Source organism: Adiantum capillus-veneris, chromosome 7, assembly GCF_014529385.1.
Source record: "Adiantum capillus-veneris isolate H3 chromosome 7, ASM1452938v2, whole genome shotgun sequence".
In the NCBI taxonomy this organism is placed as follows: Eukaryota; Viridiplantae; Streptophyta; class Polypodiopsida; order Polypodiales; family Pteridaceae; genus Adiantum; species Adiantum capillus-veneris.
The window spans coordinates 161321454-161565246 of NC_140937.1; the positions used below are offsets into that span (position 1 = coordinate 161321454).

General features: G+C 44.3%; 3 protein-coding genes and 1 pseudogene across 4 annotated transcripts; 3 read left to right on the forward strand and 1 right to left on the reverse strand.

Moving 5' to 3' along the window:
- Nucleotides 1–7331: 7331 nt before the first annotated feature.
- On the reverse strand, nt 7332–52906 carry LOC147454948 (uncharacterized protein At5g49945). Its single transcript, XM_086516777.1, has 3 exons — nt 51759–52906; nt 7886–8092; nt 7332–7801 (listed from the first exon to the last, which is right to left on the reverse strand). Exons 1-3 carry the CDS (start codon nt 52839–52841, stop codon nt 7574–7576), a joined length of 1518 nt encoding a protein of 505 aa, XP_086372903.1. The 5' UTR covers nt 52842–52906; the 3' UTR covers nt 7332–7573.
- Nucleotides 52907–55373: 2467 nt separating this feature from the next.
- On the forward strand, nt 55374–56199 carry LOC147454949 (25S ribosomal RNA; annotated as a pseudogene; the record flags this gene model as incomplete).
- Nucleotides 56200–75672: 19473 nt separating this feature from the next.
- Nucleotides 75673–76569, forward strand: LOC147454950 (uncharacterized). The gene has a single exon (XM_086516778.1). The coding sequence runs from the start codon at nt 75676–75678 to the stop codon at nt 76168–76170; it is 495 nt and encodes a 164-aa protein (XP_086372904.1). The 5' UTR covers nt 75673–75675; the 3' UTR covers nt 76171–76569.
- A 44953-nt stretch (nt 76570–121522) lies between these two features.
- On the forward strand, nt 121523–232304 carry LOC147454951 (uncharacterized). 2 transcript variants are annotated; one of them, XM_086516779.1, is made up of 14 exons: nt 121523–121681; nt 132782–132905; nt 133225–133335; nt 133929–134026; nt 134141–134224; nt 157488–157648; nt 157754–157826; nt 188036–188081; nt 188162–188271; nt 188375–188482; nt 209544–209603; nt 209771–209832; nt 230891–231212; nt 231314–232304. In XM_086516779.1, the coding sequence occupies exons 1-14, from the start codon at nt 121598–121600 to the stop codon at nt 231557–231559; spliced, it is 1689 nt and encodes a 562-aa protein (XP_086372905.1). In that variant the 5' UTR covers nt 121523–121597; the 3' UTR covers nt 231560–232304. The 2 variants fall into 2 exon arrangements, with proteins under 2 accessions (XP_086372905.1, XP_086372906.1); XM_086516780.1 differs by lacking the exon at nt 121523–121681 and adding an exon at nt 133053–133096.
- Nucleotides 232305–243793: the final 11489 nt, after the last annotated feature.

Here is a 243793-nt window from a genome sequence, read left to right on the forward strand (position 1 = left end):
CCAGAGCAGAACCTGACAATTTGTGTACTTATTAGCAGCGGTTGGCTCATGATTACCTTCCCACCTAAGAAAAGATCGTTCTTACATAACCCAATCTTCCATGTCTTTTGAACCCACTTGCATATTTTTCTTGCTAGGCCACAGATCCCCGGACAGTTCTTGAAAAGGTGGGGGAGGTTCTCACTTGCTGATCTGCATTGTGGGCGTCAATCTGGGTCAATACCTCTAGCTAGGACTTTCACCCCAGTCAGCAAGGCCTCCAAAGTACCTTCCATACAAAGACCTTCATCCTAAGTGGCCATTGTGGGCACCGGATGTTATAAACAATTGATACCTATCTTGCCTCCGGCCATTGCTTTCCCCATTGCTTGTTCAATGGGGAGAACCAATCTAGCAAGACCATGAGGATGTTGTACACCTCCTTGGTGTGTGGCTTATGGAAGTGTGCTTTCCAATCAAGCCTAGACTCGCAGGTTGGTAGGCAACAACTGATAAGCCGTTCTAAGACTTTATTTATCAGTAATCTTTCAGTCCCATTGAGATTGAACTGGGAAGCTAGTTGGTCTGATCCTTTCCAGTCACTGCTACTGTAGTCCCAAAACTGGCCTTGTCGTTGGAGTCCTTTGTTGTTCATCTTTTTGGCTACCTCCATCCAAGTAGGGTTCAACAGGACGCTTCCCACCTTACAAAGCGAAGGGAACCAATGAGACATCGAGTTGTGAAAGTATCTAGTTACCACTCCCCATTCCAAGGTCTCCACTGCTCTACTGCACTTTTGGGCCAACTCGCCAGATAGGCCCCCAAGCTTCAATTTAGACCATCAAGGGGCAATCAACTTGTCATGCAGATCTAGCCCTTTCTAATGGCCACCTTGCGCGAGCATAGTTTGGCATTGTCCATCATGGCCTTTGTCATAACATCCTAGGCTTGATCTTGCTTTGTGATTGTTGCAACCACAAACTTGGCACATTGGGCCTCCGCGTAAGTACTAGGTAGGGTTTAGAATTCCGAGACCGCCTTGCCCCACCGGTCTCGCTATGACCTCCCAACTCGCCCACTACCAAGGCAGCGAGTCTTTCATGTTGTTTTTCTAGAGGAATCTTTTCATCGATTTTAAGAACTCCTTCCAATTGCATTTGGCTATCTTAAGCAGCGGGCCATTAAATGCTATATAAGGGAGCATAAATGAATTAATCACTTTCAATCTGCTCGCGAAAGGGAGTAGCATATACTCCCACCTACGCAACTTGCTCCTTATCTTATCCAACACCCATGAGAATCTTTGCTTGTGGGTGATATCAACCCCCAAAGGGGATCTCCCAAGTGCCTAAATACCATCCCTTTGGACACAATCTCCCCGGACCGCATTTCCGGATTGCCACATTGTCCATGGTTCATGAGGATCCTTGACTCTTATACAAACAACCTGGTTGTCATGGCTTTAACAAGTTTTGAGGAAAGGAAACATCCAAAAAATTTGTTTTTGAACTTTTGAATGCATTCAATTTATGCTCAATTACCTCTAATTTGGTCCTAACTATACTTTGGTAGTATTGGTGGAATCATATTGCGAGGTTGGAGAAGCTGAAGGGAACTTTCATATGGTTTAAGCTCATTGAGACTTGCTTTTGCAAGAAGTCCTTTGATCAATTGGGTAACACTAGAGAGACTTGTACCCACATTCATTTCTTAGTATTCTCACGCTCTTTTGGCCTCCACACCAAAGTATTTGGTTGTTTCCTTGAAGCTTTGAAAGCTTGCCAAGGGAGCCAAATTTGAATGCCACCTTGATAATAGCCTTGAACTTAAAGCACTTGCTTGAGGATCCATCTTGTCTAAGACTTATGTCTACATGAGCAAGACCTTGAGGTTTGTACATTTCATTTCTGACAGAGTGCTATGCTTGGCATCCTTGCATTTTGGAATCCATGTTTTTCCTTGGTCCCTAGCCCTCAATGACTTGAATGTACACAGCGATACAATATCATGCTTGTCTTCATCATATACGCGAGTTGTAGAATGTTGAGCATCTAGAGGCTAGAATATGCATCCACTCTTGAGGTTCTATCTCATCCGCTCAAAAAGGTTTCCACACATATCATTAAGTTTGATTGCAACTTTGTCTGCTTCACAACATAAATTTTCATTTCAACAACTTTGAACATTAATTTTTATTTGTTTTATTTATGTGGATTTAATAGCAAGCCATAGAATCTCAAAGTACCTTTATTATACAATTTACTTCTTAAACTGTGTTTTCCCATTTGATTTCTAGCCATGTTTGCTCTTTTCTTGCTCTAGGGTGATAATACTACCGGCTCATTGAGATTGTGGTAAGATCTCTCCTCACTCACCATTGCCAACAGTGACTCATGGGGAAAGCTCATTTGAAAATTTCAATGGCTCTGATTTCCACACATGGCAAGTCAAAATCAAGGGCTACATAATGAGAAAAGTTCATAGCCATTGAAAAGTTTGATGCTCTGATTTCCACACATGACAAGTCAAGGTCAAGGGCTACATAATGAGGAAAGTGTTATCGGGCCTACACTTCAACAAGGGTATAACGTTGCAACAAGGGCAGTCTTAATTCCAAGTGAAACATGGGTATCCTTGTTACCTCTTTGGAACATAATTATGTTCACTTTCTTGGTGAAGCTACCATAGTCTATGAGGCATGGGAGATCCTAAAGAGGAACTTTGGAGCAAAGGAAAAGCATTCCAAGGTTCTCATTAAAGATGGTCGGTCTTGTACAAGATGAGCATGGTAGAAGGTGAAGATGTTTTGGACCTTGTCCATAGGATCAAGACCTTATGCACCCAAATTGTATCATTCAAGTGCAAGTTGATGATGAATTGAGTGCATTGCCAAAAGAGTATGCACAATCCTCAAAGAAACAGCCATGTGTAAGCTTGGAAGATCTCATCAACTCAATACATGAGGGGGAAAGGAAGATGAATAGGAGGACGGGCGCCCCAAAGGTAATCACGGCCTTGTTGTCACAAATTCTAAGTTTAAGAAAAGGAGCATACATTGTGGCACGAGTAATCATCGCATAAAAGATTGTCTCCAATTCAAGCCTTGCCCTCAGTGTGTGGCAAGACCAATAATCCACCACAGAGATATTTCTTCAAAGGCAAAGCCAAAGAAGAATCACAAGGTAAGAACAAAGGTAAACCCATTGTCAAAAATATTGAAGAAGGGGGCTCTCTTCTCTTGTTATGGGAGGCTCAACTAATGATATTCTTTGACCACCCTTCTCTCCAGATTCCGCTTAATCAAGCACCTGGAAAAAGAGTGGCAAGACCTACTGGAGCATTGCATTTGCATTTGCACCTTCACTTTTATTTTAAAGACGGGTGTGTGAGCTTATCTAATAGGTCTTTGCAAAAGCTAGGGAAAGGTATTTTTGTTTCATGTAGTTGTTTTATCCTCCTCCTTCTGATTGTTTGTAAAGAGGGAGCTATCATGTTGTTCAAGGGGGAACGAATGCGAATGCGATATATTCGGCCTGCCTAGAGTCCCTTGCCATCATCATTGTCACTATTGTCCTATCTTGAGCCTACCTCTAGGCTTAAGGGGAGGATTGCTAGCAATAATTATGGTGGTAGTGCCAATAATGTATGGTGGTATGGAACAATGTAAATGCTAGAAACTAAAGAGCCCCATCATTTTTGTAGTCAACCCATAAATTTCTCAAGAATGAGAGACTTTGCCTCATTGACGCATAACTTCACGCCTACACAAGTTGTAATCATTCACAATGCAAGCAAGGCTTGTATGTTTTGATCAGCACTCTCATCTTCAAGAAAAAATTGTCAATGGTAAGCTCATTATTCACAGCTAAAGCTTCTTCAAGTTTTGTCTCTTGGCATGTGCCAACGTTTTGTGTTCTTGGGAATTGCAGACTGCAATGGTTTTATACCTTCCAATTGCTTCTACACTTGTTTTGCGTGAGCGAACTTGACCATTAAAAGCGAGCATGTTATTTCCATTCTTTCCTCATAAGAGACCCACGACACTAAGTGACACAGAGAGCGAGTAAGGGGGTCGACAGCGAAGAAGTGCGACGGGCATCTCGAGGAAGGTGGGAGCACCCAAAAAATGGGGGCTCGGGTGAGGAGCTTGGAATGGAACCCAAGACCTCACACACCAATGCTTTTGGAAGCATGAGCTAACCACTACGCCTGCCTAGGCTCGTTTGAAAGCATAGCCATTTTACCTAATGTTATAAACGCAAAACCTAGACTCGCGACCTAGAACTAAACCCGAACGGGGTCCCTGGCCGGATATAGTTTTTGACCGGGTTTAGTTTTATCAAGCGTAGATCACCTCAGCAACAGCTGCGCATGGATTTCCTGTCCATTGATCCCCTGACCCCCCCCCTCTTAAATGCTCCGTGTCACTTAATCATGAGGACAGGAGACTAGCATGTTATGTCAGTCATAGGAGACTAGCATTCATGAATCTTTAAAGTAGGCCTTGTCTGATTGTAGACAAGGTTGAAGGATGTCTTCTTTTAAGGACAATCACACTTAGGAGGTTGTGCCTCTTTTAGCTCATACACGGTACACGTTGCTAGGATTTGAAGGGCTCCCCACTCTTTCAAAATCTAGGCACTCAAAAGTAGACCCTTCCTTATGAAAGAAAAATATTTCATTTTTCCCTTCTAACGATGTAACTTAGCGACATGTTGCGATCAGCGCGCCTGCACTAACAGCAGCGTGGGGCAGGCAGCAACTCAGACCTTGTGATCAAGAGCGACGCGTCTCTCTCCCCCAAAACATCTAACATCGTCACCTTGCATCTTTAACTGGTTAATAATCGTGATTATTGGTTCATAATAATCGTTGGCTCGCTGCCCTAGCAAATGATTGTTCGTTTTTGCTTTGCTCGCTACCCTTTAGGTGACCTTAGTCTTGAGAAATAATCCTTTTTTGGAACTTATGCCTTAACATTCCTCTATACCACTCCTTATTGCTTTTGGAAGGGGAAAAGCTTGCCATCACATCGCTATCAAAAGTGGTTTGACATGCATCTATATTTTGATATGAAACCCCTTTAACTTCAATTACCTGTTACCTTATCCATTTCAATCCTTTCCACTAATATAATGGCTTCAAAAAAATTAAAAGGTGCTCCTAATTCGAAGATTCCCTCAAAAACAAGAAAAACGGTGTGTTAATCTATAGCACGCAACGAGAGGCAACTAGTCCTAAATTATTTCAACATGCAAGTTTCCCATGATTGTCTGTGTAGGGAGTGTGGCCAAAAGCGAGGTTATCTCTTAACTAGGTAATGGACTTACAATAAGAGGTTATGTAATGGTAATGCATCGGACCTACAGTCTTGGAATGATGGTTTGGACCGCACCAACAACGTGCAACAAGAATTGGATCATGTTGCGCGTAAACTCCAATTTGGACACAAAAGCGAATCCAAATTAGATAGATCACGATGCGTTCACCAAAAAGTTTCATCCCATTGCTGCTGCACGCTTATAAAAGATGCATTTTTCAAGCGAATCTTAGTCTGGTTTTGAAAGCAAATATATTAAGGAAAGGCGAAGTGTATACTGCCGGTACTTAGGGGCAACAAGGGCAGGCGCATGTGCCCGCGTTCTCTGGAGGTGTTGCCTCGATTCGAGTCCAGCTGTATACTTCCAAGTCTTTAAATTTTTGAAGGCTGGCTTCTGAGGCAAACGGGAATCTGAGCAGATTCGTGAAGCTGGATATGGTATCATGCATGTTTTTTCTGCGGAAAATCAAGAGCAACATTAGATACGCATGGTGCACAAGTCTCCAGTGCTGACTGATTGAAGCATCATGCCTCGTGAGTACGTGTGGAAATAATAACACCCACTTCCCACTTTCGGGACACATACAGAGACAGGCTCTGGTGTGCCATTCATGTAAAAGGTGTATAAATGCAATGCACTCATTGAAGCTTTGTACATCAAAGTCTTTAGCTTTTGGAGCATTCCTCCAATGGCACAGATACAAGTGCCCCTCGTGCCTCTACACGTGATTCTTTCAATGGGAAACAAGTTCAGCGCACATCACAATACCCATACCACTAGTCAAAAGGAATTTATCCTTGGTCTCACTTTGCTACTTGAAGCTGCTTGCCAGTTGAGAAGCAACTGAGCTGCAATCTAATAAGATATGTACAGCACGCCATTTGGAGCTTGGATACTGAAATCAAATCATTTGTGATGCATGCTGCATACATTATCACTGCATTTCTCCCTATCTATGGCAACACATGTCGAGCTAGAGGAATGTTTGCAAGGAGTGCGTGTTGGCAACCGATGCCATTACGCTCGAGCTCTATGCTTCTGATGTTGCTTCTGAGCTTCCATTGCTTTGAATTTGATAGTGAGTCCACGTGTATTCTATTAACTATCCTACAATAAAAATGTTCTGTGGCACCTCCATATTAGGCTCATTATGCAATGACAATATACTATCTCATGACAACTACCACAAGGCCACCCACCAAACTAGGTCTCCGTATTATGAGGCATACATTGTGATAATAGAGCAAGGTGGAAACTCGTGAATGGAGCCATGATGACCTCGTGAGAATTATGCCAAAGTCGGAACAAGGAGCTCTGTACAACAAAATAACCTGCCAACACCAACTGAGTGATTAAAAGAAGCCCTGCACTGATTAATAGACACACGACTGTATATCCAACCAAGAGACATACGACCATGACCAAGGTGCACTCAGTATTAAGTGCCAAATGTCAATGCAGAAATCAATAGTGGTCCAAGAGAATCTAAAAATGATAGAACGCCTGAACATGAACCGGCGAGAGATAAATGTAACAATAAATAAGCCTAACATCAGCAATAACTTTGGCACAGGTTTTTTGCCTCATAGAAAGATCTTCACCTCAATGGATTTATGGAATGCAATCAATTGATGGCTGCACCACTCAGACTCATCAAAATAATGATGTAACGTGGAACTTATCATTACAACACCTAGCAGACATTAAGAATCCTTTGCTGTGTGGAGGATGAGCATTCGTAAGGATGCAGTGCTGAGCAGCTGGACCCACAATAGAGCACATAACTCTGCGTGTCTGTGTGTGGACAGCGATATCGCTGACCTCAATACAACCCCCTAAACGGATGGCAAATGGTATTTATCACAATTTATGCGTCAAGTGCCTGTCCAGAAATGAAATGCATCTGTGACATCCATTTGGACTTTTAACCACACACATGCAAAATTAACAGTGATCATTAAAACAACAAGGTTCATTGCTAGGCCCAATCATCAGCACAACCAGCCACCATAACAGGACTCCAAGTCCAAGGATGCAAATGGTGACCTGATAATAAACAACATACGTTATTTGACTTGTATCTAACACACAAATCAGTTCACTGACGTCACACATTACAGAGTGGGTGTGCTGATATCGGAAAAAAAAAGGTACTACTATGATTGCAACCACTGCCCGAAACATTAGCAATCAGGAGTCTGCATATGATAATGACAAACGTGGTCGACAGCTCTACAACATTAGACAATGTGACCTGCTATAGATCGATGGACCTAGGCTCGTGATATTTTGATCCTTGGCATGGACTTCTTCATCTGCCGCAAACGCTCCTTCTCTTCTCGCTTGCGTATAGCTTCTACAGAAAGCTTGGAATCAACACTTTCGAATGCTTTACGCCTCTCTTGTTTCCTTTTCTGTGAAGCTTCCTGGCGAGCAGTCTGGGCTTCTTTAAAAGCCTCCTGAGCCACTTTAGCCCTTGCAGCGTCAGCTTTTGCACGCAGCTGTCAAGACAGTAAGTCCTCTTATTAAACAAACACTAAGGGGGAGAAAACTTCAACAAGAAATTTTGAAACGATAAATAGTACCTGCGTACTGAGCTTATAGCGGCCCAGAAGATCAATATAATATGGTACAAGGGCAATCAACCTTGACATATCCCCCATACTATTGATCGAGGGAAGTGTAAATTTGAACTGAAGTATCCTTTTATGCGCTCCTGACGGAAACTCATCAGTGAAATGCATAGAGACAAAGTGCTTTCCAAACCTCTCAAAAGCTTTCTCCCCAAAAACCTGCACAGGTTATCGCACTCTAAAACCACTTTTCTCAAATTCCCTCTTTTCTTCACAACTAAACACAAAGAAGTGGAACGTTTGAACAGAAAGGTTGAACCATTTGTAGTGCATAATACATATTCGGCGCCTAACTGTGTAGTATTGTGTAGATTGGGTTGTAAGATACATAAAAATACGTATCATTGTATAAAATAGAACATTTTAAGGCGTTTTCAGTAGAAATAAAGAAAATATATCTGCCCATTACATCTAGAGAGACATATTTACTCTTATCGTCCTCTCGAGACTTAGCGACTTTTAAAGACACCAAGATTCACGTAAGTCAAATTTACTGTGCACGTATTGATCAACAGAGGTTATGTGTAGGCCTCTAAAATCATCCCAATATGGTAAAATGATTTCTTTAGATTAAAAAACCGCTAAAAAGAACTCTTATCAGAAGAATTGAATCATTATGCAGCAACTAACCCACATTAAAGGCCAAAGTCTGAGGGTGAAATCACAGCAAACTACTCTAATAATCAACACGTCATTGAGGCGACATACTACACTAATAATAAACTGAATGATGCCGTCAAGATAGATCTCGAGCAAGAAATGAAGCACAACAAAGGTATGCCTAAGGAGCAGAACAAGTCACCTTCAAGTACCTTGCAGAACCCTCAGATCCATTAGAATGGTAAGAACAACGGTAATTCTTCTTTTTCTCAATCTTCCCCTACACCTAAAGCACCAAACTCTTCACCTACCAGAGATAATAAAGGAAAGGTTAAAAATAAGGCACCGTTGTGTTGGACCCTGCTGAAAAATTTGTAGAAGCAAGATGGTTAAATTGTGACTGGTTTTAGACCTAGGGTTTCTGCGTCAAGCTTATAAACGCATCTAATCAATGCGTCTGGCTAGCCAGTCACAGATTCACTCACCCTAGAAACATGGTCTGTGCCAATCTCTATGTCAAAGCTGAAATCCTTTGTGCCGTGATAGTTTCTCTATGTGGTATTTGCATCTATGTGTGGCATTAGGAACATCGAAGTGACATTTGGGTCTTGGTCTAACCTCTGAGTTTTGCAGGTTCGCGCCGAGGGGCCTGAACCCAAGAAGAAGAAGGAACAGAAGAGATCCCAACTTTTAAAGTCTTATCGAGTGGCCAAAACTATAAAAAGGGGCTAGGATTAAAACTTCTACCCCCCAACAACTTATAAGTTCTCGAAAGGGGGCCTAAAACCATCACACACACACACACATACACAAATTGCGTAAAGGCATGCTAACAAGGCATCTGTACGGATCTTTCGTGAATTGCGTTGAGGTGCTGACGCGGCGCTGTCGTACCGACTAGCCCCATGGGCTCATGATTTTGGGAGCATATGCTTTTAGGATTGCAGATTTTCATGATAGCTTTTGAGTTTGAAGCCAAGGGCCTATTAAGTACGTAATCTCAGGTCTCTTTCTGGAGTTTTACCGCAAGGAGAAGCACAGAAGAGCTCCAAAAACTTGTACCTTTACAAATTAAGTATAAGGGACACCAGTCTTTGGGTCAGCGCGACAAGAGATGGAACTCTGCCACTCCATGTGTTTTGCATGGACTCTCTCTCTCTCTCTCTCTCTCTCTCTCTCTCTCTCTCTCTCTCTCTCTCTCTCTGTGTGTGTGTGTGTGTGTGTGTGTGCAAACCAAAGTACGATTCTATCAACATGGACGGAGTACCATGAGATCATACTGCAGAAGGCGGGAACCCACCCAATCCTTTGACACAAAAGCAACCAGAAGAGACAAACTCTCAATATGTTGTTTGCAACTGGTGCAACTAGCGGAGAAACAAAGACGGAATCTAACTGATGATCGAATTGACGTGGAGCCTTGTATACATACTTGGGATCTTTGAACCCTCCCGTTGCTCCTGTTGTACCGCAACCACCCCTTGAGATTCACTCCCTTCAAATCCTCACATGGCCTCCTCACGTCAGAGTTTTGGGGATGTCTCAATTTTTGAGGGGGCATCTTTAAGCAGATGGCCCCGGGAGAACGTTCTTGTGTAGTAACAGAATCTTCACCTCCGTTACCCTTGGCCGCTTCCACCCTCCACTCCAGCCCCACCACCGATTGCTCCCCCTCTAGTTGCTTACACTACGGGTGGGCAGCATCATCATTATTACTATTACTCCACACTCCCGACCACAGCATCCGGACCAAAACCATTCAAGGTCGATGGAGCCACAATAAAAAAATTTACCTTCTCCGGCATGCAAGATTCTCATAATGCCCTCAAATTCCTCCAACAGTTTGACGTCCTGTTTAACAATGGCAATTTCGTGGAGGAATCCATGTTGCTCAAAGTCACCTCTTTCCTTAAAGATTGTGCCTTGACATGGTGGACTACCCTCACCAAGAAGCCTGACAATCCTAAAACTTGGGTCGATTTTAAATTGGCCTTCTATCCGAGCTTCCTTCATGATACATTTGAGGTCGACATAATTGCAGCTTGGTCAGGCCCGAGGATGTATCCATTCGACACTCTTGCAACTTAAAACAAAGAATTTGGGATACACATCTACCAGTATCTACTTTCAGAGACGTCACTTTTGTAGAACAGTGTCACGTGCACATCTAACCCTATGTGCATGTGGAGCTTATCTCAGGTCTACGGTTTAGGTCAGCTTAGAAAGTGTTCGGGCACCTTTGTGAGCCTGTGAGCAGGCCGTGTATGTCCGGGCACTTGAGTAGTTGCATATCCTCTGATTGCACACCTAGTACCACCCAGCATATGCATTGTCCAAGCCAAAGGTCCAATTCTCGGCCAGATTTGGGACATTACATTTTCCAAGCATTTTGGCATTTTTATTATTTTAATTTACCAATTTACACGGTCGTGGGCTGTTGGGAGGACTGCTCAACCCAGCTTCCAACAGCTATATATAAGCAGACAAGGGACGCCCACTTTTAGCAAAAGAAGTTTCAGCAACTTACAATGCACCTTCTCAGCAAGACCGGTAGAGAGCCCTAGCATTTTCAACCAACAAGATCAACTTGGCGTTTTCTGTAGCAGATGAGCCCCAGCGTTTTCTGCGTTTCCTATAGCAGATCAAGCCTAGCGTTTTGCAGTTTCACGACGCCAGATCAGCCAAGAACATCAGCGTTTTCAGTTTTCAGTTTTCAGCACTTAGCTTTTGCAGATCCAGCCCCTAGCCTCGCAGATCTCACCTACCCGCAGCAAATCCTCACCATACCGTGGAGTCAGCCAACGTTTACAGTTTCAGCCCGCTGCCGCTGTTTTCAGATTCAAGCATCTGCGTTTTCAGCGCATCGTCGTCGAGTCATCGCCATCGCCATCCTTGCCGACACAGTGTCAGAGTTCAGTAGAAAGTCGGTAGTTTGCAGATTTCAGCTTTTCAGCCCTAGCGTTTTCAGTTTTCAGCCCGTCCTCGTCGTCGCCATCATTGTCTTCGATCTCGTCGGCAAGTCCATTGCATCTAGACCATTGTACCAAATTTGTGCAATCTATAGCATAGACCTCTCTCACCATAGAGAGGGGGCCCTTGGAGGAGGGTTTAAGAACAACCTAGTATCGTATTCTTCTCTCTCTCTTCTCTCACTCTCAGCATTTTCATTCACAGTAGCATTCACTTTGTTTGTGACCATTGCACTCTCTCTCTAAAGGAACGGAAGGCTCTCCCTTCCGTAAGTAAAAGGAACCCTTGAGCACAATTCGGAGCACTCATCTTGAGTAATATCAACATTCACTTCCCTGCACTTTACATTGGTATCAAAGCTTTGGCAATGTTCTATATCACTCAAGGAAAGAACCACAAGAAATTTTTGCTTGTTGCGGTCGCACGTAACCCAAGTCCACTTGGGCTTGTGGATTCCTGATCGTGTTTTTGAAGAGTTACAGGTAACCCAAGAAAGAAGGTCTTGTCCAGCCTCCCCTTGTTCCTCTTTTCACTCATTGAGAGCGTACCATGCACTTAGCAGCTGGCCAATCAACCTGAGGTGGAAAAAAGCAACTTTGGTGTGAGCGCAAGGCCGCCAAGGGGTGCGCCCGCAAGGAAGAGTCGAGCTCGGGTAAGAGAAAAGCCTTCTCAAACACCGATTACAAGCTATAGAACTCAAGAACCTCAAGAACCCAAGTTCCTTGAGAACTTAAGTACCCAAGATCTCACGGTATGGTCATCACCCGAAGCGGAATGGATACTTTGCGTGAAGGTGATGAGAGTGGAGTTGGTGACGAAGAATTTTCCCCACAAGGAGGATTTTTTTCCGATCCTCCCCCTTTCCCATCTACGCCACGGGTTGCACCAAATCCTATGGAGGCTTTGGTAAAGTCGATGATGGACATGATGCTACAACAAGAGGCGCGTTGCGCCACCTTGGATCGAGAGTGTGATCAAGCACGCTTGGCGGTCGAAGAAAGAAAGGCAACTATGAAGCTTGAGCGTGAGCAAGTACGCGAAGCCCACCGCATAGCGGCCGAAGAAAGGCGAGCAGCCTTTGAATTAGAGCGTGAGGCGCAGAGAGACCAACGCATGCAAGAGTTGGTCCTATAGGTACTCACCTCGAAATCCGAGCCGATCAAAGATGTAGGCAGTTCATCAGGTAGCACAAGTAGAGATGCGAACTCCAACAATCCAATCACTGAAGTTGACGTTCAATAAGTATGATAGTCAGATGGATGTTAATGTTATTCATTCTTGGTTGCATCAATTTAAAGCTTACTTTGCGACAACTAAGAAAACAAGAAATAGCAAAGTTTTGACGGTAGCCATGTATCTTGCCGGTGATGCCATTAATTGGTACCACGCATGGCAAGAGGCAAAGTTGGCCGCGCACCTAGAGGAAGCCGAAGAAGGCGTGCCCTTTTCTTTCAATTGGGCCGACTTCCAAGACAAGCTCAAGGCGCGGTTTATGCTACCTCAGTACTTAGCGCGGTTGAAAGAAGATTGACGCAATCTCAAGCAAAATGGTATGCCAGTCATCTCTTTCTCTAACCGTGTTTTGTAGCTCGGTAACCAATTACGCAAATCAGATTATGAGCACAAAGAGACATTCCTTTTCGGGTTGGACGAGTATATCAAGTTTGACGTCGAAGTACTTGACCCCGTGGATCTCAACAAGGCGGTAGCAATTGCTCTCGCACAGGAGATGAAGCACAACAAAGGAAAGCCTAAGGAGAACAAGTCTTTTCACAGTATCTCTCAGACTCCTCAGAACCCACAAAACGGTAAGAATAGTAACTCTTCTAGCCCATCTTCCTCTAATCCTTCGGAAAAGAACTCTCAAAATCAAATTAAGGGTAAAGCTAAAACACCTGCTAAACCTAAGCTAACCCCGGATGAAAAAGTTGCACAAGGAATTATAGGAGGATACATAAAGCCAGAAGAACAAGTCATTTATCCTAAGGAAGGTCAATGTTATCAATGTCACATCAAGGGTCATATTAAGAAGGCTTGTCCTAAGATAGCACCACCTAAAGAACCCAAAGCACCGACAGCTACCACAAGCACTTTAGTGAACCAATATGAGTCTTCACATGTTTCTAACACACACATTGATGAGTCTCTCTTTAAATGTTATGGTCATGTGAAGGGTCAACATTTTGTCATATTGTTTGATTCAGGCAGTATGCATGATGTGATTGGTGACTCTCTTGTAGAGAGAGCCCGCCTAGAGGTTAGCCAGACAACTCCTCTCATGGTGTCAGGCTTTGCTCGCAGTATGGACTCTCTCATCACGCAAGAGTGCCTTGATGTGTTATCACTGTTCAACAAGCTTCCTTCCGTCGAAAATTTGTCGTGTCTCCTCTCTCAGGATGTGATATGATTTTGGGCATTAGATGGTTTCGTAAGCATAACCTTCTCATTGATTGGGCCGACAATACGCTCACTCTAAATGCCAAAAGTGACTCTTCTATGATCATTCGTGGTGAGGAGGGTTTGCATTCATTACCTCTCATTTCTCATGTGTAGGCGAAGCGTGAATTACGAAGAGGAGCACAAGCGGCATTCATCTATGCCTCTCCAATTACCCAGAGCATTGAGGCTCCAGACAGGTATTCAGCTTTGTTTACCAAGTATGAGCACCTATTTTTGCAAGATGATCTTCCACCTAGTCTCCCTCCCGAGTAGCCGGAGGATAAGGAGACACAGCCAGTCAGTAAGGCTTCCTAGCACAAGCGGCATTCATCTATGCCTCTCCAATTACCCAGAGCATTGAGGCTCCAGACAGGTATTCAGCTTTGTTTACCAAGTATGAGCACCTCTTTTTGCAAGATGATCTTCCACCTAGTCTCCCTCCCGAGTAGCCGGAGGATAAGGAGGCACAGCCAGTCAGTAAGGCTCCCTACCCTTTGAACAAGACTCAAGAAGAAGAATTAGAGCGGCAACTCACGGAGTTGGTGGCCTGAGGATTCATATGTCCTAGTGTAAGTCCTTTTGCTTCTCCTATCTTATTTGTCCGCAAGAAGGATGGTTCGTCTCGTTTGTGTGCTGATTACAGGGCATTGAACAAGATGACCGTCAAGAACAAGTTTCCAATGCCTCGCATTGAGTATATCCTTGATAGGCTCAATGGAGCAAAGGTTTTCAATAAGGTCAATCTCAAAAGTGGATACCATCAGGTAAGGGTATTCAAAGGCGACATCTACAAGAGCGCTTTTCGCAAAGAGCGAGGAAAATAGGAGTATGTGGTTATGCCTTTTGGATTGACAAGTGCCGTGGGTCCATTTAACAGTCTCATGGTAGGCCCTTTTGGCGATATGGTTGGCATGTGTGTGTTTATCTTTCTTGATGATATTCTCATTTTTCTGCATCATGGGAACAACATGAAAAGGATGTAGAAAGGATTTTAACCCGTTTGGATGAGTGTCAGTTGTACATTGCAGCTAAGAAATCTGAGTTTTTTCTCACTAAAGTTACTTATCTAGGGTATATCATTTCTACAGAAGGCTCAAGCTAGATCCCACAAAGGTAGAACAGGTTCGTAATTGAGATTTGCCGAACACTGCATATGATGTGCGTTCTTTTCTTGGTTTATGTCAAGCATAAAGTTCGCAAATGGAGAATTTTGCACGCATTGCCGCACCAATGACAGATGTTTTGAAAGGGGTAAAAACTCACCGACAACGTGTAGATTTGCCTGAGGCAGCCATTTAGGCTTTTAAAGCTCTTAAGGTTGCAGGGACAAAAGCGCCGTGACTCATCCTTGCCTCTTGGGATGACCCTTTGAGGTATGGACGGATGCGAGCAATGTCGCCATAGGAGTTGTGCTTCAGCAACATGGCCATCCAGTTGCATTTCTTAGTCGGAAGTTAAATAGTGCACAAAAGAACTTTTTAGTTTATGATAAAGAACTTTTGTCTGTAATTCACTCTCTCAAGCATTGGAAGCATTTTCTGTATGGTAGAGAGTTCACAGTTTGCACAGATCACCAAGCCCTCAAGTGGCTCCAGTCTATGCCTAGTGCACATTGGAGTGATCGCCAAGCACGGAGGTCACAATTTTTTGAGCAATTTGGAGGTTTGATTGAGTATGTGCCTGGTAAAGCTAACTCTGTTGCAAATGCGTTAAGTCGCAAAGAACAGAACCTGGATCTCGAGTCAAGATCCACAGTTTCTATTCAAGGTGTGTCTTTCGACAGCATGAAGAACCAGTATGCAGACTCCGAGTTTGGTAGGCAATGGTTGCAAGCTCTTGCTTCCCAAGGGCCCAGCAACTATCTCATTCGTGAAAATTTGTTGTATTTTCGTCACCGCCTGTGTGTGTTGTAAGGTGCAGCGGAAGTGAATGTTGAACTTTGCTCAAGATGAGAGCTCCGACCTGTGCTCAAGCCTCAAGGGTTCCTTTTACTTATGGAAGGGAGAGCCTTTCGTTCCTTTAGTGTGAGAAAGTGCAATGATCACAAACAAAGTGAATGACACTGTGAATAAAGATGCTGAGACTGAGAGAGAGAGAGAGAGAGAGAGAGAGAGAGAGAGAAGAATACGACACCAAACGGTTCTCAAACCCTCCTCCAAGGGCCCCCCTCTCTATGCTGAGAGGGGTCTATGCTATTGATTGCACAAATCTGGTACAATGGTCTAGATGCAATGGACTTGCAGACGATGTCGACGACAATGATGAGACAATGAGGACGGGTTGAAATCTGCAAATGTTGTCTTTCTGCTGAATACTGACACTGTGTCGGCGAGGACGGCAATGGCGACAACGCAACGACGATGTGCTAAACGCAGATGCTGAAATCTGCGAACAGCGGGCTGAATATGAAAACGTTGGCTAATCTGACGGTACGGCAAGGGTCTGTTGCGGGTAGGTGAGATCTACGAGGCTAGGGGCTGATCTTGTGGTGTCTAAGTGCTGAAAACTGAAAACGCTGGTGCAATGGGCTGATCTGTCGCCGGAAACTGCAAAACGCTAGAGGTATCTGCAAGATGCAAAAACGCTAGGCTTGAACTGCAATCTGCTGGCGCTATCTGTTGGGGTTTGAAAACGTTGGCTGATCTGGGATGACCAAAAACGCCAAGTTGTCTTTGTGGCTGAAAACGCTAAGTCTCCTTCCGGTCTTGCTAAGAAGGTACACTGCAAGTTACTGGAACTTCTTCTAACTCTTCTGCCAGAAAGTGCTAGCGCTAGGTTTCTTTAAGAACTTAGCAAATTTGCCTTATCCAGTTTCCCAACAAAAGTCACTTATTATAAAATAGGGAAAATGGGTTATGTGCACTGCAAAATGCTCATATGGGTATTGACTGTCATGCTGATGATCATGCTGTGTGCAACCAAAGGATATGCAACTATTCTAAGTGCCTGGACATGCACGGCCTGCTCACAAGCTCACAAAGGTGCAAGAACACTTCCTAAGCTCACCTGAACCCTGGACCTGAAGTAGCTTGTCCACATGCACATAGGGTTAGATGTGCACGTGACGTGTTGCCCTCTCTCAAGACAGCCATATTGCACAATGTTCATGACTCTTTCACGGGCGGGTACAGGGAATGAAAACCACTTTGGAAAAAATAGAAAGATTTAATATTCGACTAAAATGCGAAAAGATGTGTTTCGTTATGTCACACAGTGCACCATTTGTCAAAAGGTAAAAGCTCCTTGGGGTAAGCAGCAAGGCCTCTTGCTACGGCTACCTAGTCTTGACAGGCCCTTTCAAGATATTTCTATGGATTTTGTGACTAACCTTCCACCTAGTTTGCATTTAAGGAACACTCAATGTTTGACAATTGTCGACCGTTTCAGAAAATTTTGCATGTCGATTCCTTGTAAGGCCGCAGTCACTGCACAATTTATAGCACGGTTGTTCATAAAGTATTGGTACCCCCTCTATTGTTTGCCAAAGTCAATCGTTTCAGATAGGGATGTTAAGTTCACGTCCAATTTTTGGTGCGCACTCTTTGAAAATTTTGGCACAAAGTTGAATTTTCCATCGGCTTTTCATCCACAATCAGATGGTCAAACATAAATTTACAATCAAATGGCTTTTGATGTTTTGAAGTCATATGCGCATGATCAACAGCCTATTGGGAGCTCTATCTCCCATTGGTCCAAGCAATTTTGAATGACTCTTATTCCTCTGCTATTGGTAGAACTCCGTTTGGGGTAGCTTTTGGCCGTCCATTCCAATCACTTTTGACTCGCTCGGTCAATGTTGGAAGTCATTCATTAGATGAGATTTCTAAGAGTGTGAAGCTTCAGCTAAGCAAGGCTCAGGAGTCTTACTCACGACAGGCTAACAAGCATCGTCAAGATGTTTCTATCAAGAAAGGAGATTGGATTTATTTGAGAATCATAAAGTAACGTCTTAAGCAAGTCGGAAAGAAGATTCCGAAATCGTCTTTCAGAATGTATCGTCCATTTCCTATCATTAAAAAGATCTCTATGAAGTTACAATTGCCTAACTCATGGTCAATGCACAATGTTTTCCGTGTTTCTTGGTTGAAAGTGTTTCAGGGTACACCTCCGAAGGACATTTCTGAAGAAGAAGAGCCCGAGATCATCGATGAAGCTGAAGTCATGGAGCGGGAGCAAGTGTTGTTGCATCGGTTTCGCCATGGCTCAAAGAAGCAAGTCCGATAGTACTTTTTGAAGTTCAAGAATCGAGGAACCCACGAGGCAGTGTGGGTTGATGAAGAATTTTTCAAAGATTATCCAGAGTTGTTGGCAGACTACAAGGCAAAAATGCAGCTCGGTACCAATACCTCACTTTCAAAAGGAGGGGATGTCACGTGCACATCTAACCCTATGTGCATGCGGACAAGCTATCTCAGGTCTAGGGTTCAAGTCAGCTTAGGAAGTGTTCTGGCACCTTTGTGAGCCTGTGAGCAGGCCGTGCATGTCCAAGCACTTAGAGTAGTTGTATATCCTCTGATTGCACACCCAGTACCACCCAGCATATGCATTGTCCAAGCAGAAGGTCCAATTCCCGCTCAGTTTTGGAACAGTACATTTTCCATGCATTTTGGCATGGGCTGTTGAGAGGACTGCTCGACCTAGCTTCCAGGAGCTATATAAGCAGACAAGGGGCACCCAGTTTTAGCAGAAGAAGCAGAAGAAGTTCCAGCAACTTGCAGTGCACCTTCTCAACAAGACCAACAGAGAGCCCTAGCGTTTTCAACCAACAAGATCAACCTGGTGTTTTCTGTAGCTGATCAGTCCCAACGTTCTCTTGCGTTTCTTGAAGCAGATCAAGCCTAGTTTTGCACTTTCACGGTGGCAGATCAGCCAAGAACAACAGCGTTTTCAGTTTTCAGCACTTAGCCTTTGCAGATCCAATCCCTAGCCTCGCAGATCTCACCTACTAGCAGCATATCCTTGCCGTACTGTCGAGTCAGCCAGCATTCACAGTTTCAGCCCGCTGTTTTCAGATTTCAGCATCGCGTTTTTCAGCACATCATAGTCGTCATCGCCATCCTCGCCAACACAATGCCAGAGTTCAACAAAAAGTCAGCAACTTTTTAGCCCTAGCGTTTTCAGTTTTCAGCCCGTCATCGTTGTCATCGGTATTGGCGATGTCACACTAGCAATGTCGACCAAATTTAGGGGTGTGATTTTAGGCGCATTTGGGTTATAGGGGCATTGGGCAATCAAGTGATCTATGCCACAACGATTACATGTGAGTATTGGCATTGCAGATGTGCTCCCTTGATTCATTTGCATTTGTGCAGCATTCTTTTGCAGCCTAATAGGGCACTCCGCTACTCGATGTGGTCCACCACACTCGTAGCATTGAAGAGGTGGCCTCCTAGCCTTGGTGTTGATATTTTGACCTCTGGATGCGAGACCAACAGCTTGATAAACCGGCTTGACTTGTCCCCGATCTCGTCGGCAAGTCCATTGCATCTTGTACCAGATTTGTGCAATCTATAGCATAGACCTCTCTCGCCATAGAGAGAGGGGACCCTTGGAGGAGGGTTTGAGAACCACCTAGTGTCGTATTCTTCTCTCTCTCTTCTCTTAGTCTCAACACTATCATTCACATTAGCATTCACTTTGTTTGTGACCATTGCACACTCTCTCTAAAGGAACAGAAGGCTCTCCCTTCCGTAAGTAAAAGGAACCCTTGAGCACAGTTCGGAGCACTCATCTTAAGCAATATCAACATTCACTTCCGCTGCACCTTACAAACAGATTGTGAAGTATACAATGGGCTTGCCTTTTCCATTGCGGGATTACTGCTTAGGCAATGTCACAAAATGATGACGTAGCATGACCATCCGGACGATACCTGGCAGATCAGAATGACCATTTTATAAGTTGTTCCCAACTTATGGGATCCCATCCGATGGGGCCCTTGGGGACACTAGAGCTATAAAAAAATTATAAACCCAAATCACGTGGACAGGCTATACGAGCGCCCGCAAAACGCGCTGCCAGCTTTTGGCACTAATGCTTTTGGACCAAATGCTTCTGAAAATTGAAGCTTTTCATGTACTGCTTTTAGAGGCCATGGGACCTATAAAGTTGTAATCAAGGGCACTCTCTCTCTCTCAATTTTGCCAGAGAGCACTGAACAGAGAGGACCTGTGGACTTCGTACTTTGCTCAAGCATTAATGTTAAAATAAATTCCGAAAGGGGCGCCACACTTTGGGGCCAATCCTTGTGGGCACGGAACTACGCCAGCCATATGTCGTATCTAATAAAGTGTGATAAAGTTTGTGAAGTAAATTTAAGTGATTTCGCGTCTGTCATGCCAGATTCCCGACTTGGTGTGTCCAAGTCTGTTACAGTGGTATCGAAGCTCAGTCGATTTTCTTTCCATCGAGAAATCCGATCCCTTCTACCACGACACACATTGATTCAAGTGACGAATCCCATTAGAATCGGACAAACCCACTCGACAACTCCGGATCGAGTGAGAACACGAAGGACTCGAATGAATGACGGCCACCTTCTGTTGACTCAGAAGGATAGTACGGGCCACCTTGGCCCACGGAATATGAACAAATAGAAATGTACCGTCAACAGCAGGTTGATGCTTGTGCTAAGAAGATGCTTCAGTATTCTAAAGATCCTCAATTTGCGAAATTTTTTACTCGGCAACCGATTGATAAGATGCATTCACGATGGCGTACAGCCATCGATTCACCTTTGAAGTCAGCTTTAAAGAAAACACCTCTTCCGTGGGTGCATTCTGAAGATGAACTTGACGACATAGTCGACAGACAAGTCAACCGACTCTTGAAGACCAAGAAGCATTCAAAGAGACATAGCCAAGCAACAAATTACCCTGGCTATTTGGGTCACAAGTCTACTTTTGTAAATGCATAAAAGACAAAGAAGCGAATAAGCTTCGAGGATGTGTCCAATTCGTCCTCATCCTCCTCTGTTAGTTCCGACACTTCTTCTTCCTCTGATTTACGTGATGAGGACACAAAAGGACAAGAAACAAAGAAAGACTCAAAGATACACAAAGAACAAGAAGAAGGCCAAGAAGAGCAAATCCTACCGAAGATCTCGGAAATATTTAGAGAGGCTTCATCCTCTTCTCAGAGTTCAGACTCCAATGAACCGTGTTTTATTCTAAGAGGAAGCATTTGTACAGTCATCCAATATGACTTTCTCGAGGACAAGAGCAAGAAAATCAAAGACTTCAAGGAGGGTGGACAAGTACTTAAGTTTGATACTTTTTCAAGCTTCCGAGATACCCACAAGGCCCTCGTTTTTATTCAACAGTTCGACATAGCTTATTCAGGAGGGCACTATTCAAAGCACTCCTAGGTTTGGAGGGCAACATCCTATTTGAAAGGAAATGCATAGACATGGTGGTTGTAACTATATCAGATTTTGTAAATAATTAATTTATTTACGAGAAAAAAATTATCTAATTAGTTGTGTGCACATCAGAATAGATCTAGCAGTTTCTGGGGCCTCATAGTGCGCCCAAGTTTGGGCCAGAGCACCTCAGGGAGACCCTAGCAGAAAATACCCTGAAGCCCCAGTGATTGGGAAATCGAGTCTTCAATGAAGGGGTAGATAGTAGCCTCAGATTTCAGGCTCAGAAAATTACACGCGCTAGTGCAAGCATAGGAATGAGATGGGGTCCTTAGAATAATAACCCTAAGGCCTGAATTATTTTACGGCCTTAGGATAAGTCAGTTAAAGTATTTTTAGATTGTTTATGCCGGACCAAATGACAAGACAAGTGCGAACAGGTAATGCCAGAGCAGTGCTGGTACGGCATTGCGTTGGGGAGCAGGTAACATTTTCATTGGTTGCATCTATGTGTGCAGTTGTGGTTTAATTTGCACATTTCATTAATAGTTTGTGAACTTTCAAAAGTGAAAGTTGAAGGGTTTTTAAGTTATTAAGTAAGTGTGCACACTTACCAATGCAAACTAACTCTCTCACTCTCACTCTCACCCTCTCTCTCTTCCTAGCGCCCCCTCTTCTTACTGGCTTGATAAGAGGCCCCCCTTCCCCACTTCTCAGTGTTGACAGTGCTCCTACCCCCCCTATTGTGAGTATGCTCTACGCATTGGAGCCCTTGCGACATATGTGGTGGCCTCGGGTTCCCATTGTCTAGAACAAGGGTTCTCATAGCCATAGCCAGCTTTCGGTAGAGTTTCATCGCAAGAAGTTGCAGCGGGCACTCTCTTCGTAGAGTGTGGTGGCTGTAAATTCTCTGTTTTCAGCCCCTAATCATCTCTTTTTAGGGTGAATTTCAGCAAAATACACATAGAATCTAGTGCTTCTCTACCTACACTACGCATACACAAAGTTTGGTGCGATTCCATCACGAAAAAAATCTCTATTTCGGCTTTGGAAGGTACTCAGGTAACATTTTCAGGTTATGTGCAGAAAATTACAGCAAGCATGTGTGCGTGCATTTTGCGTGTTTCTCCCTTGTTTTTGTTGCAGGAATGATTATGCAAAAAGGGACATAGTTAGCTGAAGGTAGACTCTCATTTTCGAGAGCTTCCGTTGAGTTTTGGTGGAAGAAAGACTCTCGTTTTCGAGAGCTTCCCAAAATCTCATAGCAGAGGGAAAATCCTCTTAGTATTCTGAGAGTAGCTTTCGCACTCTCTCAGTCAGAAGCAGAAAAGAAAGAATAGAGGACGGGCAATTGCCCCGTTCCTGTGCTTGTAAAGATTCTCCCTTAGTAATAAAGATAATCTCTTTATGGGGGGGGACCAGCCCATCTTCTGGTCCCCAATGAAGTGTCAAGCTTTCTCTCTCTCTCTCTCTAATTCTCTTGAGTATTTGAAGTACAATTAAAAGTAAGTTTACGCTTTCGTATTTTTGTGACAGTGGTATGAGAGCAAGGTCATCTCTCTCCTCCTTAAGGGATTGACGACTCTTGGCAGATTGCAGAAATGGGAGGACGCGAGATAGAGTTCTCTCTCCTTCAACAACAGCAGGTGGTAGAGTTGCAAAAAGCTCTCTCCCATCCAGAAGTCCAAAAGATTCTCCATACTCTTGAGAAAGGGAAGGAGAAAGTGCCGATGGGGTAGGGAGAAATCCCGCAGAACCCAAAGGCGCCAGAACCAAGGAAAAATCCTTTAATTGGAACCTCCCGATGCACGAGAGGCAAAGGAAACCTCCAGAACGTCATGTGCGGTTTAACCCAAAGGTTCAAGAGCAGGATCCTCCTGATTCTCCTCGGTTTTCTTTCATGAAGGATCTGGAGGACATAGTCGCTCAAGAAGACATGTTTCTGGACGATCCATTGCAACAAGAAGTGCATTCAAGGGAAAGGACTCCTATCCACAAGGAGTCTAAGCATAGAAAGAAGGAGCACCATAAGAAGAAGCACCACAGGCAGAAAACATTCAAGTCGAGAGACAAAGATGTGAAATTCGACACCTACAATGGACGGCGTGATAATGACAAAGCTTTGGCTTTCATCCGCCAATTTGAAGTTGCATTTGCAAAAGGGAATTTTAAAGAAAGATCCAAGCTTCGCCATGTCAGTATGTACCTGAAAGACACCGCAAGCCGTTGGTGGTTAACCATTATCCTGGAAGATCGCAAACCCCAAGATTGGACTGCTTTCAAGGAGGAGTTCTACGCACAGTTCCTTCCTCCAGACTATGAGGAAGAGGTAAAGAAAGAATGGGATCGACTTTCACAGTCGGAGAACGAAACTGTTCCACGCTATGTGGATAGGTTTTGGGACGTTCTCTTGAAAGTCAATCCATTCAAGAAGATTGACGATTTGGAAAAGATGCGCAAGTTTGAAGCAGGATTGCATGAAGCCTTGCAAAAGGCTATGAAGCTTTACCCTCGGGGTAACTTGCAGATACTTATGGAATCAGCTCGCATAGCTGATGGAATACATGACAAGGGTACTCCCAGGAAGATGGAGCAAAGCACTTACCATGCCAAGCAGAAGGCTCTCCATGAGCAGCCTACCTCTACTTCTTCTTCTCAAAAGAAGAAAAGAACCGCCTCCAAAGCAGAAGCAAAGCCAAATCAGCCCAAGAAAGGGAGATATCTCTCTCCTGCTGAATTGAGAACCTACATTAGCGAAGGAAGATGCTTCAAGTGTGGACAAGTTGGTCATATGAAGGGTGATTGTCCTACCAAAGCTCCGCAACCACCCTCTTCCAATGCAGTCCCAGATGTACAAGGAAATACAACCAAGGATGGAAAAGAAACAGCTCTTCTCATGGCATGGGGTAATATCAACAACCAATGGGCTCTTATTCTGTTTGACCCTGGCAGTACAGACAACTCATCTCTACAAAGTTAGCCGATGATTTGAATTTACAGCCCAACCGTTTTGGAGTTTCTATTCAAGCACAATCTGCTTTCAAAGGGCAGAACTCTAACTCTACTCCAATCATAGGGAAGCTGAATTTACAACTACAAAGATCGAGAGTCTTTCTTACTAGCTTCACTTGAAGGATGCGATGTTATCTTGGGAATGCCTTGGCACTACAAGATGCATCCCATTCCTGACAATGTTCAGAAAACTTTATCCTTTGCTCATAAAGGAAAGGAGTATCTTGTACTTGCAGATGCAGGTGATTGGCGTATCCCTATCGCCAATAACATTGCCATCAAGAAAGTAATGAAAAAGTGTGTTTCAATGTACTTGATTTTTGCAAGAGAGAGAGATGTGTCTGCTTCACAACTTTCTTCCTCTTTAGAGAAAAAAAGACTTAAGTTATTAGACAGTTTATAAGATTGTTTCGCAGATGAACTTCCAAATGAACTCCCACCTCCTCGACCTGAGGATCATACAATTGATTTGATCCCAAGAAGTTCTCCTCCAAATCAGCCCTCTTATCGAGTTAGTCTAATGCAGCAAGAGGAAATTCTCAAGCAGGTTAACGAACTTTTGGAGAATGGCTTAATAAGGCCTAGTACTTCTCCATATTGTTCTCCTGTCTTGCTAGTACAGAAAAAGGATGGCACATTCCGCATGTGCATAGACTATAGATCTCTAAACAAGATCACAATCAAGATTCGATTTCCAATCCCTTGGATTGACGACATTCTTGACAAGTTACAAGGAGCAAGCGTCTTTAGTCGTATAGACTTGAAGAGCGGTCATCATCAAATCCGCATAGCTCCTCAGGATGTGCATAAGACTTCGTTTAGAACAACTTTCGGGTTGTATGAATTCTTAGTGATGCCTTTTGGACTCACTAATGCACCAGCCACATTCAACAGAATGATGGATAGAATCTTCCACTCATATAGAAGCTTTACAGGCGTTTTCTTCGATGACGTCTTAATCTTCTCAAAGACCGAAGACAAACACTATAAGCATCTCGCATTAGTGTTTGAAGAATTACGCAAACACAAATTATTTGTGAATGCTAAGAAGAGTGAGTTCTTTTTAAAAGAAATCCACTATTTGGGCCATATAGTATCTCACAACCAGGTGAGAATGGATCCTGATAAGATTCAAACAGTTGTAGAATGGCCTACGCCAACTACAATACATGATATACGAAGTTTCCTTGGCCTTTGTTCCTCTTATCAGTGTTTCATTCGAGCTTTTGCCGCAATAGCAGATCCCCTCCATGACCTGACAAAGAAGCGGATTCCATTCCATTGGGGGTCTAGACAAATAACAAGCTTTTGAAAAGCTTAAGTATCTACTCAGTCACGGACATGTCCTCACCGTTCCTGATCTTCGCAAACCTTTCGAGGTATACGCATCTGGAGAGTGTGTAGCAACAGTTTTGAACCAAGAGGGTCACGCCATAGCCTACGAAAGTTGGCACCTTAAAGATGCAGAGTTGCATGTTTCCATATACGAGAAAGAGCTAATGGCAATAATTCATGCTCTTTCCATTTGGAAACACTATCTGTTAGGAGCTGATTTTATTATCAAGACAGATCATCAAAGTCTTCGCTACTTTCTCACACAGAGAAAGTTATTAGAAAAGCAGATGAGATGGGCCAACTTTCTTTCAATGTTCCATTTTCATATTTTACACACTTTTGGAACGAAGAATGCAGTTGCAGATGCTCTCTCCAGGCGTCCAAAGATCAATACACTAACAACAATTTATCATGAGGAACTAGAATTTCTCAGTGAGATGTATCCTCAAGATCCAGACTTCGCTACAATTTGGGCAGATCTTCAAGTTGGTCACTCAAAGCCACCTTATTCCATTAGGGATAATATGCTCTATCGTCAACAAGTAATATGAATAGCTCAACCCTTACGACAGAAGGTGATGGATGAAGCACATAATTCTCCTTAAGCCGGGCATCGGGGAATTGCTGCTACCACTAGTGTCCTCGAAAGATATTTCTTTTGGCCAACACTCCGTGCGGACGTTGAAAAACATGTGGCCCTTGGGGACACTAGAGCTATAAAAAAATTATAAACCCAAATCACATGGACATGCTGCTGACGTGGACAGGCTCTACAAACGCCCGCAAAACGCAAACTGTACAGAAACCCCCGATTTGTGCTGCCAGCTTTTGGCGTTGATGCTTTTGGACCAGATGCTTCTAGAGCTTGAAGCTTTTCATATACTGCACTTGGGAGGCCATGGGGCCTATAAAGTTGTAATCAGGGGCACTCTCTCTCTCAGTTTTGCCTGAGAGCATTGAGCAGAGAGGAGCCGCGGACTTTGTACTTTGCTCAAGCATTAATATAAAAATAAATACCGAAAGGGGCACCAGACTTTGGGGCTAATACCTCTAAGCACGAAACTACGCTGGGTCATGTCGTATCTATTGAAGTGTGATAAAGTTTGTAGTAAATTTAAGTGATTTCTCGTGTGTCGTGCCTGATTCCCGACTTGGTGTATCCACGTCTATTACACGCAAAGTAGACTCCAATATGAGGCTGTTAATGTCCCATGCCAAAGTTAATTATCACGTCATGAGAAAGAATAAGTCTTCCAGACTACACCACCACCACGGAATGCAACTTTCCACAATATGTCTTCTGTCACAGATGGTGACGTGGCATGACCATCTAGCAGAGAAATGGCCAAGTGGACAAGAGAAACTAAACAGACTAACTTGAAGAACTTATGAAGCACCGGTTGTGGGGCCCGAAACCCTAAGAGACAAAAGCTTAAACCCTGAAAGAGATTTCCGTAAAATGCGCTGACATGCTGACGTGGCATGGTTGTGCGGAATTTCCGCGATTTGCGTTGCAGGTGCCACGTGGCATGCTGTACGGATTTTTGCAAATTATGATGGCTACTTTTGGAAATCTCCAACACTAGCTTTGGGGACAAAGCTTTTTGGGTGAAAGTTCTTTTGAGCTGATTGCTTTTGGGGCTCTGCTTTTGGACATCCCATGTACATTTCATAAGAACCCTTGGGGCCTCACTCTGCAGAGTATCTAGACGCAGTGACTGAGAGCAGAGGTCTCGGGAGTTGTACTTTGCAATGATTAATGATAAAGAAATACCGAAAGGGGTGCCAGACTTTGGGACCAATACGCCGGCCTCTCTCTCTCTCTCTCTCTCTCTCTCTCTCTCTCTCTCTCTCTCTCTCTCTCTCTCTCTCTCTCTCTCTCTCTATGTTAGGTGCAACCGAATGATTGTTTGCGCTTTGCTCAAGATGAGTGCTCCGAACTATGCTCAAGGTTCCTTTTAGTTCTTATGGAAGGGAGAGCCTTCCGTTCTTAATGGAAAGTGTTATGATCACGTACACAGTGAATGGACATTGTGCGTGCAAGTGTATGAGACTAAGAGACAGAGAGAGAAGAGAGATACGACACCAGAGACGTTGTAAAACCCTCCTCCGAAGGCCCCACTCTCGTCGGCGAGAGTAGTCTACTAATTGATTGCACAAAGTGGTACAATGCGTATGCAATGGACTGATGCAACTTGGACTATGCCGATGACGACGACGGTGATGACGACGACGACTTTAGGGCTGAAATCTGTGGTCTTCTAACTGCTGAATTTCTGCTAATCTTTGGGCTGTTTTGGGTGGCTGAAAATGACTGTTTTGGCTGCGTTTTCATGGCTGAAAATGGGGGTCTTCTGCAATGCTTCAAGGCTGAATTGTCTGCTGTCCAATAGGGCTGAAAACGCTGCTGTTCTGACCCGGCAATGGCTGAAAACCAAAAACGCAAATCAGCCTGCTGAGCGTTAGTAAAAACGCTGGCCTTCTGCGACTGCTTGGCTGAAAATAGGAAACGCTAGGGCTGCCTGCTGATGGCGATGATGCAAGGGCTGAAAACACCAAGGTATCTGTGGCGATGCACTGCTGTGGAAAACGCCAAGGATCTGGGGGTGCTGAGGTTGTCCAAAAACGCTAGGTTGATGGGTTCTTGCTGAGAAGGTGTCTGTTGAGCATGTGCTCCTGCTGCCTCTTCTGCCATTTAGTGCCAACTTGGGTTTGCCTATATATTAACTTAGCAAAATTGCCCTACCTACTTTTGTTGGAAAGTCACTTAAAAATAATAAGTGAAAAATACCAAAAATAGGGAAAATAGGCTAAATGCACTGGAAAATTCCCCTAACTGATTCTGATGGATTCTGATGGGAATTCTGATGATCATGCTGTGTGCGACCAGAGGATATGCATCTACACTAAGTGACTGGGCATGCACGGTCTACGAATAGACTCACAAAAGTGTCAGATCACTTCTAAATCTAGACTGACTGGACTGACTGAACCCTGATCATGCTGTAGCTTGTCCACGGACACATAGGGTTGGATGTGTCACGTGACATCCCCTCCTTTTCAAAGTGAGGTACTAGTACCGAACTGTATGGCATCGAGGGATCGCCAATAGCATCCGGAATCCTGGAAGGGACTCTTCGCCGGCCCACGCTGATGTGTGGGTCGTGCGGTACTTGAACTTCATAAAGGTCTGCAATGCTTGCTTCTTTGGGCCGCGCCGAAAGCGACACAAAGTCTTATGTGGCTCCTTCGATGCTTCAACTTCGTGGAGAGTCATGCTTCCTTCTTCTTCAAGAATCTCCATGGCTGAAAATTCTTGAAACCATTTCCAACACAAAACCATGAACATACCCATTCCATGTACAGTGAGTGGAAAACATCCTGCCTTCCTCAAAGACTGTGCATGCAATGTAGATGAACACATGGACGGAGTGCCAAACCGTTCACCACATATACGCAAACAATGAGATTGAATCTTTCTCTTATGATCTAGAGCAATCAACTTTGGCAATTCACAACGGAAATGCCCATGCTTGGTGCTCATACTTTCATGTGCTCCTTCTACAACTATGTCGTGCCAAGGGAGAGACAGGGAATGCGACTTCCTTGAATGCATACTTTTCAGCTTTTCATGAAAAATCCGCATACATCCGTGCTCACACGCGCTATGGCTACCATTCTTTCTTGGTACTGGCTCTCTATGGCTACTATTCTTTCTTTGTGTTCACGCTCTATTTCTGCTTTTCATTCTGCATCTCTTGCTTTGTCTTCTAACTTCTTGTCCATCATCCTCTTGTCGAAAGCCTCCATAGGAGTTAGTGCAATCCTTGTCGTAGATAGGGAAGGGTCGAAAAAACCTCCTGGTGGGGAGAATTCTTCTTCGCCTCTCTCATGCTCATCACCTCCAAGCGAATTATCCATTCCGCTTCGAGTGATGACCATTCTGCAATCGTGGGTTCTTGTGGGTTCTTAAGTTCACGAGGAACTTGGTTCTTGCAGGTCTTGGTTCTTGAGGTTCGTGAGGTTTTCTTTCGCTTGCAAACCGCGTTCGAGAAGGAACTTCTCTTCGCCCGAGTTCTACTCCTTTCTGCGGGTGCACCCCTTGGCGGCCTTGCGCTCACACCAAGGTTGCTTTTTCCCACCTCACGTCGATTGGCCGGCCGCTAAGTGCACGGTCCGCTCTCAATGAGTGAAAAGAGACACAAGGGGAGGCTCGACAAGCCCTTCTTTCTTGGGATTCCTGTCACTCTTCAACAAAACACGATTAGGAATCAACACGCCCAAGCGAACTTGGGTTCGTGCGACCTCAACAAGCAAAAAAATTCTTGTCGTTCTTGTGGTTCTTTCCTTGAGTGATACAAAACACTGCCAAAGCTCTGATACCAATGTTAGGTGCAGCGGAATGATTGTTTGCGCTTTGCTCAAGATGAGTGCTCCGAACTGTGCTCAAGGTTCCTTTTAGTTCTTATGGAAGGGAGAGCCTTCCGTTCTTAATGGAAAGTGTTATGATCACGTACACAGTGAATGGACATTGTGCGTGCAAGTGTATGAGACTAAGAGACAGAGAGAGAAGAGAGATACGACACCAGAGACGTTGTAAAACCCTCCTCCGAAGGCCCCACTCTCGTCGGCGAGAGTAGTCTACTAATTGATTGCACAAAGTGGTACAATGCGTATGCAATGGACTGATGCAACTTGGACTATGCCGATGACGACGACGGTGATGACGACGACGACTTTAGGGCTGAAATCTGTGGTCTTCTAACTGCTGAATTTCTGCTAATCTTTGGGCTGTTTTGGGTGGCTGAAAATGACTGTTTTGGCTGCGTTTTCATGGCTGAAAATGGGGGTCTTCTGCAATGCTTCAAGGCTGAATTGTCTGTTGTCCAATAGGGCTGAAAACACTGCTGTTCTGACGCGGCAATGGCTGAAAACCAAAAACGCAAATCAGCCTGCTGAGCGTTAGTAAAAACGCTGGCCTTCTGCGACTGCTTGGCTGAAAATAGGAAACGCTAGGGCTGCCTGCTGATGGCGATGATGCAAGGGCTGAAAACACCAGGGTATCTGTGGCGATGCACTGCTGTGGAAAACGCCAAGGATCTGGGGGTGCTGAGGTTGTCCAAAAACGCTAGGTTGATGGGTTCTTGCTGAGAAGGTGTCTGTTGAGCATGTGCTCCTGCTGCCTCTTCTGCCATTTAGTGCCAACTTGGGTTTGCCTATATATTAACTTAGCAAAATTGCCCTATCTACTTTTGTTGGAAAGTCACTTAAAAATAATAAGTGAAAAATACCAAAAATAGGGAAAATAGGCTAAATGCACTGGAAAATTCCCCTAACTGATTCTGATGGATTCTGATGGGAATTCTGATGATCATGCTGTGTGCGACCAGAGGATATGCATCTACACTAAGTGACTGGGCATGCACGGTCTACGAATAGACTCACAAAAGTGTCAGATCACTTCTAAATCTAGACTGACTGGACTGACTGAACCCTGATCATGCTGTAGCTTGTCCACGGACACATAGGGTTGGATGTGTCACGTGACACTCTCTCTCTCTCTCTCTCTCTCTCTCTCTCTCTCTCTCTCTCTCTCTCTCTCTCTCTCTCTCTCTCTCTCTCTCTCTCTCAAAGTTCATTGAATTTGAAGTTTTTGTTCGTGTGTTGCTATTGATTTCTCGCTTGGAGTGTCCAAGCCTGTTACAGTGGTATGAGAGCTCAAAAAGATTCTTCTTCTATGGAGGATCCGACCTTACTTCATCGCGCATCAAGTACGCTCCCGTATTAATCGCTCTGTCTTATAGGACATAAGCCATAAAGAACCCCAAATTACACATGGGTTTTTGCAAAGAGTCTAACAAAGATAACACCTCTCGGTGGGCAAGCAAAGAAAAGTTGAAATCCAGTGTGGGAATTGAAGAAAAGAATGAAAATTTGAACAAATTCTTGGCGGAAAAGTTTGTTAGAGCGGAGTACAAACGTCAACTGCAAGTTGATACATGTGTGATCAAGTACTCCAGAGACCCGAGATTCGTGACATACCTGAAGAATTATCCGATTGATGAGATTTACTCGAGATGGCCAGTTGAAAGAACAAACGAATGAAAAAAAAAAAAAAAAAAGCGAAAGCTCCACTCTCGCAAAAAGAGTTGGACAAAACTCTTGAAAAGAAGATGAACCAAAGGACCACCTGAAGATAAGCCAGAGAGTTACATAGCAACAGCCGAGCACGGAAGCAAAGGAAAGACGAAAGCAGGACTACTACCAAATTTTGTGGGGACTCCGAACCCTGACGAGTTGAACGAAAGTAGTGAACTTTGCAAAGCATGGGGCAAAGAGCCAGACCAGGAAGCCCTTATCTTCTTTGATGGAGAAGCCAAGCCCAACTTCATTTCAACCAAATTGGCGGCTTGACTTGGAATTACGTCCGAGGAAATGGGGCCACCGGCCGAGGTTTGTTCTAGCGGTACCGGGACGGGATGTTGCCACTACACCTGTTATTGGCAAACAACGCTTGCATTGTCAAGGGTATTTAGGACACGAGGACTTTTACATCATGCCTCTAGAAGGGTGTGACGTCCTCCAAGGAATCCCTTAGTTCCCCAAGAACAATGTCGTGGTCAATTATAAGGCAAGGAAGGACATCTTGAAGAATGAGAAGGGCAAAGAGATTGTACGTGATGTAAAACTGAAAGGCGAGTCCATCCGACTTAATGAAATCCAACTTTTTTTGTTTTTTCGATTTTCTTGAAAGAACTGAAGGATGATTAAAGGTTGAAAATGTCAAGACCTTGATTTTTGAATCAACTTTACAAATCATCCTACTTTCAGTCGTATAGATATGAAGAGTGGCTACCATCAGATTTACATAAAGCCAGCCGATGTACCAAAGACAATTTCCCGTACCACTTTCGGGCTCTACGAATTTTTGGTAGATCCTGCCATCAGCACCGGGTTTTCAGTTTTCAGCTCAAGACAGCAGATCAGCCAGCATTTTCAAATTCAGACCTCAGATCAGCCAACAGTTTTAGTTTCCAATCCATCCTCGACGTTGGCCATGGCAAATCAGCTCATAGCCTTGTCAAGCTCGCAAATCCCATTCAGCATCCCTGGCGTTTTCACTTTACAACTTATAGCCTCGTGGATTCAAGGATCGGTAGCAAGATCTTATCAACATCTCAGCATCTAGGACTATTGCATCTGCATTTGTGCAATCTAAAACAAATACCTCTCTAGCGATAGAGAGGGGCCCTTGGGAGGGGGGGTTTGGGATATTTAGCTAAAAGAGAGATGTTTGAAAAAATGTGAGGTATACAGATGATATTTAGAATGGCATATTCCACTTCCAGGCGTTTATCATGCATATCTACTTCCAAACCCAAGGGAGTATGAAATATATGAAGGTCTAAAAAGCCACCAATCACTAATTGTGGTGCAGTCAAGTTCACAAAACTCCTTAGGATAAATTCCTCCACCTACAGCACTCGAATCCAAGTATATAAAATCTTGAAAAGAAGGAACATCGAGAACAAAAAGATCATCTACAAAGCATCTTACAATCACTATTTATATCCAAAGTTGTGTTTTAGAATGTATGGTCCATTTCCATTCATTAAAAAGATAAAGGTTGCCTAACTCATGGTCAATGCACAACATTTTTCATGTTTCTTGGTTGAAGTTGTTTCAAGGAAATCCTCCAAAGGAGATTTTTGAAGAGGACAAACCCGAGATCATAGACGAAGCTAAAGTCATGGAGCTGGAGCAGATGTTACTCATCGCTTTCGACATGGCTCCAAGAAGCAAGTACGGCAATACTTTTTGAAGTTGAAGGATCGAGGAACCCACAAGGCAGTGTCGGTCGACGACGATTTCTTCACTGATTACCCAGAGTTGTTGGCGGACTACAAGGAAGCCATGCAACTCGGTACCAGTACCTCACCTTGAAAAAGGGGGGGGGGGGGGGGGGGGGGGGGGGGGGGGAGGGAGGGATGATGTCACGTGCACATCTAATCATGTGTGCATGTGGACAAGTTGTAACTCCTACTCCTAGGGTTTAGGACAGCCTAGAAAATGTTATGGCACCTTTGTGAGCCTGTTCGGAGAACGTGCATGTTCAGGCACTTTAGATCAATTGCACATGAGCACCGTCGATGTCTACTAGGTGTGGGCACTGGGGAGTGTTCCCATTATAGGACATTGGATGAGAACTGGCCTAGGTAGTTTAGGAGCATATGAAGCACCTCTTATTAATAGTACTCAATTATTAATAAGTGACATTTAAGAAGAGAAGTCGTGGGGTATCTTTTAGACTTGTACTACAACCCCTTCTCTTTGCAGTATTAAGGAGAGCCTGGGGCTCTCCCCTTCAACAGATCAGTCAATACCCAAGCAAGGGCAGCCCAGTACCTCCGGCGTTTTCCCTAGCATCAGCATCAGCATCAGCATCAATATCAGCAACAACATTCAACATCTTCCTCTCCATCACCAGCATCAACAGATTAGCGTTTTACCATCAGCGTTGTTCATCAGCATGCCTAGCATTAGCAGATTCCAGCCGTTTGCATCAGATCTCGGCCCAATGACAGTAGATGTAAGGTGCAACGGTAGTGAATGTTGAACTTTGCTCAAGATGAGTGCTCTGAACTGTGCTCAAGGTTCCTTTTACTTAAGAAAGGGAGAGCCTTCCGTTCTTTTATGAGAGAGTGCAAGTGATCACAGACAAAGTGGATAAACATTGTGAATGAAGGTACTGAGACTGAGAGATAGAGAGAAAAGAGAATACGAAACCAGAAATGTTGTCAAACCCTCCTCCGAAGGCCCCACTCTCTATGGCGAGAGCGGTCTACTTATGATTGCACAAATCTCTACAATGCTTGGACTTGCCGACAATGTCGACGACGATCAGGACGACGACGAGACAGACTGAAATCTGAAAATGCTAAGGGCTAAAATCTACAAATCTTTATCTGCTGAATTTTGACTCTATGTCGCGACGATGAGACAACGACGCGCTGAAAACGCAGATGCTGAAATTTGTGTTTTCCGGGCTGAATCTGCAAACTTCGCTAGATCTGACCGTGTGGCGAGGATCTGCTGCAGGAAAGGTGAGATCTGCGAGGTTTGGGACTTGTTCTGCTGTGTCTAAGTGCTGAAAACTGGAAACGCTGATGCTTCTAAGTGTACTGTCGCGAAGGATCTACAAAACGCTAGGATGGTATGATGATCCAAAAACGCTAGGGCTGAAAATGGAACCTGCTGCAAAAAACGTTGTGAATCCGCTGGTGCAAACCACTAACGCTAGGGCTGATCTGTCCTCTGCTGTCGCCAGGCTGATGCAGATGCAAAAACGCTGGCTGATCTGGGTTCTTGATGAAAAACGCTATCCTTGCTATTGTGTTGCAAAAACGCTAGGCATCGCTGGGGGTTCCTGCTGAGAAGGTGCCTGTTGAATTGAAGCTCCTGCTGCCTCTTCTGCTAGAAAGTGCTAGCGCTAGGTTTCTTATATACAAACTTATGAAATTGCCCTACCTAGTTCCCAACAAAAGTCACTTAAAAATAATAAGTGAAAAATGTCAAAAATGGGGAAAATAGGTCTATGCACTGTAAAAATGCTCCTGATGAGTTCGGATGGAAATCTGATGGTCATGCTGTGTGCAACCACAGGATATGCATCTACTCTAAGTGTCTGGACATGTACGGTCTGCGAGCAAACTCACAAAAGTGCCCGATCACTTCCTAATCTAGGCTACCTGAATTGAACTGAACCGAACCCATGTCATGAACTAGCTTGTCCACGTACACAAAGGGTTACATGTACACGTGACATCCCCTCCTTTTCAAAGTGAGGTACTGGTACCAAACTGTAAGGCATCAAGGGAGATCACCAACAGCGTCTGGATGAATCCTTGGAAGGACTTGTCGTCGGCCCACTCTGATGTGTGGCTCGTGCAATACTTGAACTTCATATAGGTCTGCAACGCCTTCTTCTTTGGGCCGTGCCAAAAGAAACACAAAGTCATCTTCAATGCTTCCACTTCGTCTATAGTCATGCGTCTACCTTCTTCAAGAATCTCCGACGCTGAAAATTCATGAAACCACTTCCAACACAAAAACATGAACATACCCATTCCATATAAAGTGACTGGAAAAAATCTCGTCTTCTCTAAAGACTGTGCATGCAATGTAGATGAACAAATAGACGGAGTGCCAACCCGTACACACGCATACAATGAGATCGAATCTTGTGTTTCTGATCTATATCAATCAACTGTGGCAAATCACAATGGACATGCCCATGCTTGATGCTCAATCCTTCTTGTGCTCTTTAAGATACTGTGTCATGCCAAGGAAGAGACATGGAATGTGAATTCCTTGAATGTAAACATTCATCTTTTCATGAAAAATCTGCATACATCCATGCTCATTCATGAGTGAATCGTGCTCAACATACAATATGGCATGCCTGTGAAAAGGGATCACATAAGGACTAAAATACAGGAAAGCACCACGAATGAAACACTCAAACAATGTGTGCTGACTAATCACTCGTACACATAATACTTCTTGTGAGGGTTCTATGGACTGAGGCTCGAGACCCAAGATCGGTTCTTCGGGATCTGTAGAATCTTCTTGTGGGGATTCTGTGGACCTCGCCTCGAAAGCCAAGATCGGTTCTTCGTGATTGATCGAATCTACAACAAGGTTAGCTTCGCTAAAAAAAGCATCAACTAAACCATCATCCTTGTGAACAATCACATCTTTTTCTTGCAAATCATCATGCTTGTGAGTAATCACATCTTGATCATGCAAATCATCATGCTTATTATTATCATGCAAATCATGGAATGCCCGTGTGTCGTGCTTTAGAGAAGACGAGACTAAGAGTCTCCTTCTCCCAAATCTCTTGCATCTGTGTCTGCACTTAAGCAAAGAATCGGAACAAGGCGGCTTTCCTTTCGTTGTGCTCATGCTCTATGGCTGCCATTCTTTCTTCGTGTTTTTACGCTCTATTTCTGCTTTTCTTTCTGCATTTCTTGCTTCGCGTTCTAACTTCCTGTCCATCATCATCTTGTCGAAAGCGTCCATAGGAGTTAGTGCAATCCTTCGCGTAGATGGGGAAGGGGGAGGGTCGGAAAAACCTCTTGGTGGGGAAAACTCTTCTTCGCCACTCCCATGCTCACCACCTCCATGCAAAGTATCCATTCCGCTTCGGGTGATGACCATCCACTGAAGTCTTGGGTTCTTAAGTTCACGAGGAACTTGGGTTCTTGGGTTCTTGAGGTTCTTGAGGGTCTTGAGGTTCTTGAGGTTCTTCTTTCGCTTGCAATCTGTGTTAGAGAAGGATCTTCTCTTCACCCGAGTTCTGCTCTTTTCCGCGGGCGCACCCCTTGGCGGCCTTGCACTCACACCAAGGTTGCATTTTCCCACCTCACATCTATTGGCCGGCAGCTAAGTGCACGGTCCGCTCTCAATGAGTGAAAAGAGGCACAAGGGGAGGCTGGACAAGCCCTTCTTCCTTGGGTTTCTTGTCACTCTTCAAAAACACGATTAGAAATCGACACGCCCAAGAGGTCTTGGGTTTCGTGCAACCTCAACAAGCAAAAGAAAATTATGTGGTTCTTTCTTGAGTGATACAGAACACTGCCAAAGCTCTGATACCAATGTAAGATGCTACGGAAGTGAATGTTGAACTTTGCTCAAGATGAGTGCTCCGAACTGTCTTCAAGGTTCCTTTTACTTAGGGAAGGAAGAGCCTTCCGTTCTTTTATGAGAGAGTGCAAGTGATCACAAACAAAGTGGATAAGTATTGAAACTGAGAGATAGAGAGAGAAGAGAATACGACACCAGAAATGTTGTCAAACCCTCCTCCGAAGGCCCCACTCTCTATGGCAAGAGCGGTCTACTTATGATTGCACAAATCTCTACAATGCTTGGACTTGCCGACAATGTCGGCGATGATGAGGACGACGACGAGACGGGCTAAAATCTGAAAATGCTAAGGGCTGAAATCTGCAAATCTTTATCTGCTGAATTCTAACTCTATGTCGATGACGATGTCAATGGCGACGATGCAACAACGACGCGCTGAAAACGCAGATGCTGAAATCTGCATTTTCCAGGCTGAATCTGCAAACTTCACTAAATCTGACCGTGTGGCGACAATCTGCTGCGGGAAAGGTGAGATCCGCGAGGTTTGGGACTTGTTGTGTTGTGTCTAAGTGCTGAAAACTGAAAACGCTGATGATTCTAACTGTACCGTCGCGAAGGATCTGCAAAACGCTAGGATGGTATGCTGATCCAAAAATGCTAGGGCTGAAAATGGGTCTTGAAAAAACGTTGTGAATCCGCTGGTGCAAACCACTAACGCTAGGGCTGATCTGTCCTCTACTGCCGCCAGGCTGATGCAGATGCAAAAACGCTGGCTGATCTGGGTTCTTGATGAAAAACGCTAACCTTGCTGCTGTGTTGCAAAAACGCTAGGCATTCCTGGGGGTTCTTGCTGAGAAGGTGCCTATTGAATTGAAGCTCCTGCTATCTCTTCTGCTAGAAAGTGCTAGCGCTAGGTTTCTTATATACAAACTTATGGAATTTGCCCTACCTAGTTCCCAACAAAAGTCACTTGAATATAATAAGTGAAAAATATCAAAATTAGGGAAAATGCACTATAAAAATGCTCCTGATGGGTTCGGATGGAAATCTGATGGTCATGTTGTGTGCAACCAGAGGATATGCATCTACTCTAAGTGTCTGGACATGCGCGGTCTGCAAACAGACTCACAAAAGTGCTAGATCACTTCCTAATCTAGGCTAACTGAACTGAACTGAACCCATGTCATGAACTAGCTTGTCCACGTACACATAGGGTTAGATGTGCACGTGACAGCAGATCCCAGCCAAAAGCATCAACATTTTCAGTTTGCAACCATAACCTCGTCAAGTTGCAGATCCAAGCCAGATCCGCTGGCGTTTTCAAATTTCAGCCTTGGCCTCTTCGTACCATCGAGTCCAAACAGCCAGTGCATGATCGCATCAACCTCTCAGCATCTAGAACCATTGTATCAACATTTGTGCAATCTAAAGCAAATACCACTCTAGCAATAGAGTAGGGGTGTCACGTGCACATCTAACCTTATGTGCATGTGGACAAGCTAACTCCTACTTCTAGGGTTTAGGACAGCCTAGAAAGAGTTCTGACACCCTTTTGAGCCTGTATGCAGGATGCATGCCTAGGCACTTGAGATTAGTTGGATACCCTCTGATTGCCCAAGAGCACAGCCAGCGTCTGTGAAACGAACACAGAGAGTGGATCTCCCGGCTACACTGACCGCCTACAGACACGCGTCGGACAAATCACCCGACCATAGCCACCATCCGGCAGCTCCCCCGTGTTGGGGCCAACGTTCAAGGACGTAGGCGTGCACCTGTAAGACCGAGCGTCCCATACCACCCAGCCTCACCTCCTCGAGGTGACCTCGCGCACTCCTAGCCTCGCGGGCTAACCACTGGCACTCTGCCAGCGGGGGTCGATAACTGCAAATGAGGGCTTGGCCTCCCTTTTATAATAACGGCGGGCCACACTGGCCGTGTTCACATTACCTCCGCCCAGATACTGGACGCCCATCCCGACAGCGTCTAGGCTAGATCCCCTCTCCTGTAAGCGGGACATAACATACTTCCCCCCTTAAGAACCATTGATGTCCTCATCAATGAAGTGGGGATACTGAGCCTTCAAAGCCCTAACTAGTTCCCAAGTAGCAAACCTTTCAGATTGACCCTTCCATTTAATTAAGTACTCGTCCCAAGTAACAAACCTTTCAGGTTGACCCTTCCATTTAATTAAGTACTCGTCATAAACCTTTTGGCGTGAATGACGGTTACGATGATCTAAAACTGCTTCTGGTTCTCGAGGAATATACTCAATTTGCATATCTTGCCATACATTTTCCTCGATAGGCACAATGACGTCGGCTTCGCCCAATTTCACTTTATGGCGGCTGACATGAAACACTGGATGTACACTAACATCCGAAGGAAGAGCCAGTTTGTAGGCAACTTGGCCAATTTTCTTTGTGATCAAGAATGGACCACAATATCTAGCTGAAAGCTTATAATGCTTTCCTGTTCGCATAGTCTTGGAATCCTTGGGTATCTTCGAATAGACCCATTGTCCCACATCTAGAGTCCTTGGAGATCTCTTTTGATTAACATAAGTAGTGACTCGATCACGAGCCGTTCTTATACTATCCTTAGCCAATTCGAGCATTTCTTGCATGTCATATAGGAAATCACGAGCTTGGCGTTCCTTGACTTTCTCTAAGCCAATAGCAATTGGGGATTTAGGCTCAAATCAATACATCAACATGAATGGGCTAAATCCAGTAGCAGAATGCCTGCTACTATTGTAGGCAAACTCTAACTGTGGAAGATATCTTTCCCAATCAGACTGCCTGTGAGAGACATAGGCTCTTAACATGTCCTCTAATGTCTGGTTCATCCTCTCAGTCTGTCCATCGGACTCAGGATGGTCAGAAGACGACATACTCAACTTAGTCTGAAGATGAGCAAACACATCTCGCCAAAATCGGCCAGTGAGCTTAGTATCTTGAGCACTGACGATATCCTCTGGCAGACCATATAGCTTATAAAGCTGATCGACAAATAAAACTGCCAACTCATGGCCTTTTACTGTCGACTTCGTTGGTATAAACTTCGCCATTTTTGTGAGTCTATCGACCACAACCTAAATAGCGTCATTGCCCCGAGTAGTATTTGGCAAACCAACGATAAAGTCCATGGAAACACTCTGCCACTTGGCATCTGGGATTTCCGATGGATGTAGCAGGCTAGCTTTCCTAAGGCGCTCTGCCTTATTGACCTGACACTGAGCGCATCTCTTTACATAGCTTTCTATGTAAGAGCGCATTCTTGGCCAATAGAAATATCGCTTGACCAAAGCTAAAGTTCTCTGGATGCCTGTGAGCCCAGCGCGAGGAACATCGTGGCATTCACACAAAATCCTTTGTCGAACCTCATCGATTTCCAGCACACAGACTTTACCATTTCTGAACAATAGTCCACCTCTAATGGAATATTGTCGCTGTCTCGTCTCTCCAGCACGACTCACTTGGGTCTCCGGACCACCCAAGCCTATATGCGAGTCATGCCCCGCTTCGACCTCGTTCCATATCTTTGCCAAAATGGCCATCTGCACGACATAGCCCTCCAAGAGAGAGATAGAAATCCGTCGAGATTTCAGCCATAGACAAGGCATTGACCTCAGGAATCCTATTGAGTGCATCGGCAACTCGATTGCTGGATCCTTTTCTATAACGGATCTCAAAGTCAAACTCTTGCATGAGCTCAACCCATCTAGCCTTCCGGCCTCCGAGGTCACCCTGATCACAGATATAGCGCAAGGAGTGATGATCTCTCCATGCAACAAACATAGAGCCATACAAGTAGAGCCACCATTTCCTCAAGGCGTGGACTACGGCGTAAAGCTCCTTTTCATACGTTGGATAACGCATCTCAGCATCAGAAAGCTTCTTACTTTCAAACGCAACAGGACATCCATCCTGGTATAATGCTGCACCAATGGCATAATCACTAGCATCCGTCTCAACCACAAATGGTTTGCTAGGATCCACAATGTGCAATATTGGCGCAATAGTCACCAAGTGCTTTAGTGTCCGAAAGCTCTCGTCGAGACGCTCATTCTTGACAACGGGGGGATTACCTTTACGATGAGGACCCGAAGTCTTTGGCCCTTTCACCCCTCCTTTTAAAAGTTGCGTAAGCGGAGCAGCAACTTTAGAGTAATCCTTGACAAACTTGCAAAACAATCCAGTAAAGCCTAAAAAGGACTTTACTTGGCGTACATTCTTCAGAATGGACCAATTTCGCACTTTATCTAACTTTTCAGGGTCAACGCGAATTCCATCGCGAGTAATGATGTGACCCAAGTACAGAAGCTCTTTCCTAAAGAATTCACACTTAGAAGCCTTAGCGTAAAGCTTCTCAGTTCTCAATACTTCGAGAACAGTGCGTATATGCGCTAGGTGCTCAGACAAACTTCGGCTGTAGATCAAGATATCATCAAGAAATACAACAACGAAGTTGCCTAAAAATGGTCTCAGCAGATCATTCATCATCTGCTGAAACGTAGCTGGAGCATTGGTCAAACCAAAAGGCAAGACCAAAAACTCGTAGTGACCATAACGTGTATGGAAGCCTGTCTTAGGAATATCTTCCAGTTTGATCCGTATCTGATGATAGCCTGATCGCAGGTCTATCTTCGTAAAATACAACGCTCCATGGAGCCGATCTATCAGATCGTCCATGCGTGGGAGCGGATACTTATTCTTGACAGTGAGCTTATTCAACCCCTTGTAATCCACGCAGAAGCGCATAGTGTTATCCTTCTTTCGAGAAAGTAACACTGGCGCTCCCCACGGAGATTTACTTGGCCGAACAAAACCCCTGTCGAGATAATCTTTCAGCTGCCGCTGAATCTCGTCCTCCTCGGTTTTACTAAACCAATAGGGTTGCTTTGAGAAGGGCTGACTACCAGCCACTAACTCAATCCCATGATCTACTCCTCTCGAAGGCGGCAAGCCAGGAGGTAGATCATCAGGAAAAACATCCTTGAAATCAGTCATGATTTCTCGGATAAGGTTGGATTCGTCGGAATCCCTAAGTTCAACAGAAGAACATGAAACATTTTTACGAAATTCGGTGACAGAAGTACCAAGCACTAATGAATCAAACCAAGCAGATGGTACACATTGATAAAAGTCAACATCAAAAGACTGTTTCTTTATACATTTCCAGAGCAGTAACAACTGGTATTGCAAAACCATTATTTACAGACTTCTGATTACAAAGCGACACAGATACATGAGGCATATCCTGCTTAACAAAAACAAGAGAGTGATGTACATAGTCTATATACAATGAGTTTTGTTTATCATAAAACCATGGAATTCCTAAAATAACATCTGCTCTGTCCAGGTGCATGATGTGGAAATCCAAGTTCTCTTTGTAATCAGCTAACTCGAGCGACAAATCTGGAACCATCCGATTCCATACATCTGTATCCTCGCCACGAGCCATCTTCACGCGATACTCATGGTCACTGTCCCGCGTCCGCAGGCTCAGTTTCTACACCAATTTTGCATCCACAAAATTGTGTGAGCTTCCATTATCAAGGAGTACGGTCACGTCGTGACCATTGATCTTCATGAGGAAACGGAGAAGATCGTGCTTATCAAACACTTTGGTGCTAAAAGTACAGTTAGTGCATAAACTATGCGCTAAATGATGGATTTCAACTTAAACAACATCAGAGTTACCTGAGATCTCGTGAATCTGAACCGAAGGACGACTTTGCAGTTTCTATGTCTTCTTCTTCTCGGGGCAATCCTTGATTTGGTGACCCGTTTGGCCACATCCGAAGCAAGCCCCCTTCTTCACTGCATCAACAACTGAAGCATTTTTTGCTTTCTTCTTCTCCTGAGAAGATCTTGGCGGTGATTTGGACTTATGCTGGAATCGGGGTCGCTTCCTCGAAGCACCCTCACCGGATTGATGGTCTGCAGTTCTTTTCTTCTCATAATTCGCTCCATTTATTAAATGAAACGTCCTGGACTTTGCCACTGCATCCTCCACGTCAGTCGGGGCTTTGTCCTTGATTAAGGCCCAACAGGTAATCCTCATGTAATCCCAGCAGATACATGTGCACCGCGTGCGTAGAATCTACCTTGCAGAGGGTGAGCACCTCTTTGAAAGTTGTCGTATACTTATCAAAAGACAGTTTTCATCGAAAGACTTTGTAGTTTGGCATAACCTTTCAAAGGGTCCATTTTAGCGAAATCCCTCTTGAATTTCACACAAAAATCAGCCCACGTTGTAGGCTTCTCTGTCATGTCACGCCACCAGGTAAGCGCCTTACTACGCAAATAAAGAGGAATCGTCTGAATCCTCCATTCATCATGCTCCCCATGAAGATCAAAATACGTGGTCCACTGATACAACCAGTTATTTACAGTCAGTTCCGTACACTCCTCTTCCCCTGAGAAATTTGTAGTTTTGTGCGGAATCGTGGCAGTCGGACCACCCTGTGAACGCCCAAAAGCAGCAATCTGCGTCCGCAATTGCTGGAGATGGGTTTCGCCCTCGAAAATACGCGCAGTCGTCGATTGAGCCGTATTTTCTAAAGCAGTAAGCCGAGAACTAAGCCCTTGGACGACCCCTTCGAGAGAGGCCAAGCGAAGGTTCGTCTGAACGTTCGCGTAAACCAGAGCGGTAACCCGTTGGTCGAAACTCTAGAAAGTACTTTGTAATCCATGTGTAGAGAGCATGCGTGAATGGAATTTGAACATTACCTGGCGCGTCGTCGCGCTGCACATCCGAGCTGGAGGAATCCATGGCGAAGTGCATGAAACACTGGAAGTTTCACGCGAAACTGGGCCTTTTCTGCACTTTTCGGTCGCGAAAAGTTGAACTTCGAGGAGCTCTACGCGTCGGCGTGAGCGTTCGAAGGCGAGCAGGTGATGGCGGAAGCACGGGAGCGCGAGCAGGTGGGAGAGAGCAGGCTTGAGAGAGGAGCATGAGAGCCAAAATTGAGTTCTCTGAAGGTTTCTGTAGGTCTCTGTGAAAGGTTTTATTTTTAAATAACCTACACGTTTCACACCCACTTAAAAAACTTAATGTGTCCAGGCCTTATTAAAAAAAGGTCTCACTTAATAAGTTATGAGCACATAGCGTAGAAAGAATTCAACGCAACAGTCCAAGCGAAGGAAAGGAAATTCGAGCGTTGGTCCATGCCGCGTGGAAGAGGGGAAAGAGCGCACGCGTACGGGTCGAGGGAGAGCCTTTGGCTCGTGGAAGCTTGTGCCCAGCACGCGAAAAGGATGCAAGTAGGAGCCAGCGTTGTAAAAAAAAACTCCCGTGCTGGAGAATTCTCTCCACGTCAAAAGAAGCAACAAGCGGCCTCCCTCTCTTCTCCCACAGTGAGCACTCTGCTCAACAAAGAGAGGTACTCTCTCTCTCTCTCTCTCTCTCTCTCTCTCTCTCTCTCTCTCTCTCTACTTCACACAGAGGACATTACAGAGAGATTTTAAATGCGTTGTATGCTAAATTTAGTCTAAATTCAGTAAATTAACAAGCTATTCTCTGATTTTCATCAAAAATCAGGAAAATTTATCAAAAATCTTTCAATTTCCAGCACTCCCATCTATTAATTTGTTGTTTTCAATTAAAAATCGGCAAAAGAGCGCTAATCCTCACCTGCAAACATGCTTACAAGAAAGAAAACAAGTAATTTCAGCAATCAATTACTAAAGATTACGCGAAATTGAGGTTTTTCGACCCAAACCGATCCGTAGGTGTGCACACAGTCCTTCCTGCAGCCAAGCCGGCTCTGATACCATGAAACGAACTTAGAGAGTGGATCTCCCGGCTACACGGACCGCCTACAAACACGCGTCGAAAAAACCACCCGACCATAGCCACCATCCGGCAGCTCCCCCGTGCTAGGGCCAGCATCCGAGGACGTAGGCGTGCACCTGTAAGACCGAGCGTCCCATACCACCCGGCCTCACCTCCTCGAGGTGACCTCGCGCACTCCTAGCCTCGCAGGCTAACCACTGGCACTCTGCCAGTGGGGGTCGATAACCGCAAATGAGGCCTTGGCCTCCCTTTTATAATAACGGCCGGCCACACTGGCCGTGTTCACACTACGTCCGCCCGAATATTGGACGCCCATCCCGACGACGTCTAGGCTAGATCCCCTCTCCTGTGAGCGGGACATAACAGTCTGCTAGGTGTAGGCATTGGGAAATGTTCGCATAGTCTAGCATCAGTATCGAAGCCTAGGTAGTATAGCATAGGAAGCACCTCTTATTATGAGTCGGTAACTTATTAAATTGATAAGTGACATATTACACATTTTTACACCAATTCGAGGGGTTTTCCAAAGCCTTGCCCCACCCAGCCTTCAGGTGATATATAAGAGCCCCCAGGGCTCATGCATTCAAAATCAAATCAGTACCCACAGTACCCTATGAGCAGCCAGCCCATTAGCACCTGAGTCACCTAGCGTTTTCTCATCAGATCCCAGCCATTGAACACCAGAGCAGCCCTAGCGTTTTCAGCATACAGCAGAAGATCAGCACCACAGCCCTAGATCAGCCCAGCGTTAGCAATTCTCAGCCCTCAAGCATCAGTCTCAGCCAGCGTTTTCCAGGTTCAGCCCCAGATCATCAAATCAGCCAGAGTTCACAATTTTGAGTCCTTCATCCACATTGGCATCGGCACCATGGACATCGGCAATAGCAGATCAGCCCATAGCCTCGTCGGTTTGCACATCCAGTCTCAACATCAATAGCGTTTTGCATTTTCAGCCCTTAGCCTTGTAGATCCAAGCACCTACCACAACAACCCATCAGAATCTCATCGTCTAGGACCATTTGTCCAATCTAAAGCAAAATACCTTTCAAGCGATAGAGAGGCGGGCCCTTGGAGGGAAGTTTGAGACCCCATCTCGTGTTACGTCTTCTTTCTCTCTCTATCACTCATAGAACCTTCACTCTTAATATCTCCTCTCTCTAGTATATTGCACATCTCTCTCATGAAATAAAAAGAACCTTGAGTACGCATTGAGAGTTATTTAGTCCTCTCACTCTATCACTCACAGAACCTTCACTCACAATATCTTCCTCTCTTTGTCTATTGCACAACTCTCTCATCAAAGTAAAAGGAACCTTGTGTACGTACTGAGCACTCATCCTACGTTGTCACCATCGATCACTTCCCCTACACCTAACTAACATAACCTCTCCTCAAAAGGTATTTAAGGGCTGCTCTACATCATCCAGCCTCTGTCTCATTACCTGTCAGTAAGCAAGGCCAAGTTGTACCTGCCCCTGTGTGCCTCCTTGTCTACCTCTGTCTCTATGTCTACTCATCACTGAGCTGATGCTCAAGTTACAGGGAATGGCCCTTTTCAGGTTGACGTTCCCCGTTCCCAATCTAGCTTCCCATTCCGAAACCCGTTCCGTGTTTCAGACGTGAGTGTCCCAAACAAGGAATGGCATTCCATACCAGTTGCCGTTCCCCATTCCCCATTCCAATTTCCCGTTCCAGGTAACTATGGTCCCACTCCGACTCAGCCCGATGCTCATCACTCTTTTGCTATTGACTCTGACCCTCTGATATCTATCATGTCGTTGCATAGGGTCTGCTTCTGAGCACAACTTTGTTGGGTCTGCTGTGATTGAGAGGTTCACAGACAAACCACTATCTCGTGCAAACACATGCAATGCATCCAAATAACGTTGAATCCCCTCTGGAGAATTTGAAATCGGCACAATATCATCAGCATATAACAAGAGTGGGATCCATGTCCCTACTAGCTGAGCAACTTTGTCTCCCTTTCGCTCTACATAGTCTGAAAACTCATCCACATACATCCCAAAAAGAGTCAAAGATAGGGGTATCTGAAACCGGTCCGTAGGGCGGTAGACTTTAGCTTTCACCTGAATCTTTACTTGATAAACTTTACTTGACATTACGACACAGAGGAAAACTTCACGAATAAACTTGTGACTGGAATGAACACTTCACACAAACCACAGCTTGGCAGCCAGAGTGCTACCAAGCAGACAATGACACCCTGTAGGCCCCAAAGACCAGCGCCACTTTCACTATTTCTTAAAACTTGGGAGAAAACCTGCAAGTCCCGCTTTTACCGGGCTGAAAATGTCCTACTCTAGCCCGACTTCAGCAACATAACCGCAATAGGAGGCTTCACAGAAAAAATCCCCATGCCAAAGGTGACTTCCCGGTGCATACGGACACTTTCCCAAACCTGGCAAGAATCTGCAACACGCTGAATTCTTGTTTTCTGCACTAAAAAGGCACCGGATCACCTGTAAAGTGATCCATCACTTCCCCAAATCTCCTGGGAGTATTCGGGATCAATTAAGGTCAAAACCCTAAACCTTCAAAAGCAGGCTGTATTTTACTGTTTTGGGCTACATTTCGCGTGTTGGCCGCATCCGTAGCAAGCCCTCGTACTCCCACACCTGTAGGGCTACTTGTCCTTTGAATCGAACAAGATTTCTCGCATGAAATCTCTCCGAATTCACATGTACCTGCGGGGGATTAGCAATTAGCTAATCTAGTACCTGGACAAGAGGCTCTTGCCTCGGCATACGCGCATGAACCCACACAACTGTACATCCAGATGGAAAGCCCTCAAGCGGGGCATTACGATTCTGTATTCAAAGGGGGGGAGAGGTGCGCGAGAGCGGAATCATCGAGCTACATAGGACAAGGGAGAAGGCAAGCTTTCCATTAAAGCTGTGGAGTGTGATCACCTACACCCACTACTCACACACTCTTGTGTTCACTTATGGAGTAAAAATCAGCCTCCTCTCTCATTTTGGGCGCCCCCTCTTCATGCTGGACTGGGAAAATGCATCTAGAGCCCCGTAAACCCTAAACCCCCTCTTCATGCTAGACTGGGAAAATGCATCTGGAGCCGCCATGTGCCCAGTTTGCCTCTTTTGAGTTAATTCCTAGTACCCACCGACTTATAAAGTGTAGCGAGTGGCCTAAATGACTTTGAACTGAGCCTAGACACCCTTTCACTGCTTGAATTCCAGTGCCGACTGGCCCTGCCATCTCGTGGCGACGTACCCTTACTGGCTGCGGTTGAAACTCTCAACCGTCGACCGTTTCACACTGGCCACACAACCATTTGTGACTTCAAAAAGAGGGTCCCAAAAAACAAATAAAAATAAAGGGAAAGAAACCAACAACTAAGGTGAGTGGTTGACATAGCCTCTTAACATACCCCCCTCTTGAAATTGCAAACGTCCTCGATTGCATGCCAGATATACATGCCATAGATGATTTAGTGTGATTACCACCCTTTTAACATCACATGTATCCGCTAGAAAGGTCATGAAACATAGATAAAGATGACTTAATGAGACCTTCGTACTTTTGTCATTTCATTTACAATAGAAGTGAGCATAATACCTTTAGCATTTATAGAGCAGTGTTCACTTCTATTGCACTGAATCCGTATGTACATTTGATGTGCTAGCTCCATCATTACCCCTCCTTTGAGCGCGTTGAGTTGGGATATACATAGGTTGTAACCCAAAGGCCTCAAGGTAAAGCTGCAATACATTTGATGACTCCAAAAGTTCACTCTCTTCCATCCACTTTGCATCCATAGGTTGATAGTTCTTGAGCTTCACCAAATACCGTCTTGCAACCTGTTCCTTAACTTTTCTTTCCTTATGTGCCAAAATCTGCTCAAGTACGCACAGCTCCATCGCGAAGGATTGTGAAAACGGAGAAACAAGGCTTTGGGCACTTGACAGTGTTAAAACAGGGAAATACAAGAGAAACAAGGCTTTGAGCACCTGACAGTGTTAATACAGCACGCTGAAATTGACCTATAGCTCAGTGGAAAGCTTCCAAACCGCAAGGGAAAGTGTTCTTGACGTGTACTTTTGACCTACAAAGGTTTTTGCGCCGTTATGCTGGTGAAATTGGGCCAAAATCTTACAATTACAGCCATGGACGGGTTTGGACAGCTTGGTGAGAGTTAGGTGGAAGTGTTTGAATCGTCTATTCACAATAAGAATAAAGAAATACCGATGGATCGTCTACAGGGTGTCGTTGTCTGCTGGTAGCACTCTAGCTCCGAGGCCGTGCTTTGTGTGAAGTATTGATTCCAGTCACAGGTTTAATTGTGAAGTTTTCCTCTATGTCGTAAGTTCAAGTAAAGTTTTTCAAGTAAAGAATCGGGTGAAAGCTAAAGTTTACTGCCCTACGGGCCGGTTTCAATATCCTTCACCCCAATAGTGGAGTGAACCATGTCAAACATGCCCTGAGTAGTGGGCGAAGAGAGGCCGAACGAGTGTCTTAGGTGGCATTGTGATAGGACATCTAGTGAGAGATTGCCCTAGAGGGTGTTAGTAGAGAGGCTAGTTGTAGGAAAGGACAACCCTTGGTAAAACCGAGGTAATAGTGTTGAACACCACAGCACAGTGGGTCAGACCTTTACAGTAAGTATGCGTTTTGAAAAATTATAAATAGACATGTCACATGAGGACATTAGAGCACTTTGTAGTTTGTACTTACCGATCCTGTGTCAATGAGGTACATCCAGAAATGTGTGTCTTCATCTGCATAAACAGATGATACACCAACCCAAGTGTAGAGCCCTCCATGTCTATGACCCGTAGTAGTACATACAATGGCTGTAGAGCCACTGCCAAGGACTGCACCTATGTCCAGAAGGTCTCATCAAGAACCTTTCTTTGAATGTACTTGGTCGCCTCTGACTGAGTGTGGTGCATCAATCTCCACTTTGGATCCACGATTGTCTGCAACAGTGGATCTCTCAATCTGAACAGCCTCTGAAGCACCAGATACATGTATGCAAATCTGGTCTTCGAGGGACGCACCATGTCTACTGTGCTGTGGCTCCTGAAGATTGCCAAGGCCTGGTGTTTTTTGCGGAAAAAAGTGGTAAGCTTGGACGCATCAGACACTGTAGGCTGCACCCAGGGAAGTTTGCCTATGTCCTCCATGAGAAGGTCTAGGCAATGTGCAACGCATGGTGTCCACACAATGTGCTTGAACTCAGCCTCCACCATATCCCCCATGGCCTTGCAATTGGAGGCATTATCAGTGACCACCTACAATGAGTCATGACAAGATATTAAATGAAGTGTGGACATTATTACGTTGGACAATGTATGTAAAATTCAAATGTGCATGCCACATGGTCACGAATCAGTATCTACCTGCACGACGTTCTTCTCCCCAACCTCCTTGATGGCCTGGCGAATATGTTTGAAGATAAACGCCGCAGAAATGCGTTCTCCAGCTTTCCCTGCATCCACAGCTCGTAAGAAGTATGTGCCCAAGCAGGAGGAAACAAGGATATTGATAATGTGGCGCCTCCGCGTGTCACTCCACCCATCAAAAAGAATAGTGCATCCAAATTGTTGCCACCCAACCTTCACTGGAGTCAAGAGCACAGACGAAATTGACCAGAGCTTATGCAACATTAGGGAGACTTGAGAGGATGTGTTCGCACGTTCAGTTCCAATAACCTCAAGGCTCGAACAAAGCTTTGGCTCTTTGACACTTTGGTCACTCCTGCTATGCTATACGGAGTGGAGATATGGAGACCATCAGTTGATCAACGCAGCAGAGTTTGTAGTATTGATGGATGAAGATGCATGGAGAGTTCCTTGGTTTCTATGATCTCTCAGATGATTAGGGCCAAGGCCTCAGTACAACATGAGATTATCAAGGCGGAGCTCGTTGCCCCTCCGTTGGTAGTGGAGGCGCTCACTCGATTAGTCTCTTTTATGCATAGCACCAAGGCTCTCCCTAGAGACAGATATGCTCGCTTAGCTTTGGAGTCCTCACGACAACTAGCATGACGGAGATAGATCATGCCGGTATGCACACATGGCATCTTAGTTCCAGCTGCATGGTTATAGTATGGACAGACTACCCCCATTTCAGTACTCCCTGGATGCACCCTCTATCTCTTTCACTCGGGCAGAGATTACTAGGCTCATCAGGCAGGACTTGTCACTTGACTCAGTTGGATACCAGGAGGACATGGATACAGCCGACACATGAGTTGGGTATGAAGATGGCTTTATATAGAGAGCATCTTCTTCAGCTTATCGAGGATGGATTTGTGATCATACCCGGATATGTCAGTAGTACAATCTTTGAATGAATATTTTTGGTCAGTAACTCCCTACTAAATTTGTCCAGTCATGCAAGTATTGTGAGAAAGCTCACCACAAGGGAAAAATCCCTAGGCTTTCATCGACTTACTTGAGCTTTGAAATCAGTTGCTGGTAAAGAAAATCTTCCAACACCCAAAAAATAATAACTTAAATCCCAATTCACACTACAAGTTGCGGTTGATATTCCTCTAATATCTACCTCTTTGGTATCAAAAATGTACAAAATCCCACGCTTGCTTGTTTGACGAAGAGGTGGGTCAAAGTAAAGAAATTGCTTTAAACAGTTGAACCAGTAAAAAATAACACACACCTGATCTAAAGCAGTCTCTGTGACAACATCATAGGCCAGATCTCGGAACTCGGCGATGATAGCCAACTCTTCTGAAAGGCCTGTTCGTTGAACTTGTGCACCAGCATAAGTTTGCAGATCCTTCCAGTCTTTGAGAATGGTCTTCACATTTTTCTTGCGAACAAGGGCAAATGTGAAGGGCTCCATGTTTTCATCGTTCATAAATACATCAATGGTGATCTCATCTTTCCGAGGACTCACAAAGTACCACATGCAGGTTATTAGATCGTGTCGACACTGCAAATCCATGGTAGCTAAAAGACCCCGACAAAAACGTCTGCCACTGGCATAGAACTTAAAAATATTCTGGCCTTCCTTAATGAGAACTGGTGAATCAGGCTCTGTGCTCGTTCCCAAAAGGCTGAAGTTCTTATCAAAAATCCCATTTTTTCCAGCAAACTGGGCAGCCCAGGCAAGGGCAATGTTCTCATTCTCTTTCTTGCCAAGGAAGTAGGCAATAGCAAAGAAAATGAGGAAAAAAATACAGGCAACTTCAATGTAGAAATTGCGGGGCCCGATTGGTGGGGTCGCCTTCGGGATACTGGAGGCAGAGGCTGAATCTGATGACAGCTCCACTTGGTCAGGAGCGGTGTGAGAGGGAGGATGCTCTTCAGGAAGACCTTCGAACTCATCTTCATCCCAATATTCGTGGCGATGTAATGTCTTTGACGATGGAGAAGAGGAAGAAGACACAGAATCAGTCGATTCCACGGGCGGTGCAAGGGTCTCCGTGGGGTCAACCGGTATAGCATCTTGTGGTGGAGGTGGAGGACCTCGATCCGTCTCAAACCCAGGCCGTCTGTGAGCAGGGGGAGGGGCCACCAACAACGGTTCTTCCTCAATTTCCTCCCACTCGTCTCCAAAGCCCTCAAAGTCGGAAATGGAGGCAGTGGCCAAAGCGATGGCAGACGTGCGCACTATCTCTTGGCCCAGCAGCGCCATCAATGATAAAAGCGCTAGCCACCACCATAGCCGATCCATCGCCGGCATCCCCCAGCCTCCAAGCATCGCCTCCACGCAGCTGCCGCGCCTCGACATGGCCATTACTTCATTCACAGTGTCACACAGCGTCAATTTTAATTTAACTTTAACTAGTCTTGCACTGCTATTGCGAAGAAGAGAGTTACACAAGGTCCATTATCATATTCTTATAAGATCTAGCTGATGTAATTATGGTCCCTGGATGACGTCATGACTCAACAGGAGCTTGACAAGACCTTGTAATTTTTTGGCTTGATCAATATAATTCGCTCGCACTTGTGAGTTTTGCTATTAAAAAAAAAAAGAGTTTTAACGTCGTCGAAAACTATCCCAAGAGATCTTAAAGATCTAGCCGACGAGGAGTTGAACTCAAGACATGTTAGTCAAGAGGGAAATGGCATAACCAATCTACCACACTTGGGTGACAGAAAGCCAGGGCCTATTAGCCGACGGGAGAAAAATACAGAAAGCATCAACAACTATAAAAATTAAGTTGCACTATTGACTTGGTAATCGTGTACGGGTGTCGTCCAATTCTGCAAGCTGGAGAACAATGTTTGAAACAAGCTACATAAAAACAATGTGAAAAGTTAAACATTTTGTCTTGCAACTAGGCACAAAGTGAAAATGATAAATATACAGTGCACGTCATGTAGAAGTGCCATACAAAAGTATGGTGGAGAGTTGGCACTGTGGTCTCTCTAGAAATTATAAGAAACGGAAGCCGTGTCCTATCCCATAGAATTTATGTGTTGGGTCAAGCAAACGCATAGGCACAAGGAATTAGATACAGATAACGGACCTTACAGTGTTGTCGAGTTGGAGTCGTGGTTGTGCAGTCGAAGTGTCCATTCTTGTGAACATGTATCCTTTTTGTCACACATAACAGGTGTTAACACAAATACAAAAGATGCAAGATATAGATTAAATGTAAAAAGAAGCAGAAATAACTTTATGTTCTCCGTCATAGACGATGTAGGGTTCATTGTAATGAGTTGTCAGTTCATAAACTTCGACACAATCACTACAATAGAATCGTTGATCAGTAGCCAAGAGATAGATTTAAAGAGAGATTTAAGTTAAAGAGAAGCAGAGGTAACTTTTTTCTCTACGTCATAGATAGTCTAGGGATTATTATAGTGATGAGTTCTCAGTTCATAAGCTTCAACGCAATCACTACAGTAGAATCGCTCAATCAGTAGGCTATGGATATTGAGTTGGGGGGCACCTTATTTTAGTTGTGATTCTACACTATACCGTTTAAATAAAAAACTCAAATCATTTAAAGCAATATTAGCTTTGAATTCTACTAAAATCTACTACAACTCTATGTTTTGCATAGTACCACGTGGCTTCAAGATGCAAGCACAGGTGATTGCATGTGGAGAAATTTCCTTGCTTTGCATTAGTTGAAAACAGCCTAGAGCTTTCTTGTCCTACCGATGTTGAGCATATCCCATGGTCAGCATGTTCCAAGAGATGACATTCCAGACAACAAGCTTCTCAAGCCCTTTTTGTGCTTTGCATTTGCTGAAAACATCCTAGGGATTCTTGGTTGTGCCACATTTGGCATACATGTCAACCAAGGCAGTGCCAAGCATAATGTTTTTTTTCGACAGTCCTTGACTAGCAATGTCATCATGAAATCTTTTGCCCATCTCATCATTTTTCGAACTCCCAATAGCCGCTTGCATCCCAACATCCTTCTCGTCACCAGGTCCATCCCCAAACCATGTCCAAATCTCCTTGGCGGCCACCTCCTCCTGCAATTCACCAAGAACAAGCCGTTTGCATAGAATCCGCATCTTCTACAACATGGCACTTCTTAATGGTGAGATGGCAGATTGTTGGTCCAAGCTCCCACTTCTTCACAAGCTCATGTTGTGCATCCGGAGGTGGATTGGATATGGTGGATGGATAGCGATGCGGCATGACATTTGAGCCTTTTTTCTTTACCATGTAAAGCATCACAAGGGTTATATATTGCAAGTACATGTAATTCGTAGAGCCCATTGCAGGTGTTGACAAAACGTTGCTGAAGTAATTATTACAGTGCTGAAAAGCAGACCACCCTTGAAAAGCAAAGCACAGATTTGTGATGGCAAGATGAAAAGGAATCTGACAATGTAGTACAATGTGGCTAGTTTTTTTTAATGGAGCCATGCACACTCTCACTTCTCTCCCTTTCTCTCACTCTTTCACCATTGAGAGTAACTACAACCCTTTCGCCGTCTGCTCCACTTGCAATTGGTACAAGGTGGCAAGGCAGATTGGGTGCGACAAGGAAGGTACAAGGTGGCAAGGTAGATTGGGTGTAGCAAGGTGCCACCTTTAAGGGCATAGCTATCTCAATTACCATCCCTGACAAGCACATAGTGAGTAGAGTAGGAAGAGAGGAGGCTGATTGGATACGGCACAGATTGACAAGGGCTCTTGCTAGCCTCGTCATGCACACAGCCTTTTGGAGGCTAATTGGGTATGGCATAGATTGAGAAGGCCTCTTGCTAGCCTCTCCATGCACGTAGCCTTTAAGCCAAATTAGGGGGGAGAGAAAGAGAGAGAGAGAGAGAGAGAGAGAGAGAGAGAGAGAGAGAGAGAGAGAGGTCTAACATGTACGCGAGCCAGTGGGTGGAAAACCCACGGAGGCGCAAAGTAACCCAACAGGTGGGATCCCCCTCGGGGGTGCACCATCGACCAACGGTGATCTTCTGTGTGAAAGGTATGAGTGGGAACGTACCTGCTGGGACTCGAAAGATGGTGAACTATGCATGAGCACCACGAAGCCAGAGGAACTCTGGTGGAGGCTCATAGCGATACTAACGTGAAAATCGTTCATCAAACTTGGGTATAGGTGCAAAAGACTAATAGAACCATCTATTACCTGGTCCCCTCCGAAGTTTCCCTCAGGATAGCTAGAGCTCTTCGCAGTTGTATCAGGTAAAGTCAATGATTAGAGGCATCGGGGGTGAAACACCCTCAACCTATTCTCAAACTTTAAATAGGTAAGCAGTCGGGGTTGTTCTGTTGAACCCCAGTGCGTGATGCGAGCTCCAAGTGGGCCATTTTTGGTAAGTAAAACTAGTGATGCGGGATGAACCAAAAGCTAGGTTATGATGCCGAACAAAACGCTAACCTAAATCCCACAAAGGGTGTTGATTGATTAAGACAACAGGACGGTGGTCATGGAAGCCGAATTCGCTAACAAGTGTGTAACAACTCACCTGCCAAATCAACTAGCCCCAAAAATGGATGGCATTGAAGTGGGCGGCCTATACCCGACCATTGGGGCGAGTGCGAGGCCCCAATGAGTAGAGGGTGTGGGGGTCGTGGCGCAGCTTCGGACGTGAGCCTGAGTGAAACAGCCCCTAGTGTAGATCTTGGTGGTAGTAGCAAATATTCAAACGAGAACTTTGAGAACTTTCCTATGTGGGTGTCTCTCTCTCTCTCTCTCTCTCTCTCTCTCTCTCTCTCTCTCTCTCTCTCTCTCTCTCTCTCTCTCTCTCTCTCTCTCTCTCTCTCTCTCTCTCTCTCTCTCTCTCTCTGTCTCTCTCTCACACACACACACACACACACACACACTCAAAAGCTGTGCAAAGGCAATGGGTGGCCGCTTGTCGGCCTCTCCCACTCTATATATACTCCACACGCTTGTCCATGTTGTTGCCGCTCAAGCTCCTGCAGAGACACGAGGGTAGGCTCTCTCTCTCTCTCTCTCTCTCTCTCTCTCTCTCTCTCTCTCTCTCTCTCTCTCTCTCTCTCTCTCTCTCTCTCTCTCTCTCTCTCTCTCTCTCTCTCTCTCTCTCTCTCTCTTCGCAAGTCCCTATAGGACAAATGTGACAAAGCACGAACTGCAATCAAGTGTTGGAGAGACAGAGACGGGAGGGGGCAGCGGCTGAGGAAGAAGCACTAGAGCAAAGTGATGTAGCCAGGCAGGAGGAGGGGCTGAGCATGGGTGCTCGAGCACTTGGTGCAGCAGGAGGAGCGGATTTGACGATAGGTGGGACATGTAGTGGTAGTTACCGCTTTTTTTTTTTTTTTGTGGGGGGGGGGGGGGTGTAATATTTGGAAAGTAGCTCTAAAGATATTCATTGTTTTAATATTGTCCCAGTAGGATTAAGGAAGTCAAGGATTTAAATGTTATTCTAGAAAACTAAAACAATCATCGATAAAACTACGAAAATTTTTCAAAAGTCACTGGTTATGCCCTCCTTTTAAGAATAGGCCAAGATGTGGATCTAGGGATTGAGATACATATCCATCTTCATGTGGGACAACACCAGGAACATAGCAAGTTGGTAGGGTCCTCGTGTCAAGAAGCTATATTGCACAAATCCCTCACTGAAGATTCTCAAATACAACACCTCAATCTCCTTAGCCGTATTGTAAGTGTCTCTAGGTTGTCTAAATGCTTTAATCTAGTCAATAATGAGTACTACCCTAATAGATGAGAAGATGGCTCCAGGGTTATAAATAACTGCATAAACAACTTTTTTATGAGGAGTAGGTTCTCCTATGGCTGCCTGCACATGTGACTTCCTTCCTTGACCTCTCTAAAGGCCCTTGCTAATCTTCCTCTCCCTCTACCTTGTCCACCATTTTGCCCACCACGACCTCCACCAGGGTGGTATCTTTGGGTTGCCTCAATTGTTGTTGCTTCTCTAGTAGTTAATCATGGGCATTTGTTGTGGGTATGTACCAACTCACCACATTCAAGCACCAAACCTCAAGCACATAGGATTTTGGGCATTAGCTACATAAGATCTCTATGGTTTTATGTCATTATTGAACTTTCTTCGTTTCTCGTCAGCATTAAAGCTTTGCTTCCATTCAAATCTCATTTTACTCCCTTGTTCCTTCATTAAGGGCTTAGCTTGTAGTAAATAATCTTGGAATTTGGTGGGTTCCATGGCTTCAAGTCACAAGCTAATTGGTTCCCTTAGGCCATTAAGGGCTTAGCTTGTAGTAAAGCATCTTGGACTATGGTGAGTTCCATGGCTTCAAGTCACAAACTAATCGGTCCCTTAGGCCATTCAATGCTTAGCTTGTATAAAGCATTCTTGAACTACGGTGGGTTCGATGGCTTCAAGTCGTAAAATAAATGACCACCTGTTGTTTTATGGTCATTGGCAGTGCATGGCATCTAAGCCTTGCAAACTTTGATCTTCCAAGGAGAAGCGATATTGCTTTAGACTAAAGAAATCGTTCATCTTTGTTGCCTCATGAGCAAGGGGTATGCATCCCTCCTTCATTACTTGCTTAATCTCATTTCAAGTCTAAGAGATGTGTAATATATATCCCTGCTACGACAATGTCATTTCCACCACAATTTTGCTTCCATTGTGAGGTGAAACATCCCTAGCATTGCGTGGTTTGCAGGCATGGTCTTTGCAGTAGAAAAATAATCATCCATAGCTTTGATTCATAATTTTGATTCCTTCTCAATATGCTCCCCCTCCCCCTCCCCCTTAAAAGAGAGTGGTTGCCTTTATTTGAGCAACAACTTCTTTTCCTATAATTTTGTGTATATGGCATCATTTTGAGGGTTTTCCTGGAGTACATGTGTATATCAGTATACTATAAATAAACATCAATGGTTCTTGAACTCATTCCCTTCACAAATCATGATGACCAACCCAGATCATCCACTAAGAGCTTAATTACAAGACTCAACTACTCCAACCAGTTAAAATAAAGTTGACCTCAAGGAGTTACATGTGTCAAACTTCGTACGACCCTTCAAACTCTATGAAGTATAATTTAAAACGTCAACTTTTTTTGTGTTTTATCAATCAAAATAGTTGGTTTTACATGATCTCCCATGATAAAAACTTAATAGATATTTTATGTGAAATGATGATACAAGGTAGTTGGCAGCAGGTTGTAGTATTCTAGGAGATCAAAACATGGGTGCACAAAATGATACATGAAGGGAAATTGAGGGTAGCCATACAAAAAAATTTCCTTGGATTTTGATCAAATTCTCTCACTGGTAATAACTCAATGGGAGGGAAACATGGCCATTACTTTGTCGTAAAGCCATGCATTAAGGGTCATGACTCCAATGAGGGCCGTGCAATTTAGAGGATCTCGAGGATCTCCAATGAATTAGAAGTATTAGAGCAGCCTTAACTCTTTAGCCCACTTAATTTGATGAAGGTCTATTTGTAGATGTTCAATGTGACGTGCTCAAATGTCAAAGCAATACCCACAAACAAACTAAATTGTGTGCATCCAAGTGTTGGGTGGGCTAAAATTAAATAGGGTTTTAGAAGCTTGTTAAGAATAAGAAACACATTCTATTGAAAGTGGAATTCTATTGATTGTGATCTGTAGCGTGGTTCATTGCTTGCAAGATGGTTAAAATAGATCAAATCCATACATTGGTACTAAAAAATAGAAAATAATAATAATATAAATTTATGAACTCATGCATCCAATTCAAGGGGGAGTGTAGAATGATAACAATTAACTTAGAGCTTTGATACCAATTGTAAGACACCTAATCCATAGCCTAGGATGACTTGATAGTTAGGCCTTCCTTTATTCTTGGGTTCCATTCATGACACCTTACTCCTATCTACAGAAGCAAGGATGCAAGCAACAAAATGAGGAAGGCTTCTATCCTTCAAGGTCATAGATCCACCACATCTAGGTCAATAACTTGAAGGTTATGATGTAAGCTCAAATCCTATTACAACTAGACTAAAATCTCCACATACCTAGGATATGTATTTTTTTTTTCCAATTTTGTAAAGAGGCATGATTGCCATCCAAAAACTCCTACATATGGTAGAAGATTTATCCTTAACTAGCAACTAGTTTCTTAAAAGTACCTGACTCTCACTTGACTAATCGTTCCACTCGTCCATAGACATAGTTATAGCTAGATATTAGTCTCCCGCTTTCAACATCACACTCACCAATTTCTCCTACATATGGTAGAAAATTTATCCTTAACTAACAACTGGTTTTGTTAAAAGTACCTGACTCTCACTCGACTAATCGGTCCACTTGTCCATAGACATAGTTCTAGCTAGATACTAGTCTCCCGCTTTCAACACCACACTCACCAATTTCTCTTGTTTTCTATTTACTACCACATTGTCTTACATATACAATCAGGGTCCTTTATTCATTTCTTTCATGGTCTCATTCAAAGAACCCTTCAAACATCACCCAAACAACTCTTTCTCAAACAATGTCTGATGAGAACAACTCTATCATTTAAAAAAATGGAACATCCAAAGTTATAATTTTGCTACTATCCACGGACTTTCTATGCCTAACCAACAAAACCTTTGCAAAAATTTCCTCATTTTCCTTAGAAAACAAACGCTTATCGTTTGTGATGAAAATCATAGTCTTTTTCATTTCAAGGACATCTTGGACTTCCATACTAAGTTCAACTTATCATGAATAATGCAAAAACTGACAACTGACTTACTAGGACAAGTACATGCCCAAACAATGGCTTGCGATGGAGGAGGGCAATCAACGAATTTGTTCACCTATAGCACATGTTGAGAGTTCTAGTGATTTATGCACAATTTTGGAACTTCATGTATTCCTCCTTGGTGGGGCCATCTCTCATGCAATACAAAGAAAAGGCAAAAGGGGGTAATACTAGAATCACTCAAAATCACTTGGATATTAGTTTCAAACAAGGAGGTATACAAATGAACACATAGGAAAAGACATAAGGAGATGACATTAGTGTAGAGGATTATGCATAAATAGACTTAGTCTCCCGCTTTCAACATCACACTCACCAATTTCTTCTACATATGGTAGAAAATTTATCCTTAACTAACAACTAGTTTTGTTAAAAGTACCTAACTCTCACTCGACTAATCGGTCCACACATCCATAGACATAGTTCTAGCTAGATACTAGTCTCCCGCTTTCAACACCACACTCACCAATTTCTCTTGGTTTCTAATTACTACCACATTGTTTTACATATACAATCAGGGTCCTTTAATCATTTCTTTCATGGTCTCATTCAAAGAACCCTTCAAACATCACCCAAACAACTCTTTCTCAAACAATGTCTGATGAGAACAACTCTATCCTTTTAAAAGACGGAACATCCAAAGTTATAAGTTTGCTACTATCCACAGACTTTCTATGCCTAACCAACAAAACCTTTGCAAAAAATTTCTCATTTTCCTTAGAAAACAAACGCTTATCGTTTGTGATGAAAATCGTAGTCTTTTTCATTTCAAGGACATCTTGGACTTCCATACTAAGTTCAACTTATCATGAATAATGCAAAAACTGACAACTAACTTACTAGGACAAGTACATGCCCAAACAATGGCTTGCAATGGAGGAGGGCAATCAATGAATTTGTTCACCTATGTCACATGTTGAGAGTTCTAGTGATTTGTGCACAATTTTGGAACTTCATGTATTCCTCCTTGGTGGGGCCATCTCTCATGCAGTACAAAGAAAAGGCAAAAGGGGGTAATACTAGAATGACTCAAAATCACTTGGATATTAGTTTCAAACAAGGAGGTATACAAATGAACACATAGGAAAAGACATAAGGAGATGACATTAGTGCAGAGGATTATGCATAAATAGACTTAGCAACACATCTTAGTGTACATACAACCATATTGGAAAGAAATCACTTTCATGTAGTTGAGAAGGGGGAAATTAGAGATAAATAATAACAATGTGGAGGGTGATTAAGGTAAAAAAAAATTACAAGAAACAAGGGTTTTCTTTCCTTAATTACTAGTGCATGCATCCATAACACACCCACTTACATGTATACGCTAAACAGGTTCTTGATATTCCTTCATATGCTTATTCTACACAGGGTTTAACTTAGGTGCATATCAAGTGATCCTACATTCTTTAGTGGATTTTAACATCAAAGAGGTTTAACTCAATGGTTAGCTACCTTGCAATTAAGGTTGAAACACTACTCAGGTGGGTGACCTCCCGGGAATTTTGACTTTAAGCGAACGATGCCAAAGAAGCCTTCATGGACTCGTTGCCAAGGACTATGCCTTGGTTGGCCACCTGGGTGAGAGACATGTAGGGAGATAGTGGCATCATTGCAGGCTCCATCATCACACTAAATTTTTCCTGTAGGTTGCTCTCATTTTTCCTGTTTTGTGCTCGCCCTCTATCCCTTTATATAGGCCTACATGGAGCTTCATTTGTTGCATGCTTTTCGGCTCTCTATCTCACATGTCACAAATTTCAACTACGTGTCTCTTGTGCCTCTTCTTTCTATGTAGTCAACTTTAGCTATCGTTCGATTTTAGTTGTGGGTCCGGTCAGCCTCTCTCATTGGAGCTCTTCTCTTGTAGTTATCCGAGGGCCGTGAAAATAAAGAATGTTTAGTTTCCTAGAAGTAGGGGCTCTAAGATCTTTACCGTGTTCCAAAAGGTATAAAACATAAAATTAACATACCTTAGTCGGAGAGTCGGGGTGTGAGAATGTGGGAAAAGGCAAAGGGTCCAAGAGTCGAAAGGGTCGTTAATCCAGGCTATCGGGGTTGTCGAGGCGAGGGGGAACCCGGGGGGGGATCGAGGGTCTTTGGAAGGAAATGCCCCTTGCACACAATCAAATTGTGTTAAAGCATGAGTTTTTTTTACAAAAAAAACTGTGGCTTTTTGTTATGTCGACTCTGTCAATGTTTCAGAGTTGTAGGCATTGTTTGTTTGTTTTTTTTTTTGAGAGAGTAGGAACTTGAAATTACAACTCACACACCCGACTCTGTGAGGTGGAGCATCCCAGCCGGTTAAGGGTGGCCAACCCATCATATGGACCATGGGAACAGCCCCTAAGGGCTTCATGTCACACGAGTTGTCAAGGAGGTTTGAACCCAAGACCTTAGACACAAGAGGCTCTTGCTCTATCAACTGAGCTAGCACTCGTTGACAAGTTGCAAGCTTTGTTGTTGGCGAGCGCCGAGAACTTCCTTGATTGCTTGGTACTGCTCATGCTTGCAAGTAGTGTGTGTAACCAACAGACAAGCGACTCCCTTCATGCCTGCTCGATTTGCTTGTGAATGAATTCCTTGCAGCTCACGATAGCCCGAGACCTGGCTCAAAAGTGTGTGTGTGTGTGTGTGTGTGACACAGAGAGGGATGGCTCTCTCTCTCTCTCTCTCTCTCTCTCTCTCTCTCTCTCTCTCTCTCTCTCTCTCTCTCTCTCTCTCTCTCTCTCTCTCTCTCTCTCTCTCTCTCTCTCTCTCTCTCCCCCCACGTTGTTGCCCCAATGCTTCAATTTTCTTGGTTCACAAGCCTTCGCTTACATACAATGTGTGTGCTTCTGGCTCATCTCCCATGCCTTTTTCAAGTTTGAATTTAATGCCCCTACCGAGACTGCCCGCTGCCCCTTCTCCATGCTTCCAATTCCCCCCAATTGGCTGTAGTCGTGACTTGCTAAAACAAATATTTCCAAGCTTGCAAGCCTCTTGCAACGACCTTCTAAGTCGTGCCTAGCAATGTGTGTGTGTGTGTGTGTGCGCGCGCGCTATACACAACACTCTTCCCAAGATTTGCCAAGCTCGACTGTCTTCAACTACTACCCTCGATTACTAGCTTTCCAATTCTCCGACAAGCTTCTTCAACTACTGCTCTCGATTACTAGCTTTCCAATTCTCTTGCAACCTCCCGCTCCCCTGCTCGATGCACTGTAGGCCTGATTTTCCTCAATGCAAAACAATGTGTGTGTGTGTGTGTGTATGCCACACACCACCATTCTCAAGATTTTTCAAGCTCTCTGTTGTCTTGCCTGCAAAGCTTCCTAAAGCTTCAAGATCCCCTTTTCGATGGAGTCATTACACACGTCGAGTTGCCAAGATCCACCCGCTTTCCTTCGGGTGCTCGATGGGCTCCGATCCGAAGTTGCTAGGCCGGATCTCTTGTCACCGAGCTCAAGCCGCCATGGCCAAGCTCCGTCGCTCCCGTGTCTATCATCGAGAAGCAATCGTGCACGCGTCGTTCGTCTTTGTAGCTCTGATACCACTTGTGAGTGCACGTGTGCACGGATGCGTGCATGCATGCACAATGTGGTGAGTACGGGGAAGGGGAAGAGCACAAGACAAGTGTGGGTGGAGCAACCTCACGAAGTGAGAGTGAGGTGCTCCTTATTCTCATGTATATGAAGAATAAGGCTATGTACACATGTGGGCGGGGGTGACCGGACGTCCGGACGTCTGGCCCGGGCAAAAGCGTAGCGTCTTTACCCCAACAACTTTCACGTCTTTTCTAACCAGTGCTAAGCTATATGCTTCACTGTAGATGGTTGAGACAGTCTCGCTGGGTGGGAACCGGCTCCTGTGAGACGAACAGTGGATCAGACAGTAATTACCACGGCAGTTAACACACTAATTCCCAAGGCATGTAAATAGGACCCATTACATTGTAATAGGGTTGGCATTAGTCGTGGGCATGAATCGAGTCATTTGTCGGCTGTACTTCTGCTTAAGCTTTTGATTCATAACCCTTAGCCCTGAGCTGTTCTTGAACTGCATCATCCTTATCTGTAATCTCTCACTTGTAATTCTAAATACAGCAGTACAGTATACTCCAGTCATACTTACTTTGTACTCATTCTCTCTGAGTTAGTCTGAATCTGAATCTGAACATCATTCTCAGTACTTCAGTCTGTTTCTCATTTCAGTAGATGTATTCCAGTTCAGTTTCTATTTCCTTGTCCAGTCTATTGTTTGAACTAACACATCACCAATAGCTATGAACTTCTAACACTGGAATCAGCTATCTAAAGAGATCAGCTCCAATTCCATTTTGGCGATCACGGTGGCTAGAGCTGCTGCTCATTGACTAGAAAACTCATCTCCCAGTTGGAAGTTTCTCAACTGCAGTAATGGCACCCAAAACCAGTCGTGACTTGAAACCATCCTACCATGTTGACCCTATTCCTGAGGAGTCAGAAAGAGACTTTGACCCCCAAGCATGAGCTGGTGACTGACACTGAGGCTCGGGAGGAGCAGAGTCAGTCTGATGAGGCGCAGGACTCATAGCATTCCAGTCAGTCCACATGCAGAAGGGCAAAAAGGGAAGCACGCAAGGCTAAAAGTTCTCGGTCCAGGTAGGGGGATGAGGGCGCCAAAGGCAGTAAAGGAAGTCGTCATACTTCCAGTAGACAGGCTAGGGAGGACACAGAAACTGAGACAGAAGCCGATATTAATTGGGATTGCAGATACAGACAATTGTAAGAGAACTCCAAAGAGGCGTCCAAACTCTAAGATGAAAAGCGGAAGGACCAACGATGATCGGCATGATTACACATCCTCATTGAAAATGTCTTTTCTAGTGTTCAAAGGAGGCAAGAAGGATGATCCGGATGTTCACACCCAAGCTTTTGAGCAGTATGCAGAGCTGAAAAATATTGATGAGGTTGACTGGGGTGAATACTTTCCGCAAACGCTGAAGGAGGCAGCGAGGAAGTGGTACTACCATTACCCGGCTTGCCAGCTCAGATCCTATCATAAACTACTTAAAGCCTTCAGACTCGAATATTCCAACAACAGAGGTGATGAGGATATTCTTTGTGAATTGGATAAGATTAAGTAGAGGAAATTGTTAGTCCGAAGCTATGTTGAGAAAATCAAGGAGCTGACAAGGCAGCTGCAGAACCACCATCAGAAAAACGACTGCGAGCATGGTTCTTTAATGGCTTTTGCAGCAAGAAGCTTAGAGAGCAGGAGGTGCCAGCACCGACGAAGAAATTCAATGATTTGGTGCAGCGAGCCCTGAAGCTAGAACAACAAGCTAAGAAAGAAAAAGGTCATAAGAAGAGGAGGTCCACTAGTAGTAGTTCTTCTACTTATGACTCTGATTCAAGTGGAGTTTCCAGCAGTTCTGAGAGTAGCTCCTATGAGAAGACCAAGGATAAGCCTAAAAAGGGGTCTTGGGCTAGGAAGATTGAAGAGATGGCTCGGCAAATTGCTGAGATTAGCCAGACCAGACTAGCAATGAGAAGAATGGAGACTTGGTGTTCAAAATGTAAATCTAAGGACCATGTTTCCAATGAGTGCCCACAGTGTACTTATTGTAAAGCCTATGGCCATTTATGGAATAACTGTGGCATTAGGATTCGTGATTTCAAAAAGGGCAAAGACTTGTCAGTAGTGGCATATACCAATGCCGAACCAGTAAGATTGGAAACTGCCAACGCTTCTCATGAGGAGAAACCAAGTACCAGTGGTACTGGTCAAAGGCGCGGCAGATACCAAGAGGGTACTGGCCGGGGCTGGGGGCGTGGTAATTTCCAGAGCCGAATTCTGAATTTCTATACTAGTGGAAAGTATGGGCATTTCGCGGCTCAATGTCTAGACACACTTGGGACTGCAGCTACTGAGATGAAGGTACCAGGGCCAGTTCCAATACAAGCAGTTACACGGAGCAAAGGAGTAGTGATTGAGAAAATCCCAGAGATTCCAGAAAAACGAGTCACTACTGAAAGCAGCAAATGGGCTCAACAAAGAGAGGTATGGAAGGCCAAGGGTAGAAGAAAAGGTGGTTCATGAATGGCAGGAGCAGAGAGAACTAGCGGCGAAAATCACAGAGGATTTAGCCAAGAAGCTGCCAGAGCAGCCAGAGAGTTCTGAAGCACGGGTCATTCAAAAGATACTAGCCCAATCTACTGAGACAGATCAATCAAAGCCTGGCATACCTGAGACCATGTTGGCTGCAGTACAAGGGATGATTGAAGAGTTGGGAGTTGATAGAGGAGCTGCAAGCACTACAATGAAGGAATGACATTGTGAAGATATTACCAGTTCTTCGAGCTCCGACACAACTCTGACCATGAGAAAGAGGAAATTCATGTCAAAATCTGTGACAAAATCCAAAAACTCACTATGGAGTTGGAAGACATTAGAAGAACTTTGCCTGAAGCAGCGAAATTCATCAGATAGCGAAGGAAGGCTGAGGTGGAGTCCAGGACAGTTGACTAGACGGCTGTCAGAGATGATGAAGTGCCGCTAATTCAGATAGATTACAAAGTTCGAAAACAATGGGAACCACTTTCGAGTGTCATTCTAGATGGAGGAGCAGGAGTAAACATCATGGGAGTACATCTTCAGCAGAGGATGGGCATCACAAATTTGAAGCCAGTACCTTTCAAAGTGCGGATGGCAGACCATCGAGTAGTGCAAGCTACTGGTATGATCGAAAATATGCGGATATGAGTGGGCAAGGAGAAGTTCAAGACCAGTTTTTTAGTTCTCGATGTGCAAGGAGCATATGGAATGCTACTAGGGCGCCCATGGTTGCGAACGGCACAGGCTGTTCACGACTATGCTAATCAAACTCTGACTCTACAAGGGGCCAGTGGGGCAGAATCCAGATTCAGACAAACAATACTAGAAGCTGGAGAAAGGAGCTGAGACCTAAAGAACTATGCCAGAAGTATACGATCAAGAAGATTGAGAGGATGTTAGCAGCTCTAAATATTTTTCCCTTAGCAGAAATTGATCTCAATGCAGTTCTACTGAACAAGAAGCAAGCTGACAAACAGAAGAAGCAGTTTCTAGACCAGTTTAATGAACTCAATTAAGGAGAACGATCATTTCAGTTAGTTGGAAGGCCGGAAGGATCAATTGAATCCAATACGCCAGATGAGCCAACACATTCTGGGGAGGACACGGCAAATCAGAACAGTGATTTGGAACTCAAAGGACCGTCTTGGGATTACGCTGAAGAGTCAACCAAGAGAAAAGGTGGCGAGCCTAACTGGTTACTCCCAGATGACCAAGAGATCGAGGAATGGAATCTAGGCTCTGAAGACAACCCTAGAATGATCAAAGTTAACAAACATCTCAACCCAACAATGAAGGAGAAAGCACACAAAATGTTCCAGCATTACAAAGATTTTTTTGCTTGGGAACACACTGAGTTGAAAGAGGTGGATCCAGAGGTCTGCCAGCACAGGATACCACTGAAGCCAGATGCAAGGCCAGTGAGACTGCAACAGTACAAAATGAATCCCAATTATGCTAAGAAGGTCAAGGAAGAGATTGATAACCTTCTCAAAGCTGGGTTCATCACTGAAATAGCTAGTAGCGATTGGTTGTTTCCTATTGTAGTTGTTCCCAAAAAGAATGGGAAGTTGAGAGTATGTGTAGATTACAAGAAACTCAACGGTCAAACCATCAAGGATCCATTTCCATTGCTCTTTGTTGGGGTGGTAAAGCCCAATGTGCCGCGCCTGAGTGTTGGGCAGCCGGAGACTAACCGGGAACTAACACTGACCATTCTTTCTATACAAAAGAATAAGGACTCATAACCCTAACACTATTGTGTTTGGAGTCCACCCAAACCTGTGTATCCTCTCTTCTCCATTGCTACACACACACACACACACGCTCTTGCACGCACTTCAACTGGTATCAAAGCTCAGGGATTGGGAGCACCATTGGAGCTCAGCAGGGAGGCAGACAGAGAAGCAACAAAAACTGCAGTACGTTTTTGCACGTCTGTTTTGGCCTACCAAAACATTTTCATTCAAGCCGATTCTCACCCCTCCTAATCGGTTTTTTTCCCTCTTCAACTTTGCAGGATAAAGTTTTCTCAAAATCCTCACCAATTTTGCGATACGTCACTCAGACTGCCTGCACGTCTAGTGTACACAGGTGCAGATTTTTACAGATCTGTTTTGACTTCTAAAAATAGCACATTTCAGGTCCATTCTCAACGAGCCCAACCGTTTTCGCGTGGTCTACAACTTTGCAGAAGGAAGTTTCTGCAAATTTTTGCACAGTTTGAGAGATATTCAGTTCAGACAGCAGGGTGGTCTACCCTCGTCGGCTCTTCTGCGTACAGGTTTTCATTGAAGACTCTTTCTGCATTGTCTGTCACATGCATATTTGATGTAAGGTCTTGAGGGTCTGTTATATCAGACAAACCGTCGCAGCGGTTACAGAAGGGGTTTCTATGGAATTGTCCACAATAGGGTTGAAGTGCCTAATGTCAGACAACAAGTGCAAAATCCTCCTGTAGTAGAAGATGTTGCTAAGGGACAACCGGCTCAAGTGGTTATTAGAAGGTCTACAAGAGTTTCAAGGTCTCCTGATAGATTTACTCCCTCATTGGACTACATTATGTTGACAGATTGTGGAGAGCCTTCCTGCTAAGGAAGCCATGTCAATGGATGACAAGGCGAAGTGGGAGAAAGCTATGCAATAAAAAATGGACTCGTTGCATAAGAATCAAACTTGGAAGTTGGTTCGGTTGCCTAAAGGTAAAAAGGCATTACCATGCAAATGGGTGTACAAGAAGAAAATTACACCTCATGATAATAAACCCAAGTACAAGGCACGGCTTGTTGCTAAAGTATTTAAGCAGCAGAGCAGGGTGTTGACTTTGATGAGATCTTTTCTCCGGTTGTCAAGATGACTACTCTGCGGTGTGTACTAAAGACGATATGGAACTTGACTAGATGGATGTCAAGACGACGTTCTTGCATGGTGATCTTCAAGAAGAAGTTTATATGCAACAACCAGAAGGTTTTGTTGAGAAGGGCAATGAAGACTTGGTGTGTCAGTTAGAAAAGACTCTTTACGGTCCAAAACAATCATCAAGGGAATGGTATCGTAAATTCTACTCGTTCATGCTCTCTCAAGGCTACAAACGTAGCAATATGGGCCATTGCCTCTACACAAAGCGAGCTAAAGATGGTAGTTTGCGAATTTTGGTCCTTTATGTGGATGATATGTTAATTGCAGGGATGAGATTTTAGCTTTGAAGTCAGAGTTACATGCAGACTTTGAAATGAAAGACATGGGTGAAGCAAGCCATATCCTTAACATGCGCATTAAGCGAGACCGATGCAAGAAATTGGTCTATTTGTCTCAATCTGAGTACATTGCTAAAGTGCTCAAGCGTTTCAATATGGAGAAGGGGAAGACATTGAGTACTCCATTGCCTCCATATGTGAAACTTTCTAAAAATGATTGCCCTAAGTCTGAAGAGGAAAAGGCTGAAATGGAAAAACTGCCTTATTCATCTGCAGTTGGAAGTTTGATGTATGCTATGATTGCTACACGTCCTCATATTGCTTTTGCAGTGGGAGTTGTTAGCAGATATATGTCAAATCCAGGCAAGAAACATTGGGAGGCAGTGAAAGGAGTTATGCGATATTTGAATGGTACAAAAGACATGTGCATTTGCTTTGGAAGAAAGGAAGCATGTGTCATTGGTTACACGGATGCAGATTATGCAGGAGACTTGGACAAGAGAAGGTCCACTTTAGGCTATGTTTTTGAATTCATTGGAGGTGCAGTTTCATGGCGATCTCGTTTGCAAGATTGTGTTACCTTGTCTACTACAGAGGTTGAATATGTTGCAGCTTCAGAAGCTTGCAAGGAAGCTATATGGCTTAGTCGACTGGTGGGAGACTTGGGAATCAATGTTGAGATGCCTATGTTACATTGCGATAGCCAAAGTGCTATACAATTGGCAAAGAATCCAGTGTTCCATGCAAAGACAAAGCATGTGGATGTGAAGTATCACTTCATTCGTGAGGTGCTTGAGGACAAGAGATTGCAGCTTGCCAAATTCACACCACTGAGAATCCTGCTGATCTTCTAACAAAGGGCTTACCTTCAGAGCGGCTTGCACATTGTCGGGCACTCATGGGCATTGGTTAGATAATCATGGTCATTGTCTACCTGTATTGTATGTATATATACATTATCACCCCAACTTAAAGGCACATTGTCCTTTAAGTGGGAGGTTGTTGGGGTGGTAAAGCCCAATGTGCCGCGCCTGAGTGTTGGGCGGCCGGAGACTAACCGGGAACTAACGCTGACCATTCTTTCTATACAAAAGAATAAGGACTCATAACCCTAACACTATTGTGTTTGGAGTCCACCCAAACCTGTGTCTCCTCTCTTCTCCATTGTTGCATACACACACACACTCTCGCACGCACTTCACCCTTCACAAATATGTTGCTTGATGAGATTGCAGGGTATGAGATGTACAGTTTTATGGATGGATATAGTGGCTACAACCAATTACAAATTGCTCCCGAGGATCGGGAGAAGACCACTTTCATTACAGAGTGGGGAGCATTTATGTATCTGGTAACGCCATTTGGACTATGCAATGCACTAACCACTTTTCAGTGGTGTATGATGGAGATATTCAATGAGTTTATTCATCGGTTCCTCACCATATTCATGGACGATTTCACTGTATATTCAGCTGAGGAACAACATTTAGTATTCCTGGAAATGGTTTTTAGGCGCTGTCAAGAGAAGCGGATTTATCTGAATCCATTCAAATCTGTTTTCCCAGTCTGGAAAGGCCAGCTACTGGGACATGTAGTATCCCGCAATGGAATAGAAATGGCCAACGACAAGATCCAGTGCGTTCAGCAGGCCAAGGCGCCCAGGAATGCATCTGAGTTAAGTTCTTTCTCGAGATATATTAACTTTTACAGAAGATTTGTGCATAAATTTGCCTCCCAAGCTTTACCACTGTATGAGCTCACAAAGAAAACCAGCAAGTTCAATTGGACTGCTGAGTGTGAGAAAAGTTTCCAGAACTTAAAAAGTGCCATTATCAGTAAACCAGTCCTTCGGCAACCAAATTGGGATGTTATCTTCCATGTACATGTGGATGCTTCGGGGCTGGAAATGGGGGTGATACTAGCCCAACCAGATGGAAGGACTAACTATCCTGTCTACTTTGTTAGTCGTCGCAGATTCAGCCAGGCTGAACAAGGTTATACAACCACTGAACGAGAAGCTCTAGGGATGGTTTTCAGTGCTACAAAATTCAAGCATTATTTGCTAGGCAAATTGTTTCATTTCTATGTGGATCATCGTGCCCTATTATTCTCGATTAATAAAGTCATTATTTAAGGCATGCTAATATGGTGGATGATGTTCCTTATGGAATTTGAATTTCGGATTTTCCATAAACCTGGCAAGAACCATTGTGGCGCTGATTTCCTTTCTAGGAGTACGGAGGGCTATTCTGAAGTGTCTTTAAGAGACGAACCAGTGGATGTTGAATTATTTCAACTGGAAGCGGCAAAATCAGTTGATCCTATATTATATGAAGTATATCAGTTTCTTTCTCAAGGTGGTTTCCCAGATGACTGGAAGCAAAACCAGAAGAAGGCTTTGGTTATCAAAAGCTTAAAGTTCACCATCATTGGGGGCTTACTCTACAGATTAGGTGTTGATGGTATTCTTTGTCGATGTGTGCCTAAGGAGGGGAGAATGCAAATTATCTCAGAGGTGCATAATGGAGAATCTGTGGACACTTTTCTATTGATGTTACTTACAAGAAGATTCTGCAGGCTGGTTTATGGTGGCAAACATTGATATCTGATGTCAGAAGTTTTTGCAAAACTCGTGACATATGCCAAAGAATGGGTAGACCCACAACTGCAGACATGACTCCCTTAACACCCGTACAACCACTAGGTTTTTTCATGAAATGGGGTTTGGATTTTATGGGACCTTTCAAAAAGGTTACTCGCAGGAAGAATAGGTATATAGTGATGGCTACCTGCTATGTAACCAAGTGGGTAGAAGCTAAGGCGCTTCTTGACAACATAGCGAAATCCACTGCAAGATTTCTATTTGAGAATATTGTCTGTCGCTATGGCTGTCTTGTGGAGATTGTGTCAGATCAAGGGACACACTTCATCAATGACACTATGAAGATCCTTATGGATATGCTTTCAGTCAAGCATCGAAAATCCACACCTTATTATCCTAGATGCAATGGACAGGCCGAAAGCAGTAACAAGACCATTAAGACTATTCTCACTAAGATTGTGCAGAAAAAGCCAGACCAGTGGGATTTGAAACTTCAGACTGCTTTATGGGCATACAACAGCTTATAAGGTCACTACAAGATTAACACCATTCAGAATGGTATATGGCACTGAAGCTGTTGTCCGTATGGAGTTTGTTATTCCAAGTCTCAGAATGGCTGTAGAGTATGGGTTAGATTTTAATCACAATCTTACAAAGCGACTGGAGGAACTTACGTAGTTAGGAACTGAGACAAAGGGCTATGCTGGAACAGGAGATTGTTCAGCAAAGAAGGAAACACTGGCATGATCAAAGGATTAAAGTCCGGGAGTTTCAGAAAGGGGATCTGGTACTCCTATATCAGTCCAAACTGGGGCCTAAGAAGCTGAATCTAAAGATAGCCTGGGCAGGACCATTCGAAGTGGACTGGGTTTTCTCCAAAACGTTGGAGGCCCAAAGAGTTGCTTGTTTGCACACTTCCAAGTGTCATATCCAATCTCAAGAGTCTTTGTGTGCATCGTGCGTCGCACTTCAAGGGATATTACACATTGCCTAAATCTCAAACATGGCTGCCCAAACTATGGATGCTAAGCGGATATAGTGGGTAGAATGTTGGTTGCCTAGACTTACAGTTGATGATCACTTCATTGCAAGGCAAGCATCCATAATGGAGTAGCACAACAAGCAACAATCACAAGGGAAACAAACTGTAGGCAACCGACACACAAATTGATCTCGCTCATGAGAGCAAATGGAGCAGGCACGCCACGTGATTTGGGCGCTTCAAAAGTTTGATGTTTTTGGCACTTGTGTGGTTTCCTCCAAGGACTTAGCTACTCCACATAAGACGGTAGCGTATAAAGCATAGACATACATTTCCTTCCTAGTAGTATGCCATTACTGGTTGCATTATTACTAAACAAATAGAGAGCGCACATGCACTACTATTGTTGACAAAACCGATGGAAACAAACTAGCTGGTCCGAGCGCACATGCATTGTGTTTTAGAGAGAGAGAGAGGGAAATATCGATATACTTTTTGTGGAATCTGACAGGTGCATAGACTGCATGCAAATGAAAGAGTCTCCCACTATTGAAATGGCCACAAACGATTCTAATTCGTGAAGGATTGGGGAGTGCAGTTCCGATAGCACCTGTGAAGCACACAATGAATTTTGACAGGGGTGCGAGGGAGTTTGGGTGGGCCAGCTACGCTTTTTCACCGATCGTAGTGACGAAAGGTAGGCATGTGCACAACACAAGAGGGTGGTAGACTAGCCTAACAAGAGAATCATCTGTCTCATGCTTTCTATCATAGTGAAGTGCTAAGTGTGTGGTTGCAAACCAATTGCGAACCCACATTGTTTCCATAAATGACCCTCTCTCTTGTCTTTCTCAGCAACTCACATGAACTGAGTTGATTGGTTTTTGGTTGCCAACATGTTCGTAACCAGCCTTCCAGGTGAACTGACCCTATTTGAGGTTCGGCTAGTCCTGAGGCCGAGCGTGTAGTTGGTGGTATGTGTCGACATCAGGAACAGCACGGGGAGAGAGAGAGAGAGAGAGAGAGAGAGAGAGAGCGAGAGCGGCCATATGAGCTGGCTGCACATTGCCTCAAACCACCTTGTGCAAAGAAATCACGCGCGCGCACAGTGACACTTACACACACGCGAACAACAGAATTGGGTCTCCTCTACCGTTGAATCTACCCCCACTTTCACCGTTTTCGGTGGAGAAGAAAGCAGACCCGCGGGCCGCACCTGTCTGTATGCTTGCAAAACCCCCAAACATTGCCATTCCTCCCTTCTCTGGTAACAACCAGCTCTCTGCACTCTGTCCCGACCGCCATAACCCGAATCGAGCTGCGCCCAAAGTTGTTACGAACCCCTTTTCGAACTCATCGTCTCTTCCCCAGCTCAATATATCCTTGGATCGCACTCGCCATAATTTGCCGCAGCTGAATGAACCCCCTCATGATCTGGGCTTAGTTCTTCAAAGCGTTACAGGAGCAAGCTTCTATGGCTCCTCAAATTGTAGTCTCGTTCTTTCGAAAGGGAGGGAACCCTTCTGAACACTCATAGATCGTCTTTCCAGGTCCGTATTCCTACAGTTCGATCGAGTTTGAGGTGATGATTCTACATGTAAGGTAATATTCGCTCCTCAGGAGAGGTAATAAATCTCTTGATGCATTCTTAACCTTCACAGTGACGCATGCCGAGCATTGCATTTCACTGAACTATACGTGTGTTGCTCCTGGGATTCATGTCCTTTTTCACATTGGCTACTCTCAAAAGTTTATTGTTTGCTACTTTGTAAAGGGCATTGGTTCCTGATATGGTTGTTATGCCTATACTTTAATTGCATGGCATTCTTACATTTCTCAGAAGCGAAGTGTCTCTATCGATATGGGTAAAATCCAGAAGGTGCGGAGAAAATTTTCAAAGACAATGCACCTAAGGAGTGTGCACTATGGAGACGCTTTGCCATTCTTGTGCACGATATTTTAGTGAAGCTAGGGCGTTTGTATGTTTCAGTTAGTTGAAGAAATAGATAGTCATTCAAGCTTGTGTATCACTACATGAATTTTGGAAGCCAAACAAGGATGTTGTTACACAATTTCAAAGTTTGGCCCTCCGATGATGCTAGGGATGCCATTACTTGCTGTGCAATCACAAACTTCCTAGTTGTTTGGCATCTTTATTCATGATTAGCAGGCAACAACATTTGGCCAGCATGCGAACTTATGACTTGATCGAACGATTACTCCGTTTGGCAATCACTGCATGTGTAGTACTCCAAGGAACATACATTGAGGGGGCTCTTTACATCTCACATATCTAGACAAATCTCGTCTCCTATTCAAAAGGACTGTCAGCATGTTTTGTACCGTTGCCATTTAGTGAGTGGTATATTGTTATGTTTTTCATTTCAATGTGTTGGCTGATGCACGGCTCATCTAAATGGGGTACTCTTTTGTGCTTCAATAAGCTCACGGCAGGTAGCATGTGGATTGGTAGGTTACTCATTTGAGTCTTCTTCCATGGAACTGAATACGAGCAGAGAGCTGATCATGGGATTCTTCATGTGCTTCTCAATTTTCATTGTGACTTTACCTGCCTTGTGCAGGAGATGACCATCCAGCTACATCATGTAGGGCTAGACAAAGTGCAGGCTCTGCCCAAGGACGTGTCTTGGGTGGCAGACCTGCATAATGGGAAAAGCGCAGAATTTGATGAGTTCAACTCACTGAAGCTTCAGTACATAAGCTTGCGTGATTTGATGGTGGCGCCACCCTCAACGAAGAGGAGCTCTTCGCAGGTAAAGGAACTCAAATGGTGTGACCCATCTCAGGTGAACTTCAAAGATGAATTGCTCAAACAAGCTGCCAGGGCTTATCTACAACCGACAGGCAAGAAAACCATCCCAAAATCGCACTTCTTTGAGAGTTTTTGGAAGAGTTTTGCTGTGAAAAATAAGTCACTTATGGAAGCTGCCAAGGAGTGTGTATGGGATTGCACAAAAGCATGCGCCGCATTTCTAAGAGATCAAGTGCTTGCTCTCATTCAAAATTTCAAGCCCCGTCACCTACCTTTCCTTCGTATGACACCCCAGCTATCCCCTTGACTCTGCAAAAAGTTCATCTCCATCTCTGCACCTCGAAGCTTTGTACAGCGACCATTGAGCTTTCACCATGAGCAAGTCAACTTGGTTGAAGCCAGCAGATATCAGGTGCTCAAGTACAAGATAGCCTCGCTGAATATACAACCAAGGCCTTCTGTTGAGTTTTCAGTATTTACTCGTTATGGTGTGTAGTTTGGGCTTGTTGCTTGCATTGCTAAGTAGCTTATTAAAAGGTGCTTCCGATTAAAAAGTTAGCAGGTTTGTATTATGTTTTCTGTCTTTCTGCTCGACTTACCATTATACAGAATATACATGATGTAAATGTATTGTGCTTTAGGTTTGGTCATCCATCTTGGTATGTAACATCATCTTATGATATATACATTTGGGTTTGATATATAATGGGTCTCAGTGTGACAATTGCATGTTCCGATATTCATTATCAATTGGCTTTCAGAAGTGTTTGTTCTTCTTCACATAATAAATGCAAGTGAGATTCTAGAGGGAGGGTGGTCTGTCAAGCTTGAGCCAATTGCATTAACTTTGGGGATCTGTCAAACATGCGGTGCCTCTGCACAATTTCCTTCTCTAAAATTTTAAGTGTGCAGACATGATGCTTGTTCAATGATGCAGGTGATGAGGATTGCCTAGTCATAATGGTGTGAACATTAATTGTGCACCCAACAGGATATGGTTTGTTGACCCCATAATTAATTATCATGTAGGCCTGTGGCGAAGCATCCTTGCACAACACAAGATGTGAATAATCAATAAAAGTCAGTGTACCTTAGCCTCCTCTATCAAAAGTAGAGTATGGTTTGGAGGGTCCTCTAGCTTGCTTGGAGTCTCCTTGATCGTTTGCTCCTCCTTAACCATTTGATTTTGTATGTTAGGAGTCTTATGTTGGGATTGAAATTGAAGGCTTATGCAGAGAACTCCCTCATATCTGACAAAGATGTATTTTTTCATACAATTGTCCTAACCAAGCTTTGATTGTTTTTCTCTTACTCACGCTTTCATCGTCTTTGTAATGAACAATGAGAGCTTGTTGATACACGCCATCCATATGTGAAAAATATATTTTCTAAATTTCCTTGTCATTATCGTAGGAAAATGGGGAGGAAAAACCTCCCAAAAGATGACCCTTTCTAGTAATGGCAATGCCCATGCACGTTTAGGCAAATGCTTCGTGAGGGGTCACCCAATCAAAGAATAGATTTCTCAAATTGGTTCAACCATCTAGAAACCTAACCTTGAGATGAGGGAGACCTTTTTATAGATCAATTCAAGATATTACATTTTGGCAACACATTACCGACATCACCCCTTGGTGCCATTTCATCCTCTAAAGGACAGGATTCCAACACCCAACTTGATGGCACAATTGTGATTTCTTCACATCTCAAAGTCCTCCAAAGTTGTGTTAAGGCATTTCAATGATGGTTACATCCGTAAACAAGCCCCCACAAACCAACACCACTAGACAAAAGCTCATAGTTAAAGCGAAATTCAATGAACACTAATAATGCTGGTTGCATTCATAAACAAGCCCCCACAAATCAATATTACTAGACACAAGCTCATAGTTAAAGCAAAAAATTCAATGAACACTAATAATGCTACAACAACTTGCAATTGTATTATCAATATGCATGGACAAGTTTTGCCATTGTATAGGGGGGGAAGCTTTTTAACAAGTCACACCACACTATTTTCACCACGCATATATGCTTAGTGGAATAAGAACTCTCAAACTTATCTCTACCCACCTAAAGTTATCTTACTCATCGGCAACACTTTTCACAATCAAGAAAGAATCGGCAGTACAAGCAGAATCGCAATAGGTTAAAAGTAAGAATAACGCTAACCAGGTGTCATAAGGTAGGGTTATCATCATTTTATTTAGGGTTTTTTAAGTAGCAAAAAAACCATGTTTAACACTAGTCTTGTAATTGGACACTCAAGTGTCTTGAGACACTAAAGTGTCCTGTTTTTCTATCAAGTTTTGACGATTTATTTGTCAAGCTAGAAAGAATTTTTCTACACCTTGCTTCTACCATAAGTTGGTTATGAGGGAAAGAAAACCTTGGATTTTTCTCCATGCTAAGATACAATTCCTAAGAAGAGTGGTAAGGTTTAAGCTATAAATTTTAGTAAAATTTCAAGCTGTTTTGCCCAAAACAATCATTAAATTCTTATATCTTTTTGTAGAGATGGCCTTTTTTTATGTTTATAGAAGTTTAGTACTTAGTGCTTCAAAACAATAGAATTCCCTTCAAAGACTAGTTTCCATGTGACATTGTCACACGCAAGTTATAGATATGATTTCATACTTGAGCGTGTGCTGAATAAGAACATAATTTTGGTCTTCCAAAGTTCCCCTCATGGAATTGGGGCTATTATAGTATAGTTTGACAACTACAAATGATTTTTTATGTTAAAACCAAGAAAGTACATATTTTTTCTTGAAAATCTTGAGTTCTCCATAATAACATTGAAACCAAGGTTTTAGGCGCCGCAATTGTGTTTGCACCATGTACTTTGATACTTTTAGTGGATCTACATGGAAAGTTTGATATTATTTGAGGTTTTGAACGCTTATGTCTCAAGAATAAAAATATCAAAATTTTCTCTTACACAGTTTTGAATATTTGAAATAATCCAATAATTGTTGCATGACAAAGCCCTTCTCTTTGCCACTTTGAGTCCTCAATGGAGAGGGTAAGAAATGTATCACTTTATAAAACTCACAAATACGTCAAAAACATATTTTTCTTTGAACATGTCAATATGCTTGAGATGGCCATATCAAACATGTAGAACTTTCCATTATTTTATATACTCAAAATAATTATTTTTACACATGCAACCTTCAATTATCTATAACACAATTGTTAAAAAGTCACATAAAATTTTCTACAAAGTGGCTTCATTTTTTCTTGAGCTTATAAAGTCAATTTCTTCAAAGCATCAATCACAGTCTTACGAGGGTCAACTTGATGAGTTTAGTTAATGATTGTGGTAGCTTCTAAAATGCAAGGTTATATTTTCAAAAGACTCTCTAGCTAACATATTTAATCATATCAAGAGGATTTTCTTAAACTCACCGTCTCATGTATAGCATTTAATTAAAATTTTTGAAAAAAGGACACTTGAGTGTCCTATTTTGGTACCAAACTAGTGTTAAGTAATTTCTAAAAAAGCAACTACCAAAAATTCCCCAACACTTACAACCCGTAGTGATTTAATAAGATCGAGTAAATTGGAAGCAGGAGCCAGTTTGAAAATATCAAACAAAATTAGCTAAGTTGATGCGTGATAAAAAATCCTAATAAGAACTACTCTCCAACTCTGGATGATTGCAAATGAAAAAATCCACAATATTTCAAGAGAGATCATTTTGGTTAGGATAGCCAAGTTTGGTAAGTTTCTAAAAGAAACATAAGTCGAAAAAAGCAAAGGTGAGTTAATGTGTTCCGGGACCCAATAGGAGTTGGCAAGAAAAGCTGGTTTTTTGTACGAAAAGTCATTGGGTAGGGGTTGCAATCTGGGTCTATATAAGACAGGTGTTTTCCACTTCCGAGAGCATTGTAACAGGCTAGAGCAATTTAGCAAGTTTCTTTAAAAACTTGTCTGAAGTAGTGTCTTACCCTTCATCAGCCATGGCTTATGATCAAGATCAGATAATAACAATAATGCTAGCCCATCTGCAGCGGTCACGTGAGTCCATCAGGAGAAATACCATACTATGTTATGAGCGTCTTCTATTCCCTCAATTAGGAACATTAGTTGCACAGACAAATTGGTGGACATATCAAAATAGATTGACAAGGTTGACCTTATGGGGTGGAGAACACTTCAAGAATAATATCCGTCTGGCGATGGTAAAGGATGCCCTGGGCTTAGGTCCACAGTATTATTATGTGGAACATTTAATGAAGCGTGGATTTTCTGAGCGGCTATATTTGCTAGCGCAGTTTCTACCTCATCGTAAGATATATTTGTATCGCCATTTTGGCCAACCCCCAAGAGGATATTTTAACTTCTCACCACACTCTAGGGAGTTTAGCGCCATTTTAGCCAACCGTATCCTTCCTTTGGCAGAGTGCCTAACACATGTTTTTATTGTGACAGGTGCTTGTGTGTTCATGTAATGGAAGGTTTAATGGAGATGTAAAGGTGAAAAAGAAGAAGGGTTATATTGAATTTAAGCTAGGCTATTTTTGTTCAATTTATGTAATGACGCATGAGAAAGGACTCATGTAATCTTGTGTGTGTGCGCGCGCGCGTGCACGCACGCACGCACGAACGCACACGAGAGAGAGAGAGAGAGAGAGAGAGAGAGAGAGAGAGAGAGAGAGAGAGAGAGAGAGAGAGAGAGAGAACATAATTTTTAACAACATAGGAACAACCCAAAGGGACATTGAAAATCTAGCAAGAAATTCTAGAACTCAAGACTTGGTATGAGAGAGAGAGAGAGAGAGAGAGAGAGAGAGAGAGTTTTCTCTTGGCAACCTGGTAGCCTTTCAAAAGTGACCGTGGAGCATGGCACTAACCAAAACCTATCTTGCTCTAACCAATTGAGGGTTGTATACACACTTTTCCATTTTAGATTAGAAGTTCTGTAAATGTTTCTTTGAAGTCAACCAATGATACCAATCAATGACATGTGGATGCCCTTGTGCAAACTTGTAGACCTTGTCCGATGAGAGGTAGTGTTGTAACTTGGTGAGTGGAACCAAACCTAATAAAATTTCACGGAACCAAAAGCTAAATGTGCTCACAAGAAGGATATTCGAGCGGTCCCATCATAATCTAATCACCCCAACACACTAAGATGAAGTAGGAGATCCATGTCGTTGGAGAATGAATTTTCGTACCAAGAAATCATTCTTTAAAAGTGATATCCCACCCTTCATCATCATGTCCGTAACTTACTAATGCTTTCATGATGAATGATGATACGTAAGATTGACATTGAATAACCTCAATCATATTGTGATGGCTGAAGAGTTCAAACATCAAATTAAATAGCGAAGTTGTGACAACTTATAACCATCCAAATTATCACATGGCCATCAATTGCTAAAGCATGTTTATCTCTGAGAGATGACCTACAGAACTGGAACTCACCTTTAAGTCACCTTGAGCCTATCTATTTATCCACAATTTGTACCTAAGCAGAGATCCAACTTAGCTCCCACTGCCTTTGACATGAAACATGGTATTGGGACATTTGGGAAGTGTTCCTCATTGTTCCACGTACACTATAGCCCTTGCAAGTTTAGTAGGCTTAGATTCATACCCTACTTGAGTGCTTGACTTTTATCACATTCAAACTTGCTTTCCTCACATTTCTAGCCTTCCAGCTACTTCATGGATGCTTAATTGTTGACTTCATTTTCATAATCCTCAAGCATCAAGAGTCATTACTCAACTAACCATAAAGCATGTGATATGTTTGATCTGGACCCATACCTTTGATCATGATACTTCTCTCTCAAACACACACACACACACACACACACACACACACACACACACACACACATTTCTTTGGCTCTATGGGAGCTATGAGAAGCCCTCCCCCATCTTCGCTCTCTCTCTCTCTCTCTCTCTCTCTCTCTCTCTCTCTCTCAAACACACACACACACACACACACACACACACACACATACACACACATTTCTTTGGCTCTATGGGAGCTATGAGAAGCCCTCCCCCATCTTCGCTCTCTCTCTCTCTCTCTCTCTCTCTCATTTTGAGTAACAAATCTTGAGGTCGACTTATTGTCAGATTGATCTCTAGGATCCCTTGGGTTTTTGCCTGCAACATAAAAAATTATCCCCATGGTGTGTGTGTGTGTGTGTGTACATCTCTCTCTCTCTCTCTCTCTCTCTCTCTCTCTCTCTCTCTCTCTCTCTCTCTCACACACACACACACACACACACACATACACAATATGTCCAAGTCATGTCTAGAGGTGCTCCCACCTAAGCCATTAGCTCTTTACCCTCTTGCTACCAACCCCAACACCTAGTGGCTCAAGCAAACCCATGTACACCCATTGCCTTGATCACCCATTTTCTACTACCAAGTGCTCCCCACCAGCAGGCAGTGCTTGCTCCCTCTTTTCCTCGACTTCACAACCGAGTTACTGTCGTTGAACTTTGTGGTGACTACGCTTGGTCTATTGTACCTATACATGATCATTAGTAGCTATCTTGGTCAAGGTCTTGGTCTTGCTCCCAATTACCAACCTCACTCTATCTCTTTTCTCTGTCTACTTGCTAGTGGAAGAGGGGGCTCTCTCTCTCTCTCTCTCTCTCTCTCTCTCTACACACACTCACACAATTTTGGACAAGTACAGTCTGCACATTGTTGGAAAAGGCTAGATTTGCATACTCTCACTCTCTCTCTCTCTCTCTCTCTACACACACACACACAAGTTGGACAAGTACACTCTACACATTGTTGGAAAAGGCTAGATTTGTATACTCTCTCTCTCTCTCTCTCACTCATACACACATACACACACACACACACACAATTTGGACAACTACAGTGTGCACATTGTTGGAAAAGGCTAGGTTTGCACAATGGGCTCTCTCTCTCTCTCTCTCTCACACACACACACACACACACACACACACACACACACACACACACACACACACAGGGACTTTTACTGATAAAAGATAGGCCCAAGTAGGTTCAGTGCTTTCCTTTGATACCATATGGGATCTTCTACTAACTATGCCTACACCTCAATTTTAGGAATTTTTTAATCAGCTAAACCCTTCACAAGGCTTGGGGACTTATGATCCGTTGGAATTAGGGTTGCAGAGAAACGCACACAGCTTGGAGAAGATGAAGGAAGCTCAAGGCACACAATAGAGAGTGTATTACTTAGTGTGCAATCAAAAGATAGATAGCCCTAGAGTGATGGGCGTATATACAATGCACGGGGGAAAAAACCTCCTAAAGAGGGGAAAAATGCCCCGATGGTCCTAGTGTGTTCACACACATCACTACCACATGTATATGGTAACAAATCCTCCCTAGAGTGATGCATTGAACGACAGCTAGCACAAGACTAAAGGGAAGTTCCATGCCCTGAGGACATGATTAGTCCACAAAGGGGAGTAAGCCCAAAGCTTTGCGGAATTGACATGCCCCATTATTAAGACCAAAGCTCCCGAGGTGTGCACCATATCCCACGTAGTGGCCTCAACAAAATCAATAAAAGATCCCAATCCTACTTACCCTAATATAATTAACAAAATCAACCATTAATAGGCTACTTAAGGACCTCTCTGTTGGGGTATAAAGCCCAATGTGGTCGCCCAAGTAAGTGGGCGGGCCGCCAAGTATGTACACATATTCTTTTGTAAAAACCTAATAAGAACTCACTATGCTCTACACATTACAGTAGAGCGAGTTCACCATATCATCGTTCTCTTCTTCTCGCACTCTCTCTCGCGTCGCACTTCCGCTCGTACTGCTTCAACTGGTATCAGAGCTCAGATAGAGGCTCGGGGCAGCACTACAGGAGGCTAAAGTCACCAACTCAGATTGGAGTGAAATTCGACAGGCAAAGACACGGCCCCAAATCTCGTGGGACGACCCGGAGGGCTTGCTGTTGTCAGAATTTCATTCTGAGGTCATCTTGGCCACCGTTCGGCTTCGACAAAGGTCTGCGCAGGCCATTTTCGACTACGTGGTCTCGACGGGTGCATATCCGACTGTGCAAATTTGGGGTTTTTTGGCCTACGACTGCATGTGCTGAGGATATCGACACTCCGAGAGTGTTGATTTGTGGCTGTCTACACATCGAAGGACGGCTCACAGTTCTTGGAGGCGTGTCACATACGACACAGGCGCATCTACACACAGACTGTAGGCGACATCCACTGGTTCATCAGGTAGCTTGTGTTTGCTGCTTGATATTCCAGATTTCATCCTGACATTGCAGGTACTTCCACATGGGATGTATTGTCAAAGATGATGTATGTCTGTTGAGGGTTTGCTCGCTGTGAGTCACGCAGCAAACAACCGCCGCAGCGGTTACAACACACAGTGGGAAATTTGTGGATGTATGCTTTTGTGGGAAGTCTATGTACTGTCAGATCTACTGCAGCCTTTGTTGAGGGTCGATTGAGGTTTTATTGAGCTGGGGGATTCTCGAATGTTGAGATCCTTTCGGTGATACATATCTTGGAGTGATCCCTCGAGCACCCTTAGATAGGCAGCTAGGATGTATTGACTGTGAGTTAGACAGTTGGGATTGCATCTTTGCTTTACTGCCGTTGAGGCATTGTCACAGTCTATGCTTACAGGACAATCAGAGACAGTACAAGTGCAAGACAGGTTTGTCAGAGAGACAATGTTTTTTGAGCTGTTTTTGAGTACACCAGAGCCATTTTACAAAGGAGACTCTGCCGAAATTTATGCAGAATCTGAAGCTTTCTTGGTTCACTTGACAGGTTGATATTGGTTCAGAGGTTAGTTTACAGGGGAAACTCTGTCGAATTTTTCCTAGGAAAGTAAACTACTGTGAAGCGTAGCTATGGCTGGATCACATGACACTGCTCTTTACAATATCAAGAAGCTGGATGGAACCAATTTCCCATTGTGGAAGAAGCAAATTTGGCACGTGTTGGTACAAAAGAAGCAGATAAAACCTATAAAGCTCAAGGGGATAAAACCAGAAGATATGGACGAAGATGAATGGAGCGAAATGGATGAATTAGCACTTTCTACCATTATGCTGACTTTAGATGAACCTGTTAGAGCTATGTTCCTGTCGATCACATTGCCGGAAAGTTGGGACACTTTTCGCACAGCTTTGAGTAATTCTGCACCTCCAGATGGTTTGAACATAGCAGGTGTAGAAGGAAGTCTGCTTACTGAAGAAACCAATAGAAAGACAATGGACAAAGGCAAAGGAATAGCCTTAGTTGTCAGGGGAAGGACCAAAGAAAAGTACAAAGGTGGAAAGAGGAATCAGTCTCGTAGCAAGTCCCGCAGTGCTAAAGGCAAGAGTGACATAGAATGCTACCATTGTGGCAAGAAGGGTCACATGAAAAGAGACTGCAGAGAATGGAAAGCAAAAAAAGGCAAAGAGAAAGCTGAAGACCATGGTGAGAAGAACAAGTCCTCAGTGAAGATTCAAGAAATAAATGTGACAAACACTGTTGCAGAGGATGACAGTCTAGTGTCAGGAGACATCTACTTCTTGAAGAATACAATGGACTGAACTCTTCTTACAACATCTGATGGAAATGCACTGAGTGACTGGATTATAGACTCAGGGGCATCACTTCATGTGTCTCCAAACAAGGAGTGGTTTACTTCTTATGTGACCACTAAAGATCATGTTTGGCTAGGCAATGGGCAGACATGTGAGATCTTAGGTGTTGCAGATGTTCAATTGAAGTTTCAAAATGGCTCTTCTTTCACGCTGAAGAATGTAAGACATGTTCCCGCAATTACAAAGAGCTTGATCAACACAGGTTTACTTGATGATGCTGGCTACGTCACCATTTTTGGACAGAACATGTGGAAGATATCCAAGGGTTCTATGACAGTACCACATGGAGTAAAGTCTGGAGGACTTTACATGATTTATGTATCAAATGTCTCTAAAAATGTAATCAATGTAACCGAGCAGCCGAACGTTTCTTTGTGGCATAGCCTGTTAGGACATATGTCCAAGAAGGGAATGGAAATCTTGTCTCGTTCTGGTTATTTGCCTGGCTTTTCATTTAATGATTTTGAATTCTGTGAACATTGTCTGTATGGTAAGCAAACACAGCAGCCACATAAGCATAGAAGCAGTAGAAGAGATACACAGTTGGCACTTGTTCATAGTGATTTGTGTGGACCTATGCCTAACCTATCTCTAGGGCGAGCTTCTTACTTTATGACATTTATAGATGATTACTCGAGGAAAGTATGGGTTTACTTTCTCAAGCACAAGGATGAAGCGTTTAGTGTTTTCAAAACGTTTGTGACACTTGTGGAGAACCAGAGTAGCAAGAAGCTTAAATGCTTACGCACTGACAATGGTTGAGAGTATGTTTCAAAGGCCTTTCAGGACTTTTGTGAGTCAAAAGGTATAAAACGTGAACTTACTGCTCCTTACAATCCTCCTCAAAATGGTGTTGCTGAGAGGATGAATAGGACCATACAAGAGAAGGTCAGAAGTATGTTGTCTAATGCACAGCTGCCAAATGGGTTTTGGACTGAAGCTGTATCAACAGCTGTTCATCTTGTAAATAGATCTCCTAGCAAGGTTTTGCAGAAGGATTCAGTGCCAGACATGGTATGGTCAGGCAAAATGCCCTCATACAAACATCTCAGAGTCTTTGGTTGTGAGGCATATACTCACGTTCCAAAGGAATTTAGGAACAAACTTGAGCCAAAGAGTAGAAAGTGCATCTTTCTAGGCTATGGTAATTGTGGTGAGATGGGGTACAGACTTTGGGATCCCGAATCCAGAAAGGTTGTCCGCAGCAATGATGTTCACTTTAATGAATCCAAATATCATTCTAAACCAGAGAGGGTTGAGGAGATTAGAAGAGTTGTCTTCCAAAAAGATGGACCTGCACGTGCAAGACAAAATGTCAGGGCTCAAGAGGAGCAAGGACAGGATAGAGTGGAACCACAGGTTGTGGCTGAGCCTGAGCCACCTATTGTGCGTAGATCTCGACGTGTCACGCGACCTCCTGATAGGTTTGTTCCATCTATGAATTATGTCATGTTGACTGATTGCAATGAGCCTTCATGTTACAAGGAAGCGGTGCAAATGAAGGACTCCGGGAATTGGCAATTGGCCATGCAGTCAGAGATGACAGCTCTGCATAAAAACCAGACATGGAAGCTAGTTAAATTACCACGGGGCAAAAAGGCTCTACACTGTAAATGGGTTTACAGGTATAAGATCACCGCTCATGATAGTCAGCCAAAGTACAAAGCAAGGCTTGTTTCCAACGGCTTTAAGCAAGAACAAGGCATTGACTTTGATGAAGTCTTCTCTCCGGTGGTCAAGAAGACTACATTGAGATGCTTTCTTGCATTGGTTGCCATATTAGATTTGGTGTTGCACCAAATGGATGCCAAGACAGCGTTCTTGCATGGTGATTTAGATGTGGAAATTTACATGCAGCAGCCAGAAGGGTTTGTTGAAAAAGGCAAGGAAGATTGGGTATGCCAGTTGTTAAAGAGTCTTTATGGCTTAAAACAATCACCAAGGGCATGGTACCATAAATTCCACAAGTTTATGCTTTCTCAAGGCTACAAACGTAGTGAGTTCGATCACTGTCTATATACAAAGAAGGCTAAGGATGGCAGTTGGCTGATCCTTATTTTGTATGTGGATGACATGTTGATTGCTGGCAAGCACTTGGAAGAAATTTCAGCTTTGAAGTCAAAGATGGCAAAATCGTTTGACATGAAAGACATGGGTGAGGCAAGTCATATACTTGGTATGCGCATTGAGAGAGACAGATCAAAGAAGTTGATTTGGTTATCTCAAACAGAGTATATTGACAAGGTTTTGCAACGTTACAATATGGAGAAGGGAAAGGCATTGAGTGTTCCATTGCCACCATATGTGAAACTTAGCAAACAAGATTGTCCTGTGTCTGAGGAAGAATAGGCTGAAATGGATAAGATTGCATATGCGTCTGCAGTGGGTAGTTTGATGTATGCAATGATTGCTACTCGCCCAGACATTGCATTTGCAGTGGGAGTAGTAAGTCGATACATGTCAAACCCAGGCAAGAAACATTGGGAGGCAGTGAAAGGAATATTGAGATACCTGAAAGCTACAAAGAGTATGCGTATATGCTATGGGAGTCAGGAGCTAACTGTAAAGAGTTTTACAGACTCAGATTATGCAGGTGACTTAGACAACCGAAGGTCTACGTCAGGGTATGTCTTTACATTGGCTGGTGGAGCAGTATCATGGCGTTCTAGATTACAAGATTGTGTTACTCAGTCTACTACAGAGGTTGAATATGTTGCAGCATCAGAGGCATGCAAAGAATCAATTTGGCTTAATCGACTAGTAACAGATTTGGGAATCAAAGAAGAGATGCCTGTGTTATATTGTGATAGTCAAAGTGCTATACAATTGGCTCGCAATCCAGTTTATCACTCAAAGACAAAGCATGTGGATGTGAAGTATCATTTCATCAGGGAAATGCTCGAGGATAAGCAACTTCAGCTTGTCAAAGTTCACACCACAGAAAATCCTGTTGATTTACTTACTAAAGGACTTCCCTCAGAGAGCTTTGCGCATTTTCGCAAGCAGATAGGTGTAGGGTAGTACATCACTTCTCTACATCTCTTGTATATTAGCTTGTATAGTAGCTTCTCTCACACTTAAAGTACCACATTGGACTTTAAGTGGGAGGTTGTTGGGGTATAAAGCCCAATGTGGTCGCCCAGGTAAGTGGGCGGGCCGCCAGGTATGTACACATATTCTTTTGTAAAAACCTAATAAGAACTCACTATGCTCTACACATTACAGTAGAGCGAGTTCACCATATCGTCGTGCTCTTCTTCTCGCACTCTCTCTCGCGTCGCACTTCAGCTCGTACTCCTTCACTCTCTTCTTAAGCAAGAAAAGAGAAACCAAATGCTCTGATACCAATGTAATGGAAATGGCCTATGAACTTTGAGAAAATTAAGAGAAATAGAGTGAGCATTTTTGTGAGATTAGTTTGAGAACATAGAGGGTAGACTTAATTGAGCAACATGAACATAGTACTTAATTAACTTGGCATGAACAATACTTTTGCAAGAGAGAGAGAGAGAGAGAGAGAGAGAGAGAGAGAGAGAGAGAGAGAGAGAGAGAGAGAGTATTAGAGAACATGACAATAGTTGAGGATCAGATTTACTTGGAGCCGGTCCCCCTTCCATAAGGTGTTTGTATTATAGATTCTCCCATCAAGAGAGACTTGTTACAATACAATCTTTGTGTTCCTTGTGATCTTGGTGATGCTATGAAGATGGAAAGCTTCATGCATCACGAGCTTAACATAAACTTTGCAAAAAGCATTAACTATCCCAAGCCTCAGTCCCAAGGCCTCAAACACCTTCGAAGGTGGAGAGAGCTAGGGGGGAATGAGGGTAGGGCAAAGGAAGAAGAATCGTCCATAGGAGAAAGAAATAGTTTCCCACTTATCATCACTTTAGCATAGTAAATAAGATGAAGAAGATGGCAAGCTTAAGCATTGAAGCGGGAAATGAGGGTAGGGAAGAGGAAGAAGAATCATCCATTGGAGAAAGAAATAGTTTCTCATTTATCATCACTCTTCTTGCTTAGCATAGCATAATAGCATAGTAATGAAGATGAAGAAGATGGCAAGCTTAAGCATTGAAGCATGGCTCTTTGTTGGATTTGCATTCCATAGCCAAGAGTGTTGGTGTAGGCTCTCCACATCTCAACAAGCTTGGAGAAGGAGATGGAGCTCTTGCACTTTGCACTCCACACAATGAGAGAATGTGTGTGTGTGCGTGGGAGAGTATACCCATCTCTCATGCTTGGTTCACCTCTCTCTCTCTCTCTCTCTCTCTCTCTCTCTCTCTCTCTTATTTAATTATTTCATTTGGACATGTGTCCTCTTTTTTCTCTTTGAGAGAAAGAACTTAATTATTTATTTTTATGTATCTAAATTCTGATTGGAGCTCTTTAAAACCTATCCAATATCATTCAAGCACATCATGAGGGTCACATGTGGAGGATCATTTGAACATGTGTCTTTTATGCTTATTAAGTCATTTGGTTGAATTGAATACTTCAAAAACTTAGTTAATCCACCATGGAAACGTTGATGCCTCTTGAGAGTTATCTTTGAATTGAATACTTTAAGAACCTTAGTCATTTAAGCATGTGAGAAACACCTCAAGCTTTTGGGTAAGGTTCCCAGTAACACTTAGCAAGCCAACAAGCACCTCATGCTTGTGTAGGATTCCCACCTCAAGGTCAGCCCTGGCTTGCCTAAGGTCAAAAGACTATTGAACACTAACTTTTGGAGGTATTTAATGAAGCTAACCCTACGGTCTTTAACCTCGATTTGGTAACATTGCTCTTTGACATAACATCTCTCATTTACACCCTTTTTAACCTTGGGCCCGTGTTGAGACAGATCCATAAGCAATGTCTATATTCTAACCCTTGTTCCCGTTTATTCTCCCACATTAAATGATCAGTTTAACATGAGAAAATCATTTGGGTTGGTTAGATATTAGATTTTATGATAGTGGCAGACTCTATTTGCCGATGCTAAAGAATTTGTTAGAAGATGGCCACGAGGGGGGTTTGTCTCTTGGATTTCAACACTGTTACCATATACATGTGGTAGTGATGTGTGTGAACACTGTAAGACCATCGGGACATTTTTTTCCTCTTTAGAAGGTTTTTTTCCTCGTGCATTGTATATACGCCCATTCATTCTAGGGCTATCTATCTATCCATTGCACAGTAAGTAATACACGCTCTGTTGTGTGCCTTGAGCTTCCTTCATCTTCTCCAAGTTGTGTGCATTTCTCTGCAACCCTAATTCCAACAATTGGTACTAGAGCAAGTGTCGTCCTCCCGGGCTTAGTCGCCAGCTGCCCTAGCACACGTCTACTCACTTTCTCCGATTTCAGTGAGGTTTGGTGAGCATTCGTAAGTCGACAAATATTTTGGGATGGCTCGAAGAGCTTAATTTGCTCAGATTTTTTCTTCGAGCTCATTTTAGCCGCCATTTCCACTACAGGCAGGTCTGCACATGCAATTTCTTCATTTTGTGCCAAAAAAAAATAATCATTACCATTTTCTCCATAACAGGTGCTTTCCAGTCTTCTATGGTTTGTGCTATATAGCACGTGTTGTTCCCGCTCCATTTCTCCTCTTCTTGGGCAGTTTTTACATCAGGTGCAGCATTTACCACGGCTGACAACAACACATATGTGTTCAATATGCTTGTTGCTGACGATAGGTTGGTTGGGAACAATTACCTTATATGGGCTTACATGATGCAACATGTTCTTGTGTCAAAGGGAATTGATGTATGTCATGGTTCAATGGATGTAGGCGATATTGAGGATGTTTGCAGGTCTTGCTGCAAGTATTGCTACTATTAGAGTTGTTTTCCCTACAATAGGACAAGTTCGTTGGGATCTAGAGGATGCCTAGGCTCATGCACTGAATGTGTTGTATGTGAAGCACACCATTACTCCTCACATTCGTTCAGTGAAATCTGCTAAACAGGCTTGGGATATTCTGGATGGTCTTTATGCAAGCCGTAATGAGGCAAAAATTGATTTGCTGCGTAAAGAGCTGGAATCGAAGATTATGCATGAGGAAGATGATATGGACACTTTCCTTGCTGGTGTCAAGGATATCAATGAGCAACTTATTTTGCAGGTGGTCATTTCAGACAGTTCCCTTGTGCACACTGTTCTTGATGCCTTACCAGATTCTTACCAAGCTTTTGCTAGTACTTGGAGACTTATGACCCAAGGAAATCCTGAAGTTGTCAAGTTTGATGCATTATGCATATTGCTATTGCAAGAGTCACTTTCCAAAAAAAACAGGACTAGGCAGCGTGCAGTTGAACATGCTTTTATTGCTTCTCAAAGAAAGGGTGGTAATAGCAATGCAGCCACTTCTTATGGTTCTGCTACGAGTGGCAAAAATTATGTTCCTAATGCTTCTATTGGCAGCAATTCGTCTAGAAATTCTGGTGATAAGGGCAAAAAGAAGATGCATTGCCATTATTGTAAAGCTAGTGATCACTTGATCAAGCAGTGTCCTAAGTTGAAGGCCAAAGAGGCTAAGAAGAAAGAGGGTGGTTCCACTGCAAATGTTGGTTCCACTACAAATGTAGCCATTGTTGTGTCTTCTGTGAAAGGAGACTGTGATGCTGATGTTGATGCAGAATAGGCTTTTAGTGCAGAGAGCACTTACAACCTTGATGTCCATGATGCACTCATGTTAGTTGCTATAGATTCACATGTGTGGTATTTCGATAGTCGTGCTACAAAGCACATTACCTCACATCGTAAATTGTTCACCTCTCTCAAGTCTGTTCCTCATGGGAATTCTGTCACTTGTGCAACAATGCCTCTTATCCCGTTGAGGGAGTTGGAAAGATTGTGCTTACTGCTGCAAATGGTAGTTCTTTCACAGTTGTCGATGCACTTTACGTACCTCGGATCAAGAAGAATCTTTTGTCTGTATCTGCACTTGCTAGACTTGGACTTGTAGTCAAATTTGTGGATGACAGATGTACACTTCATGATCTCAGTTTTGGTGATCAAATTGTTACATCTGGCATATTATGTCGTGGGCTGTATAAGCTCGCTTTGTATGACAAGAGTGGGCAGAATTTTTGCAAATGCAGTTGTGGATTCAAATGCTATTTCAAATGCAAAACTTTGGCATGCACATTTTGGTCATCTGAATTTTGCCAGTTTGTTGTGTTTGCAAAAATCTGATATGGTTGCTTCTTTGTCGCCTCTTGAAGCACCTGTCAAACACGTTTGTGAAGGCTGTATTTTGGGTAAGATGTAGCGTTCAAAGTTTCCAAAGAACGGTTCAGTTAGGGCCACATGCAGGTTGCACCTTGTGCATAGTGATGTTTGTGGGCCCATGCAAACTCCATCCTTGGGGAATCACCTTTACTTCATGACTTTCATTGATGATTATTCTAGGCATACATGGGTATTTCCGCTTAAAGAAAAGTCTGAAGTTTTTATGTGCTTCAAACAATTTCTGGCTATGGCTAAAATTGTCTCGAAATGTACTATGGGCACCCTCCGTTTTGATCGAGGGGGGGAGTTTATGTCTCATGAATTTAATGCATTTGTGGCTAGTTTGGGATAAAACACCAATGTAAAGTGCCTTATACACCTCATCAAAATGGTGTTGCTGAGAGAAAAAACATGTCACTTATGAAAATGGCACGATGTATGGTCAAAAGTCAAGATTTGGCGCATTCTTTTTGGCTTGAGGCCATCATGTGTGCCACTTATGTACTTAACAAGTGTCCTACAAAAGACTCCATATGAAGCATGGCATGATACAAAGCCTTCTATTAAGCACATGCGTGTTTTTGGCTGTTTTGCATATGCTTTGGTGCCACAAACAAAGCGCAGAAAATTGGATGATAAGGTTGTCAAATGTATTTTTGTTGGTTATAGTGCTGAAAGCCAAGGTTACAGGTTGTATCATCCACAAACAAAGCGTATTCTGGTTTCACGAGATGTAGTGTTTGTGGAAGAGGCTACTCAGCCCTTGCTATCATGTACTAGAGACAGTAATGTAAGCTCAAATGATATTTATGACACTTTGTTGCGAATGTAAATTCCAATGAGGCAAATGTAAAGCCTACGGGGGTTTCTGAAAATGTTACATATCAACCTATTAGATACAGATGTACATGATGTACTTGATGAGGAAAGGGTTGAAAATGAGCAGGCTAGAGGTATGATTTCATGACAGTAAATTGGATGCACCTTTGTCTAGTCGAACTCGTTCAGGCTCTCGCCATGCATCTTATGCATCAGATTGTTATGCTTTGGCTATGTCTAGCTTACATGATGTTGAGGAACCTCTCTCTTTTGATGAAGCATAGAATTCAGAAAATTGGATGGCTGCCATGCAATCAGAATATGATGCACTTATCGAAAATGACACATGAACTTTATGTGATTTGCCTCTTGGAAAAAAGGCCATTGGTATGAAGTGGGTTTACAAGTTGAAACACAAACCAGATGGTGAGATCGATCGCCATAAGGCTCGACTTGTTGCAAAGGGTTATGTACAGCAAAAGGCATAGATTATGAAGAAACTTTTGCTTCCACTTGTCGTATGACTACTATTTGTTTTCTATGTGCATTGGCATCTCATTTTGGTAGGGATGTACATCAATCAGACATTGTTACTGCTTTCTTGAATGGTGACATATTTGAGGAAGTTTATGTAACGCAGGCTCGTGGTTATGTCAAGAAAGGACAAGAGGACAAAGTGTGCAGATGTAAGTAGTCCTTGTATGGGTTGAAGCAATCTCCTCGTGCTTGGTATGAGAAAGCTGATACTCATTTGATCAAACGAGGCTTTCGCAAACAGTCCAACAGAAAGCACATTCTATGTAAAGCTTGAGGGCGATGTACCTCTCATTGTTGTTCTTTATGTGGATGATTTGCTGATCAGTGGTCCCAATGTTGGATGCCTCATTTATGTATGCAACACAAGGTGAGATATTCAGTTTGCAGTCTCACAGGTCAACAGATTTATGCATAGCCCAAGGTCTAAGCATTGGTAGGCTGTCAAGAGGATTTTCCACTACCTTAGTGGCTCTTTACATCTTGGCTTGTTTTATCTCAAGGGAAGATTATTGCCGCCAGACTTACATGCTTTTTTGGACTCAGATTGGCCTGGTTGTTTTGACACGCGAGTGTCCAAAAATGGTTTTTGTTTCATGCTTGGCAGTTCATCTTTATCATGGTTAAGCAAGAAGCAACCTACTGTGGCCACTTCGAGTTGTGAGGCTGAGTACATGGCAGTCTTCACAGGTACGGTTGAGTGTGTATGGCTTAGACACCTTATGGCTGATTTGGGTGTTGGACAGGACACTGCCACACTATCTACACTGACAATCATAGCGCATTGGCAGTTGCGAGGAGCCCAGTTTTTCATGCTCACACAAAGCACATTGAGGTGCATTACCACTATGTCCAGGAGAGGTAGTCAGTAGAAGAGATCAGCTTGGTTTATGTGCCAACACAGGACAACCTTGTAGATATTTTCACAAAGGCATTGTCTCGTGAGAAGTTCAAAGCTTTCGCAAAGCTTTGGGCTTACTCCCCTTTATGGAATGATCATATCCTCACGGCATGGCACTTCCCTTTACTCATGTGCCAGCTCTCATTCACTGCATCACTCGAGGGGGGATTTGTTACCATATACATGTGGTAGTGATGTGTGTGAACACACTAGGACCGCCGGGGCATTTTTTCCCTCTTTATGAGGTTTTTTCCCCCGTGCATTTTATATACGCTTCCATACTTTCTTTATACTAAAACATGCTGGCACTTTGAAACACTAGAAAAGACTATGGGATTTTAATAATTCCCTCTCTTTAATCCTATATTATATCTCTCAATAGTCTTTGCTACTCTTTATCCTAATTACTTAGGCCATATATTGATGCCAAATGTCCATACTTTGATGTTTGCAAAGGAATACCATTATTTTGGAACATACAAGATTTGGTGATGCTAAAATATTGACCTTGCATATTTTTGTTACCATATACATGTGGTAGTGATGTGTGTGAACACACTAGGACCGCCGGGGCATTTTTTCCCTCTTTAGGAGGTTTTTCCCCCCGTGCATTGTATATACGCCCATCACTCTAGGGCTATCTATCTTTCCATTGCACACTAAGTAACACACTCTCTATTGTGTGCCTTGAGCTTCCTTCGTCTTCTCCAAGCTGTGTGTGTTTCTCTGCAACCCTAATTCCAACAATTGGTATCAGAGCAGGTCACGTCCTCCCGGGCTTAGTCGCCAGCTGCTCCAGCACACGCCTGCTCACTTTCTCCGATTTCAGTGAGCTTTGGCAAGCGTTCGCAGGTCGACAAATTTTTTGGGTGAGCTCAAAGAGCTCGGTCTGCTCAGAATTTTGATTTGGGCTCATTTCGGCCTCCGTTTCCACTACGGGCAGTACTGCACAGGTTATTTCGTCATTTTGTGCAGATTTTCTGTCAGTGCCGTTTTCTGCATAACAGGTTCCTTATAGTCTTCTACGGTTTGTGCTATATAGCACAAGTTGTTCCCGCTCCATTTCTCCTATTTTCGGGCAGTTTTCACATCAGGTGCAGCATTTACCATGGCTGACAACAACAACACAGATGTGTTCAAGATGTTTGCTGCTGAGGACAGGTTGGATGGGGACAACTACCCTATGTGGGCTTATATGATGCAACATGTTCTTGTGTCAAAAGGTGTCTGGAACATTGTGCAGGGCATTGATGTACGTCCTGGTTCTGAAGATGTAGGCGATATTGAGGATGTTGCAGGTCTTGCTGCAAGGATTGCAGCTGTTAGAGTTGTTTTGCCTACAGCAGAACAAGCTCGTTGGGATGTTAAGGATGCGCAGGCACATGCATTGATTGCGTTGTCTGTGAAGCGCACCATTATTCCTCACATCCGTTCAGCAAAATCTGCAAAACAGGCTTGGGATATTCTAGCAGGTCTTTATGCAAGCCGCAATGAGGCTAAAATTGCTTTGCTGCGTAAAGAGCTAGAGTCGAAGATTATGCATGAGGAAGATGATATGGACACTTTCCTTGCTAGTGTCAAGGATATCAATGAGCAACTCATTTCTGCAGGTGAAGTCATTTCTGACAGTTCCCTTGTGCAGACTGTTCTTGATGCCTTACCAGATTCCTACCAGACTTTTGCTAGTACTTGGAGACTGATGACCCAAGGAAATCCTGAAGTTGTCAAGTTTGATGCATTATGCACATTGCTGTTGCAAGAGTCACTTTCTACAGGCTTTTATTGCTTCTCAAAGAAAGGGTGGTAACAGTAATGCAGCCACTTCTTATGGTTCTGCTGCGAGTGGCAAAAATTCTGTTCCTAATGCTTCTGCTGGCAGCACTTCGTCTGGCAATTCTGGTGATAAGGGCAAAAAGAAGATGCGTTGCCATTATTGTAAAGCCAATGATCACTTGATCAAGTCGTGTCCTAAGTTGAAGGCCAAAGAGGCTAAGAAGAAAGAGGGTGGTTCCACTGCAAATGCTGGTTCCACTACAAATGCAGCCATTGTTGAGTCTTCTGTGAAAGGAGATTGTGATGCTGATGTTGATGCAGAATGGGCTTTTAGCGCAGAGTGCACTTACAATCCTGCTGTCCATGATGCATGCTTGTCAGTTGCTGCAGATTCACATGTGTGGTATTTCGACAGTGGTGCTACAAAGCACATTACCTCACATCGTGAATTGTTTACCTCTCTCGAGTCTGTCCCTCATGGGAATTCAGTCACTTGTGCCAACAACGCCTCTTATCCAGTTCAGGGAGTTGGAAAGATTGTGCTCACTGCTGCTAATGGCAGTTCCTTCACACTTGTTGATGCACTTTATGTACCTGGGATCAAGAAGAATCTCTTGTCTGTATCCGCACTTGCTAGACTTGGACTTGTAGTCAAATTTGTGGATGACAGATGTACAGTTCATGATCTCAGTTTTGGTGATGAAATTGTTGCATCTGGGCTTTTGTGCCGTGGGCTGTATAAGCTCACTTTGTATGACAAGTGTGGACAAAATTTTGCAAATGCTGTTGCAGATTCAAGGGCTATTTCAGATGCAAAACTTTGGCATGCACGTTTTGGTCATCTGAATTTTGCCAGTTTGCTGCGTTTGCAGAAATCTGATATGGTTGCTTCTTTGCCGCCTCTTGAAGCACCTATCAAACATGTTTGTGAAGGCTGTATTCTGGGTAAAATGCAGCGTTCTAAGTTTCCAAAGGATGGTTCAGTTAGGGCCACATGCAGGTTGCAGCTTGTGCATAGTGATGTTTGTGGGCCCATGCAAACTCCGTCCTTGGGCAATTACCTGTACTTCGTGACTTTCATTGATGATTACTCCAGGCATGCATGGGTATTTCCGCTTAAAGCAAAGTCCGAAGTTTTTATGTGCTTCAAACAATTTTTGGCTATGGCTGAAAATGTCTCAAAATGTACTATGGGCACCCTCCGTTCCGATCGAGGGGGGGAGTATATGTCTCATGAATTTAATGCATTTCTGGCTAGTCGTGGGATAAAACACCAATGTACAGTGCCTTATACACCTCAGCAAAATGGTGTTGCTGAGAGGAAAAACAGGTCACTAACGGAAATGGCACGATGTATGGTCAAAAGTCAAGCTTTGCCGCATTCTTTTTGGCTTGAGGCCATCATGTGTGCCACTTATGTACTTAACAGGTGTCCTACGAAAGCTTTGCAGTCTATTACTCCATATGAAGCATGGCATGATAGAAAACCTTCTATTGAGCACATGCGTGTTTTTGGCTGTTTGGCATATGCTTTGGTGCCACAAGTGCAGCGCAGAAAATTGGATGATAAGGCTGTCAAATGTATTTTTGTTGGTTATAGTGCTGAAAGCAAAGGTTACAGGTTGTATCATCCGCAAACAAAACGTATTTTGGTTTCACGGGATGTAGTGTTTGTGGAAGATTCTGTTCAACCCTTGCTGTCATGTACTAGAGACAGTAATGTAAGCTCACAGGACATTTATGACACTTTGTTGCCTCTTTTCAGTGGTGGAAATACGAATGTAAGTTCCAATGAGGCAAATGTACAGCCTATGGGGGTTTCTGAAAATGTTTTAGAACAGCCTATTACTGATGCAGATGTACATGATGTACTTGATGAGGAAAGGGCTGAAAATGAGCAGGCTAGAGGTATGCCAAAATGGCTGGTGCACACTTTGTGTGACAGTAAATTGGATGCACCTTTATCTAGTCGTACTCGTTCAGGCTCTCGCCATGCATCTTATGCATCAGATTGTTATGCTTTGGCTGTGTCTAGTTTACATGATGTTGAGGAGCCTCTGTCTTTTGATGAAGCACAGAATTCAGAAAATTGGATTGCTGCCATGAAATCAGAATATGATGCACTTATAGAGAATGACACATGGACTTTATGTGATTTGCCTCCTGGCAAAAAGGCCATTGGTACGAAGTGGGTTTACAAGTTGAAACGCAAGCCGGATGGTGAGATCGATCGCCATAAGGCTCGACTTGTTGCAAAGGGTTATGCACAACAAAAAGGCATAGATTATGAAGAGACTTTTGCTCCCACTTGTCGTATGACTACTGTGCGTTTTCTATGTGCATTGGCAGCTCATTTTGGTTGGGATGTACATCAATCAGACATTGTTACTGCTTTCTTGAATGGTGACATATTTGAGGAAGTTTATGTAACGCAGCCTCGCGGTTTTGTCATAAAAGGACAAGAGGACAAAGTGTGCAAATGTAAGAAGGCTTTGTATGGGTTGAAGCAATCTCCTCGTGCTTGGTATGAGAAAGCTGACACTCATTTGGTTAAACGAGGCTTTCGTAACAGTCCAACAGAAAGCACATTGTATGTAAAGCGTGAGGATGATGTATTTCTCATTGTGGTTCTTTATGTTGATGATTTGCTGATCACTGGACCAAATGAGAGACATATTGCTGAATTTAAGGCTGATTTGAATGCTACTTTCAAGATGAAAGATTTGGGGCTGTTGCATCATTACTTGGGTATACAGTTTAAGTAGTGTGATGGTGGTATTGCCTTGTGTCAGAAAAGTTACATAGAGACATTGCTATGTAAGTTTGGACTTGAGGATTGCAAACCTATTGCCACTCCCATGGAAACAGGTTTGAAGTTGAGTCTACATGATGCTGGCGATCCTGCTGATGTCACTCTTTACCAAACTGCTGTTGGCTGCCTCATTTATGTATGCAACACGAGGCCAGATATTCAGTTTGCAGTCTCGCAGGTCAGCAGATTTATGCATAGCCCAGGGTCTAAGCATTGGCAGGCTGTCAAGAGGATTTTCCGCTACCTTAGTGGCACTTTACATCTTGGCTTGTTTTATCCCAAGGGGGGATCATTGCCGCCAGACTTACATGCTTTTTCGGACTCAGATTGGGCTGGTTGTTTTGACACGCGAGTGTCCACAAGTGGTTTTTGTTTCATGCTTGGCAGTTCATGTATATCATGGTTGAGCAAGAAGCAACCTACTGTGGCCACTTCGAGTTGTGAGGCTGAGTACAGGGCAGTCTTCACAGCTACGGTTGAGTGTGTATGGCTCAGACGCCTTATGGCTGACTTGGGTGTTGGACAGGACACTGCCAACACTATCTACACTGACAGTCAGAGCGCATTGGCAGTTGCGAGGAACCCAGTTTTTCATGCTCGCACAAAGCACATTGAGGTGCATTACCACTATGTCAGGGAGAGGCTCTCAGCAGGAGAGATCAGCTTGGCTTATGTGCCAACACAGGACAACCTTGCAGATCTTTTCACAAAGGCATTGTCTCGTGAGAAGCTTGAAGCTTTCCGCAAAGCTTTGGGCTTACTCCCCTTTGTGGACTGATCCTGTCCTCAGGGCATGGCACTTCCCTTTACTCATGTGCCAGCTCTCGTTCACCGCATCACTCCAGGGGGGATTTGTTACCATATACATGTGGTAGTGATGTGTGTGAACACACTAGGACCGCCGGGGCATTTTTTCCCTCTTTAGGAGGTTTTTTCCCCCGTGCATTGTATATACGCCCATCACTCTAGGGCTATCTATCTTTCCATTGCACACTAAGTAACACACTCTCTATTGTGTGCCTTGAGCTTCCTTCGTCTTCTCCAAGCTGTGTGTGTTTCTCTGCAACCCTAATTCCAACAATTTTACTTCAAAGGTATAAGACAAGACAAGCTTTTGTGGCGGAAACCATTGGATGGCAGATTGTTCTTACAATGAGGACACCTTGCTAGCTACAAAATGTTACTATGTAGTATTTCGTGTGATGCACCTCATCATACTTGTGAAGAAATACGAGGAGAGTCTACCAAAGACAAGTTTGAACTTGGTAGAAGCCATTCCAAAATGCTAAGCAAGATAGCAATTCTAGCCTAGAATAAAGTCTACACCAAAGAAGACTGAATATTTGTAACTAGAAATCCAATTCCCACTATCCAAGCTGAAAGTGATTCCAAACCTAACAAGAAACAAACATTCTAGGATTCTAAGGAATGAAAGTCTCAAGGAGAACCCTAGGACGTGTTTGAGCCCATTTTGGGGGGTTCATTGATGATTGACAAGATTGACTATCCTCTCCAAGCAATCAAGGCTACAAAGGTGCCAAGGATAGCTCTCAAGGACAAGCTGCCCAAAAAACCTGAAGAGTATCCATATGCATTAGAGAAGGGGGCATGTTTCTCTTTCAACTAGACATTGATTGATCAAGCCCACACAAAGGTCAAGGGAATCCCCCTCAAGGAACCTAAGAGATTACCTTGCTTCAAAATCACCTTGGAAACTATTTTCACATGAAGTGACAATTGCAAGGTGAAAGAACTAATACTACTTGATAGTGAGAACCTCTAGTGGAGGGTCCCAACTCAACACCCTATCAAGAGTCAATTTGTTGCTTCACAACCCCCCCCCCCCCCCCCCCCCCCCAATCTACAATTGCAAATGTAATTAAATGATATAAAAATGAGTATAATGGGGGTTTTGATGAGAGAATTTTGGGGACGAATGAATCACAATGATAGCAACTTCAAAAATCTTAAGACCCAACCACTTATGTGGGCAATATGAGGCTAGACGTGATGTGTGCCTACTCCATATGTGGCTACACCTCTAGCTCTAGCAAATGACACAAGTAATCGACAAGCCTTGATCTCAACATCCATATGGCTTTTCCTCTAGTTTTAAAAAAATGACACAACAAATCTACAAACCTGATGTGCTCCATCCCTTTGGCTCATTTACTCAAGGTGAGACCAAACTTATGAGGAGGAATTTTTTATGTGACAATGGTCTTGAAATTGTGGCAAGCATAGATTAGGACATGGAACACAATGCTTCATGAAACACAAAGAAGTCAAACCAATCCTTATTCACAAAAAAATCATTCAAGCATCGGGAGAGTGACAATGGAAATGGAACCCTTCTAGTTGAGTACATGGGGCACAAAGCCATGACTATATTAGACAGAATCGTGGGTGTTAATATAGTTGCTTAGACAATGTGGGAAACGTGAAGGAAACATGCCCAAGAAGAATGGTAAATTACGAGTATGTGTCAATCTCAAAATAGCAAATGCAACAACAATAAGAGACCTATCCTCTCCCCATTATAGAACATGTCTTAAAGGAGTATGAAGGAAGGAAACTCATACCTTTTGGATAGACTTGTGGGGTATAAGCAAGTATAAATTCATTGCAAAGACTACCTTTGTCAAAGTAGATGATGTGGAAATGTAGAGTTGGGGAGAGAATGCACGAGGGAGAGAGAGAGAGAGAGAGAGAGAGAGAGAGAGAGAGAGAGAGGTTGCTCTAAACCAACCAACCTAGAAATCAGTTAGATGATTATACAATGGGACACAATGTTGCCTTTATACTACCTTAGAGACCTTAAGTACCCCGCTCACAAATTATTTAACCCACTCTCATGTCAGATAAGTATAATAAATACCTATTCGACAAAATAAATAATGGGACCACATTGGGTAGTCACTTGAGATGCATAAACTTTAACACCCTCTCTACAACTCAAAGTGGAAAAATGTAGGAAGGCCAAGTCAATGAAGAAGCTACCATGGACACCCTAGCACCAGTTGGGATACTGGGGGATTTGCAATCACCAACTTGTTGTCCAAAACAATGCCATCTTGTGCACCATTTGCCTCATAGAAAGTTGAACTATTGACTACACTACATCCAAGAATCCCCATTCATGAACTTTGAACACATCAAGTCCATTATTTTCAAGATAATTCACTTTGGACATCACCCTATCCATAATCTGGCCAACAACAATGGACTGCAAACACATCTGTAGTATTTTGTATACGTCATGTTGGTTTCTTGCCAATGCAATGAGCTTTGAACCCTGACATATGTGTTCAAAAATTGAAAGGTTGAACTTTAATACATGGGTCCAAATCAAGTATTGGGAACTCCAGTTCCCCTCTCTACCACTCACGTGCCTCTTTCCTATACAAGCATGTTGTGGAAAGCACAATTGGGCTAGAAACCTAGAGTCCATGCTACTATGTGTGCCATCACGTGAGCCATGTCACTCTCCTGGGTGAGAATTTTGTCACTTTTATGCCCGTCAAGCTTGCCTTTGCCTTTGTCCTTTTTTTGGCTTAACAATCCCCATACATATGGATTGTCACATCCTTAACAACTTCATGTGTGTTCAGGCGGTTGACTGACTACTAGTCCATGCACTTTGCATAGCCACTAGTTGATAAAAATCTTCACAAGAGACCAAGGTTTCATTGGAATAGCGCTTAATAAACTTCATAAAGGAGGCCCACACCCAACAACATCTCAAAATGTTATGCAAGACTTGCAAGCCACAGAGACCCTTCTATTGCAATGTTTCATAATATTATTGGCAAAAAGTAGTAAACTTGGGCGCAAGCACAAGCGTGCGCCCCCCCCCCCCCCCCCCGCCCCCCAAAAGGTTGAAAGAGCGAATATAAATGATGCCAGCTATTAAAGAGTTTTCAAATGATTTCTTCGAAAGCATTCCAAGGTAGGATGCTTCGACAACATTTCAAAATGTTGTCTATTGATAAAAGGTATTAGGAGCCATTCATGGTAGCATTTCAAAACGCCGATCTTCCCCAAGCACAAGATGCTACTACTTATCTGTAAGACCTTCCCCTTGACCGCATTTCAAAACGCTAGCAACCGGGGTAGAAAACATAACCCTTCTCATTGGTTCATTCTTCTTCTTTGTGCAATTTTATTCTATAATAATTAATGAGAAAACTACTTTGATGCCATGTCAAAGTCAATGACGTGGAAGTATAGAGTGAGAAAGAGAATGCATGAGAGGGAGAAAGAGACTTCTTTGGACCATTCATCTTAAAAACGAATTGATTATTATACAATAGGGGTAAGGTTGTTAGGTAAAGGCGGTGTGCCTCACCGTTCTTTGCCCGTGTCTGTCGGCCAGTGTTCGACCGCCCACATTTATCTCCTTATTCTTTATACACACAAAGAATAAGGAGCTCTCACTTACATTCTCACACTCTGCTCACAGTGAGTTTTGGGAGCTCCACCCCACATTCTGTGTACTCTCTCTCTCCCCCCTTCTCATTCTCCACACACGCACCGCATTCACGCACTCACAATTGGTATCAGAGCTTTGGCTTCGCGACAGATGGAGTGCTACAGAGAAGTGAGCTTTCAACTTTGAGCTCGCTTTTGGTGGAAGCTTGAGATTGGCAAGCAACCACCAGATCTGTGCTCATGGAAGCTTGAGGGACATTCCCAAGCTTGAGAGAAGGGTGTATTGCAAGTGTGTATGCGCTTTTGCAACCATACTTGCAAGAACAATGCAGATTTTCATTTCCGTAGGTCATTTTTAGGGCTCCAAAACAATGTTTTTTTGCATAACTTTTGTATACAGAATGTGATTTATGCAAGGTTAGGGTGTAACATGGGATTCTGGCATGCTCCACACGCAATGGTGATGTCCATTTAAACTGATTTGGACCTCTAAAATTTCTACAGCAGCAACTGTTTATTGTGTGAGGAGGATTTCACACCTGGTTTGCTCTCAGATGTGAGAGTGGTATTGGCTGCAATTTTTGCTCATAGGTGGGAGCATATGATGTATGAATTGTGCGGTCTGATGCTCAGGGAGACTTAGGTGATTGCAGTCAGAGCTTGACAATGTATGCCTCGAGCATGTTTTTTGGCAGTCAGGTAGAGCATGCATTTGTGTACTAGATTTGCACGTGTTTGCAATGATGTATGCAAATTGTGGAGATTGGTGCATGTATTTGGAGTGGAATTTGATGCGCTTTGGTTGCTTATAGTTTTGAGTGTATAGTCACTTTGGTTACTGGTTTTGTAGCCGTTTTGCTGACGAAACTCAAGCGAAATTTTCCCATCAGTTTTATGCGCATTGTTGGTGCGATTGAGATTGCGATTGCTTGTAGCACTCAGGATTTGCATGCAGTGTTTTCCCTTTTGGGTGGTGCATCGCGAGCGTGTTTCACTATGTATTTTTTGGTCTTGAGCTGTGAGTGCTCGGCCATTTGGAGCTCCCAATTTTGACTCCCAGCTACAAGTTGAGTATAGTATTCCCACAAGGACGCGATTTCTGGGCGAGCAATTTCTGGCGAGCGCTTTTTAAGAATCGGGCGAGCGGATTCCCAAAAGAAGGGACAATCTACCCATCTCTCTCTCTCTCTCTCTCTCTCTCTCTCTCTCTCTCTCTCTCTCTCTCTCTCTCTCTCTCTCTCTCTCCCTCTCTTTCTCTTTCGTTTCCTATCTCTCTTTCTCTCTTTTGTTTCCTCTCTCTCTCTCTCTCTCCAGCTAAAATTTGATCGTCATTTCACGACCAACTTACATTCAAACAAAAAACACCATGGAATCATTCAATACACTATTAATAAGAGAAAGTTCCTTACACACAATTACGGTCTATTTCAAATAGCAAACCCTAAATCTATGAGTTCTATTGCATCCAAAGTAAATACATATGGGGTTGATACATCATGGGTGACGTGGAGGAAAGAAGGGCGGTGGGGGGCCATATCCTCTGGGAGGAAACAAAGGTCGTGCCAACGGGGGCAGTGCACCAAATGGAGGGGGAACTACTCCAAATGGCAAGCTGCAGGTAGTGAAAGAGGCAATGGATCAACCCCGAGTGGGGCTCAGATGTGGAGGCAATGAATGCAATGGGAGACGTTCCAGTTGCACGCCATGCCAAAAATGGGGCTGTGAAAGTGGGATATGGTGCTGCTACTGCCCCGCTTTGACTGCTGAGTGGTGTCAGGAACAGTGGGTCAAGCGGATGAAGCTGCTCGGACACCTGCTGCGATTGCTCAGTTACCTGAGCTCTGACACTCCTATGAAACATCAATGTCGAGCCTAAATCAGAAGGTAGGCGCTGAGCTGGCTCCAAACAAGCACTGAAAATTGCTCAATCCTTCTCACAACTGATGCAATGTCTACGTAGTAGTAAACATTGTGCTGCCAATGTCCCAACTCCTGCAAAACAATCCAACACAGCATCTCCCATGTCTATGAAGGTACCTAGTAGCCATCTACACAAAAAAAGTTACCTTAATATTTATTATACCTATAATTTTATAGGAACAATAAAAACAGCTAACAAAAAAGTTCTACCACCTGGCAAACGCTGGACTCCTCTCAACACCTCTACGAAAAGGTTGGCCATACGATCAAGCGTCCACTGTGTGGAATCTGATCTTGGTAGCTTCTCCCACAACATGTCGTCATCTGCAGAGAAGCCACGTATATTTGCTGCAATCTCTCCATCCGCTCGATCGTACCTCGGAAGCCGACACCCACTAGTTCTAGGGGGTGAAAAAATGGCTAGCAACAAAGTACCAACCTGCGGGGAGCAAGTAAAACATTATTTTTTGACCCACGAACATCGAAGTTACTATTCATTATCAAAATAAAAAAACAACATACCCCCTCTGAATAGTCCTGAACAGTCGTGCAACTAGCCTCTGGTAGCCGTAAGTACAATATCCTCAACAGCTGGAAACTAGCTCCCTCTGCCTTCGAAGTGACGATGGAAAGATGTTATGCACCACATGTCACCACAATCATGCCATCCACCAAAAGAAACTCGGATGCCAGAAGGAATGCAACATCCACAAGGTCACTATCCCATTGGTTCCATAAAGGAACCCCACCCGTGCTAGCTGCATGTGGCCTACTGTGTAAGGGAAAGGCCATGTACACCAAACGTACGCTACCCAATCTCAAGTTGGGGTTCATCTGCCCTGTTCCTGATAGAGAGCCCAAGAATCTACGTAGTGACTGCATAGAACTGCATGCAGTTTTTGTTAGCACTATAAGTGTGCACATAACTATGATTGTAAATAAGCGTGGCTTACCTGTCATTGCACAACACATCTGGAATAGCTTTTGCCAACTCTTTGGCACTAGCATGCACTGCAAGGTGGCGTGGCTCTACATGCATATCTGTATATAGCAACATAAGATCAAATATATCTTTGAAGCAATGCTAAAGAGAACAACACAACATTAAGCATTTTCACGTACCTGGATGGTTATCTCCCACAACTCTGGCCATGTCTGATAAGTCCTCTGCAGCCCTACCATGTGATGGTGAACATGGAGGGGACTCCTGGATGCCCCCCACTGGTTTGGGAGTGAAGGATAGTGTCGGTACACTGTGACTCATAGCACCAAGGCTATGAGCACTATCGCTGACTTCTACAGAATACTCCACAACCACATGCTCGCTCTCACTGTCGCTCGAAACTACAGCCCTCTTCTTTCTCTTCCCATGTTGCTTGTCATCTTGTTGTGCTTGCGAGTCTTTCCTTGAGGTCTGTTTCTTCCTCTCTGGTTTCTTTGATGTGTTTGGAGATAGAGCATTTTCTATCACAACCGCTTTCTTCCGTGACGCACTATGCTCCGCTATTAATTAAAAGAAGAAGAGTTATTGAGCCCATATTCTATTGCTTCATGGAAAAGGTAAAAACTACATAGAGGCATACCTATGTATAGCTCTTCCTCTTCGGGTGGGTACTCCTTGTCCGGGTAGTCCAGCCACCAAGGACACTTGAGCCACGCTCCCTTTGGCCGCAAGTCATCTATCCACTCGTTAGGATATAATCCCGTCTCCTCTCTCTCCGACCTGCACCATGCATCACTGGGGTGCTCGGGAATGGGAAAGACAAGAGCATCTCTCCACCATCTACAAGACAGACCACAAAGTTTTCATTTGCATAAAACAAGATTAGTGTATCCTACTACAGTCTTAATTAGTCAATTAAAGATGTCCAACCTGTACAACAAGTGTCGTGCCGTACAAGCAAAATGGGGTTGCTCTTCGGGTTCATGTGTGGATTTGATCCGAGCACTCCACTTCTTGAAGGCCTTCTGAAAGTGCTTGCGTCTGTATGTCAATAATGTGTGGGCAAGCGTGCAACCATGCCTACCTTCAGCCTTCTCATGTTGGATAGCAACATCATGATTCTCGGCCTCCATTTTCTTGGCCATCTCAAGCACTCTCCTGCAGCAACAAATAATAAGTCACAAGTTACATAACAAACTGCTAGTTGGTGCAAATGCTTGAGAAATCTAACCTTTCCAACTGCCACCAGTAAACGTGATATCGAAGCCACTGGATCCAGGCCTTCTGCGTCAAACCGATGCCCTTCTCCTTCAAGGATGCATCACCAGCTTGGAGTAAATCAAGCAATCGGCACTTCCTATCAAAGGAAATGCGAGACTTATTTTTTATTGTTACATAATAAAAAAAGAAATATATCCAATGATTTAAACGACTATTACTTACTCTGTTGGGCTAATGCGTGCGCGCGCTACCTCTGCCACTCTCGAGGGTGTCATTTTCGTGGTCTTCTCGCCCCAACCAGTAAATGAAATACATTTTTGGAATAAATCGTTGCCATTTTCTGGATTTGCAATGGTGGCTATCTCTAGCCCTTTGTGCGTAAAGTATTGCTCCGTTTGAGAAAGCGCTAGATTGATTCTTTCCTCGTAAGCGTCAGGTGCCAACTCGTAGTCAAAACTCCCTTTTGATGGTAGCCCTTTCGTTTTACTACTAAACATATGATCGAACCCTTCCTATTATTTTCAAAAGACTCAATCAAAATACAATTAATAAATTTTCGTAATCAAAACATATTCTCATATACAATTGGTTTGAAGTATACCTTCCAAAGTAGTTGCACAAGGACAACCATTGGCAATTTTAGCCACTTAGACTTATTTGGACCCCTAAAATTTAAAGCCCTTTCGGTTGCCAAACGCGCTCTTTCGGGGAATTTTTGCAAAAGTGATGTAGGGTCCGCCAACCCTAGCTTTCTCATCATGAAAATATCATGAGCAGTCGTATGACGCACTAAAACCCTCGTGGCCCTGTTTAACAATCGATTGTAATTTATATAGTTTACAAGTAAGATGCATTTACATTAGAAAAAAAAAAGGGCTCACCTATTGATCATACCCAAAACCAATAGAAACTCCGCTGCCTCATGTGGCTGAAAGTCGACTAGAACGCACTCCACCTTTGGCGCTTTCTCAATTGGAATGTCGTTCTCGTTCATCCACCGCATCCATGCCTCCAATCGGTGATTACCATCCCAAACCACAAAGTACCTTTCGACCATGTGACTAAGCTCCGGGATTTGGCGAAGCTCTTCATCCAAATCATATGACATTGCAAGATCCCTCGCAGCGTGACCATGGCGAGTAAATTGTTTGTGATCCTCCCCAGGAATTCGTTCACTAACAATAAATCTTGCCATCGTTGGTTGGTAGCTTTTGTTTGCAATAGAGATTTGCAAATCGGTCACATGGTCATCATGCATGCGGATGGCGGGGTTTGAGAGAAGTTGACAAACGAGCAATCGTGGAAGTTTCCCATCGTATGGTACTCTGTGAGAATCCACCCAACCCAAAGAAATGTGTTTGTCGACAACATTTCCAAACACTTCGTCTTTGACATTCTCAATAGTGGTACCTGTTTCCACAAGATGACTGGGTCCGGCGCTTGATTGTGATGTTCCAGCCACTCCAGTTACAATGGATACAATACGATCCAAAGAACTGATTGCCTGAGATTGTTGGGTATCCTGTGTGCCTAACGGAGGTATTTCTTGTGAGGTAGTAACATCCACCTCATCAATTGCACCAGTATTTTTTGTTTGGTTTCTTGTTCTCATGGTTGCAAGAAAGAAGAATAATGTATAAGAAATAGATATAGGATGATTTTTGAGAATTTGTAGGTTGGAAGTTTGAGATGTGAACTTGAGAGACAGAGAGAGACATAGAGAGATCTGTGTAGCACAAGAGAATAGAGAAGAAGAAAAATGAAGAAAAGAAGGTCACTTTATAAAGCTTTTTTTTTTTTATTATTATTTTTTTTAATGACTGTGTGTAAGAGAAAAGAATGTGTCTCTGTGTGTGTGTTTTGCTATGTCCGCGCGTGTGTGCGTGTGCTTTTGTGCGTACGTGCAGCGTGTGTGTGGATGTGTATGTGCAGCGTGTGTGCGTGTGTGTGCAGCGTGTGTGTAGCGTGCGTGCGTGCGTGTGTGTGCAGCGTGTGCGTGTGAAGGCGCACGTGTGTGTGCGCCACACACACACACACACGCTGCACTGAGGCGCGTGTGTGTGGTGCACACACACGCGCCAACGTGTGTGTGTGTACACACACACGAAGGCACGTGTGTGTACACCACACACACACGTGTGCGCGTTTAAGTTGGTGTGTGTGTTCACACACACACACACACACACACACACACGTGGCTAGCCACGTGGACACGAATGGAGGTGGTCGTTGCGTGTCCACGTGGTCTGGCCACGTGTACCGTCGCCAACCGACGGTACACGTGGCCCGCCACGTGGTCATGTGCCTTGCCACGGAGGCAGAACCGTGGCCACGTGTCCTGTCGCTTGGCGGCAGTACACGTGGCACGGCACGTGGCACCACTTACCGTGGCCACGTGTCCTGCCACGTGGCACCATAAGTGGTGCCACGTGTACTACCGCCAAGCGACAGGACACGTGGCCACGGTACTGCCTCCGTGGCAGGACACGTGACCACATGGCGGGCCACGTGTACCGTCGGTTGGCAACGGTACACGTGGACACGCAGCCACCTGCGTTGCGTGTCCACGTGGACCGGCATGGGCCCGCGGGCGCCCATGCGTCCATGGCCAACGCTTGTCCACGTGGACGCGCGTGGGCGCCTCTGCCTCTTGCCAATGCGTGGCTAGAGGCAGAGGGGCCCATGGGCGCCCACGCGCCCACGGCCAGCGCGCTGGCCATGGGCGAGTCCTCCCCGTTGCGTGTCCAAGGCCACGCGCGTGGGATCGCGGGCGCCTCTGCCTCTGAGCAACACGTGACCAGAGGCAGAGGCGCCCGCGATCCCACGCTCGTGGCCTTGGGCGGGCACACGCTCCACACGGGAGCGTGTGCCTGCCCATGGCCAACACGCTGGCCGTGGGCGAGTCCTCCCCCGCCTCCGCTCTCATCCCGCCCCCGCCTCTGCTCTTGCGCCCACGAGCCCCCCCCCCCCCCCCCCCCCCCCCCCCCCCAACCCAACCCAACCTGCGGCCTCCGCCTGCCCCTGCCTCCTCCGGGGGGCCCACGGCCCCCCCCCCCAAACCCAATCTACGGCCTCCGCCCGCCCCCGCCTCATCCCGCCCCCTCAAGTTTTCCAACCAGTAGATGGATTTCATAAATAAAGTTGCCTAACCTTATCTAGCATTTCATAAATAAAGTTGCCTAACCTTGCCTCTTTCTAAGCGAATGCAACAACAAAAGGACCATCTTGCGTTAGTGCCTTGCTTTCGTCCACGCAAAATGCTCCAGCCCGTGATCACACACACAGTCACAAACAAATATTTTGTAATTTTTTAAAAAAAAATATTTTTTTAACATTAATTTTTAAATTTAATAAAATAATATTAATTTTAAATTTATAACGGCTACTTATTAGACGTGAGTATATAATCAATTTGTTTTAGCTGATACAATGTGATCTTGTGCTTAATTATTTGCTTAGCATATTATTATGGCTTGCTCTTTATATTTCTTGGGTAAAGAGTTTTCTTATCCTTTTTACAATGGTAAATTCATAATATATGAATCATTTCTTTTAGAATTAATTTTTCCAATGCAATTTACAACTTTAGATGCTGTTATCGAAGTAGGTGATATTGAAATGAATTTGCCTCTTGAGAGGACTCTCAACAATTTGGGTGAATTCATCTATGTATTGGATGAGCAGCTTTCACGTAAATACAAAGTCAACGTATCTCATCAAACACAGTATGCCGCTCACCTAGCATGATTCCTATTTCCATTGTGGATAGTCCGTTAGAAAGGCAATTCGGTCCGAAGGAGTTAATAGATCTATGTACCCCCCCTCGAGTTTTGCCCTTAAATAGCTTCAAAAGGAGTACAAGACAAAAGCTCTTACAGGCCGAGAAGAAGGGCACATTGACAAAGCTGTTAATGCAAATCAAAGTAGTGGAACAAGTTATAGAGATTCCAAGGTCTTACAATGGCAATCTCGTTCTAGATTTTCCACCTACCATGGGAAAGTTGCACCATATGGATGCGATGGAGCATAAGTATGATCCTCATATGTGGTCGAAGCCTACTACATCCAATATTGTATTTGCAAGTGTAGTGCGTCTTAGTCATTGCATAGGATCTCTCAAGTGCATGAATGAACAATGTGTCCGCTTGGTTAATTACCATATTCCCAATACAAGTCATTTCAACGGGTACATACAAAAAGCAACTGGAACTGGGGAATATTGTAAGATTGGAGATAAGAGCCTTACATGCCATTTTTGTAAGGCAATTGCTTTTTGTATTGCAACATGTGATTGTGTAGTATACTATGTCATGCCATCCGATGAGACTGCCACTAGAGTCATGATTCATTGTGGCACACATCGACACGATGTGCGCAGCGGCACATCCAAAACACTAACAGACAACACCAAGTTGATGGTGCAAAGGATTTTGACTGTTGACCCACACGCAGGAGCCAGGAAGGTTCAAATGTGTTTGGCAAAAGAAATTATAAGTACAATACTTCTTCGCAACAACACCAACGAAGGTATTTTAGGCGAGCAATAGCTATTTGCAATCGCTGAGGAGTTGGGCCCGTTGGTGCAAGATAACTGGTATGAGCATTTCGTAGATTCTTATTTCGATGCAAAAATCTATGCTAAATTATTTTTTAATCTAAACACTTTTAACATTGACAGGTTTCGGAGGTCAATATCTATTTTACGTAGAGGGGTTGACAAAGAATCTTTTGGCATTGATGCACTCCTAAAATTGAAGCGAGACTGCACATATGAGTTTTTCCATGGAAGCCGGTTTCCTGGTCAAGGTATGGAGGGGGAGAAATGTTATGTCTTCAAAATGTCCACAATTGGTCCGGCATCCGATGTGGACCTAGTCAATCGAATGAGACAAGACCGGGATGGTGATCTTCGACGTGCGTGGATCCAATTTGATCACACCAGACGTGTTAACGATTGGGTGACTATGGCCTGTCATGTCTATGATCCAAGGTACATGGCCTATCTTAAGAGCTTTGTGGATTTCCATTTACTCTCTCTCAAAACAATTTGTTTGCAGCATGCAGGACCTTTTGACTATTGCAACTTGTGAAATGAAACAGGAAGACATGGAAACGCAATGTTTGTTTTGGGAGTGTGCCTCAATGATGTAATGATATCATGTGGGTGTGACAAAGCAAATTTCTTTGGCTACATGGCCGATGAAGCTCAAGCAAATTGGAATGCAGCTCGAATTGTTTTCAATGGTGGTGACAAGACCAATACAATGAGCGGCCAAGAGCGTTCTTGTCTTTTCCATTGGAAGCAAAGCTTGAATCAACACACAATGAAGTATGTGGTGCAAGCTTCTCAACACAAACACAAAGAAATGTGTGAGAAGTGGAGGCAAGCACCAACAAAAGAGTCTGCAGCAGCAGAGGCTCGTATGATACGTCAATGGTGGCGTAACGGTCATTGCATAGACCGTAACATTCTATACATGGATTCATGGCTTAGTTGGTGGGAAATTCGTATTGCACATTGGGGTGGCATTACGACATGCGTAGAAAGTAGCTTTGATGGACCAAACACTCCACGCACTAACCTTGCGGAGAGCAAGCATGGCAGCTGGCTAGCAGGGGAGGATTTCCGTAAACGCATATCATTATATGATGCATGTACAACCGACCTTGCAAATTCCATCTTACAGAGCACAAAGGCCATTTCATACAACCATGGAAAACACATTGGGAAGGGTCCATCAATACAAAAGCTTACGAAACGCCATGAAAAACGTCCTAGCCAAGTGATTAGAGCAGTGAATGCGGCTACTGAGGGCACTCCAATGTATAAACAACCAACTCCATTAACAGGAGATAAGGAGACATCAAGGCAAAAACGGAAGCCAAATGAGGTTATCAACATGGAAGATGATGCATCACATAGGCCTGAGTACAACTCGGTCACCAAAGATCGCAAGAAGTGTGGAAGACCACGTAAGATCAACTTTGCAGAAGAAGGGATATCACAAACCCCAAAACGAAGTATAGGTTCTAGTGGGAAGTATGTAGTTGAGCGCAAGGTCAATGAGGCAATGTGGGCCATACGTCGAACTCCACAAGGTAGTAGGGTCACATGTAGCGGCACACCAAGAGGCGGACGCAGGTGTGGATGCAGTATAGCAGGTTCTAGCCTTGGTATACCAGCCCCATCGTTTGAAGGATATCAAAAACATCCAAATGGTGTGGTGCGTCAATGGTTTTGGTTTTGTCCGGATCATGTCTTGCATTGTCATATAGTAGACCAGAACATTGAGCCGCAGCCTCTTCATCCACCACACACTTGGCCCGTGCATGTGGGCACCAACCTATCGGAGGATGAGGTGCAAATATTGCATGAAGGGGGGTATCAAGTGGAGCTAAGCAAAGAAGGAGTATGTAATGTAACGCCAGTTGCTCAAAAACAAAATATGACAAACTCTCCTTTCAAGTCAAAAGATGCATCCACTCCTGAAGGCAGTGCAAGAGCCATAGGGCCAGATGGTCTACGTGTATGGTATCGGACTTCCATTTTCGAGGATGCTGCTCGCAAGATCAGTCTAGCACTAGCCCTGAGAGCGAAGGTCGTAGAAGAGATATGTGCAGCAGATGGTGTTAGTGAGGTCTTCAAACTAGAGACGAACAGTGAAGATGGTCATGTCGGGATGTACAAAGTTTGTATTAGCAACCAGCCATCGTGCACATGCCCAGACTTCATGGAACGGGTGTCAAAGCAAAAACCATATCTTGCATGTAAACATTTTTATTTTATTTATCTGTGTGTGCTAGGGCTAAGCCAAAATGAGAACATGTTTATCGATTAGCCAATCCTGGCAGATGTTGATATCTTCAGGGCACTAAGTCGAAGCCGGACTTATCCAGGCATGGATGCATAGCATTTGACAATGCTCACTTCTTCTTAGTATGCTTTACCTAAACAATTGTACTACTTTCTAATTTTATCTTAGGATGGTCACATTGGGATACATTCATTTGCAACTTTTTTTCATGTTTGAGTACTGGTTGTTTATGTGTCAAATCGTGTATAAAATAATATAATATTACCACAGTGGCTATAAATTGCCATAACTTGAGTTATTTTTTGTGAAAGCGTCCACTAGATTCCTAGCACACCTCTCCTTCTTTCACTATGTCCGACGATCTTGCGAGTAAAATAAAGTCTGCCTGGGATGCCATGGAAGCCATTCCAAATGGAGAGGCATTGTATGGAGCCAACTGGTTTCGTCAGGCTCTCAAGGCAACCATCACCGTGTATCGCCTCTATCAATGCCGCAAGGAACTCAATATGCGGAGCTTAATCAATTTGAACGAGACGGGACAACTAGCTTTCTCTTGCTGGAAGAAAATTGGGCTCATCACAGAGGAGGATGAGGAGGAAATGAGGCAGTAGCTAAGCAACGTGGTGAATCTTAATATGCCAATCGAAGGTAGCACATCAACTACTAAAACCGGTCCTTCCAACAGATGAACACTTCTTGTTTATGTAATGCAAGTTTAATAAAATGTAACTTTTTTATTATTAATGGGAGTTCTTGTTTTAAGTACCCCTGTCTATATTGTTTTTTGAAACAATTTGTCAAGCTTCCATACCTATAGTTATCTCTCTCTCTCTCTCTCTCTCTCTCTCTCTCTCTCTCTCTCTCTCTCTCTCTCTCTCTCTCTCTCTCTCTCTCTCTGAGAGAGAGAGAGAGATAGTCCACAAAGAGGAAGGGAGAATCTTTTTAGGAATCTGCTCACCTGATTCCTAAAAAGCGCTCGTCAGAAACTGCTCGCCCAGAAATATCCCCCTTCCCACGGATGTTGCCATTTGCAGTTGAGAACATCTTCTGCAATGTTTTGACTTGCATACGAGTCTCGACACAGCAGATGTCTTGAGCTTTTGTGGGATACCGGCTGGAGTTTACTCGCCATAGTTTGTGAGCTTAGCTCTCACATTGACAGGTTTTGTCAGTTTGGACATAGTTTGGTTTTCTTGTATCCACTCGCGCAGGAGTGAGGAGTTGTGCATGATATTTTCTGGCACATTGTTCATTCATTGACACATTTTCGTAGCAATTTTTCACTCACATATGTATGTCATTTGTGGCGCCATTGAGTGATACTCTGGCTAGAGCAGTTTGGCTCTGTGTATGACTTTGTGAGGTGATTCCGGACGAGTACACTCTTGAATTGGCCATTTGGGCATTTGTTGGTGTCTCCATTGCAATTTATTGTTGAGTTTTTTTGCTCCAGTTACAAAGGAGACTCTGCCAAAGTTTTGTTAGAAATGTATGCCTATTGCAGAGGCTAGTGAGCTTGATCGTTTGCTTACCTTCTTTGCTTGAGACAACGGTTTGCTCTTGGGTGGGAGAGTCTTTTGATCTTGAGCATTGTTTGTCATAGTTTTGGCATGGACATGGAGAAGTTTCAAGTTAGAGGCGGTTCTTGCTCACGATGATCGCGACTGACATGTTGGCACTGCGGCCACCATGGGCATATTAGGTGTCGTTGCTTCAGGCGTATGAGGCAATGGAAGAGGCAGATGCATGGTGCTACTATGAGGGCAGTGTTAAGTATGGAGCCTGATTTACCCTTGTAATTTTTTGTGGTAAAAGCTCACATTTGTAAGGCCCCCATTATGAGGAGAAGCCATCGTGCGTGAAGGAAAATCACTCACTGGAAACCAAAATTTTCACGGACAAAAATCAGGGGCAACTTTAGAGGCCTCGGGGGCGGAGGCCCTCGAGACTTCTTTTTTCGTTGGAATATTCCTTTTCGCCGGAATATTATGGCCGGACGGCGGCTGGAAAGTGGTCGGAAAACAACCGGTCGGTTGGCCGGTGGCTGGTAGTCAATGGCCGATGGCCGGTGGTCGGAAGTCAATGCAAAATGCAAAACCAGTTTCTACACCTTTGGCTGGTCATTTTAAACTAACGAAGGATATGTGTCCAAAGACATAAGAGGAGATAGCCTATATGTCTAAAGTTCCATATGTTGCAGCGGTAGGTTCTCTAATGTATGCTATGGTTTGGACAAGGCCAGACATTGCACATGCAGTGGGAGTTGTGAGTAGGTTCATGGACAACCCAGGTAAAGAGCATTGGCAAGCTGTGAAGTGGATACTTAGGTATCTAAAAGGGACAACAACAAATGCTTTGTATTTTGGAGGAACTGATATTTTTCTAGAAGGGTATGCTGATGCAGATATGGCAGGTGACAAAGATACTCGAAGGAGCACTACTGGCTATGTGTTCACGGTTGGAGGCACAGCAGTAAGCTGGGCTTCAAAGCTGCAGAAAGTGGTTTCACTTTCTACCACGGAAGCAGAGTATGTAGCAATGACGGAGGCAAGCAAAGAAATTCTGTGGCTTCACAGATTCTTAGAAGAGCTTGGATTCGAACAAGACAATTGTGTCTTGTACAGTGATAGCCAAAGCGTTATCCATCTTGCGAAGAACTCAGCCTTTCATTCAAGGACAAAGCACATTGAGGTGAGATATCACTTCATACGCACTCTTTTGGAAGAGGGACAACTAAAGCTAGGAAAGGTGCATACAAGTGAAAATCCTGCAGACATGTTTACAAAGGTGGTCAACAAAGAGAAGTTGAGCTTTTGCTCATCTTCAATCGGCATTCAAGGATAAGAAGCCAGAATGGAAAGCAGTCACAGGTTTGGTTTGGAGATCAGTCTCCAAGTGGGAGATTGTTAAGTATGGAGCCTGATTTACCCTTGTAATTTTTTGTGGTAAAAGCTCACATTTGTAAGGCCCCCATTATGAGGAGAAGCCATCGTGCGTGAAGGAAAATCACTCACCGGAAACCAAAATTTTCACGGACAAAAATCAGGGGCAACTTTAGAGGCCTCGGGGGCGGAGGCCCTCGAGACTTTTTTTTTTCGTCGGAATATTCCTTTTCGCCGGAATATTATGGCCGGACGGCGGCCGGAAAGTGGTCGAAAAACAACCGGTCGGTTGGCCGGTGGCTGGTAGTCAATGGCTGATGGCCGGTGGTCGGAAGTCAATGGCCGGTGGCCGGTGACCGAATTCAATGGCCGGTGGCCGAATTCAAAAGCGGACTTGTCTTCTCAAGGGCGGCCACACATGGGCGGATTGGAGGGTCCGATTTGGACTTATTCGCACAAGGGCGGCTACACATGGCTGTCTCTCATTAGAGAGGGCAGCCCTTTTGGCCTATAAAAGGAGGCCATTTCTACACACATTTCATAGTGTGAAGTTAATGCAACAAGGTGAGTGTGAGGTGGTGAGAGTGAAGCAAGGCGGGAGCTCCATTAAGGGTATAATCCCTTTGTAAACTACTTCTTGTTTTGAAGTACTAAAGCCATTGAGTGGCTGCTTTCCCGTGGACGTAGCCCACATTGGGTGAACCACGTATATCGTGTGTACTCTCTCTCTTTCTCTCTCTACTCTATAATCTCGTGTATATAAATCTGTCTCTCTCCATTAAGTAATCTACTCAATTATCTATTTAGCTACGTCTTATTTCCTAACAGACAGATGGTAGAGAGTACGCATGTGACGGGCATGTCACTTTTGAGTCTAGCTTGCCTTCAGACAACTTTGTGTCTTGGGATAGTACATTGTCTACGCGTTTTCTACTAGAAGAGCATGCAGTTTTTCACATGATGCCATGTCGTGATTTGTTTTGCTCTTTCTCTAGTGGGAGACTTGGTTGTGTGCAGTTTGCTGATGGTTGCGCATATGCCATAGAGGGTTCTGGAGATGTATGCATGTCTTTACCTAGCGGTGCATTGCTTACGCTACGAGATGTACGTTATGTACCAGGACTCAGCCAAAGTCTCATTTCAGTGCGACAATTGCAAAGTAGTGGAGATTGTGTACTGCTTGAATAGCAATCATTTCATATGCATAGCGATCACTGGTGATAGCCAGAGGTTCTAGGAGTGATCTGGTATACCCTTTGCATATTTCTGGCACACGAGGCGTTGTAGTCTTTGTGTATTTGCAGCCATGTTTGGAGCGAGAGACAAGGCGTGTCTCTTTTGCGGATGTGCTGCATGGAGAGCAGGTTGTGCATTTGTCTTGTGGTGACGTTCACGCAGTCAGTGGTATCTCTGGGGATGCACAACTTTGTCAGTCATCAATTGAGGTGACATCGATTGAGCGACAGATCGATGCATTGTTCTATGATGCGTCTGATACGTTTGAGGATGACCATGTCCTTCAGATAGCTATGTGTAATTACAATGGTGTTGATCTTTCAGTTTTGCCGTCATTCTTAGCAGATATGCCTTTGCCAGATGATGTTGACATGGTGATGCATAGTCAGGTGGTTCCTGATGAGGATACATATGGCACTTAGGTTGGTGACAGGGATAGGTTTGCACACACACTGCATGTTTCATCGGCTTTTGGGTCTCTCATGTCTCACCTTTTGGTTTCGAGACCTGATCTTGCTTATGCGGTTGGTGCATTTGCAGTGGGAGTTGTCAGTCGTGCGATGACTGACGCTGGCATTGTGCATTGTGGAGCTATGCAGGTCGTCACTTGATACCTGCATCAGTAGTCTCATCGTAGCTCTAGCCCTAGTGATATGCATGTTACATCTACACTAGAGCATGTTTGGAGTGAGCCAATGGGCATAGGTTGAGAGCCGTCTTCTCTCACCTCTTGTATATACTAGTTGTAGGCTAGTCTTCTTGCCACTTATTAGCACACAGCCTTTAGTGGGAGAATGTTAGGTAAAAGCGGTGTGCCTCACCGTGCTTTGCCCGTGTCTGCCGGCTAGTGTCCGACCGCCCACATTTATCTCTCTATTCTTTATACATACAAAGAATAAGGAGCTCTCACTCACATTCTCACACTGTGCTCATATAGTGAGTTTTTTGAGCTCCACCCCACATCTCGTGTACTCTCTCTCTCTCCCCTTCTAATTCTCCACACACGCACTGCATTCGCGCACTCACAAGAGTACAACCTTTATACTCGTGGGGGACCTTAAGTATCCTCCTTAGGAATTTCCCGACACACACTCATGTCAAATAAGTAAAATAAATACCTACAAGACAAAATAAATAATGGGACCACGTTGGGCATTACTTGAGATGCATAAATTTTAACAAGCATCCAATTGCATTCACCATACAGTCGGGTATCTTTGCCTACCCTGTTATGCCATTTGGAGGGACTAATGCTCTGAAGTCATGCTTGATGGAAGTGATGCATGCATGGAGAATATGGGGTGGAGAGAGAGAGAGAGAGAGAGAGAGAGAGAGAGAGAGAGAGAGAGAGAGAGAGAGAGAGAGAGAGAGAGAGAACACACAGGATGTGGGGGTCGATCTCTTGCTTAGTGAAGAGATTCATAGGAATCTATGGAGCATGTTAAGCAAGGTAATGCGTATGTTGGCAAAGGACAAAGGGGTCGCACTCAAACTTGTGCTAAAATAAGGATCACAAAAATTCTCATAGTAAAATCAAAGGTTCTTTGTGCAATGATGATTTCTATCATTGCCATAAGAAATGACATTTTAAAAAAAGACTATTGTGCATGGCAAAGGGTTAAGAAGAAGTTAAAGAATGCACAAAAGTCTAACAATGATGGAAAAAGAAAAAGCTAAAATCAAGGAGATCAATATAATAGAGCCTTCTAAGACTACAGATGTGCATAGGTCCTACCTCCCTCATATTTTCTAGTCTTTACAGTAGATCTCAGTCCAGATGCCCTTGTTGTAGAAGATGCCAGCTTTGATCACAATTTGGTCATAAATTCTCGAGCCAGTTTCCATGTGATGCCTCATAAAGAGTGGCTCTTTACTTATGTACATACACATGGCACAATGAAGCTTGATGATGATTATGAGCTTAATACATAATGTTAGAGACATTAAGCTGGTTCTTCATAATGGCACAAAGTTCATAATAACAAGTTAGCAAAGAGTTTGATATCTATTGGCATCTATTGGTTAGCTTGACTACTTGCGGGGATGGTTCATGGATGATCAAGAAGGGAAACCTTGTTATTCTTAGAGGCCAAAAGCATGGAGCACTCTATTTATGTTTGTCTCGTGTGTAAAAGAGGATTGTATTTCAATAGCTGAGCTATTGTCTATCAAGTTGTGGCATAGGTGGCTAGGACATATGAACCAAAAGGAAATGAAAACATTGACATGTTTTGGTTACTTATTTGTATTAAGTTTTTTCAACTTTTCTACGTGTGAACATTGCATCTATGGCAAACAGACTAGGAACACTTCATCGCTAGTGAATAGGTAGTATTTGCACCTACTATAACTTGTGTGAACATTGCATCTATGGCAACAGACTAGGAACACTTCATCGCTAGTGAATAGGAAGTATTTGCAGCCACTATAACTTGTTCGTAGGGATGTTTGCAGTCCAAGTCTCTAGGGGAGTTAGCTTTTCCCACATAGACAGCCCACACCTGATCCCATCCCGGGTAAATGTGAAAGTTGGGCCCAACTGTAGGATATTTTATTTTGCTCACGTTCAAGGTAAAAAAGGAGGTGATCTTAGGAAACAACGAGCTCGTGATGGGCTGGCCGATGAATGTGCAAAGGGGCTTCGCTTGCGGTCTTCTGCACCCTCCAACCACCTCCATTGCATCTTCTTACAAGGTTTGCTCCTGCCTTGTCTTCTCTGTTTTTTGCCATTTACTACTCCTGTTGCAGGAGCTTTTCCCACTTTGCAACAGTTCGCACACTCTGCTGCCATTGGAATATCAGAAATTAATAGATTGAGTAAAGCTTTCGTTTGCTATGTTGCCATGAAAGGTTCATGTTTAGTTGGAGAACAATCTACGACCATCTTTCCAACTTTTGAATGAGAAAGTAGGTGCAGCATTATCTTCCTGGCATCTCTTTGGATTTAGCTGCTTCCTTCAGCCGTTTGAAATTGGACCATTTTCTCTCTAAGCCCGCACAACAATTCAAGGATCTCGAGTTTTGAATATCTTCAAGGCAATCACTCATGAAACAATCATCGAAGAGCCAGTAGTCCACGAAATATCAAGCAGACGGTCCAGAAACCTATTAAACTCAAATGTCAAAAGGCTGACAATACTCTAGAGACCTGTCAAATCAAATGCCGAAAGACCAAGAATAATTCATCTATCAAATAAAAAATAGCTAATGAAGCAGGGTTTGACCAAGAGTAACAGATCAGGTGCCAATTACCGGTAGCTTTAGGAATTGTAGCGTGGATAGCCAAAGCTGACCAAGGCGGTGAGGCTACCCCAGTGCACTGTGTTTTAAGCACATCGACAGACCTTCGAAAAATTGTGCTGTGGAAGAACATGACTATGATGGAGATGGCTAGGACCATGCTGGAGCACAAAGGTCTTCTTTGAATGTTTCAACAGAAGAAGTGGCTATTGGGTTTTGTATTTTACCGTGATCTTTTGCGACGGTAGTTTCAATATAGGTCGTCTCTTATTTTCATGTCTTGGGTGTGATGCTTATTATACACACATAAGCGCGAGAGAGGAAAGGTGAATTCTCTGGATAGAGTATGGCATTTCTCTGGATTTGTCAAGTCGGTCTTGGTAGATACCAGGGACAGGTTATAGGGAGTGAGGGCGGCTGCGCCTGGCCTCAGCGAGGTAGATATTGCACAGTATTGGGTCATTTGTGGCCATGGTCCCAGGGAGTGGCTCTATATGTCTGTTTAGCCTCCTTGAGGGTATTTTTCCCGTCATTGTGTCTACACCCTTTGGTGCTCTAGGTGCTTCACTTTCCTCATTTCCCTATTTTTCTCTCATTTTCCATGTTATGGGGACCGATTTGGGCTAGCAAAAGGTTAGAGCAAGTAGGCTATGCCAAGACAGCAAAGGAGGAAATAAGCTATTGCATGAATTTTTTCCTTGGAAATTTGGCAGCCATCCGCAAGTCTCTCACTGCTCCCTTTGCTTCTTACTGTGTGTGTGTGCTGTTAAATTGGCTTTATTTGACAGAAAAATAATTCTGAATGAATTATTAGATTTATACGTGAGAGGGTTTTCTCGCTTGGAACACCAAGAAAATAATTCTAAATGAATTATTGGAATTTTAAGTGAGAGGGTTTTTCTCACTGGAGACATCCGAGTATAGAGTATCCCTAGTGCGTCATTCAAAGTAATGACAGGAGCACTGTGAAAGGGAATATCTGTAAGGCCACCAGGAACGAGTACTTCTGATGCGTCACAACGGATGGGTGATAGGGAGCATCAGTAAAGAAGTATCCGACCATCCGGGAACGGACATCTCTGATGCGTCATGGGATGGGTGACATAGAGCATTGTGAAGGAGATTGTATCGTAAGTTCGGTAGGAAAGGACTAGGTGATGGGTATTCTTGATGCGTCACAAGGTGGGTGACGGGTGCATCGGAAAGGGGATATCCATAGTCGAGAGGAAATCCGAACTGGAAAAGAGAAATACACGTAAAGACGCAAGTACAAGAATAAAGATGGGTTCTGGGAAGCTTTTCTTAAAAAGCGGAATATTTTAACAAGTTTTCCGGGAAGAGCACACGCTTTCCCGCGAGGAATCTATGTTTGCATTGCATTCGTGCATGTGGTTGCATCCAGGGACGCTTGGGAAGTGTTGTGAAAGGCATTGTTTTAAACTTATAAGGTTTTATTGAGTTTTTGGGCAGGTTCAAATCAATTTTAAAATATGCCGGCCGCCCACTTAATAAGTGGGCAGCCACTTAGAAAGTAAAGCAACAAAACCAGCCAGCGAATTCTCTCTCCCTATTTCGGGTAGAGCAGCAAAAAAAATAAAAATAAAAAAAAGATCGTGCTGTGGCGAAGGAGCTATAAAAGCACCACGTGCCCTCACTGAAAGAGAGTTACCAACGTCAGCAAGAGAAGACTCTACCGCCAGATAACGCAAGAGATCGCAAGACTACGAAGCACGGAAGTTGCTTTTCCCGCGAAAGAGCGACGGGTATCTACTGTGGATTCGCCATACGAATTGTTGTCGCGTGTTTGCGTGTGTGTTTGTAGGTACTTCATCGCGAAGAAGAAGCGAGAAGGCTTCGGCCTACGCTTGGGAATTCCGGAAACGGAATTCGGAAATTGTCTGCGGAGTCTCAACTCCGAGTACAGACGGAAAAAAGATTGAGAGCTCGTCTCTCGGATTTCCCTTACGGGAAGGAACGACCATCGAATCAGAGATTTAGAATGGAGGGGTTTCCGGTTCTTGTGCTTGTAAAAAGATTCTCCCTAATAAAGAATTCTCTTTAAGGGGGGGGGGGGACCAACCCATCTTCTGGTCCCTAGTACCGTGTCCATCTTCTCACTCTCTATCTCTCTCTCTATCTATTTCTCTCTATATCCTCTGGCTTCAGTAATAAGTGATAAATCCTATTTATCCGAATGTATTTTATATTGTTATGCGCTCCCGTTTGTGGCAGTGGTATCAGAGCATGGTCTCCTCTCTTTCTCTGTAAAGGAGGACGACTTTGGGAAGATACGAGAAGAATCCATGACAAGCCAAGAGAGAAGTAAGCAGGCGGAAACCTAAGTCTTGCAGGAAAAGCTGGCAGAGTTGGAAATTTTTTTCTCTCTGCAAGAAGTCGACACAAGACTTGGGATTCTTTGAGAAGGTGACAAGAGCATGATGCTCAAGAACCTAGAGAATCGAAGGAGCGGAATTCTCAAGATCGTTCAGAACCAAGAAGATATCCATGAATATCAATCCAGAACCATAGCCAAGAAATCCCGTCATCTCGGGAAGGGTATGAAGAAGGTCTCTAGACCTAGGAACACTCCAGTCAAGTTTGATACTTTTGACGGAAGGGAAGATGTCCTGAAAGCTACTGCTTTCATTTGACAATTTGAAGTTGCCTTTGCAAACGGCAATTTCTGAGAAGTGTCGAAGGTGAGGCATGTGACCAAACACTTCAAGGGGGATTGCAAGTACTTGGTGGTATACCAAAGCTTTGCAAGGAACTTACAGCAAGACTTGGATTCAATTCAAGGCTGAATTTTCGAACATTTTTTTCCCCCCCCTCTACGCTTTGAGGAAGGCATTCAAGAAGATTGGGATTGGTTTGCCCAATAGGAACACGAGCGAGTCAAAGCAAGTAGTGGTTCACTCTTGCCAAGGTAGCTCCATTCTTGATCCTCTATGAGGAAGGAAAGATGAACAAATTCAACAAAGGACTTTTGCCCGAATTTTGTAGATGCATCTGCAAAATACTTTGCAATAGATGGTAGAGTCAGCAATAAAAGTTGAAAGTTTACACCTTATAGTGTACATAGAATCCAATCCCCACAGTGGGACGGGAACCATTGAACACAGAAACAACGAACTTTTGTTACCTCTCCTCGAAGGATATGTTGCTATCTAGAGAAAGTTTGGAGTAAGGGAATTCAATCCAACTCCTGATTTTTTTTGAAAGGAAGACCCTCAAACTTTAAGTAAGAGGGTAGGTCTTTGATCAAAGTTAAATCTTTGAGGAACCCATAAACTACGTATTGCTTTTATGCACGAGATATGCATGTGTCTAACCAGGACTGATCACTCTCAAGTGTTTATGAGAGTAGAATTAAATTGAAACATTGCTTTATGCAATGAATTGGTTTGCTCAACCATCCGGAAGGTCAACTATTGATTTCGTATCTGGTAGTTCACCAACAAATTACCTGCTATTGCGGGTAGGACGGCAGAAAGGAAGGAACCATTCCGAGATTTCAACCAAGAAAAAGCTTTCACTAAGCTTAAGTACCTTATGAACCAACACCCCCTACCCAATAAGGGAAGATATGGTAGTGCTTTTCGCACAAGTAAATGAACACTCTCTTTACGAGGGAAGGAACAAGCGACGATTACGGCCTGTGCTTGAGGAATCCTAGGATTGAATCCTAGATTATTTGATGAGCGGGTTTTGCTCTAAGATCGAGCCAAGGGATCGTCGAGTTGAGCGTCTTCGCTCTAAGGATCTTACGAAGGGAAGGTAATTTCCCCGGTTCACCGAAGCTCTAACACAGCTTAAGAATTAGGTATACCCTTGCATGGATAACACACAAAGATGTAGACCCATGCCAAGGAACTGGACGAGAGTTTGTTATACTCTCTTGAGCGTCTTTTTGCGCGTAAGGATATTCCAACAAGAGAATCTCTATTTGAGTTTCTCTTCGGAGAAGAGGTTTTCTGATGGTCGTTGATCATCGAGTACGCTATGTGCTTTTACCATTACAGTAGCAACTTTTGGTTGCGGTATATGTTTCTCCATGAGCAGGTCAAGTAGCATTTACACGCTGCTGGAATAAATTCGAACTATTATGTTCGTAAGAATATAGTTCGCCAACCGTTTCAAAATGGTAAGAATCAAAGAGGGTTTGCTCTATTGTGAACCGGGTTTGAACGTACGTTCAGAAAATGCCATGGCTAGAATCCTACCTGCCTGAGATTTTGCAAGGCGTCATTGATGCTCGCAAGATGAATCATTTTTTTATGATTCTTTAAGGAAGAGACGCTAATGGGCGTCGGGAAAACACTGCTGGTGGTAATAACTCGCAGGAGGAAAAGATTGGAAGGAAGTGCCGCCGTGCACAAAGAATCTTCGGATTGGAACCGTCCGCCTACGTTGAATGACGGCCCGGAACAAGAACCTTCTTTAAGGTGATCGCAAACTTAATGCTCTATGACTTGGGCATTCCCTATGTGGGAGGACACAAGAGGTTTAATACCCTCTGGACTAACAACGCAGGATTATGCGCAAGGACAGATACCTAGATTGATTTCTAGGAGGATTATTGTGACAAATTGCTGACTTGTCGACCTACTAGAGAACGGAGCTACCGGCCGAGGGGCCTAAACCCTAAGAAGAACAAGCAACAGAGGAAGTGTCACAGAGTGATAACGTGGTTGCCCGAGTGCAGAAAACCCTAACCCTAATTTCTGCCAGAAACCCTAATTGCTGAAACCCTAATTCTGGAAACCCTAACCCTAAAACCTGCAAACCCTAATTTCTGCCAGAAACCCTAATTCTGAAAACCCTAATTGCAGAAACCCTAATTTCTGTCTAAACCCTAATTGCAGAAACCCTAATTCTGAAAACCCTAACTGCTGAAACCCTAATTCTGGAAAACCCTAACCCTAATTTCTGCCAAAAACCCTAATTCTGAAAACCCTAAAACCCTAACCCTAATTTCTGCCAGAAACCCTAATTCTGAAAACACTAAAACCTGCAAACCCTAATTTCCGCCAAAAATCCTAATTCTGAAAACCCTAAATCTGAAAACCCTAAAACCCTAACCCTAACCCTAAGGCAGCAGACAAATTCCGAAAATTGCGTTGACATGATGACGTGGCAGGCTGTACGGATTTCCGTGATTTACGTTGGCAGCTTTTTGGCTTTGCTTTTGAACCAGAAGCTTTTGAGTTTTAAAGGCTTTTTACTATAACTGCTTTTCAGGCCAAGGGCCTTTAAATATGAGGCTAGGGCTCATTCTCTGGCATGCTTCAGTACGAAGGTGCAGAGTCTGGAGTACCGGCTTGTATTGTGTTGATGCAATATAAAGAAATACCGAAAGGGGCGCCAAGGTTTGGGGCCAATACTCTCTGGGGTGGAATTCCGCCACTCCGTGTCGCGTGTCGTCTCTCTCTCTCTCTCTCTCTCTCTCTCTCTCTCAGTTCAGTTGTTATTGAAGTGCGAAGAGTTTGTTCAGTCTGTTCTTTTCTATTGGCACGTGGTGCCCGCCTTGTGACAGTGGTATCAGAGCATCAGGCGTGTGCTTTTCTGAAAGCATACCGGTCCTACAAAAGAGCAGACAGAGCTATTGGAATTTGATTCGAGGTATCTTCGCCCTCCAACCCGGACTTATTAGCCACTCTCACCCTTACTTCATCGCGCATCGGGTGCGCTCCCGTCTTCACCGCAGTGTCTTGAAGGGCATAAGCCAATTAAGATCACTTGCAAGAGAAGGATCCTGATTTGTTTCAAGTCACTGTTTTTTTCTCAGAAGCAGTGTCATGCAGATGTTGATGTCTACAGCTACCAAGCAGCATACTCCAAGTACTTGGCAAGCTTTCAAGAAAATATTTGCCCGAAGTTATATGGTTTCTGACATCCTCCTTCGGAGTGCAACTTCTAGCAGAGTGTGGTATCCTGAAATGCTTGCCATGGAAACCCTAGCAGATTATAACTTGAAGTTTCTCGACATCTCCCAATAGATGTCTCTTCACGAGCAGATGAACTTGGAGACCGAGTGCGATTGCTATCTTGGGACTACTATCGCCGCCAAAGAAACACTGTTTGTCCAAGAGCTGATGGACCATGCTGTGCTCGGCTATGACCTTATGGAATGAACCTAACCCTAATTTTGGTGCAGGTTTAAGGATGGGAAGTCAGTCGACTTTTCGAGCTCGATTGATGTCGAGATTGCTTTTTAAGTTTGAGTTCTGTTTGAGCTTGCTTGGTGATCCTGTTTGGAATTTGTTTGAAATGGATGGTATCTGTTTTGAACTTGTTTTGGTGCAGATTTGAATTGTTTGACTCTGGTTTGATACTGGTTTCAATGATTGGTGATTTTACTCCTGGGTGGAGAAGTGAGAAATACTGTTTTGGTATTGTTTGAACCTCGGAACGACCCAGGCCGATGCCTGGGGAGCGTTTCGTTGTATGTTTGAAAACCTCCGAACGACGCAGGCCGATGCCTGGGGAGCGTTTGGTTGTATGCTTGTAAAATAATTGTTGTTGTGACTCCCGGCTCGGACCTGGATGGTTATGCGGGAGGAGTATTAAGAAGTCTGAGCAGTGGTTACTCTCAGCACCTCCAAACAACGCAGGCTGCGGTCTGGGGGGCGTTTGGTTGTAAAAGGCCTCTATATCTCCCGGCCCGGACCTTTTTAGGTTATGCGGGAGGAGTGATGAGGGAGTCGTTGAATATCTCCCGGCCCGGACCTTGTTAGGTTATGCGGGAGGAGTGTTCATTGGCGGCTTTATGTTTCTATGTCTTGTAACATGCACATGTGAGCATTTTTGTTGCATTGTGATGTGCCAACCACTGAATATTCCTAATTGGATGAGATTGCCTGGGTATGTAATTTTAGTGCATCAAGACACCCGAGGAAGATCAATACGGTCTGGGTGTGATGGCTAATTTTACTACGCCGGAATAGAAAGAGTTCCGATCTGGACGAAAGGAGAAGCTAACTCCTTGATCAAAACAGCCGATAGGAGCAGCTAACTCCTTGATCAAAAGAGCAGAAAGGAGAAGCTAACTCCTTAATAAAAAGAGCAAATTGATTGTCCCTCGGAATGACCCTCGGAAATTTTTGAACTAACTTGAGTTGTTTTGCAGATATGCTGTAATTGCGGACGATTACTCTCTTTCAAGAAGGGGAGATGTGACAAATTGCTGACGTGTCGACCTACTAAAGAATGGAGCTACCGGCCGAGGGGCCTAAACCCTAAGAAGAACAAGCAACAGAGGAAGTGTCACAGAGTGATGACGTGGTTGCCCGAGTGCAGAAAACCCTAACCCTAATTTTTGCCAGAAACCCTAATTGCTGAAACCCTAATTCTGGAAACCCTAACCCTAAAACCTGCAAACCCTAATTTCTGCCAGAAACCCTAATTCTGAAAACCCTAATTGCAGAAACCCTAATTTCTGCCTAAACCCTAATTGCAGAAACCCTAATTCTGAAAACCCTAACTGCTGAAACCCTAATTCTGGAAAACCCTAACCCTAATTTCTGCCAAAAACCCTAATTTTGAAAACCCTAAAACCCTAACCCTAATTTCTGCCAGAAACCCTAATTCTGAAAACACTAAAACCTGCAAACCCTAATTTCCGCCAAAAATCCTAATTCTGAAAACCCTAAATCTGAAAACCCTAAAACCCTAACCCTAACCCTAAGGCAGCAGACAAATTCCGAAAATTGCGTTGACATGATGACGTGGCAGGCTGTACGGATTTCCGTGATTTACGCTGGCAGCTTTTTGGCTTTGCTTTTGAACCTGAAGCTTTTGAGTTTTAAAGGCTTTTTACTATAATTGCTTTTCAGGCCAAGGGCCTTTAAATATGAGGCTGGGGCTCACTCTCTGGCATGCTTCAGTACGAAGGTGCAGAGTCTGGAGTACCGGCTTGTATTGTGTTGATGCAATATAAAGAAATACCGAAAGGGGCGCCAAGGGTTGGGGCCAATACTCTCTGGGGTGGAATTCCGCCACTCCGTGTCACGTGTCGTCTCTCTCTCTCTCTCTGTCTCTTAGTTCAATTGTTATTGAAGTGCGAAGAGTTTGTTCAGTCGGTTCTGTTCTATTGGCACGTGGTGCCCGCCTTGTGACAATTATTCTTCTCGAATTTGAGAAGACAGAATCAAGTTAACAAAGTCTTGGGTAAGGAAACTTTGGATCAGAACAATTGGCCTACCCAAAGCAAAGGCTCCGGAATAAGAACTTACTTTGGTAAGATGGCACACTTTGTCTGTCATCACAGGAAGATTCACATAAGCTTAATGCTCTCGACATGCCCTATGCGAGAGGACAGAAGAGGTTTAATATCCTCAGGACTAATAGCGCAAGGTTATGCGCAAGGGCAAAGACCTAGATTGATTTCTAGGAGGATTATTCTGCTCGGGATTGAGAAGGTGGAATTGAGTTAACAGATTCTCGGACGAGGAAACTTCCGATTTGTTGGAAAGTCGCGAATGATGAGTTCTTACATGGCACGTAAGTTTGATGATTGGTGAAGGATATCCTCGAGGTACTAGAGGAAGGACATGAACCGGTAAGGTAAGTATTGAATTATTGAATTTTGGTTTAATTTAATTTCTAAGTTCTCTTTTGAGAAAGGATTAGCTCAACTCACCATTGAGCAAGATTTGAAATTTTCCGGTTTCTCCCCGGGCAGTTCAATTGGACCTCTACAGTTGAGGACAACTGTTTATAAATGAGAGGGATGTTGCTAAATTGGCTTTATCTGACAGAAAAGTAATTCTGAATGAATTATTGGATTTATAAGTGAGAGGGTTTTCTTGCTTGGAACACCAAGAAAATAATTCTAAATGAATTATTGGAATTTTAAGTGAGGGTTTTTCTCACTGGAGACATCCGAGTACAGAGTATCCCTAGTGCGTCATTCAAAGTAGTGAGAGGAGCACTGTGAAAGGGAATATCTGTAAGGCCACCAGGAACGGGTACTTTTGATGTGTCGCAACGGATGGGTGACAGGGAGCATCAGTAAAGAAGTATCTGATTATCCGGGAACGGACATCTCTGATGTGTCATGGGATGGGTGACATAGAGCATCGTGAAGGAGATTGTACTGTAAGTTCGGTAGGAAAGGACTAGGTGATGGGTATTCTTGATGCGTCACAAGGTGGGTGACGGGTGCATCGGAAAGGGGATATCCATAGTCGAGAGGAAATCCGAACTGGAAAAGAGGAATACGCGTAAAGATGCAAGTACAAGAATAAAGACGGGTTTTGGGAAGCTTTTCTTAAAAAGCGGAATATTTTAACAAGTTTTCCGGGAAGAGCAGACGCCTGGGAAGTGTTGTGAAAGGCATTGTTTTAAACTTATAAGGTTTTATTGAGTTTTTGGGCAGGTTCAGATCAATTTTAAAATATGCCGGCCGCCCACTTAATAAGTGGGCAGCCACTTAGAAAGTAAAGCAACAAAACCAGCCAGTGAATTCTCTCTCCCTATTTCGGGTAGAGCAACAAAAAAAAATAAAAATAAAAAAAAGATCGTGCCGTGGCGAAGGAGCTATAAAAGCACCACATGCTCTCACTGAAAGAGAGTTACCGACGTCAGCAAGAGAAGACTCTGCCGCCAGATAACTCAAGAGATCGCGAGACTAGAAGCACGGAAGTCGCTTTTCCCGCGAAAGAGCGATAGGTATCTATTGTGGATTCGCCATACGAATTGTTGTCACGTGTTTGCGTGTGTGTTTGTAGGTACTTCATCGCAAAGGAGAAGCAAGAAGGCTTCGGCGTACGCTTGGGAATTCCGGAAACGGAATTCGGAAATTGTCTGTGGAGTCTCAACTCCGAGTACAGATGGAAAAAGGATTGAGAGCTCGTCTCTCGGATTTCCCTTACGGGAAGGAACGATTATCGAGTCAGAGATTTAGAACGGAGGGGTTTTCTCCGGTTCTTGTGCTTGTAAAAAGATTCTCCCTAATAAAGAATTCTCTTTAAGGGGGAGGGAGGGGGGGGGGGACCAGCCCATCTTCTGGTCCTGAGTACTGTGTCAATCGTCTCTCTCTATCTCTCTCTCTATCTATTTCTCTCTATATCCTCTGGCTTCAGTAATAAGTGAAAAATCCTATTTATTCGAATGTATTTTGTATTGTTATGCGCTCCCGTTTGTGACAGTGTGTTAGTTTCTGTTTGTGCAGGAACCAGGATGGGACCATGTGTTATTAAGTTGTTTTATAGAGAAGACAAATACTTTCTAAGCTCAATTAGTGATGTTTGCTAGTTTTCATACTTTAACTTCCATGTTGTATGAAACCTTTCTTCAACCTATGTGAGCTTCCTCAAGTTTTTGCTAGTTTCTTGTCACTCTTTTTTATGATTATAGTGCCTGACAAATGATGCTGGATAAAGGGGTACTTTTAGAAATTGGCAAGTTCACACAAAATGGTCATGAAGATATGATGATATTTTCATTCTACTTACTTTACAGAAACTAGGTGCAGAAGGTCTGCCTTTGATTAATAATTATAGGTAAAATCTCAAGGAGGCTGTACTAAGGCATGTTGTTGCCTTGTCCTAGGGTGCGGCGTCGCTACGCATGAGCACAGTTCGTGAAGGACTGGATATGTGTGCTGGTGATGACATGAGCATTACCAAGGACCTACTTCACTCTGTTGCCTTTGTCCTACGCTCTGATCGAGAAGGTACTCCTCCATAGTATGTCAGTCAAACACGGTCCTTGTGCGGAAAAAAGAGCCTGTTTTTTTTTCAATCATTTTGTTGTATACATCGCCTCTCAAGTCTTCGATATGCTATGCATCTGTATGCTGTGTGGCTGCTGCTGGAGACAGACAAATGTCACAGCTTTGAGACTTGCGTATGATGCTGCGTATAGGTATCCGGTTTGCCATGTCTCACATGACTATGCTGTATCAGTCAAATTGTATTTTGACTATGGTTTTGGTTTCCTTTTCACGAGATAAGCACACTTGTTCACTATGTTTTTTGGTTCTTGACACTTAGTATCCTGCGATGTTGAAAAATGGAAAGTGTGGAAGAAAGGGGAGCATGGAATTGTTGATAAGCTGATTCCAGATTATGCTTGGAAAGTCCTTAGAAGGCTGCAGGAGAGTGGTATGTCTTGCCCTTCTTGGACATTAAGAAGGTGCTTTTAAGCTTCTTTCATTTACTTCAGTGACTTTTACCACTTGCATTGATTTGTACATTTGTGGACATGCTTACTAAGTAGAACCTAAAGAAAGCAATTGGTACCTGGTAAATAGTGGGTTTTTATTTTATTTTGATAAGTCCATGCTTGTTTGATGTATTGATTACATAGGTGTACTGCCATTTGCCACATCCGTTTTGTCTATTCTTGGATTACAGCCGTGACTACATGCAATAAGATATCATGAAAAGAAATGCATACAGAAATGGTATTTTTATGTCTCTGATTCATAAAGATTGTCAGTGAAGACAGGTGTGAAAGTAAATTCCGTTGTAAACAGTATGGGTAAGCTTCTCGTCAATTTATTTATTTCATAGTTCTCTTTCTTGAAGTGTTGGCATTGATTTATTCCCTACTCAACAGGCTTCTGGCTTGCTAAGACTTCAGATTATTGTGTTCTGGTTTCATTATAGGACTCTTTATGTGTTTTAACGGCTCATTTCTTTTGTCCCTTTAAATTAGGTTACCGAGTTTTCATTTTAAGCTGTATGTTGATCAGGCCATGGAACGTACTTAGTTGGCGGCAGTGTAAGAGACCTGCTGCTTAAAAAACCTCCAAAAGATTTTGATCTGATCACCACTGCTCCATTAAACAAAGTATGGTTTTTATTTTGGTATATGTTTGCTATATTGCAGTGTTTAATGCTTTGAACTAAAGCATGATGGAATTTAAGCTGTCCTTTTCTTCTTTGGCTGTCACTTAACAAGCAGGTGAGAAAAGGTTTTTCTCGTGCTTGGATTGTAGGAAGGCGGTTTCCGATCTGCACTGTTCATATTGAAAATAAGATTGTTGAGGTGAGGAGAAGCTTGCTATTCTTTTTGTACATCTCTCACAATTATAGATGTTAGGAACGTGGCGCCCCATTCACGATATGATTGGTTAAGAGGATCAAAACATTTTGAAATTCTTCTGAAATGTAATGTCATTGAATTCTGATGCATCTTTATTTATTTAGACCTTCAAAGGAATCTATTCTTCAAACAAGAGCTTTGGCCTTAGTTTAAACAGCCACGATTCTTTTCGTCCTAATAGGTGTGGAGAAACACATGCGATGGAAGGAAAATAATTTGGTAGCTGATGCATGTGGAAGAAAAAAGGAAATTGCTGGCTGGTGAATTATTGCGAAAGACACATATTCTATCGCATATGTTCATGGGTTGGATGGCATGAAGGCACAATATGCTGAAGATGAAGTTTATTGCAAGGTTACATGATCGGCTGACTAGTGGACATTATATTTTTGGGGAGGCTTTTCCTATGATGCATGGAAGACAGTGTGAAACCGATTGGCAATTCAAAGAAAGGCAGTAGATAATGGCAGACTTGAAACACAACTTTAAGTAGACCAATCTCAAAATATGTGTTCATCTGACACGCTGGCCTCACTTTTATAACCCCCCAGTTGCTAAAAGTGTTGGAATTAGGGTTGCAGAGAAATGCACACAGCTTGGAGAAGACGAAGGAAGATCAAGGCACACAATAGAGTGTGTTTTACTTAGTGTGCAAATGGAAAGATAGATTGCCCTAGAGTGATGGTCGTATATACAATGCTCGGGGGAAAAAACCTCCTAAAGAGGGAAAAAAATGTCCCGGCAGTCCTAGTGTGTTCACACACATCACTACCGCATGTATATGGTAACAAATCCCCCCTGGAGTGATGCGGTGAACGAGAGCTGGCACATGAGTAAAGGGAAGTGCCATGCCTTGAGGACATGATCAGTCCACAAAGGGGAGTAAGCCCAAAGCTTTGCGGAAAGCTTCAAGCTTCTCACGAGACAATGCCTTTGTGAAAAGATCTGCAAGGTTGTCTTGTGTTGGCACATAACCCAAGCTGATCTCTCCTGTTGAGAGCCTCTCCTTGACATAGTGGTAATGCACCTCAATGTGCTTTGTGCGAGCATGAAAAACTGGGTTCCTCGCAACTGCCAATGCGCTCTGACTGTCAGTGTAGATAGTGTTTGCAGTGTCCTGTCCAACACCCAAATCAGCCATAAAGCGTCTGAGCCATACATGTGAAAACTGCCCTGTACTCAGCCTCACAACTCGAAGTTGCCACAGTAGGTTGCTTCTTGCTCAACCATGATATACATGAACTGCCAAGCATGAAACAAAAACCACTTGTGGACACTCCGTGTCAAAACAACCAGCCCAATTTGAGTTTGAAAAAGCACGTAAGTCTGGTGGCAACGATACCCCCTTGGGATAAAACAAGCCAAGATGTAAAGTGCCACTAAGGTAGCGGAAAATCCTCTTGACAGCCTGCCAATGCTTAGACCCTTGGATATGCATAAATCTGTTGACCTGTGAGACTGCAAACTGAATATCCAGCCTCGTATTGCATACATAAATGAGGCAACCAATAGCAGTTTGATAAAGAGTGACATTAGCAAGATTGCCAGCATCATGTAGACTCAACTTTAAACCTATTTCCATGGGAGTGGCAATAGGTTTGCAATCCTCAAGTCCAAACTTACATAGCAATGTCTCTATGTAACTTTTCTGACACAAGGCAATACCACCATCACACTGCTTAAACTGTATACCCAAGTAATGATGCACAACCCCAAATCTTTCATCTTGAAAGTAGCATTCAAATCAGTCTTAAATTCAACAATGTGTCTCTCGTTTGGTCCAGTAATCAGCAAATCGTCGACATAAAGAACCACAATGAGAAGTACATCACCCTCACGCTTTACATACAATGTGCTTTCTGTTGGACTGCTACGAAAGCCTCGTTTGACCAAGTGAGTGTCAGCTTTCTCATACCAAGCACGAGGAGATTGCTTCAACCCATACAAAGCCTTCTTACATCTGCACACTTTGTCCTCTTGTCCTTTTATGACAAAACCGTGAGGCTGCGTTACATAAACTTCCTCAAATATGTCACCATTCAAGAAAGCAGTAACAATGTGTGATTTATGTACATCCCAACCAAAATGAGCTGCCAATGCACATAGAAAACGGACAGTAGTCATACAACAAGTAGGAACAAAAGTCTCTTCATAATCTATGCGTTTTTGCTGTGCATAACCCTGTGCAACAAGTCGAGCCTTCTGGCGATCGATCTCACCATCCGGCTTGCGTTTCAACTTGTAAACCCACTTTGTACCAATGGCCTTTTTGCCAGGAGGCAAATCACATAAAGTCCATGTGTCATTTTCTATAAGTGCATCATATTCTAATTGCATGGCAGCCATCCAATTTTCTGAATTTTGTGCTTCATCAAAAGACAGAGGCTCCTTAACGTCATGTAAGCTAGACACAGCAAAAGCATAACAATCTGATGCATAAGATGCATGGTGTGAGCCTGAACGAGTACGACTAGACAAAGGTGCATCCAATTTACTGTCATGCAAAGTGTGCACCAGCCATTTTGGCATACCTCTAGCCTGCTCATTTTCAGCCCTTTCCTCATCAAGTACATCATGTACATCTGCATCAGTAATAGGCTGATCTGTAACATTTTTAGAAACCCCCATAGGTTGTACATTTGCCTCATTGGAACTTACATTCGTATCTCAACCACCGAAAAGAGGCAACAAAGTGTCATAAATGTCTTGTGAGCTTACATTATTGTCTCTAGTACATGACAGCAAGGGTTGAACAGAATCTTCCACAAACACTACATCCTGTGAAACCAAAATACGTTCTGTTTGCGGATGATACAACCTATAACCTTTGCTTTCAGCACTACAACAAACAAAAATACATTTGACAACCTTATCATCCAATTTTCGGCGCAGTGTTTGTGGCACCAAAGCATATGCCGAACAGCCAAAAACACGAATGTGTTGAATAGAAGGCTTTCTATCATGCCATGCTTCATATGGAGTACTAGACTGCAAAGCTTTCGTAGGACACCTGTTTAGTACATAAGTGGCACACATCATGGCCTCAAGCCAAAAAGAATGCGGCAAAGCTTGACTTTTGAGCATACATCGTGCCATTTCCATAAGTGACCTGTTTTTCCTCTCAGCAACACCATTTTGCTGAGGTGTATAAGGCACTGTACTTGGTGTTTTATCCCACGACTAGCTAGAAATGCATTGAATTCATGAGACATATACTCTCCCCCTCGATTGGAACGGAGAGTGCCCATAGTACATTTCGAGACATTTTCAGCCCTAGCCAGAAATTGTTTGAAGCACATAAAAACTTCGGACTTCGCTTTAAGCGGAAATACCAATGTATTCCTGGAGTAATCATCAATGAAAGTCACGAAGTAAAGGTAATTGCCTAAGGACGGAGTTTGCATGGGCCCACAAACATCACTATGCACAAGCTGCAACCTACATGTGGCCCGAACTGAACCATCCTTTGGAAACTTAGAACACTACATCTTACCCCAAATTACAGCCTTCACAAACATGTTTGACAGGTGCTTCAAGAGGCGGCAAAGAAGCAACCATATCAGATTTCCACAAACGCAGTAAACTAGCAAAATTTTGATGACCAAAACATGCATGCCAAAGTTTTGCATCTGAAATAGCCCTTGAATTTGCAACAGCATTTGCAAAATTTTGTCCACACTTGTCATACGAAGTGAGCTTATACAACCCACGGCACAAAAGGTTAGATGCAACAATTTCATCACCAAAATTGAGATCATGAACTGTACATCTGTCATCCACAAATTTGACTACAAGTCCAAGTCTAGCAAGTGCGGATACAGATAAGAGATTCTTCTTGATCCCAGGTACATAAAGTTCATCAACAAGGGTGAAGGAACTGCCATTTGCAGCAGTAAGCATAATCTTTCCAACTCCCTGAACCCGATAAGAGGCATTGTTGGCACAAGTGGCTGAATTCCCATGAGAGACAGACGCGAGAGGTGTGAACAATTCACGGTGTGGGGTAATGTGCTTTGTAGCAGCACTGTCGAAATACCACACATGTGAATCTGTAGCAACTTACAAGCATGCATCATGGACAACAGGATTATAAGTGCACTCTGTGCTAAAAGCCCATTCTGCATGAACATCAGCAACACGGTCTCCTTTCAATGAAGACTTAACATTGGCTGCATTTGTAGTGGAACCAGCATTTGCAGTGGAACCACCCTCTTTCTTCTTAGCCTCTTTGGCCTTCAACTTAGGACACTGCTTGATCAAGTGATCATTAGCTTTACAATAATGGCAACGGATCTTCTTTTTGTCCTTATCACGAGAATTTCCAGACGAATTGCTGCCAGTAGAAGCATTAGGAACAGAAGTTTTGCCACTCGCAGCAGAACCATAAGAAGTGGCTGCATTGTTGTTACCACCCTTTCTTTGAGAAGCAATAAAAGCCTGTTCAACTGCATGCTGTCTAGTCCTTTTTTTTTTCTGGAAAGTGACTCTTGCAACCTAAATGTGCATAATGCATCAAACTTGACAATTTCTGGATTTCCTTGGGTCATAAGTCTCCAAGTACTAGCAAAAGTCTGGTAAGACTTTGGTAAGGCATCAAGAATAGTTGCACAAGGGAATTGTCTGAAATTACTTCACCTGCATAAATAAGTTGCTTATTTTTATCCTTGACACTAGCCAGGTAGGTATCCATAGCATTTTCCTCATGCATAATCTTCGACTCCAGCTCTTTACAAGTGATTTTCAGCACTCATCTCTCTATCTTTGACAAAAATCAAGTAAGCAAAAAGACACTTTTTTCTTTCTCTTTTAACAGTGATGCGACTGACCATAGGAATAGGCCAATCACTAGCACTTGCATCTACATCCGACTGCTGCCCTTTGAAAGTGAAGGAGAGTTTCTTATTTACATAATCTGGGAGAGGATGAATTCTGTAATGCCAAGGCATTCCCAGAATAACATCGCAGCCTTGTATTGGTGCAGCTAGGAAAGACTCGATCAGAGTACTTCCCAATCTTCAAATTTAAATGCCCTTGCACTGGAGTGGCGTTTGTAATCAATCCTTCAAAGGCTGATCCTGAACTGATTGGAGTTCTCTCGGGAGTAAGCTTAAGAGATTTTGAGGTCTCCAATGAGATGAAATTGTCGGTATACCCTGGATCAAACAAGATCAATACTCTTTGTCCATTCAAGTTGCCCCACCGTAGAGCAGTTGCCTTTTTCCTTTCTCTTTCCTTGTGTTGACTTGTGCGTGTAGTACTGAATTTGGTGTAGGAGGAGGAGAATCTTTCTCAAGTTGTGGGCAATCTGGTTTCTTGTGGCCTTTCTTGCCACAATAGAAACATTTTTCCTCTTCCATGTACGCCTTCAACTGAGAGGGAGTGAGAAATTTGCTTTTCTTTGCTCCGTCTGGCTTCTTTTCTGGGCCTTTGGGTGATCTGAAGGCCGCTTTTGAGTGGAGGTTTTTGCTTTAGTAGTGAGGGATTTCTGCTTTGCATGAAAGGTACTAAACTCCTGCTTTCGAGGAGTTCCTTTTGAATGCAAGTTTCCGGCTATGAGGGTGGACTGCATCATAATTTGAAAAGTGTTTCGGGTAGAGCTTCATACTTTTCTAAAGCACTGGCCGGAGTCCAACTTCAAACTCGCACATATTCTCTTCATCAGAAACTTTCATAAAGGGAGTAATTTTAAGGAGGACTGCCCAAAATTTGTCGACGTAGTCGGACACAGCTTCATGCTCTCTTTTGGGGAGCCAATCACATTCGTTCTTCACATCATCGGCAAAATCAGGAGGAAGGAACTAAGCATAAAACTCCTTTTTGAGCTCCTCCGAGTCTTTGGGTTTGCGTTACTCTAGAATTGTGATAAGCCACCGATTGCTAGGTCTATCTTTCAAATACATGCTAACATGGCATAGTTTTGAGCACTTTGAGAAAATACCTTCTCCAAAGGCCATCTCGAATTGTCGAATAAAAGCGAGAGCCTTCGTATCGGTCCTCTTTCCATTATAACATTCGAACTTAACATCTCCCCTCTGCAGCTTTGAATGTCTTCTTCTTCTTCTTGTGGTGTCGGGACCACTTCTTGGAGATGTCTTTGGAATCCTTGTCCATCGGAATTCTGTGCCGACTCTTCTTATGATCCTTGTCTTGCTTTTTTGCTCTTGGTGGTTGATCTAAAGCCTCGTCTAGGGGCAACTCAAGTTTCTCATCAGGAAAGATATTATCAAGGTTCTTTATGAAAGAGGAATTTGGCGAGTAAGTCGGCTGTCACAAGACAGGCATCACGTGCCAATAGAAAAGAACGACTGAACTGAAATAGAGAGAGACCACACGTGACACGGAGTGGCGGAATTCCATCCCAGAGAGTATTGGCCCCAAACCTTGGCGCCCCTTTCGGTATTTCTTTATATTGCATCAACCCAGTACAAGCCGGTACTCCAGACTCTGCATCTTCTCCAGGAAGCATGCCAAAGAATGAGCCCTAACGTCATATTTAAAGGGCCTTGGCCTGAAAAGCAATTTTTCATGCTGCCACGTCATCAGCCAGTGCAAAACATGGAAATCCGTACAGCCTGCCACGTCATCATGCCAATGCAATTTTTGAAAATCTGGCATGTCATCAGTATTTGTGTGTGTGCGGGTCCTGCTTTATTTTAATCCTTTATGTCACTTGGGGCCCCATCGGATGGGGTCCCCATAAGTTGGGAGGACTTCTTCTGTTACTTGTTCTTCTTAGGGTTTAGGCCCCTCGGCCGGCATCTGTAAGTTGGCTCCATTCTTTAAGCTTTGACACGTCAGCAGTTTGTTACATCGGCGAAGTATTTTCTTCTTCTTCTTCATGCTGCTGGGAGGTTCCTACTGCAGGGTTCCTCTGAGGCTGTGTTGGGGCCCCATTATGAGGTATTCCTTGAGTTGGTACTGGAGGATTCTGAGATGGTTCCTCCACCATCTTTGCTTTCCCTTTTTCAAGGGTCGTAAACACTTTCTGCACTTCTTGCTGAGCAAGAGCTGCTTGCAATTCTGCTATCTGTTGCCTGAGCTGCTCAAGTGCTTCAGCTTGTCTTGCCATGACGGGTGTTTTTATGCCAAGGACTATCTCTCCTTAAGAAAGGAAAGGAGAGAACCTGGCTTTGATACCTCTGTCACAGAAACGGAAGCGTGCACTTAATACTTTCAAATTAATCAACCTTTTTCATATGAGATTTCACACATGAAGATAAAGAGGATAGGACGCAGAAGACGGACACAACACTAGGGACAAGCTGCCCCCCCCCCCCCTCCTTGAAGGAGATTTCTTATTATTTATGAACAATTACAAGCACATAAATCCGAAAAAAGCATACGCTGCCCGTATTCTAGTTTCTATTATGATGCATAAGAATGTATAAATTCATAAGCCTATTGGCTGAAATTTTCATACCTGTAGCTGTGAATTGGCTAATTCTGCTTCATATGGAGATTTCCTAAGCGAAAAATGCTTCTGCTGTTATCTGCTTGCGTAGGGAGTACCCACTCTAGTTCTTCTTGGCTGAAATCTGCTTCTGGACGTAGTCGGAGTGCTGAAATTATTGTGGACAGGCCGGTTCTACGCTTCGCTGAGTGCGTCTATTCTCCACAGGACGCACACAAGTTCTGTGGGCTGCCCGACACCGTTCCTATGCGCTTCATGGCCTCTACGCGCGCTTCATGGACCCGGTGCAACAAATCGTTGGAGAGAGAGAGAGAGAGAGAGAGAGAGAGAGAGAGAGAGAGAGAGAGAGAGAGAGAGAGAGAGAGAGAGAGAGAGAGAGAGAGGGGGGGGGGGTCTGGGGCTGAACCGAGCGCTTCGCCTCGAGAGGCTGTGTGTGTGTGTGTGTGTGTGAGAGAGAGAGAGAGAGAGAGAGAGAGAGAGAGAGAGAGAGAGAGAGAGAGAGAGAGAGAGAGAGAGAGAGAGAGAGAGAGAGAGAGAGAGAGAGAGAGAGAGAGAGGGGGGGGCTGAACTGAGCGCTTCGCCTCGAGAGGCTCTGTGTGTCTGTAGTCTGCTACAGAGACCCCCAAAACTAGAAGCGCTACCTCCTTTTATGCATAGCATGTGAGTTTTGTGGCCTCTGGGCGCTTCATGCGTGTGAGAGAGAGAGCGTTCAAAAAACATTCTACGTTTGCTTTACTAGTCGTTCACGCTAGTAATAGTAATTTTTAAAAGTTAATTAAACTTGGCCGTGTTCAGATTGGCTCGACCACTTTGTTTTAAAAGTTTAAACTTTTAACTTAAAAAGAGGCATAAAGACTCGGTGTTTTGACCAAACTAGAGTATAATTAGCTCGACCGTTTTCATGCCTCTCTCGACTCAACCTGTCTGCTCCCGTCGAGACGTATCTACACTGTGTCCGAGGGGGCGGCCATAGTGAAAATATTTAATTATGACTTTTTAAGCCCACTATCTTATTCATGCGCTTGTTCTGATCTGTTTGCCTATGTCTGGGTATTGTTCTACTTATCATACTATTTGGACATGAAGAAATTTCTAGATGGCACATTGCACTAGAAAATTTACCCGTTCATAACTGTGGCCGTAGCTAAAATATTATAGTTTCGTTGCCCACCGAGGACTTGCTTTCGGGTGTGTGTGTGTGTGAGTGAGTGAGTGCAAGTGTGTGTGCGTGAATGCATGTCCTTTGAGTTGTTTGTTCTTGGTTTTCCTTTCTGTTGCTTTTAGATTTATTTTTGTTTGTTTTGTTGTTTTGATCCTCTTTTAGGTGGGGTTTTGTTGTTTTGGCTTCGCTTGCTGTTGTGGCTTGTTTGGTGGTCGAAAAGCTACTCTTCTCTCTTCTCCCTCTCTTAGGATTCTTCGGACGGTTTTCACTTGGACGTAGTTTTCAAAGCCTCTTGCATTGTCTCCCTGGTTTTCCCTCTTCAATTATGGCCCCTTGTTATGGTCTCCAGGGGCCACCTTGAGCAAGTGGACTACTCGCTCTTCTGGATGAAAGCTCCTTGTCTGCTTCGGTGTAGTGCTTTGTCACCCACCTTGTGCCATCCGCCTGAAGTCTCTTGGTGACGTCAGTTGCCTTTTCACCATCACCTTCGTCCCCAACTCCTCTCTTCCTTTTGTTCCTCCATTACCTTTTGCTGTCAGATTTTACGAGTTGGTGGGCTTTGCCCCACGCAGAGCTTCTCGTAGCTGCTCACTGTCATATTCACGGTTGGTGGCTTTTGGTGACTTTGGTTCTTCATTACAATTGTTGAATGGGCTTTTGGTCGAAGTGCCTACCTTTCAGAGGCTATTTCCATCCTCTCTCCATTTAGCTTGCCATGGCACTGTTTACTCTCTGTAGGAGAGGTTTTTTACCTTGGACTTCAGTCTTTTGTATCTGGCTATGTGCCTAGTTGTATCTCGTTTTACAGTTTTCCTTTTGATGAATACGGGCTTGCTATGTAAATAGTGATGTACTTGCTCTCAGTTGAGGAACCATTTGGGCGTTCTGGGAGATTTTCAAGTAATAGAATCAGCATCTTTGTGTGTGTGTGTGTGTGTGTGTGTGTGAGAGAGAGAGAGAGAGAGAGAGAGAGAGAGAGAGAGAGAGAGAGAGAGAGAGAGAGAGAGAGAGAGAGAGAGAGAGAGAGATGAAATGAAATGTAATATTAACGTCTTCGAAAGGCCAAATTGACCTATGAGACCAAAAGGTTACATGTGGTGAATCTAATACCAAGTCTGGGTACAAAAAGTACAAAGAAGTGAAAAGAAAATAGTGGGTGGGTGAAAGCTGATACAAAGGGGAATACAAAGGGTGAGTTGATACAATGAAGCTCTCTGAAAGTCGAGGCATCGTATACATATACATCAGTATCCAAAAGGCTATAGAGATTCAATGTCCTCGAAGGTAGGCACTCTGTTGGGACGGCTCCTATGTCGCGTCAGTATGGTATGGATCCTCTATCGCAATCTGCGTCGATGTCGACAGGGCCCCCTCAATCGTGGGCGACGGGACCGCCCCAACTCTATCGCCCGATCAAGCAGTACGCCTCTAGTGCCTCTGGTGTTGTTATGGTGTGGGGGTTGCTCGAACTCCTCTGTATGTGACTGAAAGAAATCTGTAATCTTCCGTTGTCGGTGGATCTCTCTCATTGTGCCCCTCTTCAAGAGGTTCTCTCTATGTTTGCGAATCTCCAGTAAGTATAATCTGTGGCATCTCTGATCCTGGTATCTCATGACTCTAGAAAGTGGCCCAAAACCCTCTCTGAATAGACAGTGAAAGCGGCCTCGTATCTCATAGTATACTGGGAAGTGACATGTGTAATGTAGCTCAGTCTCTTGCTCTATTTGGCACACCTATCTGGACTCAACGGGTACTCTTCTAAATCTGCCTGTTTCCATCTCTAGCTGACGTGAGGATGTGCGTATCTGACCAATGGAACATCGTATCCCATGGGATAGATGAGTATCCATGTGTCCTGGTCTGATCACAAAACCATCCTCCGCGAGTTGGAGAAGATGCTCTCTATAGAAAGTCATCTTCCTACCTAGCTCATGTGTAGGTTGTATCCATGTCGTCTTCGTAGCCAACTGAATCAAGTCTTGTCTGATGAGCCTGGTAATCTCTGCCCTAGTGAGGGAGATGGAGGGTGCATCCAGAGCGTATTGAAATGGGGGTAGCCGATCCATACTAAAGCCATGTAATTGAAACCAAGATGCCATCTTTGCATACCAACATGATCTATCTCCCTGCAATGCCAGCTGTCGCGAAGACTCTAGTGCTAATCGAGCATATCTGTCTCTAGCTAGAGCCCAAGTGCTATGCATAAATGAAATTGATCGAGGGAGTGCCTCTACTACCAATGGTGGAGCAGCGAGCTCCGCCCTAACACAGCAAGAACAAGTTCAAGGGTTCATGACTGGGCACTTTGAAGAGGATGCGTTCAGGACACAATTAGTTGCTGCTCTGAATGTCTTCACTCAGTTGGTGCAGAATCCCAGGTTTATGGATTATGTGCAAGCACCATAAAAGTCACAGCAGGCAAGGGAATGCCCTCAGTGTACCGAGCCAGTTGAGGCTCAAGCCCACGTCCCCCATGCGACTGAGCAAGATAGGGAGCATTCACATGTTGCGGAGTTACGTGAGGCTCCTAGATAGGTCCCTCGTGACCATGAACAGGTGGTGAGGATCCCTACTCCACAGGTTTTGCCAGTTCAGCCCGCCACCTTTCAAGGTCAAAATATTGCATTGAATGGACAGGAACCAGCCTCCAACCAATGCGTCAAGTTTTTCCACCACCCACGGTACATCCTGGGTATTTTGGGGGTGGATCCGTGTTCCAAAGTATGGCTGGTTATGCGCCTGGAAACAAGCAGTACATGCTGGGAACAGTGTTTGGGGGTATGCATGGCATGACGCCAAACCCCATGTATGGTAACATTGGCATGCAGCAAGGCTTTCAGAGCAATCATGGCCAGTTTGGGGTGCCACAGGTCAATTTTGGCATGGCTGGTTTTTCTGGACAGCAGCCAGATATGGCACCTTTGATGCAAAATCTCAACGACCAAGGGGCACAGATGGTCCCTACTACAATGCCCATGCTGCAGACGCTTCCCTATGACAATTTGGGGCCAATAGAGAAGCCAAAACCATACAAAGAAGAAGGTGCAGCTGTGAAGTTCAACACCTTTAGTGGCTTCGAGGATAAAGCAAAGGCTCTTACTTTCCTCCAGCAGTTGATAGAGCTTATGCAGGAGGGATTTTTATGGAGGCCTCTAAAGTAAGGAAAGCTGCCACTTTTTTAAACGACAATGCGCTCACATGGTGGACGACATTGTTAATGCAAGGACAGGCACCCGCCACTTGGGTTTACTTCAAGAAAATGTATACATCTGCTTGGCTGTCAGATGAATTTGAAGCCGACGTCATGACAGATTGGCACCAGCTTACTTCGGCTACATGCAAGAGCTAGGTGGAGTACAATAGGAGGTTCTGTAAAGCGTTACTCTCAGTGATCTCCTACAGATTTGTGCCATTGACAGAGCAGATAGAGAAGTACTGTTGTGGGTTGCCTGAAGGGCTTCGCGATTATTGTACCAAGAACAGAGTGGCTACTCTCACTCAGCTTATGGAAGTTGCTAACACTGGTCTTGCCTTGTTGAAAGGAGAAGCCAGTGGGTTTCGGAGCAACGAGAAAGGAGGGCAGCAAAAGAAAAATTCAGCAAAGCAGCCCTTTACGAGAGCGGCTCCCGAAGCGTCCCAGGGGTCAGCTAGGTTCAATAAAGGCAAAGGTTCAGCCGAGACTTCTAGAGCGCATGCAAGGAAGCAGAAAAGGAAGCCTTTTATGCGTAAGACGCCTGAGGAAAAGGTCTTGTTGGCTGAAAACAAGTGCTTTATATGCGAGTAGACTCTTCATTTTGCAACCAACTATCCACAAAAGAAAAGGCCAGCTGACTCAGATGACAAAGAGGACAGAAAAAAAAGAAGCCTGTGCCCTTGGCAGGTTTAGTGCTAGACATGTTGGGCGACAGGCCTAGTACAAATGCCATGAGTTATGCAGAGCGTGGGGTAAAGTTAGAGACCAGATGGCACTAATCTTCTTTGATCCAGGTGCCAAAGCGAACTTTATCACGCCAGCATTAGCTATAAAGCGGGCATTAGAGCTGAAGAGATGGGGTATACCGCAGAGGCAGGATTGACATGTCCTGCCACTCAAAGTGCGTTACCCCCATCATTGGAAAGCTGCGTATGCATATTCAGTCGTATGTGGACATAGAAGAGTTCTACATCATGCCACTGGAAGGATGTGATGTCTTGTTGGGGATCCCGTGGATGTTCCGAGTGCATGGAGTCTTGGATGCCTACAACAAAAAGATCAGTGTACAGCATAGGGGCAAAACTCACATCTTGGATGTAAAGCTAAAAGGAGAGTCAATCCCTATTGTATCTGCTTCTGCTATCACTTCTGTAATAAAGAATCATTTTTTTGCGTACTTGGTTTTTGCACGTGATGTTTCAGATAGTTGCCAGTCAAAATTTATCTGTTAGATAAAGACAGGTTAGCATTTTTGCAAAAGTTTAATGGCTGTTTTTCTGATTCATTACCGTCTCAACTACTGCTGGAGAGGCCCGAGGATCATGCGATTGATTTGGTGCCAGGTTGTAGCCCACCAAATAGGCCACCGTATAGGGTTAGTGAGGGGTAGCGGAAAGAGATTATGAGCCAAGTGGAGGAGCTCTTAGAGAAAGGGCTGATTCAGCCTAGCTCATCACCCTATTGCTCTCCAGTGCTCTTAGTACAGAAAAAGGATGGCTCGTGGCGCATGTGTATTGACTACCATGTGTTGAATAAGAATACCATCAAGAATAGGTTTCCTATTCCAAGGATTGATGATATTCTTGACCACCTAGAGGGTGCGGCGATTTTCAGCAGGATCGACCTTAAAAGTGGGTACCATCAGATTCGAATTAGGCCTGAGGATGTGCACAAGACTGCGTTTAGAACGACATTTGGTCTTTACGAGTTCTTAGTGATGCCATTTGGTCTTACGAATGCTCCTGCTACGTTCAATAGGATGATGGATAGGATCTTCCGTCCATATCAGAACTTTGTTGGCACATTCTTTGATGACATGATAGTCTACTCGAAGAATGAAGAGGAGCATAGGCATCACCTGACCATTGTGCTCGAAGAGTTGCGCAGGAACAAATTGCTCATCAATGGCCAGAAAAGCGAGTTCTTCTTGGAAGAGATCCACTTCCTCAGACACATTGTGTCAAAGGATGGTGTCGGAATGGATCCTGCGAAGGTGGAAGCAATCAAGACATGGCCAGCCTTAAGGACCGTGTATGATGTCCATAGCTTCTTAGGGCTATGTTCTTACTGCAGAAGATTCATTCGCAACTTTGCAGAGAATACTTCACCTTTACATGCTTTGCAAATGTCCGTAGCTTCTTAGGGCTATGTTCTTACTACAGAAGATTCATTCGCAACTTTGCAGAGAATACTTCACCTTTACATGCTTTGCAAAAGAACGAGGTCACTTTCAGATGGACCCAGAAAGAGATTTCAGCTTTTAATCTCTTAAAGGAAAAGATGACTTCAGATCCAGTCATTGTTTTGCCAGATCTCAGGAAGTCATTTGTGGTTCAGTGTGACGCTTGTGGCAGTAGCATTGGTGCAGTGCTAATGCAAGATGACAGGGTAGTAGCCTATGAGAGCAGAATCTTGCAAGGGCCAGAGATGACCATGCAGGTCTATGAAAAAGAGTTACTGGCTGTGATTCATGCGCTCTTAATTTGGAAACACTATCTGCTAGGAGCTGATTTTGTTGTCCAAACGGATCATCAGACCTTGCGATACTTTCTGACATAGTCAAAGCTATCGGAAAAGCATATGCGATGGGCAAACATTCTCTCCATGTTTCACTTCCAAATTGTGCATGTGGAAGGCAAGAAGAATGTTGTGGCTGATGCGTTATCAAGAAAGCCACAAATTTCAGTTGTGTCAATTCCTTATCATCATGAGCTTGATGACATGAAGGAACAGTATGCAAATGATGAAGATTTTGCAAGGATCTTCGAACAGTTACAGGAAGGACAATGTCATGAGCACTACCTCCTCAAAGATGGTTTTATGATGATGCATGGCAGACTCTGTGTCACTAGGCCATTGCGACATAAGCTCATGGTAGAGAGTCATGTCCCACCGTATGCAGGGCATCGTGGTATAGATGCTACAGTGAAAGCGGTTGAGACATTCTTTTATTGGCCTACCTTGAGGAGAGATGTCGATGCCTTTGTGCGAGCATGCGTGATTTGCCAAAAGGTCAAGTTTGACAGGCAAAAGGCGCCAAGGCTGTTACAGCCATTGCCAATTCCAGATAAACCATGGGAAAGCATAACTATGGATTTTATCTTTGATCTTCCCAAAACACAGACAGGAAATGATGGAATCTGGACCATTATTTGCAGATTCAGCAAGCAAGCTCACTTCATTCCTGTTAGGAAGAAGATAAAACCAGATCAAATGGCACGTCTCTTTATGTACAATATCTTTAAGTACCATGGTATACCACAGTCGATTGTCAGTGACCGTGACCCACAGATGACAAGTCTATTCTGGAGAGGCATATTTGAGAATATGGGCACTACGCTTAAGTTCTCATCGTCATTTCACCCACAGAAAGATGGGCAGTCAGAAGAGGCAAATTCTACTTTCTTGGATTTGCTCAAGTGCTATATGTTAGAGCACAAGGCGAGTATTTGCCGTTGGTTGAATATGCGTACAATAATACAGTGCATTCTTCAACAGGCAAGGCACCTTTTGAAATTGTTGAAGGTCATGTGAAAGTTCCTCCCATTTTGCATACCAAGGAAAAGATCTTTCAGGCAGATCAATATGTACAAAATATGGATGAAATGTACCAGAAGATAAAGCATGCCCTTGAAAGGACACAAGCAAAGCAAAAGAAAGCTGCTGATCTCCACCGTCATGAATTGCTGTTTTCACTTGGTGATTGGGTAGTGTTGCGGTTTGAAAAGGCACGCTTAAAGAAGCGAAAAGGTAAAGAAAGTCTCTTTACAAAGCTTAGTATGCATTACTATGGGCCTTTTCAAGTAATAGAGAAGATCAGTGACGTCAGTTATAGGCTGAAATTGCCTGAGAACTGGAAGATTCACAATGCTTTTCACGTGAGTCTTCTCAGACCATTTATTGGCGATGTGCCAGAGGCTATGCAAGTTGAAGAGCAGCCAGAAGTTGAAGAGCTTGATGAAATTTTGGTCCCAGAACAGATCATGGCACACAAGGAAAGAAAAGTCAAAGGCAAGGTTATAAGGCGATATTTGGTGAAGTTCAAAAACTATCCGCCTATGGATGCAAAGTGGATGGAAGAGAGCGAACTGTTAGAGTCACCAAATGTATTGCAACTATACCTTGAAGCCTTTGGTTTACCACCTACGTATTCTCCAACTCAAGTCGAGCAAAGGCCAAAAGGAAAGAGACCTGCGCTAGAAGGGGGGTGATCCAGGAGCTAGCACTTCTCATGTATCTATGGATTTAGTGCAATAGACGTGTACCCTGCTTGGCAATTGCCCTTGGGGAATAAAAGTTTTGTCCAAAAGTCTGTTCAGTGCTATAGCAGTAAGTATGTCTTGTCAATTGTCAAGAGTACAACAATTGCTTCTAATGAGTACATGTTGACGCATTTTTAAACTGCTGGTTTATTATGCTTGAAAAGATTCGAAGTGTACTAGAAGTTATGGACTCTATTAAAGCCAGTGGCACAGTGTGAAAGCTATCCACTATGTCAATGAAATAGTCTCACAGGTAGACCATACATGAGTTAACAAGTGTTGAATACACAAGAGTGTTAACTATGAGCATGTATGTCTCGTACCATGTTAACTAGGTGTGTACACACGAAAAGGTTGACAGCTGTGATACGGTGTCCACTAAGTGCTGTACACACTAATGGATTGATATTCATTCAAACGAGGACGTTCGCGATTTCAAGAGGGGGGTATGTCACAAGTCTGTGGCAACTTTACTTGTTGATTTCTTTTTGGGGGAATTTTATTTGACTTGTTTTAAAGCACCCCTCTGGAAATGCCAATGCTTGAGTTGCATGGTGTGAGGCGGACAGTGAGAGTCTAGGCCGGACGGCCAGTGAGCACTGAAGTTGGGTAAATGGACTAAGGTTAGCCCGGTGGGGCTACGAGTGTAAATCACCTGATAGCTGGTCGACATAGTACTTTTCGATGTGGTTCCAGTGGTGATTGATGGTCAGATGACCAGTGTGAGTCCCATGGAAGCATCTCCTAAAATTTAGGGAACTGCTATTTTGGACCTGAAAATGTGGCGCATCATTACCTCCAGTATGACAAGGGGAACATTTTATTACTCTGCCGCGAAGTCAACTGGGCAACCGGTCGGGAGATTTTTAGGTGGCAACCTCGAAACGGGAAATGGCCTGTAAACGCGCCAAGTGGCACATTTTTGTGCACTTTCCTCATGCAAGAGAAGGTACCGCTGAATTTATAGCTGGGAGGCTCATTTTGGAGCTCTCTGTCACAGGTTAAGAGCTATGGAGTGCTTCCTTTCCCTCTTATGTACAGTGCGGTGCCAGGAGTGATGCCCTGCACGCTACGCACTGTTCTCTCTCCCCCCTATGAGCAGTTATGTTATGCCCCTCAAGTGGGCTTTTCATTTGACCAATGTACAGTTATGTGGGTTCATGTGCGATTGCCGAGGCAAGAGCCTCTTGCACAGGTATTGGATTAGCTAGCGGCTAATCCCCGTAGGTACAAGTGAATTCGGAGAGGTTTCACGTGCGAAATCTCGTCCGATTCAAAGGGCAAGTAGCCCTACAGGTGCGGGAGCTTGACGACTTGCTACGGATGCGACCGGCACGTGAAACGGAGCCCGAAACAGAGAAATACAGCCTGCTGTGTATTTTTGCAGGTTTAGGGTTTCGGCCCTAAACGGTCCCTAATACCCCCAGGAGGTTCGGGGACGCGAGAGGACCGCTGTAGAGGTGATCTGGCGCAGTTTCGGAGCAGAAAACAGAGAATTCAGCGTGCTGCAGATTCTCACCAAGCTTTGCAAAGTGTCCGTATGCGTCGAGAAAGCACTCTATTGTGTGGGGATACTGACTGTGAAGCGACCTAGTACAGTTATGTTGCCGAAATCGGGCCAGAACAGGTGCCATCCAGCCCGGATTATGCGGGGCAGCTTGTAGGAAATTCACAGGTTTTTATTCCCTCTGTTAAAGAATAAAGAAATACCGAAAGGGGAGCCAACCTTTGGGGCCTACAGGTGTCACTATCTATTTGGGAGCATTCTAGCTTCGTGTCCGTGCTTTTGTTTTGAAGTGTAATCCTATTCCCAGATACAGGTTCCTTTTAAGCCATTGCTTTGTGTCGTAAAGTTGGCTATTAAAGAATCCGCCCTACGGGCCGGTTTCACTTCCGGTCTTCATCTTGTCAATGGCTTTCCTTACCCTCTCAGCAGTAAAGAAAGTACATGTTTCTGGGCATGCCTCTGGAGGGTCACGTGTCACAAAATGGATGACGTGGCATAACCTTCACACACACACACACACACACACACACACACACACACACACACTCTTGCAGGTTGCAGTTGAATGTTGACGTGGCGGGCGTTGTACGGACATGCCAGAAAGTGTTGATAGGTGACACGTGGCAGTCTCGTAAATTACGTTGCCAGAATTTTCGTACGGCAGCTTTTTGGCTTTCTACGTAGCGCAACTTTTGGTCTTGCTTTATTTTCTACGCAAGGAGTTAGAGAGAGAGAAAGTTTTTATTTAAAAAGCTTTTGCTTTATTGCCAAGAATGGCTTGAAGATAAAAAGATTGAACCTGCTTTATTTTACCAAGCTTTTTATTTTTACCAGCTTTTGTGGCACTGCTTTTAGCATCCCTTGTAATCTTTAAATATGCGGGCAGGGCTCTCACAACTCAGAGCATCTGGACGCAGAGTCTGAGTGTGAGCACCTGCTTGCACTCTTGTACTTTGAACACAGATTAAGATAAAAACAAATACTGAAAGGGGCGCTAGTCTTTGGGGCCAATCTCTCTAGGCACGGAACTCCGTCGGGCCAGTGTCGAATCAATTGTGAATTGTGAACTGTTTTGAAGTGATTATTTGTGCTGTCGCGGTAGATTCCCGACTTGGAGTGTCCGAGTTTGTTACAGTGGTATCAGAGCACGACCGATTTCTCTCCTACGGGAAATCTGATCCTTTTTATGCGGCACCTATGGTTTCAGGCAAAGATCAGTCGACTCCCTCTGCATCCGAAGATGCAGGAAGGGATCACAACAAAGATTCATGCGAGGAGTACGGCCCGCCTCGGCCTACTTCGAAGGAGCGTCAAGAGATGGAGCGTCGACAATTGATCGGCGATGCAACAAACATGATGCTTAATTTTATGAAGGACCCAAAATTGGCAAAATATATGAGCCAGACTTCTTTCAATGAGGTGCACACGCAGTGGCGGCAGACCACGGAGCCACCCCGCAAACCTGCTCTCAAGAAACCTCCTACTCCCAAGAAATATAGAGAGAAAGAACTAGAAGAGGTGGTTGATGCATGAATTGATTAGCTTTTTGACTCGCAAAACAAAGCTAAAAAGCACGGGCAAAAGCAGAAGAAAGGCGCTGACTTCCCGGGTTATTTGAGTCGTCACTCTATTTTTGAAAAGGCAAGAAAGTAGAAGAAGCGTGTTCGATTTGAAGGAGTACCCAGTTCTTCTTCTTCTTCTTCTTCTTCTTCTGACAGTTCTTCTAGCTCATCTGACTAGAGCGAAGAAGACAGAAAAGGCAAAAAGCGAAGCAAAAAGCAACGCTTCGGAAAGGGCAAGAAAAAGGCAAAGAAGTCTAAATCTCGCCCTGTTATTGACAGTTCTATAGAGGACTCGTCTTTAGACAGTTCGGACTCATGACAACAAATTTTATGCAAAGAAGAAGAATTTTTATAAAGCCAACCAGTGTGACTTTCTAGAAGACAAAAGCAAGAAAGTCTGAGAGTTTAAGGAAGGTGGACAATCAATTAAATTTGACACGTTTTCTGGGTGTAGAGATGCTCGAAGGCTTTGTCTTTTGTACAGCAATTTGACATCGCTTTCGTGGGAGGGCGTTACTGAGAGCACTCTAAGATTCGGAGAGCTGCCTCTTTCTTTAAGGGGAATGCTCGAACTTGGTGGTCCACGCTTCTATGAAACAAGACAACGCAAGTTAAATGGCTGAAATTCAAGAGGCTTTTTATTTCTTCTTGGCTGACTCGAGAGTATAAACGCGATATACGAACTGCTTGGAACCATCTTCGGATGACCAAGAAGGATACAGTGGACGCTTATTGCGAGAGATTCTGGAGCTCTTTTCTACGAGCCTCTTCATTTAAGAAGATCTCGTTCAAGGAACAGATTGAGTGGTTTACCTTGGGTCTATTTGTAGAGATCCGAGATCACTGCTTAGAAGAAAAGTCAGCTCCCATTCAAGAGTTGATGAGTCGTGCGAAACGGGGTTTTGCCATTCACTCAGGCAGTTTGACCTACCCCACAGATTGGATCATGACGCAAAAGGCTGAACAGACTTCGACAAACGAAAATAGAAAGAGGAAGAGCAACCCGGAAAAGAAAGATGCACAACCCAAACTCTCTCCTTAGGAGAGAGCTCGCTACATCAGGGAAGGGAAGTGTTTTGGATGCGGGGGAAACTGGACATATCTCCATGAATTGCCCTAAAAAGTCACAGAACGACAAGGACGATGAAGGGCCTGAGAGTTTGAGAGGAGCCGAGGGACTTGGAAGAAAAGGCAAGGTGAAAACAGGACTGGTTCCAGATTGGGTGGGTACCGATCCCAACACGTTGGACAAGAGTACAGAACTTTGTAGAGCTTGGGGCAAAGTGAAAGACCAAGAAGCCTTGATCTTCTTTGATGGAGGAGCCAAGGCCAACTTATAGACGAAATGGCTGCAACATTTTGGTATGAATGATCTCGAATAGACATGGTTGCAATAGGGGTTAGTCAAGCGGCATCTATGAGGTCCCGAGTGGATGTAGATGCGATTGCTAATTGCATTGCCAAAGAATCATGGTCTAAGATCTGAATGAATGTTGAATGTGGTTTGTCATGTGATGTCCTGTGATGTCTAGTGATGTGACTGTCGATTGGTACATGTGCTAGATGTGTGTTCCTAGTGTGTTGGTACTAACATGCATTGTCTGCTAAGACAGTTTATGGCTTGTGTCTGTTTTGCAGGCGTAATGGAGGGCGATTACAATGTTTTCAAGAGGGGGGTATGTCACAAAGTGGATGACGTGGCATAACCTTCTCTCTCTCTCACACACACACACACACACACACACACACACACACACACACACACACACACACACACACACACACACACACTCTTGCAGGCTGCACCTGAATGCTGACGTGGCGTGCGTTGTACAGACATGCCAGAAAGCGCTGACATGTGACATGTGGCAGTCCCTTAAATTACGTTGGCAGAATTTCTGTACGGCAGCTTTTTGGCTTTTTACGCAACGCAGCTTTTGGTCTTGCTTTATTTTCTACGCAAAGATTTAGAGAGAGAAAGCTTTTATTTAAAAAGCTTTTGCTTTATTGCCAAGAATGGCTTGAGAGGTGAAAAGATTGAACCTGCTTTATTTTACCAAGCTTTTGATTATTACCAGCTTTTGAGGCACTGCTTTTAGCATCCCTTGTAATCTTTAAATGTGCAGGCAGGGCTCTCACAACTCAGAGCATCTGGACGTAGAGTCTGAGTGTGAGCGCCTGCATGCACTCATGTACTTTGAACACAGACTAATATAAAAAGAAATACCGAAAGGGGCGCCAGTCTCTGGGGCCAATATCTCTAGGCACGGAACTCCGCCGGGCCAGTGTCGAATCAATTGTGAACTGTGAACTATGTTGAAGTGATTATTTGTGCTGTCGCGGTAGATTCTCGACTTGGAGTCTCCAAGTCTGTTACATCAGGCAAGGGTGGCTGCCCCGGTGCTGTATAGAGAGATGTAGCATATTCCCCCCATGTCTCTGTGGAAGTGATGGCTGGTGGTGGAGAGTGCTCATTGAGAAGCCTCCATGCCTCACTAGAGTCTTGACTCATAAACAATTGATACAGATCACGCTCTAATTGAGATAGGTAAGCCCTCTTCTTTCATCGCACTAGGCGGCGAAAGATAATCCGTGACTGTCTATGTGTAGTAGTACCCATGAGCACCTCTCTCTGTAATCTGATCCGAGAGAGGTTTTTGTAGCTATTGCTAGGGTTTGATGCATGACTTCGGACTTCGTGGATTCAGCTATCATCTTGCTTTGTGGTATGGATTTACACACTGCTTCATGAAATGTTAATGGATTGCATCACACTAGTATCAACAGCCTTAGCTAAAACTTACTTAGACGTGATTTGCGTTCCAATGTCGATAGATGTGGATATACTTCTTGTGTAGGAGCACAAGTTAAAAGTTATGTACAGATAACTATCGTAAATAATTGCTGTTCTCCACCTCTGCAAAGGAAAGGTACTGCTACACGAGAAAGGTCCTGAACTGAGCGTAGTAACTACTTCTCAGATAGACTTAACAGTCGTAAAGGAATGTCAAAATGCTTGCAAATGTCCAATCTTGTGGATGAAGATTTGTGGTTTGTTGTTCCGCATGGTTTGGATGTTCGAGAGTCCTTCACTCCTTTGTCCCTAGCCTTTGTAGCCTTTGATGTATCACCAATCTTTGTAACTTCATATCACTCGTGGTTTTTCCCCTTCGGTTTGTTTTTATTGTCATATTTCAGGGTTTTGTCCAATGCTAGTTCCCGTTTATCCTGTGATGCCAACGGGCTTGTGTAATGCCTACGTCCTTTGTAATTTTTTCATGTAACACAAAAGGTAAGACCTCTTTTGCTTGTCTACCGCTGCAGCTGTCTACCTTCACCTGCCGCGAGCGACTCAGCCTCCTACATCTGTCGCATTGAAGGCCTCAACTATACCTGCTACCCATTGCGTTGCCTACAGATTCGCCGCCGTGCAGCCTGCTTGACTGCTGGTCTTGGCCTGCCCTGCAGCTGAATGCAGCCCGCTGCAAAGGGTGGCTGTGGATAAGGCTTGCGATGGTGCTGGCTAGGCTGTATGCGACAGGGGAGTGAATCCACCAAGACCCGAATAGACAACTGCTGTAGGTGTAGAGGAAGAAAGAAGCAGCGCGGTGGGGAAACTGCGGGCAAGTAGAGAAGTGAGTTGTACAGGCAACAGAAGGCAGCAGGAGGCGTGGCCGGTAGAGACGGCATCGGCAGCAACCAGCACGTCCTGTTGTGTACTATAAGCCCCTATGAAAACCTTTTTTACACCCTTATCCATAGCTAGCCATCACTCACATTCTTCTATTCACTTACTCTCACGTAGAGGAGCCTTTAGCAGCATTTTACCTTCTTCCATTGGCAGCGTAGAGCATTCAGCAAGGAGGTTAAGTTTGTGATCTGGATATTGAGCAAGAAGAGGTTTTGAGTATCTGTTCTTGGGGTCTGTGCCATCAAGATTTTTAAGGAAAAGAAAATCCTTTTTCAGTTTAGCACATACACTCAAACCACCATACAGTTAATCGATATTTTGAATGGCATATGGGTAATATCTATGGGTTCAGATGTGTAAGTTTTTACTTTATCATGTAGGAGTCTTAAACAAAGTGTTTTTTCTGTGTGTTTGAAAGGTATCTAGCTTCAACACGGTGGCAAAGGTTCCAGAAAAAACTAAATTTTCAGGCTACCAGAATATTCTTGATTCTGCGGCAGCATTGGGTTTCACTGCATCCGACAAATGTCATCGTGTGCGCTGGGAGAATAGTATGAAACGAGATTTTACAATCAATGGGTGATTTTTCCATTTTCTAGGCTTTGACTTGCTGTCACGAGGTTAATTCTAGAGATGTTTAATAGAATTACGATTTTGTTGTCACGTTAGTGTTCTTGTCTGCAGGCTTTTTTATGATCCCTTTGAAGAGATCTTGTATGACTACCTGGGTGGGGTTGAAGATTTAAGAAAGAAGAAGGTATCCTTGCGTGAGTTGTTTTTGTGGTGCTCATAGGTATTAGCTGCAGCTTTATTCCATTGTTTAACTGCATTATTAGGATTTAGATTTTTCTGGAAGTTAACATGCCATTCTGGGAGTAGCCTAGTAATTCTCTGAGTAGACTCTTTACTAGCCTTTCTACTGGCTGACAATCATTCTGGTCAAGAACTCTAGTTTTGAAATTTTTGGGGTTTTGTCAAGTTCTATGTGACTGAGATCTTTCTAAAAGTTATCAAAGACCGCTCTTGATAAGAATACTTGGAGCAGTAGGATCTCATTTCTTGCTCTCTATTGCATTTTATTGACATGATACTTGTTGAAGACAAGGGCTATGCGATTGAAAACATGAGCTTGTAGCCTTTTTATCCTAGTTTGATGATAATCAATAAATCTTGCTAAAAATAATAGTATTGTTGAGTCTATCAAGAGCGGCATAGGAGACCTTATAGTATTTTTTCCTTGCCATCAGTTGTGCCTTTCTGGCATATGGTATGATGGATCTTGGTGGCTCTGTTGTTGGGGTCAGATTTTTCTAGATACTCTCTGTGCTGCTAGATGTAGTAGATGCTTCACAGGTATGGAAGCGTTACCTCTTAGGTAATGAGTTTCTTGGAAAAACTGACCATTGAAGCTTGAAGTATTTTAAGACTCAAAGGCACTCACAAGAAAAGCTTGCAAGATGGGAGAAATTTCCTATCAATGTTTGATTATGAAATCTTTAATCGGCTTGTAAAGCATAATGTGGTTGTAGATGCATTGTCTAGAGTGCCTCGAATCTCTACCATCACGGAGGCCCATCATGAAGATTTTCAAGACATGAACAACACTTATGGAAAAGAAACCGATTTGCAAGAAATATGGACAAAGCTACAAGGAGATTCACTTCCAAACTACTGCATCAAGGATGGATATCTCTCAATGGATATTCACCTTTTGTTACTCTTCTTTGTGAAAAGGGATAGAGAGGAAGGGCAGCCACTCTAAGTGCTTTCGAACGCTTCTTCCATAGGCCGACACTGCGAAGAGACATGTGCCACACACAACTATATTGATGGATGTCTGGTTTGTCAAACATCTAACTTTAAAAAACAAAAGTCTCGAGGATCACTCCAACCATTGCATGTGCGAGAAAAATCCTTGGGAATCTATTTCAATGGATTTCAGTACAAGAATTTCAAGAACACCACAAGAAAATGATATTCTGGGTCTTCATTGGCGGGTTTTGTAAGCAAGCTCATTTTATTTCTTGCCACAAAACATTAAAGGCTTGATAAGCTGTCACAAAATGATGACGTGGCATGTCCAGATAGATAAAATGACCATTTTATAAGTTGTTTACAACGTATGGGGTCCCGTCCAATAGGGCCCAGGGGACACATATATAAAAAAAAGAAAGGAGAAGAGAAAGAAATATATAAAAAGAAATCACGTGGATGTGCTGATGTGGCAAGGGCATATGGACACCTCCGCGATTCACGCTGGCTGCTGAGGTGGTAATGTACGGAATTCGGCGATTTGCACTGGCAGCTTTTGGGGGCCAGTTTTTGGGCCAGATGCTTTTGGGACTTGAAGCTTTTGAACTGATTGCTTTTGGGGCTTTGCTTCAGGCATCCCTTGTCCCGTTTAAAAGTGGCCTTGGGGCCTCACTCTGCGGAGCATTTGGACACAAGAGTCTGAGAGCACAGATCCCTCGGGACCTAGCAATGATTAATGATAAAGAGATACCGAAAGGGGTGCCTTACTTCATCGCGCATTGGGCGCTCTCCCGTCTTCATCGCTCTGTTTTAGAGGGCCTCAGCCATAAAGAACCCCAGATTACACATAAGTTCTCGCGGAGGATTTGACAAAGATAACACTTTTCGGGGGGGAGGCAAAGAAAAGTTGAAATCGGGCGCGGTTATTTAAGAAAAGAATGAAGATTTGGGGCAAATTTTTGGCAAAGAAGTTTGCGAGAGCGGAGTACAAGCGTCAATTGCAGGTTGACACGTGTGTGAAAAGATTGATCAAATACTGTAGAGACCCGAGATTTGCGAAACACCTAAAGAATTACCCGATTGATTAGATTTACTCGAGATGGCGTGAGGCCATTGATTCTCTTATTAGGTCAGGAGGAAAGCTGAAAGGACATACGAGTGCATAAAAGCGGAACCTGTATTCGAAGAAAGAGTTGGACAAGACTTTCCAAAAGAAGATGAAGCAGAGGACCACCAGAAGATAAGTGAGAGTGTTACAGAGCGCGGAAGAAAAGGAAACATGAAAGCACGAATGGTACCAGATTTTGTAGGGACCATTGATCCTGATCAAATGAATGAAAATCATAGTTACCAGGAACGGGAAACCGGAACGGGGAACGCGGAATGGCAACTGCCACAAAATGCCATTCCCTGTTACGGGTACTCACGTTTGAAACACGGAACGTGGATTCGGAACGGAAACTTAGAATGGGAACGGGGAACGGAGACCTGAAAACGGCCATTCCCTGTTACTATGATGAAAATAGTGAACTTTGCAGAGAATGGGGGAAAGTGCGAGACCAGGAAACCCTTATCTTCTTTAATGGAGAAGCCAAGGCCATTTGAACTGAATTGGCGGCTCGATTTGGAATTACGGCCAAGGAAATGGGGCCATAGGCTGAGGCTGTTCTAGCGGCACCCGAACGGGATGTTGCAATTACACCTGGTCATTGGCAAACTATGTTTGCATTGTCAGGGGTATTTCGGGCACGAGGACTTTTACATCATGCTTTTGGAAGAGTGTGACGTCCTCCTAGGAATCTCTTGGTTCCACAAGAACAATGGCGTGGTCGATTATAGGGCAAGGAAAGCCATCTTGAAGAATGAGAAGGGCAAAGAGATTGTACTTGATGTAAAACTGAAAGGTGAGTCCGTCCCACTTAATGAAATCTAGTTTTTTTTTTGTGTTTATTCGATCTTCTTGAAAGAACTGAATTATGATCAAATGTCAAATATGTATGACCTCGACAAGGAACGACAAGAATTTCTACAAGCTTAGGCTGACTGTTTCCTTGAAGGCTTATCAAGAGAGTTACCTCCTGCACGTCCGAAAGATCATGCGATTGATTTGATTCCCGATAGTACACCACCTAACCGGCCACCTTATCGAGTTAGCCAAGCCCAAAAAAATAATGAATTAGAACAGATTCTCGATTCCGAGGATCGATGATAAACTCGACAGACTTGAGGGTTCTACTTGCTTTAGCCGAATTGATATGAAGAGAGGTTATCATCAGATCCCAATTGCTCCTAGGGACGTCTACAAGAGAGCTTTTAGGACGTCTTTTGAGTTTGTATGAATATTTGGTGATGCCATTTGGCCTTACAAATGCTCCACCTAGATTCAACCACATGAGGATAGGATTTTCAGAGAGTATCGATCATTTGTGGGCACTTTCTTTGACGACATCATCGTCTTCTCCAAGAGTGAGGCAGAGCAGGAACGCCATCTGTTACAAGTATTCTAGACACTGTAGCAACATAAACTGATTTTAAATGCGAAAAAGAGCGAGTTTTTCTTACGAGAGAGACACTTTTTGGGATGCATCGTCTGAGCAGAAAAGATGAACCTGGCCAAAGTGGAGACCATTTGTGATTGGCCCGGTTTGAAGAATGTTCATGAAGTTCGAAGCTTTTTGGATTCTGCTCCTATTATTGGCGGTTCAATTGAAAATTTGCAGAGATAGCTTCTCCTTTGCACGTGTTAATTCAGAAAGGGGTTTCTTTTACTTGGCGACAGTTAGAGAGTGCAGCCTTTCAGACTCTCCAAGAAAAGTTGACAACCGGACCAGTACTGGCTTTACCTTACTTGCAAAACCCCTTTGATTTTAATGTGATGCATGTGGTCGCAGTTTTGGAGCAGTCTTGATGCAAGAAGGCCATGTCATAGCTTACGAGAGCAGGATGTTTTCACATCCTGAACGGGTTGCACAGATTTATGCGAAAGAGCTTTTGGCAGTTATCCATGCTCTTACTCATCGGCAACCTTTTCTACTCGGAGCCGACTTCACCATCTTCACAGACCATCAAAGTTTACACTACTTGTCGCAGAAGCAGCTTTTGGAAAAGCAAACGAGGTGGGCTAACATCTTGTCAGAGTTCCATTTCTAGATAGTCCATGCGTTCTCTAGAAAGCCCTTGGTTTTGGCTATTTCCACGATACATCATTGAAGCTTCGAGGATATGGTAGATCAGTACGCCAGAGATTCTGATTTTGCAAATATCTTTCATCGGATAATTTGTGGAGAGACAGTTGCAGGCTACTCCATACGGGACGGCTATTTGATACGGAAAACGATGCTGTGTGTTGCACAACCTTTGAAGGAAAAGGTTTTGACAGAGTGCCATTGTCCACCCTTTTCAGGCTACCGCGGCATATATACCACTTTGAAGGGTGTTGAGCGCTATTTTTTGTCAGGAGGACGTGGCAACTGTTAACTTTGTCACAAGGACGTGGCAACTGCTAACCTTAGTTGTTGGTTTCTTTCCAATGATTTTTGTTTAATTTTTGAGACCCTCTTTTTGAAGTTGCAAATGGTTGCAAATGGTCGGACATTGTATGGCCAATGTGAACGGTAGTTTCATCCGCAGACCGGAAGTTGTCGGCGCTGGAACTACTATAATAAAAGGATGTCTAGGCTCAATTCAAGATCATGTAGATCCCCCCGTCGCACTTAGCAAGTTGGTGGATACTAGGAAGTGAACTCAATCAAGACACAATGCCAAGGTGGGGTCACCAAAAGAAAGTACCCGACAGCTAAGCTACATTGCATATTTGGACGCGGTCCGAGTGGGGATAGATGGTCAGATGACCAGTGCGAGTCCAACGTAAGCATCCCCTAAAGTTTAGGAAACTGCTATTTTGGACCATAAAATCTGTTCGCGTCATTACCTCCAAAATGAGAAGGGGAACATTTTAGAACTGTGTTGCAAAGTCAATTGGGCAACCACTCGGGAGATTTTTAAGCGGGAAGCCCAAAGCAGGAAATTGCTTGTAAATGTGCCAAGTGGCACCTTTTGGTGCACTTTCCTCATGCAGAAGAGCTAGCGCTCGATTTGTAGTTGTGAGATTCCTCATTTGCAAGCTGTCACAGGTTAAGAGCTATTGACTGCAAGCTTTCCCTCTCATGTACAGTGTAGTACAAGAAGTCATGTCCTGCACACCTTACACTGCTCTCTCTCTGCCCTACGTGCAGTAATGTGATGCCACTCAAGAGGGCTCTTCATTTGACTCATGTACAACTGTGTGGTCATATGCGTTTTTGCTGAGGCAAGAGCCTCTTTGAGCAGGATCAGGAGTAGCTAACTGTTGCTCCAAAAGCAGGCACTGGTGAGGGTGATAACCTCACCGTACAGGTGCGTTTTGAGCGCTGGTTATGCTCTGGATTTGGACTGTTTTCCAGCCGTACGGATGCCAGAACCATGGGGAACAATGCCTAACTGTTAGAGGACAGTTTAGGGACTGTTTAGGGCTGAAAACAGGGCAAAAACCAGTGAATATAGCGTGCTGAATTTTCTGTTTTTGGGCAGAAAACAGAGGGTTTATGTCAGTGGAAGTGAGTTCTAGTAGGGGAATTATTTTTGGGCATGTTTTGGGGTTGTTATGTTGCCGAAATTTTACTTGAACAAGTGGTATCTAGCTGGATACAGGTAAAGAATTCCTAGGACTCTTCTTTGTAATTTACCCTCCTTAAGAATAAAGAAATACCGAAAGGGGCGCCAATTTTGGAGCCTACAGGTTGTCGGTGTCCGCTCGTAGCATTCTAGATTCCGAGCCGCGTGTGCTTTAAATGCTAATTCGTGTTGCCGGTTACCTTTCCAAAGTTCTCTGTGTGTGAGAATCTAAAGTAAAGAAAAGAATTTCGTGTGAAAGCCAAAGTCCACCACTCTACTGGTCGGTTTCATGGTTCCGTTGCCAGGAGAGAATCACTTTTTAATGAAGAAGTGAGCCTCGGTTGTTTTGGGTAAAGACACATAGTACAAGAACGCTGGATTACACTATGACTGGCAAAGGGAAGGACATATGGAAAGAGGGTTCCTCTTCGCAGGACAGGAAGGAAATTCCTATGGTGTTCGAGGTTGGTGAGAGTTCACGGCCACCCCTGTCTGTACCTTTTCTCGATGTGAATGCTCCTTCAGTGCAGGGCTTTATGACTCGGCAGCTTGAGGATGATGTGTTCAAGACTTTGTTAGTTGCCGCGGTGAATGTGTTTTCGCAACTGGTGCAGAACTCAAGGTTTATGGAGTTCTTGCAAGCGCCACCTATGCCACAACAAATAAGGCAACCTACACCGCGAACAGAGCCTGTTGAGCCTCGAGTCCAAGTACTTGATGCGTCCCAACATGATAGGGAGCATTCGCATGTTGTGGAGTTAGGGGCTCCAAAACAAGTTCCTCTTGTCCTTGAACAGGTGGTTAGGACGCCTATTTTACAGGCTTTGCTAGTTCAACCCGCCACCTTTCAGAGCCAGCATGCTCTCTTGTATGGAAAGGGAATTGGTTACCAAGCAATGCATCCATTTTTTCCACCACCCACGGTACATCCTGGGTATTTCGAGGGTGTATCTATGTTCTAGAGTATGGCTGGTTATGCGGCTGGAAGCCAACCGTACATGCCACGAACAATGTTTGGGGGTATGCAAGGCACGATGCCAAACCCCATGTATGGTAGCATCGGCATGCAACAAGGTTTTCAGAGCAGCCAGGGCCAGTTTGGGGTGCCAGAGGGTAATTTTGGCATGGCTTGTTTTTCTGGACAGGAGCCAGATATGGCACCTATGACGCAAAATGCAATGGCGAATATGCGCCGATGATTCCTACTGTGCCCATGTTGCAGACAATTCCTTATAACAATTTGGGGGCATTGGAAAAGCCGAAAGCTTACAAAGAAGGTGGTGCAGCTGTTAAGTTTAGTACTTTTAGCGGCCTTGAGGATAAGGCAAAGGCTCTTACTTTCCTCCAGCAGTTTGATACAGCTTATACAAGAGGGAATTTTACAGAGGCCTCTAAGGTCAAGAAAGCTGCCACTTTCTTGAAAGACCACGCGCTTACATGGTGGACGACATTGTTAATACAAGGACAGGCACCCGCCACATGGGTCTACTTCAAGAAAATGTTTGCATCTACTTGTCTGTCAAATGAATTCGAAGCCGACGTCATAACAGATTGGCACTAGCTTACTTCGGCTACTTGTAAGAGCTTGCTGGAGTACAATCGGAGGTTTTGTAAAGCGTTACTCTCAGTTACCTCCTACAGATTTTTGCCATTGATAGAGCAGATAGAGAAGTACTATTGTGGGCTGCCTAAAGGGCTTCGGGACTACTGTACCAAGAACCGAGTGGCTATCCTCACCGAGCTCATGGAAATTGCTAACTCTAGTCTTGCCTTGTTGAAAGGAGAGGACAGTGGGTTTCGGAGCAACGAAAAAGGAGGGGAGCAGAAGCAAAATTCAGCGAAGAAGCCCTTTGTGAAAACGGCTCCTAGAGCGTCACCGGGGTTTGAAAAGATCAACAAGGATAAGGATTCAGCCGGGACTTCTGGAGCGGAGTCAAAGAAACAGAAAAGGAAGCCTTTTGTGCGCAAGTCGCTCGAGAAAAAGGTCTGAATGGTTGAAAATAAATGCTTTATATGCGAGCAGCCTGGTCACTTTGCTACAAATTGTCCACAAAGGAAAAGACCAGCTGATTCAGATGATAAAGAGGACTAGAAAGGTAAGAAGCCTAAACCCACGGCAGGTTTGGTGCCAGATATGGTGGGTGACAGTCCCTGTACAGATGCCAGCGAGTTATGCAGAGCATGGGGTAAAGTTAGAGATCAGATGGCACTCATCTTCTTTGATCCAGGTGGCAAAGCAAACTTTCTCTCACCGGAGTTAGCTATGAAGCAGGGTAGCAGAACTGAAGAGATGAGGTACACGGCAGAGGGCAGGGTTGTTTTGTCCTGGCCACTCAGTGTGTGTTACTCCCATTATTGGAAAGCTGTGTCTGCATATTCAGGCATATGTAGACACAGAAGAATTTTATATCATGCCATTGGAAGGGTGCTATGCGCTACTTGAAATTCCGTGGATGTTCAGAGTACATGGCGTGCTGGATGCCTTTGGGAAGACGATCACCCTTCAGCATAGGGGCAAAATTCATTTTTTGGATGTAAAGCTCAAAGGGGAGTTTGTCCCTATTGTATCCGCTTCGGCTATCACTTCTGTAATAAGAATCATCTTTGTGTATACTTGATTTTTGCACGTGATGTTTGAGATAATTGCTAGTCAAATTTATCTGTATTAGATAAAGAAAGGTCAGCATTTTTGCGAGAGGTTAGTGACCGTTTTTCTGATTCATTACTGTCGTAGTTGCTGCCAGAGAGACCTGAGGACCATCGGATAGATTTGGTGCCATTGTGTAGCCCACCAAATGGACCCCCCTACAGGGTTAGCGCGGCGCAACAGAAAGAGATAATGAGCCGAGTTGAGGAGTTATTAGAGAAGGGGCTGATCCAGCCTAGTTCTTCACCCTTTTGCTTCCCAATGTTCCTAGTACAGAAAAAGGATGGCTCATGGCGCATGTGTATTGATTACCGTGTGTTGAATAAGAATAGCATCAAGAATAGGCTTCCTATTCCAAAGATTGATGATATTCTTGATCGTTTAGAGGATGCTGCAATTTTCAACAGAATAGACCTTAAGAGTGGGTACCATCAGATTCGTATAAGGCCAGAGGATGTGCACAAGACTGCGTTTAGAACAACATTTGGTCTTTATGAGTTCCTAGTGATGCCGTTTGGTCTAACGAATGATCTTGCCACGTTCAACAGGATGATGGACCCGACTTTCCGCTCGCATCGACAGGTTGTTGAGACATTCTTCGATGACATGATAGTCTATTCGAAGAACGAAGAGGAGCATAGACGTCACTTTGACCATTGTGTTAGAGCTGCGCAGTCACAGGTTACTTGTCAATCCTAAGAAAAGTGAATTCTCCTTGGAAGAGATCTACTTGCTTGGCCACATAGTGTCAAAGGATGGTGTTAGAATGGATCCCTCAGAGGTCGAAGCTATTAAGACATGGCCAGACTTGAAGACTGTGCACGATGTTAGAAGCTTCTTGGGATTGTGTTCCTACTATAGAAGGTTTATCACGAATTTTTCAGAGATAGCATCACGTCTTCACGCTTTGCAAAAGAAAGAGGTAACTTTTAAATGGACCCAAAAAGAGATTTCAACTCTTAGTCTCTTAAAGGAAAAGTTGACTTCAGATCCAGTAATTGTTTTGCCAGATCTAAGGAAGTCATTTGTGGTACAACGTGACGCGTGTGGCAGTAGCATCAGAGCATTGCTAATGCAAGATGGATGGGTAGTAAGTTAGGAAAGACAAATTTTGCAAGGGCCAGAGAAGACTATGCAAGTCTATGAAAAAGAGCTCTTGGCCTTGATTTGAAGACATCTCCCGGCCCGATTCTGATGTGATGATATCCACTCTTCAAATCAATCCTGCTAAAACACGAGGATCCCTTTAATTTGTCGAGTATATCATCGATCCTAGGAATTGTAAATCTGTTCTTGATGGGGATTTTGTTCAGAGCTCTATAATCGATGCACATTCTCCAAGATCCGTCTTTCTTCAAAACCAACAACACTGGAAAGCAATATGGTGAAGTACTAGGCTGGACAAGACCCTTTTCCAAGAGGTCTTTCAGTTGGTTCATAATCTCTTTGTTTTGTGCTCGGCTCACACGGTAAGGTGGTCGGTTTGGTGGCGTGCAACATCCAGGTATCAGATCCATGGTATGATCTTTAGGACGAGCAGGTGGTAACTCGCCTTGTAGGCCCTCTGAGAAGCAATCGGCATGAGAGTGTAGAAAATCTTGGCGTTCTTTATCAAGTTTAGACATATTTGTCCTATCCTCATCACTCAACTCTTTCATAAAGATCGAGTAACTGGACAGACTGGATTTCATTAATTTAGAAATGGCCGAAGCCGATACAATAAGGACAGACTCCCCCTTCAGTTTAATGTCAAGTACAAAGGTTCTGTCCTTCTCTGTAGTCAATGTCGCTTTCCTCGCCCGATAGTCGACTATGGGTTGTTCTTGTCGTACCAGGGAATTCCCAAGAGAACATCACAACCTTCCAAAGGCATTATGTAAAAGTCCTCATGCCCCAAATACCCCTGACAATGCAACCGAAGTTTGCCAATGACAGGTGTAATGGCTACGTCTCCGCCGCGGGCCACTAGAACTGCCTCCGCAAGTGGTCCCATCCGATCGGGAGTGATCTCGAGCCGCGCTGCCAATTCTGGTGAAATGAAGTTGGCCTTGGCTCCTCCATCAAAGAAGATGAGGGCCTCTTCCTATTTTCATGTTGCCTTTTCTTACACGTTCCTCAGCTGCTCTTGAACTTCCAGGCCTTTGGTCATCCTTGTCCTTCCGTTCTTTCTGTGCCTTTTTAGGGCACTTCACGGAGATATGTCCAAATTCCCCGCATCCAAAGCACTTCCGCTCCTTGATGAAGCGAGCTCGCTCCTGAGGAGTAAGCTTGGGTCGTGCATCTTTCTTTCCTGAGTTGCTCTTTCTCTTTCTACCTTCATTTGCTGAAGTTTGTTTGGCTCGTTGTGTCATGATCTCATTGGTAGGGTAGGTCAGACTGCCAGAGTGAATGGCAAAACCCCGTTTTGCATGACTCATCAACTCCTGAATAGAAGCTAACTTCTGTTCGAAGCAGTGATCTCGGATCTCTGTAGATAGACCCAAGGTAAACCTCTCAATCTGCTCCTTGAACGAGAATCTCTTAAATGAAGAGGCGGGTAGAAAAGAGCTCCAGAATCTCTCGCAATAAGCGTCCATTGTATCTTTCTTGGTCATCTGAAGATGGTTCCAAGCAGTTCGTATATGCCGTTCGTACTCTCGAGTCAACCAAGAAGAAATAAAAAGCCTCTTGAATTTCAGCCATTTAACTGGCGCAGTCTTGCTTAATAGAAGCGTGGACCACGGAGTTCGAGCATTCCCCTTAAAGTAAGAGGCAGCTCTCCAAATCTTAAGAGTGCTCAGAGTAACGTTCTCCCGCGAAAGCGATGTCAAACTGCTGTACAAAAGACAAAGCCTTTGAAGCATCTCTATATCTTGAAAACCTTTCAAATTTAATTGACTATCCAGCTTGTTTAAACTCTCGGACTTTCTTGCTTTTGTCTTTGAGAAAGTCATATTGGTTGGCTTTGTAAAAGTTCTTCTTTACATAAAAGTCGCTTTCATCAGAGTCTGAATTGTCTGTAGACGAGTCCTCTGTAGAACTGTCACTCACTGGGCGAGATTTAGACTTCTTTGCCTTTTTCTTGCCCTTTCTGAAGCGTTGTTTCTTGCTTCTCTTTTTGCCGTTTCGGTCTTCTTCGCTCGAATCAGATGAGCTAGAAGAACTGTAAGAAGAAGAAGAAGAAGAAGTAGGTACTGCTTCGAATCGAACGCGCTTCTTCTATGTTCTTGCTTTTTCAAAGGTAGACTGATGACCCAAATAACTCGGAAAGTCAGCACCTTTCTTCTGCTTTTTGCCGTGCTTCTCAGCTTTGTTTTGCGCGTCAAAAAGCTGAGCAATCCGTGCATCAACCACCTCTTATAATTCCTTCTCTGAATATTTCTTGTGAGCAGAAGGTTTCTTGAGAGCGGGTTTTAGGGGTGGTGGTGTGGTTTTCTGCCACTCCGTATGCACCTCCTCCAATGAGGTCTTGCTCATATATTTTGCCATCTTCGGGTCCTTGGCAAAATTAAGCATCATCTTTGTTGCATCGTCGATCAACTGTCGCCGTTCCATCTCTCGACGCTCCGCCTGAGTAGGCCGAGGCAGGCCATACTCCTTGCGTGAATCTTCGTTGTGATCCCTTCCGGATGTAGGGGGAGTCGACTGATCCTTGCCTGAAGCCATAGGTGCCACGGAAAAAAAATTTGGGATCGGATTTCCCGCAGAAGAGAAATCGGCCATGCTCTGATACCACTTTAACAGACTTGGACACTCCAAGTCAAGAATCTATCACTACAGCACAAATAACCACTTCAAAACAGTTCACAGTTCACAATTGATTCGACACTGGCCCGGGCAAAGTTCCGTGCCTAGAGATATTGGCCCCAAAGACTGGCGTCCCTTTCGATATTTCTTTTTGTATTAATCTGAGTTCAAAGTACAAGAGTGGTTGGGTCTCACTCTCAGACTCTGCGTCCAGTTGCTCTGTAGAGTGGGAGCCCAAACCACGAGGGTCCTCTCTTTGTCTAGTGCTCCCCAACAAATCTGAGAGAAAATGAGGCCCTGGCAATTCTTATAAAGGCAAGGCCTTCTAAAAGCAGTTACATGAAAAGCTTAAGGTTTTAAAAGCAATTGGCCCCCAAAAGTAGGCAGTGCTGCCTGTTGTGAAAGCTGTCGCAAAACGTGGAGGTTTGTATGGTGTGCCACGTCAGCAGTATGCTCGCAATTTCCAGAAATCCGTACAACGCTGCCACGTCAGCAAGCCCACACAATTTGGCTTCTTACTTTATTTTAAATGCTAGAGTCCCCTCGGTCCCATCGAACGAGACCCCATAAGTTGGAACAACTTATAATTATGAGTGTGGTCAGGTTCTCTAGGGTTTCTTTGGGTGGACATGCAAGGTCATCACTTTGTGGCAGTTTTACTTGGGACTGTATTTCATAAATTGGTGACGTGGCAGGCCCCTGGATATAAACTCACACACACCCTGCGGCACTTATGGATTCTGAAAAGAATCAGTCGACTTCTTCTGCATCTGTTAATGCGGGAGGAGATCACGAAGAAGATTCAACCGAATTAACAGAGGAAGTGTACGGGCCACCTCGGCCTACTCAGTACGAACTTCAAGAGATGGAGCTTCGACAGCAGGTTGACGAGTGCACAAAGCAGATGATGAAATTTACGAAGGACCCTCAGATTGTAAAATTTTTGTCTTAGCAATCCATTAGTGAAGTGCACTCTCAATGGCAGAAAGCCACCGAGCCACCCATCAAACCGGCAATCAAGAAACCTCCTCCTCCGAGGATGTTTACAGAACAAGAATTACACGAGGTGGTTCAGTCTCAGATCAATCAGCTTTTGGACGCGAACAATCAATCCAAAAAGCAAGTGAAAAAACGCAAGAAGGGGACTGACTATCCTAGTTTTTTGGGCCGGCAATCTTCTTTTGCATCTGCAAGAAAGCAGAAGAAGTGTGTACGCTTTGAAGGACTACCCAGTTCTTCTTCTTCCTTTCTAAGGAACAAATTGAGTGGTTTTGCTGCGGACTCCCTATAGAGATCCGAGACTACTGCCTTGAACAAAAGTAAATTCTATTCAAGAATTAATGGGTCATGCGAAACGGGGTTTCTCGTTACATTTAGGAAATTTGTCTTACCCCACTGATGAGATTCTGACTCAGAGAACGCGACAGACCTCCAACAATGAAAGTAGAACGAAAAAGAGTTTCGAAGAAAACAAGGATAAGGATACACGACCCTTGCTCACTCTTTGAGAGAGGGCCAATTATAGCAGAGAGGGGAAGTTTTTTGGTAGCGGGGAACATGGGCACATCTCTGCAAAATGCCCCAAAAAGCTACAACCAGAACAGACTGAAGACATGCTAGAGAGTTCTAGAGCAGCAGAGGAACGTGGAAGAAAAGGCAAGATGAAAGCAAGACTGGTACCACATTGCATGGGTAGTGACCCATGCCTCATTGATGAAAGTACAGAACTTTGCCGAGCTTGGGGCAAAGTCAAAGATCAAGAAGCCTTGATTTTCTTCGATGGAGGAGCCAAGGCCAACTTCATTTTGCCTGAATTGGCGGCACCCAGACGGGACATAGCCATTACACCTATCATTGGCAAACTTCGGTTGCATTGTCACGGGTATTTAGGGTACGAGGACTTCTACATAATGCCCTTGGAAGGTTGTGACGTGCTCCTAGGAGTCCCTTGGTACCATAAGAACAACGCCATGGTTGACTATCGGGCAAAGAAAGCAACTTTGACAAATGAAAAGGGCCAAAAAATTGTAGTGGATGCAAAACTGAAGGGCGAGTCCGTCCTTATTGTATTGGCTTAGGCCATTTTCAAATTAATAAAATTAGTCTCTTTGTTTACTCTATCTACTTGAAAGAGTTAAATGATGAACACAAGACGAACATGTCTGAACTTGATAAAGAACGCCAAGATTTTCTCCACACACATGCTGATTGTTTCTCTTAGGGCCTGCCAGGCGAGTTGCCACCATCTCGTCCTGAGGATCACACCATTGATCTGATTCCTGGAAGCACACCACCGAACCGGCCACCTTACCGTGTTAGTCGAGCCCAAAATGAAGAGATCATGAACCAAGTGAAAGACCTTCTGGAAAAGGGTCTTATCCCGCCAAGTACTTCACCCTACTACTCTTCAATGTTGTTGGTTTTAAAGAAAGACGGATCTTGGAGAATGTGCATTGATTACGGAGCTCTAAATAACATCACCATCAAGAACAGATTTTCGATTCCAAGGATCGGTGATATTCTTGACAGACTGTAGGGGTCATCTTGTTTCAGCAGGTTTGATTCGGAAAGCAGGTATCATCAGATCCGAATCGCTCCGGGAGTTGTCTACAAGACAGCCTTTCGTACGAGCTTCGGTTTGTATGAATTTTTGGTGATCCCTTTTGGCCTTACCAATGCTCCAACCATAGTTACCGGGGAACGCCCCCTAGCCCTCGTTCCTGCGTTCCGGGGGGCAGTTCCCTTCTCGAACGTTCCGAAAGGTCCCGGAACGTCTGACGTTTCGGGTAGCCAGTGCAAACCGGAACGGCCGTTCCGGAACGTTCCAGAAAGCCCCAGAACGTTCCGGAATTCCCCTGGAACGGCTAATGGCTACAAACAAATTTGGCAAAAATTGGAAAAATTGAAGTAAATGTTTGGGCTTCTTTTTGAAGTGTGCAAGGCCTCAAGGACTCATAAAATGCACCCCCTCCCCCTTTCTCTCCACAAGCTAATCCTCAAGGCTCAAGCTCTCTCCCTCTCACACTCTCAAGATCTCTCCCTCTCAAGACTCTCTTTCTCAAGGCTCAAGGCTTTAGGCCTTCAAGCTCTCTTCCTCTCCCTCCCACTCTCTCAAATCTCTCCCTCTCCCTCTCACTCTCTCGAGTCTCTCTCTCTCTCTCTCTCATCATCTAGTCATAGCAAGGTTGAACGGTCTTCAAAACGAGTTTTTTGTGAGTATTAAAGTCAAAGCACTCTAATACTCCTTGTATTTAAACACAAGGAGCTAAAAAATGCACTATTTGGGTGTTTTTTATACCTCCCGTTCCGCGCCGTTCCTGTTCCGGACCCCTAGCCATTCCCCCGTTCCGCGGGGATCCCGTTGCCGTTCCCGTTCCGCGTTCCGGGTAACTATGGCTCCAACGACTTTTAACCGAATGATGGATATGATTTCAGAGTGTAGATCATTTGTCGGCACTTTCTTTGATGACATTATAGTCTTCTCCAAGGATGAAGCAGAACATTGACACCATCTGCTACAGGTCTTTCAGGCATTACAAGATCACAAGTTAGTTATCAATGCCAAACAGAGTGAATTTTTCTTGCTGGAGATACACTTCTTGGGATTCATCGTCTTAGTAGCAGGAGTACAATTGGACCTGGCAAAGATTGAGAATATACGTGATTGGCCCAATTTGAAGAATGTTCATGAAGTTAGAAGTTTCTTGGGCTTGTGTTCTTACTACTGGCGGTTCATTCGAAAGTTTGCAGAGGTAGCTTTCCCTTTGCACATTCTGACACAGAAAGGAGTCGTTTTCTCGTGGGGACCCACAAAGGTGATTGCCTTTCAAACACTAAAAAAGAAACTAACTACTGGACTAGTGTTGACTTTACCAGATTTGCAAAAGTCTTTTGAAGTGTATTGTGATGCTTGTGGTTGTAGTCTGGGAGCGGTCTTAATGCAAGGAGGCCATGTCATTCCCTACGAAAGCCGATTGTTTTCACGGCCAGAATTGACAACACAGATTTATGAGAAAGAGGTTTTGGCAGTGATCCATGCTCTTACTTAGTGGCGACATTACCTACTTGGAGCTGACTTCATGGTCTTCACTGATCATCAGAGTTTACGCTACTTCTTGTCATAGAAGCAGGTTTCGGAAAAGCAGATGCGGTGGGCTAACATCTTGTCACAGTTTCGCTTCCATATTGTCCATGTTTAGGGACAAAAAAACTTGGTGGTTAATTCTTTGTCTTGGAAGCTGTTAGTCTTGGCTATTTCCGCGATTCATCATGGAAGCTTTGAGGACATGGTTGATCAGTATGCCACAGATCCGGATTTTTTGGACGTATTCACTCAAATACAGAATGGGGAGGTAGTAGCGGGATATTCCATACGGGATGGCTACTTGATGAAGAAAACGATTTTGTGCGTTACACAGCTGTTGAGGGAAAAGGTTTTGATTGAGTGCCACTGTCCACCTTTTATGGGTCATCGCGGCATTGACACCACCTTGAGAGGTGTGGAGCGTTACTTGTTTTGGCCGAGACTTTGTACGCAGTTGTTTAGTATCGTAGAAGGTCAAGGTTGACAAACATAAGACACAGGGATTGTTATAGCCTTTACCCATTCCCACCCGCCCCTGGGAAAGTATTGCAATGGATTTCATTTTTGATCTCCCAAAAAAACATGTTGACGTGGAAGTTGTATGGACCCCCGCAATTTACACTGATGATGTGGCAGCTGTACGGATTTCGGCAAAATGCGCTGGCAGCTTTTGGACTAGTTGCTTTTAGAACTTGAAGCTTTTCATTGTAAGTGCTTTTAGAGGCCAAGGGCCTTTAAATATGTTCCATGGGCTCACTCTACGACATGCTTCCAAGAGGAGATGCAGAGGATGGAGTATCGCTGTTGTACCGAGTTCAAGCAATAGAAAGAAATACCCAAAGGGGCGCCACCGTTTGGAGCCAGTGCTCTCTCGAGGTGGAACTTCGCCACTCCCTGTCTCATGTGTCGTGCATCTCTTTCAGCTCAGTTGTTATTTGAAGTGCTTAAAGTTGTTGAGTTTGTTCTTTTTCAGTGGCACATGGTGCCTGTCCCCTGACAATCAACCTTCACGCTTTTGTCTTGTAGTGTTTATGCTCCTCGGCCAATGCTCTTTTAATTGGCAGTATTTAGGTTTTTGAAACCCTAATCCCCTAGGCCCCTCAGCCACATCTTCTGGGTTCCATCAGTTCTTTTGGGTTAGAGTTAAGAGTTTTTAAACTCTAACTGCTTGTTGTCTCGACGAGTTCCTCAAGTTGGGTACGCCACATCATAAACTTGTGACAGGAGCTCTGTCTCTGGCTCTCTCTGACAAAGCTGACACACCCTGGCCTCAACTGATACCTCAAAATTGGCTTGATGATGTGCGAATTTGTCCAATAGCACATCGTAAGCCGTGGGACAACCGAGTATCCATGTAGCCAAAACCCATCCTCCGTAAGCTGGAGAAAAGACTCTATATGTAGTCATTTTTGTGCCCAACTCGTGTATAGGTTGTATCCATGTCCTCTTGCTATCCAATTGAAACAAGTCCTGTCGTATAAATCTAATAATGAAACCGGCCTGTTCAATCCAAAAAGGGCGGTAGACTTTACTTTAAACCTTGATTTAGCTTTCACCCATTATTAGTCGTCTATTTTACCTGTACTTTCAAGACACAACAAAGGGGAGAGGGATACAGGCTGCTAGATTGCACCTGTATGAGTAGACGGACACCAGATTGGCCCCTAACTTAGGCGCCCCTTTCGGTATTTCTTTATTGTTCATAAGAGGGAATAAACGCTGTGGTTCCCTACAAGCTGCCCCGCACAAACTCGGCTGAATTTCCACTGTTCCAGCCTGATTTCGGCAGCATAACTGTACTAGAACCCTTCACGGTCAGTATTCCCACGCATTGACTGATTTTCCCGACGCATACGGGCACTTTGCAAAACCTGGCGAGAATCTGCAGCACGCTGAATTCTCTGTTTTCAGCCCTGAAAATGCTCCAGATCGCCTGTACAGCGGTCCCCTTGCGTCCCCGAACCTCCTGGGGGTATTAGGGTCCGTTTAGGGCCAAAACCCTAAACCTGCAAAAATACACAGCAGGCTGTAATTCACTGTTTCGGGCTCCGTTTCGCGTGCCGGTCGCATCCCTAGCAAGTCCTCGAGCTCCCGCACCTGTAGGGCTACTTGCCCTTTGAATCGGACGAGATTTCTGGCGTGAAACCTCTCCGAATTCACCTGTACCTGCGGGGGGATTAGCCGCTAGCTAATCCAGTACCTGTGCAAGAGGCTCTTGCCTCGGCAATCGCGCATGAACCCACACAACTGTACATTGGTCAAATGAAGAGCCCACTAGAGGGGCATAACATACTGCCAAAGGGGAGAGAGAGGGCAGTGCGTAGCGTGCAGGGCATCACTCCTGGCACCGCACTGTGCATAAGAGGGAAAGCAAGCACTCCATAGCTCTTAACCTGTGACAGAGACTTGCAAAATGAGCCTCCCAGCTATAAATCACGTTTTTGCCTTCTCTATAAGTAGTAAACTGGCCTCAGAGTGCCAAGTGTCACTCATTTGTGCATTTTCCCGCTTTAGACCCTCGGGTCTAAAAATATCTCACCTGCAGCCTCTGTTGACTTGGCCACAGAGTAACAAAATGATCCCCATGTCAAACTGCACGTAATGACGCGAAGACATTTTCAGGTCCCAAAATAGCAGTTCCCTAAATTTTAGGAGATGCTGCCATTGTATCTTTCTAGGTCATCCGACCCTCTTTGTACACTGCGGCCACATCCAAAACTGAAATGTAGCCTCTGTAGCAAAGGATTCCACTTTGGCTAGTCAATGACCCCACTTGGCTAACCATAGTCCTTGTCCAACCTTAGTGCTCTCTTGCCCTCAGGCCCGGACTCCCTCTGGACAGTTCCACACTAGCTATGCAATGCAGGGCAGTTAGATTTCCCGAGGGGTGTTTCCAAAAAGTGAAAGTAAATAGATAATAAGAAAGAAATCAACAAAAAGGATAGATAGTAGTCACACGCTGGTGACATACCCCCCTCTTGAAATCTCAAACGTCCTCGTTTGCATCTATGTCGTCGATGCTTACTGTCAACACTGATGTATTCAACACCTGTCGACACATATACGACACATACATGCTCATTGTCAACCCTGGTGTATTCAACACCTCGTCGACTCATGTATTGCCTGCGTGTGAACCCTGTCCCAATGACATAGTGGTAGCTTCGCACTCTGCCATTGCTTTGAGTCACGAACTTTCCAATGACAAAATGGTAGCTGCACATTTTGCCACTGTCTTATAGTACACGTTGGATCCCGTAACACTTTCGAGCATATCCAAACCGACAGTTTAAGAATGCAGTTACACATGTACTCTTTAATAGAAGCAATCACTGTATCCTTGACAAACTGACAAGAAATACTCACTTCTATAGCACTAATCAAACTTTTGGACATTCCATAAGAGCAATTGCCAAACTGACAATCTGTACAGCTCTAACATTCATGTAACAGGTATTTCATTTGAGCTCACTTTAAATACCATGTACATCATTTGTTTCAGAAGCCATTGTCACACTGACAATCCATTTAGCTTTGAAACTCAAGGGGTCAAGGTAGGTTGCAAATCGAAGGCTTCCAGGTAAAGTGATAACACAGTTGGTGACTCTGCAAGTTCACCTTCTTCCATCCACTTAGCATCCATTGGTGGATAGTTTCTGAACTTTACCAAGTAACGCCTAGCAACCTTGCCTTTCACTTTCCTTTCTTTGTGTGCCAAAATCTGTTCAGGGACCAAGATTTCGTCAAGTTCCTCGACTTCCGGCTGATCTTCAGCTGGCATATCTTCTGGCACATCACCCACATAGGGTCTGAGAAGACTCACATGAAACGCATTGTGAATCTTCCAACTGTCAGGCAATTTCAGCCTATATGCAACATCACTGATTATGTCGCACACTTGAAAAGGCCCATAGTAACGCATGCTGAGCTTTGGAAACAGTCTTTCCTTGCCCTTCATCTTCTTTAACCTTGCCTTTTCAAACCGTAGAAGCACCCAATCACCAAGTGAATATACCACTTCACGACGGTGACGATCAGCTGCTTTCTTTTGCTTTGCCTGAGTCCTTTCTAAGGCCACTTTGACCTTCTTGTACATTTCATCCATGTCCTGAACATACTTATCTGCTTCAAATATCTTGTCCTTTGTATGCAGTATGGGAGGAACTTTCTTGCCACCTTCAACTATCTCAAAGGGTGCCTTGCCAGTTGATGAATGCACTGTATTATTGTATGCATACTCCACCAATGGCAAATACTGCTCCCACTTTCCTTTATGCTCTGACACATAGCACTTGAGCAGATCTAGGACAGTAGAATTTGCCTCTTCCGACTGCCCATCTGTTTGAGGATGAAATGACGAAGAGAATTTGAGCGTGGTGCCCATATTCTCAAACAAACCTTTCCAGAACAAACTAGTCATGCGTGGATCACGGTCGCTAATAATCGACTGTGGCATGCCATGATACTTGAAAATATTGCTCATAAACAAGCGTGCCATCTGATCTGGCTTTATCTTCTTCCTGACAGGAATAAAATGAGCCTGTTTGCTGAATCTGCAAATAATGGTCCAAATACCATCGTTTCCTGTCTGCGTTCTCGGAAGATCAAAGATAAAATCCATAGCAATACTTTCCCATGGTTTATCTGGAATAGGTAGGGGTTGCAATAACCCTGGTGCCTTTTGCCTGTCAAACTTGACCTTTTGGCATATTAGGCATTCTCGCACAAAGGCATCCACATCCCTTCTCAATGTAGGCCAATAGAAGAATGTCTCTACCGCTTTAACTGTAGCATCAATACCACGATGCCCTGCATACGGTGGGACATGACTCTCTTCCATAACTTTGCGTCGCAATGGCTTTGTGACACACAATCTGCCATGCATCATCATGAACCCGTCTTTAAGAAGATAGTGTTCATGATGTTGTCCATCCATTAGTTGCTCGAAGACCCTTGCAAAATCTTCATCATTTGCATACTGTTCTCTCATATCATCAAGTTCATGATGATAAGGAATCGACACAGCTGAAATTTGTGGCTTTCTTGACAAGGCATCAGCCACAACGTTCTTCTTGCCTTCCACATGCACAATCTGAAAATGGAACATGGACAAGATATTTGCCCATCGCATATGCTTCTCAGATAACTTTGTCTGTGTCAAGAAGTATCGCAAGGTCTGATGGTCCGTTTGGACAACGAAATCTGCACCTAGCAGGTAGTGTTTCCAACTTAAGAGCGCATGAATCACAGCCAGTAATTCTTTCTCATAGACCTGCATGGTCATCTCTGGCCCTTGCAAAATTCTGCTCTCATAGGCTACTACCCTGCCATCTTGCATTAGCACAGCACCAATGCTACTACCGCAGGCATCACACTGGACCACAAATGACTTCCTAAGATCTGGCAACACAATGACTGGATCTGAAGTCATCTTTTCCTTTAAGAGATTAAAAGCTGAAATCTCTTTCTGTGTCCATCTGAAGGTGACTGCCTTCTTTTGAAGAGCATGTAAAGGTGAAGCAATCTCAGCGAAATTTCGGATAAACCTTCTGTAATAGGAGCATAGTCCCAAAAAGCTTCGGACATCATGCACCGTCTTCAAATTTGGCCATGACTTGATCGCTTCAACTTTTGCAGGATCCATTCTGACACCGTCCTTTGAGACAATGTGTCCCAGAAAGTGAATCTCTTCCAAAAAAAACTCACTTTTCTTTGCATTGATGAGCAACCTATGACTGCGTAGCTCTTTGAACACAATGGCCAAGTGATGCCTATGCTCCTCTTCATTCTTTGAATAGACTATCATGTCATCAAAGAACGTACCAACAAACTGCTGGTGTGGACGGAAAATTCTGTCCATCATCCTATTAAACGTAGCAGGAGCATTTGTGAGACCAAAGGGCATCACTAAAAATTCGTAAAGGCCAAACGTTGTTCTAAAAGCAGTCTTGTGCACATCCTCTGATCTAATGCGGATCTGATGATACCCACTCTTTAGATCTATCCTGCTAAACATAGCTGCTCCTTCTAATTTGTCCATAATATCATCAATTCTAGGTATAGGGAACCTATTCTTGATGGTATTCTTGTTCAGTGCACGGTAGTCGATGCACATACGCCATGAGCCATCTTTTTTTCTGCACCAACAATACTGGAGAACAGAATGGAGATGAACTGGGCTGAATCAGCCCTTTTTCTAACAGCTCCTGTACTTGGCCCATTATCTCTTTCTGCTGAGCCGCACTAACCCTGTACGGAGGCTTATTTGGTGGGCTACAGCCTGGCACCAAATCTATCGCATGGTCCTCGGGTCTCTCTGGCGGTAATTGAGACGGTAATGAATCGGAAAAACAGTCACTATACTGTTGTAAAAACATTGACCTTTCTTTATCTAGCACAGATAAATTTGATTCATCACAATCTGACACTTCACGTGCAAAAACCAAGTACGCAGAAAGATGCTTTTTCATTACAGAAGTAATAGCAGAAGCTGATACAGTAGGAATAGACTCCCCTTTAAGCTTTACATCCAGAATGTGAGTCTTTCCCCTGCTCTGTACAGTGATCTTTTTGTTGTAGGCATCCATGATTCCCTGTACACGAAACAACCAAGGAATACCTAACAACACATCACATCCGTCCAGTGGCATGATGTAAAATTCTTCAGCATCTACATAGGACTGGATATGTAGACGCAACTTTCCAATGATGGGTGTCACAGCCTCTGTATGGCCAGGACATGCCAAACCTGCCTCTGCTGTATACCCCATCTCTTCAGGTCTGATTCCCAACTTTGAAGCCAATTCTGGGGAAATAAAGTTGGCTTTGGCACCTGGATCAAAGAAGATAAGCACTGTTTGATCCCTGACCTTTCCCCATGCTCTGCAAAGCTCACTTGCATCCGAATTTGGCTTATCGCCCACCATATCTGGCACTAGACCAGCCATGGGCTTCTTTCCTTTCTTGTCTTCCTTGTCTTCAGAATCAGCTGGCCTTTTCTTTGTAGGACAGTTGTAAGCAATGTGGCCAGGCTGCTCACATATAAAGCATTTGTTCTCTGTCCTCAGGACCTTCTTTTGCTCTTCTGACTTGCGAGGAAAACGTCTTTTCCATTTCTTTGCGGGTCCTTTTTCTGATTCAGCCGTAGCTTTGTCTTTCCCTGTGTTGGCCGACTCCTGAGTCCCTTTAGGAGCCTCATTGGGAACGTGCTTCTTGGCTGAATTTTTCTTGCCTGATCCTGCCTTGACGCCAGTGTTAAATTCACAATCTTCTCCCTTGAGCAAACCATTGCCAGTGTTTGCTACCTCGATGAGCTGCGTCAAAGTAGTGACTTTTGTCTTCGTGCAGTATTTTCTCAATCCTTTGGGTAGGCCACAACAGTATTTTTCAATCTGTTCTGTCAATGGCACAAACCTATAGGAAGTTACTGGAAGTAGAGCTTTCCAAAACTTCCGATTGTAATCATCCAGATTTCTGCAAGTGGCAGCATTAAGCTGGTGCCATTCTGTCATGACATCTGCTTCGAAATCATCAGATAACCATGCTGCTGCAAAAATCTGCTTGAAGTAAATCCATGTGGACGGAGCTTGCCCTTGAAGCAATAAAGTTGTCCACCATTGTCCCGCATTCCCTGTCAAGAAAGTGGCTGCCTTGCGGACCTTTGAAGCCTCTGTAAAGTTTCCCCCTGCATAGGCCTTATCAAACTGCTGGAGGAATGAAAGAGCCTTCTTCCTGTCATCAAACCCTGTAAAGGTCGTGAATGACACTCCTTTGCCACCTTCTTTGTACGGAGTTGGCCTCTCCAGCGGCGTTAAATTGTCATATGGAAGTGACTGAAACATGGGAACACTATTAAGGTTCATCTGTGTTCCTTGGCCGCTATTAACTTGACCTGGAAATGCCATATTTGGCTGCTGATTTGTAATTCCAGCCATACCAAAATTTGCTTGTGGCATCCCAAATTGTCCCTGAGTGCTTTGAAACCCTGGTTGCATACCCATGACACTGTACATGGGGTTAGGCATCATCGTTTGAGCACCCGCAAACACTGTTCCTGGCGTATAAAACTGATTTCCAGGTGCATGACCAGCCATGCTCTGAAATACGGATCCACCTCCAAAATAGCCAGGGTGTACTGAAGGTGGTGGGAAGACCTGTTGCATAGCCTGTAGGTTGCTTCCCTGCCCATTAGAACCAGCTATAGGCTGCTGAAAGGTGGCGGGCTGAATTGGTACAGCTTGAAAAACTGGCATCTCAGCCACCTGTTCTTGCACCTTAGGCATACGTTGTGGAGACTGCATGTTCTCCGTCAAGTGTACAGGTGTTTCCATTGACTGTGCGGTATGAATCACCTGTGCTCGAGCCTTAACAGGCTTTTGAATATGATCCAGTGACCCAACTTGCTGAGACGGAACAGGAGGTTGCAGAAAGGCTAAAAACCTTGGGTTCTGCATTACTTGTGTGAACATAGCCACAGCAGTAGCCAACTGGGTCCTGAATATATCATCATCAGTCTGTGGTGGTCTTGAGGACTCACCCACTTCATGTGTCTGTTGACCCTGTGAAGAGGAAACCTCTTCAGTCACATCATCTGGTCTGTCAGCCATAATTACAATTCCCTGTGTCTCGTCTATGATCCCCTGTGTCTTCAAGCCGAAAACTGCCCAAGGCTCACTTCTATGGGAAAAAGTGATTTAATCCCGTCGATGGAACCATGAAACCGGCCTGTTCAATCCAAAAAGGGCGGTAGACTTTACTTTAAACCTTGATTTAGCTTTCACCCATTATTAGTCGTCTATTTTACCTGTACTTTCAAGACACAACAAAGGGGAGAGGGATACAGGCTGCTAGATTGCACCTGTATGAGTAGACGGACACCAGATTGGCCCCTAACTTAGGCGCCCCTTTCGGTATTTCTTTATTGTTCATAAGAGGGAATAAACGCTGTGGTTCCCTACAAGCTGCCCCGCACAAACTCGGCTGAATTTCCACTGTTCCAGCCTGATTTCGGCAGCATAACTGTACTAGAACCCTTCACGGTCAGTATTCCCACGCATTGACTGATTTTCCCGACGCATACGGGCACTTTGCAAAACCTGGCGAGAATCTGCAGCACGCTGAATTCTCTGTTTTCAGCCCTGAAAATGCTCCAGATCGCCTGTACAGCGGTCCCCTTGCGTCCCCGAACCTCCTGGGGGTATTAGGGTCCGTTTAGGGCCAAAACCCTAAACCTGCAAAAATACACAGCAGGCTGTAATTCACTGTTTCGGGCTCCGTTTCGCGTGCCGGTCGCATCCCTAGCAAGTCCTCGAGCTCCCGCACCTGTAGGGCTACTTGCCCTTTGAATCGGACGAGATTTCTGGCGTGAAACCTCTCCGAATTCACCTGTACCTGCGGGGGGATTAGCCGCTAGCTAATCCAGTACCTGTGCAAGAGGCTCTTGCCTCGGCAATCGCGCATGAACCCACACAACTGTACATTGGTCAAATGAAGAGCCCACTAGAGGGGCATAACATACTGCCAAAGGGGAGAGAGAGGGCAGTGCGTAGCGTGCAGGGCATCACTCCTGGCACCGCACTGTGCATAAGAGGGAAAGCAAGCACTCCATAGCTCTTAACCTGTGACAGAGACTTGCAAAATGAGCCTCCCAGCTATAAATCACGTTTTTGCCTTCTCTATAAGTAGTAAACTGGCCTCAGAGTGCCAAGTGTCACTCATTTGTGCATTTTCCCGCTTTAGACCCTCGGGTCTAAAAATATCTCACCTGCAGCCTCTGTTGACTTGGCCACAGAGTAACAAAATGATCCCCATGTCAAACTGCACGTAATGACGCGAAGACATTTTCAGGTCCCAAAATAGCAGTTCCCTAAATTTTAGGAGATGCTGCCATTGTATCTTTCTAGGTCATCCGACCCTCTTTGTACACTGCGGCCACATCCAAAACTGAAATGTAGCCTCTGTAGCAAAGGATTCCACTTTGGCTAGTCAATGACCCCACTTGGCTAACCATAGTCCTTGTCCAACCTTAGTGCTCTCTTGCCCTCAGGCCCGGACTCCCTCTGGACAGTTCCACACTAGCTATGCAATGCAGGGCAGTTAGATTTCCCGAGGGGTGTTTCCAAAAAGTGAAAGTAAATAGATAATAAGAAAGAAATCAACAAAAAGGATAGATAGTAGTCACACGCTGGTGACAAATAACCTCCCTCCGAGAGAGAGAGAGAGAGAGTGTGCATCCAGAAAATACTAAAAGGGGGGGAGCCATCCATAGAGAAGCCATGCAGCACAAACCATGTTGTCATCTCTGCATACCAAAATGATGTATCTACGTGTGTTGTCAAGTGCCGTTATGATTTTAGAGCCAGCCGAGCATAACGATCTCATGGGAGCTTCCATATGCCGTGTATGAATGCCACTGATCTCGTAAGAGCCTCCACCTTTGTAGGAGGGCCAGCCAGCACTGTTCTGGTGATCGCATGAGGAACCTAGGCCTTCGCCTCGATCTTCCTGGAGATCATGGTGATAAGTGGCTTCTCCATCTCTCGCCACTCATCTGTGCGTCCATGCTGACGACTATGATGCTCTACCGATGGTCCCCATATGTGCACTCCATATATAACATTGTTGAGGCAGCCAGAGTATCATATAGCCATAGCTTGGTAGAAGGCTCCTCAACCTATGAGCATATGCTCTCCAACTCTCCCAAAGCTGCGTGTACTCTAGTCAATCTAGTCTCTGCCGCTCTCCTCATGGAGAAAATCGGGCCACTAAAAACCACTCCAAGGTAAGTGTACATATATTTATACTCCACTCGCTCATGCCCATAACTAAATGTGGGCACCAATCACCTGACCCATTGCGCTGTAGTATGAATGACATGACCTTGGTCTTCCCAAGGTTAACAGACATACCAATATCTTCCGTAAATGTGTGTAAACTGTCAAGACATCTGGTAAAACCTGGCGTATTTACAAAGTGACAAGCAGTCAAGGGTCAATGAATTTACAAGATCCAGGTACAGCTGGGGTCTTTGAAAGACCATCTGAAGGAGATTGGCCTTCTCCTTCCACCATCCTTCCATCTCTGTTTTCCACTCCTTCATTTCCCTCTCCATCTGCGCCATCCGCTTGTTCGTGAGCATGAAGGTTGCCTTTGCTCGCGACTTGCAAACAGGTGAGACAGTGACGACTTCCGTGTCCTGTGCAAGGTCCTATGTAGGGGAGATTGCTTCCATGTTTTGTCGTTCAATAGATGTATGAGGCTCACTTACCATTTCGTGCACAGAATTTCCCACTGAATCCTACACGTATGATGTCCGGGTCTATAGTGGCCGGCACACTAGAAACCACTACCAAACAAGGATATGTGAGCGAGGGTATGTCCTCCTCAACTCGACGAGCCCAACACGGCTCACAATACAAGATAACAAGGGTTCAGAGCTCAAGGGGCTCGCCCTTCTACTGGCATACAAAGTGTTGGCTAAAGACCCACTCGAGAGATCAGCCACGACCTCGAAAACAACTCGACACTATGGCTCAGCTGAGTCCAGGCAGAGAAACCAAAACCCCACAACCCGATGCCAGTATCTTTACATCCACAGCCCACTATGGTCGCTCAACCAGTTCAGCCAAAGTTCCAAAGGTTCAACCCCTTTGTGATATGCTGTCGTCACCTGCACCTGTCACCGCTACTGAGCCAGAGAGAGTACCTGGAGTTCCATGCGATGAAGGGACTGAAGCACTTCACGCACCAGAGAGAGAGAGCATGGCAGACCTGCTCGCGTTCAGACAGCAGCCCGCACAGCATCCCGTTGAAGTATCCCACGCTGCACGAAGTGTTACGCGCGAACTGCCCACGCGCTGCCTGCAGCAGTTCCTAGCGAGTGGGTTGTGAGCTCGACGTGCGCTGGCTGCACAGCTCGCTGTGAGTAGGTCACGCTGACAGAGCGACGCACATTAAGGTTGCTGTAGGGCGGACGAGCAGGCCAGGAGCACTGCAACGAGGGGAGGTGGGACTGCAGGGGCAGCGCGAGGGGGGGGGAGAGTGTGGCGCGAGGGGCTGTAGGGGAGGGAGTGTTTGGGGCTGTAGCGCGCATCAGGTCAGGGCCCGTTGAAGCACCTCCAAAGAGAGAGAGAGAGAGAGAGAGAGAGAGAGAGAGAGAGAGAGAGAGAGCACATGATATACGTGGTTTACCCAATGTTGGCTACGTCCATGGGAAAGCTGCTACTCAATGGCTTTAGTACTTCAAACTAGAAGTAGATTACAAAGGGATTATATCCTTAATGAAGCTTCCACTTTGTTTCACTCTCACACCTCACACTCACCTTGTTTCATCGATTTCACAATGCATTTTGTGTGTAGAAGAGGCCTCCTTTTATAGGTCAAGAGGGCTACCCTCTCTCATGACAAGCAGCCGTGTGTAGCCGCCCTTGGATAGACAAGTCCGAATTGAAATCTCCCATGCGCCCATGTGTGCCCGTCCTTGAGAAGACAAGTCCGCTTAGAAATCAACCACCGGCCATTGAATTCGGCCACCGGCCAAAGACTTCTGCCCTCCGGCCACCGGCCAACCGACGAATGACTTGTGGCCACCAGTCAACCGGGCAACCGACCGGCCGTTTTCCAACCACTTTTCCGACCACCGTCCGGCCATAATATTCCGACGAGAAAGGAATATTCCGGTGTGACTTTTTGATTTTCCGACGAGTGCTTTTTCTTACGCACGATGGCTTCTCCTCATAATGAGGGCCTTAGAAATGTACTTTTTTGAGAGTCGAGACTAAAAGTTACAAGGGGTAAATCAGGCTCCATACTTATCAAAAGATGCCATTTTATGGTTCACTTCTATGTATGGCTTGTTTTTTTAGTATTAAGGATGTGTTGGCGGGCTTGAAAAGTTGGCCACTCGCAAAGTCCGAGATCTTCAAGGTATCAAGCCGGAAATGATTAAATGGACGGGAGATTTATCCCATCATTGGATGTGTGATATGTTCAAGCTTGCACTTCAACATGGTATGCCATGTGATTGGAGCACTAACTAGGTCAAGCCTTTGCATAAAGGAGCACTAACTATCAGACTATAATCATTGGGTCTCTTATAGCGAAGTTCTTTGGATACATAATGGAGATAAAGTTGAGTGATTGGGCTGGAAAGAATGGCAAGCGTACAAAACAACAAGCAGGTTTTTGTCAACCTTATAGCACCATTGACCATATTGTTACTCGTGTTCTCATAGAGAAAAGTTGATTGAGAGGCAAACGATTGTATTGTTACTCTGTGGACTTCAAGAAAGCCTTTAATATGATTCCACGTAACAATTTATGGAGAAGAATGGAAGAACTCCAAGTGCGAAGTGAGTTTATGCTTGCGGTTTCTCGAATCTATGAGAAGGTGATATGTCAATTGCGCATGGAAAATGGAATTTCAGAATTTTTGTAAGCGCTACTGGTCATAGATTTTTCAAACAAGGATGTCCGTTGTCACCAACTCTCTTTGGTCTATGCATTGATCAATTGGAACAAATGGTACTTGACTTTATGCAATAAGAAGGCATTGAAGAGGTTATTATTTGCAATGCAATAATCATGCTTTTGCTGTATGCGGATGATGTAGTGTTTCTATCACACACTTCAGAGGATGCACAGTGGGTTGATTGTGTATGAATACAAAACAAAGGTGATGCTTGTGAAAACCTACCATGGTTTCCAATTCGTTGGTGAAGTGGTTGTGTTGCTATCTCCATACTTGAGAGATTTGGACCATTTTCTACAATGGTTGTAGACCTTGTTGAAGAAGAGAAACCCTTGCCAGTGCCAGAAGACATTGTATGCAAAACAAGATGAGAGTCAACTTCCCCAAACTTGTTCACTTCAGAAATGCTGCTACAAAAAATCCTTTCATTGCTCAGAAATTATCTATTTTTACATCAATGCATTGCTCTTTCATTGAGGATATAGATCACCTAAATCAGAATTCGGATGAAGAAGTCATGATCAAAATAGTGAACTGCTGTCGACTAGGTCAAAAAGCGAGAGAGAGAGAGAGAGAGAGAGAGAGAGAGAGAGAGAGAGAGAGAGAGAGAGAGAGAAGTGTCCTTTTATATATTAGGTACGGACGGTGAGTCCAGCAAATGAATCTTTTAAAGAGGACTCAGGTATCCTTGCTCTTGTTCGCATCTTGTCTTGATTTTTCATTGATAGGAACACTGCTTTTCTAACTGTTTGATTCTAAAAGCTCGTATATTAAGGGCACTTCGTATTGCTGGAAGGCTTGGATTCAAGTTTGCTAGGGAGACCGCAAAAGCCATTCAAACACACTCTTCGTCACTTAATGATCTTCCCCTGGTCTGCAAATTTTCTAAGGATGTCTTTTTCCTCCCTAGAAAACTTTTAGTAATCGACTATTCAGTTTTAGTTGACTTGAAAATATATACCAAAAATGTTTCAGGACAGGCTAAGACTAGAGGCAAAATATTTAATGGGGTATGGAGCAGCAGAACGGTCGCTACGCCTTCTTTGGAGATTTGGTATCCTTGAAATTATACTTCCTCATCAGGTGGGACCCTCTATCATTAAAGTTGTCAATGTCGCATATGTAATACTTCTTTTCTCTATCCCATGTTATTCTCAAGTTTGTGTTGCTTTCTTTTCTCCAACATTTTTTGGTTGACAACGAGAGAAAAAGGGGTCCAGTGTGCTATAAGTGTTGGTTCTCTGCAATAAACCAGCCTCCGGAGGCTTCCTGCTTTTTAGGGGAGGTGTGTGTGCCTATGTGTTTGTCAGGTAAGGCCCTTGGTTTTATGGCTAGCCACTCACTCGTGCCACTTGGGTGGCCACCCCCTCCTATGAGTGGGTGATGCCATGGTCTTCTGGGTGAGCTTTGTGTTTTTTTTCTTCTGGTTGATGAGGTGGGAAGATCCATTTTATCAGCCCCTCTTGTTCTGCAGTTTGCAGAGTAGAGTTTTTTCCTTTTCTTTTTTCAGAAAGATCCTTCCATTAGTTGAAATGCTACTACATCAACCCCTAGAGAGAGGAAATACGTACAAAAGGGGAGACTCTTCCAAGCTAAGAACCAGAATATGCAATGTCTACCTCACAAAATGGCAGGTGGGAAGAGCCAAATAGATTTCCTGTATTGCTAACGGAGGCCATACTCCACCGTTAAGAAAGGGCATGGCCATGAGAAGCTAAGAAAGTCCTGCTACCACCTCTCAGCTCGGCCTGAGCTGCCCTGGGTGCGATCATACCCACCCTCTAAGTGCACAGATTGATTCGAGTCAGAAATCCTGAAGGGGTATTGCAGGTTGCTTGGACAACCCATTCAAAACCAGAAATTTTTTTTTCTCTCCAAACAAGTTAAATGCCGAGACTGCCTCTCAGCTCCCATCGTAAATCCCTCGTCTTGGTGCTTGGATTGCTAATGGAGGCCATGCTCCAGTGTTAAGAAAGGTTCTGGCTGTGAGAAGCTAAGAAAGTCCTGCTGCCACCTCTCAGCATGATCTGAGCTACTCTGCGTGCGATCATACCATTCTCTAAGGGAAAATATTGATTCAATTGAGAATGCCTGAACAGATACTGCAGGTCGCTTGGACCGCCCATTCAAAACCAGAAAGCACTGGGCTCTCCAGATAAATTAAATGCTGAGACTGCCTTTTAGCCCCTATCGTAAATCCTCTCCTTGGTTTTTTTCTCTAAAGAAAAATCCAGCATGAGGCATTGGCGAGGCCGCTCATCGTGTAGGTGATGGCCAGAATGTCAGGCTTAGTCTGGTAACTAAGTACTGGCTAGTGAGGCCTGACCAGGCCATTTGTTACAGAGTAAAAGTTATATAAGTCTTGTTTGGATGGATAGAAACTATTAGGCAGACATTTGTGATCTAAATCTGCTGCACCTGAGGGAAATCTTACAGGCAATGCCACCGAGTCTCCACTAGATGTCCACATTGTGGACAAGCCTACAAATGGCTACTGTGACTAGCCCACCCCGCATAAGGCTCAATCTGCCCAGTTGTACATCCTTTGGGGCAGGTCACAAAACTAAAGTCCCCAGAACTTCGAGTAGGACCTGCAACCTTGGGACCCAATGCTACATGCAATGGATTGCTAAGCATATGGCTGTGCTCAGTACAAATTAAGAGGTCCCATAGCAGCAGCAAGCCAAGAGTCTCTCCATGCGAGAAAGCTGTCTCTGGGTGAGGCTCCCATACTTGCGAAATACTGAATACAAACATATTGTGCGAAACGCTGCACATCTATGTGAACTCAAATGTGTTTTGGAAGTGAGTGGCCTCTTACAAGGGGAACTCAAGCCTCAATTGTGGACAAACGAAGCTCCTTCACCTGAGTGGAGACTATGAACAATGTTCTTCCCAAGGAGTGCTTGACTCAAGTGCACAACAGTCAATTGCATGCCTACATGAAGTCAATGTCTACCGAGTTGGTTTACGGTTTCCTCTCTGTTTTGTAGGCGTACTCAAGGGTGATTACTCTTCTCTCAAGCGGGAGGGGAGGGGGAGGGGGAGGGGGGGAGGGTAGGTCACAAGTGATGACGTGGAATCACCATACTAGAACGAATTAGGAGAGGAAGAGCCTAGTCGGAGTGTGTTACAGGCTTGGACACTCCAAGTAAGAAATCAATAGCAACACATGAACAAAAAATGCAAATAACTTAACGGAACTTGAATAGAGAGAGAGGAGAGTCCACATGGCACGACAGAGTTCCAAGCCATGACGCACTGCCCCCAAAGACTGGCGCCCCTTTCGGTATTTCTTTATTATTGCTTTTCGCAAAGTACAAATCTCTCCAAGACTCTGCATCCAGATGCTGTCACAAACTGCTGATGTGTCAAAGCCTTGAAGAATGGAGCCAACTTGCAGATCCCGGTCGAGGGGCCTAAACCCTAAGAAGAAGAAGTAGCAGAAGAAGAAGTCCTACCAACTTATGGGGACCCCGTCCGATGGGGTCCCAGTGACATAAAGGAATTAAAATAAAGCAGGACCCACACACACACACCAAGACTTGCACAAAAATTGATGATGTGGCAGCTGTACGGACGCTCCGGATTTTCCGCTGACTAATGATGTAGCAAACTGTATGGATTTTCCCGTTTTGCGATGACTAGTAACGTGGCAGTTGTACGGATTTCCGTGATTACGTTGGCAGCTTTTGGGCATTGCTTTTGAACCGGATGCTTTTGAGTTTGAAGGCTTTTCATGTAAACTGCTTTTGGGGCCTAGGGCCTTTAAATATGAGGCCATGGGCTCATTCTCTGGCATGCTTCCTGGAGAAGGTGTAGAGTCTAGAGTACCGACTTGTACCGAGTTGATGCAATATAAAGAAATACCGAAAGGGGCGCCAAGCTTTGGGGTCATTACTCTCTAGGGTGAAATTCCGCCACTCCGTGTCGCGTGTCGTCTCTCTCTCTCTCTCTCTCTCTCTCTCTCTCTCTCTCTCTCTCTCTCTCAGTTCAATTGTTATTGAAGTGCTAAAAGTTTGTTCAGTCTGTTCTTTTATATTGGCACGTGGTGTTCGTCTTGTGACAGTGGTATTAGAGCATCAGGCTTGTGCTTGTCTCAAAGCATACCGGTCCTACCAAAGAGCAGACAGAGAAAGATGGTTAACCAGAGACTACTGGAATTTTATTTGAAGTATCTTAGGATCCCGACGCCAGACTTATTAGCCACTCCCACCCTTACTTCATTGCGCATCGGGCGCGCTCCCCTCTTCACGGCTCATGTCTTACAGGGCATGAACCAAAAAGATCACTTGCAAGAGAAGGATCCAAGATTTGTTTCGAGTCACTGTTTTTCTCAAAAGCAGTGCCATGTAGGTGTGGATGTCTATGGCTACCAAGCCGCACACTCCAAGAACTTCGCAAGCTTTCAAGAAAATTTTTGCCGGAAGTTATATGGTTTCCGACATCTTCCTTCGGAGTGCATTTTCTGGCAGAGTGGGGTATATTGAAATGCTTGCCATGGAAACCCTAGTAGCTTATATCTACAATTTTCTCGATATCTCTCAGTAGATGTCTCTTTTCGAGCTAAACCTTGGAGGTCCGGTGTGACTGCTATATCTTGGGACTACCATCAGCGCCACAGGAATAGTCTGTCCAAGAGTTGATGGACCATGTTGTGGTCGGCTACGACCTTATGGGACGAATCTAACCCTAATTTTTGGTGCGGGTTTCAGGATGGAAAGTCAGTCGACTTTTAATACTGATTTGGTATTGTTTGCACCTCGGAACGACGCATGCCAATGTCTGGGGAGCGTTCCGTTGTATGCTTGAAAACCTCGGAACGACGCAGGCAGATGTCTTGGGAGTGTTCCTTTGTATGCTTGAAAACCTCGGAACGACACAGGCCGATGTTTGGGGAGCGTTCCGTTGTATGCTAGAAAACCTCCAAACAATGCAGGGCGATGTCTGGGGAGCGTTTGGTTGTATGCTTGAACCTCCAAGCGACGCAGACTGCGGTGTGGGGAGCGTTTGGTTGTACATTCCTATGAGCTCATGGCTCGGATCTTCTTAGGTTATTTGCGGTGGGAGTGATGAGGTTGTCGTTGAGTAGCTTCATACCGCAGACCATTTGTCTCGGGGGACTGCTCTCAGTATTGTTGTTTGTTGCGTCTTGTAACATGCATATGTGAGCATTTGTGTTCAATTGTGATGTGCCAATTACTAAATATTCCTAATTGGATAAGATTTCCTGGGTATGTAATTTTAGTGCATCAAGACACCCGTCGAAGATCAATGCGGTATGGGTGTGATGGCTAATTTTACTATGTTGGAATATGAAGAGTTCCGATCTGGACAAAAGGAGAAGCCGACTCCTTAACAAAAGAGCCGAAAGGAGAAGCCAACTCCTTAACAAAAAAACGAGCAAACTGATTGTCCCTCTGAAAATTTTTGAGCTAACTTGAGATGTTTTGCAGATATGCTGTAATCGCGGATGATTACTTTCTTTCAAGACGGGGGGATGTCACAAACTGTTGATGTGTCAAAGCCTTGAAGAATGGAGCCAACTTGCAGATCCCGGCCGAGGGGCCTAAACCCTAAGAAGAACAAGCAATAGAAGAAGAAGTCCTACCAACTTATGGGGACCCCGTCAGATGGGGCTCGAGTGACATAAAGGAATTAAAATAAAGCAGGACCCACACGCACACCAAGACTTGCACAAAAACTGATGACGTGGCAGCTTTACAGACGTTCCGGATTTTCCACTTACTAATGATGTGGCAGATTGTATGGATTTTCGCGTTGTGCTGACTCCTGACGTGGCAGTTGTACGGATTTCTGTGATTACGCTGGTTGCTTTTGGGCATTGCTCTTGTACCATATGCTTTTGAGTTTGAAGGCTTTTCATGTAAAACTGCTTTTGGGGCTGGGGCCTTAAAATATGATGCCATAGGCTCATTTTTTCGCATGCTTCCTGGAGAAGGTGGTGAGTCTGGAGTACCGGCTTGTACGGAGTTGATGCAATATAAAGAAATAACGAAAGGGGCGCCAGGGTTTGGGACCAATACTTTGTTGGGTGGAATTCTGCCACTATGTGTCGCATGTCGTCTCTCTCTCTCTCTCTCTCTCTCTCTCTCTCTCTCTCTCTCTCTCTCTCTCTCTCTCAGTTCAGTTGTTATTGAAGTGCTAAAAGTTTGTTCAATCTGTTCTTTTATATTGGCACGCGGTGCCCGTCTTGTGACAGATGCTCTATGGGAGAGTTGCCTTAGAGGCACTTATAAACTTACAAGGGATGCCCAAGAGCAGAGCCCCAAAAGCATCAAATCAAAAGCACCATCACCGAAAAGCATCTTCTCTCAAATGCTCCATGTAAACTCCCCAAAAATCTACCAACACGTTGTTTGAAAATCCGTGCAGCTTGCCATGTCAGTATGTTAGCGCAATTCAGCGAAATCCAGCCAAGGTTCAAGCTTTTGTATTTTTAGCGTGGGTTAGGTTTTTAAAATCTTAACCCTCTTTTTAGGTCTCTCGGCCCCAACTTTTTTAGTTCTTCTGGGTTATCAGTTCCTCTTGTCCACTCGGCCATTTCACTTCTAGTTGGGTATACTACGTCATCATTCACTGACATTCGCCCCTCTTGAATAAATTTTAGTCGCCCTCGGTTACGCCTGCAAAACAGTCAAAGGACAAATATTCATATCCTTTCTTTTTACATTGCAAACCATGCCCATGACCATCCCCACAAGACAGTACATCCATTTAGCATGCAGTCCACAAAGCATCACACTTAGTTCATAGTGAACATGGTGTTTCAATCATTCAATCTAGCCATCTCATTCTGTCCAGAACTCTGAAAATCAGTGTACAACCATCTCACCCTTTCGAAACTCTTGATGCACTCACAACTGTATCCAGTCATCTCATTGAGATAGACATCTTGATGCGCTAGAATCACATTTAGTTCTCATTCACTTAGCCATCTCATCCAGATCTCACTGATCTCTAACAGACGTCTAGAGGCACTAAGTTTAAATCATTCATCAGACAAAATGTTGCAAACATTTCATCTTTCTCTACATGTCTCTAACAATACACACATAAAAGAGCACATGTCTTCAGTTCCAGTAAGAAAATTTCCAATTCAATGTTTATATATTCATAAAGTCATTCCGCAAAATACTGTGTGCCTGTCAATCTCTAAAATCTCAAATAGAAATCAGTGACTTTATTCAATCTAGGCAATCTGCGATAAAAGAGTGGAGTAGCTCTCCTCTTGTGCAGTCTGCACCGCACCACGTTCAAGGTGTTGATTCATAACCAAGTGAAAGCATTTGTAAAGCGTTTCACTCAAAAAATTTCAAGTTCTAGTGCATAGTGTATCAAGAGATGGGAGAAGGAGCAGGGCATAGTAGAACCCTCCTTGGGAAGCTTGTGGTCAGAGGACTTCTTTGAGGGGAGGAGCCGTGGCAGGAATTGTTCCTTCATTAGACTTAGGCCAGGGTCCTATAGATGGGAGGCCATGGACCCCTTTCTCCTGTTTGATTTTTCAAGAGCTGCGCAAAGTAGGCTTGAGAAGGAGGTGGGAGGATCGCTTTGGTGCGAGCTCTCTTCGGTCTTGGAAGCAGTTGTGGGGTGGCCTTGAGCAACATCAGCCCATGTTCATTGAAGAGTGTTTGAGGCAGCCACTTGCTTGGAACCCTTCTATGAGCACATTGCAAGGCCACATGGTTGGTAGCAAGCCTCATGTCTCTTGGAGTCTCATGTTTGAGGGTCCAGCCTGCTCATTGGGAATTGGCTGCAGTTTATAGTATTTTCTGAGGAGACTCGGGGCATTTAGCTGCGAGACGTGAGGGGTGTGCAGAGCATGTGTCAAGATATTATAGAGACTATACCTGCAGAGTGGCACGTCTCTATGGAGCCTGTAATAGACTTCGACACCCCAAGTCGAGAATCTGACGCAACACACATGAGAGAAACTGAAAATCACTTGATACTTTAAATCACAATTGAGAAAGACGACAAAATCTGGCGTAGTTCTATGCCCAGAGATATTGGCCCCAAAATGTGGCGCCCTTTCGGTATTTATTTTTATATTAATTCTTGGCAAAGAACAATGTCCGAGGGTCCTCTCTCTGTGCTCAGTGCTCCCAAGCTAATCTGAGAGAGAATGAGGCCTTGGCAATCTTATAAAGGCTCTTGGCCTTCCAAAATCAATTACATGAAAAGATTCAGGTCCACAAGTATCTGTTCTCAATTTCCTAGCACCAAAAAGCTGTCAGCGCAAGTCATAGAAATCCATACAAATGCCACCGCAATAGCCATCGCAAATCGTGGAGCTGTCCGTACAGCATTGCCACGTCAGCAGGTTCACGCAAAATTGGGTTCTTGCTTTGTTTTAATGTTCGTGTGTCCCCTGGGCCCCATGAGACGGGACCCCATAAGTTGGAACAATTGGAACAACTTATAACTTCTAAATCTGTCACTTTCATTGGGGTTTGTCCTGTCCGCACATGCCACGTTATCACTTTGTGACAGAGCCGGCAATTCCCTGCTGGATGGAGGCTTTCATGCATCTAGAGGTCCTCGCCTTAGTTAGGGCTTGTTCTGACACAGGTTCTTGCATGTTCTTTGAGGTTTAGAGGGAGGGCCACCTCCATAGTGTCACTGCTGAGGCACCAGAGGTGGCTGAAGAAGAAGCAACAGAAGATTGTTTTAACATTGTAGGAAACTATCCTAAGAGACCTTAAAGATCTATCCGACGAGGAGAGTTGAACTCAAGACGTGTTATTCAAGAGGGAAATGGCATAACCAATCTACCACACTTGGGTGATAGAAAGGTTATACCATTTTCCTCTTTTTATTAGCACGCACACACACACACCCGAGAAGAAGATTGTTTTAACGTCGTAGGAAATTATCCTAAGAGACCTTAAAGATCTATCCGACGAGGAGAGTCGAACTCAAGACCTGTTATTCAAGAGGGAAATGGCATAACAAATCTACTACACTTGGCCGAGTGCTACTTTTAGCGGATTAGAGTTCTGGGCATGAGTGGAGGATTTGTGTCATAGACCCCGACCCGTCAGATCTTCAGTCAAGACATTGGCGGCTTTGGGATTGGGAAAGCAATCCTTTGGTGCGAGTGCACTGGGATATGTGGGTGTGGTTTTGATGGGACCGCTTTACTCAAGCCGCTCACCCACGGACCCTTTCTTCCAGTACACAGCTACGTTGGGTTGCCACATATCGACAACACTTAGGGAGGCTCGTCATGTTGCAACAATTCACTGGCAAGAGGACGGTCTCAAGTGAGAGTTCTTGGCATGTTTTTGGGAGCATTTGTGGGACAACAGATAGCTAAGGTGAGTCATTATGCTCCAGTGGCTAGTTGCATATCGAGCTACTGCAGTTGGGACTTGGTTGGTGCATAGCGGCATCTTGGCAGTATGTGCTGCCTGTAACCACCCACTTGAGACCGAGCGTCATTGTTTGTGGGATTGCCCCATGGCTTAGCAGGTTTGGCTACAGGTTCTTTGGCTGATGCTTGCACTCTCTACAACCAGCCTGTACACCTGGGGTGTTGCAGTTTGGTCCACATTCACGGGCCCAATTATTTGTTTTGAGATGGCTTCAGTCAGCAAGATGATTGTGAACAGGAGGGCCCGCCCACACTTCTCTTAATATGCACTACATATTTCTCTTTATTTTATTTTTACTTGTTTTTTTCGGAACCCTTGAAAAGGTGCAAGTGGACATTGCATGGCAGTGTGAGACGGGTGCGGCCGAATTGGTTTCTCACATCGGGAGTTTAGGACGATCAGTCTAGGACTTGTCGGGCCAGTTAGCACTGAATTCTGATGTGTATGGAAGCATGTGTGCGCCAAATGAAATTTGGGCCACTCGGAAAGTCACTTACAACTTTATAAGTGAGTGGGAACTAGGGAATTAAAACTTGACACTTGGCAGAAGGAAAGCAACCTGCAGGACACCTCAGCAAGAGGAGGGTGGGGGCTGATTTGAACTTCATAAGTGCAATATTAGTGTGTGTGTGTGCGTGTGTGTGTGTGTGTGTGTGTGTGTGAGTAGTGAGTGTAGGTTGATAGCTTTAATGGAAAGCTTGCCTTCTCCTTTGTCTCTTGTAGCGTGATGGTTTGCTCTCATGTATCTCTCTCCCCCCTTTGGCACATATGGTAATGCCCCACTAGTTGGGCTACTTAGATGAATATGTACAATTCTGAGGGTTTATGCGCGTTTGCCAAGGCAAGAGCCTTCCAAATTAAGTAACTGCTAATCCCCCACAGGTATGCACAGTTCCATCGCGAAAGATTGCGAGTTTGGAGAGTTTTCTCGTGTGAAAACTCCTCCAATTCACAAGGGAACTGTCCGGGAGCCCTTGGGACACGCGTAGGCATGTTCGCTCCGCTTAAAACGATCTGAAACAGAGAATTACATCCTGTATGTTATCTGCAGGTTTAGGGTTTTGCACCTAAACTGCAAGGGAACACAAGGGGAGCTCCGTGAAAGCCTTGGGATGCGTGTACAAGGTTTTCGGCACCCAACAACAAAAAAACAGAGAATTACAGCCTGCTGAAATTCTGTTACAGCTCACCAGAAAGCTTCTAAATTGCGAGGGAATCTGTCCTAGACATGATTTTTTGGCCTTGAGGGGTTCTGGTGCCTTTATGCTGCTGAAATCAGGTTGAAAACGTGTGTTTTCAGCCCTCTCAGGTTTGGACAGCTTTGTGAGAGTTAGGCCTAAGTATACGGATCGTCAATTGTTAATTGAATAAAGAAATACTGAAAGGGGCACCAATTTTGGGGCCTATAGAGTGTCGGTCTCGTGTGCGCGGTGACATTCTAGTTGTTGGACGTATTTGTGTTCTCTTTTCTTCATAGTGCTCTGTGTAAAGCAAACAGGTAATCGAAATAGTACCGCCCTCTACGTTGTACAGGCCGGTTATATGGTTCTATCGATGGGATAGTCACTTTTCCTTCAAAAAGTGCAGCGTGGATTATTGTGGGTGAAAGCAACACAAAGCTTGTCGTTATGGCAGAGATGAGAGACCAAGTACCTGAAGAGGGATCTTCCTCACATAGCACATAGAAAGTTCTCTCAACTCTTCCAGAAGGGGACAAGTTGTTTAGAGCTCAACTGCGTTGCTGCATGAACAGGTTTCAGCAGTTGGCTAGCAAGCCAAGGATGCAGGAGTTCTTACAGGCTCCTACACAGGAATTTCAGGCTTCGACACAGGGTCTTTAACCTCCTACACAGTGCATGATTGAGCCGTTGCAGGACAAGGAGATTTCCAATGTGCAGAGGACTCGTGATGCTAGAGGACTCGTGCATGATTGAACCGTTGCAGGACAAGAAGATTTCCAATGTGCAGAGGACTCGTGATGCTGGAGGGAAAGCGCATGTGGTTGAGCAACCAGCGGTGTCCAATGATCCAAAGCAGTTTGCTTTAACTGGACAGGAACGGTTTGTGAATGGTCAAGGGAGTAATGAACAGGCTATGCGTCATACCCTTCCATTACCTATTACTTATCGTGGGTATTTTGGAGGTGGTTCAGTGTTTCAAGCTATGGTTGGATGGTTGGACCTTCCACAAGTTATATGTGAGGGAATTTGTTCGGACAATGCAAACAGGCATGAGTAACCTTATGTAGGCGGACATGGGTGTCCAACCTGCTTTTCTTGGTGCCTATGGTCAATTTAGAGTGCCTAGAACATAATTTGGTATGGCTGTTTTTTCGCAGCCATACGCCCAAAATGCAGATATGAGAGGTAAAACAAGTGATGCGAGTGCCAGAATGGACAATCGTGGACAAACACTTTTGAAGTGGATGCGATGACAGAATGACACGAGTTGAATGCTAAATAGTGTGCAAATCTGGAAGAGTACAATAAACAGTTTTGGGCTGCACTGTTGCCAGTCACCTCTTACAGATTTGTGTCATTGTCAGAACAGATTGAGAAGTACTGTTGTGGTTTGCCCAAGAAAATCAAGGACTACTGCACAAAGACTATTGTCATGAATATGTTACAGTTGATTGAGAATGCAAGAGTGGTCACCAATCTGTGGAGGGAGATTCCGATGGATTTAATAGGCACAAGAAAGGGTCCCAGGGCAAACAGTTTTCAACCAAGGGCAATGTTCCAGCAAAGCCTTTTGTGCCTCCCACAAAGAAGCCCTCCATTGAAGAAACTGATATAACCAAGAAGCATTCTAAATCTTCTTCGGGATCAAGACAAGGACAAAAAAGGCATTTTTCTGGCAAAACTTTTAAAGAAAGGAAAGCTCTTGCCAAGAAATGCTACATTTGTGAAGACGAAGGACATTTTGCAAATGAATGCCCACAGAAGAAGTCACCGATAAGAATGACGAGTCCGACCATAAAGGGAAGAAGCCAAAGCCGAGTGCAAGACTTGTCCCAGATTTGGGTGGTGACCACCCAAACATAGATGCCACGGAACTGCGCAGAGCTTGGGGCAAAGTTAGAGACCAGACAACGCTGGTTTTCTTTGATCCAAGAGCCCGTGCAAATTTTGTATCACCAAAATTGGCATCAAAGTTGGGCATTCGTATAGAGGAGATCGGTATGATGGGTTGTCACGTGACACATCCAACCCTATGTGTCCATGGACAAGCTACAACACGACAAGGGTTCAATCAATCTAGTTAGTCTAGATTTCATCAAAGTTGGGCATTCGTATAGAGGAGATCGGTATGATGGGTTGTCACGTGACACATCCAACCCTATGTGTCCATGGACAAGCTACAACACGACAAGGGTTCAATCAATCTAGTTAGTCTAGATTTAGAGGTGATCTGGCACTTTTGTGAGTCTATTCGTAGACCGTGCATGCCCAGTCACTTAGCATAGATGCATATCCTCTGGTTGCACACAACATGATCCTCAGAATTCCCATCAGAATCCATTAGAATTAGTTAGGGGAATTTTCCAGTGCATTTAGCCTATTTTCCCTATTTTTTGGTATTTTCACTTATTATTTTTAAGTGACTTTCCAACAAAAGTAGGTAGGGCAATTTTGCTAAGTTAATATATAAGCAAACCCAAGTTAGCACTTTCTGGTAGAAGAAGCAGCAGGAGCACATGCTCAACAGGCACCTTCTCAGCAAGAACCCATCAACCTAGCGTTTTTGGACCTCCCCGGCAGTACCCTCAGATCCTTGGCGATTTCAGCCCTTGCATCATCGCCGTCAACAGTCAAGCCCTAGCGTTTCCTGCTAGGCATCGCTATCACCTCCAGAACCCCAGAAATTCACTAACGCTAGCAACAGGCAGTAGCGTTTTTGGTTTTCAGCCGAGAATGTAGCAGATGCATTAGCGTTTTTTATTTTCATCAGCAACTACAGCAGGCAGCCTCAGCGTTTTGGTTTTCAGCCCTTATCGCTGCAGAAGGACAGCATCAGATTCAGCCCTAGATGGTTGCAGATATCCCCCATTTTCAGCCATAGAAAAAAAAACAGTCATTTTCAGCCACCGAAACAGTCCCGAATTTCAGCAGATAGAAGACACAGATTTCAGCCCTAAAGTCGTCGTCGTGATCACCGTCGTCGTCATCGGCATAGTCCCAGATTGCATCTGTCCATTGCATCGTCATTGTACCACTTTGTGCAATCATAAGTACCACTCTCGCCGACGAGAGTGGGGCCTTCGGAGGAGGGTTTTACAACGTCTCTGGTGTTGTATCTCTCTTCTCTCTCTATCTCTCAGTCTCATACACTTGCACGCACATTGTCCATTCACTTTGTTTGTGATCATAGAACTTTCCATTAAGAACGGAAGGCTCTCCCTGCCATAAGAACTAAAAGGAACCCTTGAGCACAGTTCGGAGCACTCATCTTGAGCAAAGCGCAAACAATCATTCCGCTGCACCTAACATTGGTATCAGAGCTTTGGCAGTGTTCTGTATCACTCAAGGAAAGAACCACAAGAACGACAAGAATTTTTTTGCTTGTTGAGGTCGCACGAACCCAAGTTCGCTTGGGCGTATCGATTCCTAATCGTGTTTTTTGAAGAGTGATAGGAATCCCAAGAAAGAAGGGCTTGTCCAGCCTCCCCTTGTGTCTCTTTTCACTCATTGAGAGTGGACCGTGCACTTAGCGGCCGGCCAATCGACGTGAGGTGGGAAAAAGCAACCTTGGTGTGAGCGCAAGGCCGCCAACGAGTGCGCCCGCGGAAAATAGTAGAACTTGGGTGAACAGAAGATCCTTCTCAAACACGGTTTGCAAGCGAAAGAAAACCTCAAGAACCTCAAGAACCTTAAGATCCTCAAGAACCCAAGAACCCAAGAACCCAAGTTCCTCGTGAACTTAAGAACCCACGATTGCAGAATGGTCATCACTCGAAGCGGAATGGATACTTCGCTTGGAAGTGATGAGCATGAGAGAGGTGAAGAATTTTCCCCACCAGAAGGTTTTTCCGACCCTCCCCCTTTCCCATCTACGACAAGGATTGCACTAACTCCTATGGAGGAGTTGAAGCAGTTGTCTATGGAAAGGAAGTTAGAACGCGAAGAAAGAGAAGCAGAAAGAAAGGCATAGGAAGAAGAAATGGCCGCCATAGATCGTGAATACAAAGAAGGAATGGCAGCCATTGAGCGTAAGTACAACTTGGATGCCAAAGCAATATAAGAACAGAGCGACCGACAAAACACAGAGTTCTTGCGACTTTCTTCTCAAGTACAGGCATACTTTGCACAGAATCACGAAAAGAAGACTCTCTCAGTCTCTTCTTCTCCAAAGCATGACACACAAGATTTGCATGATTGTGTGAAGCATGATGATGATTTGATTGACAATGATTTGCACGATGATTTGAGTGACAAGCATGTTGATTTGCATGATCAAGATGTGATTTCTCACAAGCATGATGAGTTGCATGAAGATGATGTGATTGTTCACAAGGATGAGGTGTTAGTGGATGCTTTTTCTAGTGAAGCTAACCTCGTTGTAGATTCGATCAATCACGAAGAACCGATCTTGGCTTTCGAGTCGAGGTCCAAAGAACCCCCCAACCCTCCCCCCCAGGAAGATTCGACCAATCACGAAGGATCGAGCTTGGCTCTCGAGCCTAGGTCTAGAGAACCGTCACAGGAAGTATTACGTGTTCGCATGATTGATACGCACGCATTGTTCGAATGTTTCATTCGTGATCGTTTCTTGTATTTTAGTCAGCATCGTTATGTGATCCCTTTTCCTAGGCATGACATATTGTATGTTGAGCACGTTTCTCTCATGGATGAGCACGAATGTATGCAGATTTTTCATGAAAAGTTGAAAGGTATGTATGTCACGAAGTCACATTCCATGTCTCTTCCTTGGCATGACACATTTGTCGAAAAAGCACATGAAAGTATGAGCACGAAGGGTGGGCATTTCCAATGTGTTTTGCCACAGTTGATTGCTCTAGATCATAAGCGAAAGATTCGATCTCATTGTTTGCATGTGTTTGATGGACAGGTTGTCACTCCGTCTCTATGTTCATCTACATTGCATGCACAGTCTTTCGAGAAGACAATATTTTTTCCACGCACTTTACATGGAATAGGTATGTTTATGGTTTTGTGTTGAAAATGGTTTCAAGAATTTTCAGCCATGGAGATTTTTGAAGAAGAAGGAAGCATGACTCTCGACGAAGTTGAAGCATTGAAGGAGCCACATAAGACTTTGTGTCGCTTTCGGCGCGGCCCAAAGAAGCAAGCGTTGGAGACCTTTATGAAGTTCAAGTACCGCACGACCCACACATCAGAGTGGGCCGGCGAAGAGTCCCTTCCAAGATTCCGGAAGCTATTGGCGATCTCCCTTGACGCCATACAGTTGGTACCAGTACCTCACTTTGAAAAGGAGGAGATGTCACGTTACACATCCAACCCTATGTGTCCGTGGACAAGCTACAACACGACAAGGGTTTAGTCAGTCTAATCAGTCTAGATTTAGAAGTGATCTGGCACTTTTGTGAGTTTATTCGTAGACCGTGCATGCCCAGTCACTTAGCATAGATGCATATCCTCTGGTTGCACACAGCATGATCATCAGAATTCCCATCAGAATCCATTAGAATTAGTTAGGGGAATTTTCCAGTGCATTTAGCCTATTTTCCCTATTTTTGGTATTTTCACTTATTATTTTTAAGTGACTTTCCAACAAAAGTAGGTAGGGCAATTTTGCTAAGTTAATATATAAGCAAACCCAAGTTAGCACTTTCTAGCAGAAGAGGCAGCAGGAGCACATGCTCAACAGGCACCTTAGCAAGAACCCATCAACCTAGCGTTTTTGGACCTCCCCGGCAGTACCCCTAGATCCTTGGCGATTTCAGCCCTTGCATCATCGCCGTCAACAGTCAAGCCCTAGCGTTTCTTGCTAGGCATCGCTATCACCTCCAGAACCCCAGAAATTCACTAACGCTAGCAACAGGCAGTAGTGTTTTTGGTTTTCAGCCGAGAATGCAGCAGATGCATTAGCGTTTTTTATTTTCATCAGCAACTACAGCAGGCAGCCTCAGCGTTTTGGTTTTCAGCCCTTATCGCTGTAGAAGGACAGCATCAGATTCAGCCCCAGATGGTTGCAGATATCCCCCATTTTCAGCCATAGAAAACGCAGCCAAAATAGTCATTTTCAGCCACCGAAACAGTCCCGAATTTCAGCAGATAGAAGACCACAGATTTCAGCCCTAAAGTCGTCGTCGTCATCACCGTCATTGTCATCGGCATAGTCCCAGATTGCATCAGTCCATTGCATCGTCATTGTACCACTTTGTGCAATCATAAGTAGATCACTCTCGCCGACGAGAGTGGGGCCTTCGGAGGAGGGTTTTACAACGTCTCTAGTGTCGTATCTTTCTCCTCTCTCTATCTCTCAGTCTCATACACTTGCACGCACATTGTCCATTCACTTTGTTTGTGATCATAGAACTTTCCATTAAGAACGGAAGGCTCTCCCTTCCCTAAGAACTAAAAGGAACCCTTGAGCACAGTTCGGAGCACTCATCTTGAGCAAAGCGCAAACAATCATTCCGCTGCACCTAACATGGGTGAAGCAGGTGTAGCATGCCGAGGCCATCCAAAGCCTATTACTCCCATTTGGGGGAAGCTTCATCTGCACATTGAGAGCTATGTGGATGCGGAAGAATTTCATATTATGCCACTTGAGGGTTGTGATGTGTTATTGGGTATCCCATGGTGTTAGAGGTTGCATGCTATGGCAGATACTTACAACAAAAAGATTACCCTTGTACATAGAGGAAAGACTCATGTCCTTGATGTAAAGTCTAAAGGTAAGTCTGTTTCAGTTGTTTCTGCTTCTGCTATTTCATCTGTAATATCTTTTTGTGTACTTGATCTTTGCAAAAGAAGTACATGAAGTTATATCTAATCTCTCAACTTTAGATAAAGACGGGTCAACTTTTTTGAGTGGTTTCAGTGATTGTTTTTCGGACTCTTTGCTAGGGGAGTTACCTCCTGAGAGACTTGAAGATAATACCATAGATCTTGTGCCAGGTTCTAGTCCACCGAATAGACCACCGTACAGGGTTAGCGCAGCCCAGCAAAAAGAGATTAGAAGGATGGTTCATGGCGCATATGCATTTACTATCGCGCCTTGAATAAAAATACCATCAAGAATAGGTTCCCCGTACCCAGGATAGATGACACTCTTGATCGGCTTGAGGGAGCGTCATTGTTGACAAGGATAGACCTAAAGAGTGAGTACCATCAGGTACGCATTAGGGCATAAGATGTCCATAAGACTGCGTTCAGGACAACAGCTAGTCTCTATGTTTTTCTTGTCATGCCATTTGGTCTCACAAATGCTCCTGCCACGTTTAGAATGATGGACAGAATATTTAGACCACATAGTAACTTCGTGGGCACCTTCCTTGATGACATGATTGTCTACTCAAAGTCTGAAGAGGAGCATAGGGATCACTTGACCTTAGAGTTCAATGAGCTACGCAAGAACATGCTACTCATTAATGCGAAGAAGAGTGAATTCTTTCTGGAAGAGATTCACTTGGCCACATTGTTTCAAAGGATGGGGTACGCATGGATCCTGCCAAAGGGGAAGCAATTAGGTCATGGCCAGACTTGAAGTCTGTACATGACATTCGAAGCTTTCTAGGCTTATGCTCTTACTACAGGAGGTTCATCCGAAATTTTGCTAAGATTGCTTCTCCACTCCATGCACTGGAAGGGAAAGGAGTTACTTTCAAGCGGACAGCCAAGGAATTTTAGCCTTCAAAAACTTGAAAGAAAAGCTGACTTCAGATCCGGTAATTATTTTGCCAGATCTTTCGAAACCTTTTGTGGGTCAGTGTGATGCATGTGGCCACAATCTTGGTGCAGTTCTAATGCAGAATGGCCGAGTTGTCGCATATGAGAGCAGAATTTTTTTGAAGACTGAAAGGAACTTTGCAAGTCTATGAGAAAGAATTGTTGGTAGTAATTCACCTCTCACTAGTTGGAAACACTATATACTAGGGGCTGATTTTGTTGTCTAAACAGATCATCAAACCTTACAATATTTTCTCACACAAACGAAGTTGTTGAGAAACACATGCGATGGGCAAACATCTTGTCAATGTTTTATTTTCAGATTGTGCATGTGCAAAGGGAAAAAGCACGTGGTGGCTGATGCGTTGCACGAAAGTCCCAAATTTCAATAGTAGTCAATTCCGTACCATTGTAAACTAGACGAAATGAAGACAGAATATGCTGAAGATTCAGATTTTGCAAGGATCTATGATCAGCTTGTTGATGGCAACATCATGAGCACTATATTGCTTAAGAATGACTTTCTCATGATGCATGGAAAGCTACGGGTTACTAAACTGTTACGACCAAAGGTTTTGATTGAAAGTCATGCTCCACCTTATGTTGGGCATTGTGGAATTGATGCGACAGTGAAAGGGGTTGAGGTATTCTTCTATTGGCCAGCTTTGTGTCAAGATGTTGACACATTTGTAATATCATGCTTAGTTTGCCAAAAGTCAAACTTGACAGGCAAAAGCAACCGGGATTGTTGCAACCATTGCCAATCCCTCGGATTGTTGCAGCCATTGCCGATCCCTGATAGGCCATGGGAAAGCATAGCAATGGACTTTATCTTTGATCTTCCAAGGACGCAAACAGGCAATGATGGGCAAGGATGCAAACAGGCAATGATGGGATTTGGACTATCATTTGTAGGTTCAGTAAGCAGGCTCATTTCATTCATGTTAGGAAGAAGATAAAGCCAGAACACATGGTCAAGATATTTATGAGCGATATCTTTAAGTATCACGAGATGCATCAGTCAATTGTCGGTGACAGGGATTTACGTATGACGAGTCTTTTTTGGAAGGCACTGTTTGAGAACATGGACACTACGCTAAAGTTCTCTTCTTCATTATTCACAAACCGATGGACAGTCAGAAGCGGAAAATTCTACTGTCCTGATCTACTCAAATGTTTTGTGTTAGAGCACATGGCAACTTGGGAACACCAGCTCCCATTGGTTGAATATGCTTACAGTAATATTGTGCATACGTCAACATGTAAGGCACCATTTGAGATAGTGGAAGGATTCCCATCACAAAATATATGTGATATCAGCAGATATCCGCATGTATTATTGGCATGCAAGCAAGTTCGCTCGCATTATTTCAAGGGTGTGTAACCAAGAGGTGTATTTTACATGTTGCCTTCTCTAAATATGTAGTACATATTTTTCTTTATTTTACTTTAACTTGTTTTTCCCGGAACCCTTGAAAAGATGCATAGGGAATTAACTCAAAGGGGCAAATTGGACACTTGGCAGAAGGAGAGCAACCTGCAGGACACCTCAGCAAGAGGAGGCGCCCAAATGAGGATGGAGGCTGATTTGAACTTCATAAGTGCAATATCAGAGTATGTGTGAGTAGTGGGTATAGGTTGACATCTTTAATGGAAAGCTTGCCTTCTCCTTTGTCTCATGTAGCGCGATGATTTGCTCTCGTGTATCTCTCCCCCCTCATTGTCACATATGGTAATGCCCCACTAGTTGGGCTACTCAGATGAATATGTACAGTTCTGAGGGTTTATGCGTGTTTGCCAAGGCAAGAGCCTTCCGGATTAGCTAAGTGCTAATCCCCCACAAATATGCATAGTTCCATCGCGAAAGATGGCGAGTTTGGAGAGTTTTCTCGCATGAAAACTCGTCCATTTTACAAGGGAAGTGTCCCATTGCGTGCGGGAGCCCTTGGGACACGCATAGGCGTGTTCGCTTGGCTAAAAACAATCCGAAACAGAGAATTACAGCCTGCTGTGTTTTTTTTTGCAGTCTTGGGATGCGTGTACAGGGTTTTGAGCACCCCAGAGCAAAAAAACAGAGAATAACAGCTTGCTGAAATTCTGTTACAGCTCTCCAAAAAGCTTCTAAATTGTGAGGAAATCTATCTTGGACAGGATCTTTTGACCTACAAGGGTTCTTGCACCATTATGTTGCCAAAATCAGGTCGGAAACGTGCGTTTTCAGCCCTCGCCAGGTTTGGACAGCGTTGTGAGAGTTAGGCCTAAGTGTACGGATGGTCAACTATTAATTGACTAAGCAAATACCAAAAGGGGCACCAATTTTGGGGCCTATAGGGTGTGGGTCTCGTGTGCGTAGTGACTTTCTAGTTGTTGGATGCAACTGTGTTCTCTTATCTTCACAATGCTCCGTGTAAAGTAAACAGGTAATTGAAATAGTACCGCCCTCTATTTGCACAGGCTTGTTATACACACTCCAGCCAGCCACAGAGTTAGTCCCTCGGGAGTGGAGCAGAGATAGAGAGTGGTGTTGGGAGCTCATCTCCAGCCTGACAGTGTGATTCATCTAGAAAGCCTGCTGTTTTCGCATGTTTGAGGCTTGACCAGGCTTGACCAGTCCTACTGGCGGAGACTGTCTATGACATTCGGCTGGAGCTGATCCACATACTCATGGGCCAGTTCGAGAGACTTCAGGGCAGCCCGATTGCATGCAAACCATGGACACTGGTCACCGCAGAATCACAAGCATATTCACATCATTATCCCTGTCCAAATCTTAGACATAAATGGTGATCATTATGAATTTTTTAGCGATTAATCGGATCCAGATCGCATTGATCTCTAACGAATGTTTCAGCCGGTACAAAATTCCTTAGGCTCTATAGGGGTGGTGTATTTGGAAGTAGGTTTAGTAAGTCCACATGGCTCACAAAGGTAGTGTGCATGTGACAGTACATGTGCTTCATTGTTGGATGATGGCCTTGCTAGGGGTGTTATTGGCTGGTGGCTACGCTCAGGAGGCGTGGGTAGGCAGTTGAGGTAGCAAGGGAATCCTTTCTGTATTTGTTCATCAGATCAAGCTTGTAACACAACAATATATGGTACGTAACAAGTATGGAACTGTCAATTGTAAGATGCAAATACACTTCCTTACACATCAGTGTGACTAGTCTCTATCGTTCTATGTAAGCCTTAGCTTCACATAAGGCAGGAGTTTTATAAATGCTAAAAAGGCAAATGTACATAAAAACTTAAAAGACTTACTGAAATAGAATGTATCTCAGATTTTGCAAACGATCAAGGGCTTTTGCTAGCTTCCCATGTGGAAGCTGCTAAGCTTGGTGAGCCCAGTGAAATTCTCCTCTTTTATACGGGTTATAATTTCTTAGACAATCATGCATTTTAATTTTGTATAGTTTCACAAAAGTTAGGCCAAGACAAGCGTGCAAGGATCTGGATTCTACACTTCTGCAAAGAGGGGAACTGGCATTTTGTTTAGGTGCTACAAGTGACGTTCATTGTGCCATTCATTAGGGGCTATATCTTCCGTTCTTAATGCTTGCTGTGTCGTGGGTTTTGAGCAAGGGGGAAGTAATATCAATGGTAGGAGTTAGAGGTGCATATAGTCTGGTCTTAAGGGCAATGAGGTAACCTAGCAGGGTTGGATAGACGTTTCTGGACAATGACCTCTATTGCAACATTTTTTGTTCCCCTGAACTCGCAGATTCTGAGTTTTCTTCTCCCATATGTCCTTGCGACTCTTCACACTTGAATGCTTTGGATTTCTGGAGCTTTGAGTTCTGAACCTTAAAAATGCTTTGGGTCAATTTATTCTTTGTTATTGCAATAGAGCTAATTTTCACAATGTGTTTTCAGGCAGCATACTTTGCATCACAAGGCTTCAAGAGACAAGAAAAAGGCTCAAATTTGCTCTTAGTAAGATGTTACTCACTCAAGAACTTTGTCCTCTTCTCCGATTGGCTTTGTTACTTATCTAAACTATACACAGCGCTTTGGTTTACTTGCAAAAGATGCAATTCTATTTTACTCTTTTGTCTATTGGCGGGTTTAGAAAGTTTAAGTTTGGGTTTCTTCATGTTCAGATGTTGCTGGCAAATCTAGACAAATTGCTTTCTCCCTCAAAGCCTTGTCATTGCTGTTTATGGTACATGTTCTTTCATATTCCTCTCAACTGTGCCAAACAAAAAGATTCTTTATTGTTATAGGTTCTCTTGTGTGTAAAAGAACTGTTTCAGCCCTAGTAAAGTAGTAGTAGTGCATACAAGCATGATAATTGACTCCAATTAATGGTGTGCATGGTTAACACTAGCTCTATATTTGGGACATCCAAGTGTCCTTTTTCCACCAAAGTTGTGATTTATATTACGAAGCTAAACAAAATTTTGAGGGGTCGTTCATTTTATAGTTAGGTTACAACATGAAGAAAACTGAGGATTTTCTTGTATGAGAAAATGAATACTATATTAAGAGATGCATGAAAATTTTAAGTTGAATATTTTCACCTAAATTTCAAGCTGTTTTCATTTTCATGACTGGCGTGGAATTCTTAAATGAAATGTGTTTTTCATGTTAATAAATCCTTTCTAATAGATAATGACATGTAAAAACGGAATGTAATCCTTTAATGCCTAGTTTTCATGCCCACTATAAATAAGAAGAAAACATGTAACTTTTTCAAAAGCTGATCGAGAGGCAAATTTGATCTTTCAATGTTCATATCAAAGAATTTCTGTTGTTTTCATGTAATTCTATGATCCAAAGTGATTCTATAGGTTAAAACTAAGAAAGTACATAATTTTATAGAATCCAAACTTGCATATATGTTATTAATCAAGCTGCATTTTGAAATGTCATTAGACATACTTGTCAAAAATATAATCTTGTCACCAACCTAGCATGTAAATGAGATTATAAATGCTCAAATTCTGTTCTTGTTGAGAATGACTATATTTCATTGAAATTTGGAACTTATGACCATTTTAATAGCTAATGTCTCTCATAGAAAAATAAAGCCTTTTAGTATATGCAGTTTTTCATTTAAATAAATAAAATACTACTTGTAGTTTGCATAAACATCAATAACTATTATCTTAAGTAGTACTTAAACTGCCTACATGTGTATACAACATATTCGTCTAGAGATGACATAATTAACATATTTTACTTCACGTATCATGAGGTGGATGAATCTTATATGTTTGACCCATGCAATCTGACATAATTTAATATAACTTTTACACAATTTTCTATTAAGTAAAACTTGTAGATATATGTAGCAATAATATTAATATGTAGTTTTTTAATTTTGTTTATTTATTTGCAAGAAAATGATCCTTCCCAATGGGCTAATGGGCTAACAATCTGCCCAATGGGCTACAATCTGCCCAGCTAGAGAGGGCTACATCATCACGTGGGGAGACTCTCCCAATGAAAACACAAGATATGTACAAGGATGGCTAAATCAGGAATTGGGAGGAGGAAACAACCACACAAGTGGACGGTTTTATCATCTAGGCGCACCTGGACCATGGTGACGAAAGGTACTTTAGGCTCCAAAGTCGCAAGAAAGCCTCGCATTGCTCCCGCATGCGGTCAGAGCTGCCGTGGAGTCTCTCAAATTGGCCCCTAAGTGTGTGGATCAGCTCCAGCCAAATGTCTCAAATAGTCTCCCCCGGTGGGACGGGTCAAGCCTCGAAGATGCGGAAGCAGCGGGCTCGCCAGATGAACCATAGTGCCAGGTTGAGGATGAGCTCCCAACACCACTCTCTATCTCTGTTCCACTACTGAGGGACTAACATCGTGGCTCGCTGGAGTGTAGGCCGGCCCGCCTGTATCGCAGTTGTCACGGAGACGTGGCAACTGTTAACTATGTCACGAGGACGTGGCAACTATTAACTTTAGTTGTTGGTTTCTTTCCAAGGGGTTTTGTTTTATTTTTGAGACCCTCTTCTTGAAGTAGCAAACGGTCGAACATTGTATGGCCAATGTGAACGGTAGTTTCACCCGCAGATGGGTAGTGGTCGACACTGGAATTCGTATGGTAAGAGGATGTCTAGGCTCAGAGCAAGATCATATAGGTCCCCCCGTCGCACTTAGCAAGTTGGTGGATACTAGGAAGTGAACTCAATAAAGGCCCAAAGTCAAGGTGTGACTACCAACAGAAAGTATCCGACAGTTGGGCCACATTGCACTTTTGGATGCGGTCCCAATGAGGATAGATGGTCAGATGACCACAGGGAGCCCAACGGAATCATTTCCTAAAATTTAGGGAATTGCTATTTTGGGCCGTGAAATGTGTTCGCGTCATTACCTCCGGTATGGCTAGGGGAACATTTTGCAACTCTGCCGCGAAGTCAGTTGGGTGACCAGTTGGGAGATTTTTAAGCGGCGAACCCGAAACGGGAAAATGCTTGTAAATGCGCCAAGTGGCACATTTCTGTGCACTTGCCTCACAAAGGAAGAGTTGGCGCTGAATTTTAAGCTGAAAGGAGCCTCATTTTGCATCGGCCACAGGTTAAGAGCTATGGAGTGCTTTCTTTCCCTCTTATGTACAGTGCGGTGCCCGGAGTGATGCCCTGCACGCTATGCATTGCTCTCTCCCTCCCCTACGAGCAGTATGTTATGCCCCACTAGTGGGCTTTTCATTTGACCAATGTACAGTTATGTGGGTTCATGCGCGATTGCCGAGGCAAGAGCCTCTTGCACAAGTACTGGATTAGCTAGCGGCTAATCCCCCGCAGGTACAGGTGAATTCGGAGAGGTTTCACGTTAAAAATCTCCTCCGATTCAAAGGGCAAGTAGCCCTATAGGTGCGGGAGCTCGAGGTCTTGCTACAGATGCGACCGACACGCGAAACAGAGCCCAAAACGGGGAATTACAGCCTGCTGTGTATTTTTGCAGGTTTAGGGTTTCGGCCCTAAATGGATCCTAATACCCCCAGGAGGTTCGGGGACGCGAGGGGACTGCTGTATAGGTGAACTGGCGCATTTTCGGGGCAGAAAACAGAGAATTCAGCGTGCTGCAGATTCTCGCCAGGTTTTGCAAAGTGTCCGTATGCGTCGGGAAAGTCACCTATTGCGTGGGGATACTAACTGTGAAGCGTCCTAGTACAGTTATGTTACCGAAATCGGGCCAGAACAGGTGTTTCTTAGCCTAGATTGTGCGGGGCAGCGTGTAGGAGATCACAGGTTTTATTCCCTTTGTTAAAGAATAAAGAAATACCGAAAGGGGCGCTAATTTTGGGGCCAACAGGTTGTCGGCGTCTGCTCGGAGCATTCTAGCTCCCGAGCCGTGTGTGTACCTAGGTGTTAATCCTCGTTATAGGTTACCTTTGCAAAGTACTTTGTGTGTGTTTAAAGTAAAGAATTTCGGGTGAAAGCCAACGCCTACCGCCCAACGGGCCGGTTTCATGGTTCCATTGCCGGGATATCAATCACTTTTTCCTTAAAGAGTGAGCCTCGGTTGGTTTGGGTAAAGACAAAGAGTGCAGGAACGCGGGATTACACTAAGGCCGACAAGGGAAAGGGCATTATGGAAGAGGGTTCCTCTTAAAGGACAGGCAGGAGATCCCTATGGCTTTCGAGATTGGCGAGAGCTCACGGCGACGTCAGTGTGTATCTCCTGCCAATGTGAATGTCCCTCCAGTAGTACAGGGCTTTACGACTGGGCCACTTGAGGATGATGCATTCAAGACTCAGTTAGTTGCCGCGGTGAATGTCTTTTCGCAGCTGGTGCAAAATCGAAGGTTTATGGAGTTCTTGCAAGCGCCACCAGTGCAACAACAAAATAGGCAACCTACGCCGCGTACGGAGCTTGTTGATGCTCAAGCCCAGGTACTTCATGCGGCTCAGGAGGAAAGGGAACACTCGCATGTTGTGGAGTCAAGGGCTCCAAAACAGGTTCCTCCTGTGCTTGAACAGGTGGCTAGAGCGCCTATTCCACAAGTTATGCCAGTTTAGCCCGCCACCTTTCAGAGCAAGCATCTTGTCTTGAATGGACAGGGAACTGGATACCAGGCTATGCACTCAGTGTTTCAAAGTATGGCTGGTTATGCGCCTGGAAGTCAGTCGTACATGCCAGGAACAGTGTTCGGGGCTATGCAAGGCATCGTGCCAAACCCCATGTATGGTAGTATCGGCATGCAGCAAGGTTTTCACTACAACCAGGGCCAGTTTGGGGTGCCTCTGGGTCATTTTGGCATGGCTGGTTTTTCTGGACAGCAGCCAGATATCGCACCTCTGACGCAAAATGTGAATGGCCCAGATGTGCCGATCATGCCTACCACAGTGTCCATGTTGCAGTCCATCCCTTATAACAACTTGGGGGCACTAGAGAAGCTGAAGGCTTACAAAGAAGGTGGTGCAGCTATAAAGTTCATAGTTACCCGGAACGCGGAACGGGAACGGCGATGGGATCCCTGCGGAACGGGGAACGGCTAGGGGTCCGGAACGGGAACGGCGCGGAACGGGAGGTATAAAAAACACCCAAATAGTGCATTTTTAGCTCCTTGTGTTTAAATACAAGGAGTATTAGAGTGCTTTGACTCTAATACTCACAAAAAACTCGTTTTGAAGACCATTCAACCTTGCTATGACTAGATGATGATGTGAGAGAGAGAGAGAGAGAGAGAGGGAGAGGGAGAGATTTGAGAGAGTGGGAGGGAGAGGAAGAGAGCTTGAAGGCGTGAAGTCTTGAGCCTTGAGAGAGTGAGTCTTGAGAGGGAGAGATCTTGAGAGTGTGAGAGGGAGAGAGCTTGAGCCTTGAGGATTAGCTTGTGGAGAGAAAGGGGGAGGGGGGTGCATTTTATGAGTCCTTGAGGCCTTGCACACTTCAAAACAAAGCCCAAACATTTACTTCAATTTTTTCAATTTTTGCCAAATTTGTTTGTAGCCGTTGGCCGTTCCAGGGGCGTTCCGAAACATTCCGGAACGGCCGTTCCAGTTTGCACTGGCCACCCGGAACGTCAAACGTTCCGGGACGTCTCGGAACGTTCGGGAAGGGAATTGCCCCCCGGAACGCCGGAACGGGAGATAGGGGGCGTTCCCCGGTAACTCTGGTAAAGTTCAGTACCTTTAGTGGTTTTGAGGATAAGACGAAGGCTCTTACCTTTCTCCAGCAGTTTGATACACCTTATGCGGGAGGGAATTTTACAGAGGCCTCGAAGGTCAGGAAAGCTGCCACTTTCTTAAAGGACAATGTGCTTACATGGTGGACGACATTGTTAATGCAAGGACAGGCACCCGCCACTAGGGTTTACTTCAAGCAAATGTTTGCATTTGCTTGGCTATCAAATGAATTTGAAGCCGACGTCATGACAGATTGGCACCAGCTTACTTCAGCTTCGTGCAAGAGCTTGCTGGAGTACAATAGGAGGTTTTGTAAAGCGTTAACTCTCAGTGACCTATAGATTTGCGCCATTGACAGAGCAGATAGAGAAGTAATGTTGTGGGTTGCCTAAAGGGCTTCGCAATTACTGTACAAAGAACAGAGTGGCTACCCTCACTCAGCTTATGGAAGTTGCGAACACTGGTCTTGCCTTGTTGAAAGGAGAGGACAGTGGATTTCCGAGCAGCGACAAAGGAGGGCAGCAAAAGAAAAATTCAGCGAAGAAGCCCTTTGCGAAAACGGCTCCTGATGCTTCACAGGGGTCAGAAAAGGCCACCAAAGACAAGGATTCAGCCGGGACTTCTGGAGCGCAGGCAAAGAAACAGAAAAGGAAGCCTTTTGTGCGCAAGTCGCTCGAGGAAAAGAAGGTCCTAATGGCTGTGAACAAATGCTTTATATGCGAGCAGCCTGGTCACTTTTCTATCAACTGTCCACATAGGAAAAGACCAACTGACTCAGAGGATAAAGAAGACCAGAAAGGCAAGAAGCCTAAACCCACGGTAGGTTTAGTGCCAGACATGGTGGGTGACAGGCCCAGCACAGATGCCAGTGAGTTATGCAGGGCATGGGGTAAAGTTAGGGATCAGAAGGCACTCATCTTCTTTGATCCAGGTGCCAAAGCCAACTTTATCTCACCAGAGTTAGCTATGAAGCTTGGCATCAGAGCTGAAGAGATGGGGTACAGAGCAGAGGCAGGGTTGGCATGTCCTGGCCGCTCAGAGTGTGTTACTCCCATCATTAGAAAATTGCGTCTGCATATTCAATCGTATGTGGACACAGAAGAGTTCTACATCATGCCGCTGGAAAGTTGTGACGCCTTGTTGGGGATCCCGTGGATGTTCCGAGTGCATGGAGTCTTGGATGCCTACAACAAAAAGATCACTGTACAGCATAGGGGCAAAACTCACATCTTGGATGTAAAGCTTAAAGGAGAGTCAGTCCCTGTTGTATCTGCTTCTGCTATCACTTCTATAATAAAGAATCATCTTTCTGTGTACTTGATTTTTGCACGTGATGTCTCAGATAGTGATCAGTCAAATTTATCTGTGCTAGATAAAGAAAGGTCAGCATTTTGCAGAAGTTTAGTGACTGTTTTTCCGATTCATTACCGTCGCAATTGCAGCCAGAGAGACCTGAGGACCATCGGATAGATTTGGTGCCAGGGTGTAGCCCACCAAATAGACCTCCCTATAGGGTTGGTGCGGCGCAGCAGAAAGAGATTATGGGCCAGGTTGAGGAGTTATTAGAGAAGGGGCTGATTCAGCCTAGTTCTTCACCCTTTTGCTCCCCAGTGCTCCTAGTGCAGAAGAAGGATGGCTCATGGCGCATGTGTATTGATTACCGTGCGTTGAATAAGAATACCATCAAGAATAGGTTTCCTATTCCTAGAATTGATGATATTCTCGATCGTTTAGAGGGTGCTACAATTTTCAGCAGGATAGACCTTAAGAGTGGCTACCATCAGATTCGTATAAGGCCAGAGGATGTGCACAAGACTGCGTTTAGAACGACATTTGGTATTTATGAGTTTCTAGTGATGCCGTTTGGGCTAACAAATGCTCCTGCCACCTTCAGCAGAATGATGGACCGGATTTTCCGCTCGCATCAACAGTTTGTTGGAACGTTCTTCGATGACATGATAGTGTATTCGAAGAATGAAGAGGAGCATAGGCGTCACTTGACCATTGTGTTCGAAGAGCTGCGCAGTCATAGGTTACTTGTCAATCCTAAGAAAAGTAAAAGTGAATTCTTCCTCGAAGAGATCCACTTTCTTGGCCACATAGTCTCAAAGGATGGTGTTAGAATGGATCCCGCAAAGGTCGAAGCTATCAAGACATGGCCAGACTTGAAGACTGTGCACGATGTCAGAAACTTTTTGGGATTGTGTTCCTACTATAGAAGGTTTATCAGAAATTTTGCAGAGATAGCATGTCCTCTTCACGCTTTGCAAAAGAAAGAGGTCACTTTCAGATGGACCCAAAAAGAGATTTCAGCTTTTAGTCTCTTAAAGGAAAAGTTGGCTTCAGATCCGGTTATTGTTTTGCCAGATCTCAAGAAGTCATTTGTGGTCCAGTGTGACGCGTGTGGCAGTAGCATCGGAGCAGTGCTAATGCAAGATGGACGGGTAGTATCTTATGAAAGCCGAATTTTGCAAGGGCCAGAGAGGACTATGCAAGTCTATGAGAAAGAGCTCTTGGCCGTGATTCATGCGCTTTCTAGCTGGAAGCACTACCTCTTAGATGCTGATTTTGTTGTCCAAACAGATCATCAGACCTTGCGATACTTCTTGACACAGTCAAAGTTATCCGAAAAGCATATGCGATGGGCAAACATTCTTTCCATGTTCCACTTCCAGATTATGCATGTGGAAGGCAAGAAGAATGTTGTGGCTGATGCGTTATCAAGAAAGCCACAAATTTTGAGCTGTGTCAATTCCTTATAATCATGAGTTAAATGACATGAAGGAACAGTATGCTACTGATGAAGATTTTGCAAGGATCTTTGAACAGTTGCAAGAGGGGCAACATCATGAGCACTACCTCCTCAGAGATGGTTTTATGATGATGCATGGCAGACTTTGTGTCACTAGGCATAAGGTCATGGAAGAGAGTCATGTCCCACCGTATGCAGGGCATCGGTATTGATGCGACAGTTAAAGCAATAGAAACATTCTTCTATTGGCCTACCTTGAGGAGAGATGTGGATGCCTTTGTGCGAGCATGCATAGTTTGCCAAAAGGTCAAGTTTGACAGGCAAAAGGCACCAGGGTTGTTACAACCACTACCAATTCCGGATAAGCCATGGGAAAGCATTGCTATGGACTTTATCTTTGATCTTCCAAGAACGCCAACAGGGAATGATGGTATATGGACCATTATCTGTAGATTCAGCAAGCAGGCCCATTTTATCCCTGTCAGGAAGAAGATAAAATCTAAAAAGATGGCACGCTTGTTCATGTACAATGTGTTCAAGTACCATGGTATTCCACAATCGATTATCAGTGATCGCGATCCTCGCATGACCAGTTTGTTATGGACAGGATGGTTTGAGAACATGGGCACTACGCTCAAGTTCTCGTCTTCGTTTCATCCACAAACTGATGGACAGTTAGAAGAGGCTAATTCTACTGTCTTAGATCTGCTGAAATGCTATGTGTCAGATAATAAGGGCAAGTGGGAACAATATTTGCCTATGCTTGAGTATGCCTACAATAATACGTGCATTTGTCTACTGGCAAAGCACCTTTTGAGATTGTTGAAGGCGGCAAAAAGGTTCCTCCCATTTTGCATACAAAGGACAAGATCTTTGAGGCAGATCGATATGTTGAGAACTGGCGTTGTACTAAGTTCAAGCAATATAAAGAAATACCAAAAGGGGCGCCAAGGTTTGGGGCCACTACTCTCTCAAGGTGGAACTCCGCCACTCCTCTTTCAATTCAGCTGTTATTTGAAGTGCTTAAAGTTGTTCAACCTGTTCTATTCCATTGGCACATGGTGCCCCTCAGCGTTGCGGCAACGTTCTGCGAGGTAGATTTGGAGCATTTTTGTCAACTACTTCTAGGCCTAGCAGGCAGCACTGAGTGGGTCACCATGCAGGTTCAAGGTAGCCTTGTGGGCTTCTTGAACCATTATACGCTCAACCATGCGTGTAATGGGACGGGCACCATGTGGCAACCGAAAAGAACAGACTGAACAACTTTAAGCACTTCAAATAACACTGAACAGAAAGAGATGCACGACACACGAGGCGTGGAGTGGCGGAATTCCACCCCAAGAGAACACTGGCCCCAAACGTTGGCACCCATTTTAGTATTTCTTTATATTGCTTCAACATGGTACAACTCCCATGGCTTTGCTCTGCATCTCCCACGTGTAGACTGCCAAAGTGAGAGCGCAGGGGGCATATTTAAAGGCCCTTGACCTCTAAAAGCAGTTTACATGAAAAGCTTCAAGTTCTAAAACATCTGATCCTAAAAGCTGACAACCAAAGGTGCCAGCGCGTTTCACGGAAATCCGTACAGTTGCCACGTCATCAGCACAAAACACGCGTGTTGGTACAGCAGCCACGCTAGCATGTCAATGCAATTCGCTCAACGGTCATACAGTCTTGTTACGTCATCGGCTTCATACGTTGGGCAATCTTTGTGGAGGTGGGTCCTGCTTTATTTTATTATCGGCCCCATGGTCCTCTTTTAATAATTGGTCCCACTCCGTGAGGATATGTAAGTTGGTGAGAACTTTTGCTGCTTCTAATTCCTCTAGGGTTAGAGCCCATCAGCTGAGGTCTGCAAGTCGTCTCAGGTCTTCAGTGCTTGACACGTCAACGGTTTGTGACAATGCGAGTGCACGGGCTGAGTTTTGGACACATATTGTGGAGTCCTTGCCTCACGTAGAGCAGTGGTGCATTGGGGGGGACTTCAACATGTTGAAGGACCCCTCAAATAGGATTGGATGCAGCCATGCTATTGTTCATGGGGCAGAGTTTGTTGCTTGGAAGCACCTATGTATGACGGAGGATTTCGGATGTATGGCAGCATGCAAGCTTTGTACGGCCCTAAAACAACCTCTCTTTCTCTCAATCTGACTGTCGAGTAGGGGGCATGAATCTATTAAGGATAGATTGGTTCTATGCTAGTGACCACTTTTGTGACATGAACGGTTCAATATGCATCTTGACAGGGACTACTTTTTCCGATAATGCACCAATGATTGTTACAATGTTAGATGGACAAAGGAGTGGTAGTGTCATGCTATGCATCCTTGAGAGAATTTTGCTAGATATTGAGCTCAAGGAGCAGGTTGTGACGCTATGGACAAAGAGTTTCGACACGAAGGGAGATCCTGTTGTTACAACGTCCACTGGCCTTGTGGAGCTTAGTCGTTTCTTCCTCTAGGAGTCTACAGCTCACTTGGCTGCGACCAAGGGGGAGGAGAAGCGACTTCGACATGGCATTGCCTCCTTACAACAGATGTAGGAGCACCACCCAGGTAGCCCTGTAATGGAGGAGCAAATGCAACAGGATCAGCAGGAGTTGATCACCATCGAGGAGCGACGCCACGAGTTTGCCTTTCATCGTCAAGCATCACAGTGGAATCAAGTGGGCGATATTGTTACTAGTGAGTTCTTTGAGGTTGTGGATCCTCACCATAAGCACACTAGTGTTACTCACTTGAGGAGGCCCGAGGGGTCCATTGCTACAGAGCCCGAGGATATGTGCGCACTTGCTACTGACTTTTACCGTGAGCTACTTTCAGCCGAGCCACAATGAGAGCGTCAAGATGCATGCAAAGAGCAAGTGTGAGCACAAAGTGTCTTGTTTGGTCATTGAGGAGATGCGCCAAGAGCTTGAGCGCCCACTCCAACCTAAGGAGCTACAAGAGGCCCTCAGGCCACTCCCCTAGGATAGCTGCCCAAGGGAGGATGGTTTGACTCCCAGTTTCTTCTTGGAGTACTGGGAGGTGCTTGGTCGAGACCTCTATAGTGCTTACCAACACATTTTGCACACTAGGGAGATGCCTGTCGGCATGAGGGATTGATCTACCTTATCCCCAAGGAGGAAGTTCCTTGGATGATATACGACAGGGGCGACCCATCATCATTCTCAACTCAACCTACAAAATCTTAGCAAAGGCTTTCAATATGAGAATTCAGCCGCTACTTGAGAGCATTATACATGAGACACATACGGGCTTTGTCAAGGAGCACAGCATCCTTGACAACATTTTTACCTTCTGGGAGTGACACTCCTCGATTTTGAGGAGGCGTACGATAGAGTTGATTGGGGCTTCCTTGTGGGCACTATGCGTCGGATGGGGTTTTCAGATGCATGGATTAGGGGAGTGTCATCTCTCTAAAAGCGTGCGCACAGTCAGTTGTTGTTGAAAGGGGGGACAGGAGAATGCTTCATGCTCACACACTTGGTTCGACAGGGCTACCATCTTGCCCCCTTCCTATTCCTCTTCTATGTTGAGGCCATGAGCACGTTTTTAACCTCACAAGAGGCTAGTTTGCGTGGATTGCAGCTGCCTATTCGGGGAGAGAAGCTTTTGGACGTTGAGTTTGCTGATGACTTGGGCATGTTTTTGGAGGGCTGGGAGGCCAACTGGCACATGTGTGAGCAGTCTCTTAAGGTGTTCTGTTGTTCATCGGGAGCACTGATCAACTAGGGGAAGGCAATGGCTTTTTGGGATGGTAGTGCTCCCATGCCTGTTTGGTCGCGTGGAGAGGGCTTTAGATGGATTCCTCTAGGGACACCAGCGCGTTACTTGGGCTGTCAGGTTGGTTTGGACCTGTCACCAAGGCAACAAATTGCTCCTCTCCTCCTTTCCATCAAGAGGAAACTGCTCCATTGGAGCTCATCACTGATTTCTCCTACAGTGGTGACCAACCAGGTGTTGTTGGCTACTATATGGTACATCACGTCTTGCTGGATTATTTCTAGTTCTTGCATCAGCCAACTGGAGCAGCTAATCACAAACTTCTTGTGGTCAGGACGAGACACATAATCGGCTCAGGCCAAGGTCTCCTGGCAAGTCATTACTTTAAATTGCTCTCAAGGAGGGTTGGGGATTGTTGACCTAGCACGGCAAAGTAGAGCCCTCCTTGGGAAGCTTGTGGTCAGAGGACTTCTTCCTAGGGAGGAGCTTTGGAAGAAGAAGTTGCTACACTGCGGATTTGGGCCCAAGTCCCACAAATGGGGAGGCCCATGGAGGCCCTCCACCCGTTGGATTATAATTTTTCTTAGAGATGAACAGAGTAGGCTTGAGCAGGAGATGGGAGGATCGCTTTGTTGCAAGCCTACTTCGGTCTTGGGAGCAGCTGCGCAGTGGCCTTGAGCAGCATCAGCCTACCAGCATTGAGGAGCGGTTGAGGCAGCCAGTTGTTTGAAACCCTATGGTCAGCACATAGCGCGGCGACATGGTTGGTAGAAAACCTCATGTCTCTTGGGGCCACATGGCAAGGGGTCCAGCCTGTACTTATGGGGACACGCTGTAGTTTACAGCATCAGCCTACCAGCATTGAGGAGCGGTTGAGGCAGCCAGTTGTTTGAAACCCTATGGTCGGCACATAGCGCGGCGACATGGTTGGTAGAAAACCTCATGTCTCTTGGGGCCACATGGCAAGGGGTCCAGCCTGTACTTATGGGGACACGCTGTAGTTTACAATACTTTATGAGGAGATTGAGCTGCGTGAATGAGGCGGAGCATGTGTCAGGATATTATAGAGGCTATATCTACAGAGTGGCACACCTCTTTGAAGCGAGCAGCTCCATGTTGGATGGTGGCTTTCACGTGACTAGAGGTCCTCATTTCAATCAGGGCTTGCTTAGTCACAGGTTCTTGCAGTTTCTTTGAGGTACAGATGGAGGGCAGCCTCCACAGACTCACTGCCAAGCCACCAAAGGTGGCCACGTGTTATTTTCAGCAAATGAGAGCTGTGGGCATCAGTGGGAGGACTTGTGTCATCAACCCTGACCTGTCAGATCTTGAGTCAGGACACTGGCGGCTCTAAGCTTGGGAAAGCCGCCCATTGGTGCGAGTGCAGTGGGACCCGGAGGAGTGGTTTTGGCAGGATCCCTTTACTTCAGCTGATCCCTTTCTTCCAGTACGCAGCTCGGTTGGGTCGCCATATACTGACATCAAGGAGAAAGGCTCACCCTGTTGCAGCGCTTTAGTGGCAGGAGAGTTCTTAGCAAGATTTTGGGAGTGCTTGTGGCATAGCAAGCAGCCGAGGTGAGTCACCATGTTCCAGTGGCTAGTTGCACATCGAGCTAATGCAATTGGGAGTTGGGTGGTGCACAGCAGCCTCTCACCAATATGTGACACATGTGACCACCGACTCGAGACACAACAGCACTGTCTATGAGACTGCCCCATGGCGCAACTTGTTTGGCTTCGGATTCTTAGGTTGATATTTGCACTTTCGACAGCCAGCCAATACACTTGGGGTGATGTAGCTTAGTCCACACTCTTGGCCCAGCACTTCGTTTCCAGATGGCTTTAGTCAACAAGATGTTTGCTGAAACTGGCCCATGGGGCAGTAGGCGTTGGCTTTCACCCGAAATTCTTTACTTTAAACACACACAGAGTACTTTGCAAAGGTAACCTGTAACTAGGATTAACACCTAAGTACACACACGGCTCGGGAGCTAGAATGCTCCGAGCAGACGCCGGCAACCTGTAGGCCCCAAAATTGGCACCCCTTTCGGTATTTCTTTATTCTTTAACAAAGGGAATAAAACCTGTGATCTCCTACAAGCTGCCCCGCACAATCTAGGCTAAGAAACACCTCTTCTGGCCTGATTTCGGCAACATAACTGTACTAGGACGCTTCACAGTCAGTATCCCCACGCAATAGGTGACTTCCCGACCCATACGGACACTTTGCAAAACCTGGCGAGAATCTGCAGCACACTGAATTCTCTGTTTTCTGCCCCGAAAATGCGCCAGTTCACCTGTACATCGGTTCCCTCGCGTTCCCGAACCTCCTGGGGGTATTAGGGTCCGTTTAGGGCCGAAACCCTAAACCTGCAAAAATACACAGCAGGCTGTAATTCCCTGTTTTGGGCTCCGTTTCGCGTGCCAGTCGCATCTGTAGCAAGAGACCTCGAGCTCCCGCACCTGCAGGGCTACTTGCCCTTTGAATCGGACGAGATTTTTGACGTGAAACCTCTCCGAATTCACCTGTACCTGCGGCGGATTAGTTGCTAGCTAATCCAGTACCTGTGCAAGAGGCTCTTGCCTCGGCAATCGCGCATGAACCCACATAACTGTACCTTGGTCAAATGAAAAGCCCACTAGTGACTAGTGGGGCATAACATACTGCTCGTAGGGGAGAGAGAGAGCAGTGCGTAGCGTGCAGGGCATCACTCCTGGCATCGCACTGTACATAAGAGGGAAAGGAAGCACTCCATAGCTCTTAACTTGTGGCCGATGCAAAATGAGGCTCCTCTCAACTTAAAATTCAGCGCCAACTCTTCCTTTGTGAGGCAAGTGCACAGAAATGTGCCACTTGGCACATTTACAAGCATTTTCCCGTTTCGGGTTCGCCGCTTAAAAATCTCCCAACGGGTCGCCCAGCTGACTTCGCGGCAGAGTTGTAAAATGTTCCCCTAGTCATACCAGAGGTAATGACACGAACACATTTCACGGCAAAAAATAGCAGTTCCCTAAATTTTAGGAAATGATTCCGTTTGGCTCCCTGAGGTCATCTGACCATCTATCCTCATTGGGACCGCATCCAAAAGTGCAATGTGGGCCAACTGTCAGATACTTTCTGTTGGTAGTCACACCTTGACTTTACGCCTTTATTGAGTTCACTTCCTAGTATCCACCAACTTGCTAAGTGCGATGGGGGGACCTATATGATCTTGCTCTGAGCCTAGACATCTTCTTACCATACGAATTCCAGTGCCGACCACTACCCATCTGCGGGTGAAACTACCGTTCACATTGGCCATACAATGTCCGACCGTTTGCTACTTCAAGAAGAGGGTCTCAAAAATAAAACAAAACCCCTTGGAAAGAAACCAACAACTAAAGTTAGCAGTTACCACGTCCTCGTGACATAATTAACAGTTGCCACGTCCCCGTGACATACCCCCCTCTTGAAATCGCAAACGTCCTCGATTGCATACCATAAATACAGGCCACTGATGATCTTGTGCTATTAACACTCTTTTATCATCGCATGTATCCGCAAGAAAGGTCATAACACATAGATACAAATGACTTAATGAGGCCTTCATACTTTTGTCATTTCCATCTATTACACTGAATTCATATGTACATTTGATGTTCTAGCTCTATCATTACCCCTCCTTTGCACACGTTGGGTTGGGGCATAAGTAGGCTGTAACCCAAAGGCTTCAAGGTAAAGCTGCAATACATTTGGTGACTCTGACAGTTCATGCTCTTCCATCCACTTTGCATCCATAGGCGGATAGTTCTTGAACTTCACCAAATAGCGTCTTGCAACTGGTCCTTTAACTTTTCTGTCCTTATGTGGCAAAACTTGCTCAGGTACCAGGATCACATCAAGTTCCTCAACTTCTGGCTGATCCTCATCTGGTATATCTTATGGCACGTACCCACGAAGGGTCTTAGAAGACTCACATGAACCGCATTTTGAATCTTCCACGCATCAGGCAATTTCAGCCTGTAAGCCACATCGCTGATCTTGCCAAGCACTTGAAAAGGCCCATAGTAACGCATGCTTAGCTTAGGAAACAGCCGTCCCTTGCCCTTCATCTTCTTTAACCTTGCCTTTTCATGCTGGAGCATGCCGTGGCACGTATTTAAAGGCCTTGGGCCTATCCAAAAGCAATACATGAAAAGCATCCAGTCCTAAAAGCATATGGCCTCCCAAAAGCAGCCAACACAATTTCAGGGAATTCCGTGCAGCCTATCATGTCATCCACTTGCATGAAACGCGGAATCCTGTACAGGTTGCCACGTGGCACTGTCAGTGCAAATCGTGGACGTCCGTACAGCTACCGCATTAGCATCTTTTATGTGAGGTTGAGGTCTTACTTTATTTTGTTGTTCTATGGGTCACCTGAGCCCCATCGGACGGGGTCCCATAAGTTGGTAGAAACTCATCTTAAAAAAATAGGCCACTAGACAAAAGTTTGTAAGTTGGTAAAACTTCTTATGTTGCTGCTTGTTCTTTTAATGTTTCTTTTTAGGGTTTAAGCCTCTCCTTGGAAGAGATTCACTTTCGTGGGCACATTGTTTCAAAGGATGGGGTACGCATGGATCCCGCCCAAAGTGGAAGCAATTAGGTCATGGCCAGACTTGAAGTCCGTACATGACATTCAAAGCTTTCTAGGCTTATGTTGCTATTATAGGACGTTCATCCGAAATTTTGTTGAGATTGCTTCTCCACTACATGCACCACAAGGGAAAGGAGTTACTTTCAAGTGGACAACCAAGAAAATTCTAGCCTTCAAACACTCGAAAGAAAAGCTGACTTCAGATTTGGGAATCATTTTGCCAGATCTTTTGAAATCTTTTGTGGTTCAGTGTGATGTATATGCGGTTCTAATGCAGAATGGCTGAATAGTTGCATGAAAGCAAAATTCTTTCGAATATTGAAAAGAACTTGCAACTTTATGAGAAAGAACTGTTGGCAATAATTCACGCTCTCAGTAGTTGGAAACTCTATTTGCTAGGGGCTGATTTTGTTGTTCAAACACTTCATTAAACCTTGGAGTAATTTCTTATACAAACAAAGTTGTCTGAGAAACACATGCAATGGACACACATTTTGTCAATGTTCCATTTTCATATTATGCATGTGGAAGGGAAAAAGAACGTGGTGGCTAATGCGTTGTCACGAAAGCCCCAAATTTCGGCAGTGTCAATTCCACACCATTGTGAACTAGACGAAATGAAGTCACAATATGCTGAAGATTCAAAATTTTGCAAGGATCTATGATCAGCTTGTTGATGGGCAACATCATGAACACTATATGCTTAAGAATGACTTTCTCATGATGCATGGTAAGTTACGCGTTACTAAATAGTTACAGCCAAAGGTTTGATGGAAAGTCATGTTCCACCATATGCTGGGCATCGTGGAATTGATGCGATAGTGAAAGGGGTTGAAGCATTCTTCTATTGGCCAGCTTTGTGTCAAGATGTGACACATTTGTAAGATCATGCCTAGTATGTCAAAAAGTCAAATTTGACACGCAAAAGCAACCGGGATTGTTGCAGCCATTGCGGATCTTTGATAGGCCATGGGAAAGCATAGTTATGGGCTTTTATCTTTGATCTTTCAAGAATGCAAACAAGCAATGATGGGATTTGAACTATCATTTGTAGGTTCAATAAGCAGGCCCATTTCATTCCTGTTAAGAAGAAGATAAAGCCAGAACACATGGTCAAGATATTTATGAGCAATATCTTTAAGTATCACAGGATGCCTCAGTCAATTGTCAGTGACAGGGATCCATGCATGACGAGTCTTTTCTAGAAGGCACCACGCTAAAGTTCTCATCTTCGTTCCATCCAAAAACTGATGGACAGTCAGAAGAGGCAAATTCTATTGGCCTAGATCTGCTCAAATGTTACACAAGGCAACTTGGGAACACCATTTCCCATTGGTTGAATATGCTTACAATAACACTATGCATACATCAATGGGCAAGGCACCATTTGAGATCGTGGAAGGAGGGAAGAAAGTCTCAAACTAAGGACAAGATATTTGAGGTAGATAAATGTGTGCAAGTTATGGATAAAACATAGAAAAAGATAAAGATTGCCAAGCAGATAGCTGCTGATCATCACCGTTGTGATTGGGTACTTTTGCGCTTTGAAAAGGCCAGGTTAAGGAAAAGGAAAGGCAAGGAATGTTTGTTTTCAAATCTTAGTATACGATATTATGGTCCTTTAAAAAGATCAACGATGTAGCTTATAGGTTGAAGCTACCAGAAGGCTGGAAAATACATAATGCTGTTTATGTCAGCCTTCTAAGGCCCTTTGTTGGTGATGTGCCAGAGAATATACTTGATGAGGGCTTGATGAGGAACATCCCGAAGTGGAAGAATTGGATGAGATTCTTGTTCCAGAACAGATATTGACACACAAGGAAAGGAAGGTTAGACGAAAGGTTGCAAGACGTTATTTGGTGAAGTTTAAGAGCTATCCATCTTTGGATGATAAATGGATGGAAGAGTCTGGATTGGTTGATTCACCTCAGCTGTCGCATCTATATCTTGAAGCTTTTCAGATGGAATCCACAATGACTTGATCTAGCTCTATGGGGCAAGGTGAGAGCATGGTTCATGATGCTCAAAGAAGTAGTTAAGCAATTGTATCTACTCTTTCTATACAAAATTTAGCTAGATAAGTTTGTACTTGAGAGTACAGGAGAAAATTTCTATGCTTGATATGTTTGGTAGCCAGGTTGGTGGGATTGTTTAATCGTCCAACGCTACATTTTCAGAAGCATGTATATCTTTGATTCCCATCATAGAATAAATGTGATATCAGGAGATATCAGCATGTATTATTGGCATGCAAGGGAGGTCGCTTGCAGTATTTCAAGGGTAGGTATGGCACCAAGAGGTGTATTTTTCGTGTTGCCTTCTTTAAATATGTACTACATATTTTTATTTATTTTATTTTTACTTGTTTTCCCCGAAACCCTTGAAAAATTGCAAGTAGACATTTGCATGGCTAGTGTGAAACGGCTGCGGGCAAACTGGTTTCTCACATTGAGAATCTTGGTCGATCAGTATGGGATTGGTCGGGCCAAATAGCACTGAATGGAACAAGCGTAGACGTGTTTGCTATGCTCAAAACGATCCAAAACAAAGAATTACAGCCTGTTGTGTTTTTCCGCAGGTTTAGGGTTTCGCACCTTAACTGCAAGAAAACACCAAGAGAGCCTCGGGAAGGCCTTGGGATGCTTAGACAGGGCTTTGTGCACCTGGCAGTGACAAAACAGGGAATTACAGCACGTTGAAATTCAGTGCGAGGGAATCCGTCCTAGAGGTGTACCCTTAACCTACAGGGTTCTAGCGCCGGTATGCTACTGAATTCAGGTCAGAAACTTGGGATTTCAGCCCTTGACAGGTTTGGACAGCTTGGTGAGAGTTTGATCTAAGTGTTCGGATCGACTATTTTCAATTGAATAAAGAAATATATCGAAAGGGGCGCCAGTCTTTGGGACCTACGGGTGTCGGTCTTCGTGTGTGCAGTGACAATCTAGCCGCTAGACGCATCTGTGTTCTCTTTTCTTCGCAGTGCTTTCTGTAAAGTTACCAAGTAATTGAAGTAGTACCGCCCTCTACTGTGTAGTGGCCTGGGCTGAAGGAGGGTGGAGGGGGAGGAGGGGGTGGGAGGAGTGGGGCGGATCCTCCTGCACAGAAGGGGGGATGGGGAGGGGTTTGAGGTGGACTCCTGTTGCAAAGGTCTAAAGCGGTTTCCGGTAGGAACCCACTCCTGTCGAGGAACAATAGGATGGCCACCCAGGCGAGGGGCCTGGCCTTGTCAACCTGGGCCCCTGACCTAGTGCCATCCCTCCTGAGTCTGACCATCTACCACTGCGTAAGCTTGATCTCTGGGGGTCTCCGAAACCCCGGTTGGGCGGGACCTCGGAACTCGATGAAGGGCCAGCCTTTGGGGCATGTGGTTGCGCGGAACGCCGAGCTCTCCTACATGGAGAGGCCCTTGCAAGATGGCCCATCTGTCTACAAATGAGGCACTGGTTTGGGAGGCCCAAATACTCCACACCTTGTTTGATCCAACCACCACTCACCTGAGGCAGCAAAACCACCTTCGGGAGTTCAAGTGTGTCTCGAACAAGAACTGGTAGAGCGGGTAACCCTGCCGCCTTGACCACAACTGATGCTGAAGTAGGCAGGGTCTCCAAGACAGTTCTAATCATGGAGCCAATTCTGGAAAGTGAGGGAAGATACTCCCGCCTTTGTGCTGGAAAGCGGACTGAGGTAGGGAGATCTTCCTCCTCGAGCACATCTTTAGTTGGGTCGAAGCCGTGGTGCCACTGTGTGAAGTAAGCTCGAGCCACTCAAATGCCTAACGGGCCCATTGAGATCACTTTGGCTGCCATCACTAGAGACTCAAACTCTATGTGGTAGTAGCCTCTCCCGAGAATCTGCACATCAATGATCTTGCCCACTTCGGTGAGGAGTGTGGCTTGGAGCAAGTCCCGAACCTCGCCTGTGTTGGGCCATGTGCCAACAATCTTGCAAATGATCGAGGTGGCTTGAAGTCGTTCCACCTCATCCATCAAGCTTGCTTGCTCTTCTGTCGAAAGAGCAAGTCGAAGGGTAGGCTCCGTGATGTCGAACGAGGGTGCTTTAGGAGAGTCCCTCTGAGGAGCAGGGGCCACCATTCTATGTCTTGCTACCGAAAAGAGGAAGGCGAAGACGACGCGTGAAGGCCACCGATGAGCTGGAGGCAGCCCAAAGGTAACGGGCAAGGGAGGAGGGAGTTGGGGGTTGAAGGACGTGAAGGATTTGGGGTGGGGCGGGGTGAGTGCGATATCACCTAGACGTCAGTATTTTTCTCTAGCTTGGGTAGCCATTTATCAAAACATCACATGCAGTTTATAAGCTTAAACGTTTGACGAGATATTTTTACGGATACTATAACTAGTGTATAAAAGGTCCTCAAAAGGGTTTTTTATATTCTTTTTAGGGTGCTTATGGCATTTTATGTACACCCCAAAAAACTGGTAGTGATGCAGATGCAGCAAGCCACTCATTTAGATATTTCTAAGGTATATCTCCAGATTAGTATATCATCAGCCGGATCAATACAGTCAGTGTTAAGTCATCAGTCGCCTGGGCTAGGGGTGGTACTTTCCGAAGGGTGATACACTCCCCAAGGGTAGTACTCGTCTCAGTCTCAGACTGGAGTCAGCACCTCATTGCACTTAACCATTGTAGCTTAGCCTTTGCACCCCCATTGTACCTTGTGTTTCGAGTCTTGATCTAGAGCTGGGTGTGCTGCCAGCCAGTCATCAATCTTGGTTATGGTCTTGTAGTCATCTTTGGGGCAATCCAAGTTCGGTGAATGTGCTGTATCAAGTTCTCAGTGTTCATCCTTCAGTTCTTAGATGCTATGTAGTATGGGGTTATGTTGTTGTTGTCTACACAATAATCACTTTTGTGCTACACATGCTTACTACCATTTTCATTTTTATGTTTTCATCATGGATTTCGCATTGCATACATGCACGGCTTTGAGTTTGGCTATTGTTTTCTTTCAACCTTCCATTCATTTTATCTGCTGGCATTACTTGCTTGAAGTCAAAGTGGGTAATAATGTTAATGTTCTCTGCAGGATAAATATTTTAGCTTTGCATCTCGCTTTATATCAGCACCCAGAAAGCCCAGTAGTCATTTCTGCATTAGCACTTGCAATTCGTAAAGTTGACATCGAAGTAGCAGTCCTTAAAGCGATCAGGCTTCATGAAAAATATGGAGATGGCACTGAAGATTTGCCAGAGCTGGACACAGAAGATTTAAAGATGTCCAAATCCAAAGTTAAGCGGAAGGTATCTATGCTTTGTGAGAATGTTGTGGAAGCCCTTGAGCTTATGACCAGTGTGGCCAATGTTGCAAGAGCTATGCAGTTGTACCCTGGAGCTCCTTCTTCAAAAGTGGTAATTTTTTGTCATGTCGTTTTTTATAGATAAATACATAAAATGCGTTCAAGTAGGGGGACTCATTTCTCCAATCTTGGTTTCCTTCAATGCACTTGCAGGCAATCGTGTCAAAAACTGAGAGAGATACTTGTGCAAAGTTATTTCGAAGTGTCAGCATCAGAGCAAATCTGCGGAATGCTGATCCAAAGGGCAGTTTATCAGTTGCACAAAAGACCCGCAAGAGGACTATTGACAGAGAATGTTTGCAAAACGGGTGCTTGGAGGAAATGAGTTTTGTTTTGAGCCATATTGTACTGTCAACATTGTACCCTCATGCTGCCCAAAGACGAACTAAAGCTGTGTGAATCTGCAAGCTACTGTGTTGTGGGTCAAACTGACACAGGCTGAGGGAAGATGGCGCTGTATTCTCAAGAAAATTATCCTTGAGAAAAAGTTCGTAAGAACTTTGGTGTCTTAGGTGTGAGATAACCAGGGTAAAGGTGTAAAGCTTGTGGGGACCCTGTGGAGCAAATATCTTGGGCTCGCGCGCAATTTTTCTATCTTGTGGAGGAAGCAAGAGCTGGTTGCACCAAGATGATGCGCTGTGCTCATCAAGCACTCGCATAATCATCGGGAGAATTGGAAGTAGTATGATCCATCACAATATTTTCGTGATCATCCATGCCAAAAGTTGGGAGGCAAAGAAAGCTTCTAGAGTCAGCAAAGTTATGGACTGGTCTCCAAGGCTGAGGCTGCTGCTATTGATACATATTACCTGCGTGGGCCACCTTGCATACACTGTCTATTCCTTAACTGATTAAAATGCTTCTTACTCTTGTGCACTATATTTCGAGTACAGAATGACTGCGACTGACTTATTCAAAAGAAGTTGACTCTTAAATTTTTCTGAGCTTGCTGAAGGACTCCCTCCTCGGCTACATAAGCTTTCAGGGTCTTATTGCAGCAATCGGGGCTTTAGCATAGCCTGCTAGTTGTGGTGCAAAATTGAGAGATAAGAGGATTATCTACCCATTTTAACCAAGGTGATCTTTGAGCAAGCAGGCTGAAAGCTTTTTGAGACGTTTATTCAAACAAGAAAAAGTTTCCCTAGCTAGCATGTTTGCTGATGCCTTCTTTAATTTTTTGAAGTTAAAGAGTCCAATGAGTTTGAGCTGAAAACATATTATTTTGGAGTTCTTGCAATCATCTTATTGTAGTGGGAGAGATGTACTCAGATAGAGTGCTTCTCCAGCATGGGCTGGGAACTCTGTATTTCTTTTAGTGAATGAGAAATGAAATGTTATATTAACGTCTTCAAAAGGCCAAAGTGACCTATGAGACCAGAAAGTTACGATGTGGTGGATTTGATACAAAGTCAGAGTCAGAGTAACAAGATGACAAATGTCACAATAAAATACTATGGAATCCTAAACTACTAGGTGTGAATTAAGCAGCTAGTTGGGATAGCTAGATCACAAGAGATCCAGCATCGGTTGCTGGCGGATCTCGTCAATCTCCTCCATGGTCAGTAGTCTGACCGAGTGTCGTGCATGTCGAGCCAAAGTGATCCGAATCCTCTGATGCAGCCTCCGTCGATGCTGTGTAGTCCTCCGCAGTCGTGGGCGTCTAGATCTCCCCAGCTCAGTCGCTCGGTCGATCAGTGTGCCTCTGGTGTCAGACGACGAGCTCTGTTGTGGTAGTAACTCCTTCGGGTGTCCAGTGGGGCAGCTCTAAAGAAATCTGTGATCTGTCTCTGACACTGCCTAGCCTCTCCTCTCATCAAGCTCTCTCTGTGTCTGCGTAGCTCGAGTAAAAACAAACCCAAGCATCTGTGATCCTCGTACTGCATGACTCTGAAGAATGGTCCAAAGCCCTCTCTGAACAAGCAATGGAAGCGGCCTCATATCTCGTAGTAGACGGGGCAGTGGCATGTGTAGTGCAACTCTGTCTTAGCCTCGATGTCACACAGGGGGCATGTCCTGGCCTCTGTTGGTACTCAGCTGTATCTCCTAGTCTCGATCTGCAGCTAGTGTGAAGATGTGCGTATCTGGCCGATAGCACATCGTATCCCATGAGACAAGTGGGTGTCCATGTATTTGGGCCTTGTCACAAAACCATCAACTGTAAGTTGGAGGAGATGTTCTCTGTAGAAAGCCATCTTCGTGCCCAGCTCCTGTGCTGGTTGTATCCATGTCCTCCTGGTGTCTAGTTGATTCAAGTCCTGGCGGATGAGCTTGGTGATCTCGGACTGTGTAAGAGTCAGAGAGGGTGCATCCAGTGAGTACTGGAAGGGAGGCAATCTGTCTATGCTGAACCCATGCGCCTGAAACCATGATGTCATCTCCCCATACCAGCATGCTGTATCTCCCTGCATGGCTAACTATCGAGAGGACTCAAGTGCAAGGCGGGCATATCTGTCTCTGGGAAGTTCCCACATGGGGTGTATGAAGGAGACAAATCTAGTGAAAGCCTCAACCACTAGTGGGGGGACAACTAGCTCTGCTCGAACAATAGCACATGGTACTGAGGCCTTGGCTCTAATGAGCCGCGAGATCATAGAGACCAGAGGCTTCTCCATGTCCCCCCATCCATCATTGCGGCCTGTCCTTTCGTGATGATCGAATGAAGGTCCCCAAATCTCAGCTCCATAAAGCAATGCAAAAGCCACCAGAGTGTCAAAGAGCCAGAGCTTCGTCCGAGGCTCCTGAAACTGAACCTGTGAACACATCCTTTCCAATCTACCCAATGCTGCATGGGCTCTGGTCAGTCTAGTCTCTGCTGCCCTCCTCAATGAAAATGCTGGCCCACTAAAAACCACTCCGAGGTAAGTGTACGCATCTGTACACAGTCTCCTGGTCGTATGTGAATGATGGCGCTGACCACTTGATCCACTGTGCGGTGGTATTAAATACCATGACCTTGGTTTTACCAAGGTTCACGGACAAACCACTTTCCTAAGCAAACCTATTCAAAGCGTCCAAGTGAGGTTGCATCCCCTCCGGAGAGTCGGAGATCAACACAATATCATCATCATCATATAACAATAATGGAATCCATGTCCCTGCCAGCCGCGCACCTCTATCACCATCTCTCTCAATGTAGTCAGAAACGTCATCCACATACATACCAAATAGAGTAGGAGAGAGCGGGCAGCCCTGCTTCACCCCAATAGTGGAGTGAATCGGTGTGGATAGACCCTTTTAGGTGCGTACCTGCCCCACTACTGACCTGTATAATGCAATGACCCCCCAAATGAGCTCTGTGGGTACTCCCATCTGCTGTAGTCTGCTCATCAATCTAGCTCTAGGCACTGTGTCAAATGCTTTGCGGAAATCCACAAAGCTACAATAGATCCATCTCCCACGCGATCTACCCTCCTCAATGATGGCTCTGAGTGTCAAGATATGGTCAAGAGTAGAAAAAAAAATCGCTCCTGAACCCTCCTTGCTCGGCTGCGCGTATTCCCTCCATCTCTGCCCATCTACTCAGCTGCTGCTCAAGAACAGATGCGTACAACCGTGCCAATGTGTGTCCAATCATGATAGTGCGATAATTCCTAGGCTCCATAGGGTCTCCCGACTTGAAGATAGGTACAATAGTAGATAGGCTCCACGTATCAGGCAAGCCCTCACACATGGCACGCTTAAACATCACTTCTAGAACCTCTGCTAGTAGATCTCTAGCATGCGTGAAATGCTCAGCCACTAAACCATCATGATCGTATGCTCTCCCAGTCCTCATCCTGTCAATGGCCTTCCTCACCATCTCCGCAGTGAAAAAAGCACATGCGTGTGGGCATGGATCGGGAGGATCGGGAAGGGGGGGCTGCTCAGGAACTGTGTACAGAGATGATGCGTACTGGGCCCAGTCCTCTGTAGAAGTGATGGCGGGGGGGGGTGCTCCTGAAAGAGCCGCCATGCCTCACGTGAGTCTTGACTCAAGAATAGTTGATATAGATCCTGCTCTAGCCGAGCCAAAAATGCCCTCTTCTTCCGCTGCACTAGGCATCGGAAGTCAATCTGTGATTGTCTGTGAGTGATGTCCCCCAAAAGCACCTCCCTCTGAAGTGTAGCTCTAGTGTCGTGGCATTCCTCATCATACCAACTGTTCTGGGGCATGCTCCCCAAATGGCGTCTCTGCTCAGGCTGGGCATGTGGGTATGCCTCTGCCTGCTGCATCATGTAGTGTATGTGTCAATATAGTAGTAAGCTCCTCCAGAGGTCGCCTTGGCTCCTCTGTGCATAGGCGTTTGTAGATCCCATCTATGTATACAGAGTCAGTCTCCCGCGTGAAGGTGTAGCGAGTAGGGGCTGTTGTCCGTGCCTGTGTGCTACACTAAACTGAAAAGAGATGGTCATTGACACAAGAGCATGATCCACTACCACACCAATAGGTCTGGGTCCAACCGTGAGATCTTGACTAGAGATGAGGCTCGGTTGTGCCATGACATAATCCATTGTGCTGAATCCATGTCTGTGTGGAAAGCATGTAAAACCCCCTGAAGCGGGAAATCTCTGTAGGCCATTCAAGATGGCCAATCCATGTGCAGTCCCCATGTCTATCAAGTGTCGTCCATACTCAGTGTGTTCTCCATCTTGTGATAGTCTGGATAGGCCTGTCTCTGCAGCATCCAGCTCTCTCAGCATCTCCTCTGAAGTATCATAAAATATTGTCTGATGATGGGCAATCCTAGCATTGAAATCCCCTAGAATGATGATGTCCCCATCTCTAGAGAACTCCCATATGTCATCATCCAAAATAGAGAAAGGGGACTGTCCTCTGGGTGGTGCATACACTGACGTGCTCAGGGGAAAGTAGCAAATAGCAATGTAAAGATATCTGTCTGTGTCTGCTCTCGGTCTCACCCACATGTACCTAGCTTGCTCATCTCTGCGCGCTATATGTATCAATGGCTGCAACTCCTCCCTGAATAACACTGCCACTCCTCCTAATCCCCGCCCTCCGTGCTCTGATCGTGTCTCCTGTCTATAGGCAGTCTCCCATCTATATCCACTAATCTGAGGCATAGACTGCCCAGGGGCTTGATGTGTCTCAGAGTAGAAGACGATGTCTCTTCCCCTGAAACTATCCTCAAAGGCGCCCACATCAAGTCGCATAGATCCATTACAATTCCACGTGGCAACTTTGAAGGTGGTCCCATGGGTCTCGCACTGTCATGTGGAGCGCCGCTCTACAATCACAACCCGACCATCTCTGTAGAAGGCCGTCTTTCCCTTCTCCCTTGTCGCTTGAATCTATGGCATTACCTCTCTCATATGCGCAAGCTGTGTGAGAGTGAGGTCATCTCCAAGGAATATGCCCGTTTTCTTTAGTGTAGGACGCTTCTTCAAGAAGTCCTTCTTTGCCTCCATGGATGGGAAACGGATAATTAAAGCTCTCCCTTTTGAAGTCTCCCCATTGCCTTGTGTCTTCTTCCCCACCCTCCATGCGGAGAAGTTCTTCAACTTCCCCTTCCACATCATCTCGGTCTTTTAGACCAGTTACTCTTATATGCAAAGCGGTAGTTTTCCTTCGCTGTTCTTCTTCTAGAGTCATGTTGATGATTGTAGGAGTGGGGACAGATGTGGTTTCTTTCCCTTTACCTTTCTTAGCAACTTCTATCCACTTCTCGGCCTCATCCGCCTTCGTTTGCATCTTCGTGATCACATCCATCCACGAAGACGTCTTTACCATCTTTTGTTTCTCCTCCTCTTTGATCATCCGTACCTGCTCTTTGATGACCTTGATTTCCTCTACTACCGAAGGTTGGAATTCCCCCTCCTCTAGTCCACTGCTCGCTCTATCATCAAGTTCTTGCTTGAGAGCTGAGACCTCTTCTTTAAGTGCTTTGGAGTCTGTCGTAAGTGCTTGTAGCTCTGCATGCAGGTCCTCTTTCTCTTTCTTCCATTGCGCGCCTTCGTTGAGAAACATTGAAGGATGGCCTTCTCTTTCCACCATCCCTCCATATCTGCTTTCTAGTCTTTCATCTCCCTCTCCATTTGTGTAATCCGCTTGTTTGTAAGCACAAAGGTTGCCTTCGGATGGGGCTTACACACCGACGAAGCAGTCATGACCTCCATCAAAAATACAATCTGCACTTCTGCCAAGTCAACCTACTATGTCCACATCACACATACATCCCTGTCCCGCATAATGTATACATAGGGTTTCCCCAAATCAATCATACATTCTTGATGGTTGCTTTTCTGATTTTCTGCAGAGTTTTTGTTAGAGTTGTTTTGCCTTTTGTAAACATGCAGTTCTTGCACTTTCTTTTAAAAATCTCCAAATGAAAATTGGGGGATTTTCCTGTTTTTTGTTTCCCTGTAATTCTAATTTTCTGGCTGGGGGGGGGGGAGCAATGCAGGCAGCAGCGCGCGCAGGCAGTAGCGCGAGCAGTTTCAGCAAAGCCCTAGCGATGGCCTTCTCCACGCTGCCAGAGAGAGAGAGAGAGAGAGAGAGAGAGAGAGAGAGAGAAATGAAATGTTATATTAACGTCTTCAAAAGACCAGAATGACCTATGAGACCAATCTGTTACAAAATGGTGAATCTAATACCATGTCTGGGTACAAAAGAACTAGATACTACTACTAGAATCCATCCTCATCAACACTCTGGATATTGAGAGAGTATGGCTGGAATCCTTTGTTGTAGTCTCCGTAGATGTTGTGTAGCCCCTCTCCTCAATCGTGGTCGTCTAGATCTCCGTAGCTTCAGTGCTCGATTGATGACAGTGCTGGTAGTGGTCGAATGAGTGTGGGCCGAGCTTTGCAATGATGACTACTCCTCTAGCCGTCCCACATCTAGTGAAAAGAAATCTGTAATCCGTCTCTGGGACTGTCTCTCTTTATCTCAGTAAAGTGTCTCTATATGTGTGTAACTCAAGTAGATATAACCCAAGACATCTCTGATCCTCATAACTCATGACCTTAGAGAAAGGACCGAAACCCTCTCTGAATAAGCAGTGGAAATGGCCCCGTATCTCATAGTACACTGTGCAATGACATATGTAATGTAGCTCTGTCCTGGCTCTAACTGGCATAAGCGGCATATCCTGTTGTCTGTTGGTATCCCTCTTAAATCTACCAGTCTCAATCTCCAGCTGATGTGAGGATGTGCGTATTTGACCAATGGCACACCGCAAAACATGAGACATATGTGTCCATGTAGTTGGGTCGAATCACAAACCCATCTCCTGTGAGGTGAGAAGATGCTCTCTATAGAAAGCCATCTTCGTGCCCAACTCCTATAGCGGCTCTATCCATGTCCTCCTGGTATCCAGCTGGATCAGGTCCTGACGAATGAGTCTAGTAATCTCCACCCGTGTAAGAGACATCAAGGGTGCTTGAAGAGAGTACTGGAAAGGGGGTAGCCTATCCATGGTGAAACCATGCGTTTGAAACCATGATGTCATCTGTGCATACCAGCATGAAGTGTCCCCCTGAAGAGCTAACTGTCTGGAAGACTCAAGGGCCAGTCTAGCATATCTGTCTCTAGTAGTATCCCACAAGCTGTGCACAAAGGAGATTGATCTGGTAAGCGCCTCAATCTCCATAGGAGGGGCAACGAGCTCTTCTCGAATAATAGCTTGGCCTTGGCTCTGATCAGTCGAGAGATCATAGATACCAAGGCCTCTCCATACATCTCCAACCATCCTGGCCTACAGAAGGTCCCCATGTATGCACCCCATACAACATAGCTGAGGCTACTAAGGTATCAAAGAGCCATAATTTTGTCCCAGGTTCTTGGAACTGAACCTACAAACACATCCTTTCCAAGCCTCCCAAGGCCGCAAAAGCTCTAGTCAGTCTAGTCTCTGCTGCTCTCCCCAAAGAAAATCTCAGCCGAGTGAAGACAACCCCAAGGTAAGTGTATGCATCTGTATACTCTATAATCTCTTGACCATATGTGAAAGTCGGTGCTGATCTCCTGATCCACTGTGGTTTGGTGTTAAGCACCATAATCTTGGTTTTACCAAGGTTTACAGACAATGCACTATCCTCTGCAAATTTGTGTAATGCATCCAACTGTCGCTGCATACCCTTTGGTGAGTCAAAGATCAACACAATAACATCAGCATATAACAACAATGGGATCCACGTCCCTGCCAGATGGGCACCTCTATCAACCTCTCTGTCAATGTAATCAGACACCTCATCAACATACATATCAAATAGAGTAGGAGACAATGGGCAACCGTGTTTCACCTTAATGGTGGAGTGAACTAAATCAGATATCCCCTCCGGAGTGCGTACATGTCCCATCATTGATCTATATAGAGCCATAATCCCCCAAATCAACACTATGGGCACCCCATCTCCTGCAATCTGGGATCAATCAAGCTCTCGGTACCATATCAAATGCTTTGCGGAAATCCACAAAGTTACAATAAATCTGTCTCCCATGTGACCTGCCCTCCTCAAAGATGGCTCTGAGTGTCAGAATATGATCAAGAGTGGAGAAACCCCTCCTGAAATCTGCCTGGCCCTTTGCTCGTACACCCTCGCCCTCTGCCCAATTACTCAATTGCTGCTCAAGGATGGATGCATACAACCGTGCCAATGTGTGCCCAACCATAATAGTGCGGTAATGGTGCATATCTGTAGCATGTGTAAAGTGCTCTGCTACTAGACCATCACGATCATATGCCCTGTCGGTCCTCACGCTGTCAATGGCTCTCTTTACTATCTCAGTGGTAAAGAAGGTGTTGATAGGTGGGAATGGCTCTATAGGATCTGGAAGGGGGTCCTGTCCAGGAACGGCATATAATAATGAGGCATACTAGCCCCACACATCATGAGAAGTAATCACTAGGGGAGGAGAGTGCTCATGAAAGAATCGACATGCCTCTTCTGAGTCTTTGCTCAAGAACAACTGATACAAGTCTCGCTCCATTTCGGCCAAGTAAGCTCGCTTCTTCCGTCACACAAGGCGTAGGGAAACAATCCGAGATTGTCTTTAAGTGATAACTCCTAAAAGGAGATCCCTCTGAAGCTAGACTCTCATCTCTCTGCATTCTCATCATACCAACTATTCTGGGGCATGCTTCGAGAATATCGCCTCTGACCTGGCTGAGTGTGTGGGTATGCCTCTGATGTTGCACCATGGAGTGTCTCACTTAGTAAAGTGGTGCACTCCTCCACTGAGAGGCTAGGACCAGTTGTGCATAGACGGCTATAGATCTCCTTTGTATAAACTGACTCAGTCTCTACTATAAATGTATAACGGGTATGTGACCTACCTCCTGATGTCTGGGCTGTACTATACTGAAATAAATAGAAAATGTCAAAAGTGCATGATCCACCGCTACGACCATTGGTCTGCTGGCTCCCACTATGTGATTCTGAATACAAGGAATAAAGCTCGGCTGTGCCATAACATAGTCCATTGTACTGGCCCCGTGTCTGTGTGGAAAGCATGTGAAACCGGTTGCTACAGGAAATCACTGTAAGCCATTAAGTATGGCTAAGCCATGTGCAGTCGTCATCTTCGTGAGAGAGAGAGAGAGAGAGAGAGAAGTGGGGGGATTTCTTCACACATCAATTTTGCACTTGTATATATTTTTACATTTTGCTACGTGTATAGATGCATTTTTACATAACCTAAATGGCATGCCATTCAAAATTTTAACTAACTAGTGAATTGTGTACAATGGTCTGATGGCCACCGTAGAGCATGTGAATCATGAATATAGAGACCGAAGATCTCTAGAGATGAGAGCTTGAGAACCATGGCATGAAAGGAGCTACAAAGGTGGCATCCTTTGCAAATCCATATGGTACCAAATGCCACAAGCATGTGAGTAGGAGACATGAGAACAGTTGTAATTACAATGCATATACCAAGACTTTGAATAGTATACATCATCGCCACCATTCTTGCATATGGGCATATCCGTGTCTCTAATGGTGTCTTCTTTACATGAAGAAGAGGTACTAGACGTCATAAGACAAGGACATCGTCACTATCTTGAGGTACATAATGGTATCAATTTTTAGCTGTGTAATAGCGCTAACAAGCAAGACAAACTTATGAAGGAGCATCTACTTGACTACACAACCACCCATGCATGAAGTTTATATAAGTCTTGATGTTTTAGGGTCATCGATCAAGATTTTTATGTCAAAGGTGATGTGATTTTTTAATGATGATGAGGTTGAGGTGAAGGCTCTTGTTAAGTATCAAATTATTGTTAGGGTAGCAAGTCTTGCTTGGAATTTTGCACAACTACTTGAACCTACCTTGTATTCGAGCAAAAAAGTTTAAAGTGAACAAGCACATGGGAGTTCAACCCTAAGAGCAAAAAATGCCAAATTCCAAGCACATGGGAGTGGAATGTGACTTGAATTCAATCGTTTTTTGCAAAGTAATAATGGGGCACTAGTTTAACATACTTACTCGATCTTCACCTTGTGTTTGGAGCATGTGAGTTTCAAACTCATAGTATGCAATTCCTCTAAGCTTATAAAATTTTTAGACAATGCTGAAAGTGGAGTGATCCACGTGAACCAATCTCATTGTTAAATTATGTCAATCTCTCTAGGGAAGAAGAAATTTGTGATGATTCTAGACAAAACACTACAACGTTTTCTGGACAACCCATGCGACACCATTTTTCACGATTTCTTTTAGGCAAGTTTTTGTTGTGATAGATAATCATTAGTCTATATTTCCTGGTTGGCTTTATTGCAGCATGGCCTTGTTGCTGACATGCGGCAAACAACAATTGAGCCATGAGGTGGGTAATTGAAGAAGGCTAACATCCTCAGCCTTGTGCAAGCAGTGATTGAAGGTTGCACCTAAGAAGGAGGGTTGTTGTAAAGAGTTACTCAGGAGTAGCAAGTCGTGGCTAAAAGGCATTTGATTGAATCAACACACAATGACTTGCTTGAGCAACAATACTAAGGAAATCGAGTCCTCTCCATGAGTCGGTTAGTGAAGTTCCTCAAGCTTGCAAAATCATCATAATAGGATGACTAAATTAAAGCTTTAATGCTTGACCGCAATTTGTCCATCTCAATGAGCCTTAGGTTGAAGTAATCTCAGATTTTTGTTTGTGATTCACATAATTGAAAACTCAACTTGAACCTTTCACACATGAAAACAAAATGAACATGAAAATCATCATTTGCATAAACATGTTCCAAAGAAATATTGAGAATGGCAAGCTAGTTATTCAAAGAGCAACTTCAATTTGTCATGCAATGCTTAATTGTAAATTTCATGCTTATAGAAAATCTCTTAAGCACAACTTGGGTTAAACCATGGTCTTCCCGTATATTAAAATGAGTCCAGATTTTGAGCTTCGATAGGTGTCACTCTAGGACAACAAACCACTCCCTTGACTTGTGTGGACATCAACCAAGGTGGGAAAATTCAAAAAGGAAATCTCATGGCTTGGAGGATAAACCAACATAAAATCTATGTACTCGATTAACAAGGTGATAAATCGCTAGGCTTGCCTTTTTGAAACACACATAGAAGGTTGGAGATAATAGAGGTAGTTTTATACATGCACAATATGTGGGTGTGCTATATATATTAGCAAGAAACTAACGTATTTTCATTGGTCACTTTCTTTTCATGTATTAGTTATTTCGTATGTCTTGTATAGTTCTCTGCAAGTTAGCATTAAAAGGTTCTTCAATAGGCATAAACAAGTCTATAGTCTTATGGATAATCATATGCAATATTTGTATGTATGAAATAGAGCTTTAAAATAGCAACAAAACAAATATACTTATATGTATCTAGTTAAGAGTGCGAAACATAATAAAAGCATAAAGGGAGGGAGTTTGCAAAAAGGATTGGACAGATGAAGAAGGGGCATGAAGTATTTATAAGACAAAAAATTTCTTTTTTTTTTTTGAAATTGTTGTTTGGGAATTAGTATTTGGGTGGAAAAGTGGTCAGTTTAGACACGAGAATCGTGTTTGAACGATTGTTGTGGAGGGAAAGTTTCTTAGCCATGCATGATCAAGTGTTGAATTGTATACACTAGTTATGTCTTTGGTATACTGGATGAAGTTTTTGCGTGAATTGCACAATCCTTTGTAATCAAGTTGAGATGCATCAGAATGCACATTGAAGTCACCAAGAATAATTCTTTATGTTGCAAGATTGTCTTCTTTTGTCAAGTTTTGTAAATACTCAACGAGAGGTTGGGGCACACCTTTTGGAGATTTATAGACATTGATTATTTGCAGTTTTGTGAAGCTTGTTTTGCTAAATATTTCAATTCTTGAGGTGGAGAATGATTTTGCATACTACAGCTGGAAGCTTGGCTTGCAATAGATGGAGAGGCTACAAGCATTGTGATGATGACTGTGGGCAAAGTTTGGTGCTAGCAAATTCAATTTGTTGAGTCGTCTTATCTCTTGGAAGCATAAAAAAGTCAAATGAAGTCAATATGTGGTCTTGCTTAATGTGCTCAATGTATTTTTGAATGGAGACAACATTTAGTATTGGTTATGTGATGGGTATATTTGAGGTCAATGGAATTGAGGGGGGAAAGTCTGTCATATTATAGTGCTTTGTAGGAGGAGAATCTCCTTGAGCACAATGTCATCACTTTGGTTTCGTTGTGTTGAATTGGTTTG

Coding starts and splice junctions, on each gene's coding strand:
- LOC147454948 (XM_086516777.1), bottom strand. CDS start 52,841: ATGGCCATGTCGAGGCGCGGCAGCTGCGTGGAGGCGATGCTTGGAGGC. Junction 8,093..51,758: donor CAGAGACTGCTTTAGATCAG/GTGTGTGTTATT, acceptor TAACCTGTGCAG/GTTTTTGGGGAGAAAGCTTT. Junction 7,802..7,885: donor GCTATAAGCTCAGTACGCAG/GTACTATTTATC, acceptor CTGTCTTGACAG/CTGCGTGCAAAAGCTGACGC.
- LOC147454950 (XM_086516778.1), top strand. CDS start 75,676: ATGACCATCCAGCTACATCATGTAGGGCTAGACAAAGTGCAGGCTCTG.
- LOC147454951 (XM_086516779.1), top strand. CDS start 121,598: ATGGGCTGGCCGATGAATGTGCAAAGGGGCTTCGCTTGCGGTCTTCTG. Junction 132,906..133,224: donor CCTACGCTCTGATCGAGAAG/GTACTCCTCCAT, acceptor CTTGACACTTAG/TATCCTGCGATGTTGAAAAA. Junction 188,272..188,374: donor CACTTAATGATCTTCCCCTG/GTCTGCAAATTT, acceptor AAAATGTTTCAG/GACAGGCTAAGACTAGAGGC.